The 288,358-nt window shown below is 46.1% G+C and overlaps 3 protein-coding genes across 3 annotated transcripts; 1 reads left to right on the top strand and 2 right to left on the bottom strand.

Annotated features, from left to right (window-relative positions):
* Positions 1-190,673: 190,673 nt before the first annotated feature.
* On the top strand, positions 190,674-193,267 carry LOC123126811 (uncharacterized). The gene is made up of 4 exons (XM_044546735.1): positions 190,674-190,921; positions 191,617-191,789; positions 191,886-192,164; positions 192,450-193,267. Exons 2-4 carry the CDS (start codon positions 191,640-191,642, stop codon positions 193,092-193,094), a joined length of 1,074 nt encoding a protein of 357 aa, XP_044402670.1. The 5' UTR covers positions 190,674-190,921; positions 191,617-191,639; the 3' UTR covers positions 193,095-193,267.
* Positions 193,268-193,374: 107 nt separating this feature from the next.
* Positions 193,375-196,386, bottom strand: LOC123126827 (ATP-dependent Clp protease proteolytic subunit 4, chloroplastic). The gene is made up of 2 exons (XM_044546736.1): positions 195,849-196,386; positions 193,375-194,156 (listed from the first exon to the last, which is right to left on the bottom strand). Exons 1-2 carry the CDS (start codon positions 196,253-196,255, stop codon positions 193,673-193,675), a joined length of 891 nt encoding a protein of 296 aa, XP_044402671.1. The 5' UTR covers positions 196,256-196,386; the 3' UTR covers positions 193,375-193,672.
* A 198-nt stretch (positions 196,387-196,584) lies between these two features.
* LOC123126794 (ankyrin repeat domain-containing protein 6) lies at positions 196,585-201,266 on the bottom strand. The gene is made up of 2 exons (XM_044546734.1): positions 200,936-201,266; positions 196,585-197,367 (listed from the first exon to the last, which is right to left on the bottom strand). Exons 1-2 carry the CDS (start codon positions 201,133-201,135, stop codon positions 196,776-196,778), a joined length of 792 nt encoding a protein of 263 aa, XP_044402669.1. The 5' UTR covers positions 201,136-201,266; the 3' UTR covers positions 196,585-196,775.
* Positions 201,267-288,358: the final 87,092 nt, after the last annotated feature.

Here is a 288,358-nt window from a genome sequence, read left to right as displayed (position 1 = left end):
TTTAGCGACTTTGGAGAAGTTCTCGACAAAGCGACGGCAATAGCTCGCTAAGCCTAGAAAACTCCGAACTTGCTTGACCGATTCGGGTGGAGTCCAGTCAAGGACGGCTTGAACTCGCTCAGGGTTAACCGCAATACCTTTACCAGATATTACATGACCCAGATAGGTCACTTCTGGCAACCAGAACTCACATTTAGAAAATTTGGCATAAAGGCGATGCTCTCGAAGTTTCTGCAACACTAGCCTTAGATGTTCGGCATGTTCTTCCTCGTTCTTGGAGTATATGAATATATCATCGAGATAAACTACGACGAATTTATCCAAATACTCCATGAAGATTGAGTTCATTAACCGAGAAAAAGTGGCTGGAGCGTTGGTTAAACCGAAGGACATGACGGTGTACTCGTATTGGCCATAACGAGTAACAAAGGCCGTTTTAGGAATGTCCCCGTTTCTGATTTTGATTTGATGGTAGCCCAACCTCAAATCCATCTTGGAGAAGACTGAGGATCCAGCGAGCTGATCATACAGATCGTTGATCCTGGGAAGTGGATATTTGTTCTTGATTGTGACCAAATTGACAGGTCGGTAATCTACAACCATTCGGTCCGTACCATCCTTCTTCTTAACGAATAGGACGGGGCAAGCCCACGGAGATGAACTGGGACGGATGAAACCCTTTTTCAAGGATTCATCGAGTTGTTTCTTAAGCTCGGCTAGTTCTAGGGGTGCCATCTTATAAGGCCTTCTAGCAATCGGAACGGTTCCTGGAATGAGGTCTATTACGAACTCAACATCCCTGTCAGGTGGGACACCTGGCAATTCCTCTGGAAAGACATCCGGAAAATCACGAACTACCGGAACGTCCTCAAGGTCTGGTAAAGGGCTGGCGTTAAGAGAATATAACTGCCGCTTGGCTATTCGGGTCAAAACATTGACTATCTTCCCCGAAGGATGGGTGAGTTGAACGGTCCTAGAGAAGCAATCAATTTTGGCTTGATGAGCTGACATCCAGTCCATACCCAAAATGATATTAATATCTGAAGATTTAAGGGCTATCAAAGATGCGAGAAAAACAAGTCTGTCGACTTGGATTTCATTTCCATAACTTACCCTAGAGGTCTGCCATCTAGACCCAGGGGTAGAGATTTCCATAGTGGACGGCAGATCACAGAATGCAACGTTATGCAAACGAGCATAATTTTCAGATATAAAGGAATGAGAGGCTCCTGTATCGAAAAGAACAGATGCCGGGTGGCAATTAACAAGAAGCGTACCGAGAACGACGTTGGGATCCTCTTGAGCTTCTTCGGCAGAGACACAGTTGACATGGCCACGTGAAGCGGTGACCGGTTTAGCATGAAACACTTTTCCTGTCGGCTTGCCACGGCCAACAGCTTTAGCAGATTGATTGGGGTTGGTCTGGGGACACTCACGCATATAATGACCAGATTCCCCACACTTGAAACAAGTCACGGAACTGGTACGTGGAGGAGCATTATTGGATGGACCCCCATAGGGCTTGGCTGGTGCAGACTGTTGAACAGGGCGAGGCGCCTGGAAAGATGGCCTCGGTGTGAACCTGGGTGGCAGGGCGGTATTGGGTACCCACACGCGGCGCTTCTGAGGACCAGCACCGGATGAGGAGCCCATATCACGTCCATGCTTGCGTGTTGCGTCATAATCAGTCTGACCAGTTTCAGCACTGATGGCTTTGTTGACAAGTTTCGAAAAAGATGTGCACTCATGCAGACGGAGGTCGCGACGAAGCTCAGGAGTAAGGCCCTTGCGGAACCTTGCTTGCTTCTTGGCATCAGTAGAAACTTCCTCGGTTGCATATCGTGCAAGGTTACCAAACTCCCTGCTATAGACATCCACAGAAAGTCGGCCTTGGGTGAAATTGCAAAATTCTTCACGCTTACGGTCCATGAGACCCTCCGGAATGTGGTGTTCACGGAAAGCGTCGCTGAATTCAGCCCAAGTTGTGACATGGCCCGCTGGGCACATAGCTCCATAATTCTCCCACCATAGACTGGCGGGGCCTTCAAGATGATATGCGGCAAAGGTGACCTTGTCAGCCTCCGCTACCAGCGCGGAACGCAGCTTGTGAGAAATACTGCGAAGCCAGTCATCAGCGTCGAGAGGCTCGACGGAGTGGTGGAACGTGGGTGGATGCAATTTGATAAAATCGCTGAGCGACACCACGTTAGCCCTCTGATGGTGTGCTGTATTCTGTTCAATACGCTCCAACAAACGGTTTGTCTCCCGCTTGTTTCTCTCAGCTTCCATCATCACCTCTGCTAGTGAAGGAGGATGAGGCAGATTTTCATTCCTGGCTTCACTGCCTTCGGCCTGCTCTTGAGAAGCAGGGTTGGCGCGCGTGTTGACCATCCTAGGTAAACAAGCCAATGATTTAGTCAGAATGATAAAATTCCGACATAGGATACGTAATGCAAGGAATAACTCGGAATGCAAGATGATCATCCGTATGACATGGTAGATACAGAAACTGCTTCTTTATTACATCGTCATACACACCATACAAGGTTTAGTACAAGACCAAACAAAGTACTATTACGGTGAAAAGGGATTACATCTCATCGGAGGCATTCCAAACTCCTATACATTATTTTTCTACAACTCCGGAAGAGTACAAACTAGGTCATATCCCACGAGTCACGCGGGACGACAGACGACACAGCTAGTGCGAACTAGTGATACTACTACTAACTCAGACCGATCCGTAGTAGTCCTCGTAGAAGTCACCTCCATAGCCCGGAAGTTCAACATGATCATCCGGAAACAGACGGTCTCGCGGAGCTTGTGGACCATAGGGGCTAGGATGAGGCCTTGGACCAGCAAACGGTGGCCTGCGGGGACCGCGAGGTGGGGTGATGCCTCCTACATCACGCCAAACCATCACGTCTGGCAGAGCGGATCTCACAGGATAGAGATCGCGCATATCTGAATATCCAGCTTGCACCGCCGGTGCGAACCGAGTCAAAGTGGCCCAGTGGTCAGCACGGGTATTGAAGAGCTCTAACCTTAAGGCTCGATTTTCACGGTCCTTATCCTCGAGCATCTCAGCAGTGGTGCGAGTCCGTGAATCCTCCTGAGTGGAGTCAGCATATATAGCCTGAAAATATCCTTGTGCTCCCGGAAGTGATCCTGGCATATACCGGAAGTCAGAGTCCCGAAATAGACCAGATCTGACTCGCATAATGGTCATCATAGAGTAGGCGGCATCCTGCACAGCCATCTCGATAGTAACCCCGAGTCCATAGGAGCAGTGAAGAGGCTCAGTGGATCCAGGATAAGAAGGAAATATCCTGACAGTGCAGAGATACTGGCTTTGATTGAAGTCTCGGAATTGCTCTTCGACCGTGTACTCAGGATACCAGCGGTATCCAGCCTCAGTCATTACCCTGACCAACTTAGCAGTATGGCCGGGTACATCTAGGCAGCGAGTCAGGCGAACCACTTGATTGAGGTCGCGAGTGGCCAACTGAAAGCACAATTATAATGCAAAGGCATTAGAATTTCTAGCAAAATTTCGGCAGCATAACAGCTGTAAATGCTCAAAAAGGATATTGAGACATTTGACAAAGGATTTCGTACACACTCAACATCATCATATCAAGTCTTGAAACCATTCTAACAACATAATGTGGTAGTAGAACTGAGCTAGGCTTGTAACCATCAAACTTATAAGGTGCTACTGATTAGTAACACGTGATCCTGATAGAGAGAACAGATCCTAATTCCTTAACCCCCGGTGGAAGAATGGACTGACTCAGATCAGAATGTCATAAGATATAAGGAGTAAAAAGAGCCTTACGTTCCAACCCACAAACAATTCCCCTACATATAACTAAAGAATTTCTAGACTCAACATCGACCAGTTTGGCTTGGAGAACCTACAGGCAGTCCGGCTCTGATGCCAACGCTGTCAGGACCCCGACTCGATGTCACATCGATCTAGCTGGTAACACCTCATATCACTTTGCGGCCTCACGCACGGTATCCCCACGGGTGTCGTCTTACCTTTTTCCCGGGACCGTTTGCGCCTTTTGGCTCACGTATATGATAGTGTCGCTAGCATCCATATGATAAAGAGCCCGGGCTGACATGACTAGTCGTAAACCCAAAGTGGCACAGACTTACAGGGACAGGCATCCATGACCCAGCTTCGAACGTGTCGGTCATCAGCAAGTGGGTCCGGGCTGTAGCACTGGGCTAGCAGGACTCCGGTAAACCGAGCTGTAGCGGGCTAACAGGACTCCGGTACTCAAAGCGTGACATTTCCCCGAAGGGACAGACACAGGAACGAAGAAGGACACATGCCGGCCAGCCTAAGTGTTCCAGAGCAGTAGCAAGCTACCATGGCTCAGTGGTAACACTAGGAGACATTTCCCGGTAAGAGAGGCTACTAAAGATAAACAACTAGGTAGTCAGATCCCACACATACCAAGCATTTCAATCATACACACAATATGCTCGATATGTGCAAATACAACGAAGCATCACAACATGACTCTACGACACAAGTACTTTATTTAAGGCTCAGTGAGCCATACATAACATACACACAAAGGTACGGGTCTCACGACCCAACATACAAGTCATACAGTCATACAAGCCAACAGCGGAAGTAACTTGTCTGAGTACAGACAACTATTAAAATAAAAGAGGCTTGGAAGCCTAACTATACTATGTGGTCCATCACAAGCTCAGGGTCACCACCTGGGTCTTTAGCCTACTCGTTGATGTCAACGTCTACATAGAACCCATCAGAAGGGGTTGCAGCGTCTTCTGTAAAAATGTAGATTATAGCAACATGAGTACAAAGGTACTCAGCAAGACTTACATCAGATCCTACATACATGCATAGTATCAAGAAGGGTTGGTGGAGTTATTGCAGCAAGCCAGCTTTGACTCTTGGCTAGACTATCCTACGATACTCCAACCTGAAATGTTTTGCGCACACGAGTCCACTACTCACCACTTCAATACACTACCGAGGATCCACCTCCGTCTTCCTACGGAAGAGCCATCCTCGGCACCCACACTTATCTTGAGGCTTTTAACAGTTTCCATTTACTTGTCTATGAACTGTATAGGCAACCAAGTAGTCCTTTACCGCGGACGCGGCTATTCGAATAGATCATGTTAACCCTGCAGGGGTGTACTTCTTCATACACGCTCTCACCACTTATCGTCGTTTACACGACATGTACTCGGCAACCTTCAAGCGGAAGCCCAACGTGGGTGTCGGCCACGACCTACCTAATCACCTAAGCCTCCAGTCCAGGTTTATCGCCTATTCAGGTTCCATCCGCAGGGAGTCCGGCCGAGGTTTCCCATACGGCCCCGAACGATGTGAACAGGGTTCCCGAGATACCTAACGGGTATTCGGTACACCCGGCCACGTACCTACCGCATCACAGCCCACCCCTATGGTCAGCGCTGTCCACGGCCTCCAGTAGGCTACAAACACCAGAAACTACTTGCAACTCCTGGACAGAGAGCTAGGGTGAATAAGAAGTCGAGCGGGGTCATATTTCAGGGCCCAATGTATGGTAGTAGCTGATTCTTAAATCACACATACAGATCTCAGTGCTTAAGGTCGGCTTCAATGAAACAACCCACCATGTACTCCTACATGGCCTCTCATCGATACCTTTACCAAATCGTGTTCACCACACCACTCTCATTACCGACATTAACATTTCACTCTAGCCCATCACCCAGATGAACCAGACCTGACACGACTCTAAGCATAGCAGGCATAGCAAGGTAGGAACAACACAAACATATGGCTCAATCAACTCCTACACATGCTAGTGGGTTTCATCTAGTTACTGTGGCAATGACAGGTCATGCAGAGGAAATGGGTTCAACTACCATAGCACACAGCAGTTTGAATCGCGTTGTCTTAATGCAGTAAAAGAGAGCAGGAGCGAGAGCATGGGATTGTATCGATATGATCAAATGGTTGGTTGCTTGCCTGATGGTTCGATGCACGGATACGGTTCTTCGTTAGGGTAATCACGGTACTCCTTGGGAACAGATCCTGTCGCAAAGGACATCGATACACAAACATTACCAAACAATATGCAACAATATGATGCATGCATGAAACATGGCAATATGAGTGTGTTGGGCTAATGCAACTAAAACCAGAAGGGTTTGAACAAATTTGAATCAAAGATTCAAATTTCAAATTCAAATATGGCCTTTTAAAGTGCTTTTCCTTGTTCTGATTAAAACATCAATTTAACTTGTTTGATCATGCATGAAAATAGTACAGATGGATAGATTGGATTTTTCTGATCATTTTTCATATATAATTTGTCCAATTTGGAGTTACAGAATAAAAGTTATGAATTTTTGAAGTTTAACTAATATTCTGGAATTTTCTGATTTAATTTAAATCCAGAAAATTAATTACTGCGTCAGCCTGACGTCACAGTGGCATCAGCAGGTCAACAGGGCTGGCTCGGGTCAAACCTGACGTGTGGGGGCCACACGTCAGTGACAGGGGGGGTTAAACAGATTTAAATTAATTCTAATTACTAATTAGTGGCGCTGGGGCCCACTGTCAGTGTCAGGGGGGTTGACTAACAGTAGTTAGCGCTAACCTAACCATCTGGCCGACAGGGCCCACGCGTCAGTGACCCTGGGGGGTCAAACCCCAGGTCGGTCAAGTCAAACCCCACCGGCGACATGACGCCGGCGAGATCCGAGACGGCGGCGAGAGTGCTTTTTGCCATTCCGGCGACCAAATGGACGGCGGAAGGCATCTACGTGTTGCTGAGGTTGAGCCGCGTCTATTGGTGGTGGTGGTTGGGCTCGGGGTGGCCGGAGTTGACGGCGGCGAGCTCGGCTGCGGCGGCCGGAGTTCGGGTGCGGTCGGGATCAGTGTTGCAGGGGGTTTGGGGAGGTGTTGGTGCGTTCTACGTGCTCCTGGTGATGTGTGGAGCACGATGGTGTGCTCGGTTGGGCGCTACGGCGACCGTGGCCACGACGGCGACATCGCCGGCGGCGTGGAGCTCTCCTTCCTCTCCCTCGCTCTCTCTCTCACACGGCCGAACACCACCGTCGCCACCGTTCGCCGTAGCGGTCGTCTCCGACCACCCCTCGCTCCCCCGACTAGCTCAGAAGCTCCGCCACAACTCCCTCTTCCTCCCCACCGCTCCACGGGTCTCCGGAAGCCCTGCATCGCCGCCACGTCGCCGTTCCCCTCTTCGGACTCCGACCACCGTCGCCGTCAAATTCGTCGTCTCCGGCGCGTCCCCGAGCCCGCTTCGACGCCCACTGCAACCGCGGTGAGCCCCCGGAGCGTTTCCCCCTTCTTCCCTGGTCTCTCCCGACCTCTAGGCCCTAGCTCCACCTCGACCGAGAGCTCCACGCCGCCGGCGATGTCGCCGTCGTGGCCACGGTCGCCGTAGCGCCCAACCGAGCACACCATCGCTTACACGCTCTCACCACTTACCGTCGCTTACACGACATGTACTCGGCAACCTTCAAGCGGAAGCCCAACGTGGGTGTCGGCCACGACCTACCTAATCACCTAAGCCTCCAGTCCAGGTTTATCGCCTATTCAGGTTCCATCCGCAGGGAGTCCGGCCGAGGTTTCCCATACGGCCCCGAACGATGTGAACAGGGTTCCCGAGATACCTAACGGGTATTCGGTACACCGTGCCACGTACCTACCGCATCACAGCCCACCCCTACGGTCAGCGCTGTCCACGGCCTCCAGTAGGCTACAAACACCAGAAACTACTTGCAACTCCTGGACGGAGAACTAGGGTGAATAAGAAGCCGAGAGGGTCCATTGGTTTCGGGCCCAATGCATGGTAGTAGCTGATTCTTAAATCACACATACAGATCTCAGTGCTTAAGGTCGGCTTCAATGAAATAACCCACCATGTACTCCTACATGGCCTCTCATCGATACCTTTACCAAATCGTGTTCACCACACCACTCTCATTACCGACATAATCATTTCACTCTAGCCCATCACCCAGATGAACCAGACCTGACACGACTCTAAGCATAGCAGGCATAGCAAGGTAGGAACAACACATACATATGGCTCAATCAACTCCTACACATGCTAGTGGGTTTCATCTAGTTACTTTGGCAATGACAGGTCATGCAGAGGAAATGGGTTCAACTACCGTAGCACACAGCAGTTTGAATCGCGTTGTCTTAATGCAGTAAAAGAGAGCAGGAGCGAGAACATGGGATTGTATCGATATGATCAAATGGTTGGTTGCTTGCCTGATGGTTCGTTGCACGGATACGGTTCTTCGTTAGGGTAATCACGGTACTCCTCGGGGACAGATCCTGTCGCAAAGGATAACGATACACAGGCATCACCAAACAATGTGCAACAATATGATGCATGCATGAAACATGGCAATATGAGTGTGTTGGGCTAATGCAACTAAAGCCAGAAGTGTTTGAGCAAATTTGAATCAAAGATTCAAATTCCAAATTCAAATATGGCCTTTTAAAGTGCCTTTCCTTGTTCTGATTAAAACATCAACTTAACTTGTTTGATCATGCATGAAAATGGTATAGATGGATAGATTGGATTTTTCTGATCATTTTTCATATATTATTTGTCCAATTTGGAGTTACAGAATAAAAGTTATGAATTTTTGAAGTTTAATTAATATTCTGGAATTTCCTGATTTAATTAAATCCAGAAATATCATTTACTGCGTCAGCCTGACGTCACAGTGACATCAGCAGGTCAACAGGGCTGGCTCGGGTCAAACCTGACGTGTGGGGTCCACACGTCAGTGACCAGGTGCTAATCCCGCGTTGACCCCGGGCTGGTTAGCTTTGACTAACCCCTGGGGCCCACTTGTCAGCGTCAGTAGGTGGTGGATTAGTGGTTAATTAACTAGGCCACGTCAGCTCGCCGGAGTTCTGGCCGGCGGCGACCAACAGTGCGGCGGCGATAGTGGTTTTGGTCGTTTCGGCCACCAAATGGAACGTGGCGACCACCGGAGTGAAGCTGAGGACGACCCGCGGCTCTTGGCGGAGTCCGTTGGGGTCGGGTGGCCGGAGTTGACGGCGGTGAGCTCAGCTGCGGCCGCCGGGGTTCGGTCGTGCATGGGAGTGGTGCTGGAACTCGAAGTCGAGCAAAGTGAGGCGCTAGGGATGCTCTACTGGGTTCTGTGAACGCGTTGGACTCGCCGGGGTGACCAAATGGTCACCGGAGCTGCGTCGACGGCGAGCTCGGCGACGGCGGAGGTTCGGCCGAGGTGGGGATGCAGCTACGGTGAGGGAACGAGGGGGAGAAGAGGGGGAAACGGTGGCGTAGCTCACCGCGGTTGCAGTGGGCGTCGAAGCGGGCTCGGGGACGCGCTGGAGACGGCGAATTCGTCGGCGACGGTGGTCGGAGTCCGAAGAGGGGAACGGCGACGTGGCGGCGATGCAGGGCTTCCGGGGACTCGTGGAGCGGTGGGGAGGAAGAGGGAGTCGAGGCGGAGCTTCTGAGCTACTCGGGGGAGCGAGGGGTGGCCGGAGTCAGTGGCTACGGCGAACGGCGGCGACGGTGGTGTTCGGCCGAGAGCGAGAGAGAGCGAGGGAGAAACGGGGGAGAGTGAGCGAGAGCAGGGGGGATCGGGACGGGCTGCGGGCGTCGTCCACGCGGCCAGGGGGGCGTCGGCAAGCAGGAGGTGGCCGCGCGGCCGCGCGCGCGCGAGCACGCAGCAGCTTCGGGGCGTGGGGAGGAAGACGACGAGGAGCTACAGTGCTGGGCTGGCTAGCTGGGCCGGCCAGCTGGCTGGGCCGCACAGGTAAGTTTCTCCTCTCTTTTCTGTTTTCTGTTTTATTTAATAATTCTGCAACTTTGTTGAATTAAATAAAATACCTAGGCAACTCCAAAAATCACCAAACTACTCCTGGTCCATAGTTGGAATATTTCCAACATGAAACATTTTAGTTTGGAGATATTTGAGCATTTAAATATTTTATATTATTTTAAATGCCCAAATTCAAATAGTTATGATTTAACTCAAGAACCCTAGGATGGCCTAGAAAAGTGTGCACCATTTTTGGCAGAGGTTCTGAACCAAGGCTAAAATGATGGACATTTTAGAAGGGCATTTCAGGTTCATTGAAAATTTATTTTAGTAACCCTAGTTGGTTTCAGAGGGGACTGGGGGTTCTGTCATCCCCATTTCAAGTTTCTGATGAAAAGTAAACATGATGCAACACTCTAATGCATGACTAGCTAGGGTGTGACACTTTTCGTCTTCGGCGGGCCGGAGAAGCAGCTGCATGACATTCTTTGGGCCGTCCATGATGGAAAAACCCGTGGTAGAAGCGAGGGCGAGGAAAATATCGGGGTGTTCCCGGTTACGGTGGGTGGTCGGGGCCGAGCGATGCACATTTCTCTCGTACACGCACGCGCATGGGTGCGAGGCATTGGGCTCTAACTGAACCCGAGCAGTTGCACTGCAGGCTACGCGTTACTGAACCTGAGCGATCGATCGATGGTTGTTAACTGAACCAGATCTAGCGATTCCTTCACTACTGCTGCTAACGGAAGCCAGTCGATGCTGCCCTCTGGATGAACAGTGAGCGTTGCTAGGGGGTTTGGATGAACTGTTCCCGATGGGGGTGGGTGAACCGGACCCCGTGGTGTTGCCTCTGGATGAGCAGGACCCCGATCGATCGAGCCGGTTGGGGTTGGATGAACAGGACCCCATGGAGGTCAGGATGAATAGGACCACCCCGTGGAGGGCTGGATGAACAGTAGATGGTGGAGGGCTAGATGAACAGTAGCCCGTGGAGGGGTGGTTGAACAGGAGCCCGTGGAGAGGGCTGGTTGAACAGTAGCCGGTGGAGTAGCGCGCGGTGGAGGCTGGATGAACAGGAGCCCGTGCATGAACAGTCGCAGGTGGAGGCTGGAGGAGGTCGATGGTGGATGAACAATAGCCCGTGGAGGCTGGAGGGGGTCGACGGTGGAGATGAACAGTATGCCATGGAGTCTCGTTTTGCGGTATGCCACACCCCTCCCAATGAACAGGACCCCTGTTTTGACCGTAGCGCGCCAACACAAGTCCGTTTCATCCGTTTTGCGGTATGCCACACCCCTCCGGATCAACAGGACCCCAGTTTCGACCGTAGGAGGTCTATTTCCTCCGTTTTGCGGTACGCCAGACCCCTCCCGATGAACAAGATCCCGTTTCGAATGTGGCCGGTCGAACACAAGGCCGTTTCTTCCGTTCTACGGTACGCCAGGCCTCGTTCCATCGGCTGTTGCGTCCAAGCCGGTTGGCTCCCACGCGTTCCGTTGCCTCCTAATGAACACAACGCATTCTGTTGCCTCCCCATGAACACGACGGAGACGCAGTTTCTCCATTCCGACCCATCCATGTACAGGAGCCCTGGCCGTACGTACGTGCGACTAGGCATTCGAGACCCCGCCCGTATGTACGTACGTGGCCGTATTTACTTTCTTGCACCCTAGCCGCTGTACGTATGTGTACATGCTACGTGCGCGCCTCTACTACGACACGTGCGCGCCTCTACATCGACCAGTATGTACATACACGTTCACGACCAGAATGACAACGCTACGTACGCTTTGACCAGGTGGGTCCTGATTGTCACGCACTTCCTTGCGTGCGCAGATGTAGCTGGTGGGTCCCAGTAGTCAGGGGGGCGAATCGTTTTTTTTTGCCCGGATGCACTTCCTTGCGTGCGAAGATGTAGCTGGTCGGTTCCAGCAGTCAGGGGGAAAAGTTTTTTCACGAAATATGGTGGCCCGTCTGGTGGGTCCCCATTGTCAGGTGGAGGAATAATTATTTTGTGCATAATAAGGAGGCACTTCCTTGCTGCGGCCGTGGACCCAGCTGTCAGCCTCTCCATGTACAGTCCATGTCCGATGGAAGTCGTTCCTTGTCCATGTTGACCACACCGCACCGAGAGCACCAGGGTGGTGGACGACGGCGAGGCCTAGGTAGGGGACGACATAGAGCCAGGGAAGACGCGGCAGTGGATGCCCACGCGTAGAGGAGTATGAGGGTTCACTGGTTCACTGCGGTGTGAGGCTGCCATCGCCGCAGAATAACAGGGGGTGTGGGTGAGTAGAGGGATGGCCTGGCCAGAAGTGGGAGTAGTAGGGGGCATTGAGGCCTCCGCCGCATCATAGCCGGGCACGAGAGGAAGGAGCAGGAGGCACGACCGGCGCTGGTTTGGGCGGCTGGAGCAAGAAGACCAGAGGTTGAAGAATCACTACGGCCGTTGGATGGACATCGTACGGTCACTGGAGCTAGAATCATGCATATTGACTAAGTTGACAAAGCCCTCCGTCCCCGTCAATGTAGTAGGCCCACAAATCAGCCTGCCACTATACTGGGTCCCAGCTAGCAGGGGGAGTATTCATTTTTTGTGCGTAATAAGGAGGCACTTCCTTGCGTGCAAAGATATAGCTGGTGGGTCCAAGCTGTTAGTGGCGGTAAATTTTTTTTCGCGATATACAGAGGCCCTTTCGGTGGGTCCCAGATGTCAGGTGGAGGAATCATTATTAAGGAGGCATTTCCTTGCCTGCGGTCATGGACCCAGCTGTCAGCCTCTCCACGTACAGTCCACTTCAAATGCATGTCGGTCGTTGACCATGTTGACCAGGCCGAGAGAAAACGCCGAGAGCACCAGGGCGGTGGACGATGGTGATGCCTAGGAAGGGGACGACACGGAGGCAGGAAAGACTCGGCAGTTGTTTCCCACGTGTCGGGGAGTACGACTGTACGAGGGTTTACTGGTTCGTCTGACATCGCTGGAGAATAACAGCAGGTGTGGGTGAGTAGAGGGATGGCTAGGCCAGCAATGGGAGTACGGTGGGGCGGTGACGCGTGCACGGCAGCATAGCCGACCACGGGGAGGAGGGAGCAGGCAGTCCCGCTGGCGCTTGTTTGAGAGGCTGGAGCAGGAAGAGCAGAGATTGGAGAAGCACGACGGCCGTTGGATGGAAATCCAACAGTCACTGCTTGTGCGTCAACCTTTTTTAGGAAAGCCTCAAATCTGTGGAAAACAGCATACAACCCATCTACCATTATTTCTAATATTTTGCGGCCCATTTCCTAATTCTTAAGGTTTTTTTGGAGCCCATATTCTTTTTGTTAGCATTACAGCCCATATTGTGGCCACGGTTAAAAAATTATACGAAATTTTGCATATTTTGGTGCGGTCCGAACTGTTTTTAATACCGAAATTTCGAGTCACACTCAAACTGATTTTAAAAATAAATGTATATCAATATAAAATCCAACAAATTGTCCACGCATAAAAATCAATGCAATTTAAAATCTTGAAATGAAAAAAAAGAAATTTGAAACTAATTGTCGGTTTGATGTGTTTTAAAAATGTACTGCCCACTTCTCATTACTGATAGGCCATTTTCTCGGCCAGTCGAATGAAGCTCTCCTCGTCTTGAAAGATTTGCAGCCCAACAGGCTTGACAAAGCGACTTACTTGGCAAATCACAAAAAAACTGGGTTGTGACCGTGGACCCAGATACGGCCGTGGACCCAGCTGTCAGCCTCTCCACGTACAGTACTCTTCCGATGGAAGTCGGTCATTGACCACATTGACCACGCCCCGCCGAGAGCACCAAGGCGGTGGACGATGGCGAGGCCTAGGAAGGGGACGACGCGGAGCGGGGGAAGACGCGGCAGTGGATGCCCACGCAAAGAGGAGTTCGAGGGTTCACTGGTTCGGCTGCGGCGTGAGGCTGCCGTTGCCACAGAATAATAGGGAGTGTGGGTGAGTAGAGGGATGCCCTGGCCAGCGGTGGGAGTAGTAGGGGGCGATGAGGCCTCCGCGGCATCACAGCCGTCCATGAGAGGCAGGAGCACACGGCACGACCGGCGATGCTTTGGGCGGTTGGAGCAAGAAGACCATAGGTTAAAGAAGCACTATGGTCGTTGGATGGATACCGTATGGTCACTGGAGCTAGAATCGTTCATATTGACTAAGTTGACAAAGCCCTCTGTCCCCGTCAACTTAGTAGGCCCACAAGTCAGTCACCCACTATGGTGGGTCCCAGCTAGCAGGGGGTATTAATTTTTTTGCGTAATAAAGAGGCACTTCCTTGTGTGCGAAGATATAGATGGTGGGTCCGACCTATCAGCGGGGGGAATGTTTTTTTCACAAAATACAGAAGCCCTTCCCACATACAGTCCACATACAGTGCGTAATAAGGAGGAACTTTCCTTGCGTGCGACCATGGACCTCGTGGGTCCCAGTCATCAAGCTGTCCATGTACAGTCCTCTTTCGATGACTCTCATATGTTGACCACGCCGCGCCGAGCGCACCGAGGCGGTGGACTACGCCGAGGCCCCAGACTGGAATGACCTGGAGATGGGGAAGACGCGGCAGTGGAGTCGCAGACGGAGAGGAGTGGGAAACTCGACTAGTTCGGGTGCAGGGTGGGCCTACACTCGATAGAGAATAATAGGAGGTGCGGAGTGGAGGGATGGCCTGGCCATCGGCGGGGTAGCGTTTCATTGAGGAGCGCAAAGCAACACTGCTGGACGCCGAAGGCTAGAGCAGGCGGTCTCGGCAGCACTGGGGGAAGAAGACGAGAGATTGAAGAAGAATATCGGCCGTTGGATGTAAATCCAACGCCTTCTTAGGCTTCGACCTACTGGCCCACATGTCAACCAGTCCATTTGTTTTTTAGTCCATTTGGTGGGCTGGGTGAAACAATGATGTAGCATCCATGCAGCCCGTTTATATATATGGTAGAATTTAAAGCCCATTTGAATTTTCTCGAAATCTGTGGACTTGCTGGGCTGGGTGAAAGTATCATGTTGGGCTAGATGAAGAAATGTTATAAAAACGTAAACACATGATTGCACGTCGTCACCTAAAAAAAACATGATTGCACGTCTATTACTGCATTGGTCCATAAAATCTTTGCAAGCTTATGTACGCAATCACTAGGAGTTAACTGCCAAGTTATATATAAACAATTATTATTATTATTTTGTAAGAACTTTCAACTTACGAAATAAAATATCATTTAAATTTGATGAGTTAATAGTACGTGGGGTATTATTATTTTTTAGGCTAGATGTGGGATAGTTGAGTTGGTTCTAGGGAAAAGTACTGGGAGAAAACTCAGTTTACATCGAAAAAGAAAGTGGGAGAAAATTTAGATATAGGATTAATGAAAACGAAAAATAGAACTGACCTGTGCGTCGTCTTGAAAAAACAAACATAACTTGGGCGGCTGATGTTATAGACAAGCTAGGTTGGGAGGCCCAGAGGCCGCTTGATACCTGTTGGATCCAAAAAATGTTGAAACATGTCGTGGGCTGCCCATGTTAAACAACAAAACCTAGTCCATGGACCTGGTGGGCCCGGGACTGTCAGCCTCTCGACGAACAGTTGTCTCCTGATTCCTCTTGTTTTGCTGACCATGTTGGGAACGAAAGACGGTGGCGCCGCGGCTAGAGCACCAAGGCGGAGGACGACATCGAGACCTCGGACCGAACAAACCGGAGCGGGGCAAGACGCAGGCGGAGGGGAATACAAGGGTTAACTTGTTCGGGTGCAGGGTGGGCCATTGGAGCTGCCGCCACCAGACAATGTGTGGTAGTAGAGGGATGGCATGGCCAACGCCTTAGGCTATGATGGCCAACCTCTATATAGGAAGAGGATGAAAGATTAAACAAAATAAAGATATACAAATGGATAGGTGGTTGGTCCCATATGTCTGTGTATGAGACCTGTTGGGTCCACCTGAGGAGGGGAATATGTTGGAGGAAGGAGATTCAAAGCACAGCATCTGAGTGAACTAGTTATTTTTAACGGACAAGTGAACTAGTTACATACATAAGCAAATAGCCACTAAAAAAGCAAACAGGTTAATGGGTTCTTAAAAGAAATATTTCGAACAAAACAGATAATTACGAAACATAGACTAATGCATGAAACACTCAGATGATAAAGGTGCTTATAAACAGATAAAGTACAACATCTAGACCTTCCTGGCATGCTTGATCATGAAGTTGCGGCTGCCCGTGTACTCGTCGGTTACAGGAAGCAAACACGCCCTCATGTCCAAGATCTGCCTGTACATGTCCTAGCATGCGTATGCGTCCTTGGCTGCGTAGGTTATGTAGGCTAGATTCAGAGGTACCTCCCACGTGTTCAGGTCCTTGGTATCGTTGTCTTCTTTCATGTTGGCTTATCAGGGGTCGATGATGGTCTCGGCAAGGTCAACCACAGAGTCCTTCTCCTGCCCGCTGTTGATGATCTTGTATTGCTTCTGGATGTCGACAAGCTTGTTGCACCAGATGGCCAAATTGCCGCGTTCTTCCTTCTCTCCACCGTAGCGAAGGTGCAGTCGGCGCTGCCGATGAAACGAGTGAATGCTCCAGAACCTCTGATGGCCCTACAGAAGTGGTAGATGAGAACCTCGTCCCGCACACATACCTGGGCAACGGCGATCCTTTGGTCCCTGTAAGGAGATGAATGGATGGGCACAAGGTCTAGTCCTGCAACCTTGTGCTTTCTTGTCCTGTAGGTACTGCTTGAACTCGGCGAGGCAGAGCTTCACCGAGTCCGGATCGTTGGTGTACATCACATTCAACTTGGTGCAGCCATAGGACTGAACGGCGAACTCAAAGGGGAACTCCTTGCTGAAGTCCAAATCCAGCAGGCTCACCCCTCAGATCGCCATTGGATTCTCTTTAAGTGCACGAGTGTGTAGGCGGCAGCAGTTCATTTTTTAGCTCTTGGGGAACTGGATTCAACAGTAAACTGACTATGTACATGCGACAACAGTTACTACCCCTCCCTCGTCCGCTGCACGCCTGGCAAAAGATGCACCCTCGGCGCATTCAAACGCCTCCATTAAGAAACCTACTCCGTCCACATGTCGGTTAACGAGCGGGTCTGTATTGGTACTATAATAACAGGAGTTAGTGGTCCTTTACTTAAATTTAATTAGCTTTAATAGAAATTTATACTTAAAACAAGCAATGCATTGGCTCGTTCTATCAGTGCCACAGGATCAACATGCACAACAATTAGAATTATTATTCTCAGGACGCACACGATCAGCACATTTGTTGCACTTTCACAAAGATAATACTACCAAGTTTGAACTGTTTGTTATGGTTGTTGTCCTCTGCATCATCATGCCGTGTTTCGCAGCTTGCAAGATTCATAACCAACAAATAAGATCCAAATAATAAGTACAACAAAGATGCCTACACATCTCATTGATTCCTAGCTTGCAAGATTCAGAACCAACAAATAAGATCCAAATAATAAGTACAACAAAGATGCCTACACATCTCATTGATTCCCGGCTTGCAAGATTCAGAACTAACAAATAAGATCCAAATAATAAGTACAACAAAGATGCCTACACATCTCATTGATTCCCAGCTTGCAAGATTCAGAACCAACCCATTAGAGCCTTTTGATAAAGTGAATATCGGGATTAAATCCATCTTGGATAGCCATGTCATACAATCAAAGAACATGACGAATGCTCTTGACCGTCACAACATCTGTAGTTGAGTATTCTTGTTTGCATAGCACAAATAGGAAGAGCATGATTTCACTTTAATAGTGGCCTCCTTGAACTCAACCTGCAGCTCCACTCGGATGAGGTCAACCTCCAGCTCCATGATTCAATTCATGCACCTTTTTCTGTAGTTCACCTGAAATGAAGCAAAGATTGCATCATTCAGCTAGCAAGAAGTACTTGCTCTCGTGAGCTGGCAGGTTCTTCTTTAGTAGTTGCACTAAAATTGACGAACATTAAGGTTGGATGTCTGGCTCATGTAAGGTGCAACTATAATTTTCTTATCCTTTTGTGCAGTTCCACTAAAATAAAGTGCCATTGTGGTGACAGTGATGGCTCATCTTGCAAAAGCTAATAAAATGTTGCACGAGATTACCAGCAGAACTTGACGAAGATTTTGGAAACTCCAATCACCATTTTGTGCAGTTCCACCAAAATTGAGAGATGTTGCCCACGTGACATTTTAGTTGAACTACACAAGACACTAATTCCAAAAAAAAAGTGTTTTGTGCAGTTCACCAAAAGGTCACAATAGCAACAAGGTGAAATGGATATCCCTATCTGCACAAAAAGATAGAAAGTAAACATTTGTTGGTCAATAAGAATATATGAAACATATACAAAATGAAAAGAAGCATCTTAATTATGTTCATGGCAATCACGCAAGGACAATAGAAAATTTAAAACGACGGCAATGCTTCATGTTACCAGAAGCATTACGATCAACAATGAGATTCCTCAAATATGGGATTACTTTAATGGTGTCATTGCTTGTTTACCAGACACAATAAATCAACATAAGCTAAAGAGTTGGTTTAAGGGCATGGGACCACGGGGACACCACGACACTCAGCAGTGTAAAGGAGCAACTTACTTATCATACTGGGGAAAACAGCAGGAGTGCCATTTGTAACATAGTTTAATTTCATCTTATCACTGGAGGCATTAGATTAACAATAACACTGGTTAGACATGTCCCTAAGGTAACAGTGTGATCACTTCATTTTACATGCGCCCTTACATTAACAATAGCAAAAGTTTGGTATAAGGACATGCGACAGTGGACGCATCAGCACAATGTACCTACAAGGAGGCATAAAGTGGTGATGCCGAGTTTGTTCATGCTATGTGAGGGCAGCAAATCTAATCCTAGAGACCTTTTACTATGTGAGGGCAGCAAACCTAATCCTGAAGACCTTGTACTATGTGAGGGCAGCAAATCTAATCCTAGAGACCTTTTACTATGTGAGGGCAACAAATCTAATCCTAGACACCTTTTACTATGTGAGGGCAGCAAATCTAATCCTGAGACCTTTTACTATGTGAGGGCAGCAATTTTATTCCTGGAGACCTTTTACTATGTGAGGGCAACAAATCTAATCCTGGACATACTTTGTTGACTTGTCCACCAGCCGCCACTTTCTATCCTTTTTTCAACCAATAATAGATATGTTCCTTATCCAGTTTGTACTGTGTTTTCCCATTATTTCCCTTTTCAACCAAGAGACAAGTTAGGGTATCCGGTCTCTACTACTTTCACCATATTATTTCCACTTTGAATCAAGTCCTAGATTTATGCTACAACTTTCCCCCTTTCTTTGTTGTTTGAACAAAGCCCTAGATTCGAATGCATGAAGTAGCTTTACCTCTAATAATACTAAAAATTTAGGTGGCTTTGGAAGAGCTGATGGGAGTAGAAAAAGATGCACATGCAGACAGGTGGGGAGCTGGGGCAGTAGAGCAGGGCCGCTTTCGAAGAACTTATACCTGAGGGTCACCGGGATGTCGGCGGCGGCAGGTCGGATCTGCGGACAATACGGCAGGGAGGAAGAAGGGTCGGAGGACCTCCCAAGCCGGCGCTGTGTCGAAGAGAACGGCATGGGCAGAGGATCGGGCCCCTCCGGGAGCTGTGGGTTTCCTCCCTCGCCGGTTATGACTGCGTGAACGATGCACATAGTCCTCTACACACACCAGCCGAAGGGATCCGGCCGGATCTGTGACCAGCGGTGAGCAGAGAGAAAATGTTGCTACCGTTGTCTTGTTTATATCTGGAGAGAATGAGAGAATGAAGAGAGTGACCCTAGTAAAGCAAGCGCTCAGGCTCCTGCATACATATATAGTACAGTGATTATCTTTTTCTCTCCACAACAAGCATTTCAATTTGTGTACGTGGCATTAAACAAAAGAAACTCTCTATTTAAGGTGACTACTATACGACTCCTACTTACTACTAGTAGTACTAGTATTGTCCACTTGTGCTCCCCGCCCCTCCATTCATTTAACAACCCCACGGGTGAATAAACATACAGTAAGTATTTATATAGAACGAACAAGCTCGAACTATTTTCACGTAGTTAAAAGTTGAGGGCGGGGCTTTTCCCGGGCAGTATGCGCAGCAGTTTTCGGGTAGGCGGTTTGACAGAGAGGCGAGGAGGGTGAGCGAGTGACAGATTCTCAAACATACTGCTGGAAAGGTCGGACTGTGCGATTTGACGGTGTGTTACTGCTGGAAAGACTTGTGATATGACCACTCACTATAGTCATGAATTACTGGCACTCCGACCGAGGTGATGCCCCCCTTCCATTCCGCGATCTAATCTGGTGCATGACACGTCGACCCGGATGCTAGCTCTCCCACATGTCGGAGTGGTAAGAACGAGCAAAGAATGATGCGGTATTTACTAGTACTACTACTACTCAGGTCGGAGGAGTGCGAACCATGACAGCCTAGTGAACCAGCAGTGCAAACTACGGTAGCCCAATGAACCAGCAGTATAAAACAATGTGGTGATATGGCCATAAAAAACAATGTGCTACGGTCCACACTGTAGCATGTACAGTAACACTCCTCTTTGTTTGGATCCCTTAGTTAGAGCTAGTTTGGGTTGAAATAACCTCAAATTATTGAAACACGAGGGGTTAGTTTGATCCAGTTTGCTCTAACCCAGCTAAAAAAACTAGCCCGGTGGAGAGGTTCTAATTGGGTTAGTTATCCCCGGGCCCACTAAAAGAGAACTAAAAAAAATCTCCCCTGCCCACACCAGATCGCTCCCCTCCCCCCTCTCGCACGACTCCTCTCTATTCCCCATAGGGCTGCTCGCCCTCTCTCTCCTCCGGTCGCCCTACTCCGGCCGCCCTCTCCCTCCGGCCTTCGAAGGTCGCCCTGCTCCCCCTTCACCGGTCATTTTTCTCCCTTTGTCATGTGAGGCGGCGGCGCATCTACCAGGGAAGTCGCGAGAGGGGTGAGTTTGTTTGTTCCTTCTCTGTCTCACAGTCATATCATTGATCTTGCTCGCTCTAGTGCTAATTCTACTTTGGAAAAGTAGATCCTAATCAAACTTGGTATAGATTTGTGGTGCACGCATGGAATTGCTTGATGCTGCTTGAGGAGGTAGTAAATCTTTCTAGAGGCCCAAAGATTCAGTTCACCTTTCTAGGTATTTCAGTTTCAGGCTTGCATTATTTCTAGAGGCCCAAAGATTCAGTTCGCCTTTCTAGGTATTTCAGTTTAAGGCTTGCATTATTTCTAGAGGCCCAAAGATTCAGTTCACCTTTCTAGGTATTTTAGTTTCAGGCTTGCATTATTTCTAGAAGCCCAAAGATTAAGTTCCCAGTCGGCGGCAAGCGTCCCTGCTACCCATGCCGGTGTCGACCTTAACTCGCAAGGGCCGGCGTCGAAGGGTTTCTCGGGGCTTGGGCTCTATAGAGCCTTCCTCCAGAGCAACGATGGCGAGCTCCTCCCTGGGTGCGTGAGGGGCTCCGTGTTGGGGAACGTTGCAGAAAACTAAAAAAATTTCTACAGTTTCACCAAGATCCATCTATGAGTTCATCTAAGCAACGAGTCAAGGGAGTGAGTTTGCATCTACATACCACTTTTAGATCGCATGCGGAAGCGTTCGAGGGAACGGTGATGATGGAGTCGTACTCGACGTGATTCAGATCATCGATGACCAAGTGCCGAACGGACAGCACCTCCGCGTTCAACACACGTACGGAACGGACGATGTCTCCTCCGTCTTGATCCAGCAAGGAGGAAGGAGAGGTTGAGGAAGACAGCTCCAACGGCAGCACGACGGCGTGGTGTTGGTGGAGAAGCAGCACTTCAGCAGGGCTTCGCCAAGCTCGTGACGGAGGAGGAGAGGTGTTGGGGAGGGGAGGGGCTGCGCCTTGGGTTGTGTGTTGCAGCCCTCCCCTCACCCCTCTATTTATAGGGGAAGGGGCAAGGGGGGCCGGCCCCTCTAGATGGGATCTAGAGGGGGCGCGGCGGCCAGGGAGGGGGGACTTGCCCCCCAAGCAAAGGGGGCGCCCCCTCTAGGGTTCCCCCCAACCCTAGGCGCATGGGCCCAAGGGGGGGCGCCCAGCCCTCCAGGGGCTGGTGCCCTGCCCCACGCGGCCCATGTGGCCCACCAAGAGGGGTGGCCCCTCCCGGTGGACCCCTGGAACCCTTCCGGTGGCCCCAGTACAATACCGATATGTCACCGAAACTTTCCGGTGTCCGCATGACAACTTCCCATATATAAATATTCACCTCCGGACCATTCCGGAACTCCTCGTGATGTCCGGGATCTCATCCGGGACTCCGAACAACATTCGGTAATCACATACAAGTCTTCCTAATAACCCTAGCGTCACCGAACCTTAAGTGTGTAGATCCTACGGGTTCGGGAGACACGCAGACATGACCGAGACGGCTCTCCGGTTAATAACCAACAACGGGATCTGGATACCCATGTTGGCTCCCACATGCTCCTCGATGATGTCATCGGATGAACCACAATGTCGAGGATTCAAGCAACCCCGTATACTATTCCCTTTGTCAATCGGTACGTTACAAGCCCAAGACTCGATCGTCGGTATCCCAATACCTCGTTTAGTCTCGTTACCGGCAAGTCACTTTACTCGTACCGTAATGCATGATCCCGTGACCAAACACTTGGTCACTTTGAGCTCATTATGATGATGCATTACCGAGTGGGCCCAGAGATACCTCTCCGTCATACGGAGTGACAAATCCCAGTCTCGATTCGTGTCAACCCAACAGACACTTTCGGAGATACCTGTAGTGCACCTTTATAGTCACCCAGTTACGTTGTGACGTTTGGTACACCCAAAGCACTCCTACGGTATCCGGGAGTTACACGATCTCATGGTCTAAGGAAGAGATACTTGACATTGGAAAAGCTCTAGCAAAATGAACTACACGATCTTGTGCTATGCTTAGGATTGGGTCTTGTCCATCACATCATTCTCCTAATGATGTGATCCCGTTGTCAACGACATCTAATGTCCATAGTCAGGAAACCATGACTATCTATTGACCAACGAGCTAGTCAACTAGAGGCTCACTAGGGACATGTTATGGTCTATGTATTCACACGTGTATTACAATTTTCGGATAATACAGTTATAGCATGAATAAAAGACAATTATCATGAACAAGGAAATATAATAATAATGCTTTTGTTATTGCCTCTAGGGCATATTTCCAACAGTCTCCCACTTGCACTAGAGTCAATAATCTAGTTACATTGTGATGAATCGAACACCCATAGAGTTCTGGTGTTGATCATGTTTTGCTCGCGAGAGAGGTTTAGTCAATGGATCTGCTACATTCAGATCCGTATGTACTTTGCAAATATCTATGTCTCCATCTTGAACATTTTCACGGATGGAGTTGAAACGACGCTTGATGTGCCTAGTCTTCTTGTAAAACCTGGGCTCCTTGGCAAGGGCAATAGCTCCAGTGTTGTCACAGAAGAGTTTGATCGGCCCCGCCGCATTGGGTATGACTCCTAGGTCGGTGATGAACTCCTTCACCCAAATAGCTTCATGCGCTGCCTCCGAGGCTGCCATGTACTCCGCTTCACATGTAGATCCCGCCACGACGCTCTGCTTGCAGCTGCACCAGCTTACTGCTCCACCATTCAACATATACACGTATCCAGTTTGTGACTTAGAGTCATCCAGATCTGTGTCGAAGCTAGCGTCGACGTAACCCTTTACGGCGAGCTCTTCATCACCTCCATAAATGAGAAACATGTCCTTTGTCCTTTTCAGGTACTTCAGGATATTCTTGACTGTTGTCCAGTGTTCCTTGTCGGGATTACTTTGGTACCTTCCTACCAAACTCACGGCAAGGTTTACATCAGGTATGGTACACAGCATGGCATACATAATAGATCCTATGGCTGAAGCATAGGGGATGACACTCATCTCTTCTTTATCTTTTGCTGTGGTCGGGCATTGAGCCGAGCTCAATCTCACACCTTGCAATACAGGCAAGAACCCCTTCTTGGACTGATCCATTTTGAACTTCTTCAAAATCTTATCAAGGTATGTGCTTTGTGAAAGACCTATGAGGCGTCTTGATCTATCTATGTAGATCTTGATGCCTAATATATAAGCAGCTTCTCCAAGGTCCTTCATTGAAAAACACTTATTCAAGTAGGCCTTAATGCTGTCCAAAAGTTCTATATCATTTCCCATCAAAAGTATGTCATCTACATATAATATGAGAAATGCTACAGAGCTCCCACTCACTTTCTTGTAAACGCAGGCTTCTCCATAAGTCTGCATAAATCCAAACGCTTTGAACATCTCATCAAAGCGAATGTTCCAACTCCGAGATGCTTGCACCAGCACATAAATGGATCGCTGGAGCTTTGTTAGCATTCTTAGGATCGACAAAACCCTCCGGCTGCATCATATACAGTTCTTCCTTAAGATGCCCGTTAAGGAATGCCGTTTTGACGTCCATCTGCCATATCTCATAATCATAGTATGCGGCAATTGCTAACATGATTCGGACGGACTTAAGCTTCTCTACGGGAGAGAAAGTCTCATCGTGGTCAATCCCTTGAACTTGCCGATAACCCTTAGCGACAAGTCGAGCTTTATGGATGGTGACATTTCCATCCACGTCCGTCTTCTTCTTAAAGATCCATTTGTTTTCTATCGCTCGCCGATCATCGGGCAAGTCAGTCAAAGTCCATACTTTGTTTTCATACATGGATTCTATCTCGGATTTCATGGCTTCTAGCCATTTGTTGGAATCTGGGCCCGCCATTGCTTCTTCATAGTTTGAAGGTTCACCGTTGTCCAACAACATGATTTCTAGGACAGGGTTGACGTACCACTCTGGTGCGGAACGTGTCCTTGTGGACCTACGAAGTTCAGTAGCAACTTGATCTGAAGTACCTTGATCATCATCATTATTTCCCTCTTCAGTTGGTGTAGGCATCACAGGAACATTTTCCTGAGCTGCACTACTATCCCGTTCAAGAGGCAGTACTTCATCGAGTTCTACTTTCCTCCCACTTACTTCTTTCGAGAGAAACTCTTTTTCCAGAAAGGATCCGTTCTTGGCAACAAAGATCTTGCCCTCGGATCTTAAGTAGAAGGTATACCCAATGGTTTCTTTAGGGTATCCTATGAAGACGCATTTTTCCGACTTGGGTTCGAGCTTTTCAGGTTGAAGTTTCTTGACATAAGCATCGCATCCCCAAACTTTTAGAAACGACAGCTTAGGTTTCTTCCCAAACCATAATTCATACGGTGTTGTCTCAACGGATTTAGACGGTGCCCTATTTAAAGTGAATGTAGCTGTCTCTAGAGCGTATCCCCAAAATGATAGCGGTAAATCGGTAAGAGACATCATAGATCGCACCATATCCAATAGAGTGCGATTACGACATTCGGACACACCGTTACGCTGAGGTGTTCCAGGTGGCGTGAGTTGTGAAACGATTCCACATTTTCTTAAGTGTGTGCCAAATTTGTGACTTAAATATTCTCCTCCACGATCCGATCGTAAGAACTTTATCTTTCGGTCACGTTGATTCTCTACTTCATTCTGAAATTCCTTGAACTTTTCAAAGGTCTCAGACTTGTGTTTCATCAAGTAGACATACCCATATCTACTCAAGTCATCAGTGAGAGTGAGAACATAACGATATCCTCCGCGAGCCTCAACGCTCATTGGACCGCACACATCGGTATGTATGATTTCCAACAAGTTGGTTGCTCACTCCATTGTTCCGGAGAACGGGGTCTTGGTCATTTTACCCATGAGGCATGGTTCGCATGTGTCAAATGATTCATAATCGAGAGACTCTAAAAGTCCATCAGCATGGAGCTTCTTCATGCGCTTGACACCAATGTGACCAAGGCGGCAATGCCACAAGTATGTGGGACTATTGTTATCAACTTTACATCTTTTGGTATTCACGCTATGAATATGTGTAACATTACGTTCGAGATTCATTAAGAATAAACCATTGAGCATCGGGGCATGACCATAAAACATATCTCTCATATAAATAGAACAACCATTATTCTCGGATTTAAATGAGTAGCAATCTCGTATTAAACGAGATCCAGATACAATGTTCATGCTCAAACTTGGTACTAAATAACAATTATTGAGGTTTAAAACTAATCCCGTAGGTAAATGTAGAGGTAGCGTGCCGACGGCGATCACATCGACCTTGGAACCATTCCCGACGCGCATCGTCACCTCGTCCTTCGCCAGTCTCCGCTTATTCTGCAGCTCCTGCTATGAGTTACAAATGTGAGCAACGCCACCGGTATCAAATACCCAGGAGTTACTACGAGTACTGGTAAGGTACACATCAATTACATGTATATCAAATATACCTTTAGTGTTGCCGGCCTTCTTGTCTGCTAAGTATTTGGGGCAGTTCCGCTTCCAGTGACCCTTCCCTTTGCAATAAAAGCACTCAGTTTCAGGCTTGGGTCCATTCTTTGACTTCTTCCCGGCAACTGGCTTACCGGGCGCGGCAACATCTTTGCCGTCCTTCTTGAAGTTCTTCTTACCCTTGCCCTTCTTGAACTTAGTGGTCTTATTGACCATCAACACTTGATGTTCTTTCTTGATTTCAACCTCTGCTGACTTCAGCATTGAAAATACTACAGGAATGGTCTTCACCATCCCCTGCATATTGTAGTTCATCACAAAGCTCTTGTAGCTTGGTGGGAGCGACTGAAGGATTCTGTCAATGACCGCCTCATCCGGGAGGTTAATGTCCAGCTGGGACAGGCGGTTGTGCAACCCAGACATTTTGAGTATATGCTCACTGACAGAACTATTTTCCTCCATCTTACAACTATTGAACTTGTCGGAGACTTCATATCTCTCGACCCGGGCATGAGCTTGGAAAACTAGTTTCAGCTCCTCGAACATCTCATATGCTCCGTGTTGCTCAAAATGCTTTTGGAGCCCCGGTTCTAAGCTGTAAAGCATGCCGCACTGAACGAGGGAGTAAACATCAGCACGAGACTGCCAAGCATTCATAATGTCTTGGTTCTCTGGGACAGGAGCGTCACCTAGCGGTCCTTCTAGGACATATTTTTTCCTGGTAGCTATGAGGATGATCCTCAGGTTCCGGACCCAGTCCGTATAGTTGCTGCCATCATCTTTCAACTTGGTTTTCTCTAGGAACACGTTGAAGTTCATGTTGACATGAGCGGCGGCCATTTGATCTACAAGACATATTTGCAAAGGTTTTAGACTAAGTTCATGATAATTAAGTTCATCTTATCAAATTATTATAATGAACTCCCACTCAGATTAGACATCCCTCTAGTCATCTAAGTGTTACACGATCCGAGTCGACTAGGCCGTGTCCGATCATCACGTGAGACGGACTAGTCATCATCGGTGAACATCTCCATGTTGATCGTATCTTCCATACGACTCGTGTTCGACCTTTCGGTCTCTGTGTTTCGAGGCCATGTCTGTACATGCTAGGCTCGTCAAGTTAACCCTAAGTGTTCTGCATGTGTAAATATGTCTTACACCCGTTGTATGTGAACGTAAGGATCTATCACACCCGATCATCACGTGGTGCTTCGAAACGACGAACTTTAGCAACGGTGCACAGTTAGGGGGGACACTTTCTTGAAACTATTATAAGGGATCATCTTATTTACTACCGCCGTTCTAAGTAAACAAGATGCATAAAACATAATAAACATCACATGCAATTATATATTAGTGACATGATATGGCCAATATCATATAGCTCCTTCGATCTCCATCTTCGGGGCTCCATGATCATCTTCGTCACCAGCATGACACCATGATCCCCATCATCATGATCTCCATCATTGTGTCTTCATGAAGTTGTCACGCCAACGACTACTTCTACTTCTATGGCTAACGCGTTTAGCAATAAAGTAAAGTAATTTACATGGCGTTCTTCAATGACACGCAGGTCATACAAAAATAAAGACAACTCCTATGGCTCCTGCCGGTTGTCATACTCATCGACATGCAAGTCGTGATTCCTATTACAAGAACATGATCTCATACATCACAATATATCATTCATCATTCATCACAACTTCTGGCCATATCACATCACATGACAATTGCTGCAAAAACAAGTTAGATGTCCTTTAATTGTTGTTGCATCTTTTACGTGGCTGCAATTGGGTTCTAGCAAGAACGTTTTATTACCTACAAATAACCACAACGTGAGTTTGTCAACTTCTATTTACCCTTTATAAGCACCCTTTTCATCGAATCCGCTCCAACTAAAGTGGGAGAGACAGACACTCGCCAGCCACCTTTTGCAACTAGTGCATGTCAGTCGGTGGAACCGGTCTCACGTAAGCGTACGTGTAAGGTTGGTCCGGGCCGCTTCATCCCACAATACCGCTGAAGCAAGATAAGACTAGTAGCGGCAAGCAAGTTGACAAGATCTATGCCCACAACAAAATTGTGTTCTACTCGTGCAATAGAGAACTACGCATAGACCTAGCTCATGATGCCACTGTTGGGGAACGTTGCAGAAAATTAAAAAAAAAATCTACGGTTTCACCAAGATCCATCTATGAGTTCATCTAAGCAACGAGTCAAGGGAGTGAGTTTGCATCTACATACCACTTGTAGATCGCGTGTGGAAGCGTTCGAGGGAACGGTGATGATGGAGTCGTACTCGACGTGATTCAGATCACCGATGACCAAGTGCCAAACGGATAGCACCTCCGCGTTCAACACACGTATGGAACGGACGACGTCTCCTCCATCTTGATCCAGCAAGGAGGAAGGAGAGGTTGAGGAAGACAGTTCCAACGGCAGCACGACGGCGTGGTGTTGGTGGAGAAGCAGCACTCCGGCAGGGCTTCGCCAAGCTCGTGACGGAGGAGGAGAGGTGTTGGGGAGGGGAGGGGTTGCGCCTTGGGTTGTGTGTTGCAGCCCTCCCCTCACCCCTCTATTTATAGGGGAAGGGGCAAGGGGGGCCGGCCCCTCTAGATGGGATCTAGAGGGGGGCGGCGGCCAGGGAGGGGGGACTTGCCCCCCAAGCAAAGGGGGCGCCCCCTCTAGGGTTCCCTCCCCCCCAACCCTAGGCGCATGGGCCCAAGGGGGGGGGGCGCCCAGCCCTCCAGGGGCTGGTGCCCTACCCCACGCGGCCCATGTGGCCCACCAAGATGGGTGGCCCCTCCCGGTGGACCCCCGGAACCCTTCCGCTGGCCCCGGTACAATACCGATATGTCACCGAAACTTTCCGGTGTTCGCATGACAACTTCCCATATATAAATCTTTACCTTCGGACCCTTCCGGAACTCCTCGTGATGTCCGGGATCTCATCCGGGACTCCGAACAACATTCGGTAATCACATACAAGTCTTCCTAATAACCCTAGCGTCACCAAACCTTAAGTGTGTAGACCCTACGGGTTCGGGAGACACGCAGACATGACCGAGACGGCTCTCCGGTCAATAACCAACAGCGGGATCTGGATACCCATGTTGGCTCCCACATGCTCCTCGATGATGTCATCGGATGAACCACAATGTCGAGGATTCAAGCAACCCCGTATACTATTCCCTTTGTCAATCGGTACGTTACAAGCCCAAGACTCGATCGTCGGTATCCCAATACCTCGTTTAGTCTCGTTACCGGCAAGTCACTTTACTCGTACCGTAATGCATGATCCCGTGACCAAACACTTGGTCACTTTGAGCTCATTATGATGATGCATTACCGAGTGGGCCCAGAGATACCTCTCCATCATACGGAATGACAAATCCCAGTCTCGATCCGTGTCAACCCAACAGACACTTTCGGAGATACCTGTAGTGCACCTTTATAGTCACCCAGTTACGTTGTGACGTTTGGTACACCCAAAGCACTCCTATGGTACCCGAGAGTTACACGATCTCATGGTCTAAGGAAGAGATACTTGACATTGGAAAAGCTCTAGCAAAATGAACTACACGATCTTGTGCTATGATTAGGATCGGGTCTTGTCCATCACATCATTCTCCTAATGATGTGATCCCGTTGTCAACGACATCTAATGTCCATAGTCAGGAAACCATGACTATCTGTTGATCAACGAGCTAGTCAACTAGAGGCTCACTAGGGACATGTTATGGTCTATGTATTCACACGTGTATTACAATTTCCGGATAATACAGTTATAGCATGAATAAAAGACAATTATCATGAACAAGGAAATATAATAATAATGCTTTTATTATTGCCTCTAGGGCATATTTCCAACACTCCGGGCTCCCTCCCTGTCGTGAATGACTTCCGTGATGAGTTAGCTCATGCTTTGTTTCATGGAGTGTTTTTTTTGTGAAGCTTGATTGACGACTTGTATGTTTAAGTGGGATATCTCATTTGTATGGACAAAGTAAAAATTATCATGTTTTGCATGCTTGATTTGTAAAGATGGTTCATTTATGTCAATTGTGAGCGGGAGGGGGCCACAGAAGAGCCGGCCACACCAAATCCGGCAGGAAATAGGGTCCAAAGTAGTCAAATGATTGAGAAAGAGCATTTATTGTCAATCTAACCCTGCCATCCATACACCTCTTTGGTTTAGAGTTAGTTCAGGCTTAGAATCTAACTCTAACCTCTAACTGAGTTAGAGTTCTCCTTGTCTCGGTTCATCACCATCATACTTTTCCCTATTCCTATGTTTTCAGTACTGCGAATCAAAGAGGCCCTTTTTTGCGGGAAAAATCAAAGAGGCCCTTGGACTGGTTTAGGTCCGGTCATTTTCTATAAACGTGTTTTGTCCAAAATTTAATGAACGTGCTCCGGTTTCTATGAAAATAATCCGGTTTCATGTAGTAATTCATTCGTTTATTTATTCTTCTGCGGGGGGTTTGCATGTAATTCATGAGGTCTGAAATGTAAAGTACCCCAGCATATGCTCTGAGTCGTGCATGCACTACGACCCAGATGCTCTATGTCCCACATGTCAGCGAATGGGAGCACATGGAAATAGCCTAGGAGTACATATAGGAGGATAAATGCGTGAAAAAATATGTACTGTGAAGCGTAGCTGCGGTTCGAAAAGGAGACCTAAAGTGATGACAGCTATAGGTCGCACGCACCCAACTAGTGGTACTACACATATGACTAATTTTTCACTCAAAAACAGGAGGCACGAGTGCTCAGTACTCCTATTCTATCAACACGAGTCCCATCTGACAACAGCGTCTGTGCTACAGCTAGCTCTCCTCCCTCGTTTCTCTCTTCTAATTCTAAACTCGGCCGACGCCCGGTGGGCGGGGTGGGTTTGCTCAACTGCGGCCCCACCTCGTAGTGAAAATGTTATGACTGGAATAAAAATGCCATATACTCCCTCCGTTCCTAAATATAAGCCTTTTTAGATACTATTTCAAATGGAATACAGCATACAGATGTATGTAGACATAGTTCAGAGTGTAGATTCACTCATTTTGCTCCGTATGTAGTAGTCACTTGCTGGAATCTTTAGAAAGACTTGTATTTGGGAACAGATGGAGTACTATACTAATAAAACATTAAGGCCACGAGGCGATGCAATGCTGGTAACAGGAGGCAAGAAGAAGAGATGCATCCATCGACGACGTCCACCTCCTCGACTCAGGGCGCCGGCCCACCGAACAGCGCCTAAGTAGCAGCGGCTTTCGTGGCGAGGTCGACATGCTTCTGAACAATGGCGTCCAAAGATTCCAGCCGCTGGAAGAAGGCCAACGTCTTTCTGTCTTCGCTTGCCTTGTAGTGGCCTATGTAGACGATTTCCTTATACACGTGGATGTGCAAGTCAATGGTTTCTTGCATGGCGAGGCGCTGCGCGGCGAGCGCGGCCTTGAAGGGCACATCCTTCGTCGTGACCTCCGGCACCTGCAGGGCCACCAGGGCTTGAAAGAGTTCGTCACCATGGAGGCCGATGAGGGTGGCAGGCAATGAGGAGCCTGGGCGCGCGGGTGGAGCAGTACGGCAAGGTCGTCCACGCGCTTCTTGACGGCGGTGAACTTGCGGATGGAGTTGACCATCATGTTGTCCAGGCGAGAGGCGAAGCCGGTGTCGGCGAGGGATACGATGCCGGCGGTCGCCAGCACTGTCTCGAAACGCTGCGCGGTGTGGGGCCGCAGGCCGGCTCCTTGGATGATTTCGCACAGCCGATTGCCGCTCGCGTCCATCGCCTCCATAGGTGCTTGTGGCTTCTGCTCACTTGGTCTTGGATTGGAGTGAGCAGTGTTGCGCAGAGACTTGGGAGTAGATGGATTGGAGTGGTGGGGCACCTTTAGACTAGCCACAGTGGGAGTAACTTCAGTAGTAACATCGAGTCCAACTCAGCAAATTTGCTTATGTGGCAATGAGTTAATGACGAGAGATGTAGTACTATTAACTTAGCTAGTTACTGTAACATCACATGTCCTAATGCAATATGAGTCTATAAACTAATAAATGAAGCTTTGCATGTTACTACACTTATGTTACTACCCAATATTGAGGTAGTAACATAGTCTAGGGATATGTGAATGTTACTAGTGTATGTTACTCTCCATTGTGGCTAGTCTTATATGAGAGTCCAAACTCTGTTGCATTCACATCGTGATGGCTCTATTCTGCTTCTCCAATTAATTCCCTCTACATGTAATTAAGGATGCATCATTGACCGTTCAACGTCTCGGGAACTGCTACCCTCTCCCTCCTTGGCTTTCAAGCACCTATGGAGGCGACTGCCACTCGCGTCTATCGCGTGTCAGGAGACATTCCCGTTGACGACGAGGTGCCTATGGTGACTTCGTAAATTTCAAGATGATAGTGCCGTGCGTGTGTGCGTTCATAGGGGTGAGTGTATGCGCGTGTATATGAGAGCTTGCGTCTGTACTGTGTCAAGAAAACATAAATGCATGTCAAAAAGAGACTAGTCAGTATACTCAATATTGTGCACCTCGGAGAGGAAAACGATAGAACTACGTATTTATTTACGGTGTAGATTCACTCATTTTGCTCCATATGTACTCCGTCTCGGTGTAGTCTAGTCACTTGTTGAAATCTCTAGAAAGGAAAATACTCCTTTCTGGTTTATAGGGCTATACTAGTAACTAGTTGTACGCACTAGTACAATAGTGGGCTCACATAGCAATTTTGTCTCATGCAAGAGCCTGGCTATATGCGTGCTCCAATGTTCGCAACTGCCATGTTCGGGTTGCGCTTGGCTCTTCGCCTCTTTGAGAAGATGAACAATGATGTTACTACTACTACTTCTACAGTGTCGAATCCACTGCTACATGTCCGTCCACCGCGAGCGGGAGGGATAGCTTGTTGTAGAAGTACCACTATAAGCAAAAGCTTGTCCTCATTTGTGAGCAACCGCGTGCATGGGCGAGGGAGAAGGCGTGTAGTAGTAAAATCAAGTTTCTCCTTGTTGTATGAGTTGACGCGACACATCATAGCACTGGCCCCACATGCTTGCCTCTAAACTTGGCTAAAAGACCTGTAGTGTACAATATATTTGCTGCAACCTCTAACATTTACCCACCACAAATTAAAATATATATTCCTGTCTTGACCAGATGAGCGTGCAAACTACAATCACCAGGGTGACAGGTAGGGCCAGAAGACTATTTTAATTTTCTTTTAAAAACTTCGAGGCGGCCACATAGCATGGAGCTGACCCCAACGATTTTAAGCTTACAGGCACGGTACACGCTATCCTAGACTACTCTACACATGAAACTGCCACACGAGCGTTTGGGATGCGCTTGGGTCTTTGCCTCTTCGGGAAGTCGAACAATGATGGATTACTACTACACTGGAAGAGTACTACAGTACGCTTCTAGCCATCTGACACCGATTGAACTGTTGCATGTCCACTGCGTGCGGGAGGGAGAGCGTGTAGTGAAAGCTTCTCCTAGTCTTGCCAACCACCACGCTCATGGGCGAGGGAGGGACGCTCCTGCCTTTGCGTGTATGATAGGTGGGACCGATAGGTGGGTGGCCAACCTGTCATACAGCCAAAGGCAGGTGCAATTAAGTCCGCGAGGGAGAGGATAATCAAACTTCTCGTTGATGTGCGAGTTGACGCGACACATCAAAGCACTGCACTCGATATATTTCAATAATTTGCATTTACCGATGCATTAATTACAATGCATGCATGCATGCCATGACTCTCCTTTTGATACTTGCATGTGTTGATTTAATGCACCTTGAAGTAGTATAAAATATGTGACGGTAAAGCTTTGTAATGCACTGGCCCAAGTGAGAGATGGTTGTGCACGAGGAGGGCGAGATCATGCAGACGAAATAGGACCCGGCGATGGAGCTCTCTAAGGTCTCGATGGACCTCACCATGCTCCACTGCCCCTTGTGCCTCCGCCCCTTGATGCCTCCAGTGTATGAGGTTCGAATACACCTTGTCCATTCGGCTGATTGAGCAACATGCAGGTTTCTTGATTGATGTGTTGTTCGATTGATTTCTGCAGTGCAAGGGAGGGCACCTGGCCTGCCCGGATTGCTGCATTGAGCGCCCCGGGAACCAGGGCAGTGCTAGAAGTGTGAGCACGGCGGTGGCTTCAACGTGCGGAACACGGCGGTGGACGCCATCCTTTCGTCGGTGAGGGTGGAGTGCACGCACGAAGGCTGTGGGGACCCCGACTCATAAGTCATGATCACCGAATGCACGTGTACAGTGATCCCAGAGATCAATGCTCACTGAACACACAGAAGTTGAATAACAAGAGTCTTACAACCATACATACCGTCTTACACAAATTATGACCATTATGGTCAAGTCTTACATAAGTAAAGCCACAATGGCTGAATACCAAATAAGCTTAAGCAGCGGAAATCTTCGTCGATAAGTAGAACCCATGCCATCTGCCTTAACCCTACATGCATTCTAACTGGGAAGCGTCCTAGTTCACGTGTTCGTCACCAAAGAACTCTTCCTCGAACTCCTGCTCTTCCATGCCTAGTCAATTAAATAACCAGTGGCAAGCCAATGAGTACTTTGAATGTACTCGCAAGCAACCCATGTTTTGGTTCAAGATGTAACAATGCATGATATAGGTAAATTTTTGCAGAAAGCTAGTTTTGAGTGCAATGACATGTTCAACAACTTGTAAGACATGCATTAGGATAATTCAAGTAACCATGCGCACAGGTTGCAGATATCAACATAAATAGAGTGGGAATCAACCCAACTCAATCATGTCAAGTCCCTTGACTTGACCCAAGTAGTTTTATCAACACACACATACGGTTTGTAAAACTCTGGATGTAGTTTAAGCAGCACCGCCCAACTGTCCTTGACCGTGGACACGGCTATTCGAATAGTTTTACACTCTGCAGAGGTTGCACACTTTACCCACAAGATCCGAGGAACTTCCATGTCATCCACGACCCGCGATACCTCAAGTACCCGGGGTAAGCACCCGATCACTATCTTTCCCTAGACGACACAAACAACGAGTCCACTCGTTGTTTCGTATCATCGCGATGTACATCATACGAGACTCACTCGAGATCGTAACATCCGAGAGGGGACACAACGGTGTATCCGGTGCCCTGTGAAAATAGTCATGGCCGCCCTACCTGGCATGACCCCGTCCCGAGAGAGAGCACCAACTCTCCCCCGTCACTAGTAATGCGGGCTCCAAGCTAATATCGGCCTAGGTAATCAATAATGCCCTTTCCCATACAAGGGTAGAGTGGTTGCGCATGTAAGTTTGGGATAGTCGACAAATCTTAAATCTAATCCGTTTTCGAAAACAACACACACTTGTCTCGGTACACCACTTAGTCATCAAGTGGTTACCCATCTCATCATCTCCCTCGGGCATAAGTGGCACCCGACGGGGTTTTCGAAAAGTCCTTTGAAAATACTTTGTCTCCTTCATCATGCATATACCCATCCCGTTTTGCGTAGCGTCTACTTTAGCATCCTACCTACTCCCACTGGCATAACCCTCATAAGAAGGTAGGGTCATGCACAATGCAAGTATCAACGAGGAAGTACGGTGGCAACCCATCAAGGTGGTTACCACCTCATCATGATTCCGTTGCAACAACAATATGGTGCTATATGACATGCATAAAAAGGGTTTCATAGACATGGTCAAAGGGATGCTTGCCTTAGTCTTCAAAGTCTTCAAGTCCTTCTCCTTCTTCTTATCCAACTACTTCGTCAAAGACGGGATCTATTCGTCGCAAAAGAAATGACGGGAAAATAAGGTAATAGTAAAATAGAAAAATCAAAGTGCTCAGAAAAATGTCAACTTATTTTTGATAAATACTAGGGGGCAATCTAAGAAGGGGAAAATTCCTAGTTTTGGTTTTGGAGTTAAGGAATAGTGGAAATGGATTTTCAAAGAAGGATTTAATTGCTCAAATTTGAATTTAAATTTGAACAGTACAGAAAAGTGTGATGGATGTGCATGAATGTTACATCAATAAATAGGTGGAATTATTCTAAGATTTTAGCAGTTGGAATTATTCCATTTGGATAAATATTTTATCCTATGGAATTTTTATAAAACAGAAAGTAAAAGAAAAAGAAAAGTGGCATTGTGCCACTGGGCTAGAAAGACCACAGTGCAGCAGGCCTAGAGGGAATTCAGCCCGCGCGAGGCCGCCACGTCAAAGGCGTATTTGGGAAATACGTCTCCAGCCGACGCAGTGAACCGGTGTGCGCGCGCATGTGTTTTAAACCTGACATGTGGGACCCACACGTCAGGACGTGAGGCTGACGGATGGGCCCCACGACCATCATCATCAACCTTGGGTCAGAGAGGGTGGCGAGCTTACCAGCGTTGTTGTGGTCGACGGCGAGACGATCTAAGGGCACCGACGTGCTCAGAACGGAGTCGCCGTTCGAGTGGAGGTGGAGTTAGTCATCGGGGTGCAGGGGTTTGCCGGCGCTGAGGAAGCACGGCGGAGGTGCGTCGGGCGGTGGTCGTTCCGTTCTACTTCGGCTGCAAATGAAGGGGAAAAGGAGGGGGAAGGAGTCACGGGCTCGCTGCGGTTCCAGATCGAGCGAAAGGAGCGGCGGAGGAGGCTCTTACCGCGCAAGCACCGGTGACTTGAGGCGGCGGCACTCGGCTCAATCCCGAGCACAGAGAGGGGGAGGGGAGCTGGGGCTTTGCCGGTGATCGCTAGGAGGCGAGAGAGCTCAAGGATGGAGAGAACGGGGTTCGGGGTGGCCTTAAATAGGAGGGGCGCGGTGCACCGTGGCTCGTGCACCGGCGAGCTTCTAGTCGTTGCTGGAGGCCACGGGGGCGCGTGTGGGCGTGTCTGGGGCGTTTGTGGAGGTGGTCCACGACCAGGGGAAGGAAGAGAGGGAGCAGGAGGGGCTAGAGGTGCCGCGCGTGTGAGTGTGCGCATTGGAGCTCTCGGGCGGCCATGGCGCACGTGTGAGGGAGGACGTAGGAGGGAGAAGGAAGAGGGGGACCAGGGCTTAGCATGCTGCGGACGCCGAGGCGCATCGTCGGGCGCGCTAGGGAGGCCCGAGGTGGTTGGCAGGGGCGTCTATAGTGCGGGAGCGCACTATAGCGCGCTCCAGAGCGTGCAAATGGACGGCATGCCATTTTTTGGCAAAGTGGGCACGGCCAGGCATGTCTGGTAGCTCTAGGGGGAAGTAAAGAAGAGGGGAGGAGCATTGGATGCCCTGGGGATCTAGTAGGAGAGGAGTGGGGTTGAGAGAGAGAGGGAAAGGGGCTGTCTAGAGGGGTAAATGAGGTGGTTTCACCCCTCAATTATTGATCTGAGATGTAGCCATTGCTTCTGGAGGTAGAAGAGGTCTAGGGGGGCTGTGGTAAAAACTTGAGGCCATGGAGAAGAGTGGAAGTGGTCAAAACAGGGGTTTTGGTAAAATGGCAGAAGGTGTTTGTTGTTGGTTTGGGCAAGAAAATGAACTCCTCTTGTCATGAGGCTTGACAGGGTCAAATGGCATGAGATAATAATAGGTTCCACCAAGGTTGAGTCCATTTCGGCAAAGTTTCCAATGCAACTTTTGTAAACCCTAGAAATTAGCAGAAATGAAGTTGTGTAGATCTAGTTGAGCAAATCACTTCTCCTTGATGCACCACTTGGTGTAGTGGCCTCATTTGGTCATGTGAATATGCTCACCAAAGTTGGGGTCAAGGAGAGAAAGTTGGTAGTACAAAAGTGTTCAAATTAGATTCTGGTCAGAGAGGGTTTTGGGGCACTTTGATCAATATAACATTTTCTCCAGCTTGTGCCTTTTGGTCTAGATGAATGATTAGACCAATTGAGCATGTTCACAAGATTTGAGAGCATTTGGACATGTTTGGCAATGTAAGGTTGCTCAAACTTCAAAATGGACAAAAATGGTTTTGAGGGGATTTCATGGGGTTATACTATTCTCCATGACATGATACTTGTCAAGATCATCCAACATGTCATATGTGACATGCTAGAATTTTCTTGGAATTTTTGGAGAATATTTCCTTTGTAAATATTTCAAAAGCTTGAAATATCCAGAAAGGGTTTTTGAGGGATTTGACCAATATTTTGAACATGACCATGTGTTGAAACTCTTATATATGGATAATATATGTCCACTGAGTTTCCCTAGGTTTTTGTCAAATATTTTCGAAACAATAAAATAATTTTTCCCTATTAAAGACCATATCTGGCCTTAAGAAAAGCTTTTAAATAAAATAGGAAAATAACTTTTAAAATTATATTTTTGTGGTTTATGGGAGTCCTACATCTAATAGGATTAAAATATACCTTTTGAATGATTTTTCACACCCCAAGTCAAGTACTTGTAGTGCAAACCTCAACTCAGCGGTTTTTGAAAAACTAATTTTTTGGAAATACTATTTGGCCAAATTATTTTTGTAAGAAAATACTATGTTGCTCTATACACATGGCATGATCATTGGGCAGAAGTTTTGGATCAGGGAAATGAAGTATAGAAGGTGAAGCTATGTTGAATTTTTAAGAGCACTTGAAAACACAGAGAGAAAACCAACTCAAATAAAAAGTCAAATAATGCAAAAGTTTTTGTCAAACCATACTTTATCATGATTTATCATCTTAAGTGTTGTGCCATGAAAATCATGATGTGACAACGGTTTCCCACTTAGGAGCGTATTAGTACCACACTATATTGAATTGCAAACCTGTTCACACCGATCACAACCTAAACGGTTTCCCACTTAGGAGCGTATTAGTACTCTGTTATAAATACCAGTATGCCAAGATGACTGCACATTCCTCCTCAACTCCTCATCCACAAAAACAAACAAGTCATTCAACATCCTTCCCTTGCGTCTGACATGGCCAACGTGAGTTCTGGGTCGAGAGATTGCCACCAGGGAGAGGCGAGCATGGAAGCGGAAGCACGAGAGATGTCCCGCCTCGCTGCGAAAGCAGCTGACATGTCCCGCCGTGCGGAAGTAGTAGCATGGAGGTCCCGTCGCGCCGTCGATGCAGCAGACTGGTCCGGCTACACCGCGGAAGTAGCAGAGATGTCCTGCCGCGCCGCGAATGCCGCAGAGATGTCCCGCCGCACCGCGACGGCCTGGGAAAATTTCTCACGGGCAGGCGACGACTCTTACAGGCGCGTGCATGCGATCGTCCATAGCCAGATGGATCATATCTCTGGCTGGGTGAGGTTGCAGGACGACATGAAAGCCTCGTTTGAACAAGCTACCGGCGTCATCCGGCAACTAAGGGAGGGCAATGAGAGGCTCTGGGCCGAGCGTGACCTACTGAGGGCGAAGTTCGTCCGAAGTGCAGACCAGCAGGAGGAGACCAGTGCCTTGTTGAAGAGGATCGGCGTCATCGTCAATAAACTTATGGACGAGAATGACATGCTCCGCATCGAGCGCCAAAGGCTGGTGGAGGAATCCGTGGATGTTCTCAAGCAGTATCTTGAGGACACGAAAGAGCTCATCGCCGCTCGGCGCGGAGACTAGTTCCCGCGGCCTGCAGCAACGCATCAAGAAAGTAGAGATCAGCGAGCCAGATCCTTGTCTTCCTTCTTATTTTGCCCTTGTGTATTTCGGGCATAGCCGCATGTGGCTTTTTTAATTATCTTTCTAATTATGTAAGACAATTAATCGTCCTTATATATTCATCAGTCTTGCTATAAGTTGCAGTAGATGCTATATAGGTCTGTCAGATCTTACATCAAGATCCGTGCTTTCAGATTTTCTTTTTTCTCTCTTAAATCTCAGTCGAGTGAGACATAGCCACGCCATTAAACAGAGGCTCGGTCACCATTAATGGAGACATTGGGAGAGAGGTGGATGGCAGATGGAGGTCAAAGGGCTCTCCTCATGATAAGAACGCGCAGGGGTCTGATCGCACGCCTCTCGTACTCAAATAGCTACCCTACATGGCACCTACTAGCTAATAAAAAATGGGGATGTGTGGCGGCACGTAAATGGTAGTAAATAAAACGCCCACGGTTTCAATAATACTTGTGTTTCCTATTGTAACGTGGCAGCACTTGTTCCAAAATGACTTTGTTGATTGTTAATATGTGTGCCTTCGCAAATTGGACTGCAAAATTATGACAACATGTTGGTACCATGTCATGACACCAAGCCAAGTTTCATTATTTTCATGCGTGTTTTGGATTTACAGGAATTAAAAAATTAAGTTTCTCAATGTTTCCAGCCCAGCCACGACGCCCAGAATTTTGAATTTCATTTCCATTTCTTGCATGGAACCTAGAAATTTACCCGAGGACACGCATGTGATTTTTCAACCAACTTTGGTGCACTGGAACATGTGCTTGTATTTCAAATTTGAATTATGCACACAAAGGTGACACGTTCCCTCTCAGAATCACGAGCCTTCTTGAGAGAAGCTCCGATTTGCAAGAAGCTTATACCAAAATTTGTCCCTATTCGACCAATTTTTTTACCATGGCATGGTACTACCATGACATGACACCATGCCAAGTTTCATGATTTTAAAACCAAGTTTCTCAATGTTCTCGACCGAGCCACGATGCCCAGATGTTTGAATTTTATTCTCATTTTTTGCATGGGACATAGAAATTCACCCGAGGACACAGATGTGATTTTTCAGCCAACTTTGGTGCACGGGAGCATGTGCTTGTAGTTCAAATTTGAATTATGCACATTAAATGACCAAAAGCTCAATTATTGTGTAAAAAAGGCCAAACGAACCCGGAATAATTCCAAAATTTAACTCGGCACTCATGTAGTTCTATGTTGCCTTTGTAAATAAACTCATGGGGGATAGCGTATATCATTTCACACTCAAAGGTGGCACGTTCCCTCTCAGAACCACGAGCCTTCTTGAGAGAAGCTTCGGTTTGCAAGAAGCTTATACCAAAATTTGTTCCTATTCGGCCAATTTTTTTACCACAGCATGGTAGTACCATGACATGACACCATGCCAAGTTTCATGATTTTCGGACGTGGATTTACAAGAATTTTAAAACCAAGTTTCTCAATGTTCTCGGTCGAGCCACGATGCCCAGATGTTTGAATTTTATTCTCATTTCTTGCATGGGACCTAGAAATTCACTCGAGGACATAGATGTGATTTTTCAACCAACTTTGGTGCACGACAGCATGTGCTTGTAGTTCAGATTTGACTTATGCACATTAAATGACCAGCAACTCAATTAATGTATAAAAACAACAAACGAACCCGGAATAATTCCAAAATTTAATACGGCACTCATGTATTTCTATGTTGCCTTTGTTAAGAAACTCAAGGGGGGCAGCGTATATCGTTTCACACTCAAAGGTGGCACGTTCCCTCTTAGAACCACGAGCTTCCAAATCGGCCCATTTTTTTACCACAACATGTTAGTGCCATGACATGACACCATGCCATTTTCATGATTTCTAGGAGAGTTTTGGATTTACATGAATTTAAAATCTAAGTTTCTCGATGTTCTCGGGGGCGTCACGACGCCAAGATGTTTGAATTTCATTCTCATTTCTTCCATGGGACCTAGAAATTCAACCAAGGACACACATGTGATTTTTCAACCAACTTTGGTGCATCGGAGCATGTGCACGTAGTTCATATTTACATTATGCACATTAAAAGTCCAGAAACTCAATTAATGTATAAAAAGGCCAAATGAACCCAAAATAATTCCAAAATTTAACAGGGCACTCATATAGTTATATGTTGCCTCTGTAAAGAAAATCAGGGGGGAGGCAGCGTATATCGTTTCGCACACAAAGGTGACACGTTCCCTCTCGGAACCACGAGGCTTGTTGAGAGAATCTCCGGTTTTGCAAGAAGCTTATACCAAAACTTGTCCCAATTCAGCCAAAAATTATACATATGAAAACAGGGTTTAGAATATCCCGAACATTTCGCTACCTAGACCAATAATGTACTATGATTTGAATTCAACATAAAATGGATACAAATATTTGAATTGGAGAGCGTATGGTACATGTAGTTCATAGTGAAATATGATTAATGTTATATGCATGTTTTTTGTTATCAAGATAATATTTAAATTATTGTATAACTTGACAACAATCGTATTCAAATAAGCAAAATTGATTCAAATTTAGTCCATATGGTAGATGACAATACATATGTTCACATGGTGGAGTAAAATGTTCATATATGATGGAAGATCAAAATGTACGACTACATCAATTGTAAACCACAAGTTCACCTAATGATATATTCGAATTCAACATAACGTGGGTTCAAAAATTGAAATTCAAGATCCTGGCATTTGTAATCATATAAAAAGGGACATTACTCTTTCTTTTGGTGGGAATTGATTTGTTTTTTGTTGTTGTTGAGGGAAGTGCGAATTGATTTGGTACTGTGCAGGGTAATCTTGTTCTCCCGATTTTTTCTACATTTTTCTTGTAGTTTTATCAATGGCATCTATAGCAATATAGTAAAAGGGGACATGACTCTCTTGTGTCTTGTATGATTTTTTTTACACGTTAAGTTTGTTCTGCCGAACAAGGAATCCGCACCTTGTTATCCCAAAATTATCAAGCTCGAGTATCTTTTGTCTCACCTGCTTTGAAACTCCTGCCTATTCAACCCGCGCCGCGCCTTGTTATCCCAAAATTTTGACGCGCACGAAAACTCCCTCCTCATCCGAAATCAGTCCCGCAGCCCAGACACGCGAAATCCCCCTTCTACCCCTCAACCAGAAATGAAGCTTCATGTCGCGGTGTCAAAACCGGTGGGGGTACGCTGGTAACTTACCCTACATTTTGGACAAGCGCGTCCCTAAGCATGGCTCCCCCCTCCCACTTCGCCCCCCATTCATACACCGAGGCTGCCAAAACCCGCGAAACCCCACGCTCCTCCGTCGGCCTCCCAACTGCTGCCCAGCCGAAGACTCTTCCCTGACTACGTCGTCCACCACAACAGCTCGTCGTCCCTCATCCACCCCACCGGATGAGGATCCGTCGTCGATCTCGTCGTCCCGCCGGATCAGGAGCCCCATCCTTCACCTCCAAGGAGCTGCCTCGATGTTCGCCTCATCTATCGCACCAGCTTAATCCCCACAGTGCCGTCTTGACCTGCCGCACCGGAACCGCAGCACCCTCACCAATTCCTCTGAATAAGCCAAGGCCAACTCGACGCCACCAAGGAGGTTCTGCACTCACCGCTGCATTTTATCTTTTATTTGATCTCACGGGGCTGCCGGTGCTCAATACCGAGCAGACATGGCAGGTCTCCGTCGACGGCACCATTGCCGGCCACATCATCCATGGTGTCTCTCCCCCATGCCGTTGCTCCTCGGTGGCGACTTCCACAATGGCACTAGCTGCAGCTGCTCCGGCTCTCGCTCGCGCTGCGGCTCTATTCTTGCTGTCGGTCGCGCTATTGCACTGCTCTTGCTTTCGTTCGTGCTGCACTCTGCTCTTGCTCTCGCTTGCGCTGCTACTGTTGCTGCTGCTTCTTCAAGCTCCTTGCGGTGGCAATAAGCCTTCTATGGAGGTTCTCTTGTTCCAAGTGCCTTTCCAGGATGATGTGTGCATCGTCGTCCGGACTGTTCTCCTCTCCGGAGACAGGTTGATGAGTTTTACCCACGGCATCGCCATGGTCGGACAGCGGCTCCGGACTATGGTCGCCGTCCCCTGGCTCATCCTGCTCCATCACTGGGTCCATGGGGTCGTCGTTTCCTTTGGAGTCGACCGGGGTATTATTCTTTCTTGTGCTGTTATCGCTGTTTTTGCTGAGGCGGGATTTGGAGCGGCGTCGGCGTCATCGCTTGCTTCTCAAGAGGGTTACCCTTCGTTGCATCCTCCAGTTCCTCGCCGTCGTTTTCTTTGGGTGTGTCCACCATGTATATATCATATGATGAGGTGGCTGTCTAGCGCCCTTTAGGCGGTGGTTCCTATTCTTCTCCTGCATCGTCGTCCATACCGTTGATGTCTTCGGAGCCAAAATCAAGCATGTCGGTTAAGTCGTCGATAGTGTCTATTAAGTGGGTGGTGGGTGGGGAACGAATTTCTTCGTCGTCCGCTTCCCACTCAAGCCGTACATAGTTCGGCCAAGAGTCCCCTAATAGAGAGAAAGACCTCAATGAATTTAGCGCGTCGCCTAAGGGTGAGTGCTGAAAGATATCCGCGGAGGTAAACTCCATGATCGGTGCCCAATCAGATTCGATAGGCATGGACGCACGCGGTTCGGAACCTATGGCCAGAGACGAGTCCGAGGGTCCGATGACACAGATCTCTTTGGAGGTGAAGTCTGTGTTCGACTCTAGCACCGATGGGTGTGCGGCCTCAATGGTGGGGTCTATCCACCCGTCCTTGGATGGCGCGCTCTGCTCCGGATCTAAGGCCGGGGCAGCTGTAGGTGCGTTCTCCTGAACACCGTCTGATGGCAGATCTAAATCATGCTCGTCATGACTGTACGACGCGCATGTCATGGGCTCGAATCCGTTGAAGATCAAATCTCCATGGATGTCGGCAGTATAGTTCAAGCTTCCAAACCTGACCTGATGGCTAGGGGCGTAGCTATCGATCTGCTCCAGATGGCCAAGCAAGTTGGTCCGCAGTACGAAGCCGCCGAATACGAAGATCTGTCCGGGGAGGAAAACCTCACTGAGGGAGTCCTGGATTAGGGGGTGTCCGTATAGCCGAACTATCATCGGCCGGACTATCATCATCGACCGGACTCCAAGACTATGAAGATACAAGATTGAAGACTTCGTCCTGTGTCCGGATAGGACTTTCCTTGGCGTGGAAGGCAAGCTTGGCGATACGGATATGTAGATCTCCTACCATTGTAACCGACTCTATGTAACCCTAGCCCTCTCCGGTGTCTACATAAACCGGATGGCTCTAGTCCGTAGAACAACAACAACAACAACAACAACCCTTACAATCATACCATAGGCTAGCTTCTAGGGTTTAGCCTCCTTGATCTCGTGGTAGATCCACTCTTGTAAACATCCACAATATCAATATCAATCAAGCAGGACGTAGGGTTTTACCTCCATCAAAAGGGCCCGAACCTGGGTAAAACATCGTGTCCCTTGTCTCCTGTTACCATCCGCCTAGACGCATAGTTCGGGACCCCCTACCCGAGATCCGCCGGTTTTGACACCGACATTGGTGCTTTCATTGAGAGTTCCTCTGTGTCGTCACTGATAGGCTTGATGGCCTCTTCAATCGACAACGACGCAGTCCTGGATGAGACTTTTCTCCCCGGACAGATCTTCGTATTCGGCGGCTTCGCACTGCGGGCCAACTCGCTTGGCCATCTGGAGCAGATCGAAAGCTACGCCCCTCGCCGTCAGGTCAGGTTTGGAAGCCTAAACTTCACGGCCGATATCCGCGGGGACTTGATCTTCGATGGATCTGAGCCACAGCCGAGCGTGCTACGCTGTCACGATGGGCACGACCTAACTCTGCCGCCGGACAGCACCTTGGAGGCCGCACATGAATCCGCTCCGACCCATAGTCCGGAGCCGATCGCTCAGATCGAGGACGGATGGCTGGACACCACCTCGGGAGCTGCAACTTCTATGGCGATGGAGCCGAACACTTACCTTGTCCCGCATAAAGCTCATGACTCCAAGGTGCTGGACTCTCTGCCGGACTCCGAACCTCCTGCGCCCCTGCCAGTCAAATCCGACTGGGCGCCGATCATGGAATTCACCGCTGCGGACATCTTTCGGCACTCACCCTTCGGCGATATCTTAAATTCACTAAAGCATCTCTCGCTATCCGGAGAGCCCTGGCCGAACTACGGCCAGGATGGTTAGGATGCGGACGACAAAGAAATTCAGGGCCCACCCACCACCCACTTCGTAGCCACTGTCGACGATCTAACCGACGTACTCTACTACGACTCTGAAGACATCGACGGTATGGACGACGATGCCGGAGACTATCAAGAACTAGTGCCTACAGGACACTGGAAGACCACCTCGTCATACGACATATATATGATGGACACCCCAAAAGATGGGGACGGCGAAGAAGCAATGGAGGCAGATTCCTTAAAGAAACAGCCCAAGCGCCGGCATCAGCGGCGCCGCTCTAAATCCCGCCACATCAAGAATAGAGATTCCGGCACAGGAGATAATAACACCCCAGAAAGTGCCGAAGACAACCCCCTCCAGCACGATCCAGCGCAGGAGGAGGCAGAAGCAAGCCCTCACGAGAGGGCGGCAGACGAAGAGGTCGAGGATGATAATTACTTACCTCCCTCCGGAGACGAGGCAAGCCTCGACGACGACGAATTTGTCGTGCCTGAGGATCCCGTCGAACAAGAGCGTTTCAGACACAGGCTAATGGCCACGGCAAACAGCCTAAAGAAAAAGCAGCAACAGCTTCAAGCTGCTCAAGACCTACTGGCCGACAGATGGACCGAGGTCCTCGCGGCCGAAGAGTATGAACTCGAACGCCCCTCCAAAAGTTACCCAAGATGCAAGTTGCTCCCCCAACTAGAGGAGGAAGCATACAAACCTGCATCACCAGCGCACAATACGGTAGATTGACCACCTCGTGGCCGCGACGGAGAGGCGTGCAAGCCCTCCACCAAAACCGTACCCCGGCATCGCTCAAAAAGCATGAAGCCACGGGGGAACGCGCCGGACTTGCGGGATATATTGGAGGACAAGGCAAGACAATCCAGATCTATCTATGGATCACGTGGGCGCCCCAAGACCCACGACGAATACCGTCGCGCCGGATACAACTACTCCGGCCGGGCCGAACACAGCAGACAACGCTCTCTCGAGCTACGTCGCGATATTGCTCAATACAGAGGCGCCGCACACCCACTATGCTTCATTGACGAAGTAATGGATCATCAAATCCCTGAAGGGTTTAAACCCGTTAATATCGAATCCTACGATGGCACAACAGACCCCGCGGTTTGGATTGAGGATTATCTCCTCCATATACATATGGCCCGCGGCGACGATCTTCACGCCATCAAATATCTCCCGCTCAAGCTTAAAGGACCAGCTCGGCATTGGCTTAACAGCCTGCCCGCAGAGTTAATTGGATGCTGGGAAGACCTGGAAGCCGCATTCCTCGACAACTTCCAGGGCACGTATGTGCGACCACCGGACGCAGATGACCTAAGCCACATAATCCAGCAGCCAGACGAATCGGCCAGGCAATTCTGGACACGGTTCTTAACAAAGAAAAATCAAATCGTCGACTGTCCGGATGCAGAGGCCCTCGCTGCCTTCAAACATAACATCCGCGACGAGTGTCTGGCCCGGCACCTAGGACAGGAAAAGCCGAAATCCATGGCAGCCCTCATATCACTCATGACCCGCTTCTGTGCAGGAGAGGATAGCTGGCTAGCTCGCAGCAACAACCTCAGCAAAAACGCTAGCAGTCCGGATACCAAGGACCGCAACGGCAGGTTGTGTCGAAACAAAAGCAAACGTCGTATTAACGGCGATAGCAATGAGGATACGGCAGTCAACGCCGGATTCCGAGGCTCCAAGCCCGGTCAACGGAAGAATCCATTCAAAAGAACCACTCCGGGCCCGTCCAATTTGGACCGAATACTCGACCGCTCCTGTCAAATACATGGAACCCCCGAAAAGCCAGCTGACCACACCAATAGAGATTGTTGGGTATTCAAGCAGGCAGGCAAATTAATCGCCGAATACAATGACAAGGGGCTACACAGTGATGACGAGGAAGAGACCCGGCCGCCGAACAACAAAGGACAAAAGGGATTCCCCCCTCAAGTTCGGACGGTAAACATGATATATGCAACGCATATACCCAAGAGGGAGCGGAAGCGTGCACTAAGGGACATATACGCGATGGAGCCAGTCGCCCCAAAATTCAACCCATGGTCCTCTTGCCCGATCACTTTCGATCGAAGAGACCATCCGACCAGTATCCGCCATGGCGGATTCGCCGCATTGGTTTTAGACCCAATCGTCGATGGATTTCACCTCACAAGAGTCCTGATGGACGGCGGCAGTAGCCTGAACCTGCTTTATCAGGATACAGTGCGCAAGATGGGCATAGACCCTTCAAGGATTAAACCTACAAAGACAACCTTCAAAGGCGTCATACCAGGTGTCGAGGCCAGTTGTACAGGCTTCGTTACATTGGAAGTGGTCTTCGGATCCCCAGATAATTTCTGAAGCGAGGAGTTAATCTTCGACATAGTCCCATTCCGCAGTGGCTATCACGCTCTGCTCGGACGAACCGCGTTCACAAAATTCAACACGGTGCCGCATTATACATACCTTAAGCTCAAGATGCCAGGCCCTCGTGGAGTCATCACGGTCAATGGAAACACGGAACGCTCCCTCCGAACGGAGGAACATACAGCGGCTCTCGTGGCAGAAGTACAGAGCAGCCTTTTAAGGCCATTTTTGAGTCCGGCCGTTAAACGACCGGATACGGCCAAACGCGCCCGGAGCAACATCAACCAAGACCACCTGGCACGTTCCGAGCACGCGTAGCAATGCGGCCTCAACCCCAGCCCTCGCACAATTATAAGACAAACTCTCCGCGTACATAATTACGCCCTGGAGATACCATGGGCATAGGGGGAGAGGCACAACCACAACAGACCCAGAGTGCGGTTCGACCACACCAGGGGCTCCCAAGTGTGTGGCTCTTTTTATCTTTTATTTCTTTTTTTACACAGGACTCTGTCCGGCGGCGAACCTGCCGAACTCATGATGCAACAGCTAGGGAGGGACAAAGGCCGCGACGAACACTCAGGTGGTCTCCATAACGAGCATTAAATTTGTTAAATACACCATTCCGCGGCCTACCCCTGGAGGGAGATGCCTTTAATTCGTCCAATCCCTTGCTTTTCGCACTATTTGTATCATTCCGCACTCATAGCAGATCTTCTCGAATAAAATGCAGCACTTTTTGCCCATAATTGCATTACTTTATATATATATATATATGTTCATTTACGACATTTTGCATCCATACATTTTGGTACGGCCAAATACACCAGGGGCTTATATTCCCCGCATTACGGTGTGATAAAGTCCGCACACTTTCACAAGTGCGGCACCCTGAACTTATAGCATTATATGAATCGGCTCCGAATCATGTCTTGGGTCAATAGTTGGGTTTGCCCGGCTCCCATGTTTGGCACCTTACATTTCCGTTCTATCGGCTAAGGTAGCACTGGGAGAACCACTACGATTGCGCCCCGGATGAGCCGGGTTAACGCCTTGGCGGAGAAAGCTAAAACTGACTATCATGATAAGGCGAGAGACTGGTCGCTGTTCGAGAGGTCCTTTCGGGTCCTTAAAGACCTACCCCGCTTCGAGCGAAGTTCCGGATAATGTCCGACGAAGGCGTGGATAGCGCCCCTAATTCGGTCTTCCGAATACTAGGGGCTTCGCCGAAATTTAAAATTATAGAATTCTATGGCTAAGTGAGAGTGTTCAAGCACTATAAGTCCGGTTGCCTTGTTCGTTGTGTTGAGCGCCTCCCTAGATGGACCCAAAAATGGGAACAAGAGTGCTCAAGTTTATCCCGAACACCCCAGCACTCGTGGCATGGGGGCTGAAGCCGACGACTTGCCATCTCTCAGATTTAATAAACGGCCGCACAGAAGGTAATATTTTAAATTAATAAGCGCATATGAACAAAGTTTTCAGCGCATAGGATAACACATTGCGAATTTACTCAATAATTACATCCCTGGGGCACTCATCCGCAATCTTGCGGGCACCCTTGAGAACAGTCTTATAGTACATCTCGGGCGTACGATATTCCTTGCCCACTGGTGGCGCGTCAGTGATTAGCTTCTCCGCATCCAGCTTGCCCCAATGCACCTTTGCGCGGGCAAGGGCCCAACGAGCACCTTCAATACATGCGGAGCGCTTAATAACCTCCACCCAAGGGCACGCATCCACCAACCATCGCACGAGGCCGAAGTAGCTCCCAGGCATGGCCTCTCCAGGCCACAGCCAGACTATGAGGCCCTTCATGGCCTGCTCGGCCACCTTGGGGAGCTCGACCAGCTGCTTCAGCTGGTCGCTAGGGGGCACCGGATGGCCGGCCTCAGCATACTGAGACCAGAAGACCTTCTCCGTTGAGCTCCCCTCCTCGGCTCGGTAGAATGCGGCGGCATCAGACACGCTGCGAGGCAGATCTGCAAACGCCCCTGGAGAGCTCCGAATTCGGGTAAGTAACACGTAATTTACATTCACATGCTTGCTTTGCATGAAAAATGCCTTACCCGCCGCTATCTTCCTCACCAACTCAATCTCCTAAAGGGACTTATGGGCATCGGCATTGGCAGTCTTGGCACTTTCAAGAGCCGAGGCAAGCTCAGACTCTCGAGTCTTTGAGTCATGCTCCAAACTCTCATGCTTTTCCATGAGAGCCTGGAGCTCTTGCTGAACCACCGCCACCCGCGCCTCCTACTTTTCTCGCTCTGCCTGTTCTGCGGCAGCATTGCGTTCGGCCGTAGACACGGCCTCCTTCAGGGTCGCCACCTCGTTCGTGGCCCCTGCAGTACCCATGTTATCCTTGTTATTTTTGTTGCAACCTAAATCCTTTTCTGTAAGGTACAAGTTCAAAGTGATGTCACTCACCTTCTTTGTCCTGGAGCTGCTTCTTGGCGCGGCCAAGCTCTTGCTCGGACCGCTCGAGCTCTTGCTTCAAAGCAGTGACCTCCACAGTCATTGCGGCAGAGGTCAGCAGCGCAGCCTGCAACCCATATTGACATAATTTTTTAGCAACCCTGCGTATATCTTCTTTTTTTTCCAGATCCTCAGTCCGGCTTTTCTTTCCGAACACCGAACCGAGCATCAGGGGCTACTATCTATGCGGTATTACATTGCATATTTTTAACTTCTTACCTCAAAGCCTGATAGAAGGCTACTGCAGGCTTCGGTCAGCCCGCTCTTGGCGAGTTGTACCTTCTGAATCACCGCACTCATAATAGTGCGGTGTTCTTCCTCGATGGAAGCGCTCTGGAGTGCCTCCAACAAATTGTCTGGCGCCTCCGGTTGGACGGAAGCCGCCGGCCGGACTTCGGAACCACTGCGGGTTCTGATGTGGAGTCCGGCGCAAAGTCCGGGAGGCTGCCTTGTGGCGCCTCTGAAGCCTCCCCCTGATGGGTCCCTTCTTGGGATCCCACCTCGGCGTCCTCGGTGTCGCGAGGGGTGGAGGCGGTCGGGATGGAATCTACATCCGACGGAGCCAACGACCCGCTCGATGAAGCGGGGAGATCATCCTTGGCCGGACTACAGGCAGTATGCGGCATCAGAATGACACTATGTGACACAGAAAAAGAAATTATGAATCACTCAGGAATCTGGATACTTACGATCTCGCTGGAGGCCTGGCCCTTGAAGGCCATTCTTCCTCGCCAACGTTGATGTTGGCGGAGCTGTCCGGGGGAATAGTTCTTCCCCTCTTGGACCCTTCGGCCTCCCCTGTTGGGGAAGCCTTCCTCTTCCTCTCTCCCTCCTCTGGGAGAGAGTCCTCTTTCTCCTCCTCGTTTTCGGGGAAGGAGTCCGCCCCGAAATCGTTGGATACCTGAAAACGGGAACTCTTTCGAGCACCCGTGGCCTCCTTCTTGGCCTTCTTCTCCGGCACCACGTGCGGTGCCGGAACCAGCAGCCTCGCTAGACGGGCGTCTACTGGGTTTTCTGGCATGGGAGCCAGGCAGATAATCTGCTCCGCCTTCCTCATCCAGTCCTGTTAAAGGAAAAGGGGAAATTAAAACCCGCATAGAGTCAAACTATGAAAAGCAAGTGTCCCGTAAAGGGGTAGAATCAGTTACCTCGTCGGCTTGGCGCTGCGAGCGAAATCCACGATCTTCAGTCGCGGATGCGGGGGCTTCGGCGCCCTTAAACAGCACCCTCCAGGCGCCTTCGTACGTCGTGTCGAAGAGCCCGCTCAGCGCCTGGTGCTGTTCCGGATTGAACTCCCATAGATTGAATGCCCGCTCTTGGCATGGGAGAATCCGGCGGACGAGCATGACTTGGACCACGTTAACCAGCCTGACCTTCTTCACCAGCTTCTGGATACAGGCTTGGAGTCCCGTCACCTCCTCCGAACTACCCCACAGCAAGCCCTTCTCTTTCCAGGAGGTGAGCTGCATGGGGATACCAGATCTGAACTCGGGGGCCGCCGCCCACTTAGGGTCGCGCGGCTCGGTGATATAGAACCACCTCGATTGCCACCCCTTGACGGATTCCATGAAGGCCCCTTCAAACCAAAGGACATTGGGCATCTTGCCCAACATGGCGCCTCCGCACTCCGCTTGAGTGCCCTTCACTACCTTCGGCTTGACATTGAAGGTCTTGAGCCACAATCCGAAGTGGGGCTGGATGTAGAGGAAGGCCTCGCACACGACGATAAACACCGAGATGTTGAGGATGAAGTTCGGCGCCAGATCATGGAAATCCAGGCCGTAGTAGAACATGAGCCCCCGGACAAAGGGGTGAAGTGGAAAACCCAGTCCGCGGAGGAAGTGGGGAAGAAAAATGACCCTCTCATGGGGCCTGGGGGTAGGGATGAGCTGCCCCTCGTCGGGAAGCCGGTGCGCGATGTCGCCGGACAGGTAGCCGGCGATGTGCAGTCTTTCAATGTGCTCCTCCGTAACGGAGGAGGTCATCCACTTGCCTCCTGCTCCAGACATAACTGGGGAAGGTTGAGACGGGATGTGCGGGCTTGGGCGCTGGAGCTCGAGTGCGCGGAGATGGATAAGCAAAGGAGGAAGAAGGCGTAGGTGAAAAGGTGAATCCTTATCCCTTATATGGGCGGGCGAAGTCTACGCGTCCCCCACCGGCCTGGTAAAACTCGCTTATCCCCCAAGCGTCACCATCAATGGCGCGGTTGGGTTACCCACGTCCGTATTGATGAGAATCTCGGATTAAGGGGGAACACGATCTCTGCTTCGACAAGACGTGCCAAGGAAACCGCTTCGCTAAATGCGCTGAGGTGGTAGAGTAAAAAACGATTCAAGTAATGGCTTGGTAGTGGCGTGACGTCATGCCACAAAAAACGTCAGCAGATTGAACTTGTGTATATATTATTCTCTCTACGGTGGAATGTGGAATTTATTTTGCAGAGCCGGACACTATCCTGGTGTTCACAATCTTCTATTATTCGGAGGAGGAACCCGCCTTGCAATGCCAAGCAATATACGCGCCGGACTTATCGTCATTGAAGCCTGGTTCAGGGGCTACTGAGGGAGTCCTGGATTAGGGGGTGTCCAGATAGCCGGACTACCATCATCAGCCGAACTATCATCAGTCGGACTATCATCATCGACCGGACTCCAAGACTATGAAGATACAAGATTGAAGACTTCGTCCCGTGTCCGGATGGGACTTTCCTTGGTGTGGAAGGCAAGCTTGGTGATACGGATATGTAGATCTCCTACCATTGTAACCGACTCTATGTAACCCTAGCCCTCTCCGGTGTCTATATAAACCGGATGGCTCTAGTCCGTAGAACAACAACAACAACAACAACCCTTACAATCATACCATAGGCTAGCTTCTAGGGTTTAGCCTCCTTGATCTCGTGGTAGATCCACTCTTGTAAACATCCACAATATCAATATCAATCAAGCAGGACATAGGGTTTTACCTCCATCAAGAGGGCCCGAACCTGGGTAAAACATCGTGTCCCTTGTCTCCTGTTACCATCCGCCTAGACCCACAGTTCGGGACCCCCTACCCGAGATCCGCCGGTTTTGACACCGACACTCACCCTGGATCGTATCGTTGTAGATGATTGAAGGAGCCGTCATTGAAAGCCTTATTGTGATGACACAGTGGAACTCTCAATGAAAGCACCAACGTCGGTGTCAAAACCGGCGGATCTTGGTTAGGGGGTCCCAAACTGTGCGTCTAAGGCTAATGGTAACAGGAGGCGGGGGACACAATGTTTAACCAGGTTCGGGTCCTCTCGATGGAGGTAATACCCTACTTCCTGCTTGATTGATCTTGATGATATGAGTATTACAAGAGTTGATCTACCACGAGATCATAGAGGCTAAACCCTAGAAGCTAGCCTTTGATTATGATTGTTGTTATGGTCCTACGGACTAAACCCTTCGGTTTATATAGACACCGGAGGGGGCTAGGTTACACAGAGTCAGTTACAGAGAAGGAGATCTACATATCTGAATTGCCAAGCTTGCCTTCCACGCAAAGGAGAGTCCCACCCGGACACGGGACGAAGTCTTCAATCTTGTATCTTCATAGTCCAACAGTTCGGCCGAAGTATATAGTCCGGCCATCCGAGGACCCCCTAATCTAGGACTCCCTCAGCTTGCACACATGAGTATTTTTTATCTCACAAAATTTTAGATTTTTTACATTTTTTCCTATTTTTTTCAGGACGGTCAAAGCACTTTGACCGGATGGTAACGACGCAGAAGGGCATTTCTGTAAGGGAACCTAACGGTGGAGGGGCAAATGTGAGCAGACTTCGAAATTAGGGGCAAATCTGAGTAGGTGGTTTGAGTTAGGGATAGAAATGCAAATGGCCCTTCTTAAAGAGTTAGAGAATAATTTGATGTATCTTGTAATAACAAGAGCAACTGGGAATGAAAGTATGAAGACAGGTATATGTAGTTACCCAAAGGGGTCGACGGTGGAAGGGAATTGCAAAAGTGATGAGCACAAGTTCTTGGGAGAACATCAGAGATTATCTTTGGAATCTTCTGATGAATCAAGCCATCATCTAGAATGAGGGGGCTCTCCTAGAGGAAGTAGTTATGAGAACCTAAAGTTAGAGTTAGTAAAATTTAACCCGAAGAGAAGAGTGATCTGAATCCCAGAGTAAAAGAAAGGAATAAAGTATCCTAATACCACCCATTTGTGATGTGGGCTCGTAAGCAACACAAAAATGTTAGTAAACTAGTTTTCAAATACTAGACTCACTTTGGCCAAGGAGTTGGAAAGGGGATTCCTACAGGTAGTCGGGTCTGGTACCAACTTGTGACACCCCCCACTTAATCGTGAACTAATCATACATGCAAATGCGCACGATCGAGATAGGAGACTCACGAGAAAAAATCACAACACAACTCTAGACACAAATTAAAATAATAGAAGCTTTATATTACAAGCCAGGGGTCTCGAGAGCTCGAATATGTAAGCTCGAATACACAAGAGTCGGCGGAAGCAACAATATCTGAGTACAAACATAAGATAAACAAGTCTGCCTTAAGAAGGCTAGCATAACAACGACATTTGGATCGAAAAGGCGCATGCCTCCTGTCTGGGAGCCACCTATCTACTCCTGGTCGTCGGCAGTCTCCACATATTAGTAGGCTCCGTCGGGGTATTAGTAGTCGTCAGCGGAATCAGCTGGCTCCTGGGCTCCATCATCTGATCGCAGCAATCGGGTAGAGGGGAAAAGAGGTAGCAAAGCAACCGTGAGTACTCATCCAAAGTACTCGCAATACTTACATCAGATCTATACTAAGTATGCATCAATATCAAAGGAATGGGGCTATATTGTTGGACTGCACTGCAGAAATGCTAGCATAGAAGGGATGGCCTAGCCTATCGAAGACTAGCATATTGCAGCATTAGAAGAGTGCAGATTAGCATAATATAAGTAGCAAGTACATTGTACTAACGCCCATAGATCCTTCGTCGACTCCCTGTGAGAAAGCAATCCTGGAGCCAACATATCCATTTAATGTCTCTAGTGTCCAGCACGAGTTGTAATAGATTGGATACAACTCCGAGGGTCCATTACCGTGGACACGGCTATTTGAATAGATATATCTCCCTGCAGGGGTGCACCAACTTACCCAACACGCTCGACTAACTCCGACCGAACACACTTTTCTGGGTCATGCTCGGCCTTAGCTGTTCGACACACCGTATTCCTACCTAAGCTCAACAGAGAGGCCAGCACGCCGGTCTACTTCCTAGATGTGAAGGGGTCATGGGCCAATCATCCTTTGCAATCCTGCATGTTGTGTACGCATCCTGGAGCAAACCCACCCCCTTATACAAGCGTAGGTGGTTCCCATCCAATTGGGCGCGCACTGCTAAACCACTAATGTTTGAGAGATTTTGGAAGAATTGTACAACGCTGAATTCCCATACTTATTCTCGCGTGGTGGTCAGTGCAAAAAAGGCCAGAGGCCTACTCAGATCACATATCCAAACATGCTAGTGTCTTGGGAGCGCGCAGAGATGATCAATGATCCACGATCTATGGTCCCATTGGCCCGTCTTGTGGACTTACGGTAAGGACTAAGAATGCCCGTCCGTGCCGCGTAATTAGCTCGTGGGCACTCTCACCGTCAACCCGACTACAGTAACTCTCGTGGGTACCCCTCAGGGCCGACCCGACTTCAACAAGGTTCTGAGGTAACGTCAAGGTAACAGTGTGTCCATAACACCAAGGGGGAACCCAAGGTATCACCCTCGATCGATTCCTGCTCGATGTAACCGTCAAGGTGACCTTGGAGGAATCACCCTCGAAGGGTTCACACTTGAGGAGTTGTACAACAGAGTCATTATCGGGAATGGTGAAGGAGGAATCACCCTCCATAAGCCGCGACTGAGTAGCTACACTATAGAGGTATCATCAGGAGTGCGATACAAGGTACCACCCTCGGCACTTGATAGTAGCTCTGCAAAGTCATACAACTAAGGGGTGTGTGTGGTGATGTGTCAATGTTTGCACATCGATCATGTTGATCGAGTCTTTGGTGATGAAGCGGTGCAACAGGGACAAGGTGAGGGGTCACTGATGGATCACTAACCAACCTATCTAAGCATATATGATATCAGGTAAAGTACAATGACAGGTTACAAAAGCAAGCTATGCATCAGAATAGGAGCTATCGGACAATAGTAGGAAAATCTAATGCAAGCATGAGAGAGAAAGAACGGACGATAAAGGAATGATCAAGGGGGTTTTGCTTGCCTAGAAGCTCTACTGAAAGGGGGTTGAACATCTATGGCTTAGTCATACTCGGGAGCAGCGTCTGTCTCGGGGTCTACCGGAGAAGAAGAGGAGAAGAAACAGTAAATATAAAGCACTCACATGCAGCACAAATGCATGACAAGTCAGCAGACTATGCTAGGGTTGACCTAATGAAGTACTAAGTGTTTTAGATGGGCAGGAAATTATCCGAGAATATTTTCCCAGCTCTAACAATTATCGGTATATTGGACTAGAGGGAAAAGTTGCATGTTCATCATGTTAGAGGCATATGACAGATGAGTGGATGACATATTCGAATTCGTCATATTGTTTTGAACATTTTTCATATATAATTTATTTTAATCCAAGTTACGGTTTATTATCTATGATTTTTCAAAGTTTAATTGATTTTTTGAATTTCCCGGAATTAAATCAATTCGAAAAATGTTTAACCTAAAAATGCCACGGGTACCTAGAAAGGTACCCAACTGACTAGGATAGGGGCTAACGAGTGGGCCCTGTTGACTGGGTCAAAAACCCAGTCAGCAAAGGCTGACTGGTGGGCCCCCAGCTGACTCAACACGACCTTATCCAAATGAACAGCGGGTCAGGCCTCACCTGTGAGTGCCTTATTAGTTTAACAAGGGTCAATTTTTAAACTGTGTTTTAATTAGGCGACGGGGCCCCGCGGTGAGTGAGGTTAGTCGGGGTTAATTACATGGCTAATGATGCCACGTCAATGGCATCAACAACGGCGAGGCCGAGCGCCGGCGATGCCCGTCCGGTCGATTCTGGCCACCATTTGGCACGGGACTGGCTCCTACGGCACGTGCACGATGTTGCGCATCGACTGGTGGCAGTGGCGCGTGCAGGGGCTGTCAGAATCGACGGGGGCGATGGAGTGCAGCGGTGATCCCTCTCCAACGTATCTATAATTTTTTATTGTTCCATGCTATTATACTATCCTTCTTGAATGTTTTATATGCATTTATATTGTTATTTATATGATTTTTGGGACTAACCAATTAACCTAGAGCCCAGTGCTTCTGTTTTTTCCCTTGCTTTTGAGTTTTACGGAAAAGAAATACCAAACAGAGTCCAATTGACCTGAAAATTCACAGAGATTATTTTTGGACCAGAAGAAGCCCGCGGAGCATCGGAGATGGACCAAAAGAGTCCCGAGGCCACCACGAGGGTGGAGGGCGTGTCCTACCCCCTGGGCGTTCCCCCTACGTCGTCGCTTCCTCGTGGACCCCCCTGACTTGTTCCTGATGCCAACACCTCTTATATATCCCCAAACTTCCAAAACAGAACCAAGATAGGGAGTTTCGCCGCCACAAGCCTCTGTAGCCACGAAAAAACAATCAGGACCCTGTTCTGGCACCCTGCCGGAGGGGGGATCCATCACCGGTGGCCATCTTCATCATCTCAGTGCTCTCCATGACAACGAGGGAGTAGTTCACCGTCGGGGCTGAGGGTATGTACCAGTAGGTATGTGCTTGATCTCTTTTTCTCTCGTGTGCTTGATATGGAACGATCTTGATGTACCGCGAGCTTTGCTATTATAGTTGGATCTTATGATGTTTCTCCCCCTCTACCTTCTTGTAATGGATTGAGTTTTCCCTTTGAAGTTATCTTATCGGATTGAGTCTTTAAGGATTTGGGAACACTTGATGTATGTCTTGGATGTGCTTATCTGTGGTGATAATGGGATATTCACGTGATATACTTGATGTACATTTTGGTGATCAACTTGCGGGTTCTGTGACCTTGTGAACTTATGCATAGGGGTTGGCACATGTTTTCGTCTTGACTCTCCGATAGAAACTTTGGGCACTCTTTGAAGTTCTTTGTGTTGGTTTGAATAGATGAATATGAAATTGTGTGCTGCATGTCGTATAATCAAACCCACGGATACTTGAGGTGACATTGGAGTATCTAGGTGAAATTAGGGTTTTGGTTGATGTGTGTCTTAAGGTGTTATTTTACTACGAACTCTAGGGTTGTTTGTGACACATATAGGAATAGCCCAATAGATTGATCAGAAAGAATAACTTTGAGGTGGTTTCGTACCCTACAATAATCTCCTCGTTTTTTCTCCGCTATTAGTGACTTTGGAGAGACTCTTTGTTGCATGTTGAGGGATAGTTATATGATCCAATTGTGTTATTATTGTTGAGAGAACTTGCACTGGTGAAAGTATGACCCCTAAGCCTTGTTTCGAAGCATTGCAATACCATTTTCATTCACTTTTGTTACTTGCTACCTTGTTGTTTTATATTTTCAGATTACAAAAATATATATCTACCATCCATATTGCACTTGTATCACCATCTCTTCGCCAAACTAGTGCACCTATACAATTTACAATTGTATTGGGTTTGTTGGGGACACAAGAGACTCTTTGTTATTTGGTTGCAAGGTTGCTCGAGAGAGACCATCTTCATCCTACACCTCCCATGGATTGATAAACCTTAGGTCATCCACTTAAGGGAAATTTTCTACTGTCCTACAAACCTCTGCACTTGGAGGCCCAACAACGTCTACAAGAAGAAGGTTGTGTAGTAGACATCAAGCTCTTTTCTAGGGCTGTTGCCGTGGAGGTGAGTGCTTGAAGGTATATCTTTAGATCTTGCAATTGAATCTTTTAGTTTCTTGTTTTATCACTAGTTTAGTCTATAAAAGAAAACTACAAAAAATGGAATTGAGGGTGCCTCATATGCTTCATCTTTTTAATGTCTTTCGTGAAAATGATGGAAAGGAAAATTGTGCTCAAGTGTTAGAAGAAGAAGTCTATAAAATGTTTGGCACTAAATCTTTGAATGATGAGCATGATTGCAATGTTTTTAGTGTGAATTCCTTGAATATCCATGATGCTAATGATATGCAAAGCTACAAGCTTGGGGATGCTATGTTTGATGAATATGATATTTTTAGTCCCCCAAGTTTTGATGAGAATATTTATTATGATGAAAGCATGCCTCCTATTTATGATGATTATATTGATGAAAGTGGGTTTGGAAGAGTGTCAACTTTAGGAAGTAATGATCCCACTATTTTAGAGGGTGTTGAATCTTATTGTGATAATTATGAAAGTGGATTTGGAGAGGTCATGACTTTATTTAGTGATGAATCCACTATTTCGAAGAAGGTTCCAATTGATTATAAGAACAAAGTTGCTATCTATGATGATTATTGTGATGACATGTATGCTATAAAGAATAATGATAACCGTGAAACTTGTCATCTTGATTTTAATTTTCAATTGGATTATGCCTCACATGAAGTTGTTTTGTTGAGTTTGCTCCCACTACTATTTATGAGAAGAAATTTGCTTATGTGGAGAGTAATAAAAATTATATGCTTATGCATCATGAAAAGAGTGCTTTAGGCGATATTTATATTGTTGAATTCATTCATGGTGCTACTGAAGATTACTATGAGGGAGAAACATATTCTTGTAGGAATTGCAATAATATCAAGTTTGCTCTCTTTATGTTGAAAATCTTGAAGTTTTGCTTGTTTTACCTTCCTATGCTAGTTGATTCTTGTTCCCATAAATTTTTTTCTCACAACATCCCTATGCATAGGAAGTGGGTTAGGCTTAAATGTGTTAGTCATATTCTTCATGATGCTCCCATTATGTTTCTATTCTTATATTTTATGTGAGCACCGTTGAAATCATCATGCCTAGCTAAAAAGGCATTAAAAAAAGTGCTTGTTGGGAGACAACCCAATGTTTATACCTACTATTTTTATGTGTTCACATGATTAAGATACTGTAGTAATCATGTTTTATAGCTTTTGTTTCAATAAAGTGCCAAGTAAGACCTTTGGGATGCCTTACGGTAATAGTTGATTTGATCTTGCTGAAAAATAGAAACTTTTGCGCTCACGAAAACAATTTTAATAATTCATAGAAGTGTGATTTAAGTTGATTCTTTTTTCAGAATATTAATAAACAAATTGCTTAGGACTTTCTAAATTTTCAGGATTTTTGGAGTTACATAAGTATTTGAGAGTTACAGATTACTACAGACTATTCTATTTTTGACAGATTCTGTTTTCTATGTGTTGTTTGCTTATTTTGATGAATCTATGAGTAGTATCGGAGGGTATGAACCATAGATAAGTTGGAATACAGTATATATTACACCAATATAAATAAGGATGAGTTCACAACAGTACCAAAAGTGGTGATTTATTTTCTTATACTGAGTTTTGTGTTGTGAAGTTTTTAAGTTTTGGGTAAAGATTCGATGGACTATGGAATAAGGAGTGGCAAAAGCCTAAGCTTGGGGATGCCCAAGACACCCCAAGGAAATATTCAAGGACAACCAAGAGCCTAAGCTTGGGATGCCCGGATGGCATCCCCTCTTTCGTCTTCGTTCATCGGTAACTTTACTTGGAGCTATATTTTTATTCACCACATGATATGTGTTTTGCTTGGAGCGGCATTTCATTTTATTTTGTTTTGCTTGTTGTCTGAATAATATCCCAAGATCTGAAATTCTTAAATGTTAGAGAGTCTTCGCATAGTTACATAATTATTCGACTACTCATTGGTCTTCACTTATATCTTTTGGAGTAGTTTTTCATTTGCTCTAGTACTTCACTTATATCTTTTTAGAGCACGGCGGTAGTTTTATTTTGAAGAAATTGATGAACTCTCATGCTTCACTTATATTATTTTGAGAGTCTTAAGCAGCATGGTAATTTGCTTTGGTTATAAATTTAGTCCTAATATGATAGGCATCCAAGAGGGATGTAATAAAAACTTTCATATAAAGTGCATTGAATACTATGAGAAGTTTGATTCCTTATGATTGTTTTGAGATATGAAGATGATGATATTAGAGTCATGCTAGTGGAGTAATTATGGATTGTAGAAATACTTGTGTTAAAGTTTGTTATTCCCGTAGCATGCATGTATGGTGAACCGTTATGTGATGAAGTCGGAGCATGATTTATTTATTGATTGTCTTCCTTATGAGTGGCGGTCGGGGACGAGCGATGGTATTTTCCTACTAATCTATCCCCCTAGGAGCATGCGCATAGTACTTTGTTTCAATGACTAATAGATTTTTTCAATAAGTATGTGAGTTCTTTATGACTAATGTTGAGTTCATGGATTATACGCACTCTCACCCTTCCACCATTGCTAGCCTCTCTTTATCGTGCAACTTTTGTCGGTACCATACACCCACCATATAACTTCCTCAAAACAGCCACCATACCTACCTATTATGGCATTTCCATAGCCATTCCGAGATATATTGCCATGCAACTTTCCACCGTTCCGTTTATTATGACACGCTTCATCATTATCATATTGCTTTGCATGATGATGTAGTTGACATAGTATTTATGGCAAAGCCACCTTTCATAATTCTTTCATAGATGTCACTCTTGATTCATTGCACATCCCGATACACCGCCGAAGGCATTCACATAGAGTCATATTTTGTTCTAAGCATTGAGTTGTAAATTTTAGAGTCGTAAGTAAATAAAAGTGTAATGATCTTCATTATTACAGCATTGTCCCATGTGAGGAAAGGATGATGGAGGCTATGATTCCCCCACAAGTCGGGATGAGACTCCGAACGAAAAAAAAGAGGCCAAAAAAAAGAGAAGGCCCAAAAAACAAAAAAATGAGAGAAAAAGAGAGAAGGGGCAATGCTACTATCCTTTTACCACACTTGTGCTTCAACGTAGCACCATCATATTCATGATAAAGAGTCTCCTATGTTGTTACTTTCACATACTAGTGGGAATTTTTCATTATAGAACTTGGCTTGTATATTCCAATGATGGGCTTCCTCAAATTGCCCTAGGTCTTCGTGAGAAAGCAAGTTGAATGCACACCCACTTAGTTTCTTTTTGAGCTTTCATACACTTATAGCTCTAGTGCATATGTTGCATGGCAATCCCTACTCACTCACATTGATATCTACTAATGGGCATCTCCATAGCCCGTTGATACAGCTAGTCGATGTGAGACTATCTCCTTCTTTTTGTTTTCTCCACAACCACCATATTCTATTCCACCTATAGTGCTATGTCCATGGCTCACGCTCATGTATTGCGTGAAAGTTGAAAAAAGTTTGAGAACATCAACAGTATGAAACAATCGCTTGGCTTGTCATCGGGGTTGTACATGATTTGAATATTTTGTGTGATGAAGATGGAGCATAGCCAGACTATATGATTTTGTAGGGATGGCTTGCTTTGGCCATGTTATTTTGAGAACACATAATTGCCTTGTTAGTATGCTTGAAGTATTATTGTTTTTTATGTTAATATTAAACTATTGTTTTGAAGCTTATGGATCTGAATATTCTTGCCACAATAAAGAGAATTTACATTGATAAATATGTTAGGTAGCATTCCACATGAAAAAATCTGTTTTTATCATTTACCTACTCGAGGACGAGCAGGAATTAAGCTTGGGGATGCTTGATACGTCTCCATGTATCTACAATTTTTGATTGTTCCATGCTATTATATTATCCTTCTTGAATGTTTTATATGCATTTATATGCTATTTTATATGATTTTTGGGACTAACCTATTAACCTAGAGCCCAGTGCCAGTTTCTGTTTTCTCCCTTGTTTTTAAGTTCTACAGAAAAGAAATACCAAACGGAGTCCAATTGACCTGAAAATTCACGGAGATTATTTTTGGACCAGAAGAAGCCCACGGAGCTTCGGAGATGGACCACAAGAGTCCCGAGGACACCACGAGGCTGGAGGGGGCGCCCCCTACCTCATAACTTCCTCATGGACCCCCCCCCTAACTTGTTCCCAATGCCAACACCTCTTATATATCCCCAAACTTCCAAAACAGAACCAAGATCGGGAGTTCCGCCGCCGCAAGCCTTTGTAGCCATGAAAAACCAATCGGGACACAGTTCCGGCACCCTGTCGGAGGGGGGATCCATCACCGGTGGCCATCTTCATCATCCCGGTGCTCTCGATAACGAGGAGGGAGTAGTTCACCCTCGGGGCTGAGGGTATCTACCAGTAGCTATGCGTTTGATCTCTCTCTCCCTCTCTCCCTCTCGTGTTCTTGATATGGCATGATCTTGATGTACCGCGAGCTTTGCTATTATAGTTGGATCTTATGATGTTTCTCCCCCTCTACCTTCTTGTAATGGATTGAGTTTTCCCTTTAAAGTTATCTTATCGGATTGAGTCTTTAAGGATATGAGAACACTTGATGTATGTCTTGCATGTGCTTATCTGTGGTGACAATGGGATATTCACGTGATCTACTTGATGTACGTTTTGGTGATCAACTTGTGGGTTCTGTGACCTTGTGAACTTATGCATAGGGGTTGGCACACATTTTCATCTTGACTCTCAAGTAGAAACTTTGGGCACTCTTTGAAGTTCTTTGTGTTGGTTTGAATAGATGAATATGGGATTGTGTGATGCATGTTGTATAATCAAACCCACGGATACTTGAGGTGACACTGGAGTATCTAGGTGACATTAGGGTTTTGGTTGATGTGTGTCTTAAGCTGTTATTTTACTACGAACTCTAGGGCTCTTTGTGACACTTATAGGAATATCCCAATAGATTGATCGGAAAGAATAACTTTGAGGTGGTTTCGTACCCTACAATAATCTCTTTGTTTGTTCTCCGCAATTAGCGACTTTGGAGTGACTCTTTGATGCATGTTGAGGGGTAGTTATATGATCCAATTATGTTATTATTGTTGAGAGAACTTGCACTAGTGCAAGTATGAACCCTAGGCCTTGTCTCTAATCATTGCAATACCGTTTTTGTTCACCTTTGTTACTTTCTACCTTTCTGTTTTTATATTTTTCAGATTACAAAAACCTATATCTACCATCCATATTGCACTTGTATCACCATCTCTTTGCCAAACTAGTGCACCTATACAATTTACCATTGCATTGGGTCTGTTGGGGACACAAGAGACTCTTTGTTATTTGGTTGCAGGGTTGTTTGAGAGAGACCATCTTCATCCTACGCCTCCTGAGGGAGTTCTGGATTAGGGGGTGTCCGGATGGCCGGACTATGACCTTTGGCCGGACTCCCGGACTATGAAGATACAAGATTGAAGACTTCGTCCCGTGTCCGGATAGGGACTTTCCTTGGCGTTGAAGGCAAGCTTGGCGATACAATATGAAGATCTCCTCCCATTGTAACCGACTCTGTGTAACCCTAGCCCTCTCTGGTGTCTATATAAATCGGAGGGTTTTAGTCCGTAGGACAGATAACAATCATACTATAGTCTAGATTCTAGGGTTTAGCCTCTCTGATCTCGTGGTAGATCAACTCTTGTAATACCCATATCATCAATATCAATCAAGCAGGAGTAGGGTTTTACCTCCACCGAGAGGGCCCGAACCTTGGTAAAAACATCTTGTCCCTTGTCTCCTGTTACCATCTGCCTAGACGTACAGTTCGGGACCCCCTACCCGAGATCCGCCGGTTTTGACACCGACATTGATGCTTTCATTGAGAGTTCATGTGTGTCGTCACCTTTAGGCCCGATGGCGTCTTCGATCGTCAACCACGACGCGGTCCAGGGTGAGACTTTTCTCCCCGGGCAGATCTTCGTATTCAGCGGCTTCGCACTGCGGGCCATCTCACTTGGCCATCTGGAGTAGATCGGAAGCTACGCCCCTGGCCATCAGGTCAGGTTTGGAAGCTTAAACTACACGGCCGACATCCGCGGGGACTTGATCTTTGACGGATCCGAGCCACGGCCGAGCGTGCTGCACTGTCTCGATGGGCATGATCTAGCTCTGCCGCCGGACAGCGCCCAGAGTGCCGCTCAGGTGTTCGCTCCGACCATTAGCTCGGAGCCGGCTGTGCTAGTTGGGGACGGACGGTTGGACACCGCCCCGGGAGCCACAATCTCTACGGAGATAGAGCCGAATACCAGCCTAGTCCTTCGCAAGGCCCGTGACTCCGAGGTGTCGGACTCCGTTCTGGACTCCGAATACTCCGCACCCCTTCCGATCGAACCCGATTGGGCTCCGATCATGGAGTTCACCGCCGCGGACATCTTTCAGCACTCGCCCTTTGGCGATATCCTGGATTCACTAAAGTCTCTCTCTTTGTCAGGAGAGCCCTGGCCGGACTATGGTCAGTAGGGTTGGGATACGGACGGCGAGGAAATTCGAAACCCACCCACCACCCACTTTGTAGCCACTGTCGACGATCTAACCGACATGCTAGACTTCCACTCCGAAGACATCGACGGTATTGACGGCGATGAAGGAGACGACCAAGAACCAGCACCTATAGGGCACTGGAAGGCCACCTCGTCATATGACATATACATGCTGGACACCCCCAAAGCAGGGGATGGAGATGAAAAAGCGGAGGATGACCCCTCCAAGAAGCAACCCAAGCGCCGACATCAGCGGCGCCGCTCTAAATCCCGCCAAATCAAGAACGGAGAATCCGGCACCGGAGACGTCAACACCCCGGACAATGCCGAAGACAACCCCCTCCAGCAGGATTCAGCACGGGAGGACGAAGGAGCCAGCCCTCATGAGAGAGCAGCAGACAAAGAGGTCGAGGACGATAATTATATGCCTCCCTCCGAAGACGAGGCAAGCCTCGATGACGACGAATTCGTCGTGCCAGAGGATCCCGTCGACCAAGAACATTTCAAACGTAGGCTTATGGCCACGGCAAGCAGCCTCAAGAAAAAACAGCAGCAACTTAGAGCTGACCAAGACCTGCTAGCCGACAGATGGACCGAAGTCATGGCAGCCGAAGAATATAAACTCGAACACCCCTCCAAGAGTTACCCAAAGCGCAGGCTGCTAGCCCAACTAGAGGAGGAAGCAAGTAAACCTACATTACCAGCATATGATGCGCCCGATCGGCCACCCCGTGGCCGCGACAGAGAGGCCTTTCGGCCCTCAAACCAAGCCGCACCCCGGCACCACTCTAAAAATACCATAGCATGGGGAAACACAACAGACCTGCGAGACATATTGGAGGATAAGGCAAGGCAAACAAGATCGATCTACAGATCGCGTGGGCGCCCCACATCACGGGACGATAACCGTCACACCGGATATGATAAATACGGCCAGGCCGAATACAACAGACAAAGCTCATCCGAGCTGCGTCGCGACATAGCTCAGTACGGGGGCGCCGCACACCCACTCTGCTTCACAGACAAAGTAATGGATCATCAAATCCCCGAGGGCTTTAAACCCGTAAACATCGAATCATATGATGGCACAACTGATCCCGCGGTATGGATCGAGGATTATCTCCTTCATATCCACATGGCCCATGGTGATGATCTACATGCCATCAAATAACTCCCGCTTAAGCTCAAAGGAGCAGCTCGACATTGGCTTAACAGCCTGCCAGCAGAGTCAATTAGTTGCTGGGAGGACCTAGAATCCGCATTCCTCGATAACTTCCAGGGCACTTATGTGCGACCACCAGACGCCGACGACCTAAGACACATAATCCAGCAGCCAGAGGAATCGGCCAGACAATTCTGGACACGGTTCCTAACCAAGAAAAATCAAATAGTCGACTGTCCGGACGCCGAGGCCCTTGCAGCCTTCAGGCACAACATCCGAGACGAATGGCTTGCCTGGCACCTAGGACAGGAAAAGCCGAAATCTATGGCAGCCCTCACGACACTCATGACCCACTTTTGCGCGGGCGAAGACAGGTGGCTAGCTCGTAGCAATAACATAACCAAGAGCCCTAGCAATTCGGATACCAAGGACAACAATGGCAGGTCATGTCACAACAAGCACAAGCGCCGCATTAATGGCGACAATACTGAGGATACGGCAGTCAATGCCGGATTCCGAGGCTCTAAACCCGGTCAGCGGAAGAAGCCATTCAAAAGAAACCCTCCGGGCCCATCCAACCTAGACCGGATACTCGATCGCTTGTGCCAGATACACGGCACCCCCGAACAACCAGCCAACCACACCAACAGGGATTGTTGGGTGTTCAAGAAGGCAGGCAAGCTAAGTGCCGAAACCAGAGACAAGGGGCTGCGTAGTTGATAAGAGCATTTCCTATTCATAATTTGGCACACAAATTTAGCATCTATCGTGATACATCCGTCCATTCTTGCCATGATTGATTGAATATTGCTTGATAATCATAAAAAGATCATTTAGTCGTCATTTGTTTCTTCTGCAGAAAAGTGTGCAAAGGCACTATAAACCTCAAGATTCTGACTAAGAGGCCGAAGAATACAAGACAAGGACGGGAAAGAAAGAAGGGGGACCTGAGCATGAACGAAAGAAGAAACCGAGGGACAAACTAGAGAAGGGAAGGGGTGTGCTTGCGAATAAAGAAGGGAGCAGGAGGGCCAAATCAAAAAAATGGCAAATCTAATCATGGGATTAAATCCCTAGTGCTAGCCACCGATCCCCTTTGGGCCTGGCTACATCTCATCTCTCTGCCTCTCCCCTTCTTCTCCACCACCGGCCGCCGCCACGGCCAGGCCGGCGTGGTGGTGCGCCACCCAGCATCTCCCCCTGCTCCACACGCACCACCGCGCCATCACCAGCATCCACCAGCACCAATCCATTTCCACGCCGCCGCCAGCACACACCGCGCCCCATCTCCCTAGCGCCACCATACTGCTGCTACTACTCCTTTCCTTTGCTGCTCTTCCTCTTCTCCATGCCCCTGCTTCTTCTTTCTCTAATCTCCTGCTGCCATCTCTCTTTCTCCTTTTCTTCTCTGAATTTTCTGTAGTTTGAGACGTCTAGTCTGTAACATTCAGATTCTAAGAGTACTTGCTTCCTGTACTAGTTACTTCTACTATCTATTTTTAGTTGTTCAATACTACTCTGTTGATCTGTGATACTAGTCAAGTGGCTTGTTTAATTTGTTTACTTGTGTAACCTGAATCATGGTGTAGTACCCTGTTCGCATATTTGTGCTTATGTGTGTTCTGTAGTCCCTGTGTTAATTACGTTCATGTGAAAATATATATGTTTGTGTTGTGATATATTTTTGTCTCTGTCTCTGTCATTGCATTCTTTCTTCCCCTTTGTTACTTGTATGATAGTAATATATGTGTTTGTGTCCCATTGCTTCCCTTTATGTTAGTGTTTTAGCGTCTCTAGTAAAACAAAAATACCAAGAAAAGTTAGTAAAATCTGAATCTACCTTTGCCCTTTTTGCATTTTCATTGGCGACAATCTTCATAGTTTAGCTTTATTTTCCGTTCCCATCATCTGAATTGTATTACCTAGCTTTAGTCGAGCGTAGCCGCTGATTGCCTAGTCCCTGTGGAGAACACGACATCCGTAGTTTGGGGCGTATAAGCCCGCTATATTATAATTGATCATTTTGGCGCCGTTGCCGGGGACTAGCGTTGAGCGTTTGTGTGAGGCTTTAGACTAGGTCTTTCTTGTTTTTCCCTTTGTGCTATATATTTGTGATATATCTCTAGCCACTAACCCCTGTTTTAGTTAGTATCTTTTTGTTTTCTCTTCCTTTTTGCAGGTTGGATTATCCTCTCGGTTATGGCTTACTATTCGGATCATCAGGCTTATTCGAGCAACACTACAAACAGCACGGAAAGTGTTCAAGAACTGATAGGTAAGATTTCCCATCGATTAGATGATTTAGCTCGGCAGCGAGAAGGAGTTTTTGAGGATAGGCCTAGCTCTTATGATCCTTATTCTAGAGGTCATCCTTATGTTGCTCCTACATGCCATATTTGTGGATTTCAGGGCCATTCACCCGCTGAATGTCAGCGTGGTTACTCTCACCCTCCTGATTGTTATGGCATGAGCTTCGTCCCACAGCCTAGCTCATACCAAAACAATTACACACATGGGTGGCCTGAAAACCAGAATATGTCACATAGGAGCAATAAACCTGAGATCTCATCGTTTGCTTCTAGTAATCATATGCAGGGATTTAGGTATGAAGAGGAGAGCCACGACTATGATCCACAACAGTCTTATTCAGCTCCTATTCATATACCTCAGCACCAGGAGATGTTGCCGATGGAGTTAAATAGTCCTCCATTTGGTCAACCAACACCTCCAACACAAGTGCCCACACAAGATGAGTTCGATGACATAGACAAGCTCACACTTTTGAGTCTCGAGTTCACTTGGAGTGCCGAGGATGATCCCATTAGGAAGGTGATACTTGAGGAAATGAAGAAGATTAAAAGTGGAAAGGAGCTAGTGGAAGAAGTAAGGAAGATTGAGAAGAACATCAATGCTGGCAGTACTATCTCTTCCCTCCTTGAGTTGGGTGTGGCGGAGATTCCCCTTGATACATGTGAGGTTCCAATACCGTCACATCTAGCTGAGCAAGATAGCAAGTGCTTTGAGCAAGAGATACCTCAGATTGAAGAAGATGAACTAGAAGACAAGGAACAAGATGATCAAGATCTGCAATTCCCAAGTGATCAAGTTGAAGACTCGTCATCTACTACTCCTGAAGAAGTAAAAGAAGCTGATGTAGATGAAGATGAAGAACCTGAGATTCATTGGCCTATTTTCATACATGAGCGTGATGTGTCAGGTTTTCCCAATCCTCTTGATGACATGCTCCCTTATGATTTTGTTGCTTCCACCTTGCATTACATGATACCATCACTTAAGATTGATTTGAAAACTCATTTGCTTGGATATGATGATATATACCCTGTTAGTGGCATTACTCTCATTTGTGATGATCATAGTTACTTTCCTCGTGCTAGTCCTATGCTTAATGAAACATATCATTCTTATGCTAGTCTTGAGCTTAATGATAAATGTCATCCTCGTGTGAGTATTGACCATGCTGATTTCTGCCATCCTAAACATGTGTTTTATAGTTATGCCTATATAATTGGATATTCCATTGATGACTTGGAGGGCATCGACCGTATCACTTGTAGTTGTTTGTGTGAGTCCTATTTCAGGCTTTTGCTTGTGCACGAATCAATACATGCTGACCAAGTTCGAGATGACATCCCATGGGATCCTGGTGGACTCAGAGCATGGGGATGAGGAGAAGCAAGGGGCACATACGAAAAAAAGAGTGAAGCTGGAGCATGCATGAGGAAGCAAAAGGAGAGGAGCTGCAGTTGGTGAGGTGATCGAGCGAGTGCTACATCATCAAAGCCCGGTGAGCTGTTTCATGACCCATTCCGAGTATATCATCCATTGATACATGTTGAAATCAAATGTTATTTGGGTTGCTTAAGCCATTTCTTAAATGTCGTCCCATTGAATTTTACCTTTGACATATGATGCTTGATGTGAATATGTGAACTGAGTGTTGAATGCCTGGTAAACTAGTGATTTATACAATGCTTGCTTTGCTGAAATTAGTGAAAGCTATTAGTTTTGAGTGCTCAAATCCCTAGTACACTAGAAAACTTAATCATTTTCTGCATTTACTATGATACACCTAGATCATCAAGTGTCAGATGCTGAGTTTGTGCCAAGTGTCTTCCCATTGAGAGCATTCGCCTTACCACTATGGATTAGCATGCTATGTTCCCTGGATCGGTAGCATGTGAACCAGACATGGAGAAGTGATTATTCCTGTTTTTGTTCTTATGCGTTGTTCATTTAAGATAAGTAATAATGCATAAATAAGTCTGGCTACCTACAGTAGCATGTCATTTTCCCGGGATCAGTGGCATGTGAAATCGGGTTAGCTTGGGCAGTAATTAATAATAATAAAAATGTAATTGTCCAACCAGGTGTATACCATGTTCTCGGGATTGGTGGTATGTTCCTTTGGGGAGACAAACAAAAAAAATTAATAAAAATTGGTTGAGCCAGGTGTATACCATGTTCTCGGGATCGGTGGTATGTTCCTATGGTGAGACTAATAATAATATAATCATTGCTTTATCTCTGTAAATAAGTTATTTGATCACAAGATTTAATTCCAGTTCATTTTGTTCTTGGGATCATGCTCTCTTTAGGAACCATTTGGCACAGTCATCATTTAAACTTGTTGATCCTCTTGTATCATTGTAAAAGTTTAAAATGGTCATGCTTACTAGTATTCTATTGCTCTGTAGCACTCTTAACCATTGATTTTCACTAGTTAAGTCCAAAGCATGCTTTGTTTGGAGATCTACTTCACTGGGACATTCTCCAGTCAGCTCACTGTTCATTATCTAGCTCTTGTCATATTCCTTTGCTTGAGGACAAGCAAAAGTTTAAGTGTGGGGGAACTTGATAAGAGCATTTCCTATTCATAATTTGGCACACAAATTTAGCATCTATCGTGATATATCCGTCCATTCTTGCCATGATTGATTGAATATTGCTTGATAATCATAAAAAAGATCATTTACTCGTCATTTGTTTCTTCTGCAGAAAAGTGCGCAAAGGCACTATAAACCTCAAGATTCTGACTAAGAGGCCAAAGAATACAAGACAAGGACGGGAAAGAAAGAAGGGGGACCTGAGCATGAAGGAAATAAGAAACCGAGGGCCAAACTAGAGAAGGGAAGGGATGTGCTTGCGAAGAAAGAAGGGAGCAGGAGGGCCAAATCAAAAAAATGGCAAATCTGATCGTGGGATTAAATCCCTAGCGCTAGCCACCGATCCCCTTTGGGCCTGGCTACATCTCATCTCTCTCCCTCTCCCCTTCTTCTCCACCATCGGCCGCCGCCACGGCCAGGCCGGCGTGGTGGTGCGCCACCCAGCATCTCCCCCTGCTCCACACGCGCCACCGCGCCATCACCAGCATCCACTAGCACCAATCCATTTCCACGCCGCCGCCAGCACACACCGCGCTCCATCTCCCTAGCGCCACCATACTGCTGCTACTACTCCTTTCCTTTGCTGCTCTTCCTCTTCTCCATGCCCCTGCTTCTTCTTTCTCTAATCTCCTGCTGCCATCTCTCTTTCTCCTTTTCTTCTCTGAATTTTCTATAGTTTGAGACGTCTAGTCTGTACATTCAGATTCTAAGAGTACTTGCTTCCTGTACTAGTTACTTCTACTGTCTATTTTTAGTAGTTCAATACTACTCTGTTGATCTGTGATACTAGTCAAGTGGCTTGTTTAATTTGTTTACTTGTGTAACCTGAATCATGGTGTAGTACCATGTTCGCATATGTGTGCTTATGTGTGTTCTGTAGTCCCTGTGTTAATTACGTTCATGTGAAAATATATATGTTTGTGTTGTGATACATTTCTGTCTCTGTCTCTGTCATAGCATTATTTCTTCCCCTTTGTTACTTGTATGATAGTAATATATGTGTTTGTGTCCCATTGCTTCCCTTTATGTTAGTGTTTTAGCGTCTCTAGTAAAACAAAAATACCAAAGAAAGTTAGTAAAACATGAATCTACCTTTGCCCTTTTTGCATTTTCATTGGCGACAATCTTCATAGTTTAGGTTTATTTTCTGTTCCCATCATCTAAATTGTATTACCTAGCTTTAGTCGAGCGTAGCCGCTGATTGCCTAGTCCCTGTGGAGAACACGACATCCGTAGTTTGGGGCGTAAGCCCGCTATATTATAATTGATCAGTAGCGATGACGAGGAGGAGCCCCGGCCGCCGAACAACAGAGGACAGAAGGGCTTCCCCCCGCAAGTGCGGACGGTGAACATGATATACGCAACCCACATCCCCAAAAGGGAACGGAAGCGTGCCCTCAAGGATGTCTATGCGTTGGAGCCAGTCGCCCCAAAGTTCAACCCATGGTCCTCCTGCCCGATCACTTTTGATCGAAGGGACCACCCCACTAGCATCCGTCACGGCGGATTCGCCGCATTGGTCCTAGACCCAATCATTGACGGATTTCACCTCACTAGAGTCCTCATGGACGGCGGCAGCAGCCTGAACCTGCTTTATCAGGATACAGTGCGCAAAATGGGTATAGAGCCGTCAAGGATTAAACACACAAAGACAACCTTTAAAGGCGTCATACCAGGTGTAGAAGCCAGCTGTACAGGCTCGGTTACACTCGAAGCGGTCTTCGGATCCCCGGATAATTTCCGAAGCGAAGAGTTAATCTTCGACATAGTCCCATTCCGCAGTAGCTATCACGCCCTGCTCGGATGAACCGCATTTTCAAAATTCAATGCGGTGTCGCACTACGCATATCTCAAGCTCAAGATGCCAGGTCCTCGCGGAGTCATTACGGTAAATGGAAACACCGAACGCTCTCTCCGAACGGAGGAGCACACAGCGGCCCTGGCGGCGGAAGTACAGAGCAGCCTCTCAAGGCAGCTCCCCAATCCGGGTGTTAAACATCCGAACAACATCAAACGCGCCCAAAGTAACCTCCAACAAAGTCGGCTGGCATGATCCGGGCGAGCATAGAAGTGCGGCCCCAACCCCAGCCCTCGCCAGATGGTGATATCGGTACCACGCGTACATAATTACGCTTTGAAAATACCATGGGCATAAGGGGAGGGACACAACTACGGCATGCCCAGAATGCGGCTCAACCGCACTTAGGGGCTCCCTATTCTGCCGTTTTACTTTTTTTATTCTTAAATACTTTCAGGACCCAATTATTCGGAGGACCTGTTCGGCAGTACACTTGCCGAACACACGATGCAATAGCCAGGGCGATAACAAGCTGCATCGAATGTCCAGGTGGTCTCTATAACGAGTTAAATACCTGTTTTTACTTAAAGACCCGCAGCTTGCCCCTGGAGGGGGACATGTCAAATAATCCCATCCCTTGCTTATCGCACTATTTGTATCGTTTTGCTTTCATAGCAACTCTTTTTAATAAACAATACATAGCTCTTATCTATTATCGTATTCATCTATTTTTTATACAAATATGTTCAGTCATGACATTATGCAACCGTACACTTTGGTATGGCCAATACAGCAGGGGCTCAAGCACCCCATAATATGGTGTGCAAAGACCAAACACTCTCATGAGTGCGGCACCCCGAACTTATAGCACTATATGCATCGGCTCCGAATCATGTCTTGGATCAATAGCTGGGTTTGCCCGGCTCCCATGTTTTGGTACCTTACGTTTTGCATTGTTGGCTAAGGTAGCGCTGGGAGAACTACTGCGATTGTGTCCCAGTTGAGCTGGGTTAACACCTCAGTACAGAAAGCTAAAACTGACCGTCATGATAGTGCGAGACACCGGTCGCTGTTCACGAGGTTTTTTGAGTCCTTAAAGACTTATGCCTCTTAGAGCGAGGATCCGGATTTATCTGGCCTAGGCGTGGATAGCGCCCCGAACTCGGTCTTCCGAATACTAGGGGCTTCGCCGAAATTTAAAATTATAGAATTCTATGGCTAAGTGAGAGTGATAAAGCATTATAAGTCCGACGGCCTGGTTCGTTGTGCTGAGCGCCTCCCTAGATGGACCCAATAATGGGAACAAGAGCACTCAGGTTTATCCCGAACACCCCAACACTCGTGGCATGGGGGTAGAAGCCGATGACTTGCATCTCTCAGATTTGATAAACGGGCGCACAAAAGGTAATATTTTAAATTAACAAGCGTTGCTTAGCGCACATGAACAAAGTTTTCAGCGCACAGGATAACAACATGCGAGTCTACTCAAAAATTACATCTTTGGAGCACTCACCCGCTATAATGCGGGCACCCTTCAGGACACCCTTATAATACATCTCAGGCATGCGATACTCCTTGCCCGGCGGTGGCGGGTCCGTCACAAGCTTCTCCGCGTCGAGCTTGCCCCAGTGCACTTTAGCATGGGCAAGGGCCTGACGGGCACCCTCAATGCAGGCGGAGTGCTTGATGACTTCAATCCATGGACAGGCGTCCACCAGCCGCTGCACCAGACCGAAATAGCTCCCAGGCATCGCCTCCTTAGGCCACAGCCGAACTATGAGGCCCTTCATGGCCTATTCGGCCACCTTGTGGAGCTCGACTAGCTGCTTTAGCTGGTCGCTCAGGGGCACCGGATGTCCGGCCTCAGCATACTGAGACCAGAATACCTTCTCCGTCAAGCTTCCTTCCTCGGCCCGGTAGAATACGGCAGCATCGGACACACTACGGGGAAGATCGGCGAAAGCTCCTGGAGAGCTCCGGATCCGGGTAAGTGACAGGTAATTCACTTTTATATTCTTGCTTTGCATAAAGAAGGCCTTACCCGCCGCTATCTTCTTCATCGCCTCGATCTCCTGGAGGGCCTTCTGGACTTCGGCCTAGCGGTTTTCCCACTCTCAAGAGCCAAGGCGAGCTTGGACTCTCGAGTCTTCGAGTCACGCTCCAAACTCTCGTGTTTTTCCATGAGAGCCTGGAGCTCTTGTTGCACCTCCGCCACCCGCGCCTCCTGCTTCTCTCGCTCGGCACGCTCCAAGGTCGTACTATTTTCGGCCTTGGAGATTGCTTCCTTCAGGATCGCCACCTCGGACATGGCCCCTGCAATACCCACGTTATTCCTATCATTTTTTGCAACCAAATCCTTTTCTATAAGGTACTACTTTAATAAGGTATCACATACCTTCCTTGTCCTCGAGCTGCTTCTTGGCACGGCCGAGCTCGTTCTCGGACCGATCGAGACTCCCCTTCAATGCATTGACCTCTGCAGTCAGTGCGGCAGAGGTCAGCAGCGCAGCCTGCATTCCCATATTGACACATTTATGTTAGACTCCTGCGTAAATCTTTTTAGATCCTCAGCTCGGCTTTTCTTTCCGAACGCCAAACTAAGCATCAGGGGCTACTGTCTATGCGGTAACATTTTTATATGTTTGGAATACATACCTCAAAGCCTGTTAACAGGCTTGTGCAGGCTTCTGTCAGCCCGCACTTGGCAGACTGAACCTTCTGGATCACCGCACTCATAACAATGCGGTGTTCCTCATCAATGGAGGCGCCGTTAAGCACCTCCAGCAAATTGTCCGGCGCCTCCGATTGGACGGAGGTCACCGGCATCGTAGGCTTGCCCTTCTTACGAAGGTGCCGCCTGTCGGACCCTGGAACCGTTGATGGTTCCGGAGCTATGCCCAGCCCAGAGCCGGACTTAGATCCCTCTGGGGCTTTACCCCCTTCGGGCCTGGAGTCCGGGAGGTCTCCTTGCGGCGCCTCCAGGACCACCTCCTCCTGGTTTAGTCCCTTCTAGGACTCCACCTCAGCGTCATCCACAGGGAGCAGGGAGGAAGCTGTTGAAAGTGAAACACTGTTCACATCCGACGAATCCAGGGAGCCGCTCGATGAAGCGCCGAGCTGAGCCTTGGGCGGACTGCATGATTGAATTCAGCGTCAGAAAATACCAAATAATAGAGGAGCGTCATAAGTTATTCGGGTATCCGGGCACATATGCTTTTGCCAGGAGCTTGACCCTGGATGGCCATTCCTCCCCGCCGTCTTCGGCATCGGAGGCGTAGTCCGGCAGAAGGGTCTTCCCCTTCTTGGACCCTCCGGCCTCCCCAGTTGGGGCGGCCTTCCTTTTCCTTCCTCCCCCCGCTGGAGGGGGAGAGGTTTCTTCTTCCTCCTCCTCGTCTTTAGAGGCGGAGGGTGCGTCAGGGCTGTCAGACGATGAATCTGACACCACCAGGCGCCGGGAGCTCTTTCGAATCCCCGTGGCCTTCGTCTTGGCCTTCTTCTCCGGCACCACGTGAGGTGCCGGAACCAGCAAATTGGTTAGGCGAGCATCTGCTGGGTCTTCGGGCAAAGGGGCCGGACAGTTGACCTGCCCGGATTTCTCCAGCTAGTCCTGTTAAAGGTAAGGGAGTTTAGATCCCACATAGAGTCAAGCTATGTAAAACACGTACCCTGTAATGGGAAAATTAAGCTCACTGCACTGGCTTGGCGCTTGGCGCAGAATCCGCGATCCTTGGTGACGGGAGGGGAGACCTCGGAGCTCTTAAAAAGCACCTTCCAGGCGTCCTCGTGCTTCGTTTCGAAGAGCCGGGATAGAGTCTGGTGTCGGGTCGGGTCGAACTCCCACAATTTGAAAGCCTGTCGTTGGCACGGGAGAATCCGGCGGAAGAGCATGACCTGGACTACGGTGACAAGTTTAATCTTCCTGCAGATCATGTCCTTGATGCAGGTTTGAAGTCCGGTCACTTCTGCCGAATTATCTCACAACAGGCCTGTCTCTTTCCAAGATGTGAGCCGTGTGGGGATGCCAGATCGGAATTCGGGGGCCGCTGCCCATTCAGGGTCACGCGGCTCGGTGATATAGAACCACCCCGATTGCTACCCTTTGATGGTCTCTACGAAGGCGCCCTCGAGCCATGTAAAGTTGGAAATCTTGCCCACCATGGCACCTCCGCACTCCGCTTGGTGGCCGCCCACGACCTTCGGCTTGACGCTAAAGATCTTCAGCCATAGGCCAAAATGGGGCTAGATGCGAAGGAAGGCTTCGCACACGATGATGAACACCGAGATGTTGAGGATAAAGTTTGGGGCCAGATCGTGGAAGTCCAGGCCGTAGTAGAACATGAGCCCCCGGACGAATGGGTGAAGAGGAAAACCCAGTCCGCGGAGGAAATGGGGAAGAAATACAACCCTCTCATGGGGCCTAGGGGTGGGGATGAGTTGCCCCTCATCTGGAAGCCGGTGCGCGATGTCGTCAGACAAGTATCTGGCCTTCCTCAACTTTTTTCTTTGCCCCTCCGTAACGGAGGAGGCCATCCATCTACCTCCCGCTCCAGACATGATTGGAGAAGGTTGAGGCGGGAAGTGCGGGCTTGGGCGTTGGAGTTCGAGTACGCAGGGACGGATAAGCACAGGAGGAAGAAGGTGTAAATGGAAAGGGTAGATCCTTATCCCCTTATATGGGCGGTCGAAACTACGAGCCCCCACCGGCCTAATAAAACTCGCTTATCCCCCAAGCGTCACGGTTAATGGCGCGGTTGGGTTACCCACGCCCGTATTGATGAGAATCCCGGGATAAGGGGACACGATCTCTGCTTCATCAATACGTGCCAAGGAAACCGCCTCGCTAAACACGCTGAGTGTCGGTGTACTAGAATAGGGGTACCCTAGTACCCCGAACTTGTGCACGGGCAGTTGCAGCACCCCGCGGCAAAGGCTTGCCGGGCGAATGCCAAGATCCCCCAAGGTTCCCTTGGAGCCATCCAAGAACAAAGTATTTAAGCTAAGGAGACCAGACCCCAGCAAGAGGAGCTTGCCGAGAAGGCCAACCAAGGCGCTCCAAGGAACTTGCCGTGATGCGCCACGCGCTCCAGCAAGGCAACAAGGCCCCGGCAAGAGGAGCTTGCCGGGAAGACTAAACAAGGTACACCGAGGCCCGGTGAGCGACGAGCTTCTGGACCCGGCGAGATAACAACAGCGGCAAGGCGCTTGCCGCGGCAGGTGGCCACTCTGCGCCCACGCTCCAGCGCATCCACCAACATGTCGCTCTGGGGGCCTCTCCCGGCGCGCGTGGCGGGAGGCTGTGCAGCCAGCGGTGTGCACTGGCATGCGAAGCTGACAAGATCGCCATCGTGGCGAACGCTGGCGCCCCTAACGGTCCTTTTCTGTACTGTTCGGGCGACTCAGACGGGCATTTAATGCCCTTGTCCCCTGCCGTCAGGGTTAGGTAGGGTGCACTGTACAAGCAACTGTATCAACTACCTCACTTTTTACGTTTTTACCCTCCTCTGCGTTGCCACCTGTCGGTGACCCCTTTAGCATATAAAAGGAGGCCCATGCGCAACGTAGAGGGGGTTCGGACAGTTTGCTTCGATTCATTCGTAGCCCAGAAAACATCACACTCTCTCGCTCGAGAGCAAGAACACCAGATAATACAACCAAACAAGCAGCAGTAGGAGTGTTATCTCTCTGAAGAGCTCCGAAGCTGGGTAAACTGCTCGTGTGCCTCGCCTCGATCTGCTCTTCGTGCGACCTCCACCCCCCGCCGAACCGAAAGGGGCCCGGTCCGCCGGCCCCATAGGTGTTCGTGGATCAGTTTCCCCGACATCTTTGGCGCGCCAGGTAGGGGGTGTTGAGATTGTGTGAACCAGATCCGGCGTCCACACGAGCTAGATCTTTATTCCCTTCATCAACATGCCACCGAAGAAGAAGACTTCGGCGGCGGCCGCTCCATCCACGTCACTTCCGCCACCGTTGGAGCAAACGAGTGGTGGGATGGACGCCGGCGGAAGAAAGGACGTCGACGAGGAAGCTCATGATGCCACCAGGTCTAAGAACAAGGCTGCACAAACCTCGGCGACTGTACATGTTCCACGCCACTCTCAGGAGGCGCAAGATCAACACCGTCATGGCACTAGCAGTGCCAAACGCATGATAGCCCAAGACCAAGCTGGTGGATCTCGGGGCGCTCAAGACTAGCATGCACGCCAGCGTGCTGGCACGAGCGGGGCACGGTCGCCTGGACGGGATACTGCTCCTTCTAACATAGTTAGAAGTTCGAGCACGTCCCGCTCCTCGCGCCGTCCGCCACTGCCACCCACCACTCCAGCAGAAGCTTTGGCGCGAGCTCAACTTCTCCTAGATTACCCTCCGACGTCGGACAAGATCGACGAATGGAGGGCCACCATTCAGAGTCTCATCGGCTACGCCAACGGCTACACTCCATGGCGGCTGAGTGCGTCCCGCCGCGGCAGGGTTGCCGGACGCGAGCCGGTGGCGACGAAACGGGTGGAGGCGCAACTACCATGCAATCACCGCCTCGAAGGCCAAGATCGCCGACTCGCCGGATCCACCTCGACAGCGACTCCACTGCATCGTCGGATCCACGAGCTCGTCACGATCAGCGCCAAGTTCTTCATGATCGACAACAAGAAGACGCTCGAACCCACATCGAGCACCGAAGAGAAGCGCAACGTCAATCCGACAAGCGCGCTGGGCCCTCTACTGACATGCATGCACCAGGGGAACCAGGCGATCTGCCGTACGCGGTAGGTTGTCCTGCGTTCACTCGTGAGCTACGGCAAGTCCAGTAGCCTAGCACAAAGAACTTCAAGCCAGACGTACCGGAGAAGTACGACGGCAAGACACATCCGTCAGAGTTCCTCAGCATCTACACCATCGCGGTGCAGGCTGCCGGGGGACGGGATGACAAGATCCTTGCCAACTACTTCTCGCTGGTGCTCAAGCCCAACGTCAGATCCTGGCTCATGCACTTCCCGGACAACTCCATATCCTCTTGGGCTGACCTGTGCCATCAGTTTGTTGGTGCCTTTACAGGCGGACACAAGCCTCATGGCCAGGAGAGTGATCTTCATCTGCTCGCTCAGAAGGAAGGAGAGCCCCTGCGCAAGTACATTCAGAGATTCAGTAGTGTGCAGCACAATATCCCAGACGTCCACCCTGCCGCGGTGATCAGCGCGTTCCATCAGAACGTGCGGAACCGCAGGATGCGGGAGGAAATGGCGATGTGCAAGATCAGGGACGTCAGTGAGTTATATGCACTGGCCAACAAGTGTGCGCGTGCTGAGGAAGGGAGGAGACTCCCCGGAGAAAATATAGGAGTGGGAGGATCTGACAGCGAAGATGCTGCCCCGACAAGGAAAAACCGGCGGCGGAACAACAGAAGGAGGAAAGGCAAAGAAGTGCTAGTTGTTGAGCAGTCCAGCAACGGTGGAAGCGCCAAGGAAGCCAAAGCTGGTGACTCCGGCAAGGAGGTTGCCGCAGAGGTGGCGGTCACCGACAAGCAGGACGGCACCAACAAGCAGTATTGCAAGATTCACTGCACCAAGGGCCATGATCTTCAGAACTGTAAGAGGGTCGAGCAGCTTGTTGAGCAACAGAAAGCTGAATACGAGCGGCGCGACAAAGAGAAGGCCCAGGAAGGAGCTGGTGGATCCGGCAAGAAACATCCCGGCCGAGGAGGACGCCGCGGCAAGGCCAAGCAGCGGCAAGGAGATAGACCTCCCCGTGGCCGCGACAAGGATGAAGATGATAACGAAGATGAATATATGGATGATGAGGAGACTGATGAGCAGGAGTTCCAGAAAGCCACAGAGGTCCTGTGTGTCGACGGTGGTGCTTCTCTGCATGCCTCGCACCGCCAGCTCAAACAGTGGGTGCAGGAAGTTAATGCAGCAGAACCACCTGACGAGTCACGCAAGCCTCTGAAATGGTCCGGCACGCCTATCATCTTTGATATTGAGGACCACCCGGATCGCATAACTGCGGTCGGGTGCTTGCCGATGTTGGTTTCACCAACAATCCGCAACCTCAAGGTCACTAAGATGCTAGTTGACGGCGGTGCCGGCTTGAACCTGATCTCCTCCGCAGTGCTCCAGAAACTCCAGATCCCTGACAGCGAGCTCGAAGAGACCGGCACATTTCAAGGAATTAACCCGGGAAGGAGCAAGCCAAAGGGAAAGATCACGTTGCCAGTAACATTTGGCAGTGAGCTGAACTTCAGGACTGAGAGGGTCACGTTTGACGTTGCTGACTTTCCATTACCTTACAATGGAATCCTTGGCCGTCCGGCACTCGCCAAGTTCATGGCAGCCTCTCACTATGCGTACAACGTACTGAAAATGCCAGGCCCAATAAGTGTCATCTCTGTCCCTGGCAACAAGAAGGATGCTCTTATCTGTGCCGACAAGATCTACCGGGAAGCAGCAGCCGCAGCAGAATGCAAGATACTTGCCGCTGAAGCTCCCGGGGGGAAGAAGAAGACCAAGTCCGACAAGAGCTCTGATGCCCACTCCGGCAAGCGCACCTCTTCGGAGTGCTGCACTACCGTCGAGGACGCACCGTCGAGCTCCACCAGCAAGCGAAAGAAGGCAATGGCAGCTCCACCTGAGACCAAGAAGGTGTCCGCCAAGGAGGATGGCGCTGGTGGTACCTTCACCATCAGCGCCACTCTTGACCCCAAATAGGAAAGCGCGCTCGTTGCTTTCCTGCGGGCGAATGTCGACGTGTTTGTGTGGCAACCGTCTGATATCCCCGGTGTTCCCAGGAAAGTAATTGAGCACCACCTTGCCGTCTGTCCTCATGCGCGGCCTGTCAAGCAGAGAGTCAGGAAGCAGGCAGTAGAGCGCCAAGAATTCATCACAGAAGAAATTAAGAAGCTGGAAGCAGCAGGCCTTGTCAGAGGAGTACTCCATCCCACGTGGTTGGCCAATCCTGTTGTTGTGCGCAAGGCTAGCGGGAAATGGAGACTTTGTATTGACTTCACTGATGTTAATAAAGCTTGTCCCAAAGACCCATTTCCCTTGCCGCGTATTGACCAGATTGTTGACTCCACAGCCGGATGTGATTTGCTTTCATTTCTTGATGCATACTCAGGATACCATCAGATCTTCATGGTAGAAGAAGATGAAGAGAAAACCGCATTTATCACCCCGTGTGGCACGTACTGCTTCATACGGATGCCTTTCGGTTTGAAGAATGCTGGTTCAACATTCACAAGGGTAGTCCACCATGCTTTTGAGCCGCAAATGCACAGAAATGTGGAAGCTTACATGGATGACATAGTGGTCAAGAGCAAGAACAAAGCGACCTTGATTCAAGATTTAGACGAGACATTTGCAAATCTGCACAAGATCAACCTCAAGCTTAACCCCGAGAAGTGCGTGTTTGGAGTCCCTTCCGGCAAGCTTCTCGGGTTCTTCGTGTCTCAGTGGGGAATTGAAGCCAATCCCGACAAGATCAAAGCCATCGAGCAGATCGAAGCACCAAAGCGCGTCAAGGATGTACGAAGGCTTGCCGGTTGCGTAGCTGCTCTCAACAGGTTTATCTCCAGATCTGCTGAGCGCGCCCTGCCATTTTTCAAAATTTTGAAAAAGGAAGGTCCGATAAAATGGACTCCAGAAGCGGAGGCTGCGCTGCAGGACTTGAAGAGATACCTGTCCTCCACTCCAACACTTGTCGCACCTAAGCCGCAAGAGAAGTTGCTGCTGTATATAGCAGCAACCAATCAAGTGGTTAGTGCTGCGTTAGTGGCGGAGAGGGAGGCGGATGATGAGCCGGCGACCACGGCAGATCCATCCAGCGACAAGCAGGGGGCTTCGCCGACAAGCTATGGTCCCGACAAACATGGGTTTGCGCAGGAACATGATAAGATGCCAAGGAGAATGGTGCAGCGCCCAGTTTACTTTGTCAGTTCTCTTCTGCAAGGGGCTAGATCAAGGTACTCTGGTGTGTAGAAGTTGCTTTTCGGCCTCCTCATGGCCTCGAGAAAGCTGCGCCATTACTTCCAAGCACATGAGATCACAGTCGTCACTCGCTTTCCGCTGAAGAGGATACTACAAAATCCAGAAGCAACGGGCAGGATTGTCGAGTGGGCGCTGGAACTGTCAAGCTTTGGCCTCAAGTTTGAGAGCACCTCAACTATCCAAAGCAGAGCATTGGCAGAGTTCATAGCAGAGTGGACGCCAACCCTAGATGAAGAAATTCCAGAAACGAGCATCCCCGTCAAAGAGGCAAGCAAAGAGTGGCTGATGTACTTTGATGGTGCCTTCTCGCTGCAAGGCCGGTGCAGGCGTGCTACTTGTCGCACCCACCGGAGAGCACCTCAAGTACGTAGTCCAGATGCACTTTCCCAAAGAGCAAGCAACCAACAATACTGCAGAGTACGAAGGATTGCTTGCCGGTCTCAGAATCGCAGCAGACCTTGGGATCAAGAAGCTCATTGTCAGGGGTGACTCACAGCTTGTCGTCCGACAAGTGAACAAGAACTACCAGAGTCCGTTGATGGAAGCGTATGTTGATGAAGTGAGGAAGCTAGAAGAGCACTTTGACGGCCTACAAATGGAGCATATCCCAAGAGCTCAGAATGATATTGCTGATGGCCTGTCAAAGTGCGCCGCACTAAAGTTACCTGTGGAACTAGGGATCTTTGTGCTTAAGTTGACTCAACCATCCGTAACGCCCTCAACTGGACAAAGCAAAAAGAGGAAGTTGGTTTCTAGTGACTACTTTCCAGCAGAGCTCCCCGAAGCCGCCGCCAAGAAAGTCCCCAAGATCAACACCAAGGAAGCTGAGGGGCAGTCTGCTCCGGCAAGCCTTATGGTTTGTTCCGTTGAAGCAGACGCTCCCGACAAGTTTTGCTCCGGCAAGCTTGCCGGGGAACATCAAGCTCCGGCAGGACCACAAGTCCTTGCCGTGGAAGCGGATGTTCCCGCAGCAGCAGATGCACCTTTAGTCCTTGTTGTCGAGCCACAAGATCCAGCATGGGCACAGCAGATTGTCCACTTCCTTCAGACAGGAGAACTTCCCGAAGAACAAGAAGAAGCGGAAAGAGTATCCCGGCAGTCAAGTATGTACCAGTTTGTCGATAGCATACTGTACAGAAGAAGGCTCAACGGTGTGAAATTGAAGTGTATTCGCCGGGAAGATGGACAAAAGCTGTTGGCGGAGATACATGGAGGCATATGTGGCCACCACATTGGCGCAAGAGCACTTGCCGGCAAAGCTTTCCGGCAAGGTTTCTTTTGGCCGACAGCCCTCCAGGATGCAACTGCACAAGTAACCGAGTGTGAAGCATGCTAGTTCCACTCCAAACAGATACACCAGCCAGCTCAAGCTCTCTAGACAATCCCTTTATCCTGGCCATTTTCGGTCTGGGGGCTCGATATCCTCGGCCCCTTCCCCCGAGCTGTCGGGGGCTTTGAGTACTTGTATGTCGCAATCGACAAGTTCACAAAGTGGCCGGAAGTGCAACCAGTGAGGAAGGTGACAGCACAGTCAGCAGTCAAGTTCTTCAGGTCAATTGTTTGCCGTTTCGGGGTCCCTAACAGGATCATCACCGACAACGGCAAGCAATTCACGAGCCGCACCTTCATGCAGTACGTTCAAGACCTTGGCGCCAAGGTCTACTTTGCTTCTGTTGCTCATCCAAGAAGCAACGGTCAAGCAGAGAGGGCAAATGCTGAAGTGCTGCGCGGGCTCAAGACCAGAACTTTCGACAGGCTGCACAGGTGCGGAAGGAACTGGATCGAGGAGCTGCCGGTGGTTCTTTGGTCGATCAGAACGACGCCAAATCGAGCCACTGGCCAGACACCTTTTGCTCTAGTCTATGGAGCAGAGGCAGTTCTCCCCACGAAACTCGTATACGGATCACCTCGAGTGCTCGCTTATGATGAGCTTGAGCAAGAACAGCTGCGACAAGACGACGCGTTGCTCCTTGAGGAAGATCGTCTTCAGGCTGCTGTACGAGCTGCTCGATACCAGCAAGCTTTGCGCCGCTATCATAGCTGCAAAGTTAAAGCCAGAAGCTTTGAGGAAGGCAACCTTGTTCTTCGGTGTGTTCAATCTGCCAAGAATTCCAACAAGTTGACGCTGAAGTGGGAAGGCCCTTATCGGGTGAGACGAGTCACAAGGCCTGGCGCTGTCCGCCTTGAGACCGAACATGGCATTCCGGTGAGCAACTCCTGGAACATAGAACATCTTCGTAAGTTTTTCCCATAAGGCGCGGTTGCCGGAACCCGTTCCGGCAACCACCTTTTGTACAAGTCTTGCCGCTGTTGCATGTAATCCTTTGTACAAAGCCGGGCGCAGATCCCGTGCATAAGTAAAACCCCATGTGCTCCGCACAGCTTGTCCATTTCATGCGTTAGTTCCTTTCTTGCATGCGATTATCTGACACTTTGTGCAGCACCTACATCCGGTAAGTAGTAACGAGCCGAAGAGCTCCATATTATTATTTTCTCTTCTTTCTTTTTCTTTTAAAGTAAAAGAAGGTTCTCTCGCACACAAGTTTGCCGGGGGGGAAGGAGAAGATTGTGGTATGGGCCAGGCGTCGTTCAAGCAAAGACTTGCCTTACCGGGAAGCAAATGACAGAAAAGCTAAGTTGCCAAAGTTTGAGCAATCACTTTTTAAATTTTTGAGTTATCTTCCTTGAACGACCCTGCTTTGTATGGAAAACCTGTGCGCGGAGGAACCAACTCGTGGCTAGTTGCGCCCTTACTTTGTTTCGAGTCTGCTCAACAGCTTAAGCGTGCTGCATCTAGTTGCGACAAGGTTTCTTGTCGGAAGCAGCGCCGCCAGCAGGCTGCTGAAGTTCCGCACTCAGCGCTCGCGGCTCGGGCGCCTGCGCCGACAAGTTCCCTAGAAGCGTAGGGTAAAAACATACAAAGGAAGGAATCTAGTAGAGGAAATAACATTGCAATTGATAACAGAAATAAAGTTATATTACAAGATAACTTGTCGCAGCTCTAATAGACTGTTTTCATAACATGATTAGCAGCGACAAGGGAAAAGAAGAAATGGGCGGCCTAATCTACGTGTCCGCCCTCGACTCTCTTGATCTCGCTCACCTTGTCCACAATGGGTGCGACAAGGGCCTTGAGTGCATCCAGATCGGCGTCAGGCGGCAAGGACCTGAGGACGTTGGTGAAGCTGAGGCCTGGATTGCGGAAGGCTACCTTCATCAGCACCTTCTGGAGAACCCCAGCGCAGATTTTGCACGACTCATCGGCCAGCTGCTTCGGGATCCTCTCCCGGAGCCGCTGGAGTGCCGTCGCCACGCCCTTGAAGAATAGGCTGAGCTTGGCGCTGGGTTGAAGACTCTCGTCGGAAGGATACCCAAAGTCCTCCATCCCCAGCTGCGCCAGCTCCTCGTTGATGACTGCGGCAATGTTCACCAGACCCTCGGTCCAGTGCTCCACAGTGTGTCTGAACGAGTTCTGGGTAACTGCAATGCTCTCCAGCAGCGCCGCGTCGGCCTTGACCTTCTCTGACAAGGTCTTCTCCCGCTCCTTGGCGGCCTCCAGCGTCTGCGTCAGCGTGGCCAGCTTCAGCTCCAGGTCTGCTTTGGAATCCTTGGCGGCGCTGAGCTCCTTGCCCCTCTCAGCGAGAAGGCCTTGCAGCTCACCGTGGGTGGCAGCATCCTTCTCGCGCTCACGCTTGAGCGCGGCAAGCTCCTCGCCGCTCTTCCCAATATCGGCCTCCAGCTGCGCCACCTTCTCCTCTAGCTCTTTCTTGGCGGCCTCTGCAGTTGCCGCGGCGTCCTTTGCCTCCTTGAGCGCCCCGCCAAGTGCTCGCTCACGCTCGGCGAGCTCTTCCTCGTAGCTGTCGAGGTTGGCCTTCTGCTGCACTAGTTCACCTTCCCGCGCGGACTGCTTCTCGGCAGCCAGCCTTTGTTCCTCTTCAGCCCCGGCCCTCTCGAGAAGAAAGGCCATGCACTCCTCATCGACTCGCTCCCGCTCCTGCGCTAGGGACCGGAGAGCTTCTTGATTTTGGCCCTGGAGCTCCTCCGCGCGCTTTTCCATGTCAACTCCCGCCTTCGGAACAAGCGCTTCCCGGGAAGCCAGCTTGGCTTGCCGGGTGCAGTAGAGTGATAGCAGCTTCCGCAGCAGCTGCTCCTCCTCAGGCTCGCCGCTGCTGCTGCCGGGCGCGTCAACCAATGACAGTCCAGCAGAGGCGAGCACCTCCCCGTCAAAAGTCTCCCCCTCAACCGGCGCCCTGGAGCTCGACGCCCAGGGTAGCTTCATGAATATATTGTCACCGGCCTTCAAGTAGGCGCCGGGCTGGGGCTCCTCGGAGCCCGGCTCCGTAGAAACGGCATAGGGTTCGGCGGTCGGCGCAGCACCCGGCGCTCCTGCGGCCTCAGGGTCGTCAGTGCGATCGCCCGACCCCTTGCCGGCTTCCGCAGCAGCAGCCCCGGCGGCCTCCTCGCCGGCGGTCTCATCAGCACCGGCACCTTCCTCGCCGGCGCCCTCTGTCTCCATTAGCTCAGCCGAAGATGGGTCTGAAGAACGAAGAAGGGAGGAAAATCAATCAAAAATCCAAGAAAGAAAAAACGGAAGAAGCAGAACCCAAGGGAAAGTTTCTGGGCAAGTGGATTACCTGCGCCAAGATCTTCAGTTGCAGCCTCGGTCGCCGCAGGATCAGCAGTGCCGTCCCTTGCCGGAGAGTCCCCCCTTGCCGGAGAGCGCTCCCTTGCCGGGGACTCCTCCCTTGGCGGCGCAGTCGAAGCAGGTGGCACTTCGGGACCGGCCTTCGGGCGCTCCTGATGAGGCTGCTCTGCTCCTGCACAAGTCAACAAGCAAGATATCAACAAAGGAAAAAGCACTCAAGCGTGCCTGGCAGCAGAAAGCTAAACTATGAACTTACGCTAGGGGCTGCGCTGGTGGCTGCTCTAAGGGGTGATTGCCGGGTCCGTCAAGGTGGTCTCGGGCCCACCTCTTGCCGACACAATGGGGTCATCCTCGATGACGATCACCGCGGCCTTGGCCCTCTTCGCCGCTCTCTGGGCCAGTGTTCTGAAAAGAAAGGAGTCCAGATTGGAGCAAGTCAGATACAAGATATAAACAGCAAGATTGAAGGATTATAAGAGCGCCAAAGAAACTCACTCTTCTTCCTCCTCGTCGGAGCTGAGCGCGGAAAGATCGAAGTCAGGCCCTCCTCCGGTGCGGCGAGGTGGAGGAGTAGGATCCCTTGCCCGCTTGGCCGGGGCAGTGGCAGTGGCCCGGGAAGATCCCGCTCCAGTTGCCGCTGTTGCGTAAGGCGCTCCCGCGGCAACATTGCTTGCCGCGGTAGAGCGCGTCGCGCGGCTCGGTGGCTGTGGAGCCGGCTGCCGCCCCGCTGCGTCCCCGGCCCTGCGAAGGCGCCTCCTTGGCGGGGCCGGGGGCTCCGCCTGCGGCAAATTCTCTGAAGGCTCAGCCTCCTCCTCGCCGGCCTCGCTCAGCTCGGCTTCGGAACCGGCAGGCTCCTCCTCGCCCATGAACTCTGCGCGTTCGGCAAGGTTTGCCGCCTCTGCAGCCTCCGCCTCCTCCACAGTAAACCCAAACACACCTGCAGCAGCTGCGGCCGCAGCCTCTTCCGCCCTTGTAGTGATGAGCTGCAGCTCCTCGTTGGTGGTGTCACGGGTGAGGCTCTTCTGCTCATCAGCGCGGACCGGCACTTCCTCCAAGGTATCAAAGAACGCTCGCACAACATCATCCGCAGGCTCTTGCCAAGTTGGGACGACGCCGTGTCAATCACACAACGGCATCATGGCACGGATCCGGTCAAGAGAAGAGTTATTGCATAAAGGAACTACGCCCCTCGGCAGTGTGATTGGGTGCTGGGGGTCGCGTTTGAATAATTCCAAGAGCATTGCGTCCAACTCCAAGACGGTGAAGTTGTAGTTGAGGCCCGGCCGCAGCCTCATGATGTCCACCGAATTCTTGAATTCCCAGGCGGGCCTCCCCCTCTCCTGTAGGGGGGCAATGCGGCGGCGGAGGAAATCTGCCCCGACAGCACCTACGGTGAGCCCGGCAAGCCTGAGGCGAAGAATCCTAGTGATGGCGATCTTCAGCCTCTCGTCTTCCGGGGCCACGTTGCTCCAGTCATTGCCGCGCACTATTGGAGTTTGGCGCACTGCGGTGAAGGGCTGCGGATTCTCCTCAATGATCCAGCACCACTCCGCTCTCCACTCCTCCCACTTGCTGTGGAGCTCACCCTCCAAGTACGCCTCTTTCTTGCCGACTCTCGAGACCCAGGCAATCCCTCCGGCAAGCGGCTCTCCTCTCTCTACCCGAGGTATGAAGAAGTGGCGAAAAAGGGCAACACTAGGGTGGACTCCGACAAAGTTTTCGCACAAGTGTGCGAAAACTGCCATGGTCAGGACAGCATTGGGGGTGAAGTCAAGGAGGCGGAAGCCATATGTGTTCATAATATCACAGAAGAACTCCGAGAAGGGCGGGCAGAGCCCGCAATAGAAGAATAGCGGGAAGAACGGGTACCCATTTGGAGCCAACTCCGAGGAAGCGGCCGGGAGTACCCTCGTGCGCGGATGCGCACGCGTCTCCGTCGCCAAAAAGAGGTAGAAGTACTCCCTCAGCTCCTGCACGCCGAGCTAGGGGGTGAAGATCGCCCGCTCCTTCCGCAGCGCCGCGAGCCGCTGCGCCTCGGCCGACTTCACACCCTTTCCCTTGTCGGCTTTCGGGGCCATGGCGGAGGTGGTGGGGAAGGTCGACGGCGTGGTGATGCTGGTGGCAATGGGGGGGCGGAGCGCTGCTCTCTCGGCTTCGAGAAGAAGGGGGGAGCGGCGGAGTTTGTGAAGAAGGAGTAGCAGCAACCAGCAAGGGGGGACGAACTGCCTCTGTTTCCCCTGCTTATAAAGAGGGACGGGGCGGACGTTTCGGCCTTCCAAATAAACAACCACCCACGATCACTCCCACGATGCTGCATTCTACACGTGCCGTTATGGGAGAGCGCGGTGGATACGGAACAAGATTTGGCGTGGCCCAGCCCGCGTGTGCCCGTGCCCTGTCTTGGGCCTGGCCCAACAGCGCTCGGCACCGTGTCTGGCCCAGGCCCGGGGGCTCCTGTCGGTGTACTAGAATAGGGGTACCCTAGTACCCCGAACTTGTGCACGGGCAGTTGCAGCACCCCGCGGCAAAGGCTTGCCGGGCGAACGCCAAGATCCCCCAAGGTTCCCTTGGAGCCATCCAACAACAAAGTATTTAAGCTAAGGAGAGAAGACCCCGGCAAGAGGAGCTTTCCGGGAAGGCCAACCAAGGTGCTCCAAGGAACTTGCCGCGACGCGCCACGCGCTCCGGCAAGGCAACAAGGCCCCGGCAAGAGGAGCTTGCCGGGAAGACTAAACAAGGTACATCGAGGCCCGGTGAGCGACGAGCTTCTGGACCCGGCGAGATAACAACAGCGGCAAGGCGCTTGCCGCGGCAGGCGGCCACTCTGCGCCCACGCTCCAGCGCATCCACCAAGGTGTCGCTCTGGGGGCCTCTCCGGGCGCGCGTGGCGGGAGGCTGTGCAGCCAGCGGTGCGCACTGGCATGCGAAGCTGACAAGATCGCCATCGTGGCGAACGCTGGCGCCCCTAACGGTCCTTTTCTGTACTGTTCGGGCGACTTAGACGGGCATTTAATGCCCTTGTCCCCTGCCGTCAGGGTTAGGTACGGTGCACTGTACAAGCAACTGTATCAACTACCTCGCTTTTTACGTTTTTACCCTCCTCTACGTTGCCACCTGTCGGTGACCCCTTTAGCGTATAAAAGGAGGCCCATGCGCAACGTAGAGGGGGTTCGGACAGTTTGCTTCGATTCATTCGTAGCCCAGAAAACATCACACTCTCTCGCTCGAGAGCAAGAACACCAGATAATACAACCAGACAAGCAGCAGTAGGAGTGTTATCTCTCTGGAGAGCTCCGAAGCTGGGTAAACTGCTCATGTGCCTCGCCTCGATCTGCTCTTTGTGCGACCTCCGCCCCCCACCGAACCGAAAGGGGCCCGGTCCGCCGGCCCCATAGGTGTTCGTGGATCAGTTTCCCCGACACTGAGGTGGAACAGTAAAACGATCCGAGTAAAGGCTTGACCGTGGCATGATGTCACGCTGCGGAGTACGTTAGCAGATTAGATTTGTGCGGAAATTATTCTCTCTACGATGGTATGTGGAACTTATTTTTGCAGAGCTGGACACTATCCTTGTGTTCAACATCTTCTATGAAGTATTCGGAGGAGGAACCCTCCTTGCAATGTCGAAGACAATTTGCACGCCGGACTCATCGTCATTGAAGCCTGGTTCAGGGGCTACTCAGGGAGTTCTGGATTAGGGGGTGTCCGGATGGCCGGACTATGACCTTTGGCCGGACTCTCGGACTATGAAGATACAAGATTGAAGACTTTGTCTTATGTCCGGATAGGGACTTTCCTTGCCGTGGAACGCAAGCTTGGCGATACGATATGAAGATCTCCTCCCATTGTAACCGACTCTGTGTAACCCTAGCCCTCTCCGGTGTCTATATAAACCGGAGGGTTTTAGTCCGTAGGACAGATAACATTCATACCGTAGGCTAGATTCTAGGGTTTAGCCTCTCTGATCTCGTGGTAGATCAACTCTTGTAATACCCATATCATCAATATCAATCAAGCAGGAGTAGGGTTTTACCTCCACCGAGAGGGCCCGAACCTGGGTAAAAACATCATGTCCCTTGTCTCCTGTTACCATCCGCCTAGACGCACAGTTCGGGACCCCCTACCCGAGATCCGCCGGTTTTGACACCGACACTTCCCATGGATTGATAAACCTTAGGTCATCCACTTGAGGGAAATTTGCTACTGTCCTACAAACCTCTGCACTTGGAAGCCCAACAATGTCTACAAGAAGAAGGTTTCATAGTAGACATCAAGCGATGGCGGCGCCACTGACCTGCACGAACGTGTGCGAGCGCGGTTGGCAGTGGCCGCGGCAGGAGTGAGTCTTCACAGGCGCGGGTAGCTGCGGGCGCTCGCTGGCAGGTGCAGGGGTGCGGGGGTGCGGTGTGGACGTGGACGGTCGCCAGCTTGCGTGCACGGGAGTATATACGGGTACGGCCATGGGAGGTCGCGGTCGACGGCTACGACGATGAACTCGTGAGGAAGAAAGGGAGAAGAAGGGCGGAAGCTCATAGAGAGTGCAGTGGTGAGCTCATGGAGGCGTGGGTGGTCGAGGGTGCGCAGAATGACAGCAAGCTGTGGCGGATCCAGACAATGGGGAGCCACGCGGGCGGCCTGGAGATGATCCCTAGCTTCGATCCCACGGCGAGGAAGACGAAGGCGAGGCTCCCGGAGCTTCTTGACACATAGAGGCGGTGAGGGGTAGCCGATGGCCACGCCGGCAACGGTTACAGGGCAACAACGGTGTTCGCTCGAGCAGGATAGAAAGGAAGAGGGATGAGGTAGAGTGAGGGGGTTTAGGGTTCGCAAGGGGGTGACAGGGGCTCTTCTAGGGCGTTAGGGAGTGGCTGATGGCTGCCACCGCGGCTATGGCGCCGTGGATGGCCGCCACGCCGCTACCTCCTATACAAAGGAGGGATAAGAGTGGGAGGGTGGGCTGGACCTTCCTCTAACTTTACTTTTTTTGTCTTTCTCTTATTCTTTTCCATTTTATTTTATGTTTTCTATTATGTTTTCTTCTTTGCCTTTAGTTTTAATAGTAAATCAGTTTTATAAAATATGAAACTTGGTCCATAAATAGTGTTGCAATTTTTTCACTGCCACAAATAGCTTGCTGGACATTTGAATTAATTTGGGATTTTTTTATAATTTTAAAAGCATTTAAAAAGGCCGAAAAGGCACTGAATTAATTGCTAGGGCGCATTTTCTCAAAACAGTGATGTTGTTTTCCTTAAGCAATATTTGTTTTCAAATGTTTGCTAACTGATGAACTATTTTGCAACCATGTTTGTGAACTTTAATTTTCACTTGGAAATTTGAATTTTAAAATTGACTTTGATTTTTCTTAAGTGGCAATTTGACTTAGTTAAACTTGATGACATTGCACCATAAGTGGGAGATTAGTGTAGCATGACACTGGGGGCGTTACAAATCTCCTCCACTACAAGAAATCTCATCCCAAAGAGACAATTAGGTATTCCTTCTACCAAAAGTCCGAAGACAAAGTGTTTGTTGCAAAGAATGGACAGTTTCTCGAGAAGGATTTGCTCGCTAAAGAAGTAAGTTGAAGGAAAGTACAGCTTAACGAGATTACTGAATCTCCGGCGAAGTAAGCGAGACTAATGAACTGGAAGTTGTCCGCACAACTAACCGGAAGTTACTACACCGCTGTAGAAACTCAAGTTAAGCATGTAACTGAACCACGTAGGCTCAGAAGAGTTATTGAACATCCTGAATGGTTTCTGAAGGAAATATGCCCTAGAGGCAATAATAAAGTTATTATTTATTTCCTTATTTCATGATAAATGTTTATTATTCATGCTAGAATTGTATTAACCGGAAACATGATACATGTGTGAATACATAGACAAACTGAGTGTCACTAGTATGCCTCTACTTGACTAGCTCATTAATCAAAGATGGTTATGTTTCCTAGCCATGGACAAAGAGTTGTCATTTGATTAACAGGATCACATCATTAGGAGAATGATGTGATTGACTTGACCCATTCCGTTAGCTTAGCACTTGATCGTTTAGTATGTTGCTATTGCTTTCTTCATGACTTATACATGTTCCTACAACTATGAGATTATGCAACTCCCGTTTACCGGAGGAACACTTTGTGTGCTACCAAACGTCACAACGTAACTGGGTGATTATAAAGGAGCTCTACAGGTGTCTCTGAAGGTACATGTTGGGTTGGCGTATTTTGAGATTAGGATTTGTCACTCTGATTGTCGGAGAGGTATCTCTGGGCCCTCTCGGTAATGCACATCACTATAAGCCTTGAAAGCAATGTAGCTAATGAGTTAGTTATGGAATGATGCATTATGTAACGAGTAAAGAGACATACCGGTAACAAGATTGAACTAGGTATTGGACACTGACGATCAAATCTCGGGCAAATAACATACCGATGACAAAGGGAACAATGTATGATGTTATGCGGTTTGACCGATAAAGATCTTCGTAGAATATGTGGGAGCCAATATGAGCATCCAGGTTCCGCTATTGGTTATTGACCGGAGACATGTCTCGATCATGTCTACATTGTTCTCGAACCCGTAGGGTCCGCATGCTTAAGGTTTCGATGACAGTTATATTATGAGTTTATGAGTTTTGATGTACCCAAGGAGTCCGGAGTCCCGGATGAGATCGGGGACATGACGAGGAGTCTCGAAATGGTCGAGATGTATAGATCGGTATATTGGACGACTATATTCAGACTTCGGAAAGGTTCCGAGTGATTCGGTTATTTTTCGGAGTACCGGGGAGTTACGGGAATTCGCCGGGGAGTATATGGGCCTTATTGGGCCATATGGGAATAGAGGAGAGAGGCCAAAAGGAAGGAGGCGTGCGCCCCCCCCCCCCTCTGGTCCGAATTGGACAAGGGGCGCAACCCCCTTTTCCTTCTTCCTCTCCCCTTCTTTCCCCTTCTCCTACTCCAACAAGGAAGGAGGGAGTCCTACTCCCGGTGGGAGTAGGACTCCCCTTAGCGCGCCCCCTCCTAGGCAGGCCGCCCCCTCCCCCCATGCTCCTTTATATACGGGGGCAGGGGGCACCTCTAGGCACAACAACAATTGATCTCTTGATCTCTTAGCCGTGTGCGGTGCCCCCCTCCACCATAGTCCACCTCGATAATATTGTAGCGGTGCTTAGGCGAAGCCCTGCGACGGTAGAACATCAAGATCGTCACCATGCCGTCGTGCTGACGGAACTCTCCCTCGGCACTTGACTGGATCGGAGTTCGAGGGACGTCATCGAGCTGAACGTGTGCTAGAACTCAAAGGTGTCGTAGTTTCCGTGCTTGATCGGTCGGGCCGTGAAGACGTGCGACTACATCAACCGCGTTGTCATAACACTTCCGCTTTCGGTCTACGAGGGTACGTGGACAACACTCTCCCCTCTCGTTGCTATGCATCACCATGATCTTGCGTGTGTGTAGGAAATTTTTTGAAATTACTATGTTCCCCAACAGTGGCATCCGAGCCTAGGTTTTATGCGTTGATGTTATATGCACGAGTAGAACACAAGTGAGTTGTGGGCGATACAAGTCATACTGCTTACCAGCATGTCATACTTTGGTTCGGCGGTATTGTTGGATGAAGCGGCCTGGACCGACATTACGCGTATGCTTACACGAGACTGGTTCTACCGACGTGCTTTGCACACAGGTGGTTGGCGGGTGTCTATTTCTCCAACTTTAGTTGAACCGAGTGTGGCTACGCCCGGTCCTTGAGAAGGTTAAAACAGCACTAACTTGACGAACTATCGTTGTGGTTTTGATGCGTAGGTAAGAACGGTTCTTGCTCAGCCCGTAGCAGCCACGTAAAACTTGCAACAACAAAGTAGAGGACGTCTAACTTGTTTTTGCAGGGCATGTTGTGATGTGATATGGTCAAGACATGATGCTATATTTTATTGTATGAGATGATCATGTTTTGTAACTGAAGTTATCGGCAACTGGCAGGAGCCATATGGTTGTCGCTTTATTGTATGAAATGCAAACTCCCTGTAATTGCTTCACTTTATCACTAAGCGATAGTGATAGTCGTAGAAGCAATAGATGGCAAAACGACAACGATGCTACGATGGAGATCAAGGTGTCGCGCCGGTGACGATGGTGATCACGACGGTGCTTCGGAGATGGAGATCACAAGCACAAGATGATGATGGCCATATCATATCACTTATATTGATTGCATGTGATGTTTATCCTTTATGCATCTTATCTTGCTTTGATTGACGGTAGCATTTTAAGATGATCTCTCACTAATTATCAAGAAGTGTTCTCCCTGAGTATGCACCATTGCGAAAGTTCTTCGTGCTGAGACACCACGTGATGATCGGGTGTGATAGGCTCTACGTTCAAATACAACGGGTGCAAAACAGTTGCACACACGGAATACTCAGGTTAAACTTGACGAGCCTAGCATATAAAGATATGGCCTCGGAACACGGAGACTGAAAGGTCGAACATGAATCATATAGTAGATATGATCAACATAGTGATGTTCACCATTGAAACTACTCCATCTCATGTGATGATCGGACATGGTTTAGTTGATTTGGATCACGTGATCACTTAGATGACTAGAGAGATGTCTGTCTAAGTGGGAGTTCTTAAGTAATATGATTAATTGAACTTTAATTTATCATGAACTTACTCCTGGTAGTATTTTGCAAATTATGTTGTAGATCAATAGCTCGCGTTGTTGCTTCCCTATGTTTTATATGTGTTCCTAGAGAAAACTAAGTTGAAAGATGTTAGTAGCAATGATGCGGACTTGGTCCGTGATTTGAGGTTTATCCTCATTGCTGCACAGAAGAATTATGTCCTTTGTGCACTGCTAGGTGACAGACCTATTGCAGGAGCAGATGCAGACGTTATGAACGTTTGGCTAGCTCAATATGATGACTACTTGATAGTTTTGTGCACCATGCTTTATGGCTTAGAACCGGGACTACAAAAACATTTTTGAAACGTCATGGAACATATAAGATGTTTCAAGAGATGAAATTGGTATTTCAGACTCATGCCCGTGTCAAGAGGTATGAGACCTTTGACAAATACTTCGCCTAAAAGATGGAGGAGAATTGCTCAACTAGTGAGCAAGTGCTTAGATTGTATGAGTACTACAATCGCTTGAATCAAGTGGGAGTTAATCTTCCAGATAAGATAGTGATTGGCAGAGTTCTCTAGTCACCATCACCAAGTTACTGGAACTTCGTGATGAACTATAATGCAAGGGATGACAAAAACGATTCCTGAGCTCTTCGTGGTGCTGAAATCGACGAAGGTAGAAATCAAGAAAGAGCATCAAGTGTTGATGATTGACAAGATCACTAGTTTCAAGAAAAGGGCAAAGGGAAAGAAAGGGAACTCCAAGTAGAATGACAAGCAAGTTGTCACTCCCGCGAAGAAGCCCAAAGCTGGACCAAAGCCTGAAACTGAGTGCTTACAATGCAAAGGAAATGGTCACTGGAAGGGGAAATGCCCCGAATATTTGGTGGATAAGAAGGATGGCAAAGTGAACAAGGGTATATTTGATATACAGGTTATTGATGTGTGCCTTACTAGTGTTTATAGTAGCCCCTGAGTATTTGATACTTGTTCGGTTGCTGAGATTAGTGACTCGAAACAGGAGTTACAGAATAAACAAAGACTAGTTGAAGGGGAAGTGACGATGAGTGTTGGAAGTAGTTCCAAGATTGATATGATCATCATCGCACACTCCCTATACTTTCGGGATTAGTGTTAAACCTAAATAAATGTTATTTAGCGTTTGCATTGAGCATGAATATGATTTGATCATGTTTATTGCAATACGGTTATTCGTTTAAAGTCAGAGAATAATTGTTGTTCTGTTTACATGAATAAAACCTTCAATGGTCATACACCCAATGAAAATAGTTTGTTGGATCTCGATCGTAGTGATACACATATTCATAATATTGATGCCAAAAGATGCAAAGTTAATAATGATAGTGCAACTCATTTGTGGCACTGCCATTTGGGTCATATCGGTGTAAAGCGCATGAAGAAACTCCATTAAGATGGAATTTTGGAATCACTTGGTTATGAATCGTTTGATGCTTGTGAACCGTGCCTTTTGGGCAAGATGACTAAAACTCCATTCTCCGGAACAATGGAACGAGCTACTAACTTGTTGGAAATAATACATACCGATGTATGCGATCCAATAAGTATTGATGCTCATGGCAAGTATCGTTATTTTCTGACCTTCACGGATGATTTGAGCAGATATGGGTATATCTACTTAATGAAACACAAGTCTAAAACATTTGAAAAGTTCAAAGAATTTCAGAGTGAAGTGGAAAATCATCGTAATAAGAAAAATAAAGTTTCTACGATCTGATCGTGGAGACGAATATTTGAGTTACGAGTTTGGTCTTCATTTGAAACAATGTGAAATAGTTTCGCAACTCACGCCACCTGGAACACCACAATGTAATGGTGTGTCCGAACATCATAATCGTACTTTACTAGATATGGTGTGATCTATGATGTCTCTTATCGGTTTACCACTATCGTTTTGGGGTTATGCATTAGAGACAGTTGCATTCACTTTAAATAGGGCACCATCAAAATCCGTTGATATGACGCCTTATGAACTGTGGTTTGACAAGAAACCAAAGTTGTCGTTTCTTAAAGTTTGGGGCTGTGATGCTTATGTGAAAAAGTTTCAACCTGATAAGCTCAAACCTAAATCGGAGAAGTGCGTCTTCATAGAATACCCAAAGGAAATTGTTGGGTGCACCTTCTATCACAGATCCGAAGGCAAAATATTCGTTGCTAAGATGGATCCTTTCTAGAGAAGGAGTTTCTCTCGAAAGAAGTGAGTGGGAGGAAAGTAGAGCTTGATAAGGTAATTGTACCTTCTCCCGAATTGGAAAGTAGTTCATCACAGAAATAAGTTCTAGTGACCACTACACCAATTAGTGAGGAAGCTAATGATATTGATCATGAAACTTCATATCAAGTTACTACCGAACCTCGTAGGTCAACCAGAATAAGATCCGCACCAGAGTGGTACGGTAATCCTGTTTTGGAAGTCATGTAACTAGACCATGATGAACCTACGAACTATGAGGAAGCGATGATGAGCCCAGATCCCGAGAAATGGCTTGAGGCCATGAAATCTGAGATGGGATCCATGTATGAGAACAAAGTGTGGACTTTGGTTGTCTTGCCCGATGATCGGCAAGCCATAGAAAATAAATGGATCTTCAAGAGGAAGACGGACGCTGATAGTAGTGTTACTATCTACAAAGCTCGACTTGTCGCAAAAAGGTTTTTGACAAGTTCAAGGTGTTGAATACAATGAGATTTTCTCACTCGTATCGATGCTTAAGTCTTTCTGAATCATGTTAGCAATTGCCACATTTTATGAAATCTGGCAAATGGATGTAAAAACTACATTTCTTTATGGATTTATTAAAGAAGAGTTGTATATGATGCAACCAGAAGGTTTTGTCAATCCTAAACGTGCTAACAAAGTGTGCAAGCTCCAGCAATCCATCAATTGACTGGTGCAAGCATCTCGGAGTTGGAATATATGCTTTGATGAGTTGATCAAAGCATATGGTTTTATGCAGACTTTTGGAAAGGCCTGTATTTACAAGAAAGTGAGTGGGAGCACTACAGCCTTTTTGATAAGTATATGTGAATGACATATTTTTTATCGGAAATAATGTAGAATTTTCTGGAAAGCATAAAGGAGTGTTTGAAAGGAGTTTTTCAAAGAAAGACCTCAGTAAAGCTACTTACATATTGAGCATCAAGATCTATTGAGATAGATCAAAGACGCTTGATAAGATTTTCAATGAGTACATACCTTGACAAGATTTTGAAGCAGTTCAAAATAGAACAGTCAAAGAAAGAGTTCTTGCCTGTGTTGCAAAGGTATGAAATTGAGTAAGACTCAAATCCCGACCATGGCAGAAAATATAAAGAGAATGAAAGTCATTCCCTATGCATCAGTCATAGGTTCTATAAAACTATGACATGCTATGGACCAGATCTATTGTATACTCTGCCCTGTTTTGGCAAGGGAGTACAATAGTGATCTAAGAGTAGATCACTGGACAGCGGTCAAGAATATCCTTAGTGAGGACTAAGGAAATATTTTTTGATTATGGAGATGATAAAAGAGCCCATCGTAAAGAGTTACATCGGTGCAAGCTTTTACACTGATCCAGATGACTCTAAGTCTCAATCTGGATACATATTGAAAGTGGGAGCAATTAGCTAAAGTAGCTCCGTGCAGAGCATTGTAGACATAGAATACTTGCAAAATACACACGGCTCTAAATGTGACAGACCCATTGACTAAACTTCTCTCACGAGCAAAATATGATCACACCTTAGTACTCTTTGAGTGTTAATCACATAGCAATATGAACTAGATTATTGACTCTGGTAAACCCTTTGGGTGTTGGTCACATGACGATGTGAACTATGGGTGTTAATCATATACAGATATGAATATTGGTGTTAAATCACATGATGATGTGAACTAGATTATTGACTCTAGTGCAAGTGGGAGACTGAAGGAAATATGTCCTAGAGGCAATAATAAAGTTATTATTTATTTCCTTATTTCATGATAAATGTTTATTATTCATGCTAGAATTGTATTAACCGGAAACATGATACATGTGTGAATACATAGACAAACTGAGTGTCACTAATCAAAGATGGTTATGTTTCCTAGCCATGGACAAAGAGTTGTCATTTGATTAACGGGATCACATCATTAGGAGAATGATGTGATTGACTTGACCCATTCCGTGAGCTTAGCACTTGATCGTTTAGTATGTTGCTATTGCTTTCTTCATGACTTATACATGTTCCTACAACTATGAGATTATGCAACTCCCGTTTACCGGAGGAACACTTTGTGTGCTACCAAACATCACAACATAACTGGGTGGTTATAAAGGAGCTCTACAGGTGTCTCCGAAGGTACATGTTGGGTTGGCGTATTTCAAGATTAGGATTTGTCACTCTGATTGTATATGGGCCTTATTGGGCCATACGGGAATAGAGGAGAGAGGCCAAAAGGAAGGAGGCCTGCGCCCCCCCTCTAGTCCGAATTGGACAAGGGGCGCAGCCCCCTTTTCCTTCTTCCTCTCCCCCTCTTTCCCCTTCTCCTACTCCAACAAGGAAGGAGTGGGAGTAGGACTCCCCTTGGCATGCCCCCTCCTAGGCCGGCCGCCCCCTCCCCCCTTGCTCCTTTATATACAGGGCCAGGGGGCACCTCTAGGCACAACAACAATTGATCTCTTAGTCGTGTGCGATGCCCCCCTCCACCATAGTCCACCTCGATAATATTGTAGCGGTGCTTAGGCGAAGCCCTGCGACGGTAGAACATCAAGATCGTCACCACGCCGTCGTGCTGACGGAACTCTCCCTCGACACTCGGCTGGACCGGAGTTCGAGGGACGTCATCGAGCTAAACGTGTGCTAGAACTCGGAGGTGCCATAGTTTCAGTGCTTGATCGGTCAGGCCGTGAAGACGTACGACTACATCAACCGCGTTGTCATGACGCTTCCGCTTTTGGTCTACGAGGGTACATGGACAACACTCTCCCCTCTCGTTGCTATGCATCACCATGATCTTGCGTGTGCGTAGGAAATTTTTTGAAATCACTATGTTCCCCAACAGTTTCACAACGAACTATTCATCTTAGAGGAAGATGAACCTATGCACTACAGAGAAGCGATGGTGGTGTCCAGCTCTAAAGAATGCCTTAAGTCCAAGCAATCCTAAATGGAGTCCATGTGCGAGAATCAAGTTTGGAACTTGGTTGATCCTCTATAGGGTGTGAAACCCATACAATGTAAATGGATATTCAAGAGAAAACTAGACGCGGATGGTAATCCTACTAACTCTAAATGGATGTCAAAACTGCTTTCCTAAATGGATATCTCAAATAGGATGTATATATGATACAACCAGAAGGTTTTATCGATCCTAAAGATGTCGGAAAGGTTTGAAAGCTTCAAAGGTCTATCTATGGTTTAAAGCAAGCATCAAGGAGCTGGAATCAATGTTTTGATGAAGTGGTTAAAGAGTTTACCTTCATTAAAAATGTTGAAGAAGCTTGTGTATACAATAAGTTTAGTGGGAGATCTATAGCATTTCAAATCTTATATGTAGATGACATATCGTTGATTGGAAATGATACAAAGTTTCTTAGCACAATAAAAGACTATTTAAAGAGTGTGTTTTCAATGAAAGACTTAGGCGAAGCAACATATATATTGGGCATAAAGATATATAGAGATAGATCAAGATGTCTAATTACACTAAACCAAAGCATGTACATTGAGAAGGTTTTAAAGAGGTTTAAAATGGAGAGTGCAAATAAAGGATTTATCCCATGTCACATGGCACAACACTTAGCAGCAATCAATGTTCCAAGACAGTTGATGAGCGAGCACAGATGAGTGGAGTTCCATATGCCTCAGTAATTGGATTCATCATGTATGCTATGATATGTACTAGATGAGATGTTTCTTATGCGCTAAGTGTTAGCAGCAGGTATCAAAGTGATCCTGGATTGGCTCACTGGGCAGCTGATAAAAGAATTCTTAAGTACCTCAAGGACAAAGGACATGCTCCTTGTCTATGGAGGAGATTAAGAACTCATTGTAAATGGTTACACCGATGCTAGCTTCATGACTGATATAGATGACTATAAATCTCAATCAACATATGTTTATACCCTTAATGGTGGTGTGGTGGTTTGGAAGAGTTTCAAGTAGTACATTGTTGCGGATTCTATGATAGAAGCAGAGTATATTATGGCTTCATAAGCTTCAAAGGAGGCGGTCTGGATCAAGAAGTTTCTTGAAGAAGTTGGTGTGGTCCCAAGTGCAATGAACCCGATGACGCTCTATTGTGATAATAATGGTGTTTTTGCTCAAGCAAAGGAACCAAGATCCCACATGAAGACCAGACACATCGAGCGCAAGTATCACATTATCTGACAGTATGTCGAGAAGGGTTTTGTGGAAGTTCTCAAGGTTCACATGGATTTGAATGTGTTAGACCCGACGACGAAGGCTCTACCATGAGTAAAGCATGAGCAACACTAGATAGCCATAGGTGTTAGTGTTAGAGAAACTATGTTAACTAGATTATTGACTCTAGTGCAATGGGGAGAATATTGGAAATATGACCTAGATGCAATAATATCATATTATTATATTTCCATATTGATAAATTAAGAGTTTATATTCTATTCTATAACTGCTATGATCCTGGAATATGCGATTCAGTGGAAAACTCATATGCACGTTTGGAATGATAAACGGTAAAGAATAGGTTCCTAGTCTTGCCTCTAAGACTAGCTCAAGTGTTATTGCTGATCATGTTTTCCGGATCTTAGGATGTCGTTAAGTCTAACGATAGTCCTAAAAATACATTAAGAGTGTGACATTAGAAGAACGGTCATTTTGAATCAACCCAAACTTGTTTGTTATACTTTGAGATAATACTGTCAGAAGTCAATTATTATAACACAGAGTGTTAACATGTGTTTCATTTTCTTAAACCATGAGAGTATCATAGTCACTTCTTACCGTATGGTGTACTTTGGGGTTGCTCAAACGTTATCGGTAACATGATGATCATAATGACAACTTACAAGTTCATCAGAAAGTTTGACAAGGGACTAGATAGTTCGAGAGTGGAATTTGCTCCTCCGACGACGAAGACATATTCTTAGGTCCCTCTCGGTGTGACGACATTCATCATCATCTAGCCAGACACAGGTGACTATGTCACGTGAATGCTGGAACATGTCAACGAGAAAGAAGAACAAAACCGGTAACGAGGAGAACGCTATAGTGAGCATATGTATGACTCAAGATGATATGATATATATCTCACCTCCGGTTTTGCAAAGTACCGTGAAGCAAAGGGAATAGCACATGATAACCAAAGGTTCACTCGAATGTCATTTGTGTACTCATAGAGATCGATATGGACGTCCACGGTTCTGCTATCGGTCACTAAACACAGGGGTTTTGTTCATGTCCATGTTTTACTGAACCTATAGGGTCACAAGCTCAAGGTAATCATGATCTTATGAGTGGTAGTAGGATGGGAGTAGTGAGGAAATATTCGTGAAATAGTTTCATTAATATTTGAAATAGTTTCAAGAGGAACCGGAAGCGTTTCGGGGTGACCGACGGGTTTAATACTTTATTGGGCAATACCGGGTATTATCGATAAATAATATATAGGTGGAAAATGTTTTCAGGGATGTTAAATAGTAATAAAAGGCTCTAATAATAGTTATGAGGCTTTTATATTTAATTAAATATCAATGGGTCTTAAAAGCCCAATAGGTGGAAGAGGAATTGGGCCACAAGGCCCAATAAGGGAGGCGCCCCCTTTCCCCACTTGGGGAGGCCGAATTGGACAATGGGGAGGACTCCTCCTCCCCCTAGGGTTGGCGCGAGGGGAAGGGAGTCCTTCCCCTTGTGTGGCGCCCCCTCCTCCCCCTCAACCTATATATAATAGAGGCTTTTGCCCCTTCTCTCTACATAAGTTTTGGAGCCTCCTCTAGTTATCTAGTTCTTGTTCTAGTTGGTTTTAATTGATCAATTGGAGATGGACCTAGATCCTCTAATTCTCATAATTATAAGCCCATTGTGGTTCTAATGTCCTCCCTCTAATTCTCCGGAGACGATTAGCTCTAGACGGCAAAGCGCTGCCAGATCGTAAAGACCGTACACTTGCAACTCGTAGAGAGGTCGTGCCTTCGGTCTTCCCTTCGAGGGACTGTGTGCGGGCGGTTCGCAGGATCGTTCATCTATGGTTCGAGCGACTCCAAGTATGCTCTACACTGACTCGTCTTCTTCCATTCCAACTCGGAGTCGGTGACAATCTGATGCAAATCGTTCATCACATCTTCATATTGTTCCTGGGTGATTGTAGGGCAATTTTTTGTTTTCTACTACATTTCCCAATAGATCCTTTGTAGTTGGGCAACGCCGCTCGTTCGTGCCTAGTGGGCATGGAGCAAGGTCGACTATGCGCCAAACTGGTCGTCGCCGCGTCACGGCGCTGTTGGGCAGGCAGTGCGTCCCACACTTGTGGGTGTTTTGTTGCCTACGCCTTTGTCGGCGCCCTCATTGGCAGTCGTGACGTCACCGGTGTTGGTTGTCGCTGTTCCTATCGCGGCGGCGGCAGCGGATGGCCCATGGGATGAGGGGAACATATGTGTGGCTCCTGTACCTAGGGTTGGGCAGGTGGCTAATGTGTAAAAAAATGTTAAATTTTTTAAAAAAGGGTAAATTTAGAAAAATGTTCTTGATGCTTACAAAAATGTACAATGTTTATTATATAAAACGCAACATGTAATAAAAATAAAAAAGGAAATGAAAATGAAACAAAACCATTTTTTTGTTAAACCCGAAAAAAACAAAGATACAAATAAAAATAAAAAATAAAACCAAAGAAAACAGAAAAAACAAAAAACAAGAAAACCCGATTTAAATAGTGAAAATTGGAGAAAGAAGGCACAAGAAAAACGGGCCCAAACAGTGAAAACCCGGACAAAGAAAAACCACAGAGAAAAGAAACAGGGAGCAACTAATTAATGAGCGCTCCTTCGGGAGTGTAGGACCTTGAAGTATGTCTAGAGGGGGGTGATTAGACTACTGGACCAATTAAAAACTTAGCCTTTTCCCAATTTTAGAGTTTGGCAGATTTTAGCTATCTTAGGACAAGTCAAGCAATCATCACACAATTCAAGCAAGCATGCAAAGAATATATAGGCAGCGGAAATTAAAGCATGCAACTTGCAAGAAAGTAAAGGGAAGGGTTTGGAGGATTCAAACGCAATTGGAGACACGGATGTTTTGGTGTGGTTCCGATAGGGGGTGCTATTGTACATCCATGTTTATGGAGACTTCAACCCACGAAGGGTAACGATTGCGCGAGTCCACGGAGGGCTCCACCCATGAAGGGTCCACGAAGAAGCAACCTTGTCTATCCCACCATGGCCGTCGCCCACGAAGGACTTGCCTCACTAGCGGTAGATCTTCACGAAGTAGGCGATCTCCTTGCCCTTACAAGCTCCTTGGTTCAACTCCACAATCTTGTCGGAGGCTCCCAAGTGACACCTAGCCAATCTAGGAGACACCACTCTCCAAGAAGTAACAAATGGTGCGTTGATGATGAACTCCTTGCTCTTGTGCTTCAAATGATAGTCTCCCCAACAATCAACTCTCTCTCATAGGTTTTGGATCTGGTGGAAAGAAGATTTGAGTGAAAAAGCAACTTGGGAAGGCTAGAGATCAAGATTCATATGGTAGGAATGGAATATCTTGGCCTCAACACATGAGTAGGTGGTTCTCTCTCAGAAATGGTAAGTTGGAAGTGTAGGTTTGTTCTGATGGCTCTCTCCACGAATGAAGAGGAGGTGGAGGGGTATATATAGCCTCCACACAAAATCTAACCGTTACACACAATTTATCAAACTCGGTGGGACCGAATCATCAAACTCGGTCGGACCGATTTAGCAAACCTAGTGACCGTTAGGATTTTCGGTGGGACCGAAATGCAACTCGGTAAGACCGATATGGTTAGGGATAGGGCATAACGTAATCTCGGTAAGACCGATTACACAAACTCGGTGAGACCAATTTTGGTAATAAGCTTTCCAGAGAGTTGGTCAGGTAAACTCGGTGGGACCGATTTGCTCTTTTCGGTGAGACCGAAATGTTACAAAAGGGAAACAGAGAGTTTACATTGCAATCTCGATGGGACCGATCGCTCACTTCGGTTACACCGAAACGTTACGAAGGGAAACAGAGAGATTACAATGCCATCTCGGTGAGACCGAGATCCCTATCGGTAGGACCGATTTGCCTAGGGTTTGTGGCAGTGGCTATGACATTAGAACTCGGTGGCGCCGGATAGGAAGAATCGGTGTGACCGATTTTGGCTTTAGGTTTAGGTCATTTGTGGATGTGAGAAAGTAGTTGAGGGTTTTTGGAGCATATCACCAAGCACATGAAGCAAGAGGCTCATTAAGCAACACCTCATCCCTCCTTGATAGTATTGGCTTTTCCTATAGACTCAATGTGATCTTGGATCACTAAAATGTAAAATGAAGAGTCTTGAGCTTTTGAGCTTGAGCCAATCCTTTGTCATTAGTATTTTGAGAGATCCACTTTCATCATCCATGCCATGCCATTCATTAAGCTTTCCTGAAATAATAGTCTTGGAATAGCATTAGCTCAATGAGCTATATGTTGTTATGAATTACCAAAACCACCTAGGGATAGTTGCACTTTCAATCTCCCCCTTTTTGGTAATTGATGACAACATATAGATCAAAGCTTCGACAAATGATAATAAGATTGAAAAACATCATCGCTTTGAGAAGTATGTGATAAGCAAGAGCTCCCCCTAAATTTGTGCATAGTTTAAGATTTGCTTTGGACTGCAAATGCACAAGGAATTAGGCTCATGGGTTACTCTTCCATGTCACATACATCTTGGTGGAGCGCTCAAAATGATAAAGATTGAATACATGCACTCATCACCAAGCAAAGTGAATCATCACATATGGATAGATAAGATAATATCATCAAACATGCATAAGTGTAGCTTATGATCAAACACATGATCATCAATGTCTCACAAAAACAGCATAGTATCTCAAGCAATCAAAAGCAAACAAAGTTTAACCACCAAAGCAAGAGAGAACAAAAGCAACACTCTCTCTCTCTCGAAGCCTATGATCTATACATTTTTCTCCCCCTTTGGCAACAAGTTACCAAAAAGTTCATAAAAATGCATAGTGCTAGATCGACTCTCAGGCTTGATCTTCAGGTGGTGGTGTTCGGAGAACTCCAAGAATGAAGGCTTCAGTTGAAGTTGAGGGAGCTGGAGGAGTTGGTGCTGGAGCTGGTTGCACTGGAGCTGTAGGAGCTGTAGCTGGTGCAGATGATGTGGCTCTGGTGTCTGGCACAGGCACTGCAGCTGACCTTTGAGCTCTAGGCACTCTGGCAAATACATTGGTGGTAGTCTTGCCCTTCCTCTCCTGCATGTCATCCTGTAGCTGCTCCACGACTGACTGAATCTCAGTTACTTTGACATCTAGATCATAGAATTTTTGTTCCATGATTCTTTCCAAGCTCTGCTGATTTTGAGTGAGGGTGGCCAATCCCTTCTCAATCCTCAGTGTTGATGCTATCAAGTAACCAAGATGCTCCTACTTGTTCTTCAGAAAGTACTCAGATGCCTCCTCTTGAGTTGGCATCTTGGCAGCCTTCTCTTTCCTTGCCTTCTCCTTCTTCTCTTGAGCTTGTACTGATGATGGTTCATTCTCATTCATGACAACCTGATTGTCCTCAAGGTCTGGATAAACAGGAAAATGTTACTTATCCAATAGATATTTTAATGTGCCCATCTTTGAGTTAATCAACTCCTGAATCTGAGGGGCATATCCACAGCTTCTCTTTTGATCTGCTGCTGTCCTCTTAATGGTCTCAACCATAAGGCTCATGACCTTGAATTTCTGTGGCACATCAAACAAATGCAACATGTTGATTGCATGCCCTCTAATCATGTTGTGGTCACCAGACTTAGGCAACAGAGTGTGCCTTAGGATGCAGTTGATTGTTGGCAGCCCTGACAGAAGAAAGTGGACTGACCCAAACTTATGTGTCTCAATGGCTTTGTTTGGGATCTCCTTGTACATGTGTGCCATGGAATTGTGGTCCATCTTCTTCTTGGCATAGACATCCAAGTCATCTTCACTCTCCTTTGGGGCATTGATCAGTTTTGCCCACTCCTCAACGGTTGACTGGTACCTTGTACCTTCAGACATCCAAATTATCCTCCCATCTGGATAGAAGTGTGATGTGGAGTAGAATTGCATAATGAGTTCATCATTCCAGTTGGTGAGCTTTTGCCCAATAAAATCTGCAACTCCACATGCAACAAAACTGTCTTGCACTCCAGGATAGTGTTCTTCATTTTCTTTCATGTAGGTCCAGTCGACCCACCTCATATCACACACTATGGGCTTATTGTCCAACAAAATTGTCTCATAGAAGTCCTGCTATTCCTTTGTATGGAACCTGTAATCAACAACAGTCCTTCTCCTTGTGGCATATGGATCTGTCATCCTCCATAGCCTCAACCCTGAGTCTCTTCTGATGTTCATGTCCTCAGCCACAGGATGGGCATCATTATGGTCTGGTATCTTGGGCTTGAGCTTCCTCAGAACTTGTCCTTCTTCATCTTCCTCATCAGCAACTTCAGGCACTGGGGCCTTGTTCTTCTCAGCAGCTGGAATACTCTTGGTATTCCTCTTTGGTGCAAGCTTGGGCTTGGGGCAGCTTTGGGTGCTTCCTTGGGCTTTGATGTTGCAGCCCCTGACTTAATTGCATCACCCATAAGCTTTTGTGCTTTGGGTGCTGGTGCAGCAACCTCTTCTTCCTCTTCCATCATGGAAGGTTGCCCAACAACTCTGACTATGGTCTTTTTGACCCTTTCTTTCCTTTTCTTTCCTTATGTAGCAGGCTCTTGGGGATCAGGCTTCTCAGGCACTTGAGTAGATCCTCTAACCTTCAGCATAGGTGTCCTCTTGGCAGGAACCTTCCTATTGAGTCCAGGCTTAGTGGTCTTGGCTGAGCCATACTCCTTATTGAGCACTACCTTCTTGGAAGTAGCCTCATCCTCTTCTGCTCTATAATCCTCATCCTCAGAATCTAAGGTTCTCTTCTTCCTTGTCCTGGTGGCAGCTTTAGGCAGGTTGCTTGGGGTGCTCCTACTGCCTTCATCTAAAGTGCTAGAGGGACTAGTGCCCTCACTCATGTGCATCTGCTCTTCTGACTGGTTCTGACTATCACTTTGGTCTGACATGCTGCAAATCACTGACTTCTGACCCTGTGAAGAGTTATAGATGAGATAGAGTGGATGAGCATCACAAAATGCAGAGATTTTTGCAAAAGAATGATTCAAAAATTCAGTTTTAGTTTTCCACAGAAAGCATTTAGGATCAACCGATTTTCAAACTCGGTGATACCGAAGCAGTTTTGGAACCTAAACCGATGAACTCGGTTGGACCGAGTCACAGTTCGGTGGCACCGAGACTGCTAGGGTTTCACAAAGTCCTAAAATCGGTCTCACCGATTAGCAATTATCGGTCAGACCGAGAGTTACTAGTGCAATGGCATTAGCCAAATCGGTGGGACCGAGTTTTTCAAGTCGGTGGGTCCGAGATGGTTTCGGTGGAAACCTAACCCTAAATTCTCAAATCTCATCTAATCTAAGGATTGCATTGACTGGATAGGAGTGTTTCAATCGTGGCAAGAATCATTAAGAACACAATGTGCTAGGAATCGGACGAGGATAGCACTGTGGTCGAGTTCATACCCTAACTTGGCGATGAACTCGCTACGGCGGCAACGGCGGGGGTGAAATCCGTTGACGGCGGCGGAGACCAGCGACAGGAGGCGGCTGGCGACGAGGAGACGATCCGGAGACCCTGATAGCAGAGCGAGCTATTGCGCGGGCAAAGAGGTTCGGAGAAATTTCCAAATTTTTGCCTGTGACTATATATAGCCCGACCCTATCGGTGTGACCGAGTGGAACAACTCGGTGGCACCGAGATGCATAATTGTGTACAGTTACAGCAACTCGGTGTGACCGAAAAGTTCAAATCGGTTGCACCGAGATTGAAAACGTAGATCGACTTAGTGATCTCGGTGGGACCGAAATGGAGGAATCGGTCAGACCGAGAATCACAAAGAAGTTTTGGAAGTTTAAGTCTATGACGAATCGGGGACTTCGAGTGCTCCTCACACAGAGTGGTTTGAATCTGACTTGATCAAATTTTGTGATGTAGCATGAATAGAGTTTGAGACGAGAAAAGCATAGATAGCTAGAGAAGGTTCTTAGGCATTCTTGTCCATCCACTTCGCAAAAAGAAAAAAGAACCAAACAATCAAAACAACAAGTGGATATCCTCGAATGAGTAAAATATGCACCAACATGCTCACACAATAAGATGGCAAATGAAATATGTGGCAAAACATGCACAACCAATTCTAGCATCTATCAAAACAATTGGCGATGACTAGGTCATCTATATATGAGTATATTGACTTAGGAGTCAAGTGAAATCATTTGATCATAGGTCATACTCATCGTTTAAGCTTAAGTGGGGTTACCACTTTTACATAATGCATTGATGTGTTCACACCATTAGAGTTCCTTTGACTCAATTCTTAGAGTTAAGCTCCACCTAGATGTGAGATCCTCTTTTAGAGGGATGAACTAACCTTGGGTTTTGTCGATGATGACTTCATGTAGGTGTTGAAGATGTGGATCCTCAAGGTTGATGTAGATCATTTGGAGCAATCCTTTGGAGTGAGTTGCACTTTCAACATACCTACATGGGTTAGTCCCACAAGGAACAAACAAGAATATCCATAGACATAGAGTGATGCACACACAAGATAATGTCCATGAAATCATTAGGTTACCTTGTCCCTTGCCTTACCAACATGAGGGTTTGTGACTCCTTGAACTAGTGCAAGATGTGGAAGTTGATTGCACTTGTTGTTGCCAAAAAGATATGAGTGAAGAATGTTGGCGGAGTCACCCTCATGAACTCTCTAGTTCTTCTTCTTCGGGATCCACATCATCTTGATGGGAATCCTTGGAGTTGTAGTTGTACTTGATGAATTAGAACTTGACGTAGTCTTGGGAACCCACTTGACCGACACCTTAGGTGCTTCTTAAAATGCATCAATCTCTTCTTGAAGCTTGTCCTTGCCTTTGTTCTTGTGGTCTTGTGGTGGAAGATCATCTTGTGCTTGTGTTCCTTTGAAGGAAGTAGGATCATACTTCTCTTGTTGAAGAACAAACTTCGTCTTGGGGTATTGATCTTCTTCCCACTCAACTCCATTGGTATTGAACTTTCGTTCAAAACCAACACCTTGATTCTTTCGGTGCCTTCCTTGCTTGCGTACAATTTCCTCGAATTGCTTACTCCCGGCAAGGCTCTTGTAAACACCTTTCTCTATAATTCCCTTTAATAAGCTATTTTCTTGCTCAAGTGTAACTTGGCTAAGAGAATCATTAGTGGAATCAAGAGAACTACTAGAAGCAACAATATTGGATTTGACATTATTATTGTTACTACTAGAGGAAGTATCTTTCTTGTACTTGTTACTAGACTTGACTTGAGGCATGTAAGTAGATAAGAGTAAACGCTTGGCAATGTAAGAAGAACTTTACTTGCGGAGATCATCATTGATTGCTTTTAAGAACTCATGCTCTTGCTCAAGATTGAGCTTTTCAAAGCCTAACTTCTCATGAGCCCTTAAAAGTTCTTGATGATCTTCGAAGATAGTTTCATGAGCCAACTTAAGAGTGTTTAGTTCTTTAGTTAGAAGCTCAATCTTCTCCTTATCATTGTCATTCGTTTTATCTTGATTAGCATGATTAATTGACGTTTCATCATAGTATTCATCACTAGAGTTGTCAACAAGTAAATCATCATCCACAAGCAAGTCATCTTCATCACTATTGAAATCAACATACTCAGGATGTGTTACCTTTGGACCTTTGGCCATGAAGCATCTTCCAATTCCTTCATTTGGTGAATCAAATATGTCATAGGAGTTGGTTGACACAAGTGCTAGACCGGCAACACCTTCATCTTGAGTATATTCGGAGTCAGAGTGATAGCTTCTCTCGGAGTGATTGTCGGAGTCGGAACCGGATACCCATTCACCAACATGAGCTTGATGTCTTTGTTTTGTGTAGCTCCTTGATGACTTGTCCTTCCTTTCCGAATCCTTGCTTCTCCGTGAGGGTCTTCGTTCATAACGATCATCTCTTCTCCTCCTCTCTCTTGGTGGTGATTCTTCTCTTTTGCTTCTTCGTTTTGGAGAATCTTCTCTTCTTTTGTAGGGTGCCGTACACTCATTGGAATAGTGTCCGGGTCTCCCACAATTGTAGCAATTTTGCTCTCGACTAGAAGATCTTTTGTCATTGTAAGACCTTGACTTGGAGCTTCTTTCTTTGCTTCTACTCTTGTAGAATTTGTTGAAGTTCTTCACCATTAAGCTCAATTCTGCATTGAAGGTTTGTTTCTCACTTGATGATGTGGGGTCTTCACATGAGGCTTTGTAAGCACCACTTGACTTGTTGTGAAGTTCCTCCTTATCCTTAAGTGACATCTCATGAGCAACAATTCTTCCAATGACTTCCGTTGGCTTGAGATCTTTATAGTTTGGCATCATTTGGATCAATGTGCACACTGTATCATATTTCCATCCAATGCTCTTAGGATCTTCTTGATGATGAATCTGTCGGTCATCTCTTTACTCCCTAAGCCGGCAATCTCATTTGTGATAAGTGCAACCCTAGAGTACATTTCAGCGACACCTTCACCATCCTTCATTTTAAACTTGTCAAGCTGACTTTGGAGCACATCCAACTTGGATTCCTTGACGGAGTCGGTACCTTCATGCATATCAATCAAAGTATCCCAAATTTCCTTTGCATTCTCAAGACGGCTGATTTTGTTGAATTCTTTGAGGCACAATCCGTTGAAGATGATATCACAAGCTTGAGCGTTGTACTGCATCGTCTTCAATTCTTCCGCATTAGCCTCACGGTTCGGCTCTCTCCCATCAAAGAATTCACCTTGCAAGCCAATACAAATAATTGCCCAAACGGCGGGGTTATGTCCGCGAATATGCATTTTCATCTTATGCTTCCAACTAGCAAAATTAGTACCATCAAAGTAAGGACCTCTACGGTGATAATTTTCCTCACTAGATGCCATACTCTCCTAGGTTGTGAAACCAAGGCTATGACCACCAAAAGCTATGGAAATCAAAGCAAATGGAGACCAAAGCTCTGATACCACTTCTAGGACCTTGAAGTATGTCTAGAGGGGGTGATTAGACTACTTGACCAATTAAAAACTTAGCCTTTTCCCAATTTTAGAGTTTGGCAGATTTTAGCTATCTTAGGACAAGTCAAGCAATCATCACACAATTTAAGCAAGCATGCAAAGAGTATATAGGCAGCGGAAATTAAAGCATGCAACTTGCAAGAAAGTAAAGGGAAGGGTTTGGAGGATTCAAACGCAATTGGAGACACGAATGTTTTTGGCGTGGTTCCGATAGGTGGTGCTATCGTACATCCACGTTGATGGAGACTTCAACCCACGTAGGGTAACGGTTGCGCGAGTCCACGGAGGGCTCCACCCACGAAGGGTCCACGAAGAAGCAACCCTGTCTATCCCACCATGGCCGTCGCCCACGAAGGACTTGCCTCACTAGCGGTAGATCTTCATGAAGTAGGCGATCTCCTTGCCCTTACAAACTCCTTGGTTCAACTCCACAATCTTCTCGGAGGCTCCCAAGTGACACCTAGCCAATCTAGGAGACACCACTCTCCAAGAAGTAACAAATGGTGCGTTGATGATGAACTCCTTGCTCTTGTGCTTCAAATGATAGTCTCCCCAACACTCAACTCTCTCTCATAGGTTTTGGATCTGGTGGAAAGAAGATTTGAGTGGAAAGCAACTTGGGAAGGCTAGAGATCAAGATTAATATGGTAGGAATGGAATATCTTGGCCTCAACACATGAGTAGGTGGTTCTCTCTCAGAAATGGTAAGTTGGAAGTGTAGGTTTGTTCCGATGGATCTCTCCACGAATGAAGAGGAGGTGGAGGGGTATATATAGCCTCCACACAAAATCTAACCATTACACACAATTTACCAAACTCGGTGGGACCGAATCATCAAACTCGGTCAGACTGATTTAGTAACCTAGTGACTGTTAGGATTTTCGGTGGGACCGAAATGCAACTCGGTAAGACCGATATGGTTAGGGATAGGGCATAACGTAATCTCGGTAAGACCGATTACACAAACTCGGTGAGACCGATTTTGGTAATAAGCTTTCCAGAGAGTGGGTTAGGTAAACTCGCTGGGACCGATTTTCTCTTTTCAGTGAGACCGAAATGTTACAAAAAGGAAACAGAGAGCTTACATTGCAATCTTGGTGGGACCGATCGCTCACTTCGATTAAACCTAATCATTGCGAAGGGAAACAAAGAGATTACAATCCCATCTCGGTGAGACCGAGATCCCTATCGGTAGGACCGATTTGCCTAGGGTTTGTGGCAGTGGCTATGACATTAGAACTCGGTGGCGCCGGATAGGAAGAATCGTTGTGACCGATTTTGGCTTTAGGTTTAGGTCATTTATGGATGTGAGAAAGTAGTTGAGGGTTTTTGGTGCATATCACCAAGCACATGAAGCAAGAGGCTCATTAAGCAACACCTCATCCCTCCTTGATAGTATTGGCTTTTCCTATAGACTTAATGTGATCTTGGATCACTAAAATGTAAAATGAAGAGTCTTGAGCTTTTGAGCTTGAGCCAATCCTTTGTCATTAGTATTTTGAGAGATCCACGTTCATCATCCATGTCATGCCATTCATTAAGCTTTCCTGAAATAATAGTCTTGGAATAGCATTAGCTCAATGAGCTATATGTTGTTATGAATTACCAAAACCACCTAGGGATAGTTACACTTTCAGGGAGCCTCGCAACGATCAGCGCCACTTGGCGCGCTCACAGCCATTCGCCACGTGTCACGCTCTGGGCGCTCCCTCCGGATTTTGTTTTTTTATTTTTACGCACGCGTTTTCCACTTTTTAAAAGGTTTTTTTCAGGTTTTTTTGACGTTTTGGTTTTCTACCGGTCTTCCCTAGCTTTTCGACAAAAAAATCGGAAAAATATTTTTTTTTTGCGCAAAAAATACATTTTTTTCGCGAGTGGCATGGTTTTGCTTCCGCCAGAGGCACGGTTGTGCTTTCACGAGAGGCACGGGCGTGCCTCTTTCGGAAAGGGAAAAAATGCATTTTCTGTTTTTTTTCTTCTTTCGCGAGAGGCACGGTTTTGCTTCCGCCAGAGGCACGGTTGTGCTTTCGCGAGAGGCACGGGCGTGCCTCTTTCGAAAAGGGAAAAAACGCGTTTTTTATTTTTTTCGCGAGAGGCACGGTTTTGCTTCCGCCAGAGGCACGGTTGTGCTTTCGCGAGAGGCACGGGCGTGCCTCTTTCTGAAAGGGAAAAAACGTGTTTTCTGGTTTTTTTTCTATCGCGAGAGGCACGGTTTTGCTTTAGCCAGAGGCACGGTTGTGCTTTCGCGAGAGGCACGGGCGTGCCTCTTTCGGAAAAGGGAAAAAAACACGTTTTCTGTTTTTTTTTCTTTCGCGAGAGGCACGGTTTTGCTTCCGCCAGAGGCACGGGCGTGCCTCTTTCGGAAAGGGAAAAAAACCCGTGTTTCCGGTTCGGTTTTTTCGTTGGTTTTTTTCGTCCGGTTTTTTCGTGAAAAAAAAGTTCATCAAAACCTATCAACATGGGATCTAGTTTTGAAGATCTCGACGCGAGGAATCCAATGGCGAAAGCGATTCGAGATTTGGACGCACGGTTTAAGAGATAAAACATTTTGAATAAACGAATCTACAAAAAAAGGGAAAACTCCGAGGTTGCGACAAGTGGCGCACATGCATGTGCGCCACTTGTCGCAACCTGGGAAAGTTGGAGTGATCTCCGCAAGGAGTACTCCTTAATTAGTGATTTCGAAAGAAACACACAAAACAACTACAGCTCTTGGCAGGCCCTGTCGCGCACCGCTTTGGTCGAGGGGAGCATACATCTTGCTGTGGGCGAGATATAGCTCTTGTGGTAGGTCCGGAGATAGCGTTCAAACTGTTCAAACGCATAGCCCCCACCCTCGTGCACTGTGAACAAATGTTCGTGATTTTGAAATAAATGTTTGCATATTCAAAAAATGATTGTGAATTTTGAAACACTGTAAATTAAAAAAAAATCATGTTTTCGAAAAAAGTTCAAAAAATCATAAAATGTTTGTGGATTAAAAAGATTCTTTTGTTAGGTACTTCCACTTCGCACTCTTATGGAAGGTTGGGTGTTGTCTAAGGGTTCAAGTGGACCCAACAAGGGAAGCAACCGTGCAATTTCATTATGCCAGTTCCATAGCAAGCACTTATTCAAGCAAGTGCTAGTGTTGGAAAAGTCAGCTTTCTTTTCCGCTAGCAAAATCAACTTCTACCTGATAATGTGCTTTTATTTAATAAATAAATAAATGGTCCAAGGGTGCCATATTGATTCGAATATAATATTTTTATTCAATATTTCTTTTTTGCAAGCAAACACTAAATTTAGGCACAAGCTTTATGATCCAAGTCAAACAAGATAGTAGGCACAAAAATAGTCGTATAATAGTGAGTACATATTTGTTGTGGCTTCTGCGGGGAGCTTGTCTATTCAAGTAATAAATTAAAATCAAACCTGGTTAACAACTTTGTGACCCTTCAAAAATCGTTTTCCTATTCAAAAAAAAAATCTTGCATTTGACAAAATGCTGGAAAAATTAAAAAAAATCACAATTTTGAAAGAATATATGCGGATTCAAAAAATATTCTTGATTTTGAGCAAATGTTGGCATATTCAAAAAATGTTCACAATTTTGAAAAAATATTCATGAATTCAAAAAATGTTTCGGATTAAAAAAATGTTGAAAAATGTTCGAGAAATTAAAAATAGAAAAGAAAATGAAAAGAAGAAATAGACAAAACACAGGAAGAGAAAGAAAAAGGTTGTAGGAAGGTTTTAGATCCTTCCCAAAAGCAACGAGAAAAAACCCAACTGGATTGGTCCCATATTGCGGGTGCGGTCGAGGAAGGTAGGATCCGCCACCATTTCCCATAAGGCACCTCTGGCGTTGTTTCCTTTATTTCTGGCAGACCCAATTTGGCGCTTCAGGCACGGTTGCAGTTCAACCTACAAACCGGCGCACACTACACCTCAGTTCTGGGTAAGCCATTTTTACGTTTTTTCCTGTTCTAAAACTTTAAAATGGTTCAGGAATGAGAGTGATAGGGTTTGAACCCGTAATTTCCTTGCTTCGACCCAACTGCCCTAGCCACTACACCATCTTCACGCTTATGTACAAGTGCTTCTTTTTTTCATTTCTACATACACGCAATGCCCCTCTATGTTTTCCTTTTTTGTTTCCTGCTTCCATTTTCTTTTCTTAAATCCATGAACTTTTTTTTTCAACTCCATGTATTTTTTAAAATTCATGAAGTTTTTCCATTTGGATGAACTTTTTTCAAATTTGATGAACTTTTTTTCTGAATTTGATAAGCTTTTTTCAAATTCGATGAACTATTTTCAAATTTGATTAACTTTTTTAAATGGACGAACTTAATTTTGATGAACTCTTTTTTCTATATTTGCTTAACTTTTTTCAATTTTGGTGAGATTTTTTCATATTTGATGAACTCAAATTTGATGAATTTTTTTCAAATTCGATGATTTTTCAAATTCAATTATGATTTTTTATGAGTTTTGTCAAACTTTTATTTAAAAGTCAATAGTCAACAACCTGGTCAGTGGTGCATGGTCGTGGTCAAAGGTCAACCAACCATTTTTTTTACATCCAGCGACCGGACAGAAAAATCAACGATCATGCGAAGGAACGATCTGCCTGCAAACGAGCGAAGCACTTGTGTATAATGGGCTTGCCGAAATTTCCATCGGAGAGGGCGCCAGCACCACCTGTTCGGGTGCTTTAGGCGCCGAACATGAGCTCCTTTTGTTTCTTGTGTGAGCAGCGCTCACGCGCATCTCCTATTCGGCAGGTCCATGTGATATTCTACTAGTTCCGGTTTTGGAATGCGACACATTTTCTGTTTATCTTTTCTACGTTTTTCTGCTGGGGGTTCTATGAATATTCTTTTTTCCTTTTTTTTCTCAATTTTATTTTCCTTTTAGGTTTACTTTTTCTCATTTAGTTAATTTTTATTACTTTTATTTTTTGAACATTCTTAAATCCAGGAATATTTCCAAATTCATATATTTTAAAAAAAATCATGAATAATTTTCAAATGTGTGGACTTTAAAAAAATTGGTGATCCTTTTTTCAAACTCATGATTTGATTTTCAAATCTGAACTTTTCTCAAATGTGTGAATATCTTTTTAATCCTTGAACTCTTTTCTAAATCGTGAACATTTTTTCTACTATGTAAACATTTTCCAAACCCATGAACTTTTTATAAATCCGTGAACCTTTTGAAATAAACAATTTTTGAATTAGGAAACACATTAAAATTTGATGAAGATTTTTTTACACATGTAAATATTTTCTTTATATTTATGATTTTTTTAATTACATGATTTTTTAGTGAAGTTAATGGTTAACGGTCCTTTTTTTAGTGAAGGTCGTCATGACTAGCTTTATTAAGAAATAAGGAGTACATTGTTCACAAGCTCGCTAACAATGCAGTCAGGGGACTCCTCCAACCAACTAGACAAAGTCTTATTACAATAAGAGAAATTAGCTAGCACAGGCGCCGCTTTATTTGCTAAACGAAAACAATCTTTGTAGTTGACCTTCCCAATCATTGAAGTAATATCCACACACTCTGCAAAAATCACTGAAGCCTCATCCCACCATCTTGATTGCCTGATGCTGAAAATCAACCACAATTTGCGAATCAGATTCCACCTCCACCTGATTAAACCCCAAAGATTTTGCCAAAGAGAGGCCACCACACATTTTCAGTGCCTCTGTTGTGCTAGCATCCGATGCATAATCGATATACTTACATTGGGCCGCAACAAAGCCTCCTTTCTCATCTCTTAACATTGCAGTGGCAGCTCCCACTCCTCCATCTTCAAAATAGGCAGCGTCAACAATTATTTTTACAAACCTAAGGTCAGGTTAAGTCCACTTGCTCTCCTTGGATTGGCTTGTCCTCGGGCAAGTACTCTAGTGATTGCTGGCAAAGCCTAACACTGAGAGGGGGCATCTACTTGTAGGAGGGTACGATTCATTATGGATAATTGTTAGGACTGGTGTATATCAACCAGTGGTGGTGAATGGAAGATTTAAAATTTCTTTCGAACTTAAATACTATCAACATAGCACAACATAGCGGGAAACTAAAAAATGCAGTTCTACGGAAGAAAACTATTTCCTGAACAAACCTATTCCCAACACAAAACTATTTCAGAAACAGAACTAAGTAGCTTCAGTTAACGAAACAAAACTACTACATACACAAAAGTATCAACATAGATAAAATTGCACATATACAAAACATGCACACTACTGCGAAATGTTCATCAGAGCAAGACTTAGCAGAATGAGTAAGTAGCACCATATGAAAAGCAAATGAACATACAGACAAACAACCGTAAGTATCGCGAAAGCAAAGATGAAAAAAAACACTATCATGGTACTAAAAGGAATACTTGGAAGATAAAGTATCACAGTATATAGATAGATATCTATCGAGAATAAAGAGAGCCGAAAATAAACTACTAAAAGAAAGGGAGTAGGATAGAAATGACCCATGGTGCTCGATGGCGATAGATGATTTGGTAGACCAGTTCACTCTTTTGCAAAAGAGCTACGTGTGGTTGGAAGGACTTATAATTAAACACAGGAGATAAACTCTCTCCGTCTTATTCTCCTCAATGACAAGTTCCTAGAACTTTTGTTGATTTTACTCATGGTAGGTTCTTCTCGGCAATCTCCAAACCTTTGACAAACTTTGTCTTTGGTGACCACAATTACTCTTGGTCACTCTTCACAAACCACAATGGCTCTTGGTTGCTGAATACTTTGACTCGGAGCCGACAATTACTCTTCGCCACTTAACCCGACATCTATCCATCTAGAGAGTATGTAGCTATCTAGAATGATAGGTACAAGAACTCTCAACTGAGATCTAATATGCTTAATCACTATCTAAGTTTTAGGCTCTTGATTTTTCTCAGTTGATTTTAAACTCAAATTTCTCAGAGAGGGGTGCTCAATCAATCTTCTCAAAATCTAAAGCAGAGCAGCCAATGAAACTCGTTTGAGCAGGGTGGGTATTATTGGGAAACGTAGTAGAAAACAATAAAAATCACACCTACGCACACCCAAGATCAATATGAAGATGCGTAAAGGGTTGGGATCACGACCGTTACCATCACCGAGTAGCAGCGGAAGAAGAACGTGTCGGTGTAGGTTGTACTTGGAGTCCCTCGAACTATCGATGAACGATCCCGCAAACTGCTAACGAACAGTCCCTCGAATGGAAGAGGGGAAGCACATAATCTCTACTTGTACTGGTACAGCGAGCCGCTATACAAACGGTTTTTAACCCCTTTCCGCAATAGCATTTTAAAATGATGTCTTGTCTGTGTGTGCGATAGGGGGGGTCCTGCAATAGGGAGTAGGAAATGCATACGTTTTCCAGAACAAAGCATATGCGATGCCCGCATCTATCCCAAACATGATTCGTCACACAACTGTTTGTGATATGTCGAATATCCCAAATGCTCCATCCTTGCTACTTGCGTGTGTTGGCATTACCATTGCGCACACTATTATGTGGTGCAACGTTTACGATACGCACCCCATCACAAACAGTTCACGATTGTAAAGCGTGTAAGATAAGGAGACTATCACACACATTCACTTCTCCCGAACCGTATGTGATATATAATTAAGAAGATTATCTAATCATCATACAAGTGTCGGATAGGATTACGAAACATCGGACTTTCATACCAGTGTCGTACAGGATAACTATCGCACACGCTATTGTTGTTGTGCAACGTTTACGATGCGTACAACATCAGAAACAGTTCATGATTGTAAACCATGTATGCTAAGGCGACTATCACAAACATTTAGTTTGCTCGCACCGTTTGTGATATTGTCTGACATCACATACACTTCAAAAACGACAACTATGTGCAAGGTCGCACATGTTTCCTCTCTGTTAACTGCGTTGGATTGTGATTTATATCAGACATGTTTGTGCTTTACATACCGTGTATGCTGTAACAACGTGAAGAGCATATTTTTACCCTAATTTAATCGTTGCTCTTTAGAATTGCACCGAATTTGAATTTGAAAGTAGGCTATAACTACATTCATATCCATCAGGTTCAACAATCAATGCATTATTCGATTCATAGGTATATAATTTCAAGAATTGCATAAGCACCAAATAAAGAATGATGAACTAGGGTTGAATATCATCCAACATAAATATCCATCGTCGATCCAACGCCTACGCTTTTCTCATACTGAGCTTTGCTAAGTTACTATTGTTGCTGCTATTACAATCATCACCAACTGCTACTGTTACTGTTCTTGATACTATTGCTATTGTTGCTGAAACTACCAAACTACTATGTCACTAAACATTTTGTTGCGGAGATATTATATCCCAGGTGTGGTTGAATTGACAACTCAACTGCTAACGCTCATAAATATTCTTTGGCTCTCCTTGTGTCGAATCAAAAAAGTTGGGTGAAATACTACCCTCTAAGACTGCCGCAATCCCCTATACTTGTGGGTTATCAACCACCTTGGCCAGTAGCAAAAGCAGCTGAGGGGTACTATTGTTGTGGCAGGCATAGTGACTTGGCTTTCTGAGCACTTTGGCCTCGATATTGAAGAGATGCCACACATCTCAGGTCCTACGGTGCTCAACTATAGGATTATGACTAACACGCATTTTATCGGGCCCGTGCAAGGGGAGCATTGCTACAAATACCCCTTGCCTAACACTCATACTACCGATGTGTGCTTGCCCTTGCCGCAAGCTTTTACTATTTCTACATGTGATATGTGGCTACTCTCCGTTGATGAAATCAATGAGTAAAGGCACGCAACTGGGTTTGGGAACAATGTTCACCCCGAGCCCACTCCTGAGTGGGATGCTGCCTTAGTAGGGCATGCCTATGGTTGGGATGCATGGGGAAATGCACCCCAATTTTCACCTAACTTTCCACCACAACGTGCACTGCAATTGGCACCACATGTTCACTTTGGGAAGCCACATGACTATCTTCCTATGGTTGAGTTTCAGCAGCTGTAGCAGCAGGTAGGAGGGAACCGTACGGACCTCCGTGATGCTAACAACAATAGCAACCTGCTTAGTGGGAACATTCAGTCCCTCTTTTCTTTTTGGCAGCTACACCCCTGGCATGGGAGGTCAGTCCTCTAGTGGCCCCTCTCTGATGAAGTGGCCACACGTTGGCCAAGGGGGTGACGATGACGAGGACATGGGCTAGAGAGTAGGCCAAGAGCCTAAGCTTGGGGGAGCTCATCCCCTAGTTATCCATGCATACATATTTTATTTTTCTTCCTTTTTTCCTTTTGTTTTAGCATTTTTACTTTTAGTTTGCATAATAAAATGAAGAGCAAGCTTTGCTCTTGCCTTGTTGGAATTCTCTTCGTTCGCGTATTGTTTCTTTGGGACCGCGGGTTCGTTCTCCGCTAGCAAGCTAGAAATGAAGAGAATGAAGTGAAGATGTGACTGGGAGAAGAAGTGAGCCAGTGCGAGAAGGTATAACATATGCATTAACCCTTTGTCTCGCAATATTACTTGAGAAAGAATTTTTAGTTGACTGGCTTAAGTCAGTTCCCCGCATTGGTTGAATATCATTTAGTCATAACTCCCAACTTCAGATTTTCCTAGCAAAACCTCGTGGTAAAGCATGTTTTCCATTCTAATAAAATTTAAAGAAAACACAGGGGTTTGAATCTTCAAAGAGAACGAGCACTCAAGAAGTTCAACTCCATATGGTAAATTTGATTGACTTGATGACACCTATTGATAGAGTTATTGGAGGATGAATATTTGAAGTGATTAAGGTAATGCCAAAATTTATACGTGATACTAAAATCATGGAGCTTCAGCTCTAGGATGGTTTCACGTTATGTTGATATAATTCACATAACTGCGACACCATCACAAACTTGGAGATTAAGTGGTAAATGATCGACCTTCTCCAAGGGAGTGTGTATGTGGTAAATAAGAGCATAGATCGCTGAGCTCAAAAGAGACAATCATTCTTCATCCATAGTGCACAAAATTAAGCCACAACGGAACCTAATTGCATATAGTAAGATTTAGCATAACCCCATCACCCAGAATTGAAATTCTGAAGAATAATGATAGAGAGAAGTGTCTGAAAGCCATGACTAGGAGGCAACAGTGGGTGTTAATCAAATACTTGAATTCTTTGCTCTCTTTGATTCCCGAACTCCCTAAATGCATTTGAATTTTCAGCCTAAGTTAAATGTTCATCTAATAAAGAAATTTGGTTTGAGAAATTATAACTAGTAATAAGAGACTACATGTGGTTAGGAAACAAGCTTAGATGCAACTATTCAATTGTGAATACTTTCTTGGATGACATTGCAGGATAAGAGATGGATATGATATATCCTCTGGAGTGGGTAAAACGTATGTCTATTCAATAAGGCTCCCTTTCACTCTCTTGATTTCTTATTTGCCTGAGGGCAAGCAAATCCTAAGCTTGGGGAAGTTGATGGCTCGAGAATTTGTGACATGTTTGGTGATGATTCTTGCTTGATTTCAGCGAACTTTCATTACTCTTCAGATATTTTTAACGATAATCTCTCGAAAGAGAAGAAATCCATTTTCCCAATGTTTGGCAGGAAAAATCAATTATGGAAGAAAACCAAGGAGGGTTATCGCAAATCAAGCCAAATTGTTGGTGCAATGATTTGCCTCATTATGTTTTGGAGTTTGTTGACATAGAGAACATGGGACTTATGTGTTTGCTAGTGCACACAGAGTAACAGGTCCCTAGAATCAAGAGGAGTTTGGTTGAAATGACAAAGATAATCCCCTGCATAGCAGTGAAGGTTATCACCGAAGAGTATGTTGACAAGAATGATCCTCAAAAATTGCTGACGTGAAGCAATTCGTTTGGTGCCTGTCTGAAGAAGGTGACTGCATCCGAGAAGAATGAAGACGAAGTGAAGATGTAGCATCTATTTTGTTGATTCTCTTCTCTTTATTGAGTCATATTACCACCATACTATTAAGAGGGGTGTAGCATTCAAAACTTTGATTCTCTTATGCTAAACCCAAATCCTATGAAAGTTGTGAGAGAAATCTCTTTGTGTTCCGAGGGAGTCCCGGATTAGGGGGTGTCCGGATAGCCCAACTATCACCGTTGGATGGACTCCTGGGCTGTGAAGATACAAGATTGAAGACTTCGTCACGTGTCCGGATGGGACTTTCCTTGGCGTGGAAGGCAAGCTTGGCGATACGGATATGTAGATCTCCTACCATTGTAACCGACTCTGTGTAACCCTAACCCTCTCCGGTGTTTATATAAACCGGAGGCTTTTAGTCCATAGGACGAACAACAATCATACCATAGGCTAGCTTCTAGGGTTTAGCCTCTGTGATTTCGTGGTAGATCTACTCTTGTACTACCCATATCATCAATATTAGTCAAGCAGGAGTAGGGTTTTACCTCCATCGAGAGGGCCCGAACCTGGGTAAAAACATCGTGTCCCTTGTCTCCTGTTACCATCTGCCTAGACGCACAGTTCGGGACCCCCTACCCGAGATCCGCCGGTTTTGACACCGACATTGGTGCTTTCATTGAGAGTTCCTCTGTGTCGTCGCCATCAGGAAGGATGCATCATCCCGTCTTTAAAGACGGCACCGTTGCCAAAGGAGCTTTGGCCATCGGCCAAACTCTCCGGCTAGGTGGTTTTCTTATGACCGCCTGTTCGGCCGCCGCGCCGACGATGACTTCTCGGGTCATCAAAAGCAATCATCACGTCAACTCGGAACTCACCGAGCACTTAGATCCGATGGAGCTCTCCTCCTTGAACGATCTCTTGGATCGCATCGCCGCCCTGGGAGTCGCTACAAATTACGACCAGATTGGGCCTAAAACCGATCTGAGAGAGATTAACTCTCCCCAGGCTACCCACCATGTTGCTGTGGTAAAGGAACTATATGGCGACCCTTCTTCTATCCTAAGGACTAGCTATGTCCGGATTCCTGACCCCTCCATGCCGGATTCTCGCGGAGGGGAGAACACCACTCAAGCCCTGAACTTAAAGTCAGGCAGCGGGCCAGATTCATCGGACAACGTCCAAGGACCCAAGCTTCCAAGTTCGGAAGCTTCTTGGCCCCTGAGTCTTAGATCGGACGAAGTTCGGAATTTAACTCCACCCGCCCACCCAAACATAAGCGATCTATCCCAAATCCGGCAAGAGCCCGCTGAACAGTACATCATTACTGGGCCAGATTCCTCCTGGTCATGAACAGGATAAAGGACTGCCGTGAAGAGGACGCAATTTCATTCTTCTGCATTAATTGCACGGACGAAGGAATCCTCAACGCCGTAAGTCGTCGCGAAATTACATGCTTTGCTAACTTGGCGTCCATAGTACGAAAGTACTGTGCGATGGAGAGCGCCTGGAAAACCGAAACCAAATTTTGGGATAATCCGGCCTTGAAGACAACCCTAGTCCAAAGTAAAAGGGTGCATCATTACCAGGCACCTGGGTTAAAAACCAAAAAGCAAAAACCCTTTAAAGGGCATGGAACCGTACTGGAGGGATGGCTCAATGGACCCTGCAAAATTCATAGTACAGAGGGCGCCACGCCAACTCATAGCCTTAGAGCATGTTGGATACTACGGCAGGTGGCCAAAAGTGGCAAAGAGCTTCTAGCTCCAGAGCACCAGCCCAGCAATACCAGTACGGTATTAACAGTCTTCGAAACTTTCGCATCAAATAATATGCGGAAACGAACACTCCGCAGCCTCGCCGAAGTACACCAGGTAGCAACAATAAATCCACGGAGTGACACGGCTATTACCTTCAACGCCAATGACGAACCTAAATTCCGAACAGCCCGAGCACCAGCCGCACTGGTCCCCAGTCCAATAGTGGACGGCTTTCGCCTTACCAAGGTACTCATGGATGGCGGCAGCGGATTAAACCTCATTTATGAGGAAACCCTTCGAAAAATGGAAATAGACTGGAGCCGCATTGAGCGAAGCAGCATAACCTTTAGAGGAATAATCCCCAGTCGGGAAGCATGCTGTACAGGAAAAATCACACTAGATGTAGTGTTCGGCACGCCGGATAATTACAGGTCCGAGGAGGTCACATTCCAAGTGGCCCCGTTCAGGAGCGGATACCACGCTCTATTAGGGTGAGGCATTCAAAATTTTTTATGCTATACCCCATTACGGGTACATGAAGCTCAAAATGCCCGGACCCAATGGAATCATCACTCTTGCTAGTGACCCGAACATAGCACTCCGCACCAAAAATAAAACAGCCGCACTTGCCCTTGAGGCACTATCCGAAGCCCTAGCGGCCGAGGAACTCACTGTGTTGCGCTCCACGGTGAACAGGGACGATGTGATACTCGATAAGAGATCCAAGTCTACCTCTTTTAAACCGGCAGACGAAATAGTCAAATTCCAAGTCCACCCAACGGACCCTACAAAAATGGCCTCCATTGGGGCACAATTAAACCCTGATATAGACGTCGCACTACGTGAATTCCTACGAGAAAATTGGGACATCTTTGCCTGGCACCCTTCAAATATGCCAGGAATCCCACGCCGGCTCGCCGGGCACAGCCTAAATATCCTAAAAGGATTCAAGCCAGTCAAACAAGCTCTTCGGCGCTTCTCCGAACCTAAGAGACAGGCCATGGGAGAGGAGCTAGCCAAACTATTGGAGGCCGGATTCATTAGAGATATAAAACATCTGGACTGGCTAGCAAACCTGGTAATGGTACCAAAGAAGGACAAATCATGGCGCCTCTGTGTCGATTTCAAGGACCTTAACAAGGCTTGCCCAAAGGATCCCTTCCCCCTTCCCCGCATCGATCAAATTATCGATGCTACCGCAGGACACGATTCATTGTGCTTCCTCGATGCATACTCCGGCTACCACCAAATTAAGATGGCAGAGCCAGACCAAGCCGCAACGGCATTCATCACTCCATACGGCCCATTCTGCTTCAATACAATGCCCTTCGGGCTCAAAAACGCCGGCGCAACATATCAGCGCATGATTCAGACATGCCTGGCAAACCAGATCGGCAAAACAGTGGATCCATACGTAGATGATGTGGTCGTCAAATCCAAGCATGTCGAAACTCTAGTAGACGACTTGGGGATCACATTCGACAATCTCCGAGCATATGACATTGAGCTCAACCCGGAAAAATGCGTTTTCGGCGTACCAGCCGGAAAGCTCTTGGGCTTCATCGTGTCCGGTAGAGGAATTGAAGCAAACCCATCCAAGATCCGAGCTCTATCACAATTGGATATCCCAAAAGACCTCAAACAAATACAAAAATTGACTGGATGTGTGGCGGCTCTAAGCTGCTTTATCTCCCGCTTAGGAGAAAAGGCATTACCCCTTTATCGCCTCCTCCGGTGCACCGAACACTTCGAGTGGACGGATGCCGCCACGGCCGGACTCGAAGAAATCAAAGCCATATTGGCAACAAATCCGGTCATGGCGGCGCCCAACACGGGTGAACCAATGCTATTATACATCACGACAACCCATCAAGTTGTAAGCGCGGTGCTCGTTGTCGAACGAGCAACAGACGGACACAAGTTCCCTCTCCAAAAACCAGTTTACTACGTGTCCACTGTCCTAACTCCATGCAAGTCACGGTACCCGCATTATCAAAAAATAGCATACGCGGTGTTCATGGCATCCCGGAAGCTGCGACACTACTTCCAAGAGTGTTCGATAACAGTAGCCTCCGAAGTACCTCTTAATGACATTATAAACAACCGCGACGCAACGGGCCAGATTGCCAAATGGGCCATCGAGCTCCTCCCGTTCGACATAACTTACAAGCCACAGCGAGCTATTAAGTCACAGGTTTTGGCCGACTTCATCGCCGAATGGACTGAAGCCAAACTCCCTAAAGAGTACGGCGCATATTCCAACTGGATCATGCACTTCGACGGCTCCAAAATGTTGGCTGGCCCGGGGGCTGGCATCATTCTGACGTCCCCAACTGGAGATACAGTCCAATACGTACTTCAGATAATGTACACGGACTCCAATAATGCAGCTGAATACGAGGCCCTTCTACATGGTCTCCGGATGGCAGTCTCCATGGGCATTCAGCGCCTAGAGGTCCGCTGGGATTCAAACCTCGTGATATCCCAAATAAATGGAGACTTTGATGCCAAGGATCCGAAAATGGCAGCTTATCGCAACGCTGTCCTAAAAATGTCAGCTCGGTTTGAGGGGCTCGAATTTCACCATATAGCCCGGGAGAACAACCAGGCAGCAGAGGTGTTGGCACGCATTGGCGCAAAGCACGATGTCGTCCCTCCCAACATCTTCCTAGAGAGGCTTTTCAAGCCATCCGTATTATGGGAGGGAGAGTCCGGAAATAACATCCCGGACCCAACCACACTACCCCACACCAAACATTCTGACATAGTTGGTGGCTCTGCCAACGAAATAACACCGTCAGCCCACACAATAATGGCAGTCATTGCCCCATGGACAGAACCATTCCTAGCCTACCTAACTAGGCAGGAACTTCCGAGGACCAAAACGAGGCCCGCTGCATAGTGCGGCGATCTAAAGCCTATAAGGTCCATGAGGGAGAGCTTTATAAAAAAAGCACAACCGAAGTCCTTCAAAGGTGTATCTCCGAAGAGGAAGGGCGGAATCTTCTGCTGAAATTCATGCCGGACTCGGAGGGCACCACGCCGCAGCCCGGGCCCTTTTAGGCAAGGCCTTTCGTACAGGATTTTATTGGCCGACGGCCCAGGCAGATGCTCAGGACTTGGTCCAACAATGCATCGGATGCTAGCTCTTTGCTCATCAAAGCCACATGCCACCTACTGCCCCCAAAACTATACCCATCACCTGGCCGTTCACGGTCTGGGGGCTTGATATGGTTGGATCCCTTAAAGGAGGAACCCACAAGCAAAAATACCTATTGGTCATGGTGGATAAATTCACCAAATGGATAGAGGCAAAGCCTATTAAGACGAACGAATCCGGACCGGTGATAGACTTCATATTGGGGGTAGTACACCCTTACGGCGTCCCCCATAGCATCATCACTGATAATGGCATGAACTTCACGGCCAACGAGGTTAAACTCTGGTGCAAAAACATGGGCAACAAGCTCGACTACACTTCATCCAATCACCCTCAAACTAACGGTCAAGTCAAGCGAGCAAATGGTCTAATCATAAGTGGCATTAAACCCAGACTAGTGCGGTCCCTCAAGGAATCTAATACGCACTGGGTAGAGGAGCTCGACTCCGTACTTTGGGGGCTGCAGACCATGCCGAATCGCACTACCGGATTCACACCATTTTTTATGGTGTACGGCACAGAGGCAGTTTTGCCCTGTGACATAATTCATGACTCACCTCGCGTGCGCATGTACGAAGAAAGAGAAGCCGAGCTCGATCGGCAGGATAGTTTAGACGCCTTGGAGGAGGAGCGCAATGTGGCAAAAGCCCGTTCCACATTCTATCAACAGCGGGCTCAAAGATACCAAAGCAGAGAAGTACGGGCCAAAGCTTACAATGTTGGCGAATTAGTTCTACGCCTGCCGGACAAGAAAAAGGACAAACTAAAGCCCAAATGGGAGGGTCCCTTCATCATCGACCAAGTCCTGACCGGCGGAGCATACCGTCTGCGGAACGCATCGGATAACTGGCAGGAGCTGAACCCATGGAATGCAGCCCGTCTCCGAAGATTTTATGCCTAGCGCCGGACTCTGGGTTCGTCTCCTTCCTCCGTCTATATTTTATACTTTAACTGTCCTTTATTTTTCTCCTTCTCCCTCCTTTTTTCTGAAGCCGTTGGAGGCTCGTTTGCGCACTGTTCGCACACACTTGACGCGTTATCCGTGCTTAGTATACCTAGGGGCTTCTTTAACAGAAGCTTATTTATACGGGCTTTATACCCAACACATGTGTCACACTTCCACATGTACCTTTTATTCACCATTATATGCATCGATATGACTTAAGTTTTGGCCAAGCTGGGTTGCCTGGCTCCTGTGCTTACCCCTACGTTCCTGATTGTTCGGCTAGGTGGTAAAGGGAACACCTCTGTGATTGTTACCGCCGGGTCAGCCAGACGTGTACCTCAGACTGGTGAAGCCGAAAGCTAGCGTTCTTAAGGGAATATTCGGTCAGTGAACTAAAATACGATTTCCTACTTATTCATTTATCTGCCCCCAAATGTTTTTCTGCTTTTTTCGCAGTCCGGACATGCACTTTAGGGCATGCCTCCCAGGGAAAGGAACCCCTAACAGAACTATTCTCCCTGGAAGATGTTTCTTACTAACCATGTAATATAACATAACTAGTTGGGCACTTGTCTGATAGAGCACTAATGACCCCTACGCCTGGTCTCCATGCATGCCCCGGTTCTTACATAACCGCGAGGGTATTCGGACACACTCCGGACTATCGGGTCCCGAGGTTGAAGCGAAAGGGTCCGCTACGACAAACGATCTACAATCCGGCTAGAAGGCATTCTACATGTCATTTTTAAGTACATAGTCAAATTGACTGATTGTATTCCTCTTCAATACCATCTAATAGGCTGTCTAGTTTACAGTCCCGCTGGGAATACTTTGCGGCCAACTCTACTTGGCCGTACACTAAGCTCACAGGGATCTCCTTCCCATCGGGCCCCATAGGTCCGACCTCGGCCATGTGGTTTGGGTCAGCCTTCGTGTACCGCGTCTTCACCATGGCCCAGGCCTCCCTGGCGCCTTGACAGCAGGCCGGTATATTCCATAGCCGGAAGCACCTTCGTGCTCCCTGAAGCCTCTCTACAATCTCCCTAAGGCCTTCGGGTAGGGAGATGGATGGCCACAAGGCCTGGGCGACGTCCCTCATCACTTGCCGAACTCGTTCGTGCAGTTGCAGCAGCTCGGGAAGTAGGTCACCCGTTGAACCGGGCATTTCCTCTGCAGGACAACCTGTGAGCATACCTACAGACATATTTCTATTAGTCGACTTCCTCGCCGAGCTCTTCTTTTCAAAATAGCTCGCTCAAGCACTTACTATAAATGCCGCGACGAAGCCGTCGATTCTCCTTAACGGAGTCAGACAGCTGGGCTCGAACATCCTTTAGTTCCTCACCCAGCTGGGTGTTGGCATCTTGGAGATTATTTTTCTCTTGCCTCACCCTTGTAAGCACATTCTCGCCGGCCTTTAACTAGCGCAGGAGATGTTGCTTGTCCGGATCTAGTCGGGCGCCATCTGCAATATTATTGTCAGACTTATACACACGCCGCACTTCACAAACTACTTATCTTTCAAAGTATATATTACCGGATGGGGTCTCTGTGGCTCCCCCTGTGGCGGCTAGTGCGGCCTCAAGCTGGGCCTTGCACTCTCCAAGCTCCTGAGACAGTCGGGTATTCTTTTCCGTAAGATCATGCATAACAAATGATCCTTAAATCAGTTCTCCTAACTATTTTAAGTCTCGAGGGCTACTGGCATATATAACTGTCAGATCTCCTCACCCGTATGTCCTTTACATACTGCTCCATGGCTCTGGCTAGACCATCTTGAGCGGCACGGAGGTGCGCGTCTCCCGAATTGAAGGCTTTCAATGCCTCTTGGGAGAAACATGCGTCACGAAGAACTGTCCGGCGGCGCCTGTGATTCATGGCACTCTCCACCTCGGAGTTGGTGGCGGACAATCTGTCGGCATCCTCTGTCGGAGGAGCATCCGACGCACGCCTCGTGTTCACCTCCGCTTCCGGACCCGACGTTGGAGCCTGGCTGGCGGAGGCTCAATTGGCCATCTCTCCGGACATAGTCCGGTGAGCGCTCTTTTTCCTGAAAAGAGCACCAGCGTTAATATACCTTCCCGGAATTGATCTCGGGAATATGGTGACACGCCTTACTGTTGCGGCTGCGTTTCAGCCCGTACCGCACTTCTTTTTAGCCTGCGTGGCTGTGCTGCCCCTTGTTGGCTACCGCCGCGGGCTCGGCCTCCCGCCTCAAAGGAACTCCGGGAGGCTGGTCCGAATGGGATCCGGTAGCGGGGCGTCTTCTATATAAGACCATTCCGAAGGCCAGTCTTCGGGCGCCTTCTTCGGGGTTCCGGATAGATATCTGGTCCCGGCGTAGCGCCATAGCTCGGCTCCGCCCACTCAATATATTGACCCCTCATGAGAACGGGGTACGAGGCAGAATAATCTCTTCCACAGCGCAAAATGAGCCTCGACGCCCAAAAACAGTTCGCAAAGGGCTACGAAGCCCGCGCTATGCGGGACTGAGCATCTCTCCCAATCCCCAGGCTTGGGGTTGGGAGCGCGAGAGGAGGAGCCGCGTCGACTATCCATGATAGAATGGATTTTTTGTCAGAGGCGCTCCGTTGAAAGCTTGCGAAGGGGGGGATGGTGTGATTCGGATCTAGATCCTCGCCTCTTTTTATAGGCAGCTCATTTGCGCAGCTAGGGGGGAAAGTGTAAAAATACCCTGGCTTTTCGCATTCGTTCGACACGTGGAAGATGGCCATTATTGGGCGTGGAAGCCAAGGAGTGCAGCATTTATCAGAAGCCGGACACTATTCGACAAGTATATGGAATTTGGAGAAGAACCCGCCTCGCAATGCCGAAGACAATCTACACGCCGGACTCGTCGTCATTGAAGCCTGGTTCGGGGGCTACTCAGGGAGTCCCGGATTAGGGGGTGTCCGGATAGCCGAACTATCACCGTTGACCGGACTCCTGGGCTGTGAAGATACAAGATTGAAGACTTCGTCCCGTGTCCGGATGGGACTTTCCTTGGCGTGGAAGGCAAGCTTGGCGATACGGATATGTAGATCTCCTACCATTGTAACCGACTTTGTGTAACCCTAACCCTCTCCGGTGTCTATATAAATCGGAGGGTTTTAGTCCATAGGACGAACAACAATCATACCATAGGCTAGCTTCTAGGGTTTAGCCTCTTCGATCTCGTGGTAGATCTACTGTTGTACTACCCATATCATCAATATTAATCAAGCAGGAGTAGAGTTTTACCTCCATCGAGAGGGCCCGAACCTGGGTAAAAACATCATGTCCCTTGTCTCCTGTTACCATCAGCCTAGACGCACAGTTCGGGACCCCCTACCCGAGATCCGCCGGTTTTGACACCGACATGTTCCAAGCAAATACTTGCCAGCAAGAGACTGTGATCTTCTTCGCCGTGAGAGATTTGTCTTAGACAGAGGAGTTAGCATTACTTGTTCCTCAAGTAATGTTACCGTTGTTCTTTGAAATCCGTCCGTTGAGAACGTGTCAGTTGGCCATTAGCTGGACCGCGTGTCCAAAATGGTCATTTCCCATCAGGGAAGGCTGCGCTTATAAATAGCCACCCTTCCCCGGCTTTGTCCAGTGGCGGCTTCATTTGATTCTGAGAAGATTGTTGAGCAACCCCCTCTTTGAGTGATATGAGTTTAAAATCCACTGAGAGAAAACCCATAGAGCTGAAAATTTAGATAGTGGTTCAGCATCACTCGAATCTAAGTCCAGTATGCTCTGCTTATTACTCTTGAGAGCTGCAAACTCTCTAGACGGTTAGGTGTCAATTTCTTCAGAGACCAAGAGTGATTGTGGTTCTCGAAGAAGAAGTCTGTAAAGGTTCAGAGATCACCTCAAGTATCTACCATGAGTGATCGGCATTGGTTGACGAACCAATTGTTGAGGAGAATAGGGCAAAGAGAGTTTATCTTCCGTGTTAAGTCACAACCCATCCAACCATACATAGTCCTTGTGCTGAAGGACGAACTGGTCTACCAAACACCTTGTCGCCATTGAGCATCACTGGTTAAATCTGTTCTTCCTCGTTACTTTCAAATGTTTCAATTATGTGATTTGTCTCGATGCAAGCTCTTAGTTTCCATTCGCTAGCTTCTATTCGCTCGCTGTACTCTGTTTTCATTCGCTCCGCTGCTGGGTTCCGAGAGTTTTGAGATTTTTGAAAGAAATTTTAAAACTCCCATTCACCCCCCCCCCCCTAGTAGACATGCTTTGTTCCTACAACTGTTATCAGAGTGATGTACTCCTTGACTCTGCTAATTTTGTTCTAACCACCTTGGAGTTTAAGTATGTCTTCAGTGAGCTACAACTCGCATCTCAAGATTCCCATCTTCAATGGGACGAACTATCCCTTTTGGAAAGAGAAGATGAAGATCCATCTCTGAGCTATTGATGGTGATATGTGGAATGTGGTGCAGAATGGAATCACAGTTGAAGTGCCCCAAGTCCCTACTGACCAGGAGAAGAAACTCATTCAGATGGATGCTCAAGCCAAAGTTGAAATTGGTGGCCATCTCTCTCGTGCTCAATTTCTTCGCTACCGCCAGTGTGAAACAGTGAAGGAATTGTGGGACATTCTTGAGAAGATAAATGAGGGTGTTTCAACTCAGGAAGAAGCTCGCATTGATACTCTTCGGGCGAAGTCCAATCGGTTCAAGCGCATTGGAAATGAAAGTTGTCAACAAACTTTCGATCATCTGAGTGACATAGCAAATGAGCTTCAAGCTCTCAGCACCAAAGACATCACTAATCATGCAGTTGTCAAGAAACTGCTTCGTTCTCCTGACACTTCATTCGACACATTGGTTCTGATGATTAGGGAATGACCTGATTTCATAGATCTCGACTGTACTGATATCATGGAAAGGTTGAACACTCATGAAGAGCAAGAAGAAGAAAAGAGAGATTTTTATGGCTCAAGTCATCGCAAAACTCATGCTCTCCAGGCTGCGGCTGATTCTTCCTCGGATGGAAATACCAAAGAAGATTCAGATGACCCAGAAAGGATCATCAAAGATCTCGCTCTAATCACGCAGAGATTCCAGCGCCTTCACAGGAAGAACCAGTTTCAGCAGAAGGGATCGAGCAACTCTGGCAGTTCAAAATCTTCATCCAAACCTACGGGAGAGTACACCTACTTCAAATGCAAAAAGCTAGGACATTTCATTTCTAACTGCCCTCTCTAGGAAGCAAAAATTTGTGCCAGTGGAAGATATGATTCAGTCAACAATCGAGGCAAAAGTAAGAGTAAGAACTACGATTCTGATGATGAGAAGAAAACGAAGAAATTCTTCAAGAAGAAGGACAACTCTGTTTCCAAGTCTTCGTCAAGATCCTCTTCAAGGAATCCCTCCAAGTCCTCCTCCAACCGCAAGAATACCTCTCGCAAGGCCAAGGCACACATCGTCAAGGAGATGGACTCTAATGAAGAAGAATCATCTGACTCCGAAGAAGTTGAGGAATCTTATGAGGATTCTGATTCTGGCATGGCTGGTATAGCATGTGCCTCCACCCCCGCGTCAAGCTTCTTCGAGAAACATTCAAGCGACAACGAATCTCCTGCCTACTGCTTCATGGCTAAAGCTTCAAAAGAAAAGGTATCCTACAAAAATCACAAGGTTCACTCTAGTGATCAATATTCTTCGGATGAGGATGACCATGCTAAACTGATCAAAATTGCTAATATACAGCAAAACTATATTTAGAAGATTGAGAAAACCCTTAGGAAATCTGAAGGGTTGTTGGTTGAGGAGATGGAGAAAAACCAGTCGTTGAGAGAAGAGTACTCAGCTCTCGAGTCACGAATGGAAGAACTATCAAATCATCATGATTTTCTCTCGGTCGACCATGAGATATTGACTTATGATTACCTAAAAAGGAAGCAGGAACTCAAGTCGCACAGAGAGGCTCATGAGGATTTGATCAGAGAAAATTCTCTTCTCACCCAACAACAAAGAGAAACCTGAAGTGTTTATACCGCCTTGCTTAAAATGCCTTGAAGTAGCAATGCTGAATCAAATATTGAATCTTCTATGAATGCTAACCCCTCTGTCGAGGTAAATGGTTCTGTGTCTGAGGAGAATGCTAGGTTGAAGGATCTTCTTCAGACAGGAATGTTCAAATCTCTCAAAGGGCATCAAACCCTTTGCGATGTTCTGAAGAAATCTATTCTTCACAAAAATCCCAGGAAAGAAGGTATCGGTTTTGAAAGGAAGCTGAATGAAAATGGCACCTACTCGCAACCTGATCAATATCCTCGCACTATGTGGGTGCCTGCCAAGAGCAAAACGCTCGATCCAGCTTTACTTTCGGGATATAACTCTCCCATCCCTGAATATCCCAATGATGATTCTTTGGATAACTATAAACTGTTCAAAAACTAACATGGTGAGGTCGTTGCTCGCTATGTTGGACCTAACTGCAGGAATGCCCCCCCCCCAAAGAAAGCTATCTGGGTGCCCAGGAAAACTATCGATGCTGCATATTACTCCAGTACTAACTATGCAGGCAGAAAATGCTCGTTATTCCGTTCGACAGAATGAGTACATGCATACCTCATTCAACCACTATACTCATTCATCTGGAAAGAATTTCAATGCCTACTCTTTTGATTATGCGCGCACTTCCTCAAGTAACAATTATGGTTATCGAAGGAAATCATATCCTGCTCGCTCATTTGTTTCGAAGCCACCTGCAAAGATGTGGGTGGTTTAGAAAGCCTAATTCTTCTACAGGACCATGTCTCCGGGTGTACCAAATGGATAATGGATAGTGGATGCACTAGTCATATGATCGGAGACAAATCGTTGTGTGTCAACCCCAACTTAACTGCTTCATCCCTGAAGTATATTACTTTCAGCGATAGCAACAAAGGAAAGGTAACTGGGTTAGGTAAAATTGTTATATCCAGAGAGAAGACTATTGATGATGTTTTACTTGTTCAGTCTCTTGGATTCAATCTTATGTTAGTTGGCAAGCTATGTGATCTTGGCATGCTAGTTCTATTTTCCATGTCCAAATGCGTTGTTTTTATGGCCACTAACAATTCCTTCATCTTTGAGGGAAAGAGAAAAGGTGATTTATATAGGGACAATTGCATTTTTGTCCCTAGTTGGTTTCTACCCACGGGTTTTGCCCTTACTTTTCGAGCCTGCTCAGTTTTACCCTTACTTTTTCCTTCGAGGTCGTCCAAATGCCCTTCTGTCACGGCTCCGTCCGGTCAACGCCGTTTGACCACGGCGGTGCGCCGTTTTGGACATTTTTACCCCTGTTAAAAATACACACACACTCTCTCTTACATGCGGGACCCGTTGAGAAAAAGAAAAAAGAAAAAACAGACTCTCTCTCTCCTTACATGCGGGGAACATGAGTAAATAAAAAAAGTAAAAAAAACACACTCTATCTCCTACCTGTACCTCACCGGAGTGCGTCTCACGGTCGGCGGCCGGCGGCGCTCCGTAAGGGCTGCGGGGGAGCGGTCGGGAGGCCGGGACTCGCACGAGGAGATCCCCATGTATATGATGGAGAGTTAAGGGAGGCCGATAAGGTCCGGAAGCGAGGGGACGGAGCTCGGTGGCGATGGCCGAAGCACGGGCTACGCAGGGGAGGTATGTCCAGGTCAAGGAACTCAATGGGGAGGCACCAGAAGCTTTGTGGGGACGTCCTGAAGCCCATGATGTACGCAAAGACGGCGGGGGCTTGCAGGATACGGAGATCGAGCGGCGATCGCCGGCAATCGGAGGTGGGGAAGATGATGACCAGGTCAGCGGTTCCAGCCTCCCTTCGTTGATTCTCTTTGCGGAGATACTCATGCAGTGGCTGTGAACCTCTGAGACACCTTATTGGGGGCACGGGGAAGCCGTTGGCCACGCGGACGACCAACTTGCCTGCAGTTCCGGCGAGATCCCCCTCCTGGATGTGTACGCGCGCGCCCTCCTAAGGTTCATCGACTGGGCCACGCGTGCGACCCACGGTTCCCATGCTCCTCCCGGCAGCATCGCGCGAAGTTCTGCGGCCGCACGCTGAGCTCCGGTGGCGCCTCGCCGGTTGCCCTCGTAGTGGCTCCGGTGGCGCCTCGTCGTCCGCGCTACACGTGCACCCTGCGGATCCCGTGCGCCTCCAGCGCGGGAGGTTCCACGCCCGCAGGTCGAGCTCCGGCGAGCTCCCACGATTGGTCGTGCACGCCGGCGGTGGCCATATCCGAGCCGGCATCGTGTCCTTGTCATGGTTTTGCCGGCCCAATTAGTTTAGGCTAATAGCCCAATGCCAAGCGGGCCCGTTAGTGTTAGGTGTTTAGTTTAGTTAGCAGGGTTAATAGCCCACTGCCAAGTGGGCCTCCGTTAGTATTAGGTTAGTTGTTTAAATTAGTCAGCAGAAAAGTTACTCAAAAAAAGTTGTTTAAATTAGTTCTAGCATTAGCATGGCCCAGTTTCAATGACATGTGGACCCCAGCCTTCATGTTGACTAGTCCTTGTTGACTGGAGCATCAAGACAGGGGCACAAATGTCCAAAACGGCACTCCGCCGTGGTCAAACGGCGTTGAACGAACGGAGCCGTGACGGAAGGGCATTCAGATGACCTCGTAGAAAAAACTAAGGGCAAAACTGAGCAGACTCAAAAAGTAAGGGCAAAACCTGTGGGTAGGAACCAACTAGGGACAAAAATGCAATTGTCCCATTTATATATTGTGGATTTCTCTAAAGGTCCCTCAGTCCAAACTTGTTTCCTTGCAAAAGCAACCGAAGGTTGGCTGTAGCACCGAAGACTTGGTCATGCAGGTATGACAAATTTGCAGACTCTAGTGAGGAAAAATCATCTCCATGGCATTCCTAATGTAAAATTCGACAAGGATCGTCTTTGTGATGCATGTGAGGCTGGTAAACTGGCCAACAAGCATCATTCTTCAAAGACTGTCGTGACCATGACAAGACCTCTGGAAATTGTTCAGATGGATTTATTTGGACCTCAAAACTATGCAAGTTCGGTGGCAGTCATTACAGTCTGGTTATTGTTGATGATTTCTCTCGCTACACTTGGGTATTCTTTCTTGAAGACAAAACCTGCACCAAGACATCTTCAAAAGATTCGCAAAGAAGGCCCAGATTGAATATGATGTGTGAATTAAGCATGTTAGAAGCGACAATGGTACTAAGTTGAAAAATACTCACATCAAGGACTTTCTCGACAAAAATGGTATTACTCATGAGTTCTCTACCGCATGCACTCCCCAAAAAATGGAGTTCTTGAGCGAAAGAATAGAACACTCATCAAAATGGCAAGAACTATGCTCAGTGAGTATAAAACTTCTATTCACTTCTGGGCTCATGCTATTAACACTGCTTGTCATGTTGTGAATCGTGTTTATACTCACAAGTTCCTTAAGAAAACTGCATTATGAGCTTACCACTGGCAAGAAACCAAATATTTCTTATTTACGTGTTTTTGGTGCACCTTGCTACATTCGTGACATGAATCATAACTCGAAGTTTGCACCTAAGGACTTTAAGGTTTTCTTCTTGGTTATGGCTTGAACTCGCATACTTATCGGGTCTATAACTCTCACCACGGGAAAGTTACGGAAATGATAAATGTGCGATTTGATGAATCTAACGGCTCCAAAAAGGAGCACCTGCCTGATGTGATAGATGAACCACCCCTTTCAAGTGCTATTCAACAACTGGCCATTGGGAGTGTCAAGCCAGTTTAAGTAAATCCTCCTGACTCTTCTTCTGATGATGATGGCCCCATGAATCAAAGTAGAACTCGCCAAGCCACTATGGAAGAAATGGCAACCAGAATGCTAATGCAAATCCGAATGGCAATCCCGATGAAAATGGCAATACAAATGCAAATCCCGATGTTGATACTGAGGAAAATGCAAATGATCATCAAGATGAAAATCCTCTTCCTCGAGTGGCTAATCGAGTTGACCCCACATTAATTCTCGAAGATCTCGAGAATCCAAGTTATCAACCCACAACTCGTTCTCGCACTCGTTTGGCTAACTACTGTGGAAGTTTCTCCTTTGTCTCATAGGCAGAACCTACCAAGTATGAAGAAGCCATGAATGATCCCGATTGGATGAATGCTATGCAAGAAGAGTTGGTGCAATTCGAAAAATGATGTGTGGAGTTGGTTGACAAATCGAATCCTAAGAAGCACAATATCATCGGCACAAAATGGATATTTTGGAACAAGCAAGATGAAAATGGCATTGTTGTGAGAAACAAAGTCCGTCTTGTCGCTCAAGGGTATACACATGTAGAAGGTATTGATTTCGGTGAAACATATGCTCCTGTTGCTCACCTTGAGGCAATTCATATTCTTCTCGCTTATGCTAAATTCAATGATATCTTGCTTTATCAAATGGATGTGAAAAGTGCTTCCTTAATGGTGAACTTGATGAGGAAGTATATGTTAAGCAACCACCTGGCTTTGAACATCCTCAGTTTCCTAACCAAGTTTTCAGGTTGAAAAAGGCCTTATATGGGCTGAAGCAAGCCCCTCGAGCTTGGTATGACACCCTGAAGAGATTTTTTTCTCGACAAAGGGTTCAAGCCAGGATCCATTGGTTCCACTCTTTTCACTCATGCTGTTAATGGTGATCTATTCGTGTGTCAAATTTATGTGAATGATATTATCTTTGGCTGTACCAACAATGCTTGCAGCTTAGAGTTCGGGAAAATGATGTCCGAGAAATATCAAATGTCTATGATGGGTGAACACAAGTTCTTCCTCGTACTACAAATATGTCAACAAGACAATGGAATTTTCATATCCCAAGAGAAATATCTGAGAGACTGTCTAAAGAAGTTTAAAATGCAAGATTGCAAACTTAAGGGTTACAACACTCCAATGCCCACGAATGGTACGATGGACGCAGATGTGTATGGTAAGGATTATGACCAGAAGGCTTATCATTCGATGATTGGTTCTTTGCTCTACCTATGTGCATCCAGACCTGATATTATGTTGAGCGTTTGTATGTGTTCCCGCTATCAAGCTGCACCAAAAGAATCACATCACCAAGCGGTCAAGCGTATTCTGAGATATTTGACTCACACCCCCACCTTAGGTTTATGGCATCCTAAGGGAGCACAATTTGATCTTGTTGGCTATTCAGACTCAGATTATGCATGTGACTTGGTTGATAGGAAATCTACTTCGGGGACATGCCATTTCCTCGATAGATCTTTGGTGTATTTGTGATCAAGGAAGCAGAATTGTGTATCTCTCTCTATGGCTGAGCCCGAATATATTGATGCTGACATTTGTTGCACTCAGTTATTGTGGATGAAGCAGACTCTGAAGGATTATGGCATCAAGGTCAAGAATATTCCTCTATATTGCGACAATGAGAGTGCGATCAAAATTTCACACAATCCAGTGCAGCACTCTCACACCAAGCATATTGCCATCAGACATCACTTCATTCACGGTCATGTTGCTTGAGGAGATATTGTTATTGATCATGTTAGTACGGAAGAAAATCTTACTGACATCTTCGCCAAGCCTCTCGACGAGAAAAGATTTTGTGCATTACGGCATGAGCTAAATATCCTAGATTCCGCAAACATGCAGTAAGCTGGACTTGGCACCCATGCCAACACTTCCACATCTTAAAAGGAATGGGTGGATAACACTCGAAGAGTTTGATAATTTCGACAAAGTGAAATTCTGTTTCTGAGAGTGAATACATTAACAAAGAACTAGACTAATCGGGTGCCATGGTAATTTTGCGATGCTCGGGGTCATACAATTCTTATACGGTGGGTCACGCCACCACAATTTTGTCTCATTGAGTTGCCTTTCATTTGAAGGGTTTTGTGTTTAGTCCGAATGTATTTCACTCATAGCTTTTCTCTCGGGTGTTTGTGTTTCTTTGTCTGAGTGAAATGCCTAGGACCCTATTTTCCCTCTCTTCTAGTCTATGCTATTCCGTTACGGATGCTCAATTTCATCTGGTAACGAAATTTTATCTAGTATCCTTGACCACGTTAAAGTTTTGGTCTGAACTTAATCTGTTTTGGTGAAAGCCGTCCAGAATTTGGGGTTTCCTGCTGGTCTGGACCATGATCTTTGATGATGGTTGCCACGTGCTATTCAGCAACTGCAATCATATCTGGCCCATTGAATTGGAAAAGTCCTTGGTTTGTCGCCGTCTGATCTGATTCACCAGAAGTGGTTATTTCCCTTCTCATATAAATACCACTTCATCGTCTTCCCAAAATCCATTCCTCCTCCTCTCCTCTGAAGCTCTACCTCTCTGCTCCACCTTGAGCTCGACACCAGCAATTGTCTCCGCCGCTTTGTTGCCAGAAATAAGTTATCGGAGTCATTCCTCGCTGATGCGGGTCATCCTCCTCCCCGTGTCGCCGTCGCTGCACACCAACAAGTTAGGGTGTGTGCACTATGAACTCGCACTTCCTTCCTTCGCATTCGAGTTCATCCGTAGTAGAAATTACATGTTTTTACTGCAATTCTCAGATCTTTACCTTTAGGTAACTTGTGCGGATGTGGTTTGTAGTAGTCCCTCACATCCAAATATTTTTAGATCTAGGGTTTGTGTTATGTCTCGAACGAATGGAATGCCTAGCACGTTAACTAGTATTTTCCTAGAACCTACCAGTTCGTTCTACACATTTCTTTCATCCAAAACATTTCTCAAAGTCTGCATCTAATTCTTCTTCAAAACATTTTCGTCCGCAAAACCTTCGCTGTGAGCATTCGTAACCCTGTCCCCATTTTCCCCTCACATCTATCCTTATTCACAGTTGTATGCAGTCAGTTGAGGATTCTGCTCGACCAGTGAGCATGGCTGATGGAGAAGATGTTATTTTGGGCAAATTACATGAGTCAAAAGCTCCGAATGCAAAGGGCCCAACGATAAGCTCAACAACCAGCAAACGCAAATGCTTCGAGGAAAATGCCGACGAGCAAGAAGAAGATGCCCCGAAGAAGAAGAAGAAGGGTGGTAGACAACCTCACACAAACATAGCAGAATACATTTCTCATGATCATTACAAAACTTCTCTTCAATAGATTCGAAGCCACTGGGTTCAAAAATGGTTCAACTACAAAATGATTGATCCTTGGTTTGCTCAGAACTTTGCATTCTATCCACCATGGGGTGACTGCCGAGAAATTGGTCTCCTCGGACCTAATGATCCTCAGGAGAGACCGCCTCCACCACCAAATTCTCATGAGTCATCCCTTCATACTCCCGAATCATATCCTGACGAGCTTGCTAAACGCCAGAAGAATGCCATCAAGCAAGCCAAGAACGGTGAAAAAGAAAAGGCTCGTGAAGAGGAAAACTGTCGCCTTCTTAAGGATGACGTTGAAAAGAAAAATGCTAAAGAAAAAGTTGAAGCCCATTCTAAACGAAAGCATGATCCCAGTGCTGTATCAAAGAGAAAATAGTGCTCCAAAGAAGAAATCAGCTCAACGAGCAAATGACTCTGCTGAAAGCAATTCGTCTGATAAAGATGATCCTCCACTCACAAAAGAAGACGTTGCTGCTACTCTAAGCGAGCAAGTGAATATCACCACTTCAATGGTGTTGCCTGACCTTTGGGTCCCTGCAGTTCCCAAACCACCACTGAAGAAAATCATTCTCAAGAAAACTCCACCTACCACTATTACTATGAAGTAGCACGTGGACACAACCCCTCATCCAGATGCTATTCACTTGAAGGATTTGATTGTTGATGCTCCTGTCAGTTTTGCCAAGCCAGGCGAACAGATTCCCAAGCCTGATGTGAACAAAATCAAGGCACATACTGCAGAGCAAAGTGCTACTCAAGTTGATGCTCTGAAGGAAGAGGCTGCTAAGTTTGCCCCCACATTAATGATACCGTTGGCTTCTATGCCTCCATCCGAGCAAGTTCCAATGCAAACTGCTCCTACTGCACCGTCTGCTGCTCCTCATTACTACAATCATGTGTTCATCATGGAGCAGCTCGATAAATTTGTGGACAATCCATTCGATGGTGAAGTGGCATCTTTGCCTATTCCTCCTGAAGTTGTTGCACATGTCACTGTAGTTGTTCCAGACATGAGAGAAGATTCAATGGAAATCAACTATTTGACTGTCAAACTGAATGTTCTGGATAATCGAATGAAAACTATTTCTTCCAAATTTGTCATTAGACAACTTGAAGACTCCTACAAGGATGTCAATCGAGCTTTAACTCTTATTCGTGACAGAAGGTTGCATTTTCACACGGATCTAGATGATATTGTTCGTAAAATCTGCAATGAGCATCAAGCACAAGTCACTGGCTACCATGATCTAGTCAAAGGCCATATCGACCAAACTGCTCAGCAAATGAAGAAGTGCCGAAAGAAAACTGCCAAGAAAAATATACCTCCTGCTCCGACTAAAAAGTCAACGAATAGCCCAGAGGCTCAGCCACAGAAAGAAAAATTTCCTGAGCCAGCTATTCCTCGGAAACCCACTGCTCAAGTAACGGATGCTCCTCCCTCGCCAAGGCCAACTGAACCAGTGCCTGTGGCCTCCCCTGTTCGAGTTGATATTCCATCTCAGCAAAATGTTTCTGAGGAAGGTGAAATCCCTCACTCCAAACCTCAAGCTTCTCCTGCTCGTGAAACACAAAATGTTTCGGCTCTTCCTAGTGCTCAGCAACAACAGATTCCCGAAGAACAATTCCAACCTCACCAACAAACTCCAGTGCTAAATTTTGCCTTGGTGCCTAAAGGAAAGGAACCTGCTGCATCTCAATTGAAGTTGTCTATCGACACTACGCAACATATTTCAGATGCTGGTCCGTCCGAACATCAATCCTTCTCTGCTCGCCATACTGACTCGGTTGTATATGGTGATGAAGTGATTTCAGTCGAAGACGAACTCAAATACCCATATCCTCGTGAAGCACTGCCTTTTTTCTCAGTGGGTGCTGGTGCCAAAGTCCCACTTTTCAATCGGAACATGCATCCCCAATTCTTTCAAGACAGTCCATACAATGGGCCGCATACTTCTGAATCACCTCGCTTATGGACAAAATAACATGCTATATATTACTCTTAGGTTATCTATGACACCAAGAAGATCTTTCTTCATGAATACCGGACATCCCAGTAATGTAGAATATTGGATGCTTTAATCAGTTGCTACAACATCTAGAAGATTTCTGTCTCACCAATGTATCTGCTTTTGAACATCCTTGGAACCGAGAGATTATTCTGCAATTTTATGCCACTTTGTACATCTCTGGTTATGAATCTGATAGCTCAAAATGGATCATGGTGTGGATGACCGAAGGCAAACCCATCAAGTGCACCTCCACGGAGTTTGTCTGGCATTTTCAGTTCCCTCACTTTGAGCACGGAAACAATGAAATTCGCGTGCACAATATTGATGTTTTCCAGATGAAGCCTTTCGTTGCACTATGGATGAAGATAAGATTCGATATTACACTAGTCCTCTCATGCCTGAGCATTTAACATTCGAGAATCATACACTCTATCATATACTCATGTACACCATTTGCCCTCTGGTCAGGATGAACACAGATGAATCCATTTCATATGTTCTTCGGAATGCTATTTATGCAAGCTCTGAGCGCTATATCTTCGATATTGACGACATGTTTCTGCGCATTCTCAAAGATTCTACCCAATATCCAAAGTGCATCAAAGTTTATACACCATGGATCCAGAAGGTTGTTAATCACGCCATGCGCATAGAGTATCTGGCGAAGCATAGTCACAAAAGCATACATGTGTGAATACATAGACAAACAGAGTGTCACTAGTATGCCTCTACTTAACTAGCTCATTGATCAAATATGGTTAAAGTTTCCTGACCATAGCCATGAGTTGTCATTTAATAAACAAGATCACATCATTAGGAGAATGATGTGATTGACTTGACCCATTCCGTTAGCATAGCACTTGATCCTTTTAGTTTACTGGTATTGCTTTCTTCATGACTTATACATGTTCCTATGACTATGAGATTATGAAACTCCCGATTACCGGAGGAACACTTTGTGTGCTACCAAACGTCACAGCATAACTGGATGATTATAAAGGTGCTCTATAGGTGTCTCCGATGGTACTTGTTGAGTTGGCATAGATCGAGATTAGGATTTGTCACTCCAATTGTCGGAGAGGTATCTCTGGGCCCTCTTGGTAATGCACATCACTATAGGCCTTGCAAGCAATGTGACTAATGAGTTAGTTGCAGGATGATGATGCATTACGGAACGAGTAAAGATACTTTCTGGTAACGAGATTGAACTAGGTATTGAGATACCGATGATCGAATCTCGGGCAAGTAACAAACCGATGACAAAGGGAACAATGTATGTTGTTATGCGATTTGACCGATAAAGATCTTCGTAGAATATGTAGAAGCCAATATGAGCATCCAGGTTCCGCTATTGGTTATTGACCGGAGACGTGTCTCGGTCGTGTCTACATAGTTCTCAAACCCGTAGGGTCCACACGCTTAATGTTCGGTGATGATCGATATTATGAGTTTATGTGTTTTGATGTATAGAAGGTAGTTTGGAGTCCCGGATATGATCACGGACATGATGAGGAGTCTCGAAATGGTCGAGACATAAATATCAATATATTGGATGACTATGTTTGAACTTCGGAAGGGTTCCGGGCATGTTCGGACATATACCGGAGTACCGGGGGGTTATCGGAACCCCCCAGGGAGTGTAATGGGCGTATTGGGCCTTAGTGGAGAAGAGGAGGGGTGGCCAGGGTAGGCCACACGCCCCCTGCCCCTCTAGTCCGAATTGGACAAGGAGGGGGGCGGCGCCCCCCTTTCCTTCCTCCTCTCTCCTCCCCTTCCCCCTTCTCCTACTCCTACTAGGAAAGAAGGAGTCCTACTCCCGGTGGGAGTAGGACTCCCCCCTTGGCGTGCCCTCCTCCTTGGCCGGTCGCCTCCTCCTAGCTCCTTTATATACGAGGGCAGGGGGCACCCCAAGACACACAAGTTGATCATTGATCTTTAGCCGTGTGTGGTGCCCCCCTCCACCATAATCCACCTTGGTCATATCGTAGCGGTGCTTAGGCGAAGCCCTGCATCGATAGCTTCATCAACGCCGTCATCACGCCATCGTGCTGACGAAACTCTCCCTCGAAGCTCTACTGGATCATGAGTTCGTGGGACGTCACCGAGATGAACGTGTGCAGATCACGGAGGTGACGTACGTTCGGTACTAGGATCGGTCGATCATGAAGACGTACGACTACATCAACCGCGTTGTCTTAACACTTCCGCTTACGGTCTACGAGGGTACCTGGACGACACTCTCCCCTCTCGTTGCTATGCATCACCATGATCTTTCATGTGCGTAGGAATTTTTTTGAAATTACTACGTTCCCCAACAGTGGCATCAGAGCTAGGTTTATGCGTAGATGTTATATGCACGAGTAGAACACAAGTGAGTTGTGGGCGATACAAGTCATACTGCTTACCAGCATGTCATACGTTGATTCGGTGGTATTGTTGGATGAAGCGGCCCGGACCGACATTATGCGTACGCTTACGCGAGACTGGTTCTACCGACGTGCTTCGCACACAGGTGGCTGGCGAGTGTCAGTTTCTCCAAATTTAGTTGAATCAAGTGTGGCTATGTCCGGTCCTTGTGAAGGTTAAAACAGCACATACTTGATGAAATGTCGTTGTGCTTTTGATGCGTAGGTAAGAACGGTTCTTGCTCAGCCCGTAGCAGCCACGTAAAACTTGCAACAACAAAGTAGAGGACGTCTAACTTGTTTTTGCAGGGCATGTTGTGATGTGATATGGTCAAGACATGATGCTATACTTTATTGTATTAGATGATCATGTTTTGCAACAGAGTTATCGGCAACTGGCAGGAGCCATATGGTTGTCGCTTTAGTGTATGAAATGTAATCGCCATGTAATTGCTTTACTTTATCACTAAGTGGTAGCGATAGTCATAGAAGCAATAGTTGGCGTGGAGATAACGATGCTATGATGGAGATCAAGGTGTCGCGTCGGTGACAATGGTGATCATGACGGTGCTTTGGAGATGGAGATCAAAGGCACAAGATGATGATGGCCATATCATATCACTTATATTGGTTGCATGTGATGTTTATCTTTTATGCATCTTATTTTGCTTTGATTGGCGGTAGCATTATAAGATGATCTCTCACTAAATTTCAAGGTATAAGTGTTCTCCCTGAGTATGCACCGTTGCCAAAGTTCGTCGTGCCGAGATACCACGTGATGATCTGGTGTGATAAGCTCTACGTTCACATACAACGGGTGCAAGCCAGTTTTGCACACGCAGAAATACTCGGGTTAAACTTGACGAGCCTAACATATGAAGATATGGCCTCGGAACACTGAGACTGAAAGGTCGGGCGTGAATCATATAGTAGATATGATCAACATAGTAATGTTCACCATTGAAAACTACTCCATTTCATGTGATGATCGGAACCGGTTTAGTTGATTTGGATCACATGATCACTTAGATGATTAGAGGGATGTCTGTCTAAGTGGGAGTTCTTAAGTAAATTGATTAATTGAACTTTAATTTATCATGAACTTAGTACCTGATAGTATTTTGCTTGTCTATGTTGTTGTAGATAGATGGCCTGTGCTGTTGTTCCATTGAATTTTAATGCGTTCCTTGAGAAAGCTAAGTTGAAAGATGATGGTAGCAATTACACGGACTGGGTCCGTAACTTGAGGATTATCCTCATTGCTGCATAGAATAATTACGTCCTAGAAGCACCGCTAGGTGCAAGACCCGTTGTAGGAGCAACACCGGACATTCTGAACGTCTGGCAGAGCAAAGCTGATAACTACTTGATAGTTCAGTGTGCCATGCTTTACGGCTTAGAACTGGGACTTCAACGACGTTTTGAACGTCATGGAGCATATGAGATGTTTCAGGAGTTGAATTTAATATTTCAAGCAAATGCCCGGATTGAGAGATATGAAGTCTCCAATACGTTATATAGCTGCAAGATGGAGGAGAATAGTCCTGTCAGTGAACATATACTCAACATGTCTGGGTATAATAATCACTTGATTCAACTGGGAGTTAATCTTCCTGATGATAGTGTCATTGACAGAATTCTTCAATCACTGCCACCAAGCTACAAGATCTTCGTGATGAACTATAATATGCAAGGGATGGAAAAGAAAATTCCCGAGCTCTTCGCGATGCTAAAGGCTGCGGAAGTAGAAATCAAGAAGGAGCATCAAGTGTTGATGGTCCACAAGACCACCAGTTTCAAGAAAAAGGGTAAAGGGAAGAAGAAGGGGAACTTCAAGAAGAATGGAAAACAAGTTGCTGCTCAGGAGAAGAAACCCAAGTCTGGACCTAAGCCTGAGACTGAGTGCTTCTACTACAAAGGGACTGGCCACTGGAAGCGGAACTGCCCCAAGTATTTGGCGGATAAGAAGGATGGCAAGGTGAACAAAGGTATATGTGATATACATGCTATTGATGTGTACCTTACTAAAGCTCGTAGTAGCACCTGGGTATTTGATACTGGTTCTGTTGCTAACATTTGCAACTCGAAACAGGGACTACGGATTAAGCGAAGATTGGCTAAGGACGAGGTGACGATGCGCGTGGGAAATGGTTCCAAAGTCGATGTGATCGCCGTCGGCACGCTACCTCTACATCTACCTTCGGGATTAGTTTCAGACCTGAATAATTGTTATTTGGTGCCAGCGTTAAGCCTGAACATTATATCTGGATCTTGTTTGATGTGAGACGGTTATTCATTTAAATCTGAGAATAATGGTTGTTCTATTTATATGACTAATATCTTTTATGGTCATGCACCCTTGAAGAGTGGTCTATTTTTGTTGAATCTCGATTGTAGTGATACACATATTCATATAGTTGAAGCCAAAAGATGCAGAGTTGATAAGGATAGTGCAACTTATTTGTGGCACTGTCGTTTAGGTCATATTGGTGTAAAGCGCATGAAGAAACTCCATACTGATGGACTTTTGGAATCACTTGATTATGAATCACTGGGTATGCGAACCATGCCTCATGGGCAAGATGACTAAAACGCCGTTCTCCGGAACAATGGAGCGAGCAACAGATTTGTTGGAAATCATACATATTGATGTATGTGGTCTGATGAATATTGAGGCTCGCGGCGGGTATCGTTATTTTCTCACCTTCACAGATGATTTAAGCAGATATGGGTATCGTTATTTTCTCACCTTCACAAATGATTTAAGCAGATATGGGTATATCTACTTAATGAAACATAAGTCTAAAACATTTGAAAAGTTCAAATAATTTCAGAGTGAAGTGGAAAATCATCGTAACAAGAAAATAAAGTTTTTACGATCTGATCGTGGAGGAGAATATTTGAGTTACGAGTTTGGTCTTCATTTGCAACAATGCGGAATAGTTTTGCAACTCACGCCACCCGGAACACCACAGCATAATGGTGTATCTGAACATCGTAATCGTACTTTACTAGATATGGTGCGATCTATGATGTCTCTTACTAATTTACCGCTATCGTTTTGGGGTTATGCTTTAGAGATGACCGCATTCACGTTAAATAGGGCACCATCTAAATCCGTTGAGACGACGCCTTATGAACTGTGGTTTGGCAAGAAAACAAAGTTGTCCTTTCTTAAAGTTTGGGAATGCGATTCTTATGTGAAAAAGCTTCAACCTGATAAGCTCGAACCCAAATCAGAGAAATGTGTCTTCATAGGATACCCAAAGGAGACTGTTGGGTACACCTTCTATCACAGATCTGAAGGCAAGACATTTGTTGCTAAGAATGGATCCTTTCTAGAGAAGGAGTTTCTCTCGAAAGAAGTGAGTGGGAGGAAAGTAGAACTTGATGAGTGATACGTCTCCAACGTATCTATAACTTCTGATTGTTCCATGCTATTATATTACCCCTTTTAGATGTTTATGGGCTTTATTTTACATATTTATATCATTTTTGGGACTAACCTACTAACCGGAGGCCCAGCCCGTATTGCTGTTTTTTGCCTATTTCAGTATTTCAAAGAAAAGGAATATCAAACGGAGTCCAAACGGAATGAAACCTTCGGGATCGTGATTTTTGGAACGAACGTGATCCAGAGGACTTGGAGTGCAAGTCAAGAAGTAATTGAGGCGGCCAGGATATAGGAGGGCATGCCCACCCCTCCTGGGTGCGCCCCCTGTCTCCTGGGCCCCACGAGCGGCCACCGACGTACTTCTTCCTCCTATATATACCTATGTACCCCGAAAACATCCAGGGAGCCAAAGAAAAACAATTTCCACCATCGTAACCTTCTGTATCCGCGAGATCCCATCTTGGAGCCTTCGCCGGCGCTCCGCGGGAGGGGGAATCGACCATGGAGGGCTTCTACATCAACACCATAGCCCTTCCGATGAGTTGTGAGTAGTTTACCACAAACCTTCGGGTCCATAGTTATTAGCTAGATGACTTCTTCTCTCTTTTTGGATATCAACACAATGTTCTCCCCCTCTCTTGTGGAGATCTATTCGATGTAAACTCTTTTTGTGGTGTGTTTGTCGAGATCCGATGAATTGTGGGTTTATGATCAAGTTTATCTATGAGAAATATTTGAATCTTCTCTGAATTCTTTTATGTATGATTGAGTTATCTTTGCAAGTCTCTTCGAATTATCAGTTTGGTTTGGCCTACTAGATTGATCTTTCTTGCCATGGGAGAAGTGCTTAGCTTTGGGTTCAATCTTGCGGTGTCCTTACCCAGTGACAGAAAGGGTTGCAAGGCACGTATTGTATTGTTGCCATTGAGGATAAAAAGATGGGGTTTATACCATACTTCTTGAGTTTATCCCTCTACATCATGTCATCTTTCTTAATGCGTTACTCTGTTCGTATGAACTTAATACTCTAGATGCATGCTGGATAGCGGTAGATGTGTGGAGTAATAGTAGTAGATGCAAGCAGGAGTCGGTCTACTTGTTGCGGACATGATGCCTATATACATGATCATGCCTAGATAATCTCATAATTATTCGCTTTTCTATCAATTGCTCGACAGTAATTTGTTCACCCACCGTAATACTTATGCTATCTTGAGAGAAGCCACTAGTGAAACTTATGGCCCCCTTTTATCATATAAGCTTTCAATCTACTTTTATTTGCATCTTTACTTTTTGCATCTATATTATAAAATACCAAAAATATATTTATCTTATCATACTATCTCTATCAGATCTCACTTTCGCAAGTGGCCGTGAAGGAATTGACAACCCCTTTATTGCGTTGGTTGCGAGTTCTTTGTTTGTTTGTGTAGGTGTGTGGGACTTTTGAGGAGCCTCCTACTGGACTGATACCTTGGTTCTCAAAAACTAAGGGAAATACTTACGCTACTCTGTTGCATCACCCTTTCCTCTTCAAGGAAAACCAACACAAGCTCAAGACGTAGCAAGAAGGATTTCTGGCGCCGTTGCCGGGGAGGTCTTCGCTCATGTCAAGAATACCAAGTACCCATCACAAACTCATCTCCCTTGCATTTACATTATTTGCCATTTGCCTCCCATTTTCCTCTCCCCCACTTCGCCCTTGTCGTTTTATTTGCCATATCTTTCCCAATCTCTCTCTCTCTCTCTTTCGCTTGCCTTTTTCTGTTTGCTTGTGTGTTGGATTACTTGTTGCCATGGCGCAAGATAATACCAAATTATGTGATTTCTCCAATACCAATAATAATGATTTCCTTAGTACTCTGATTGCTCCTCTTAATGATGTTGAGTCTTGTGAAATCAATACTGCTTTGCTGAATCTTGTTATGAAAGATCAATTTGCCGGCCTTCCTAGTGAAGATGCCACTACTCATCTAAACAACTTTGTTGATTTGTGTGATATGCAAAAGAAGAAAGATACGGATAATGGTATTGTTAAATTGAAGTTATTTCCGTTTTCACTTAGAGATCGTGCTAAAGTTTGATTTTCGTCTTTGCCTAAAAATAGTGATTCTTGGAACAAGTGCAAAGATGCTTTTATCTCTAAGTATTTTCCTCCCGCTAAGATTATCACTCTTAGGAACGATATTATGAATTTTAAACAACTTGATAATGAGCATGTTGCCCAATCTTGGGAAAGAATGAAATTGATGATTCGCAATTGCCCTACTCATGGTTTGAATTTATGGATGATCATACAAAATTTTTATGCCGGTTTGAACTTTGCTTTTAGAAATCTTTTAGATTCGGCCGCGGGAGGCACGTTTATGGAAATCACGTTAGGAGATGCTACAAAACTTCTTGATAATATTATGGCTAATTATTCTCAATGGCACACCGAAAGATCTTCTAGTAAAAAAGTGCATGTTATAGAAGAAATCAATGTTTTGAGTGGAAAGATGGATGAACTTATGAAGTTATTTGCTACTAAAAATACTCCTCTTGATCCCAATGATATGCCATTGTCTACTTTGATTGAGAATAATAATGAATCTATGGATGTGAATTTTGTTGGTAGGAATAGTTTTGGAAACAATGCTTGTAGAGGAAACTTTAATTCTAGACCGTTCCCTAGTAATTCCTCTAGTAATTATGGAAATTTCTATAATAATTCTTATGGTAATTTTAATAAGATGCCCTCTGATTTTGAGAATAGTGTGAAAGAATTTATGATTTCTCAAAAGAATTTTAATGCTTTGCTTGAAGAAAAATTGCTCAAACTTGATGATTTGGCTAGGAATGTTGATAGACTTTCGCTTGATGTTGATTCTCTTAAACTTAGATCTACTCCTCCTAAGCATGATATCAGTGAGTCTCTCAAAGCCATGAGAATTTCCATTGATGAGTGCAAGGAAAGAACCGCTAGATTGCGTGCTAAGAAAGATTGCTTTGTAAAGGTGTGTTCTTCTAGTTTCCATGAAAATAATGATGAAGATCTTAAAGTTATTGATGTGTCCCCTATTAGATCTTTGTTTTGTAATATGAATCTTGATAATGGGACTGGAGATGATTTAACTTTATTTAGAGGGCGTCCCAAGAATTCAGAGTTTTTAGATCTTGATGCTAAATTTGGTAAAAGTGGGATTGGAGAGGTCATGACTTTAAATAGTATTGAACCCACTATCTCGGATTTCAAGGAATTTGATTATGATAATTTGTTATTTAGAAGGTTGTATTTCCTTGTTGCAATCCGTTGTTAATTCTCCTCATGCTTATAGTCAAAATAAAGCTTTTACCAAACATATCGTTGATGCCTTGATGCAATCTTATGATGAAAAACTTAATTTGGAAGTTTCTATACCTATAAAACTTAATGATGAGTGGGAACCTACTATAAATATTAAAAATTAAAGATCATGAGTGTTATGCTTTGTGTGATTTGGGTGCTAGTGTTTCCATGATTCCGAAAACTTTATGTGATATTCTAGGTTTCCATGATCTTGATGATTGCTCTTTAAATTTGCACCTTGCGGATTCCACCATTAAAAATCCAATGGGAAGGATCAATGATGTTCTCATTGTTGCAAATAGAAATTTGGTGCCCGTAGATTTTATCGTTCTTGATATAGATTGCAATCTTTCTTGCCCTATTATTCTTGGTAGACCTTTCCTTAGAACGATTGGTGCGATTATTGATATGAAGAAAGGGAATATTAGATTCCAATTTCCATTAAAGAAAGGCATGGAACACTTTCCAAGAAAGAAAGTCAAATTACCTTATGAATCTATCATGCGAGCTACTTATGAATTGAGTGTCAAAGATGGCACTACTTAGATCTGTCTTCGCTTTTATGCCTGGCTAGGGGCGTTAAACGATAGCGCTAGTTGGGAGGCAACCCAATTTTATTTGTGTTTTTTGTTTTTGTTTCTGTTTAGTAATAAATTTTTGCATCTACCTTCTGTTTAGATGTGTTTTTATGTTTTAATTAGTATTTGTGCCAAGTAGAACCTATAGGATAACCTATAATGATAGTTAATTTGAGTCTCCTGAAAAACAGAAACTTTGCGCGCACGAAATTAGTTTTTTTAAATCACAAAAACGTGCTTTTGCGTTGATTATTTTTGCTGCTGATCAATAGAAAAATTTTCTAGGACTTCCTATTTTTGTAGGATTTTTAGAGTTCCAGAAGTTTGCGTTAGTTACAGATTACTACAGACTGTTCTATTTTTGACAGATTCTGTTTTTCGTGTGTTGTTTGCTTATTTTGATGCATCTATGGATAGTATTAAGTGGTATGAACCATAGAGAACTTGGAATACAGTAGGTTTAACACCAAAATAAATAAATAATGATTTCATTACAGTACCTTATGTGGTGGTTTTGTTTTCTTTCACTAACAGAGCTTATAAGATTTCCTATTGAGTTTTGTGTTGTGAAGTTTTCAAGTTTTGGGTAAAGCTTTGATGGACTATGAAATAAGGAGTTGCAAGAGCCTAAGACTGGGGATGCCCATGGCACCCCAAGATATTCAAGGATAGCCAAAATCCTAAGCTTGGGGATGCCCCGGGAAGGCATCCCCTCTTTCGTCTTCGTTCATTGGTAACTTTACTTGGAGCTATATTTTTATTCGCCACATGATATGTGTTTTCCTTGGAGCGTCGTGTATTATTTTAGTCTTTGATTTTTAGTTTACCACAATCATCCTTGCTTTACACACCTTTTGTGAGAAGCCTACTTGATTAGAATTTATTAGAATATGCTATGTGCTTCTCTTATATCTTTTGAGCTTGATAGTTTTTGCTCTAGTGCTTCACTTATATCTTTTAGAGCACAGCGGTGGCTTAATTTTGTAGAAATTGCTAGTCTCTCATGCTTCACTTAAATTATTTTGAGTGTCTTTGGTATTTTATATGGTTATAAAATTGGTCCTAGAATGGTAGGCATCCAAGTTGGGTCTAATAAAAACTATCATAGGAAGTGAATTGGATGCTATGATCAATTTGATACTTGATAATTGTTTTGAGATATGGAGGTAGTGATATTAAAGTCATGATAGTTGGGTGATTATGAATTTAAAGAATGCTTGTGTTGAAGTTAGCAAGTCCCGTAGCATGCACATATGGTAAAAGTTGTGTAACAAATTTATTGCATAGAGTGCTCTTTTGATTGCCTTCCCTTGAGTGGAGGTCGGGGGCGCGCGGTGGTTAACTCCTACCAACCTCCCCCCTAGGAGCATGCATAGTAGTACTTTGCTTCGAGGGCTAATAAAACTTTTGCAATAAGTATATGAGTTCTTTTGACTAATGTTGAGTCCATGGATTATACGCACTTTTACCTTTCCACAATTGCTAGCCTCTTCGGCACCGTGCATTGCCCTTTCTCACCTTGAGAGTTGGTGCAAACTTTGCCGGTGCATCCAAACCCCGTGATACGATACGCTCTATCACACATAAACCTCCTTATATCTTCCTCAAAACAGCCACCATACCTACCTATTATGGCATTTCCATTGCCATTCCAAGATATATTGTCATGCAACTTTCCACCGTTCCGTTCATCATCATCATGACATACTTTACTTTTGTCATATTGCCAATGCGTGATCATGTAGTTGACATCGTATTTGTGGCAAAGCCACCATGCATAATTTTTCATACATGTCACTCTTGATTCATTGCACCATCCCGATACACCGCCGGAGGCATTCATATAGAGTCATATCTTGTTCTAGTTTCGAGTTGTAATTCCTATGTTGTAATCAATAAAAGTGTGATGATCATCACTATTAGAGCATTGTCCCAAAGAAAAAAAGGCCAAAAGAAAAAAAGAAAGGCCAAAGAAAAAAAGAAAAAAAAAAGAAAAAAAGGAAAATAAAAAAAATAAAAAGGGGCAATGTTACAATATCTTTTTTCACACTTGTGCTTCAAAGTAGCACCTTGTTCTTCATGTAGCGAGTCTCATATATTGCGCTTCAAAGTAGCACCATGTTTTTCATATAGTGAGTCTCATATGTTGTCACTTTCATATACTAGTGGGGATTTTTCATTATAGAACTTGGCTTGTATATTCCTACGATGGGCTTCCTCAAATTGCCCTAGGTCTTCGTGAGCAAGCAAGTTGGATGCACACCCACTAGTTTTCTTTTGTTGAGCATTCATTTATAGCTCTAGTGCATTCGTTGCATGGCAATCCCTACTCCTCATGTTGACATCAATTGATGGGCATATCCATAGCCCATTGATTATCCTCGTCAATGTGAGACTTTCTCCTTTTTTATCTTCTCCACACAACATCCATCATGATATTCTATTCCACCCATAGTGCTATATCCATGGCTCATGCTCATGTATTGCGTGAGAGTTGAAAAAGGCTGAAGCGCGTTAAAAAGTATGAACCAATTGCTTGGCTGAAACCGGGGTTGTTCTTGATGGGAGTATTTTGTGTGATGAAAATGAAACATAGCCTAACTATATGATTTTGTAGGGATGAACTTTCTTTAGCCATGTTATTTTGAGAAGACATGATTGCTTTGATTAGTATGCTTGAAGTATTACTATTTCTTCTATCAATATTGTCGGGGATATACCCCGCAGTGTAAACCGGCCGGAAGTTAACCCGGCCGGACTTGGCGGTTTATTTGAGACCCCGCTGACACTTGGCGGCTCACCGGCGACCCGTTTGGACCTGGCGGTTCACGACTCATTGGTAATCCGGTAGGCGGGTGCGAGGAGCGACAAGACCCGGTGGCCCAACAGGCGGTTCATGAAGGCCGGTTCATACTATGGTGGGCCGGTTTAAGAGGAAAGGCATAAGGAATATTTGTCTTACAAGGAGTTAAGACCTGGACTTGTATCCGGTTTGTATTAGAGATAGACTAGTCCTAATCCTAATAGGACTCCACATGTAACCCGCCCCTTCAACATATATAAGGAGGGGCAGGGCTCCCCAAAGAGGGACAAGCTACAAGCAAGAAGAAACAATCTTAGGGCTAGACACAAAGAGGAGAGCCGGTTTACGGCGACTCCCTCGTGATGATAATGAGACCTAGCCTCAAACAGCATGTAGGGTTTTTACCGGATGATGTTTCTCGGGGCCCGAAGCTGTCTAAATCCATGTCTTGTGTTGCGTCTCTCGATTCCTCTCAACCCCTCTCAAGCTACCACATAGATGCGTTGGCCTCGCGACTAAGTCCTGACACTAAGGACATTTGACGTGACAAATCCACGACAGTTGGCGCCCACCGTGGGGCCTGCGCACGATGGTGATGAGTTCTTGGAGGGATCTCAACTAGGGTTCGAGAAGTTCGCAATTTTCTGGCTCAAACCGGCGTGGAAGGATTCATCAGTCAAGATCAAAGAAGTCATCAGCGGCGGCATATACAAAATTGAGATCGCAAAAGATTAGGGTTACAGTTTTTGTCAGCCGCTGTCTCGTGATTGGTTTGTTTTCAAGTCGCCAAGACCGGCAATAATTGTTTCTCGAAGTGCTGAGACGAACGGATTTCTGAAGAAAACGCATCAACTCTGAGTCGGCCCCGTGGCCTATGTCGTCAAGTTACCGTCACCGCCTCTGGCTCTGCTAGTCTCCGTCTCGGTCCCCGCAAACAAGTCGCCAGGCTACACCTCTTGAGCCGCCCGTTATTTTTTGATTCGCCGTCGCCGCCGAGCGTGGCTGGATTTTTTCTGCTGCGGCACATGCGCAACAATGGGTTAGATACTGTTCCACTGCTATTCCTTGGCATGACAACCGAAGGCTACAGATCAATCGACAAATCTGGATGGAAGAAAAGTCAAAGTTGAATCGGGCTGCCGCGGACGCCGTCCACCTCCGCTATGAATCGGGCTGCCGTCCACCTTCTGCTTGCCTAACTACTGTCGCGAAATCGCCAAGGGCTCCATTTCACCTGCGAGTCGCCGCCCCCGCCGCTGTGGTTAAACCGGCCCCGCTTCTACTTCCGTGGCCGAACCAACCCGGATTCGCCTTCACCGAGCCGTCGCCGTAACCTGCCCGGTCTACGGGCCTCTGCCGCGTTAAACCGCCGCAAACCACGGCAGCTCTCTCTACTCCAAGTCGCCTCGCCAGGAATGTTTTGAGTCGCCAGTGATCAACCCGCCCCTGCTCCGCTGTGCCACGCGCCTAGACCAGCCCACAAGTCGCCACCAACACCGCCGGCATCTCCCTTTGCAGCAGCATCGGGTCCGGACTGACCCGTCGCGCCTGAAGTCGCCCTTGCCGATGTGCCGAGCCGCCGCTTTGGCCCGCCTTAACCTCACGCTTCTGCCGCCGCGGCCGCACCGAGTCTTCCTCAAAACGCAGCAATGGGAAAACCGACCTCGCTGCAGGCTTTGACCGCGTGGCGCCCGACGCCATGAGCTGCCCGTCGCACCGGCCCCGCCTCCTGCTGCGTGCTGCTGCTGCCCTGAGTTGATTTGAGTCGGCCATGTTGCTAGGCCGCCTCCACGACTGCCGCGCCGCATCGCCGGGCTACCGCTGTTGCGGTCACAGATGCGCCATAAACCGCCTTGAGCTGGCCAGGCCGTTTGTGCTCCACCTCACCTGCGGACTCTGCCCCACTATGCCACGCCCGCCGGCTCCGGTCGCATTACTACTGCCTCCGAGCTGCGTCGGGCCTCGCTTCTCTGCTAAACTTGGTTGCCGGGTTGAGTTGTCGTCCTCTTGAACAAAATGGGTTCTTCCAAAACCAAAACAAACGCCACGGCTGCATCTCTCTAACCCGCCGCTCGAGCCTGCAGTGCTACTTCTAAGTTGCTCTTGACGACCTCACCTGAGTTGTCGTGTTCTTGCTTCCAAAACCACCCCTGCTGGTTTCTGCTGTTCCCAACAGCCGCTGTTGAATCACCGGCCCCGAGCCATCCGGATCACCCCCGTCTCCGCCGAGTTACCTCCACTGCTGCTGCTCTCTCCCGTCAATCCACCTGGAGATTTGTTGACCCGCCACTGCGGAGATGGAGATTGGCTCCTCTGCAATCTGCCAAGATGGACGCATATTTACAAATCGCCTCGGTACACACGCGCCTTGCCTGCTGCGAGCTTGCGGGCGCTCCGAGCTGCTGCCGCGTCCTGCCTTAACTCGCCGTGCCGCCCGGTTTGACCCTGCTACCGCACTCTCTACGGTTTGTTGCTGCAAGCGCCGGGCTGGGCTCGCCTCTGCCGCGACCCGCCCACGTGTGCCGGCCTCTAGCCCTGCTCACCTGAAGAAAGAGTAAAGGGAACAATAGTCGGATGCTTATGAAAAAAAAGGTTGTATATACTTGTCGTATGGACAGAACTGGATATTCAAGGTCATGGCGCACAACCTTCGTTGATGTCAAACTCCATATCAATCATCATCAACCATGCGGTTGAATATCATCTCACGAAAAAATCCAGGTGATATTTACCTTGTCTATTTTTTTGATGCATATTTATTCTTTAAAAAGAACAATTACTTTGGTCTGCATATTTTTATGTGCAGGGCAATGATTCATTATAAGGGTGGTGGCATGCTATGCCTATGAAGTGTGTGTCAGCATCATCATGCGTTTGCATCTGCACTCGTTTGTTGTTGAACGGGTGTGTGATAGCCGCCGCCCGTGCAGCTCGATCCACCTCAACTCGCTCGGACCACGCCTGCGATTGATTCACCGTCCGTGCGGTATACCGTGTCTGCAACTGACTCATCTGCCTGCTGACGCGGCCGACTCGGACATGATTGATTTCAACTTAACCTAGTGATCATCAACTTCATGGCGGATTATTTCTGGCCTGGCACATCAGGTGATATCCATTTTAAATATATTTTATTGGCACATATTATTTTTGTCAAAAAGCAGTTTATCTTTGCCTTGGTCTGCAATATTGTTGATGCAGGACAATTGTTCACTACATCAAAACGACGCGATTAACTCGCTCGTCCGTGCCGGTTTACGACACCGGTGCCGATCTTCCCCGTCCGCACCGGTTTACAATGACACGGCCGACTCATCTATCCGAGCTGCCTCTGATGTTGCGGTCGTTTTTGTCGTCCGTCTCTCGCGGCCTGGTCTACATCAACATACCGGGCCGCACCTGTCTGCATGAGCTGTTTATTGAGTATGAGCAAGTCACAGCTTGGGTAGCCCGGTTTTTCTTTCAACAAAAAGGAGGCAAATTATCATATACTATCAACCGCCGTCTACACTGGATGGCTCAATGGGCAGGCGCACAAGTCGCCACCACTACAGTTTGGTTAACTTCAAATCACCAGTTGGAAGGAACCATTGGCCGAGTTGCTGACACGGCTCATACAGGATCATTTATAACTCGCTGCAGTCACCTCAACCTTCTGTGGATTTACATCATGCTATCAACACCAATGATATACAAGTTATGTCGGTATATATCATGGTCAAATATGAAGAGTTTCAAGCCAACTCCTCGAGTCACCTTGAGACTCGGGGGCTACGATGACATGACTCAGCAAATCTTGCTAGTTTCAGCAAATTTAAGAACCCCAGGACGATGGAGGGAAGATAACCCGGTCCAGGAGGCTACTGTTATTTGAAAGCCGTCAGAAAATTTCCTGCTTAGAAAGTATATGACAGTTACAAAATCCCGGCTCAATGAAGAAGATCCGGGTCATCAGAAAGGATTCCGGTTTAAAATCCGGCTCAAGGGAAGTCAGTCTCATTTGAAGCTCTCAAATATCTGGTTTACAATCCGGTTCAAGGGAAATCTGTTCTCCCACAAAGCTCTGAAGCGCCCAAATCCGGTTTAACAATGTCCGGTTCAAAAAGGAATTAACTTCTCGCAAGTTCGAGTTTAAAGACCGTCAGAAAATTTCTGGCTGAAAATGAAGATTCTGGTTTAAAATCCGGGTCAAGGGAAAGATGTCTCCCACAAAGCTTTGAAGCTATCAATATCCGGTTCAAGATCCCGGTTCAAGAAGAATTTCTCTCTTGCAAGAAAGTTAAAAATTGCCGAAGAGGACCTGCTGCCATGATGCGCGGTTCAAACATGGGTATCCTGCCTTATTGGCCTAACATATTATTGATATCATGGGGGCTTCTGCTTCATAAAGCGGGGTCTCTGTTCTTTTTTACATCATGCGTGGTTACATGGAGTGGTTCTGTTTTAAAGCGGCCTCCGGTTTACCCCTTGAAATTTGCTTTTCAAAAAAGCTTTGTGATATCACTTGGGGCCTTGGTCGTGTCCGAACCAATGCGACACCTTTTGATAGGCGAAAGCCACCAGATCACTTGGGGACATGGTCAAGTCTGAACCAGTCACGCCTCTTGATCGGCCTAAGGCCACAGAATCACTTGGGGGCTTGGTCGAACCCGAACCATTGCCACGCCTTTTGATCGGCATAAATGCTACGGTTTCATTTGGGGACCTGGCTGACTTGAACCATTGTCACTCCTATTGGGGGCTTGGTCCTGTCCGACCGTGGTAACACCATCTGATCAGCTCAGTAAAGCATGTTTTTGCAAACGGTTTTTATTATTGCCTTTGCTTCTATATTTTTTCATAACTGTTATTTGATTTTTTGTTGCGTTTTTTAAACCGACATTGTTAATCCGGTTCAAACTGTCAATTACAAATTGGCGGAACACGGTTAAATCCTAATCCGGAGACTATCTGCCCGGTTTGATTTTATGTTACCATCTTATTATGGAGTAAACCAGTGTTCATTAACCCGGCTTGACTTTCAATTACAAATTGTCAGCACATGATCAAATCATAATCCAGAGACTATCCGCCCGGTCTGGTTTGACTACGAGTCGCCAGTATTATATATGGTTAAACCGGTGTTTATCACAACCCGGTACGGTTTTATCATAAACCGGCACAATGTGAAAGGAGATATCATTACTCAAGATTGGAGTTATCACCATTACTACAAAAAGTTGGTAAACCAATGATGTGATTCAATGTCACAGGTATGATATATTTCATTGGTTATTCCTAAGTGCAGCCTTGGTTACAAACCTGGGTTATATGTTGGGCATTATGACCCGTCCGGCGGTAAACCGCGAGGACACTTTAAATTTGTTGTATGCAGAGACAGGTTGAATAAAGCATGATGATAAATTATCCGGTGTTTGTTAACCCGGCCTAGCTTTGGACTATAAGTCGCCAGTACATATTTGGATTGCGCCATTGGAATCATGCGCTTATAAATCATTGGGTTATATTATTCAAATAGCCAAACTTGGCTGAATTTTCATTATGATATTGAATGAATAAGGTTTTTCATACCAGATTATATTATCTTGAATAGCCAACATGGCTATATTTTTATTATGGTTATCAATAACCAATATGATAATTGAGGTTTTCAAAGTCGCTTCAGCGCAATGGCTATTATTTCATCAATGGGTATGATTTATTCTACAATGGAGGGAATAGTCCCGAGTCGCTGCAGGCTTACGACCCGGCGCTTGGGGGCTACATTATTTAAGTTGAGATTATATCAAATATGCAAGTCTCATGTCGTTGCAAGCATGCACCATGACACTTGGGGGCTAATGCAAAGTAATTTTTTGCTCATATTATTGAAGACCCGACTCATCACATTATAAGGAGTCGACCCTTGGGGGCTACCAATTGCTCCTGTCAACAGTTCAAGGTACAAAAGCTTTTTATTCATTATATTGAAGGGTCCACTGCTCAGTTGGTAAAGCACAAGGCTCTTAACCTTGTGGACGTGGATTCAAGTTCCATGATGGGGGCTACACATCATTTCTCAACTCTACATGATTATACCTACAAAGTCCCTGCTCATTATTGCATAATGACCCGGCCCTTGGGGGCTACACTGGTTGAAGTTTTTATGAGTATAAGACAATTACAAGTCCCAGGTTGTTGCAAGCATGACAACCCGGCACTTGGGGGCGACATAATATGGAGTATTCAGTTTTTACTAAGTGACTGGGATGAACAACATGGATTTCTTCTTAAGTGGCAGTATTTATATTGAAGCAAGTCTTAAGCAATCACTTTGTTCTGCTCAAGACTTCGGGGCTACAGGTATTATATTATTATCGAAGAAATATTTTCAAATTCTCTGATTGAGCAAACTAGGTTGACCCGGCGTCACCAATCATTATGACCCTGTGGCTGCAACTCGGCGTCATTAATAATCATGAACCAGCGTTGGCAACAATCATGAACCGGTCTCTGCAACAATCATGACTCGAAATTATCAGTTTTATAACCCGACAATGGTGGTAATCATAAACCGGCAAGTTTTACATCTTCAAGCCGGCTGGATATCAGTTGAATATTTCAGAGACTAATATTTTTGTCAAGTCAGAGCATTGAAGGCCAATTCAAATGGATTCTTTATTTACAATATTTTTTCTGCGATCAAATTGATTATGAAGCTGGTCCATTGACTTGGATTTTCTAGAAGGAGGAAATGACAAGGATTTAAGGATGATCAGGTGTCGGTCTACAAGAATTCTTAACCCGGAGCACAACCCGCCAAACTTGTTCTTGTGTTTATGTTGCAGATCAGTTTAACATGGACAAATCCAAATTAAACTGGGGGCTAATGTCGGGGATATACCCCGCAGTGTAAACCGGCCGGAAGTTAACCCGGCCGGACTTGGCGGTTTATTTGAGACCTCGCTGACACTTGGCGGTTCACCGGCGACCCGTTTGGACCTGGCGGTTCACGACTCATTGGTAATCCGGCAGGCGGGTGCGAGGAGCGACAAGACCTGGTGGCCCAACAGGCGGTTCATGAAGGCCGGTTCATACTATGGTGGGCCGGTTTAAGAGGAAAGGCATAAGGAATATTTGTCTTACAAGGAGTTAAGACCTGGACTTGTATCCGGTTTGTATTAGAGATAGGCTAGTCCTAATCCTAATAGGACTCCACATGTAACCCGCCCCTTCAACATATATAAGGAGGGGCAGGGCTCCCCAAAGAGGGACAAGCTACAAGCAAGAAGAAACAATCTTAGGGCTAGACACAAAGAGGAGAGCCGGTTTACGGCGACTCCCTCGTGATGATAATGAGACCTAGCCTCAAACAGCATGTAGGGTTTTTACCGGATGATGTTTCCCGGGGCCCGAAGCTGTCTAAATCCCTGTCTTGTGTTGCGTCTCTCGATTCCACTCAACCCCTCTCAAGATACCACATAGATGCGTTGGCCTCGCGACTAAGTCCTGACACTAAGGACATCTGACGTGACAAATCCACGACAAATATGAACTTTTATTTTGAATCATTTGGATCTGAACATTCATGCCACAATAAAGAAAATTACATTGAGAATTATGCTAGGTAGCATTCCACATCAAAAATTCTGTTTTTATCATTTACCTACTCGAGGACGAGCAGGAATTAAGCTTGGGGATGCTTGATACGTCTCCAATGTATCTATAACTTTTCATTGTTCCATGCTGTTATATTACCCCTTTTGGATGTTTATGGGCTTTATTTTACATATTTATGTCATTTTTTGGGACTAACCTACTAACCGGAGGCCCAGCCCGTATTGCTGTTTTTTTTGCCTATTTCAGTATTTCGAACAAAAGGAATATCAAACGGAGTCCAAACGGAATGAAACCTTCGGGAGCGTGATTTTTGGAACGAACGTGATCCAGAGGACTTGGAGTGCAAGTCAAGAAGCAATCGAGGCGGCCAGGATATAGGAGGGCGCGCCCACCCCTCCTGGACGCGCCCCCTGTCTCCTGGGCCCCACGAGCGGCCACCGACGTACTTCTTCCTCCTATATATTGTTGGGGAACGTAGCAGAAATTCAAAATTTTCCTACGAGTCACCAAGATCTATCTATGGAGAGACTAGCAATGAGGGAAGGAGAGTGCATCTACATACCCTTGTAGATCGCTAAGCGGAAGCGTTCAAGAGAACGGGGTTGAAGGAGTCGTACTCGTCGTGATCCAAATCACCGGAGATCCTAGTGCCGAACGGACGACACCTCCGCGTTCAACACACGTACAGCCCGGTGACGTCTCCCATGCCTTGATCCAGCAAGGAGAGAGGGAGAGGCTGAGGAAGACTCCATCCAGCAGCAGCACAACGACGTGGTGGTGATGGAGGAGCGTGGCAATCCTTCAGGGCTTCGCCAAGCACCGCGGGAGAGGAGAAGGGAGAGAGGTAGGGCTGCGCCAGGGAGAGGTTAAAACTCATGTGTTGGCAGCCCTCAAGACCTCAACTATATATAGGGGAGAGGGAGGGGGTGCACCCCCTCTAGGGTTTCCACCCCAAGGGGTGCGGCAGCCCCAATCCCATCTAAGGGTGGCGGCCAAGGGGGGGAAGAGGGGAAACTTGCCCCCCAAGTTAGGTGGAAGCCCCCCTTCCCCAAACCCTAGGCGCCTTGGGACCTTGTGGGGGGCGCACCAGCCCACCTGGGGCTGGTCCCCTCCCACACTTGGCCCATGCAGCCCTCCGGGGATGGTGGCCCCACTTGGTGGACCCCTGGGACCCTCCCGGTGGTCCCGGTACGTTACCGATAAAACCCGAAACTTTTCCGGTGACCAAAACAGGACTTCCCATATATAATTCTTTACCTCTGGACCATTCCGGAACTCCTCGTGATGTCTGGGATCTCATCCGGGACTCCGAACAACATTCGGTAACCACATACAAACTTCCTTTATAACCCTAGCGTCATCGAACCTTAAGTGTCTAGACCCTACGGGTTCGGGAACCATGCAGACATGACCGAGACGTTCTCCTGTCAATAACCAACAGCGGGATCTGGATACCCATGTTGTCTCCCACATGTTCCATGATGATCTCATCGGATGAACCACAATGTCAAGGACTCAATCAATCCCGTATACAATTCCCTTTGTCTAGCGGTATTGTACTTGCCCGAGATTCAATCGTTGGTATACCGATACCTTGTTCAATCTCGTTACCGGCAAGTCTCTTTACTCGTTCCGTAACACATCATCCCGTGATCAACCCCTTGGTCACATTGTGCACATTATGATGATGTCCTACCGAGTGGGCCCAGAGATACCTCTCCATTTACACGGATTGACAAATCCCAGTCTCGATTCGTACCAACCCAACAGACACTTTCGGAGATACCTGTAGTGCACCTTTATAGCCACCCAGTTACGTTGTGACGTTTGGTACACCCAAAGCATTCCTACGGTATCCGGGAGTTGCACAATCTCATGGTCTAAGGAAATGATACTTGACGTTAGAAAAGCTTTAGCATACGAACTACGATCTTTGTGCTAGGCTTAGGATTGGGTCTTGTCCATCACATCATTCTTCTAATGATGTGATCCCGTTATCAACGGCATCCAATGTCCATGGTCAGGAAACCATAACCATCTGTTGATCAACGAGCTAGTTAACTAGAGGCTTACTAGGGACATGGTGTTGTCTATGTACCCACACATGTATCTGAGTTTCCTATCAATACAATTATAGCCATGTGACCAACATCCAATAGTCTCCCACTTGCACTAGAGTCAATAATCTAGTTCACATCGCCATGTGATTAACACTCACATGTCACATCGCCATGTGACCAACATCCAAAGAGTTTACTAGTGTCATTAAACTAGTTCACATCATCATGTGATTAAGACTCAATGAGTTCTAGAGTTTGATCATGTTTTGCTTGTGAGAGAAGTTTTAGTCAACGGGTCTGCAACATTCAGATCTGTATGTACTTCGCAAATCTCCAGGTCATAATGTAAATGCTGCTTCCACGCTCCACTTGGAGCTATTCCAAATGGTTGCTCCACTATACGTATCTGGTTTGCTATTCAGAGCCATTCAGATAGGTGTTAAAGCTCTTTATCACCTCCATAATCGAGAAACATGTCCTTATTTACTCCAAGGACAATTTTGACCGCTGTCCAATGATCCATTCCTAGATCATTCTTGTACCCCTTGACTGACTCATGGCAAGGCACACTTCCGGTGCGGTACACAGCATAACATACTATAGAGCCTACGTCTGAAGCATAGGGGACGACATTCGTCCTTTCTCTCTCTTCTACAGTGGTCGAGCTTTAACTCTTAATTTCATACCTTACAACTCAGGCAAGAACTCCTTCTTTGACTGATCCATCTTGAACACCTTCAAGATCATGTCAAGGTATGTGCTCATTTGAAAGTACCATTTAGCATTTTTGATCTATCCTCATAGATCTTGATGCTCAATGTTCAAGTAGCTTAATCCAGGTTTTCCATTGAAAAACACTTTTCAAATAACCCTATATGCATTCCAGAAATTCTACATCATTTCTAATCAACAATATGTCAACAACATATACTCATCAGAAATTCTATAGTGCTCCCACTCACTTCTTTGGAAATACAAGTTTCTCATAAACTTTGTATAAACCCAAAATCTTTGATCATCTCATCAAAGCGTACATTCCAACTCCGAGATGCTTACTCCAGTCCTTAAAAGGATTGCTGGAGCTAGCATACCTTTTAGCATCCTTAGGATCGACAAAACTTTTCTGATTGTATCACATACAACCTTTCCTTACGAAGACTGGTAAGGAAACTCGTCTTGACATCCATCTGCCAGATTTCATAAATGCAGCTAATGCTAACATGATTCCGACGGACTTAAGCATCGCTACGGATGAGAAAATCTCATCGTAGTCAACTTCCTTGAACTTGTGAAAACTCTTCGCCACAAGTCGAGCTTCATAGATGGTGACATTACCGTCCACATCCGTCTTCTTCTTAAAAAATCCATTTATCTCAATGGCTTGCCGATCATCGGGCAAGTCCACCAAAGTCCATGCTTTGTTCTGATACATGGATCCTATCTCGGATTTCATGGCTTCTAACCATTTGTCAGAATTTGGGCCCACCATCGCTTCTCCATAGCTCGTAAGTTCATTGTTGTCTAGCAACATGAACTTCAAGACAGGATCACTGTACCACTTTGAAGTAGTACGCATCCTTGTCACCCTACGAGGTACGATAGTGACTTGATTCGAAACTTCATGATCATTATCATAAGCTTCCACTTCAATTGGTGTAGGTGCCACAGGAACAACTTCCTGTGCCCTGCTACACACTTGTTGAAGTGACGGTTCAATAACCTCATCAAGTCTCCACCATCCTCCCACTCAATTCTTTCGAGAGAAACTTTTCCTCAAGAAAGGACCCGTTTCTAGAAACAATCACTTTTGCTTCCGGATCGGAATTAGGAGGTATACCCAACCATTTTGGGTATCCTATGAAGATGCATTTATCCGTTTTGGGTTCGAGCTTATCACGATGAAACTTTTTCATATAAGCATCGCAGCCCCAAACTTTCAAGAAACGACAGCTTAGGTTTCTCTAAACCATAGTTCTCACGGTGTCATCTCAACGGAATTACGTGGTGCCCTATTAAAGTGAGTGCGGTTGTCTCTAATGCCTAACCCATGAACGATAATGGTAATTCGATAAGAGACATCATGGTACGCACCATATCCAATAGGGTGCAACTATGATGTTCGGACACACCATCACACTATGGTGTTCCAGGCGGTATTAATTGTGAAACAATTTCCACAGTGTCTTAATTGCGTGCCAAAGCTCGTAACTCAGATACTCATCTCTATGATCATATCATAGACATTTTATCCTCTTGTCACAATGATCTTCAACTTCACTCTGAAATTACTTGAACCATTCAATAATCCAGACTTGTGTTTCATCAAGGAAATATACTCAACATCTACTTGAATCATCTGTGAAGTAAGAACATAACGATATTCACTGCATGCCTCAGCACTCATTGGACTTCACACATCAAAATGTGTTACTTCCAACAAGTTGATATCTTGTTCCATCTTACTGAAAATGAGGCTTTTCAGTCATCTTGCCCATGTGGTATGATTTGCATATCTCAAGTGATTCAAAATCAAGTGAGTCCAAACGATCCATCTGCATGGAGTTTCTTCATGCGTATACACCAATAGACATGGTTCGCATGTCTCAAACTTTTCAAAAACGAGTGAGTCCAAAGATCCATCAACATGGAGCTTCTTCATGCGTTTTATACCAATATGGCTTACATGGTAGTGCCACAAGTAAGTGGTACTATCATTACTATCTTTTATCTTTTGGCATGAGAATGTGTATCACTACGATCGAGATTTAATAAACCATTCCTTTAGGTGCAAGACCATTGAAGGTATTATTCAAATAAATAGAGTAACCATTATTCTCCTTAAATGAATAACCGTATTGCGATAGACATAATACAAGCATGTCTATGCTCAATGCAAACACCAAATGACAATTATTCAGGTTTAATACTAATCTTGATGGTAGAGGCAGCGTGCGATGTTTGATCACATCAAACTTGGAAACACTTCCAACACATATCGTCAGCTCGCCTTTAGCCAGTCTTCGTTTATTCCGTAGCTCTTTTATTTCGAGTTACTAACACTTAGCAACCGAACCGGTATCTTAATACCCTGGTGCTACTAGGAGTACTAGTAAAGTACACATTAACATAATGTATATCCAATATACTTCTATCGACCTTGCCAGCCTTCTCATCTACCAAGTATCTAGGGTAATTCTGCTCCAGTGGTTGTTCCCCTTATTACAGAAGCACTTAGTCTCGGGTTTGGGTTCAACCTTGGGTTTCTTCACTAGAGCAGCAGCTGATTTGCCGTTTCATGAAGTATCCCTTCTTGCCATTGCCCTTCTTGAAACTAGTGGTTTCACCAATCATCAACAATTGATGCTCCTTCTTGATTTCTACTTTCGCGGTGTCAAACATAACGAATACCTCAAGGATCATCATATCTATCCCTGATATGTTATAGTTCATCACGAAGCTCTAGTAGCTTGGTGGCAATGACTTTGGAGAAACATCACTATCTCATCTGGAAGATCAACTCCCACTCAATTCAAGTGATTGTTGCACTCAGACAATCTAAGCACAAGCTCAACGATTGAGCTTTTCTCACTTAGTTTGCAGGCTAAGAAAATCGTCGGAGGTCTTATACCTGTTGACATGGGCACGAGCCTGAAATCCCAATTTTAGCCCTCGAAACATCTCATATGTTCCGCGACATTTTGAAAAACGTCTTTGGTGCCTCAACTCTAAACCGTTTAAATGAACTATCACGTAGTTATCAAAACGTGTATGTCCGATGTTCGCAACATCCACAGATGACGTTTGGGGTTCAGCACACTGAGCGGTGCATTAAGGACATAATCTTTCTACTGTCCGCATAATCGGTACTGTCAACTTTCAACTATATTATTCTCTAGGAACATATCTAAACAGTGGAACCAAAAGCGAGAGCTTACGACATGATTTGCAAAGATCTTTTGACTATGTTCAGGATAATTAAGTTCATCTTATGAACTCCCACTCAGATAGACATCCCTCTAGTCATCTAAGTGATTACATGATCCGAGTCAACTAGGCCGTGTCCGATCATCACGTGAGACGGACTAGTCATCATCGGTGAACATCTTCATGTTGATCGTATCTACTATACGACTCATGCTCGACCTTTCGGTCTCTTGTGTTCCGAGGCCATGTCTGTACATGCTAGGCTCGTCAAGTCAACCTAAGTGTTTCACGTGTGTAAATCTGGCTTACACCCGTTGTATGTGAACGTAAGAATCTATCACACCCGATCATCACGTGGTGCTTCGAAACGACGAACTTTCGCAGCGGTGCATAGTTAGGGGGAACACTTTCTTGAAATTTTAATGAGGGATCATCTTATTTACTACTGTCATTCTAAGCAAATAAGATGCATAAACATGATAAACATCACATGCAATCAAAAAGTGACATGATATGGCCAATACCATTTTGCTCCTTTTGATCTCCATCTTCGGGGCTCCATGATCATCATCGTCACCGGCATGACACCATGATCTCCATCATCATGATCTCCATCATCGTGTCTTCATGAAGTTGTCTCGCCAACTATTACTTCTACTACTATGGCTACCGGTTAGCAATAAAGTAAGTAATTACATGGCGTTGTTTAATGACACGCAGGTCATACAATAAATTAAGACAACTCCTATGGCTCCTGCCGGTTGTCATACTCATCGACATGCAAGTCGTGATTCCTATTACAAGAACATGATCAATTTCATACATCACATATCATTCATCACATTCTTCTTGGCCATATCATATCACATAGCATACCCTGTAAAAACAAGTTAGACGTCCTCTAATTGTTGTTTGCATGTTTTACGTGGCTGCTATGGGTTTCTAGCAAGAACGTTTCTTACCTACGCAAAACCACAACATGATATGCCAATTGCTATTTACCCTTCATAAGGACCCTTTTCATCGAATCCGTTCCGACTAAAGTGGGAGAGACTGGCACCCGCTAGCCACCTTATGCACCAAGTGCATGTCAGTCGGTGGAACCTGTCTCACGTAAGAGTACGTGTAAGGTCGGTCCGGGCCGCTTCATCCCACAATACCGTCGAAACAAGATTGGACTAGTAACGGTAAGCATATTGAACAAAATCAACGCCCACAACTACTTTGTGTTCTACTCGTGCAAAGAATCTATGCAATAGACCTAGCTCATGATGCCACTGTTGGGGAACGTAGAAGAAATTCAAAATTTTCCAATGAGTCACCAAGATCTATCTATGGAGAGACTAGCAACGAGGGAAGGAGAGTGCATCTACATACCCTTGTAGATCGCTAAGCGGAAGCGTTCAAGAGAACGGAGTTGAAGGAGTCGTACTCGTCGTGATCCAAATCACCGGAGATCCTAGTGCCGAACGGACGGCACCTCCGCGTTCAACACACATACAGCCAGGTGACGTCTCCCATGCCTTGATCCAGCAAGGAGAGAGGGAGAGGTTGAGGAAGACTCCATCCAGCAGCAGCACAACGGCGTGGTGGTGGTGGAGGAGCGTGGCAATCCTGCAGGGCTTCGCCAAGCACCGCGGGAGAGGAGAAGGGAGAGAGGTAGGGCTGCGCCAGGGAGAGGTCAAAACTCATGTGTTGGCAGCCCTCAAGACCTCAACTATATATAGGGGAGAGGGAGGGGGTGCGCCCCCTCTAGGGTTTCCACCCCAAGGGGTGCGGCAGCCCCAATACCATCTAAGGGTGGCGGCCAAGGGGGGAAGAGGGGAAACTTGCCCCCCAAGTTAGGTGGAAGCCCCCCTTCCCCAAACCCTAGGTGCCTTGGAACCTTGTGGGGGGGGGGGGCGCACCATCCCACCTGAGGCTGGTCCCCTCCCACACTTGGCCCATGCAGCCCTCCGGGGATGGTGGCCCCACTTGGTGGACCCCCGGGACCCTCCGGGTGGTCCCGGTACGTTACCGATAAAACCCGAAACTTTTCCGGTGACCAAAATAGGACTTCCCATATATAAATCTTTACCTCCGGACCATTCCGGAACTCCTCGTGACATACGGGATCTCATCCGAGACTCCGAACAACATTCGGTAACCACATACAAACTTCCTTTATAACCCTAGCGTCATCGAACCTTAAGTGTGTAGACCCTACGGGTTCGGGAACCATGCAGACATGACCGAGATGTTCTCCTGTCAATAACCAACAGCAGGATCTGGATACCCATGTTGGCTCCCACATGTTCCACGATGATCTCATTGGATGAACCACGATGTCAAGGACTCAATCAATCCCGTATACAATTCCCTTTGTCTAGCGGTATTGTACTTGCCCGAGATTCGATCGTTGGTATACCGATACCTTGTTCAATCTCGTTACCGGCAAGTCTCTTTACTCGTTCTGTAACACATCATCCCGTGATCAACCCATTGGTCACATTGTGCACATTATGATGATGTCCTACCGAGTGGGCCCAGAGATACCTCTCCATTTACACAGAGTGACAAATCCCAGTCTCGATTCGTACCAACCCAATAGACACTTTCGGATATACCTGTAGTGCACCTTTATAGCCACCCAGTTACGTTGTGACGTTTGGTGCACCCAAAGCATTCCTACGGTATCCGGGAGTTGCACAATCTCATGGTCTAAAGAAATGATACTTGACGTTAGAAAAGCTTTAGCATACGAACTACGATCTTTGTGCTAGGCTTAGGATTGGGTCTTGTCCATCACATCATTCTTCTAATGATGTGATCCCGTTATCAACGACATCCAGTGTCCATGGTCAGGAAACCATAACCATCTGTTGATCAACGAGCTAGTTAACTAGAGGCTTACTAGGGACATGGTGTTGTCTATCTACCCACACATGTATCTGAGTTTCCTATCAATACAATTATAGCATGGATAATAAACGATTATCATGAACAAGGAAATATAATAATAACTAATTTATTATTGCCTCTAGGGCATATTTCCAACATATATACCTACGTACCCCGAAAACATCCAGGGAGCCAACGAAAAACAATTTCCACCGTCGTAACCTTCTGTATCCGCGAGATCCCATCTTGGAGCCTTTGCCGGCGCTCCGCGGGAGGGGGAATCGACCACAGAGGGCTTCTACATCAACACCATAGCCCTTTCGATGAGTTGTGAGTAGTTTACCACAAACCTTCGGGTCCATAGTTATTAGCTAGATGGCTTCTTCTCTCTTTTTGGATCTCAATACAATGTTCTCCCCCTCTCTTGTGGAGATCTATTCGATGGAAAATCTTTTTGCGGTGTGTTTGTCGAGATCCGATGAATTGTGGGTTTATGATCAAGTTTATCTATGAGAAATATTTGAATCTTCTCTAAATTCTTTTATGTATGATTGAGTTATCTTTACAAGTCTCTTCAAATTATCAGTTTGGTTTGGCCTACTAGATTGATCTTTCTTGCCATGGGAGAAGTGCTTAGCTTTGGGTTCAATCTTGCGGTGTCCTTACCCAGTGACAGAAAGGGTTGCAAGGCACGTATTGTATTGTTGCCATCGAGGATAAAAAGATGGGGTTTATATCATATTGCTTGAGTTTATCCCTCTACATCATGTCATCTTTCTTAATGCGTTACTCTGTTCTTATGAACTTAATACTCTAGATGCATGCTGGATAGTGGTCGATGTGTGGAGTAATAGTAGTAGATGTAGGCAGGAGTCGGTCTACTTGTTGCGGACGTGTTGCCTATATACATGATCATGCCTAGATAATCTCATAATTATTCGCTTTTCTAGCAATTGCTCGACAGTAATTTGTTCACCCTCCGTAATACTTATGTTATCTTGAGAGAAGCCACTAGTGAAACCTATGGCCCCCGGGTCTATCTTTTATCATATAAGCTTTCAATCTACTTTTATTTGCATCTTTACTTTTTGCATCTATATTATAAAATACCAAAAATATATTTATCTTATCATACTATCTCTATCAGATCTCACTTTCGCAAGTGGCCGTGAAGGGATTGACAACCCCTTTATTGCATTGGTTGTGAGTTCTTTGTTTGTTTGTGTAGGTTGTGGGACTTTTGAGGAGCCTCCTACTGGACTGGTACCTTGGTTCTAAAAAACTGAGGGAAATACTTACGCTACTATGCTGCATCACCCTTTCCTCTTCAAGGAAAACCAACGCAAGCTCAAGACGTAGCAATGAGGTAACTGTACCTGCTCCCTCATTGGAAAGTAGTTCATCACAGAAACCGGTTCCTGTGACACCAACACCAATTAGTGAGGAAGCTAATGATATTGATCAAGAAACATCAGATCAAGTTACTACAGAACCTCATAGGTCAAACAGAGTAAGATCCGCACCAGAGTGGTATGGAAATCCTATTCTGGAGGTCATGTTACTTGACCATGGCGAACCTATGAACTATGAGGAAGCGATGATGAGCCTAGATTCCGCAAAATGGCTTGAGGCCATGAAATCTGAGATGGGATCCATGTATGAGAACAAAGTGTGGACTTTGGTTGACTTGCCCGATGATCGGCAAGCCATCAAGAATAAATGGATCTTTAAGAAGAAGACTGACGCTGATAGTAATGTTGCTGTCTACAAAGCTCGACTTGTTGTGAAAGGTTTTCGACAAGTTTAAGGGGTTGACTACGATGAGACTTTCTCACCCGTAGCAATGCTTAAGTCTATCCAAATCATGTTAGCAATTGCCGCATTTTATGATTATGAAATTTGGCAAATGGATGTCAAAACTGCATTCCTGAATGGATTTCTAGAAGAAGAGTTGTATGTGATGCAACCAGAAGCTTTTGTCGATCCAAAAGATGCTAATAAAGTGTGCAAGCTCCAGCGATCCATTTATGGACTGGTGCAAGCCTCTCGGAGTTGGAATAAACGTTTTGATAGTGTGATCAAAGCATATGGTTTTATATAGACTTTTGGAGAAGCCTATATTTACAAGAAAGTGAGTGGGAGCTCTGTAGCATTTCTAATACTATATGTGGACGACATATTGTGGATTGGAAATGATATAGAATTTCTGGATAACATAAAAGGATACTTGAATAAAAGTTTTCCAATGAAAGACCTCGGTGAAGCTGCTTATATATTGGACATCAAGATCTATAGAGATAGATCAAGACGCTTAATTGGACTTTCACAAAGCACATACCTTGATAAAGTTTTGAAGAAGTTATGGATCAAGCAAAGAAAGGGTTCTTGCCTGTGTTACAAGGTGTGAAGTTGAGTCAGACTCAATGCCAGACCACTGCAGAAGATAGAGAGAAAATGAAAAATGTCCCCTATGCTTCAGCCATAGGTGCTATCATGTATGCAATGCAGTTCTAAACAAAGCGTTGTGGCGGGATCTACGTGTGAAGCGGAGTACATAGCTGCTTTGGAAGCAGCGAATGAAAGAGTCTGGATGAAGGAGTACATATCCGATCTAGGTGTCATACCTAGTGCATCGGGTCCAATGAAAATCTTTTGTGACAATACTGGTGCAATTGCCTTGGCAAAGGAATCCAGATTTCACAAGAGAACCAAGCACATCAAGAGACGCTTCAATTCCATCCATGACCAAGTCTAGGTGGGAGACATAGAGATTTGCAAGATACATATGGATCTGAATGTTGCAGACCCGTTGACTAAGCCTCTCTCACGAGCAAAACATGATCAGCACCAAGACTCCAATGGTGTTAGAATCATTACTGTGTAATCTAGATTATTGACTCTAGTGCAAGTGGGAGACTAAAGGAAATATGACCTAGAGGCAATAATAAAGTTATTATTTATTTCCTTAATTCATGATAAATGTTTATTATTCATGCTATAATTGTATTAACCGGAAACATAATACATAGTATGCCTCTACTTAACTAGCTCGTTGATCAAAGATGGTTAAAGTTTCCTGACCATAGACATGAGTTGTCATTTGATAAACGAGATCACATCATTAGGAGAATGATGTGATTGACTTGACCCATTCCGTTAGCTTAGCACTTGATCATTTTAGTTTACTGCCATTGCTTTCTTCATGACTTATACATGTTCCTATGACTATGAGATTAGCAACTCCCGATTACCGAAGGAACACTTTGTGTGCTACCAAATGTCACAACGTAACTGGGTGATTATAAAGGTGCTCTACAGGTGTCTCCGATGGTACTCCGATTGTCGGAGAGGTATCTCTAGGCCCTCTCGGTAATGCACATCACTATAAGCCTTGCAAGCAATGTGATTAATGAGTTAGTTGCGGGATGATGCATTATAGAACGAGTAAAGAGACTTGCCGATAACAAGATTGAACTAGGTATTGAGATACCGACGATCGAATCTCGGGCAAGTAACATACCTATGACAAAGGGAACAACGTATGTTGTTATGCGTTTGACCGATAAAGATCTTCGTAGAATATGTAGGAGCCAATATGAGCATCCAGGTTCCGCTATTGGTTATTGACCAGAGACATGTCTCGGTCATGTCTACATAGTTCTCGAACCCGTAGGGTCCGCACGCTTAATGTTCGGTGACGATCGATATTATGAGTTTATGTGTTTTGATGTACCGAAGGTAGTTCGGAGTCCCGGATATGATCACGGACATGACGAGGAGTCTCGAAATGGTCGAGACATAAAGATCGATATATTGGGCCTTAGTGGAGAATAGGAGGGGTGGCCAGGGCAGGCCGCACGCCCGCTCCCCTTCTAGTCCGAATTGTACAAGGAGGGGGGGGCGGCGCCCCCCTTTCCTTCCTCCTCTCTCCTTCCCTCCCCCCTTCTCCTACTCCTACTAGGAAAGGAGTCCTACTCCCGGTGGGAGTAGGACTCCCCCCTTGGAGCACCCTACTCCTTGGCCGGCCGCCTCCCCCTAGCTCCTTTATATACGGGGGCAGGGGGGCACCCCCAGACACACAAGTTGATCATTGATCTTTAGCCGTGTGCGGTGCTCCCCTCCACCATAATCCACCTCGGTCATATCGTAGCGGTGCTTAGGCGAAGCCCTGCATCGGTAGCTTCATCAATGTCGTCATCACGCCATCGTGCTGACGGAACTCTCCCTTGAAGCTCTACTGGATCGTGAGTTCATGGGACGTCACCGAGCTGAACGTGTGCAGATCGCGAAGGTGTCGTATGTTCGGTACTAGGATCGGTCGATCGTGAAGACGTACGACTACATCAACCATGTTGTCATAATGCTTCCGCTTACGGTCTACAAGGGTACATGGACGACACTCTCCCCTCTTGTTGCTATGCATCACCATGATCTTGCGTGTGCGTAGGATTTATTTTGAAATTACTACATTCTGCAACACCAACGTCTTACTTTGATTCGGCGGTATTGTTGGATGAAGCGGCCCAGACCGACATTACATGACCGCGTTCATGAGACTGGTTCTACCGACGTGCTTTGCACACAGGTGGCTGGCGGGTGTGTGTTTCTCCAACTTTAGTTGAAGCGAGTTTAACTATGGCCGGTCCTTGTTGAAGGTTAAAACAGCACACTTAACGAAAAATCATTGTGGTTTTAATGCATAGGTAAGAATGGTTCTTGCTAGAAGCTCGTAGCAGCCATGTAAAACTTGCAACAACAAAGTAGAGGACGTCTAACTTGTTTTTGCAGGGCTTGTTGTGATGTGATATGGTCAAGACATGATGTGATATAAATTGTTGTATGAGATGATCATGTTTTGTAACAGAGTTACCGGCAACTGACAGGAGCCATATGGTTGTCGCTTTATTATATGAAATGCAATCGCCATGTAATTGCTTTACTTTATCACTAAGCGGTAGCGATAGTCGTAGAAGCATAGTTGGTGAGACGACAATGATGCTACGATGGAGATCAAGGTGTCAAGCCGGTGACGATGGAGATCATGACGGTGTTTGCAGATAGTGATCAAAGGCACAAGATGATGATGGCCATATCATATCACATTTTTTATTGCATGTGATGTTTATCGTTTATGCATCTTATTTTGCTTAGTACAGAGGTAGCATTATGAGATGATCCCTCACTAAATTTCAAGGTATAAGTGTTCTCCCTGAGTATGCACCATTGCTACAGTTCGTCATGCTGAGACACCACGTGATGATCGGGTGTGATAAGCTCTACGTTCACATACAATGGGTGCAAGCCAGTTTTGCACGTGCAGAATACTCGGGTTAAACTTGACGAGCCTAGCATATACAGATATGGCCTCGGAACACTGGAGACCGAAAGGTCGAACATGAGTCATATAGTAGATATGATCAACATAGAGATGTTCACCATTGATGACTACTCCATCTCACATGATGATTGGACATGGTTTAGTTAATTTGGATCACGTATCATTTATATGACTTGAGGGATGTCTATATAAGTGGGAGTTCTTAAGTAATATGATTAATTGAACTTTAATTTATCATGAACTTAGTCCTGATAGTATTTGCAAATTATGTTGTAGATCAATAGCTCACATTGTAGCTTCCCTATGTTTTTTGATATGTTCCTAGAGAAAACTAAGTTGAAAGATGATAGTAGCAATGATGCAGACTGGGTTCATGATCTGAGGTTTATCCTCATTGCTGCACAGAAGAATTATGTCTTTGACGCACCGCTAGGTGACACACCTATTGCAGGAGCAGATGCAGATGTTATGAATGTTTGGCTAGCTCAATATGATGACTACTTGATAGTTTAGTGCACCATGCTTTAAGGCTTAGAACCGGGACTTCAAAAACGTTTTGATCACCACGAAGCATATGCGATGTTCCAAAGAGCTGAAATTGGTATTTCAGGCTCATGCCCGTGTCGAGAGGTGTGAGACCTCTGACAAGTACTTCGCCTAAAAGGATGGAGGAGAATAGCTCAGCCAGTGAGCATGTGCTCAGAATGTCTGGGTACTACAATCGCTTGAATCAAGTGGGAGTTAATCTTCCAGATAAAATAGTGATTGATAGAGTTCTCTAGTCACCATCACCAAGTTACTAGAACTTCGTGATGAACTATAATATGTAAGGGATGACAAAAGCGATTCCCGAGCTCTTCGTGATGCTGAAATCAATGATGTTAGAAATCAAGAAGTGTTGATGATTAAACAAGATCACTAGTTTCAAGAAAAGGACAAAGGGGAAGAAAGGGAACTTCAAGAAGAATGGCAAGCAAGTTCTCACTCCTGTGAAGAAGCCCAAAGCTAGACCTAAGCCTAAAACTAAGTGCTTCTACTACAGAGGAAATGGTCACTAGAACTGGAACTACCCCAAATATTTGGTGGATAAGAAGGATGGCAAAGTGAACAAAGGTATATTTGATATACATGTTATTAATGTATACCTTACTAGTGCTCATAGTAACCCCTGGGTATTTGATACTTGTTCGGTTGCTAAGATTAGTAACTCGAAACAAGAGTTCCAGAATAAATAGAGACTAGTTGAGGGTAAAGTGACGATGAGTGTTGGAAGTGGTTCCAAGATTGATATGATCATCATCTCACACCCCCTATACTTTCGGGATTAGAGCTGAACCTAAATAAATGTTATTTGGTGTTTGTGTTAAAGCATGAATATGATTAGATCATGTTTATTGCAATATGGTTATTCATTTAAGACAGAGAATAATTGTTATTCTATTTACATGAATAAAACCTTCTATGGTCATACACCCAATGTTGATGGTTTATTGAATCTCGACCATAGTGATACACATATTCATAATATTGATGCCAAAAGATGTAAAGTTGATAATGATAGTGCAACATACTTGTAGCACTGCCGTTTAGGTCATATTGGTGTAAAGCGCATGAAGAAACTCCATGCCGATGGGCTTTTGAAATCACTTGATTATGAATCATTTGATACTTGCGGACCGTGCCTTATGGGCAAGATGACTAAAACTCCGTTCTCCGGAATAATGGAACGAGCTAACGACTTATTGGAAATAATACATACCGATGTATGCGGTCCGATGAGTGTTGAGGCTCATGGCAGGTATCATTATTTTCTGACCTTCACAGATGATTTGAGCAGATATGGGTATATCTACTTAATGAAACACAAGTCTGAAACATTTGAAAAGTTCAAAGAATTTCAGAGTGAAGTGGAGAATCATTGTAACAAGAAAATAAAGTTTCTATGATCTGATCGTGGAAGTGAATATTTGAGTTACAAGTATGGACTTCATTTAAAACAATGTGGAATAGTTTCACACCTCACGCCACCTGGAACACCACAGCATAATGGTGTGTCTGAACGTTGTAACCACACTTTATTAGATATGGTGCGATCTATGATGTCTCTTACCGATTTACCACTATCATTTTGGGATTATGCATTAGAGACAGTTGCATTCACATTAAACAGGGCACCGTCAAAAATCCGTTGAGACGACACCGTATGAACTGTGGTTTGGCAACAAACCTAAGCTGTCGTTTCTTAAAGTTTGGGGTTGCGATGCTTATGTGAAAAAATTTCAACCTGATAAGCTCAAGCCCAACTCGGAGAAATGTGTCTTCATAGGATACCCAAAAGAAACTGTTGGGTACACCTTCTATCACAGATCCGAAGGCAAGATATTCGTTGCTAAGAATGGATCCTTTCCAGTGAAGGAGTTTCTCTCGAAAGAAGTGAGTGGGAGGAAAGTAGAACTTGATGGGGTAATTGTACCTTCTCCCGAATTGGAAATTAGTTCATCACAGAAATCAGTTCCAGTGATTCCTACACCAATTAGTGAAGAAGCTAACGATGATGATCATGAAACTTCAGATCAAGTTACTACCGAACCTCGTAGGTCAACCAGAGTACGGTCCACACCAGAGTGGTACGGTAATCCTATTCTGGAAGTCATGTTACTATACCATGATGAACCTACGAACTATGAGGAAGCGATGATGAGCCCAGATTCCGTGAAATGGCTTGAGGCCATGAAATCTGAGATGGGATCCATGTATGAGAACAAAGTGTGGACTTTGGTGGACTTGCCCGATGATCGACAAGCCATAGAAAATAAATGGATCTTCAAGAGGAAGACGGACGCTAATAGTAGTGTTACTATCTACAAAGCTCGACTTGTCGCAAAAAGGTTTTCGACAAGTTCAAGGTGTTGACAACAATGAGATTTTCTCAACTGTAGCAATGCTTAAATCCGTCCGAATCATGTTAGCAATTGCCATATTTTATGAAATCTGGCAAATGGATGTCAAAACTGCATTCCTTAAATGGATATTTCTTAAAGAAGAGTTGTATATGATGCAACCAGAAGGTTTTGTCGATCCTAAAGGTACTAACAAGGTGTGCAAGCTCCAGCGATCCATCTATGGACTGGTGTAAGCATCTCGGAGTTGGAATATACGCTTTGATGAGTTGATCAAAGCATATAGTTTTATACAGACTTGCGGTGAAGTCTGTATTTACAAGAAAGTGAGTGGGAGCACTACAACCTTTATGATAAGTATATGTGAATGACATATTGTTGATCGGAAATGATGTAGAATTTTCTGGAAAGCATAAAGGAGAGTTTGAAAGGAGATTTTCAAAGAAAGACCTCGGTGAAGCTGCTTACATATTGGGCATCAAGGTCTATAGAGATAGATCAAGACGCTTGATAAGATTTTTCAATGAGCACATACCTTGACAAGATTTTGAAAGAGTTCAAAATGGATCAGTCAAAAAAGGAGTTCTTGCCTCTATTACAAGGTGTGAAGTTGAGTAAGACTCAAAGCCCGACCACGATAGAAGATAGAAACAGAATGAAAGTCATTCCATATGCCTCAGTCATAGGTTCTATAAAGTATGCGATGCTATGTACCAGACCAGTGATATGTCTCCAACGTATCTACTTTTCCAAACACTTTTGCCCTTGTTTTGGACTCTAACTTGCATGATTTGAATGAAACTAACCCGGACTGACGCTGTTTTCAGCAGAACTGCCATGGTGTTATTTATTGTGTAGAAAACAAAAGTTCTCGGAATGACCTGAAAATCCACGGATATAACTTTTGGAAAATATAAAAAATACTGACGAAAGAATCAAGACCAGAGGCCCACACCCTGTCCACGAGGGTGGGGAGGCGCGCCCCCTCCCCGTGGGCGCGCCCCCTGTCTCATGGGCCCCCTGGAGCTTGATGACCCGCAAGTATACGTGATAGTTGTAGCCTCTTTCGATAAGTAAGAGTGTCAAACCCAACGAGGAGCTAAAGGTAGAACAAATACTCTCTCAAGTCCTATTGGCCACTGATACGACTCTACGCACGCTTGACGTTCGCTTTACCTAGAACAAGTATGAAACTAGAAGTACTATGTAGGTGTGATAGGATAGGTTTGCAAGATAATAAAGAACAAGTAAATAGAAGCTAGGGGCTGTTTAGATAAAGATGCAATAAAGTAAATATAGCGAGTGTGGAAAAGTGGTGGTAGGAGTTGTGGAATTGTCCCTAAGCAATTGACTACGTTACTAGACCGGTAATCACTATTGCAATTCTATTTGAGGGAGAAGCATAAGCTAACATATCATACCTTACTTGGAATTCTATGCATTTATGATTGGAACTCTAGCAAGCATCCGCAACTACTAAAGATTCATTAAGGTAAAACCCAACCATAGCATTAAAGCATCAAGTCCCCTTTTATCCCATACGCAAACAACCTACTTACTCGGGTCTGTGCTTCTGTCACTCACGCCACCCACCATAAGCAAATCATAAACATATTGCAAACCCTACAACGGGAATCCCTCATGCTTGCGCGACACGGAAGGCACAATAGGACAACACCAATAATAAAACATGCAACTTAAACCAATCATAGCAATTCATCAATCACCGATAGGACAACGAAAATCTACTCAGACATCATAGGATTGCAACACATCCTTGGAAAATAATATGAAGCATAAAGCCCCATGTTCAAGTAGAAGGTACAACGGGTTGCGGGAGAGTGGACCGCTAGATATAGAAGGGGAAGGTGATGGAGATGTTGGTGAATATGATGGCGGTGTTGGTGAAGATCGCGGTGATGATGATGGCCTCCGGCGGCGTTCCGGCGCCACCGGAAGCAAGGGGGAGAGAGCCCCCCTTCTTCTTCTTCTTCCTTGACCTTCTCCCTAGATGAGAGAAGGGTTTCCCCTCTGGTCCTTGGCTCCCATGGCTTGGGAGGGGCAAGAGCCCCTCCGAGATTGGATCTATCTCTCTGTTTATGCGTTCTGTTCTGGCTCTGTTTCACAGTTTCGTGTATATATGGAGATCCGTAACTCCGATTGGCGTGAAACCTTCGCCGTGATTTTTTTCGAATATTAGCTTTCTTGCGGCAAAATAATAGCGTCAACCGCCTTACGGTGGGCTCACGAGGGTAGGGGGCGCGCCCACGGGGGTCAGGCGCGCCCCCTACCTCGTGACTACCTCGGGCATCATCTCGCGTGGATTTTTCTTCCGGAATTTTCCATATTTTCCAAAAATAAGCTCCGTTCGTTTTTATCCCGTTTGGACTCCGTTTGATATGGATATTCTGCGAAACATAAAACATGCAACAGACAGGAACTGGCACTGGGCACTGGATCAATAAGTTAGTCCCAAAAATAATATAAAAAGTTGCCAAAAAGTATATGAAAGTGAATAATATTGGCATGGAACAATCAAAAATTATAGATACGACGGAGACGTATCAGCATCCCCAAGCTTAATTCCTGCTCGTCCTCGAGTAGGTAAATGATAAAAAGGAATAATTTTTGATGTGGAATGCTACCTAGCATAATCTTGATCATATGTCTAATCATGGCATGAATATTAAGACACGAGTGATTCAAAGCAATAGTCTATCATTTGACATAAAAACAATAATACTTCGAGCGTACCAATAAAGCAATCATGTCTTTTCAAAACAACAAGGCCAAAGCAAGCTTATCCCTACAAAATCATATAGTTTGGCCATGCTTCATTTTCATCACACAAAATGCCCCCATCATGCACAACCCCAATGACAAGCCGAGCAATTGGTTCATACTTTTTAACGCGCTTCAGCTTTTTCAACCCTCACGCAATAGATGAGCGCAAGCCATGGATATAGCACTATAGGTGGAATAGAATATAATGATGGAGGTTATGTCGAGAAGACAAAAAAGGAGAAAGTCTCACATCGACGCGGCTAATCAACGGGCTATAGAGATGCCCATCAATTGATGTCAATGCGAGAAGTAGGGATTGCCATGCAACGGATGCACTAAGAGCTATAAGTGTATGAAATCTCAACAAAAGAAACTAAGTGGGTGTGCATCCAACTTGCTTGCTCATGAAGACCTAGGGCATTTGAGGAAGCCCATCGTTGGAATATACAAGCCAAGTTCTATAATGAAAATTCCCACTAGTATATGAAAGTGACAACATAGGAGACAATCTATATGAAGAACACGGTGCTACTTTGAAGCACAAGATATGAGACTCACTACATGAAGAACATGGTGCTACTTTGAAGCACAAGTGTGGAAAAAGAGATAGTAACGTTGCCCCTTTTTATTTTTTTCTCTTTTTTTAGGTGGGCTTCTTTGCCCCCCCCCCCACTTTTTTAGGCTTCTTTGGGCTTTCCTTCTTTTTTCATGGGGCAATTCTCTAAAATGATGATCATCCCACTTTTATTTACTTACAACTCAACATTACAACTCGATACTAGAACAAAGATATGACTCTATATGAATGCTTCTGGCGGTGTACCGGGATGTGCATTGATCTAGCGTAGCAATGACATCAAAAAAAGGACAAGCCATGAAAACATCATGCTAGCTATCTTACGATCATGCAAAGCAATATGACAATGAATGCTCAAGTCATGAATATGATGATGATGGAAGTTGCATGGCAATATATCTCGGAATGGCTATGGAAATGCCATGATAGGTAGGTATGGTGGCTGTTTTGAGGAAGATGTAATGAGGCTTATGTGTGATAGAGCGTATCGTATCACGGGGTTTGGATGCACCGGCGAAGTTTGCACCAACTCTTGAGGTGAGAAAGGGCAATGCACGGTACCGAAGAGGCTAGCAATGATGAAAGGTAAAAGTGCGTATAATCCATGGACTCACATTAGTCATAAAAAACTCATATACTTTTGCAAAAAGTTTATTAGCCCTCTAAGCAAAGTACTACTACGCATGCCCCTAAGGGGATAGATTGGTAGGAAAAGACCATCGCTCGTCCCCGACCGCCACTCATAAGGAAGACAATCAAAGAAACACCCCATGCTTCAACTTTGTCACACAACGGTTACCATACGTGCATGCTACGGGACTTGCAAACCTCAACACAAGTGTCTCTATAATCCACAACCACCCATTAGCATAACTCTAATATCACCATCTTTATATTGCAAAACTATTGCAAGGAATCAAACATATCATATTCAGCGATCTACAAGTTTATGTAGGATTTTATGACCAACCATGTGAACGATTAATTCCTGTCATCTCTCTATATAGATATAAGTGAAGCAAGAGAGTTTAATTCTTTCTACAAAAGATATGCCCACGCTCTAACAAATATAAGTGAAGCAAAAGAGCATTCTAAAAATGGCGGTTGTTTATATGAAGAGAAACAGGCAATCCAAACTTCAAATGATATAAGTGAAGCACATGAGGCATTCTATAAATCCATACTCAAAAGATTTAAGTGAAGTGCAATGATCATTCTATAAATCAACCAAGGACTATCTCATAGCAGCATGGTGCATAAAAAAAATAAAAACCTAATTGCAAAAGACGCTCCAAGACTTGCACATAATGCATGAACGAAACAAATCCGAAAACATACCGATACTTGTTGAAGAAAGAGGGGATGCCTTCCCAGCATCCCCAAGCTTAGACGCTTGAGTCTCCTTGAATATTTACTTGGGGTGCCTCGGACATCCCCAAGCTTGAGCTCTTGCCTCTTTTCCTTCTTCTCACATTGAGACCTTCTCGATTAGACACTACATCCACACAAAACTTCAACAGAAAACTCGGTAAGATCCGTTAGTATAATAAAGCAAATCACCACTCTAAGTACTGTTGCAAACCAATTGATATTTTGTTTTTGCATTGTGTCTACTGTAATATAGCTTTTCCATGGTTTAATCCACTAATATAAATTGATAGATTCATCAAAACAAGCAAACTATGCATCAAAAACAGAATCTGTCAAAAACAGAATAGTCTGTAGCAATCTGAACATCCACCATACTTCTGGTACCCCAAAAATTCTACCAAAATTAGTAAAAATAAACAAGTTGTATAACAAGACAGTGCAAAAGCAATCAGAACCAATTGACGTTCCAGTTAAAAATGTAAAATCGCGCACTACAGCCAAAGTTTCTGTCCTGCACCGTACAAACCAACAAGCATTGTAAACATCCTAAAGGCAAACCTTGGCACATTATTTTTATAATACAATGGAATTGTACAAGGGGATAATTATTTTTATTGAAAAGTTTATGTAATTAAGATTCACAAAGTTCCCATGGGCATGAACAAAGTTCAAGGACGTTCCCCACTTTCACAATGTTCGTCTCTCTCACTTTCACTTCTCTGTTTGAAAAGTTTTGGGTTTCCCTCTTTATTTTTGTTGTTTTTAATCTATATGAAAGCACTCGACAGAAATAAATGACTCTCTAAAACTTCCGGGTTGTCTCCCTGGCAGTGCTTTCTAAAACGGCGATCCATTGAACTTAATGCTTGGTTCCGGTCTACGGACCTTAATCGTGGAAACAACCACTCTATGACAACGGAGAAGCAGGACCATAGAATGAAATATAAATCCGCGTGGAGGAGTTTCATAACTTTAGGGAGAACCGCCTACAAAACACTTATATCAAATGCTATGAATACAATACAAGGTAACTGGTATTGCCGTCGCACTGGCACACTTTATATATTCTTACCATGAGCGCCTCAAATCTCTCCACACCTAATCTCTTCATTGCAGAAAACACAACCTATAGTCTTACTCGTGTTCTTTACTTTTATTAGCTCTTATAGTTGTTACTACAATTCCCTTTATATTTGTCAAGCCGGTTTATCCGTGATCCAGGACAGTAACGATATTTGCAAAAGTTCAAGCAGTTACTTCACACAAGAAGCGTGACACCTTGTGTGTGGGACAGAAGCGCTACCTATAAATACTCTCTTCCGCTCTTTGTTGTGCCGATTACTCATTGGGATACTTCTGTGAAAGTGCTACACTACCATGTTTGGCTTGCAGGAGTCGGTGTTGGTATATTACAATATTTTGTGAGAGATTAGTCTAAATTACGTGTTACGTGTCGGTGTAAGGAGTTTGGACTCTTGCATCCGGAACGGGATTCTTATAATTATCTTTCTACCTTTTATAAAAATATGAAACACCCTTTGGTGTATTATTGAAATCAAGACATACCATGAGAAACCGTATTATGAGGCATAAAGTTGTTATCCTTGAAATAAATACTAACCTTGTGAGTTGCTTTTTCTCTTATACTTCCTCCGTCGCAAATTGGATGCAATAAGACTTTATATTATGAGACGTAAGGAGTATATGCGAGTTGCATTCTATCCAGTGGCCGATCATTTTTTACGACGCACGTCCCATTTAAAAGGAACGGAACAAAGTATACGTCACACACACACACACATACACACACACAAATTGTTCGGTGCGCCATTTTTTATTTTCTTTTGGTTTTGATGTGGGAACGCAAGCTAGATTCTCACTTGAAGAAGAGGGAACGCAGGAAGGCTGCTGGTACCACTACCGCTTGGCTGGGTCAACACGGACGACGAGAGGAGGTGGAACACGAAGCAAGGAGGAAGAACCAGTGGGGCGGCTGCAACGCAGACGCAGCCAGTGCGAGCGCCGCGTGCGTGAATTGCAATTCGCTGTCGTTTGGCCGGGTCACAGGTCAAACCTTCCGAACCCACCCCCGTTTCCCTGTCTACGCATGTGCTGATGGGTGTGCGTGCCAACCACCGCACCCAACAACTACCCAACCAATCCCTCCCTCTCGGAGTAGCCTCCCACACCGCCCCCCTCCTCGGCCATCCTCATCTCGCCTGTGCTCTCCACACGACCACACCAAAAAATCCAGACCTGCCCGCCCGCCTCGCCTCGCCTCCTCGTCTGCCTCCTCTCCTGCGCTTCAGTTTCCAGGTTACTCTCTCTCCTTCCTCCCGCCTCCTCTCATCACTAGCTCGCCGAATTCGATTTAGGACGGGCGGACGGATTGGTTGATTGGTTACTCTGCAAGATTAGCATCGCCCTCGTCCAATTCGATTTAGGACGGTGTGTGTCTGGCCGGTCAATTCGTCGATCGTCCTGCGAGATGAACATCACAGCGAGTGGGATCGAATTGCGATTCCGAGCAAATCTACCGGGATCCTTGCCCCTATCATTTCCCCTGATTGGGTGCCCGGCTTCCAGCCGGCAATCATGGAATGAAATTAATTTTGCACCATCTCGTATTTTTTTCATTCCAACCAAGAAGATGAAAGAGCCGATACTAATTAGTAACAGTCGTGGTTGCTGGGTTGGTTGGTGGGTCTCTGTGTAGTGCATGTTTTTATAGATGAGTTGTTCGATGACTCAATCACCATGGATTAACAAATTGTTTATGACTACAGTCAACCAATCCGACCATATGCACCTAGGGATGAAATTTAATCAGACTGTATTGGGTTAATCTGTCTATCCACGACCTATCAATTGTGTCGGTGCTAAAGAAGATTGAATTTAATCGATTTCATAAGTTCCGATCATGGACCTCCACCGCAGGACGATTGGCAGCTGCATCCCTTACAGTTCTGGTATATACCATCTCCTGACTCATATTGCTTCCTCACTCACAGGCTAGGTTGCTGTTGTTGTTCACATGGATTCCTTTTTCCAAAGAGCTTTCGGCGACCCAATGTGCTCGGAAGACAGTAATGTTGTCCAACAAGGAATTGATAAATGCCCATTCCTGAGGAACATCAACGAGCCTACAAGTTTTTCCTTGACATCCATTAATTTCCCCGCTCCGGTATGTCCTTACCATCTACCCCTCTTTATCTGAATATATAAGTGTATGTATGTTATTTATTTGCTTGCTAAACTGTATCATTTTCTGCTCGTGAAGGCAACCGGAGCCAAGGGTCCAATTTTTGAAGACGGGCCCAACTTTGACACGGCGTTTCGAGTTTTCCATGGCAGAGACGGGGTTGTTCCACTTTCAGAAGGAGCCTTTGCACATATTGAGAAGCCTCTGCCAAAGCCCACTCCTGAATTTAACCCCTTGGCAGCCAAAGCAGCTACCATCAGTCTCTCGGGATTCGGAGGCTTTTTCAGCTTCGGTGATTTCTCAAACAAGCGCAATAAGCAGAACTCCAACAAGAAGAATCCCAACAACCTCCCCCAGGTAATTATGGTTTCTCTTTTCCTCGTGCATTTGTGTTAGAATGTTTAGTTCAAATTACCATCCTTTGTGTTAGAATGTTTCGTTATCCTGTCGAACGAGCATTTAGATGAGACCAATTTTTTAGTACCAAAAGAAAGCAAATCTATCTTTGATGCAAGCTTCACATGATATTTTTGAACTGCCATATATGGAGCAAATATTAAAACAAGCAACGAATATAAGGTTATTCCTTAGAACTGGAGCATGCCATTCATTTACCTGATTTTGCTTTCCCTTTCATTTCAGAATAAAGGCCAGTCTAATAACAATCATGAAGCGATGAGCAATGACTGGCTGGAAAATGGTCAATGCCCTCTTGCAAAGTCATATAGAGCAATTGGTGGAGTCGTGCCTCTTGTCGCAAAGCTGCTGACACCCCCAGCTGGTATGAAACTGACGTGCCCTCCTGCGATTGTTGCTGCCCGTGCAGCAATATCCCGCACGGCGTTTGCGAAGGGGCTTCGCCCTCAGCCCCTACCGACAAAAGTAGTGGTGATCGCACTGCTCGGTATGGCAGCAAATGTTCCTCTTGGCATCTGGAGGGAGCACACTACAAAGTTTTCAGTGCAGTGGTTTGCGGCGGTCCATGCTGCAGTGCCTTTCATAGGGATGCTGAGGAAGTCCATCCTGATGCCGAAGAGCGCCATGGCCCTTACCATAGCTGCCTCGATATTGGGTCAGACAATTGGTTCAAGAGCTGAACGTATCAGATTGAAGAGGGCAAAATTAGCAGCAGAGGGCCATGGCCATGAACATGCTACCCGGATTGAAGCTCCGGTGAACCTGAAAACTGGGAGCTCTGGTGCTGTCCAGCTCTGGGACCCGCTTGGCCTCAGAGTCAAAGGCGCCGTGTCCCCAGCCCTGGTTCCGACTGTCGGTGCCATGTATTGATGAGATGATCGTGCTTCATTGCGGCGGTTGTGAGAATTGTATCAGAGTTCCAGAAATTGTTTCTTGTATTCATTGTTGTTGTGTCTTGTAAAGGATTACTGGCTACATTGGATTCTTCTCCCCACTATCATGAGTTGGGTGCAGTCAATAAATTTCACCATGTTCTTTGGTTTCCTCTTTGCAGCAAGGTTGGCTGATGAGCCTATTTCTATGTTCAGAACACAATTCTTTCATTTGCTTGGTCAAAAGCCAGAACATAATAGCTCTCAATCATACCAAATGCAACGGCCAACAAAGTCTACTGCTAAAATTAGTGCTACAACTTTGTTTTGACAAAAGCTCCAGCAGTTGCTTGCTGTGTAAAATAGTACTAGTACATGCGACGAGGCTAGCTGGTTAGACCAGTTGTATGTTCCATGTGCTTTCATTTGCTTGGTCAAATGCAAAACACAACAGCTACGCCATGACACCAAATGTAACGGCAGATAAAGTCTACTGCCAAGGATTACATCATCTTTGTTTGACGAAAGCTACAGCGACTGCCTGCTGTTTGAAATACATGTGACTGACAGGCTAGCTTAGTATATCTCATCGTCTGGGACATGCGGCGTAAGGAACTTCTGAGGGTCCTTGTACATTTCCTCGTAGTTGTACTTAGGCTTCACCCTCTCCGGAACCGGCTCAAGTGGGATAATGCTGTCTTCGTCGATCACACCATCGATGATACCGTAATCAACAGCCTCAAGAGGACCCATGTATCGGTCCCTATCGATGTCTTTCTCTACCTGCTCCAGTGTACGCCCCGTAAAGCCTGAGATCAGCCGGATGACATTCCTCTTGCTAGCCAGAATTTCCTTGGCTTGGACCTCCACATCCAAGGCCTGGCCACTCGCGCCTCCCACGGGCTGATGCATCATAATCCTGGTGTTGGGCATGGCGAATCGTTTGCCCTTTGCGCCACCACCAAGGATTATAGAAGCTGTGGATCCAGCTATGCCCATTCCAATAGTGGATACATCTGCCCTCACCAGCTGCATTACATCGAAGATAGCCATTGTCGCACTGCAATGGAAAACAAAAAAGGTCAAGTCACAAAATGCAACTAGTCTGTATCAACAGATATGCAAAGGCTACTATTTCACGCACTTCACCGTAATGGCAAGGCTAGCCTAAAACTCCTCTCATTCTCCAATAGTGTTGTTTTAGACCTCAAATATTTCAAATAAATCTACACGTAATATTTCAAGTACCCATTCTACTAGTAGTCAAAGTTTCACTTTGCTTATGTCCAAAACTTGTTCAGGTTCCATGAACTAGTCCTTTGGACAGGACTATTCTTGTCCCACCACTCATACCAAACTAGAAGAGGACATTCCAAGTCAACTAACAATAGGGTCTTCCAAGTCAAATAACAGGGCATTCAAAGCCAACTAATAGTCAACTAGTCAAATGTGATATCTTGAACGAGAGAGATGAATGTTACGCACATATAAACAAGAAAAGCATAATTCATAAGGTGCAACAAATATCATTACAAAGTCCAGACATCAAGCAGAATATTTTATTTTCACAGAAACGAGGGGTCTGTACAAAATGCATATATAGAAGAACTGTAATCATATACCCATATTGGTGTAGTACTGAAGAGTTTCATCTAGCTAATCTTATAACAAACCAATAAGAAACGAGCTACTGATAGAAGCTTACATACTGTTTGATCATCACAGAGAACAAGGTGTTCAATGCAGGTATTACCAAAAAGCTACATTCAGCTGATCTCATAACAAGCCAACAAGTAGCGAGCTAACGATACAAGGTTAAATATTATTTGATCGTCACAGACAACAAGGTGCTCGATGTTGATATTGCTAAGAGCTTAATTCGGCTGATATAACAAGCCAATAAGCAGCAACCTAGTGATACAAAATTACGTACTGTTTGATCATCATAGAGAACAAGTTGCCCGATGCGGATTTGAATTAGTCACTCCATTCAATTCTAGATTTTAGTTATTGCCTAGATTCAGTGGTTAACTTAGGTGTTACCATAGGTAGATTACACTAGGATTTTTTTGTCAACCTTTTTTCCGTTTCAGCAATTATGAGTATAGAAACGACCCACTGAATTAGACAATAATACAATCAAACTGGAATTATTTTAGGGATAGCAAAAGTCTAGTTTAATGAAGATAAGAACAAAGATAATATTTGCAATCCAGAACTGTTGATGCGGTGTAGAATAAGATTTCCGCCTCTGCTCGGACCAGAAAATCGTAAAACAAAATTGAATGAATAATAACCTTCTGCGGGGATGGCAAATTACTAAAATACATAAAACGTCTAGCAAGAGGGTGACTCAAGGATAGTCAGTAAAGTATCATTCGGACATTAGTGCAGATTTTAGCAAATGGGTTTATAGCTGGTACAGTCTGAAGGTGTGTCAGTGTCACATTGATCATGGCCAGCAAACTCTTATCCAGCAAGATATTGTCTGATAAAAAGATGGCCTACTGCTGTGAATCTACTTGATGAGTCTACTACATATGCAGGTCACGATTTTGATTAGTGCAGCCCATATCAAATCAAACAGCGGGGAGTGAATACTATCACGAATCAAACTAGTATTTGGACAAAGTAATTTGCCCACAAGATGACCATGTGGGATAATGTAACACCACAAAAGGCATCCCTTGTTGAGATGGTAAATTCAACCCTACACAAACCGAGGAAAGGGAGTGATGCATTGGGAGGAGACCTGAGTGATCCACCGGGGGAGTTGACGAAGAGCCGGATGTCAGATTCGGAGTCCATGGCATCGAGGAGGAGGAGCTGGCTGACGACGGCGTCGGCGAGGAAGTCCTCGATCTCGTTGCCGAGGAAGATGATGCGCTCCCGGAGAAGAAGGCCCATGACGTCACCGCTGGCCACTCCTCCGGGCGCATCCAACTCCGCCCGGATGCCTTGGCCTTCCCACAGGGACAGAGGAGACATGGCCGCCGCCGACGACGCCGAGACCGCGTAGCTCCGGCGGTTCAGCTTGAGGAGGGGATGAGGTTGCGCCGCGGGCCCACGTGCGCAAGCGTATAGCTGGCGGTGCCTGAGGCGGTGAGTGGCAGCCGTGACGGAGAGGGAGGCAGCGGCACTCGCGCTGGTGGCCGCCATGCTTATCTATCTAGCTTCGTGGGTTACGGAGCAGCCGGCGGCGGCGCAGTGCTCCCTGTCTCCTCCCTCTGAGTGTGAGAGAGTAGATGGAAGGAGTGGATAACTCACTAGGACTACTGTCTTCTTCCCGTTTGGGCCTATTCCTTCGTCAACTGGGTTGGGCCGTTGTCTTTTTTTCTTCCCATTTTGTTTGAGATTACAACAGTCTCAAAAAAGGAATCGAGATTGCAACACAGACAGCAGATAATATTCCATCAAAATTAAAAACCACAGCACTTAATAAGCTTACTCACAGTAGTAAAATCATCTTGGTTTAAGGGAATCAGTAGTAAATCATCATCATAAGCTACTTGATCAAAACATAGTACTGCTGGTCAACAACTATGATACGGATAACATGCCCATGGACAGCTAAAACTCTTACACTTGCTTGCCAACATTCCAAAATTGCCAAAAGAACAATGGATAACACAGCAAACAGGTTGGCACCATCAAAGGGCATTCTGGAGGCTATTCGATTCTATTCGTCTGCTTCATCCTCTTCTTCCATGTCGTTTTCAAGATGCGAAAGTGAAACTTTGGCCTTCTTCACCTCCGTCGGCCTCGTCCCAGCACCAATCTCCTCACTCTTCCTCTTCTCGCCCTGTCCTGCATCAACACCATCTTTTCTATCTTCACCTGAGACCTTGCCGTCATCAGCCTTCTCAGCTACAGAATCATCCTTCTTCTCGGATGGTAGCTCCACTCCCTTCTTCAGTGACTGCTCACACTCTTTCAGGAAAGCACGCACATCATCATTCTCTGCAACATGTAGAGCCGTTTGCCCTGCATTTGTCTTTGTTGTGATGTCCACGCCCCTCCTCACTAAATACTTCACAAGATCCAGGTGGGAGTTCTGAGCAGCAAAGTGCAACGCCGTGAAGCCTTTCCTGTTCTTTGCTTTCACAGAGGCCCCCGACGCCAGCAGCTCACGCACCACTTCCAAATGACCTTTCTGGGAAGCAAAATGGATTGCGGCAGTGTCATCCATTGCTGCAGCCCCGACATCAGCCTTGTGCTTGCAAAGGCATTTCACAACATCAACATGCCCAGCCCATGCCGCCAGATGGAGTCTACATGAACAAAACTAACTATGTCAAGGAGATAAAATGAACAGAGAAAACTGACAGGGCATAAACAAGTTCATCACATCACATAATCTGGTGCTATTGCTACTGCTGCAGTAATCGTATTTCATAGCAATGTTTTAATAGAGGGAAACAAATCTATCAACACAAATGAAACACTATACACAGATCAGATAAAAAAATGAAACACTCAGTTTGAGAAGCTGGAAGCGTCCATATACGAGGAATAGATAACTCTTGGGGCTTGTGTGATACTACCTCCGTGCCAAAATATATGACATTTTGGTAGGCTAAACTAACCTACCAAAACGTCATACATTTTGACATGGAGGTTGGTAGAAACTAGGGTTCTACCGGGTCTAGGCCGGAGGTTGTAGGGGAAGGAGGGAGCTGGTCGTGGACGAACTCACGGCCGCCGGCGGCTGGGCGCCGTCATGCGCGAGGAGGCGGCGGCTGAGAGGAAGATGGCGCAGGGAAGGAGGCGGCTAGGGTTAGGTCTCCCGGCTCCCTAAGGAAGCTGAGCAAATATGATTGCTTCTTTGCTTCATTAGATTGATACATCTCCTCTCCTCATATAGAGAGGTTTACTTGACTCCCAAGCCCCTACTAACGATAATTGGGCTAAGCCCCTAATAACGATAAGATAGACTGGGCCATAACTAACTGGACTAAGCCCGTAACATGCCGGTCATAACACTTCTCCCCGCCTGCACAAACAGCTCGTCCTCGAGCTGGAAGGTGGGGAAGCGCTTGCGGAACTCCTCGAGGTGATCAACCGTCGCCAAACACCTCCGCGGCAGCTGGGGCGGGCAGGTCGCCGGGCCCGGCGGTGGCGGCGTCCTCCTCAATGTAGTCCGCAGCCTCCAGGTAGAAGAGTCGCGGGCAGACGTGGCCGGGCGCGTAGGGCTCATCGCAGTTGAAGCACAACCCTTGGCGGCGGCGCTCGAGTTGCTCGGCCGAGGTGAGCCGGCAGAACGGGCGCGCCGCGGTCGCGGCGAGGGGTGCCGTGGAAACCTGAGCAGGCCGACCCTGCACGGGAACGTCCGGCCCAGGACGGTGATGCTTGCTGGATGGCCACCGCGCGGCGCTCGAATGCGTGGGTGTAGTACATGGCCGTCTGGAGGTCCTGGGGTCCCCGCGGCTCCACGTCCACGCGGATATGATCCGGCAAACCGCCGACGAAGAGCTCAGCCCGCTGGCAAGCCGTTTCGCCGGGCGCGTGGCACGCCAGGGCTTGAAAGCGGTCGGCGAAGTCCTGCACCATGGAGGTGAAGTGGAGGCGGCCGAGTTCCGCCAGCCGGCTCCCGCGTATCGGCGGCCCGAAGCGAAGGAGGCACAGCTCACGAAAGCGCTCCCATGGGGGCATGCCCCCCTCGTCTTGCTCGAGGGGTAGTACCACATCTGTGCGGTGCCCCGAAGGTGATATGAGGCGAACCAGGTGCGTTCCGATGCGAGCGTGAGTTGCCCACGAAAGAATTGCTCACACTGGTTGAGCCAGTTGAGGGGGTCCTCGGCGCCGTCGTAGGTGGCGAAATCGAGCTTGGTGAAGCGCGGCGGTGTCTGAGCATGACCGCCGTGAGCGTACGGCTCGGCGGTACAAAGCAGCGAAGAGGATGGCGTTGGGCCGGTGTGCACAGGTGGTCCGCTGGGAAGCGGTGGCCCGTCGAATCCAGCGTGGAAACCCGCGGCGCCGAAGGGCCCGCCGTTCAGGGAGGGTGCCGGCTGGTCCGCGGCCATGGTGAAGACTGGCGGCGATGACGTCCCGGCCAACCAGGCCGGAAGCTGTGACGGTGAGGGCGGGAACCGCACTTGCTGAATCGGCACGCCCGCCGACGCGGTTGTAGTCAGCCCGATGCTGGGCGGCGAAGGCGCCTGCAGCGGCAGCTGCTACTGCATGGAAACGGCGGAGGCGGCGGGCGCCGCGATGGCCGCGGCCGGCCATTGTGGCCAGAGCGGGGCGGTGGCGGGGGTTGGCTGCAGCTGCCCGACCAGCGCCACGGTGGCCCCTGGGTGCGGCGGCTGCCAGGACGGTGGCGGCGGTAGCTGCAGCGGCCCGACGAGCGCGGCGAAGGCCGCCGGGGGCGGCGGTTGCCACGACAGCAGCATTGGCCGGGTGGCGATGGTTGGTGACGCGTCCGGCGGCAGCCCGTAGGGCCTGGCCAAGTAGAGGCATATCCCCTGGACGGCTGTGACGAGATCGTTGAGGACGCCGGTGATTTCTGCCGGGGAGTAGACCAGCGGCACGGTGGAGGGTGGTGGCGACGGATCGGTGGAGGGGGGAGGCGACTGACCGGTGGAGCCCAGCGGCGCGGTGGAGAGGATCGGCGGCGGCGCGGTGGTGGTGGGCAGCGGCAGAATTGGTGGTGGTGAAGACATGGTCGAAACCGAGCTACCTGATACCAAACTGGTAGAAACTAGGGTTCTACCGGATCTTGGCCGGAGGTTGTAAGGGAAGGAGGGAGCTGGTCGTGGACGAACTCGCGGCCGGCAGCGGCTGGGCGCCATCGTGCGCGAGGAGGCGGCGGCTGGGAGGAAGATGGCGCAGGGAAGGAGGCGGCTAGGGTTAGGTCTCCCGAGGAAGCCGAGCAAATATGATTGCTTCTTTGCTTGATTAGATTGATACATCTCCTCTCCTTATATAGAGAGGTTTACCTGACTCCCAAGCCCCTAATAACGATAATTGGGCTAAGCCCCTAATAACGATAATTGGGCTAAGCCCCTAATAACGATAAGATAGACTGGGCCATAACTAACTGGGCTAAGCCCCTAACATGCCGGTCATAACAGAGGTAGTAATATTCACATCCGCAAAAGAAGTAGTATTCAAACAGTTGTCTTCAAAATTACCAACAAGGGCAAGAGATGGAACATGATGCTTTGTCCCAAAGATCCTAAATTCGCAGGATAAGTGAGACCACAGCTAGCAGATCAAAGCTGCTAAGCAATCTAATGAAAAAGGCCCAAGAGGTAGCAGCACATCTGAAAAATTAAAACAAGCTTGAAATATATACCTAACTAGAGGAACAGAGGACAGAGAGAAGTGCCACCGTGTTGCAGACTAATTTGAAAAGGCAGCAGCTACGGCAAGGCACTATAGTGCGTCACTTAGGATATAACATCACAATAAACACTGCATCAGTGCATGGGCCAATAGCTAAAAAAATTAGGGCGCACTTGGTATTAACTTGCAGCACATAATCAGTCAGCCAGCATACACAAGTAAACATAATGAAGTAAATAAGTAAGCACTTTTTTTTTGCGGGGTAAATAAGTAAGCACTTAATCAGTCACATCACTATATCAAAATTACACAGTATGGTGGAGCTATCAATCAGAGAAGGAGCTATAGCAGAATTACAGCATTAATTAGTTTTCACTGTTGTACTATAACATTATTACTGGTTAGGGCTGCTCACGAAAGGAGCAATGCAATATACTCCTAGTATTTTTCTTTCGAAAGCGAGGTTAAACCTGGCTAATAAAGACGGGTAGTGGATAGTATCAAGGACTAGGAGGAAGAAGAGGGGAAGACGAAGGGAAAGGATATTGTTACGGGGTGCGGGAGAGGCGGTCTCTGGAGTTGAGGGCGAGAGGGTTGGACTCGCAAAGCGACTCCGCCGCCGCCGCATCACCCGACCTCGCGGCCTTGTGCAGCTGCAGATCCTCCTCCTCTCCTCCACCCCGTCCTTCTCCTCCTCGGCCTCGATCTCTGCCTCCTCCGTGCCCCCCGCCGCCGGCTCGGCGTCTCCCCATCTCTCTCACACGGGCTCGCGGCAGCGGTTGAGACTTGAGACTTTGAGAGAGAGTGAGAGGAGAGAAGGAAGGACGAAGGTGGGGAAATCGTCGGGCGGAGGACGAACTTTTTTTTTAGGGCTGGGCGGAGGACGAACTCAAGCGCCTACTGCGGTAAGTTTCGTAATGGGCTCTCTCAAAAAATAAGTTTCGTAATGGGCCGGGCCGGGTCGGAGCTTCTATTTTATAGGAAAATTCCCTCCATGTTTTTTTAGAACATTCCCTCCATATTTATGAGTGGCTAGAGACCCATGCACATGACATCCTCGTGTGAATTGCTGAGTATATGTGTTATGTGCATATTATGTATTGGATCCGCCTTCTAGTTTTTTGTACAGTTGAGGTCTATGACCCACCTTTATACATCATATATACGTGTTTATGCACGAAAAGCAATACATCATACAATTCACATATTCTACATGGTATCCGTTTCCGGGTCAAAACCCTACTCTTCCGCCGCCGCCACCACCGCCGCGCCTCCGCCGCACCGCCGCGCCGCTCGCGCACCTCCTCCCGTGCCGGCCGCCACCCGGCCGCCGCCCAGCCGCCCGTGCACCTTCTCCCGCGCCGGCCGCCGCCCCGCAGCTGCCCGCGCGTACGCGCGTCCCTCGCGCCCGTGTTCGCGCGCGCTCGCGTATCACTCCAGCCGCGCATTGCTCCTGCCGCCAGCCCCACCCGTGTTCGTACGTAGCCGTCTTGGCCAGTTGATATAGCTAGCTTAAAGCTACTTTGCTAGCTACCCGTACATCAACTAATCCATCCACCTCTCTGCCTGCCTGCTTGGTCTAGCTAGCTTCGTCTGCGTCTTAGCCAAAAGCACCAGCTAGTGCATCCGGAAGTCAGCTTCGGTCAGAGACATCGGCCTCGTCGGACATTACTCACGAGTCGAAGGGACCTCCAGCCGTCGCCAGCCGCTGCCACCCGCGTCACCGAAGCCTTCTGCCGCTGCCGCCCAACCGCGTCGATCGCCGCCGTCGAAACAGCAATGGCGTCATCAGGCCCATTCGCCGGCGCCCCTGCCGTCCCGCCGCCGGCGCCCTACGTCGCGGTCCCGACGATATACGGGTCGGCCGCCACCTACAACGCGCCCGTTCCCACGTACGGGAATCCTACGTACGGGGCATACGGGACTCGGCCCGCATCTACGTACGGGGCTTCGCCTGCATACGGGGCTCCGCCCGCGTACGAGTCTCCCGGGTATTGGTGGGGGTCGTCAACAGGTCAGCACTCGCGCGTTGGGCAGCAGCCAGACAGCGCCCAGCACCTGCAACATCTGTCAGCGGGCCAGCAGGTTTTTCCGGCAGGCCATCCGGCCTACCCGGCACCGCAGTTGCAGCCAGGGCAGCCGGGGCTTTATGGAGCGTACCCACCGCCGCCGTTGAGCGGCGGCTACGACCTACCCATGGTGTCCCCGTCCCCCTCGCCGGCCCTGCCGCCGGTACCCTGGGACCCGGTGCTCCTCACCGGGCTGCATCTCGCTCCTACGCCGAACAACTACACTGGAGGTGGTAATTGGTACATGGACATCGGTGCCACGGCTTACATGTTTGCTCATCCTGGTAACCTTTGCCTCCTTCACTCCTGTCTCCACCGACCGCTGCATCATTGTCGGTGATGGTTCCACACTTCCTATCACACATGTTGGGCACACTTCTTTTCTTTCTACTTCTACTTCATTATTTTTGTCTAACACACTTGTGTCACCTCATCTTATTAAGAATCTCATTTCCGTTCGTTGTTTCACTCGTGAAAATCCTGTTACCGTTGAATTTGACGAGCTTGGTTTTTATGTTAAAGACGCTCGAACCAGGATGGTACTTCACTGATGTGACAACCCCGACAAGCTCTATCCGGTGCACTCGCCTTCATCCACCACCGCCGCACCGGTTGCTCTCTCCGCTGGCGTCGATCTCTGGCACGCTCGCTTGGGTCATCCCAACCCCGTCACACTTCGTCATATTCTTAAGAGTTTCAGTTTCAGTTGCAATAAGATCGAGGATCACACTTGTCATGCATGTTGAGTCGGCAAACATGTTCGCCTGCCGTTTACTAATTCCACCACCATTGCTTCTTTTCCTTTTCAGTTGATTCATAGCGATGTGTGGACTTCTCCGGTTCCTAGTAACTCGGGCTATTTATATTATCTGGTCATTCTTGATGATTATTCTCCTTATGTGTGGACTTTTCCTTTGCGCAGAAAGTCGGATGCACTCTCTACCTTGACGGCCTTTTACTCCTATGTCCGCACGCAGTTTGGGTGTCCCATCCTTGCGCTTCAGACGGACAATGGAAAAGAGTTTGACAACCTCGCTTTCCGCACTTTTTTGTCGCATCACGGCACAGTTTTCCGCCTCACATGCCCGTACACTTCACAGCAGAACGGTCGAGCCGAACGCGTCCTTCGCACTCTACATGACTGCATTCGCACGCTCCTGTTTCATGCCAACGTGCCGCCTCGTTTCTGGCCGGACGCACTCGCCACTGCATCACTACTTCTTAACATTAGACTCTGCCGCCCACGGTGGAACTACGCACCTCACCATCTTCTCTTTGGTACGCCCCCGTCTTATGATGACTTGCCTATTTTTGGGTGCCTTTGCTATCCCAACACTGTCGACACTGCTTCTCACAAGCTTGCACCTCGATCTGTCGCTTGCATCTTCATCGGCTACCCCTCCAACTCCAAGGGATATCGGTGCTACGATCCTGTCTCCCACCGTGTGTTCACTTACCGGCACGTTTACTTTGATGAGCATGTGTTTCCGTTTCACCAGGTACCCCCAGCTGTTCCTCCCGCCACTGGTGACGCGGGCTCCTCGACGCCTCTCCCAGGACGCTCGCGCGCCTCTCTTGGCCCGCCCCCCGGCTTTGAGGCGCGCCCCCCGCATGCGGCGCCTCCTACAGCCGAGGCACTAGCGCCCTTGGTGCCCCGGTGCCCGCGGCCCCCCCGGCGCCCCCGGTGCCCCCAGCGCCTGTGGCCGGTCCGGTCACCCGCGCCCGTACGGCCGTTTTTCGCCCGAGCTCGCGCTACGCCTCGGATGCCTACGTCCATGCGGCGTCCACCTCTGAGCCGTCGCCGTTGCCGTCCTCCGTTCGAGCCGCTCTTCGTGATCCGCTCTGGATGGCTGCGACGCAAGAGGAGTTTGACGACCTGTTGCGCAACTGGACGTGGCAGCTTGTTCCCCGTCCCCGACACGCTAACGCGATTACCGGGAAGTGGGTCTTTAAACACAAGCTCCATCCTGATGGTACCCTTGATCGCTACAAGCACGCTGGGTCGTTCGTGGCTTCCGACAGCGTGCTGGCATCGACTTCACCGACACCTTCGCTCCGGTCGTCAAGCCCGGCTAGATACACATGGTTCTCCACCTTGCGGTCTCCCGTGCTTGGCCGGTGCACCAGATGGACGTCTTTAATGCCTTCCTCCATGGTCACCTCGAGGAGCAGGTCTTCTGCCAGCAACCCACCGGGTTTGTTGACCCGGTGCTTCCCGACCACATGTGCCTGCTTTCGCGGTCCTTGTACGGACTCAAGCAGGCTCCGCGCGCTTGGTACCAGCGTATCGCGATGTTTCTCCATCAGCTTGGGTTCCGCTCTGCCCGCTCGGACGCCTCGCTCTTCGTCTATCATCAGGGCTCTGACACGGCCTACTTGCTGCTCTATGTCGACGACATCATCCTGACGGCATGTACGGCCGGTCTCCTCAGTCAGCTCACGGCTCATCTTCGCGCTGAGTTCGCCATCAAGGACTTGGGTCCTTTGCACTACTTCCTCGGTGTCGAGGTGGTGCGCCGTCCGGATGGCTTCTTCCTTCATCAGCGAAAGTACGCTCACGAGCTCCTCGAGCGCGCTGGTATGCTTAACTGCAAGCCCGCCGCTACGCCTGTTGATACGAAGGCCAAGCTTTCTGCCACGGATGGTTCTCCTGCTTCGGATGCTGCTTTCTATCGGTCTATCGTTGGTGCTCTCCAGTACCTCACTCTGACTCGACCGAAGATCCAGTATGCCGTGCAGCAGGTGTGTCTTCATATGCATGCTCCTCGAGACGTTCACTGGGCTGCCGTCAAGCAGATTCTCCGCTATATCTGTGGCACTTTGGATCTTGGTGTCACGCTTCACGCCTCCGCCGACACCGCCCTCACCGCCTACTCCGATGCAGACTGGGCGGGCTGCCCTGACACTCGTCGCTCCACTTCGGGCTATTGTGTCTATCTTGGACCCTCACTCATCTCGTGGTCATCCAAGTGGCAGCCTACGGTCTCTCATTCCAGTGCTGAGGCTGAGTATCGTGCGGTGGCCAACGTCGTCGCCGAGTGTTCATGGCTTCGCCAGCTGCTTCAGGAGCTCTCTTGCCCTGTTAACCGTGACACGGTGGTCTACTGCGACAACGTCTCAGCGTCTACCTCTCCGCTAACCCGGTGCATCATCGACGGACCAAGCATATTGAGTTGGATATTCATTTTGTTCGGGAACAGGTGGCACTTGGCCATATTCGCGTTTTGCACGTCCCTACTTCCCAACAATTTGCCGATATCATGACCAAGGGCTTGCCTATGGCGTCATTTGAGGAGTTCCGGTCCAGTCTTTGCGTCAGCCGTGGTGCCGCTTCGACTGCGGGGGGGGGGGGGGGTGTTGAGTATATGTGTTATGTGCATATTGTGTATTGGGCCTGCCTCCTAGTTCCTTGTATAGTTGAGGTCTGTGACCCACCTTTGTACATCATATATATGTGCCTATGCACGAAGAGCAATACATCGTACAATTCACATATTCTACATGAATTGCCATTAGAAAAAAGGACATCCTCATGCAAATGGGTTTGAGCCGTCAGGTAGTCACTGGGATCGGTATTCGTTGTACGGTTGAAAGTTTCGTTACCGTGGCATACGCTTCAAACATCTGGCTGACAATGGGCCTCCTTCGCGTAGGGCCCGTGATTCAGAGAGATACTTGGTCTTCACATGATGGGAACATTATGCTCTTCTTTCTTACCCAAATCCATTCTCCTCTTCTCGAGCGATTTCATGCCGTCGACATCATCGTCGCCCCTCCACTGATGCGGTTAGGAGCAACTCGCCCTTCACGATCACCACCTCGCCTCTTGGCCTCCTTGCCTCCGCCTACTCCTTCTTTGCCACTGCCATCAGTCACCGAAGATATTGAACGCACCTTCATGCTCCTCTCGACCATAAACCATGGATCTGCGCTACCGCATTGTCTTCTCGCCATCTCTCTCGAAGTTGCAACTAATCCTAGCCTTTGCAGTTCGGGTCTGTGGCGCGAGGATTACTAGATGATGGTGTTGGCGCTCGTGTTTGTGGCAATACCGCTCAGCCGGGACGACCTCGCATGTGTGCTCGGCGATGCCCCTCTGAGGGTGTGCGCATTGGCGACATCGACCCATCTGCGGTCGGTAGGAGGCGATGGTTGGTCCATCATTTGATTGTCCTCTTCCCCATGTCCCTCTTTTCTCCGATCTCTTTGTCTCTGATTTCCCCAATTTAAGTCATTCATTCTTTTCTTTGTGCAGACTAATAAGGTTGCATTCATGGGATTAGAAGATGATTCTTTGGGTTGGCCTGCAATTTTGGGTTTTCCGCCTCCCTTCTTCCTCGGTTCTATTGGAGTCTATAGAATAATTAGTCATTAGTCTCCCGTCTGTACAATGTTGCAAGCAATTTGTTGGTAGGCTTGTTAAGATAAGTAAAAACACAGGGACATTTACAATCATGATTAGATTGGACCACCAGTTCTAGATGAATGTAAGCAAGGTGTTCCGTGGGACTGCTCCGTAGATTATTTTGGTCCTTCATTTTAGTCTTCGTAAATTTTGCGATTTGCCAAATAAACTACAATTTGCAAAAAATTATGTTCATACTGCATTTCTATTTGCCTTAACAATAATCATTGCCCGTAGTTTTTTTGTCAACTTGTTTTTAATGACATGAGACCCTAATCATGAAGGATTCCCCCCTCATCCGTGTGCAACTGCGCAAAGACCAACTACATCCAAAACAGCTAGGGCCGCCTCGTCGCGCGTGTGTGCATCGCCTCGTGCACTGTTCCACCTGCATGCTGGTTCGTGCATGTCTAGTCTGCCCGGGCGTGGAGGGGATTCGACTGGCCGAGCTTTAGCTTTCCGGGAAGCTCTTTCATTGTCTAATGTTTTACTTATCTAGAGATTGTGATAGTGTTGAGGCAAGGAGAGGAGGAAGACAGTGAAGCTATTATCAGAAAGATCATTTCCAAGAGGTTGTCTTATACCCTCTATAAAAAAATCATGAATTTAGAAGCTCAAACTATGAAACTCACAATTTATCTAGGTATGCTTTATCTTTGGATCAGGCTGCCATGTTTGGTTGGGTCAAACCCATAATTCCTCATGTTGTTTGATCAATAAAATCTAGCAGATTGTTCTAGAAAAAAAATGTCATGTGTTGGGAGGGGCAAAAAAATCTGATTTTTTTTGTAGATGTTCTGTTAGTGTCGCAAACATGCTTGACAAAATTCACGCGACACGAAGTAGCAGTGCTTCGTTGGTGAGAAAAACAAATTGAAGACGAAATGTCAACCCAAAATGTCAACCAAAAGTACACAATTGACTAAGAAGATTGGAAGGTGATACGAAAATACTCATCGGGTCTTTCGTTCCAGCAGTCTTCTAGCTTGGACTGCTCAGTCTCTCTAACCATCCAACCACAGGTTGATTCGCTGTAATGTTGTTTGCTGATGAATAGAGCCGAGGACTTTTGCGGAACAAAAAAAACATGTCATGTGTCGGTACAAATTTCGGATGAAAAAAGAATTTGTGTTCTCCCCGCAACCCCGCAGGAGGAGGCTGAGCTCCGCAGGGAATTTTCATGGGCCTTCGAGTAAATATACACAAATCACTGCCCAATCACCTTCTTCTGTTTTTACTTTTGGCGATTTGTTTTGCTGCTGAACTAGCAACGTTCCTGGGTGCTCGACTTCATGATAGTTTCTTATACACATTTAATGTGATATGTCAGGACCTATTTTCTTTACCCTTGGCATTTGCATCACTATAATGCACATAGTTATTTTTATTAACTACTCCCTCCATTTCAATATAGATGACTCAACTATTTTGGAACGAAGGGAGTAGATGATACCCTGCATGTTGTTACGAGAGTAGTTTGGGACATATTTCAATGTGACTCATTGTATGAAACATGAATATTTGAAATAATAATAATATAAAAAGCTAAAATTGAGAATGCATATAATTTATTATGTTTGATTACTATGTAGTTGTAAAATATTTATTAAATCGTAATAGAATGAAAATTCTCATGTGTTTGCATGATGAGATGAGTTTTTTTCATGCATGTTTGATGATGAAGTGGCATGCTTGCATGTTGAGAGACATATGACACAAGGGGTGGGTCTTTTCTCATGCATGTTGTGCGATGATGTGGCATGCTTACATGTTGAGAGAAATAGTTAGAAAAATGGTTGTGTACACCTGGGAGTATGTACTCCCGCTCTTCATATACCACATAGATGATACCACTATACCTCATTATTATTTTTGATATACCTTATTAATTATTACTAGATACCTCAAAGTGAGTTTTGTAAAAAAAGTCCATTTAGGTGTATGTATTTTAATTTTTACGCACATAATCTGTTATTTTGTACGTACAAATGGTATATTACGTAAACTATGAGCCTTGATGATTTTTTTTCATAAAATATGTATTGAGGTATCTTAGAATAATTAATAAGGTATATTGAGAATGAAAAAGAGGTATAAATCATTTGAGTATGAGGTATATTGTACATGGGAGTACATGCTCTCAGGAGTACAGAATATATATATATATATATATAAGATTATTTAGCAGAGTATATAATAAAGCCAACCACGATCAAAACATTACAATAAGTGAAATAAACAACTACGACCAAGTCTACTTCTTCTGCAACCGTTTACCAAGTTGTCTCTTGCCTCCTCATGGATTCATCAGATAGGAAATCTTCAGATCTATGCTTATATTTAACAAGGATATTCATCTTTGTTGCAAGACTAGCCAATGAGGATCATCATAACAACAAGTAGACAACACATTCAACAAGATAACGACGCAAGTCTGTCGTTGCTAAACCTGACCAATAAATGTCATGCCAAGAGTTTCATCCAGATACACGCCTTTGCCAACACTCGCTGCCATGGCCAGAAGGTATTAGTAGATTGGCTATCATAGATTCTTTTTTCCTGGTAAGTCGGTTTTTTGGCTTGCCCGAGTTACCTCCTCCCAACAGACAACCTTAGGTACACAATTTCTATGGAGGGTAGGCACCTCTCTAAAGAGTCTCCGTCTGTTTGTCGCCAATGACACCCTCTTGTCTCGTATCTTCACCGATAACCCTCTTACTCGTCTCTGCCTGGTCACGGTGTCCTCGTCTATGTTCTGTTTGTAGCAGAAAATACAGAAAACCCATATACGTATTAATACCCTCTCTTTACATAAAGATTTCACAATTCGCTATGCAAGAACTGTTGACCAATTTTAAGGTAGTGCAACTTTTAAGTGATGTTTATCTCTAGGTGATATTTTGTAAAGTGCTCGTCTAACATGCCACATATCTAGGAATTTGAAGGTCTGACACAGAATGCAAAATGAGACATAAAAATCAAAGGAAGTGGACAAAAACAATGTCAAGCATAGGCATCACATGTAATTTGATAATAAAATACAGACCCATAGTCTGAGGGGGGGGCTACTAGATGAGATCGTCTTAGAAAACAAAGTGGCGGCGATGAAAAATTGCGGTATATTCAAGAAGGGGGCTTGATAGGCCCCCACAGAGCTTGGACACCGGGGTTGTGGGCCCCACCTAGCCCATGGCTCTTGACTCTGGTTCTCTTATGATATAGAAACTCCTCTTGTATATTTTTTTGTATTTTTTCCTGTGAGCAGAAACCACCTGTTTACCCTAAAACCTAAAACACTAGAAAACATGAAATGCCACTTCACACTTTATTAATGTATTAGTCTAAATAAACCACAAGAACATGCATATTCATTGATATTAAAGCATGAAAGTTATAAAAATATGTGTAAGTGTAGGGCGTATCAAAGGCCCAACAACTACACCCTAACCTCTGGTCTAGGGACGTCTAACTTGCCTATGGCCCGTGGGCTGTGATGAAGTGCTAACAACTACAACCTAGCCTCTGGTCCAGGGACGGCTAACATGCCTATGGCCCGTGGGTTGCGATGAAGTGCTAGGACATCTAGGGTTGTTCCATCGCACGGGTCGCACGCCCATAGCCCGAGCATTATCTTGAACCCATAGATCAAAGATTGCATCCACTACCCATCCACCTGCCACCTCAAGGATAAACTTTTGGAGCTCTATTTCTCCTCCGTAGATTTATCTAGTGAGAGTGAAGGGAGTACATGCCCATATGGGTGGGGGGCTTATAAGGGATGTGTCTCTTAGAATTAAGTTGATGGTATCCTAAAATAACATGGACCATCTATACATTTGGGGTATAACAGCTAGTTTCAGTTTATACTCAAACAAGACTGTCACAGAGCACCACTATTACAAAGGGAGTACCTTATTCTTGTGGGTAAAATTATAATAAGGGTAGCTAATGTTTAATATTTTCTCACGCCTATAATTCATCATTAATCCTAGTCTCAAATTACAAGAGGTGTGCCTCGACCATGCAATGAAGATGTGGTGATAGAATGGTCGCTACAGTGGGAACTCTTGCCTAGAAGGTGATGCCCTGCAAGTTGTGGATAACTAGGTTGATTAGAGAGGCAACAATGGGCGGCCGTTGTGTGAGTAGCAGCTCTGAAGAGACTAACACAAAGTAACGGACAATCTCCATGAACAGTTGGCACTGACCATCTATTGATGATGTTGTCTCATTTGCATGGCATTCCATGGATTCTTTTCGATAAAAGATGAAATTTATTGACTTAAAATGAAACATCAAATCGGTACAAACACAAGAAGCACACCATCATCAAATGGCTCACTACCATACCAAAGATTATGCGTCAAAGTTAGCATGAATCTAAGAAAAGTTACCATGCATGTTAGGGAAAAGTGTGAGATGAAAGAGACACTATTTGGCAAATACACAACAGGAAAATATACACAGAGAGTAGCGGCAGCTCAACTTCCGCGACCCTCCCAGCTCGCTCCCGCGAGCGCTAGGAGGGAGCCCTAGCCGCCCAACCTCCCGACCCCACTGCCGCCGGCAGGCGCTAACGGGAAAATCCCAGTCGGCGTGGCGACGACGGGGCGTCTTCATCTCCTCTGCTCGTGGGGCTCCGGCACGGGACGGCACACTCGGGTGGCGGTGTTGGGCTGCGATGGGGCCCAGCGGCACAACGACGACAGCACAGGGCGGCGGCGTGGCTGGTTGGTGGCGGCACGATGGCTGTCATGGCCCCATGTGGGGTGTGGTGTGATGCGGCTTGAACTACGTCAGTATTTCCCCAAAGAGGAAGGGATGATGCAGCACAACTACGGTAGGTATTTCCCTTAATGATGAGATCAAGGTTATCGAACCAGCAGAAGAACCACGCAACACTATGTAAATGATACCTGCACACAAAGAATAAATACTTACAACCCGACGTAAAAAAGGGGTTGCCAATCCCTCTCGGGTAAAAAGATAGATAAAATTGTAGTAGATTGGATAAATATATCTCGCGGGAACGCGAGATAAAATAAATAACAAAAAATTGCAGCAAGGTATTTTTGGGTTTTTGGATTAATAGATCTGAAAATAAAAGCAAATAAAAATAGATCTCGAAGGCAAATATGATAAAGAAGAGACCCGGGGGCCGTAGATTTCACTAGTGGCTTCTCTCGAGAAAAATAGCATATGGCGGGTAAACAAATTATTATTGGGCAATTGATAGAACTTCAAATAATTATGATGATATCCAGGCAATGATCATTATATAGGCATAACGTCCAAGATCAGTAGACCGACTCCTGCCTGCATCTACTATTATCACTCCACACATCGACCGCTATCCAGCATGCATCTAGTGTATTAAGTTCATGGAAAACGGAGTAATGCAATAAGAACGATGACATGATGTAGACAAGATCTATTCATGTAGGAATAAACCCCATCTTGTTATCCTTAATAGCAACGATACATATGTGTCATGTCCCCTTCTGCCACTGGGACTGAGCACCATAAGATTGAACCCATCACAAAGCACCTCTTCCCATGGCAAGAAAAATCGATCTAGTTGGCCTAACTAAACCAAAGATTCGAAGAAGAAATACGAGGCTATAAGCAATCATGCATATAAGAGATCAAAACTCAAATGACTTCCATGGATAAAATATATCTGATCATAAACTCAAAGTTCATCGGGTACCAACAAACACACCGCGAAAAGAGTTACATCAAATAGATCTCAAGAGACCATTGTATTGAGAATCAAAAGAGAGAGAGAGAGAGAGGAAGCCATCTAGCTACTAACTACGGACCCTGAAAGATCGTGGATGTCGCCTAGAGGGGGGGTGAATAGGCGTTTTAAAATAATTACGGTTTAGGCTTGAACAAATGCGGAATAAACCTAGCGGTTAATTTGTCAAGCACAAAACCTAAAACAACTAGGCTCACCTATGTGCACCAACAACTTATGCTAAGCAATATAAGCAACTATGTGATAGCAAGATATATGACAAAGAACAATATGGCTATCACAAAGTAAAGTGCATAAGTAAAGGGGCTCGGGTAAGAGATAACCGAGGCACGCGGAGACGACGATGTATCCCGAAGTTCACACCCTTGCGGATGCTAATCTCCGTTTGGAGCGGTGTGGAGGCACAATGCTCCCCAAGAAGCCACTAGGGCCACCGTAATCTCCTCACGCCCTCGCACAATGCAAGATGCCGTGATTCCACTAAGGGACCCTTGAGGGCGGTCACCGAACCCGTACAAATGGCAACCCTTGAGGGCGGTCACCGGACCCGTACACTTTGGCAACCCTTGGGGGCGGTCACCGGTACCCGTCAAATTGCTCGGGGCGATCTCCACAACCTAATTGGAGACCCCGACGTCTGCCCGGAGCTTTACACCACAATGATTGAGCTCCTAACACCACCAACCGTCTAGGGCGCCCAAGCACCCAAGATGAACAAGCTCAAGGGCACCAAGCACCCAAGAGTAATAAGCTTCTCAACTTGTAACTTCCACGTATAACATGGAGAACTCAAACTGATGCACCAAATGCAATGGCAAGGGCACACGGAGTGCCCAAATCCTTCTCTCCGAAATCCCACCAAAGCAACTAATGCTAGGGAGGAAAATGAGAGGAAGAATGAAAGAAGAACACGAAGAACTCCAAGATCTAGATCCAAGGGGTTCCCCTCACTTAGAGGAGAAAGTGATTGGTGGAAATGTGGATCTAGATCTCCTCTCTCTTTTCCCTCAAAAGCTAGCAAGAATCCATGGAGGGATTGAGAGTTAGCAAGCTCGAAGAAGGTCAACAATGGGGGAAGAACACGAGCTCAAAGGATTAGGTTCATTGGAGAAGAAGACCCCCTTTTATAGGAGGGGGAAAATCCAACCGTTACCCCACTGTACATCCCCGCACAGAGCGGTACTACCGCTAGGGCAGGGCGGTACTACCGCTGAGAGCGGTACTACTGCTCCTACCCAGCGTTACTACCGCGCTGACGAGGAAAACAGGGCCCTGGCCCCAGAGCGGTACTACCGCGGGAGTAAGAGCAGTACTACCGCTTGGAGCGGTATTACCGCCACTACTACCGCTCCTAGTACCGCAAAACCCGACACGAAAAACATCGGTCTCGAATCGAGGCGGTACCAGCGCGGAACCGGAGCCGTACTACCGCTTATGGCCATGGGCGGTACTACCGCTGTGGGACAGCGGTACTACCGCTTCTGGCGATAAGCGGTACTACCGCTCCGGCCCAGTGGTACTACCGCTGCGGCCCAGCGGTACTACCGCTGGCGCCAACCTTATGCCACAACCACGAAAACAAAGAATATTCCAAGGAAAAACCAGAAATGCCATAACTTCTTCATATGAGCTCCGAATTGAGCAAACTCAAGCTTGTTGGATAGAGCAAGACGAGTAGCATCAAAATAGCATACCCTCCAACCAAGTGGTTATAGTAAGAAGAGGCAGGTGAGGTATGCTTAGCAAAAAAGGAGTGAAACCTCCAACCGAGAAGAACCGGCATACCCTCCAACATCGAAAACATCATAGAAGATGCATGTGAACTCCGTTTTCGATGAATTCGAGCTTGTCATAAAAATGACCATAAGCTCCAAATCTCACAAGGAGAAGAACCAAACAAGAACCAAAAAGATGATGCAAGGATGCAATGGTTTGAGCTCTCTATGACGATACGATCAAGCAACTCATCGAGAGCCCTCCTTGATAGTACGGCAATCAATCCTATAACCCGGTCTCCCACAACTACCGTGAGAAAGGTAAAATAGAAAACCTATCAAGGGCAAACCTTTGCCTTGCACATGATCCACTTGAGCTAGATGATGACGATCTTCTCCTCCTCAAGATGGACCACCTTTCTTGATTGCATTGGCTCGATGAAGACTAGTAGATTGCTCCCCCATACTCAACTATGGGTGAGCCACTCTTCTGCACATCTTCACAAGTCCATTGTTGCCACAATGGACGTCACGCTTCAATCATATGATCTATTCGTGATGATCCTACTTGAACTTGCACACCGCAACCTAACCCCACAAAGAACTCTCACAAAGACCATGGGTTAGTACACAAAGCGTAATTGACCATGCTTACCATACCATGGGATCGCTTGATCCCTCTCGGTACATCTTCTATGCTTTGTGTGTTGATCAACTTGATTCATTCTTTGACGTAGTCTTGAACAACCTTGAATCTTTCCAACTCTCTTCATTTGGATGATGTCTTGGTCATCACAAACTCTCCTTGAAACCAACAAATGGACTCCAAGAAAAGCCTATGGACAAACCCTTCAAATATAACTCAAGGCAACCATTAGTCCACAGAGATTGTCATCAATTACCAAAACCACACATGGGGCACCACATGTCCTTTCAGACCCGTAGGTCTACAATGAGCTACTCACGCATCATTGGAGAGGCACCAATGAGGATGATGAACCCCTCCATGATGGTGTCTAGGTTGGATCTGTGGTTTCTAGAACTTGCAGCGGCTGGAATTGTGTTTTGTCAACTTCCCTAGGTTTGTTTTTGGATTTTGGGGGTATTTATAGAGCAAAGAGGCGGTGCGGGAGGCGACCGGGGTGGGCACAACCCACCAGGGTGTGCCTGGGCCCCCCAAGCGCGCCCAGGTGGGTTGTGCTCCCCTCGGAGCCCCCCTGTGGTACTTCCTTGGCCCAACTTGTGTCTTCTGGTCCAAAAAAATCTCCAAAAGTTTTGCTGCATTTGGACTCTGTTTGGTATTGATTTTCTGCTAAGTAAAAAACAAGAAAAAGCAACAACTGGCACTGGGCACTATGTCAATAGGTTAGTCCCAAAAATGATATAAATTTTCTATAAAATGATTGTAAAACATCCAAGAATGATAATATAATAGCATGGAACAATAAAAAAATTATAGATACGTTGGAGCCATAGCATGGTGGCTGCCCTCGATTTCAGCACAGGTGGAGGCGCGTGGGTGGGCATCTGGCCAGATCTGGTGCCACGGGGTCGGCTGGTGACGCGATGTGGTGGCGGGTGCTCGTCTGAGCACTTGGTGGAGGCTGGTCACCGGTGGCCTGGTCCTGGCCTCCTGGTGGTGGTCAGCTGGTGTTTGTGGTGGCCGAGTGTGCTAGTGGTCGTGCATACCCGGCGACTCCAGCGTTTCAAGCTGGCCGAGCAGCGTGGGTTGGGCAGTGGCCCAGTGTGGCTGCTGCCCCGGCTGTGGGTGGCTCCATGGCAGCTTGGTAGGTCGACTACGACGACGGCTGGCATGTTCCGGTGTTGGCTCGTCTGTAGTAGACTTGTGTCGGCCTTTGATTACTCCCGTCATCGTCCGGGCATTACTTCCGTCAAAGGGTTGTCCTTCTCCCAGCTGCGGTCCATCGCTCGTCCCGCTCCCGGTGTGTGCTACTTCTTGAGCTTGCATTGGTTTTTCCCTTGAAGAGGAAAGGGTGATGTAGCACAGTAGAGATAAGTATTTCCCTCAGTTAAGAACCAAGGTATCAATTCAGTAGGAGAAACGTGCAAGTCCCCAATAGATGCACCTGCACAAACAATCAAACACTTGCACCCAACGCGATAAAGCGGTTGGCAATCCCTTCACGGCCACTTGCAAAGATGAGATCTGATAGAGATAGATAAAACTAAATAAAAGATAACTAAATATTTTTGTGTTTTTTGGTCTATAGATCTGAAAATAACAGATTGCAAAATAGTAGATCGGAAACTAATATGATGGAAAATAGACCCGGGCCCATAGGTTTCACTAGAGGCTTCTCTCATGAAGGCAAATAATACGGTGGGTGAACAAATTACTATCGAGCAATTGATAGAAAAGTGCAAAGTTATGACGATATCCAAGGCAATGATTATGCATATAGGCATCATGTCCATGTCAAGTAGACCGACTCCTGCATGCATCTACTACTGTTACTCCACACATCGACCGCTATACAGCATGCATCTAGAGTATTAAGTTCATAAAGAACGGAGTAATGCCTTAAGTAAGATGGCATGATGTAGTTGAAGGAAATATGCCCTAGAGGCAATAATAAGTTGTTATTTTATATTTCCTTATATCATGATAAATGTTTATTATTCATGCTAGAATTGCATTGCTGAAAACTTGATACATGTGTGGATACATAGACAAAACACCGTGTCCCTAGTGAGCCTCTACTTGACTAGCTCGTTAATCAAAGATGGTTAAGTTTCCTAACCATAGACATGTGTTGTCATTTGATGAATGGGGTCACATCATTAGGAGAATGATGTGATGGACAAGACCCATCTGTTAGCTTAGCATGTTGATTGTTTAGTTTTATTGCTATTGCTTTCTTCATGTCAAATACATGTTCCTTCAACTATGAGATTATGCAACTCCCGAATACCGGAGGAATACCTTGTGTGCTATCAAATGTCACAACGTAATTGGGTGATTATAAAGATGCACTACAGGTATCTCCGAAGGTGTTTGTTGGGTTGGCATAGATCAAGATTAGGATTTGTCACTCCGAGTATCAGAGAGGTATCTCTGGGCCCTCTCGGTAGTACATATCATAAGAAGCCTTGCAAGTAATGTGACTAATGAGTTAGTTGCGAGATGATGTATTACAGAACGAGTAAAGAGACTTGCCGGTAACGATATTGAACTAGGTATGAAGATACTGACGATCGAATCTCGGGCAAGTAATATACCGATGACAAAGGGAATAACGTATGTCGTACGACCGATAAAAATCTTCGTAGAATATGTGGGAACCAATATGAGCATCCAGGTTCTGTTGTTGGTTATTGATGGGAGAGGTGTCTTGGTCATGTCTACATAGTTCTCGAACCCGTAGGGTCCACACGCTTAACGTTCGATGACAATTTTGTATTATATGAGTTATGTGATTTGGTGACCGAATGTTGTTCGGAGTCCCAGATGAGATCACGGACATGACGAGGAGTCTTGAAATGGTTCAGAGGTAAAGATTCATATATTGGACGATGATATTCGGACACCGAAAGTGTTTCGGGGGTACCGGGTACATATCGGGCCACCGGAAGGGTTCCTGGCATCCCCCCGGCAACTACATGGGCCTAATGGGCCAAGAAGGGGACAAACCAACCCCTAGGGAGCTGGTGCGCCCTATGTAGGCCAAAATAAGGGGGAAGGAAAGAGGGTAAGAGAGAAAGGAAGGGGAGCAATTCGGCCTCCTCCCTCCTCCTTCCTTCCCCCTCCGGATGAATATGTAAGGGGGAGGCCGAATTGGGAGGCGCCCAAGTAGGATTCCTCCTACTTGGGGCGCCCCCTTGGCTGCGTCTCCTCCCCTCCAAACTATATATATTAGGGGGGACACCACTAGAACACACACCAACAATTGTTAGCCGTGTGCGGCGCCCCCCTCCACAGTTTACGCCTCCGGTCATATCTTCGTAGTGCTTAGGCGAAGCCCTGTGCGGATCACTTCACCATCACCGTCACCACGCCGTCGTGCTGAAGGAACTCTCCCTCGACACTTTGCTGGATCAAGAGTTCGAGGGACGTCATCGAGCTGAACGTGTGCAAAACTCGGAGGTGTCGTACGTTCGGTGCTTGATCGGCCGGAATGAGAAGAAGTTCGACTACATCAACCACGTTGTCAAATGCTTCCACTTTCGGTCTACGAGGGTACGTGGACACACTCTTCCCCTGACGGGGGATGACCCCGGGTAGGCCCAAGACGACAAACAACGCTTCGAAAACATCGGGGCCAGCAACGCCCCTCAATCCGGCTCGTACTTGGCCGGGTTGCTCAACCCAGCCAAGTCCCTCAACCCGTCCGAACTCACCATCCGACCGCCCGGCCGGGTCCCTGTCCGGCTGCTCCAGCCGGCCTGCTACGCAAAGTCAACCACGACATCACATCCGACGCGACACCGACAAGACGGCCATACCGCGATCACTATTGCCGATAAAGCATACACTATTCACTCATCATACGCGACATCATGTACAGTGCTACTTGTCCCTGGGCACTATTGTATAAAGTGACCCAGGGGAGGCACTTTCTTGAAGAAGAGGTCACTCCCTTGGCCAAGAAGGCACATACTTGATCAAGGTAGCAAGCCACACTACAAAGTCAACATCCATCCATCCTGGTCTCACTCACACATACAAGCTAGCTAGCTTGCTCCATCCATCCATTCGGCCACATACATGCGTGCTCACCCAGAGCCTTTGGCTCCCATGCCACACGCCCACATACGCATAAGGCGCTCTAATGCCTTCTGTAATACAGCTCTAGGAGCACTTTGTACTGCCAGACATGTACGCTACATATATATTCAGACATGCAGGAGTAGGAGTATTATCTCTCCGGAGAGCTCCGAACCTGGATAAACCACCGTGTGCTGTTTGTCCAATCCCGTCCCCCGATCTCCAAAGCAGTCTTGCCCTCACCTCAAGCCACCTCGTGGCATCTGTCATCTCACGAACCTGTCCGCGAGATAACCCTGACAGTTGGCGCCCACCAGGGGGGTACTATGATACCACTACTGCCGCGGAACCGCGGTCCGGACGGGACCATCTTCATCATCATCACCGCGGCGTCGCGCCGTCTCCGGTAGTGCTCGGGGGCTCAACATCGACACGCCCCCGGGGCGGCCACTCGGGGCGGCGCGTCCTCGTCGTCGGCATCACCTTCTTCGTCATCATCACCGCGGCGTCGACGCTGTCTCTCCGGCGCTGGTCGAAGGCTCGACATCAGCCCGCCCTCGGCGCGTCATCGTCGTCCTCCTTCAATCTACGCGCTTGCCGCTCCGGCCCTTGCTCCGCACCACCTCCGTCCGCACATGCGTCCTCCATGCCTCCTCGCTTCGGTCGGCCGCGTGCCCGCTTTAGCGCCGAGTCCGTCCGCGCGCTGGGTTTTCTTCACATCGCAACCTTTGTACACTTCCCATGCAATAGCCAGATGCTAGCCATACACTACCCAAACACTTCTCAGATGCGAGTCGTACACTACATGTATATTGGTCAGACGATTCCCAGATACAAGCCAGATTATCCTCATACACTAACCAAAGCTAGCAAGCAAGCACACAACCCAGCAGCTCGATGGATTCTTCGGCCAGTTGGCCCTACATGTGTTCTATCTCGCTCATATGCATGTGCGCCCACGCCTACACCACATCGCCCATGCGTCTCCGCGGACGGCTCGCGCCTCCGTCCCGCGCCGGTGTCCCGCGACCTGCTCGCCGGCTTGGCACCCGCCGACTCGCGCCTGCATCCGGCCACTCCTGCGCGTCCAGCCTCTGCCTCGTCTGCAAGCCGGCCTCCCCACCGAGTCCGTCTCTGCCCTGCTTCGTGTGGTGCATGATTGCTGGGTCCAACACAGACGCGCTAGGCTGGCTCCCCAGCCGGGTCCGCCTCCGCTCAGCCAAGGCCCCTGCGCCGCTCCCCATGCGCCATCACCACGGACGCGCTGCTGCCTCCACCACCCGCCTTCCTCCTGCTGCTCTGCCTCTGCCCGCGGCCCTGCATCTCACGCGCGACCCCGCTGTGCCCCGGGCGCTTGGTGCATCCTGACCACCCCTGCTCCACCACGGCCAGCTCCGGCTCTGCCTCCTGCCACGCCCCCGTCCGGCTCCGCCTTCCCGCGCCCGCCCTCCGGCCACCTTCCTGTGCCGGCCCCAGGCCGTGCTCGAGCCTCGGCCTCCTTGCAGTCGCTCCCGCCCGCTCGGCCGCCTCTGCACCAGGCCGGTGATACGTCTCCGTCGTATTTATAATTTTCGATTATTCTATGTTAATATTCTACAACTTTCATATACTTTTGGCAATTTTTTATACTATTTTTGAGACTAACATATTGATCTAGTGCCCAGTGCCAGTTCCTGTTTGTTGCATGTTTTTTGTTTCGCACAAAAACCATATCAAACGGAGTCTCAACGGGATAAAAACCGACGGAGAATATTTTTGGAATATTTATGAATTTTGGGAAGTGGAATCAACACGAGACGATGCTCGAGGGGACCATGAGGCAGGGGGGCTCCCTTGACCCTCGTGGACACCCCGTAAGGCGGCTGGTTCCCTTCTTTCGCTGCAAGAAAGCTAATATCTGGATAGAAATCGTGTTAAAATTTCAGCCCAATCGGAGTTACGGATCTCCGGGATTATATAAGAAACGGTGAAAGGCCAGAATCTGGAACGCAGAAACAGAGAGAGAGACAAAGAGACAAATCCTATCTTAGAGGGGCTCTCGCCCCTCCCACGCCATGGAGACCATGGACCAGAGGGAAAACCCTTCTCCCATCTAGGGAGAAGGTCAAGGAAGAAGAAGAAGAAGAAGGGGGCTCTCTCTCCCTCTCTCCCGGTGGCATCAAAACACCGCCAGGGCCATCATCATCACTATGATCTACACCAACACCTCCGTCATCTTCACCAACATCTCCATCACCTTCCCCCCATCTATCTACAACGGTCCACTGTCCCGCAACCCGCTCTACCCTCTACTTGAACATGATGCTTTATGCTTCATATTATCATCCAATGATGTGTTGTCATCCTATGATGTCTAAGTAGATTTTCGTTGTCCTATCGGTAATTGGTGAATTGCTATGATTGGTTTAATTTGCTTGTGGTTATGTTGCTGTCCTTTGGTGCCCATCATATGAGCGCGCGCGTGGATCACACCATAGGGTTAGTTGTATGTTGATAAGACTATGTATTGGAGGGCAAGAGTGACAAAAGCTTCAACCTAGCATAGGAATTGATGCATACGGGATTGAAGGGGGACCAATATATCTTAATGCTATGGTTGGGTTTTACCTTAATGAACGTTAGTAGTTGCGGATGCTTGCTAATAGTTCCAATCATAAGTGCATAGAATTCCAAGTCAGGGATGACATGCTAGTAGTGGCCTCTCCCACATAAAACTTGCTATCGGTCTAGTAAGTAGTCAATTGATTAGGGACAATTTCACAACTCCTACCACAACTTTTCCACACTCGCTATACTAACTTTATTGCGTGTTTATCTAAACAGCCCCTAGTTTATATTTACGTGATCTTTATATTCTTGCAAACCTATCCAACAACACCTACAAAGTCCTTCTAGTTTCATACTTGTTTTAGGTAAAGCGAACGTTAAGCGTGCGTAGAGTTGTATCGGTGGTCGATAGAACTTGAGGGAATATTTGTTATACCTCTAGCTCCTTGTTGGGTTCGACACTCTTACTTATCGAAAGAGGCTACAATTGATGCCCTATACTTGTGGGTTATCAAGACCTTTTTCTGGCGCCGTTGCCGGGGAGTCATAGCATGGGGTGAATATTCTCGTGTGTGCTTGTTTGCTTTATCACTAAGTAATTTTTATTTGCTGTTCTAAGTTGTGCTATATCTTTAGTTATGGATATGGAACACGAAATACCAAAAAAATTAGGTGTATTTGCTACTCATGGAGATGGGGAACCTCCTAAAACTCTCGATGCTGGTTATGTGAAAAATATTATGCACTACTTTAATAATCCTGAGAAAACCCCATTCAATTATGTAATGGGCGACACGTTGGATCAATGTAAATACTTTAGGGATTATCGCTTGTGTCAAAAAGGGAAATTATTATGGGATCAAATTCATATGTTGCATTGGTATGCTCGGGAACTATGCTTGAGATATGATTATACTTGTTGATCTAGGATGAAGGCTCCACACCTTTCCTTTTCATGCAAATTTAATGATGATAAAACTTTGGCTTCTTATGATAATGGTATATATGATTGCTATGTCGATTGTTATGATCCCGTTGATTCTCTTGAAATACCCCTTTTTGATGATGCTTGCTATGCTTGTGGCCATGATGCCAATATGAATTATGCTTATGGAGATGAACTTACTATAGTTCCTTATGTTAAACATGAAATTGTTGCTGTTGCACCCACACATGATAGTCCTATTATCCTTTTGAATTCTCCCGACTACACTATATCAGAGAAGTTTGCCCTTATTAAGGATTATATTGATGGGTTGCCTTTTACTACTACACATGATGTTTTTGATAGATATAATATGCATGTGCTTGCTACTCCAACTTGCAATTATTATGAGAGAGGAACTACATCTCCGCCTCTTTATGTTTACAACACGATAGAATTGCAAGAAACTGCTTATACTATGCATTGGCCTTTACTTGGTGTGCATGAATTGTTCTTTTGTGACATGCCGATGTATAGGAAGAGAGTTAGACTTTGTTGTTACATGATATATGTTACTTTATGCTCACTACTAAATCACAAATCATTGTTAATTAAAATTGGCTTTGATATACCTTGGGATCCGGGTGGATCCATTACTTGAGCACTATATGCCTAGCTTAATGGCTTTAAAGAAAGCGCTGCCAGGGAGACTGATAACCCGCAAGTATACGGGATCGCAACAGTGTTCGTAAGTAAGAGTGTCGAACCCAACGAGGAGCTAAAGGTATAATAAATATTCCCTCAAGTTCTATCGACCACCGATACAACTCTATGCACGCTTGACATTCGCTTTACCTAGAACAAGAATGAAACTAGAAGTACTTTGTAGGTGTGATAGGAAAGGTTTGCAAGATAATAAAGAGCACATAAACATAAACTAGGGGCTGTTAAGATAAAGAAGCAAAAAAGTAAATATAGCGAGTGTGGAAAAGTGGTGGTAGGAGTTGTGGAATTGTCCCTAAGCAATTGACTACGTTACTAGACTGCTAATCACTATTGCAATTCTATTTGAGGGAGAGGCATAAGCTAACATACTTTCTCTACTTGGATCATATGCACTTATGATTTGAACTCTAGGAAGCATCCGCAACTACTAAAGATTCATTAAGGTAAAACCCAACCATAGCATTAAAGTATCAAGTCCCCTTTATCCCATACGCAAACAACCTACTTACTCGGGTCTGTGCTTCTGTCACTCACGCCACCCACCATAAGCAAATCATAAACATATTGCAAACCCTACAACGGGAATCCCTCATGCTTGCGCGACACGGAGGGCACAATAGGACAGCACCAATAATAAAACATGCAACTCAAACCAATCATAGCAATTCATCAATCACCGATAGGACAATAGGAATCTACTCAGACATCATAGGATGGCAACACATCATTGGAAAATAATATGAAGCATAAAGCATCATGTTCAAGTAGAGGGTACAGCGGGTTGCGGGAGAGTGGACCGCTATAGATAGAAGGGGGGAGGTGATGGAGATGTTGGTGAAGATGGCGGAGGTGTTGGTGAAGATCGCGGTGATGATGATGGCCCCCGGTGGCGTTCCGGCGCCACCGGAAGCAAGGGGAAGAGAGCCCCCCTTCTTCTTCTTCTTAGTTGACCTCCTCCCTAGATGGGAGAAGGGTTTCCCCTCTGGTCCTTGGCTCCCATGGCTTGGGAGGGGCGAGAGCCCCTCCGAGATTGGATCTGTCTCTTTGTTTCTGCGTTCCCTGATTCTACCCCTTCACCGTTTCCTTTATATCTGGAGATCCGTAACTCCGATTGGGGTGAATCTTTCGCCCAGATCTTTCTCATAAAATTAGCTTTTTGCGCCAGAAGGAGAGCATTAACAGCCTTACGGTGGGCTCACGAGGGTCAAGAGAGCGCCTGGGGGGGTAGGGCGCGCCCCCCTACCTCGTGCCCACCTCGGATACCGTTTCACGTTGATTTTACTTCCAGAAAATCATAAATATTCCAAAAAAAAATCTCCGTCCATTTTTTTCCATTTGGACTCCGTTTGATATTGGGTTTTTGCGAAACAAAAAACATGCAACAGATAGGAACTAGCACTGGGCACTGGATCAATATGTTAGTCCCAAAAATAATATAAAAAGTTGCCAACAAGTATATGAAAGTGAATAATATTGGCATGGAACAATCAAAAATTATAGATACGACGGAGACGTATCAGCATCCCCAAGCTTAATTCCTGATCGTCCTCGAGTAGGTAAATGATAAAAAAGAATAATTTTTGATTTGGAATGCTACCTAGCATAATCTTGATCATATGTCTAATCATGGCATGAATATTAAGACACGAGTGATTCAAAGCAATAGTCTATCATTTGACATAAAAAACAATAATACTTCAAGCATACCAATAAAGCAATCATGTCTTTTCAAAACAACAAGGCCAAAGCAAGCTTATCCCTACAAAATCATATAGTTTGGCCATGTTTCATTTTCGTCACAAAAAATGCCCCCATCATGCACAACCCCGATGACGAGCCGAGCAATTGGTTCATACTTTTTAACGCGCTTCAGCTTTTTCAACCCTCACGCAATACATGAGCGCAAGCCATGGATATAGCACTATAGGTGGAATAAAATATAATGATGGAGGTTATGTGGAGAAGACAAAAAGGGAGAAAGTCTCACATCGACGGGGCTAATCAATGGGCTATGGAAATGCCCATCAATTGATGTCAATGTGAGGAGTAGGGATTGCCATGCAACGGCTGCACTAAGAGCTATAAGTGTATGAAAGCTCAACAAAAGAAACTAAGTGGGTGTGCATCCATCTTGCTTGCTCATGAAGACCTAGGGCATTTGAGGAAGCCCATCATTGGAATATACAAGCCAAGCTCTATAATGAAAATTCCCACTAGTATATATGAAAGTGACAACATAGGAGACAATCTATATGAAGAACATGGTGCTACTTTGAAGCACAAGATCTGAGACTCACTACATGAAGAACATGGTGCTACTTTGAAGCACAAGTGTGGAAAAAGAGATAGTAAAATTGCCCCTTTTTTTGGTGGGCTTCTTTGGACCCCCTTTTTTATTTAGGCTTGTTTGGCATTTCCCTTTTTTTAGTGCAATGTTCTATAATGATGACCATCACACTTTTATTTACTTACAACTCGATATTACAACTCGATACTGGAACAAAGATATGACTCTATATGAATGCTTCCGGCGGTGTACCGGGATGTGCAATGATCTAGCGTAGCAATGACATCAAAAAGCGGGAAGCAATGAAAACATCATGCTAGCTATCTTACGATCATGCAAAGCAATATGACAATGAATGCTCAAGTCATGAATATGATGATGATGGAAGTTGCATGGCAATATATCTCGGAATGGTTATGGAAATGCCATAATAGGTAGGTATGGTGGCTGTTTTGAGGAAGATATAATGAGGCTTATGTGTGATAGAGCGTATAGTATCACGGGGTTTGGATGCACCGGCGAAGTTTGCACCAACTCTCGAGGTGAGAAAGGGCAATGCACGATACCGAAGAGGCTAGCAATGATGGAAGGGTGAGTGTGCGTATAATCCATGGACTCACATTAGTCATAAAGAACTCATATACTTATTGCAAAAGGCTACTTAGCCCTCGAAGCAAAGTACTACTATGCATGCCCCTAGGGGGATAGATTGTTAGGAAAAGACCATCGCTCGTCCCCGACAGCTACTCATAAGGAAGACAATCAAAGAAACACCCCATCCTTCAAATTTGTCACACAACGGTTACCATACGTGCATGCTACGGGACTTGCAAACCTCAACACAAGTGTCTCTACAATCCACAACCACCCACTAGCATGACTCTAATATCACCATCTTTATATCGCAAAACTATTGCAAGGAATCAAACATATCATATTCAGCGATCTACAAGTTTATGTAGGATTTTATGACTAACTATGTGAATGACAATTTCCTGTCATCTCTCTAAATAGATATAAGTGAAGCAAGAGAGTTTAATTCTTTCTACAAAAGATATGCCCACGCTCTAACAATTATAAGTGAAGCAAAAGAGCATTCTACAAATGGCGGTTTTCTATATGAAGAGAAACAGGCAATCCAAACTTCAAATGATATAAGTGAAGCACATGAAGCATTCTATACAGCCATACGCAAAAGATATAAGTGAAGTGCAAAGAGCATTCTCATAAATCAACCAAGGACTATCTCATACCAGCATGGTGCATAAAAGAAAAGTGAAAACTAAATGCAAAAGACGCTCCAAGACTTGCACATAACGCATGAACGAAACAAATCCGAAAACATACCGATACTTGTTGAAGAAAGAGGGGATGCCTCCCCAGCATCCCCAAGCTTAGACGCTTGAGTCTCCTTGAATATTTACTTGGGGTGCCTTGGGCATCCACAAGCTTGAGCTCTTGCCTCTCTTCCTTCTTCTCACATCGAAACATCCTCGATTAGACACTACATCCACACAAAACTTCAACAGAAAACTCGGTAAGATCCGTTAGTATAATAAAGCAAATCACCACTCTAAGTACTGTAGCAAACCAATTCATATTTTGTTTTTGCATTTTGTCTACTGTAATATAACTTTTTCATGGCTTAATCCACTGATATAAATTGATAGATTCATCAAAACAAGCAAACTATGCATCAAAAACAGAATCTATCAAAAACAGAACAGTCTGTAGCAATCTGAACATCCACCATACTTCTGGTACCCCAAAAATTCTACCAAAATTAGGAAAAATAAACAATTTATATAACTAGACAGTTCAATTTTAATCAGGACCAATTAACGTTCCAGTTAAAAATGTAAAATCGTGCACTACAACCAAAGTTTCTGTCCTGCACCGTACAAACCAACAAGCATTGTAAACATCCTAAAGGCGAACCTTGGCACGTTATACAAGGGGATAATTATTTTTGTTGAAAAGTTTCTGTGATCAAGATTCACAAAGTTTCCGTGAGCATGAACAAAGTTCAAGGAGCTCTCCCACTTTAACAATGCTTGTCTTTCTCACTTTCACTTTCCTTTTTGAAAAGTTTTAGGTTCCCCTCTTTATTTTTTTTGTTTTTAAACTATATGAAAGCACTCAACAGAAATAAATGACTCTTAAATGACTCTCTAAAACTTCCGGGTTGTCTCCCTGACAGCGCTTTCTTTAAAGCCATTAAGCTAGGCATATAGTGCTCAAGTAATGAATCCACCCGGATCCCAAGGTATATCAAAGCCAATTTTAATTAACAATGATTTGTAATTTAGTGCTGAGCACAAAGTAACATATATCATGCAACAATGAAGTCTAACTCTCTTCCTACGCATCGGCATGTCATAAAATAACAATTCATGCACACCAAGTAAAGGCCAATGCATAGTATAAACATTTTCTTGCAATTCTATCGTGTTGGAAACATGGAGAGGCGGAGATATAGTTCCTCTCTCATAATAATTGCAAGTAGGAGCAGCAACCACATGCATATTATATTCATCAAAATCATCATGTGTAACGGTAAAAGGCAACCCATCAATATAATCCTTAATAAGTGCAAGCTTCTCTGATATAGTGTAGTCGGAGAATTCAAAAAGATAATAGGACTATCATGCGTGGGTGCAATAGCAACAATTTCATGTTTAACATAAGGAACTATAGCAAGTTCATCTCCATAAGCATCATTCATATTGGCATCTTGGCCACAAGCATAGCAAGCATCATCAAAAAGGGATATTTCAAGAGAATCAACAGGATCATAGCAATCATCATAACAATCATCATAGAAATCATCATAGCAACCATCCTTCGGTAAGCACGAAGGGGAATTAAATAATGTATGAGTTGGAGGGTTACTCTCATAAGAACGTGGGCACGGGTAGCTAATCTGCTCTTCCTCCTTTTGTTCTTCGCTCTCCTCATCATCTTTTTCATCCAATGAGCTCACAGTTTCATCAATTTATTCCTCCATAGCTTCCTGCAAAATATTAGTCTCTTCTTGGACAGCGGAAACTTTATTAATAAATGCATTAATATAGTAATTGTATTTATAATTTTCATAGCAATATCTAAGTATAGCAAGATTTTCAGGCCTATAAACATCATCATCTAAAGCTTCATACTTTTCAAACAAAGCTTCAATTTCATAAGCAGCCTTAAAAGCAACAAATTCTTCTATTTGTTCCACATCATAGTAATCATATATACCATTAGCATAAGAAGCTAAGGTTTAATTATCATTAAATTCGCATGAAAAGGGAAGGTGTGGAGCCTCCATCCTAGAGCAACAAGTAACATCATATCTCAAGCATAGAGCCCAGGCATACCAATGCAACATAATAAATTGATCCCATAATAGTTTCCCTTTTGTGTCGAGCGATAATCCCTACAGTATTCACGTTGATCCAACGTGTCTCCCATTATAAAGTTGAATGGGGTTTTCTCAGGATTATCATAGTAGTACATAATATCTTTCGCATAATGAGAATCGAAGCTTTTAGGAGTTACCCCATCCTCATGAGTAGCAAGTACATCTATTTTTTTTGGTATTTTGCGTTCCATATCCATAACTAAAGATAAAGAACAACTAAGAACAGCAAATAAAAATTACTTAGTGATAAAGCAAACAAGCACACACGAGAATATTCACCCCACGCTATGACTCCCCGGCAACGGCGCCAAAAAAAGGTCTTGATAACCCGCAAGTATACGGGATCGCAATAGTTTTCGATAAGTAAGAGTGTCGAACCCAACGAGGAGCTAAAGGTAGAATAAATATTCCCTCAAGTTCTATTTACCACCTATACAACTCTATGCACGCTTGACATTCGCTTTACCTAGAACAAGAATGAAACTAGAAGTACTTTGTAGGTGTGATAGGAAAGGTTTGCAAGATAATAAAGAGCACATAAACATAAACTAGGGGCTGTTAAGATAAATAAGCAAAAAAGTAAATATAGCGAGTGTGGAAAAGTGGTGGTAGGAGTTGTGGAATTGCCCCTAAGCAATTGACTACGTTACTAGACTGGTAATCACTATTGCAATTCTATTTGAGGGAGAGGCATAAGCTAACATACTTTCTCTACTTGGATCATATGCACTTACGATTTGAACTCTAGCAAGCATCCGCAACTACTAAAGATTCATTAAGGTAAAACCCAACCATAGCATTAAAGTATCAAGTCCCCTTTATCCCATATGCAAACAACCTACTTACTCGGGTCTGTGCTTGTGTCACTCACGCCACCCACCATAAGCAAATCATAAACATATTGCAAACCCTACAGCGGGAATCCCTCACGCTTGCGCGACACGGAGGGCACAATAGGACAGCACCAATAATAAAACATGCAACTCAAACCAATCATAGAAATTCATCAATCACTGATAGGACAATAGGAATCTACTCAAACATCATAGGATGGCAACACATCATTGGAAAATAATATGAAGCATAAAGCATCATGTTCAAGTAGAGGGTACAACGGGTTGCGGGAGAGTGGACCGCTGTAGATAGAAGGGGGGAGGTGATGGAGATGTTGGTGAAGATGGCGGAGGTGTTGGTGAAGATCGCGGTGATGATCATGGCCCACGGCGGCATTCCGGTGCCACTGGAAGCAAGGGTGAGAGAGTCCCCCTTCTTCTTCTTCTTCCTTGACCTCCTCCCTAGATGGGAGAAGGGTTTCCCTTCTGGTCCTTGGCTCCCATTGTCGTGGTTCTAAGTCTGACAGTAGAATAGGGGTAGTATAACGGAGCATGATCTATCGAGATGCATATGGGTGACACGGTGGTTTTAGCGAGTTCGGGTCTCTCACGGTGGAGATAATAACCCTACGTCTCGTGCTCCGGAGAGGCTTTGTTTTATCTGAGTATATATCCGGAGATTACAATGAGTGTGATAGAGAGGAACGGATCCCCATGCCTGAGCTTAAGTCCTGGGAATGGTGAAAAGAGAGAGAGAGGTGGCAGAAGAGCCCCTTAGTCTAGTGGTGGGGGTGGCTTATATAGAGTGCGCCACCCCCTCACCTCCTACGTTACAAAGTGGGGTATGAATGCCATAATGCCAGCCCACCATTAAGCCCTAACTATTAGAAAGATGCCGACTGCCTTGCTGCCTGCTGGTCTTCGTATATCCGAGTGAGTCGTACGGTCGAGTGGTGAACCGTCATCCAAGTGGATGATATGTTGCTTGGTCGAGTGGATAGTATGCTGCTTGTCCGAGTGGATAGTGTGTCTGTATGAAATTGACCTGGACCCACATGTTGTGTGGACCCCATGCTTCATGATATTTCGACCCTTCGTGGGCCTACCTGTTATGTATATCCCCAACATTAGCCCCCGAATCGATTGCGATTTTGCAGAACGAGTTGGTGTAAGACACAGTTTGGTCCGAGTGATTACAGAAATACTCGGTACATGTCGTCGTGCTTTCAGACAACCAAGGTTTGAACAAAATCTCAATGGATTCCGGCACCATGCTTCCCGACTAATCGAGGTAAGTGTCTTTGAGGAGCAAGTTGGTGACATTCGTTCATCTCTCGGGAGAGGTTTAACTCATGATCTGAGTATGGGTGTGTCATTAAATCTGTGCGACCGGATTGACACATGGACTGTTCTCTTAGAGAGATGCCATTCTTATCCCGGAGGAACGTCAATACGAGTCGGTTTTAGATCCACACTTGTGAGTTTCACACTTTGAGTCCTAGAAGAAGGCTCAAAACAGGTCCACGGAGGAGCGTTAAACTCGCCTTATAGAATATTTTTTGGAGTGATTTGGAGATGGGCCTGCATCGAGTAACTGATTACTCGGAATTTCTTCACGCCTGGAACGTGTCTTTTTTGTTGTTTGGCCGTCACTAGGGTTGGGCGGACCGTTCCGAGTGGATACCATTCCAGTGGGGGCACGCTGAGTGCACCCACTGGGTGTAGTCCCCGAGACTGCTGTCGACTGCGGGCAGTCGGCGGGAGTCTTAGAGCCTGTCTTTTTGTTGTTGTTTGGCCGTCACTCGGGTTGGGCGGACCGTTCCGAGTGGATACCATTCCAGTGGGGGCACGCTGAGTGCACCCACTGGGTGTAGTCCCCGAGACTGCTGTCGACTGCGGGCAGTCGGCGGGAGTCTTAGAGCCTGTCTTTTTGTTGTTGATACTGATCGAACTTGTTCTTCTCTGACTCGGAGGTCGAGTAATACTGGAGATGGGTTTGCATCAAGCAAAATGTTTCTTTCTGAGTCCTCTTCCAGTGGGGGCACGCTGAGTGCACCCACTGGGTGTAGTCCCCGAGCCTCTGTCGGACTAGATGAGTCTGGCAGAGGGTTTAAGTCTCTCGGTAAACCTCCATGCAGTTGGCATGGCAAATATCTTTGTCTGGAATTGAATCAATCGGATGGATGCGTAACGAGGTGGTTGTACGAACGATGAGTAAGGTCGCCTGTACGATTCAGCGATGGCGCTTCATTTTTACCCTTTTGCATGAAAAGGGGTATTTATCCATGTGGACGTGCTTCACTTATAGATCTTCGGCGAACCGAGCATGTATGGTCAGAAGAATATCTTGATGTGATCAACAGGTTGACCAAATGGGCGTAACCCCTGAGGGTGACATGGCCAACTGCCGCGCGTAGCCCCCGAGTGATGCTCGAAGGAGGTAAGCTTGCTACAGAGTGTGATATGAGGTTTGACCATATGAGTAACTTAGCCGTTCCCGTGCTGGGGGTGTAGAGGTAAAGACATGTCCAACTGATGGTGACGCGCGGGGCGGCCGAGGGGCGAGGACGTGTATAACCGAGTGGCGACGCGCGGGGCGGCCGAGTGGTGAAGACGTGCAAAACCGAGTGGCGCCGCGCGGGGCGGGCGAGTGGTGAAGATGTGCAGAACCAAGTGGCGATGCGCGGGGCGGCCGAGTGGTGAAGACGCACACAACCGAGTGGAGACGCGCGGGGCGGACGAGTGATGAAGACGTGCGCAACCGAGTGGCGACGCGCGGGGCGGCCGAGTGGTGAAGACGTGCAAAACCGAGTGGCGACGCGCGGGGCGGCCGAGTGAAGGACTAAGTGTCCAGCTGAGTGGCAAAAATGGTCCTTGAAGGAGTTAGCCAGATGCTTTTGAAGCTGATGCAGCGACAAGGTCAGTGTAGTGTGGCTGTGGCGCAACAAGACCGGTGCGACAACTGAATTTGAGTAGGAACGAAGATGGCACGCAGAGTGTCTGGGTGATTATGAAATTTGTCAGAGTGACGGATCGAATGTACTTGTTGAAGTGAAGGGTCTGATTGGTGATGAAGTACTCGACCACTTAGGAGAGTGTCATTCCAAATGAGATGCAGCCCCCGAGTGCGGCGTAGCCCCCGAGCATACTACAGGCTTCGACAACGGACATGTCGGAATATGAGAAATATAGTTTTGAATGGATGATTTGTAATTCATCGAGTCGGATTTGGGTAAAGATGAGGAGAAGCTTCCGAGTGATGCTCGGAAGAAGCAAACTCGCAAAAGAGTGAAGTGTGAAGTTTAATTATGAAAGGGACTTATCTGTCTCATGCCCGACGAGGTCTATATCATTGATACGATGAAGAGAATTCCATAGAGGGGTTGGCCGGACGTGTTTGAAATCAATAGGGCGACAAAGTCAGTGTTGTGGTGCGCTAGGACCAGTATGGAGACCGAGTCCGAGCAGCGATGAAGTTGGAGCGTAGGGCCGTCGAGTGATCGCGGTAACTTGTGTAAAAAATGGCACAAGTCAACACAATAATTTCTTGAGGAAATTTGATGTGTGCTGAAATGATTTGTGTGAATAACACCCATAGACACCCACTGGGAGTGCAAGGGGCTTGCTGGTTGACCAGCAAAAGTTCAAAAGAGCGAAGGATTCGTTCGCACTTGTCGAAGCGAGAAATCCTACTGAACTTGTTGGAATACTGGCTAAAATAAAACGGAAGTGTAGTGTTTTGACTGAGTTGCAGCCCCGGAGGACCGATGCAAACTCGAAATGAAGAACGACACATGGTGTTCGTGAATGATATATGCGAAAAAAAGGAAGTTGGACTTTGGAGTCACATAACCAGTACTAAGCAAGTATGTGAAAATAAGCAGTCGAGCGTAGAGGTACACTCGGTGGTGTGGTCTCCGAGTGAACCTGATGTGTGAATTATGGAATGCTCGGGAAGACGAAAATAACAGAATGTAAAATGACTTAGCTGTCTGAAGGCGCGTAGGGCAGTCGAATGGTTATGAGGTGATCAACCGACTGGCGACGCGCGGGGCAGCCGAGTGGTGATGAGGTGATCAACCGATGGCGACGCGCGGGGCGGCCGAGTGGTTATGAGGTGACCAACCTATGGCGACCCGCGGGGCGGCCGAGTGGTTATGAGGTGACCAACCTGTGGCGACGCGCGGGGCGGCCGAGTGGTGATGAAGTGACCAACCGAGTGGCGACGCGCGGGGCGGCCGAGTGGTGATGAGGTGACCAACCGAGTGGCGACGCGCGGGGCGGCCGAGTGGTGATGAGGTGACCAACCGAGTGGCGACGCGCGGGGCGGCCGAGTGGTGATGAGGTGACCAACCGAGTGGCGACGCGCGGGGCGGCCGAGTGGTGACGAGGTGACCAACCGAGTGGCGACGCGCGGGGCGGCCGAGTGGTGATGAGGTGACCAACCGAGTGGCGGCGCGCGGGGCGGCCGAGTGGTGATGAGGTGACCAACCGAGTGGCGACGCGCGGGGCGGCCGAGTGGTGATGAGGTGACCAACCGAGTGGGCGATGCGCGGGCGGCCGAGTGGTGATGAGGTGACCAACCGAGTGGCGGCGCGCGGGGCGGCCGAGTGGTGATGAGGTGACCAACCGAGTGGCGACGCGCGGGGCGGCCGAGTGGTGATGAGGTGACCAACCGAGTGGCGACGCGCGGGGCGGCCGAGTGGTGATGAGGTGACCAACCGAGTGGCGACGCGCGGGGCGGCCGAGTGGTGATGAGGTGACCAACCGAGTGGCGACGCGCGGGGCGGCCGAGTGGTGATGAGGTGACCAACCGGTGGCGACGCGCGGGGCGGCCGAGTGGTGATGAGGTGACCAACCAAGTGGCGACGCGCGGGGCGGCCGAGTGGTGATGAGGTGACCAACCAAGTGGCGACGCGCGGGGCGGCCGAGTGGTGATGAGGTGACCAACCTAATGGCGGCGCGCGGGGCGGCCGAGTGGTGATGAGGTGACCAACCGAGTGGCGACGCGCGGGGCGGCCGAGTGGTGATGAGGTGACCAACCGAGTGGCGACGCGCGGGGCGGCCGAGTGGTGATGAGGTGACCAACCGAGTGGCGACGCGCGGGCGGCCGAGTGGTGATGAGGTGACCAACCGAGTGGCGACGCGCGGGGCGGCCGAGTGGTGATGAGGTGACCAACCGAGTGGCGACGCGCGGGGCGGCCGAGTGGTGATGAGGTGACCAACCAAGTGGCGACGCGCGGGGCGGCCGAGTGGTGATGAGGTGACCAACCGAGTGGCGACGCGCGGGGCGGCCGAGTGGTGATGAGGTGACCAACCGAGTGGCGACGCGCGGGGCGGCCGAGTGGTGATGAGGTGACCAACCGAGTGGCGACGCGCGGCGCGGCCGAGTGGTGATGAGGTGACCAACCTGTGGCGACGCGCGGGGCGGCCGAGTGGTGATGAGGTGACCAACCGAGTCGCGCCGCGCGGGGCTGCCGAGTGGTGATGAGGTGACCAACCGAGTGGCGACGCACGGGGCGGCCGAGTGGTGATGAGGTGACCAACCGAGTGGCGACGCACGGGGCGCCCGAGTGGTGATGAGGTGACCAACCGAGTGGCGACGCCCGGGGCGGCCGAGTGGTGATGAGGTGACCAACCGAGTGGCGACGCACGGAGCGTCCAGATGATGTAGACGTGTGCCGCGGAGTGACGATGCGTGGGGCATCCTGGTGAAGTAGAGGCGCGTGCTGCAGTGGCGACGAGTGAGGCGTCCGAGTGACGTAGACGCGTCCTGCAGAGTGGCGACGCGCGGAGCGTCCGGATGATGTAGACGCATGCCGCGGAGTGACGATGCACGGGGCGTCCTGGTGAAGTAGACCCGTAACGCGGAGTGGCGATGCGCGGGGTGGCCGAGTGAAGTAGACCCGTCCCGCGGAGTGGTGACGCGCGGGGTGTCTGTGTGATGTCGACGCGTCCCGCGGAGTGACGACGCGTGGGTCCTCTGAGTGAAGTAGAGCCGTCCCGCGGAATGACGACGCGCGGGACATCTGAGTGAAGTGGACGCGTTCCACGGAGTGACGATGCGCGGGACGTCCGATCGATGAAGACGCATCCATCGGAGTGGCGGCATACGGCCGTCCGAGTGTTGTAGACGGGTGCAGTGGTCATGGTCGTTGCTATGGAGGATCTGTCGAGGGCCGTCGCTTCAGGCGTCACCGGTCCGTTACGGTGACTGGACATCAGCCGACAGAGTAAAAGGGTGAACCGGCCGAGTGGACCCCGCGACCTCACGGCCGAGTGAGCCCTGTTCGAGCGGACGTCTCATCCGAGTGCTCTCGCCTGTCCGAGTGAACCGCAGCCGTCGTTGCGGAGGTGCGATACAGATGACGCAGCGATGCGATACCTTGTTGGAGCCGGGCAGCGGACGAAGAGGTCAACTTGGTGCATGGCTCGGTCAGTTACGGAGCAATAAATCCATGTTAACTAGGCATAATTGCTTGGCTAGCCAACGCATGGAAGGAGTATCCCACGTCCAGACCATGCATGCAGAATCTGCATGTAAGAGGCATTAATCAGCGCTAATTAAGCAAAGGCGTTACCGTTCGTGCATTGAAGGAGTTGCCCCATGTCCAATGCATCGAAGGCGTTGCCCCAAGTCCAGCATCTGTACGTGCATGCAAGAGGCTTTAATTAGCAGCAGTTAAGGCCGTTCATGCATGCAAGGAAGTTTCCCTTTCCTGCATGCAGAAAAATAAATGAGAAGGAATTAAGGTTAGAAGGAAAGTGGAAGGCGGGGCGCAGAGCTCCCTGGACGGCCACGGCAGCGGCGGTTTTTGGCACGGATCAATCGCGAGAGGCGGCCACGACGAATCCGAGCGCCGGGCGGCGTCTTCCTGCGAGGCCGCACGCGGGCGGAGCTTGAGGCGTGCTGAGTCGATCCGGCGGCTCCCGTCTTGTCGTGATCGAAGACGTGGACAGCCCCGGCGTTGGTGTCGCGTCCCGCCCGTGCATCCACCGTGGGGGTCGCCGTGCGGCGGTTCATGAGGGACGCCGCGGCAACGTGCCGTGTCAGGACGTCGCGGAGAGGCTGCTGCATTACCAGGCCTGCGCGCACGTCACAGTGACCACAGCCGAGCGCCCGTGCTGCCAGATGGACTGTCGAGCGCCTGCGCTCGTTGCAGCCGGCTGACGGGCGGGTTGAAGTCGATTGAGAAGAGGAAGCAGGAGGTGTAGTCCAGCGCGCTGGCGGCCGTGCGTGAGGACGGATGGCCACAACTCGCGCACCATGTTGATGCCCTTTTCCCTTCCTCGTCTCTTGTCTGATTTATTTATGCATGGGTATGTCTGATCCTATAGGAGGAAAAGACAAACTCGTTGTTAGACAATGTACTTTAAAAAGACTAGATCAAATTGATACCTCCCTGATCCTTTAGTTTGTCCGAATGGCGCGATGACCAAAGCTCTAGCGGCCAATTTCTTTGGCGATAGTAGTTGATTCGTTGCTGAAGATTGAAGAAAAAACCATTTGCACCATGGTTCGATAGACGCCAGGCCCCACGGTGGGCGCCAACTGTCGTGGTTCTAAGTCTGACAGTAGAATAGGGGTAGTATAACGGAGCATGATCTATCGAGATGCATATGGGTGACACGGTGGTTTTAGCGAGTTCGGGTCTCTCACGGTGGAGATAATAACCCTACGTCTCGTGCTCCGGAGAGGCTTTGTTTTATCTGAGTATATATCCGGAGATTACAATGAGTGTGATAGAGAGGAACGGATCCCCATGCCTGAGCTTAAGTCCTGGGAATGGTGAAAAGAGAGAGAGAGGTGGCAGAAGAGCCCCTTAGTCTAGTGGTGGGGGTGGCTTATATAGAGTGCGCCACCCCCTCACCTCCTACGTTACAAAGTGGGGTATGAATGCCATAATGCCAGCCCACCATTAAGCCCTCACTATTAGAAAGATGCCGACTGCCTTGCTGCCTGCTGGTCTTCGTATATCCGAGTGAGTCGTACGGTCGAGTGGTGAACCGTCATCCAAGTGGATGATATGTTGCTTGGTCGAGTGGATAGTATGCTGCTTGTCCGAGTGGATAGTGTGTCTGTATGAAATTGACCTGGACCCACATGTTGTGTGGACCCCATGCTTCATGATATTTCGACCCTTCGTGGGCCTACCTGTTATGTATATCCCCAACACCCATGGCTTGGGAGGGGCGAGAGCCCCTCCGAGATTGGACCTGTCTCTCTGTTTCCGCGTTCCCTGATTCTACCCCTTCACCGTTTCCTTTATATCTGGAGATCCGTCACTCCGATTGGGGTGAATCTTTCGCCCAGATCTTTCTCATAAAATTAGCTTTCTTGCGCCAGAAGGAGAGCTTCAACCGCCTTATAGTGGGCTCACGAGGGTCATGGGCGCGCCGGGGGGGGGGGGGTAGGGCGCGCCCCCTACCTCGTGCCCACCTCGGATACCGTTTCACATTGATTTTACTTCCAGAAAATCATAAGTATTCCAAAAAAATCTCTGTCCGTTTTTTTCCGTTTGGACTCCGTATGATATTGGGTTTCTGCGAAACAAAAAACATGCAACAGACAGGAACTGGCACTGGGCACTGGATCAATATGTTAGTCCCAAAAAAAATATAAAAAGTTGCCAAAAAGTATATGAAAGTGAATAATATTGGCATGGAACAACCAAAAATTATAGATACGACGGAGACGTATCAGCATCCCCAAGCTTAATTCCTGCTCGTCCTCGAGTAGGTAAATGATAAAAAAGAATAATTTTTGATGTGGAATGCTACCTAGCATAATCTTGATCATATGTCTAATCATGGCATGAATATTAAGACACGAGTGATTCAAAGCAATAGTCTATCATTTGACATAAAAAACAATAATACTTCAAGCATACCAATAAAGCAATCATGTCTTTTCAAAACAACAAGGCCAAAGCAAGCTTATCCCTACAAAATCATATAGTTTGGCCATGTTTGATTTTCGTCACACAAAATGTCCCCATCATGCACAACCCCGATAACGAGCCGAGCAATTGGTTCATACTTTTTAACGCGCTTCAGCTTTTTCAACCCTCACGCAATACATGAGCGCAAGCCATGGATATAGCACTATAGGTGGAATAAAATATAATGATGGAGGTTATGTGGAGAAGACAAAAAGGGAGAAAGTCTCACATCGACGCGGCTAATCAATGGGCTATGGAGATGCCCATCAATTGATGTCAATGTGAGGAGTAGGGATTGCCATGCAACGGATGCACTAAGAGCTATAAGTGTATGAAATCTCAACAAAAGAAACTAAGTGGGTGTGCATCCAACTTGCTTGCTCATGAAGACCTAGGGCATTTGAGGAAGCCCATCGTTTGAATATACAATCCAAGTTCTATAATGAAAATTCCCACTAGTATATATGAAAGTGACAATATAGGAGACAATCTATATGAAGAACATGGTGCTACTTTGAAGCACAAGATATGAGACTCACTACATGAAGAACATGGTGCTACTTTGAAGCACAAGTGTGGAAAAAGAGATAGTAACATTGCCCCTTTTCTTTTTTTTTCTTTTTTTTGGTGGGCTTCTTTGGCCCCCTTTTATATTTAGGCTTCTTTGGCCTTTCCCTTTTTTTAGGGAAATGTTCTATAATGATGATCATCACACTTTTATTTACTTACAACTCGATATTGGAACAAAGATGTGACTCTATATGAATGCTTCCGGCGGTGTACTAGGATGTGCAATGATCTAGCATAGCAATGGCATCAAAAAACGGACAAGCCATGAAAACATTATGCTAGCTATCTTACGATCATGCAAAGCAATATGACAACGAATGCTCAAGTCATGAATATGATGATGATGGAAGTTGCATGGCAATATATCTCGGAATGGCTATGGAAATGCCATAATAGGTAGGTATGGTGGCTGTTTTGAGGAAGATATAATGAGGCTTATGTGTGATAGAGCGTATCATATCACGGGGTTTGGATGCACCGGCGAAGTTTGCACCAACTCTCGAGGTGAGAAAGGGCAATGCACGGTACCGAAGAGGCTAGCAACGATGGAAGGGTGAGAGTGCGTATAATCCATGGACTCACATTAGTCATAAAGAACTCATATGCTTATTGCAAAAGTCTACTTAGCCCTCGAAGCAAAGTACTACTACGCATGCCCCTAGGGGGATAGATTGGTAGGAAAAGACCATCGCTCGTCCCCGACTGCCACTCATAAGGAAGACAATCAAAGAAACACCCCATGCTTCAAATTTGTCACACAACGGTTACCATACGTGCATGCTACGGGACTTGCAAACCTCAACACAAGTGTCTCTACAATCCACAACCACCCACTAGCATGACTCTAATATCACCATCTTTATATTGCAAAACTATTGCAAGGAATCAAACATATCATATCCAGCGATGTACAAGTTTATGTAGGATTTTATGACTAACCATGTGAATGACCAATTCCTGTCATCTCTCTAAATAGATATAAGTGAAGCAAGAGAGTTTAATTCTTTCTACAAAAGATATGCCCACGCTCTAACAATTATAAGTGAAGCAAAAGAGCATTCTACAAATGGCAGTTTTCTATATGAAGAGAAACAGGCAATCCAAACTTCAAATGATATAAGTGAAGCACATGAAGCATTCTATAAAGCCATACTCAAAAGATATAAGTGAAGTGCAAAGAGCATTTTTATAAATAAACCAAGGACTATCTCATACCAGCATGGTTCATAAAAGAAAAGTGAAATCTAAATGCAAAAGACCCTCCAAGACTTGCACATAATGCATGAACGAAACGAATCCGAAAACATACCGATACTTGTTGAAGAAAGAGGGCATGCCTCCCCAGCATACCCAAGCTTAGACGCTTGAGTCTCCTTGAATATTTACTTGGGGTGCCTCGGGCATCCACAAGCTTGAGCTCTTGCCTCTCTTCCTTCTTCTCACATCGAAACATCCTCGATTAGACACTACATCCACACAAAACTTCAACAGAAAACTCGGTAAGATCTGTTAGTATAATAAAGCAAATCACCACTCTAAGTACTGTAGCAAACCAATTCATATTTTGTTTTTGCATTGTGTCTACTGTAATATAACTTTTTCATGGCTTAATCCACTGATATAAATTGATAGATTCATCAAAACAAGCAAACTATGCATCAAAAACAGAATCTGTCAAAAAAAAACAGTCTGTAGCAATCTGAACATCCACCATACTTCTGGTACCCCACAATTCTACCAAAATTAGGAAAAATAAACAAGTTATATATCAAGATAGTTCAGAAACAATCAGAACCAATTGACGTTCCAGTTAAAAATGTAAAATCGCGCACTACAACCAAAGTTTCTATCCTGCACCGTACAAACCAACAAGCATTGTAAACATCCTAAAGGCGAACCTTGGCACATTATTTTTATAATACAAAGGAATTATTCAAGGGGATAATTATTTTTGTTGAAAAATTTCTGTGATCAAGATTCACAAAGTTTCCGTGAGCATGAACAAAGTTCAAGGAGCTCTCCCACTTCAACAATGCTTGTCTTTCTCACTTTCACTTTCCTTTTTGAAAAGTTTTAGGTTCCCCTCTTTATTTTTTTTGTTTTTAAACTATATGAAAGCACTCAACAGAAATAAATGACTCTTAAATGACTCTCTAAAACTTCCGGGTTGTCTCCCTGGCAGCGCTTTCTTTAAAGCCATTAAGCTAGGCATATAGTGCTCAAGTAATGAATCCACCCGGATCCCAAGGTATATCAAAGCCAATTTTAATTAACAATGATTTGTAATTTAGTGGTGAGCACAAAGTAACATATATCATGCAACAACGAAGTTTAACTCTCTTCCTATGCATCGGCATGTCATAAAAGAACAATTCATGCACACCAAGTAAAGGCCAATGAATAGTATAAACGGTTTCATGCAATTCTATCGTGTTGGAAACATGGAGAGGCGGAGATATAGTTCCTCTCTCATGATAATTGCATGTAGGAGCAGCAAGCACATGCATATTATATTCATCAAAATCATCATGTGTAACGGTAAAAGGCAACCCATCAATATAGTCCTTAATAAGTGCAAGCTTCTCCGATATAGTGTAGTCGGGAGAATTCAAAAAGATAATAGGACTATCATGCATGGGTGCAATAGCAACAATTTCATGTTTAACATAAGGAACTATAGCAAGTTCATCTCCATAAGCATCATTCATATTGGCATCTTGGCCACAAGCATAGCAAGCATCATCAAAAAGGGATATTTCAAGAGAATCAACAGGATCATAGCAATCATCATAACAATCATCATAGCAATCATCATAGCAACCATCCTTCGGTAAGCACGAAGGGGAATTAAATAATGTATGAGTTGGAGGGTTACTCTCATAAGAAGGTGGGCATGGGTAGCTAATCCGCTCTTCCTCCTTTTGTTCTTTGCTCTCCTCATCATCTTTTTCATCCAATGAGCTCACAGTTTCATCAATTTCTTCTTCCATAGCTTCCTGCAAAATATTAGTCTCTTCTTGGACAGCGGAAACTTTCTTAATAAATGCATTAATATAGTAATTGTATTTATAATTTTCATAGCAATATCTAAGTATAGCAAGATTTTCAGGCCTACAAACATCATCATCTAAAGCTTCATACTTTTCAAACAAAGCTTCAATTTAATAAGCAGCCTTAAAAGCAACAAATTCTTCTATTTGTTCCACATCATAGTAATCATATATACCATTAGCATAAGAAGCTAAGGTTTCATTATCACTAAATTCGCATGAAAAGGGAAGGTGTGGAGCCTCCATCCTAGAGCAACAAGTAACATCATATCACAAGCATAGAGCCCAGGCATACCAACGCAACATAATAAATTGATCCCATAATAGTTTCCCTTTTTGTGTCGAGCGATAATCCCTAAAGTATTCACGTTGATCCAACGTGTCTCCCATTATAAAGTTGAATGGGGTTTTCTCAGGATTATCAAAGTAGTACATAATATCTTTCGCATAATGAGAATCGAGGCTTTTAGGAGTTACCCCATCCTCATGAGTAGCAAGTACATCTATTTTTTTGGTATTTTGCGTTCCATATCCATAATTAAAGATAAAGAACAACTAAGAACAGCAAATAAAAATTACTTAGTGATAAAGCAAACAAGCACACACGAGAATATTCACCCCACGCTATGACTCCCCGGCAATGGCGCCAGAAAAAGGTCTTGATAACCCACAAGTATACGTGATCGCAACAGTTTTCGATAAGTAAGAGTGTCAAACCCAACGAGGAGCTAAAGGTAGAATAAATATTCCCTCAAGTTCTATCAACCACCGATACAACTCTATGCACGCTTGACGTTCGCTTTACCTAGAACAAGAATGAAAGTAGAAGTACTTTGTAGGTGTGATAGGAAAGGTTTGCAAGATAATAAAGAGCACATAAACATAAACTAGGGGCTGTTAGATAAAGAAGCAAAAAAGTAAATTTAGCGAGTGTGGAAAAGAGGTGGTAGGAGTTGTGGAATTGTCCCTAAGCAATTGACTACGTTACTAGACTGGTAATCACTATTACAATTCTATTTGAGGGAGAGGCATAAGCTAACATACTTTCTCTACTTGGATCATATGCACTTATGATTGGAACTCTAGCAATAATCCGCAACTACTAAAGATTCATTAAGGTAAAACCCAACCATAGCATTAAAGTATCAAGTCCCCTTTATCCCATACGCAAACAACCTACTTACTCGGGTCTGTGCTTCTGTCACTCACGCCACCCACCATAAGCAAATCATAAACATATTGCAAAGCCTACAGCAGGAATCCCTCACGCTTGCGCGACACGGAGGGCACAATAGGACATCACCAATAATAAAGCATGCAACTCAAACCAATCATAGCAATTCATCAATCACCGATAGGACAATAGGAATCTACTCAGACATCATAGGTGTTGGGTTTCGTAGTAATTTCAAAAATTTTCCTACGCGCACACAGGATCATGTGATGCATAGCAACGAGAGGAGAGTGTTGTCTACGTACCCAACGCAGACCGACTGCGGAAGCGATGACACGACGTAGAGGAAGTAGTCGTACGTCTTCACGATCCAACCGATCAAGCACCGAAACTACGGCACCTCCGAGTTCGAGCACACGTTCAGCTCGATGACGATCCCCGGACTCCGATCCAGCAAAGTGTCGGGGAAGAGTTTCGTCAGCACGACGGCGTGGTGACGATCTTGATGAACTACAGCAGCAGGGCTTCGCCTAAACTCCGCTACAGTATTATCGAGGAATATGGTGGCAGGGGGCACCGCACACGGCTAAGGAATCGATCACGTGGATCAACTTGTGTCAACTTGTGTGTTTAGAGGTGCCCCTGCCTCCGTATATAAAGGAGTAGAGGGGGGGAGGCTGGCCGGCCATAGAGGGAGGCGCAGGAGAGTCCTACTCCCTCTGGGAGTAGGATTCCTCCCCCCAATCCTAGTCCAACTAGGATTCCTCGGAGGGGAAGGGAGAGAGGGGGGCCGGCCACCTTCTCCTAGTCCTAATAGGACTAGGGGAGGGGGAAGAGGCGCAGCCACCTTGGGCTGCCCCTTTCTCCTTTCCACTAAGGCCCATGAAGGCCCATATGGCTCCCGGGGGGTTCCGGTAACCCTCCCGGTAACCCGGTAAAATCCCGATTTCACCCGGAACACTTCCGATGTCCAAACATAGGCTTCCAATATATCAATCTTTACGTCTCGACCATTTCGAGACTCCTCGTCATGTCCGTGATCACATCCGGGACTCCGAACAACCTTCGGTACATCAAAATGCATAAACTCATAATATAACTGTCATCGTAACCTTAAGCGTGCGGACCCTACGGGTTCGAGAACAATGTAGACATGACCGAGACACGTCTCCGGTCAATAACCAATAGCGGGACCTGGATGCCCATATTGGCTCCTACATATTCTACGAAGATCTTTATCGGTCAGACCGCATAACAACATACGTTGTTCCCTTTGTCATCGGTATGTTACTTGCCCGAGATTCGATCGTCGGTATCCAATACCTAGTTCAATCTCGTTACCGGCAAGTCTCTTTACTCGTTCCGTAATACATCATCTTACAACTAACATATTAGTTGTAATGCTTGCAAGGCTTATGTAATGTGTATTACCGAGAGGGCCCAGAGATACCTCTCCGACAATCGGAGTGACAAATCCTAATCTCGAAATACGCCAACCCAACATCGACCATTGGAGACACCTGTAGTACTCCTTTATAATCACCCAGTTACGTTGTGACGTTTGGTAGTACCCAAAGTGTTCCTCCGGTAAACGGGAGTTGCATAATCTCATAGTCATAGGAACATGTATAAGTCATGAAGAAAGCAATAGCAACATACTAAACGATCAGGTGCTAAGCTAATGGAATGGGTCATGTCAATCAGATCATTCTACTAATGATGTGACCTCGTTAATCAAATAACAACTCATTGTTCATGGTCAGGAAACATAACCATCTTTGATTAACGAGCTAGTCAAGTAGAGGCATACTAGTGACACTCTGTTTGTCTATGTATTCACACATGTATTATGTTTCCGGTAAATACAATTCTAGCATGAATAATAAACATTTATCATGATTATAAGGAAATAAATAATAACTTTATTATTGCCTCTAGGGCATATTTCCTTCAGTCTCCCACTTGCACTAGAGTCAATAATCTAGATTACACTGTAATGAATCTAACACCCATGGAGCTTTGGTGCTGATCATGTTTTGCTCGTGGAAGAGGCTTAGTCAACGGGTCTGCAACATTCAGATCCGTATGTATCTTGCAAATCTCTATGTCTCCCACCTGGACTAGATCCCGGATGGAGTTGAAGCGTCTCTTGATGTGTTTGGTCCTTTTGTGAAATCTGGATTCCTTTGCCAAGGCAATTGCACCAGTATTGTCACAAAAGATTTTCATTGGACCCGATGCACTAGGTATGACACCTAGATCGGATATGAACTCCTTCATCCAGACTCCTTCATTTGCTGCTTCCGAAGCAGCTATGTATTCCGCTTCACATGTAGATCCCGCTACGACGCTTTGTTTAGAACTGCACCAACTGACAGCTCCACCGTTTAATGTAAACACGTATCCGGTTTGCGATTTAGAATCGTCCGGATCAGTGTCAAAGCTTGCATCAACGTAACCTTTTACGATGAGCTCTTTGTCACTTCCATATACGAGAAACATATCCTTAGTCCTTTTCAGGTATTTCAGGATGTTCTTGACCGCTGTCCAGTGATCCATTCCTGTTATTACTTTGGTACCTCCCTGCTAAACTTATAGCAAGGCACACATCAGGTCTGGTACACAGCATTGCATACATGATAGAGCCTATGGCTGATGCATAGGGAACATCTTTCATATTCTCTCTATCTTCTGCAGTGGTCGGGCATTGAGTCTTACTCAATTTCACACCTTGTAACACAGGCAAGAACCCTTTCTTCGCTTGATCCATTTTGAACTTCTTCAAAATTTTGTCAAGGTATGTGCTTTGTGAAAGTCCAATTAAGCGTCTTGATCTATCTCTATAGATCTTAATGCCTAATATGTAAGCAGCTTCACCGAGGTCTTTCATTGAAAAACTTTTATTCAAGTATCCCTTTATGCTATCCAGAAATTCTATATCATTTCCAATCAGTAATATGTCATCCACATATAATATCAGAAATGCTACAGAGCTCCCACTCACTTTCTTGTAAATACAGGCTTCTCCGAAAGTCTGTATAAAACCAAATGCTTTGATCACACTATCAAAGCGTTTATTCCAACTCCGAGAGGCTTGCACCAGTCCATAAATGGATCGCTGGAGCTTGCACACTTTGTTAGCTCCCTTTGGATCGACAAAACCTTCTGGTTGCATCATATACAACTCTTCTTCCAGAAATCCATTCAGGAATGCAGTTTTGACATCCATTTGCCAAATTTCATAATCATAAAATGCGGCAATTGCTAACATGATTCGGACGGACTTAAGCATCGCTACGGGTGAGAAGGTCTCATCGTAGTCAATCCCTTGAACTTGCCGAAAACCTTTTGCGACAAGTCGAGCTTTGTAGACAGTAACATTACCATCAACGTCAGTCTTCTTCTTAAAGATCCATTTATTCTCAATCGCTTGCCGATCATTGGGCAAGTCAACCAAAGTCCATACTTTGTTCTCATACATGGATCCCATCTCAGATTTCATGGCTTCTAGCCACTTTACGGAATCTGGGCTCATCATCGCTTCTTCATAGTTCGTAGGTTCATCATGATCTAGTAGCATGACTTCCAGAACAGGATTTCCGTACCACTCTGGTGCGGATCTTACTCTGGTTGATCTACGTGGTTCAGTAGTATCTTGATCTGAAGTTTCATGATCATTATCATTGGCTTCCTCACTAACCGGTGTAGGTGTCACTGAAACAGTTTTCTGTGATGAACTACTCTCCAGTAAGGGAGCAGGTACAGTTACCTCGTCAAGTTCTACTTTCCTCCCACTCACTTCTTTCGAGAGAAACTCCTTCTCTAGAAATGATCCATTCTTAGCAACGAATGTTTTGCCTTCGGATCTGTGATAGAAGGTGTACCCAACAGTTTCCTTTGGGTATCCTATGAAGACACATTTCTCCGATTTGGGTTCGAGCTTATCAGGTTGAAGCTTTTTCACATAAGCATCGCAGCCCCAAACTTTAAGAAACGACAACTTTGGTTTCTTGCCAAACCACAGTTCATAAGGCGTCGTCTCAACGGATCTTGATGGTGCCCTATTTAACGTGAATGCGGCCGTCTCTAAAGCATATCCCCAAAATGATAGCGGTAAATCAGTAAGAGACATCATAGATCGCACCATATCTAGTAAAGTACGATTACGACGTTCGGACACACCATTACGCTGTGGTGTTCCGGGTGGCGTGAGTTGCGAAACTATTCCACAGTTTTTCAAATGTACACCAAACTCGTAACTCAAATATTCTCCTCCACGATCAGATCGTAGAAACTTTATTTTCTTGTTACGATGATTTTCAACTTCACTCTGAAATTCTTTGAACTTTTCAAATGTTTCAGACTTATGTTTCATTAAGTAGATATACCCATATCTGCTTAAATCATCTGTGAAGGTGAGAAAATAACGATATCCGCCACGAGCCTCAATATTCATCGGGCCACATACATCGGTATGTATGATTTCCAACAAATCTGTTGCTCTCTCCATAGTACCGGAGAACGGTGTTTTAGTCATCTTGCCCATGAGGCACGGTTCGCAAGTACCAAGTGATTCATAATCAAGTGGTTCCAAAAGTCCATCGGTATGGAGTTTCTTCATGCGCTTTATACCGATATGACCTAAACGACAGTGCCACAAATAAGTTGCACTTTCATTATCAACTCTGCATCTTTTGGCTTCAACATTATGAATATGTGTATTACTACTATCGAGATTCAATAAAAATAGACCACTCTTCAAGGGTGCATGACCATAAAAGATATTACTCATATAAATAGAACAACCATTATTCTCTGATTTAAATGAATAACCGTCTCGCATTAAACAAGATCCAGATATAATGTTCATGCTCAACGCTGGCACCAAATAACAATTACTTAGGTCTAATATTAATCCCGAAGGTAGATGTAGAGGTAGCGTGCCGACCGCGATCACATCGACTTTGGAACCGTTTCCTACGCGCATCGTCACCTCGTCCTTTGCTAGTGTCCGCTTATTCTGTAGTCCCTGTTTCGAGTTGCAAATATTAGCAACAGAACCAGTATCAAATACCCAGGTGCTACTGCGAGCATTAGTAAGGTACACATCAATAACATGTATATCACATATACCTTTGTTCACCTTGCCATCCTTCTTATCCGCCAAATACTTGGGGCAGTTCCGCTTCCAGTGACCAGTCTGCTTGCAGTAGAAGCACTCAGTTTCAGGCTTAGGTCCAGACTTGGGTTTCTTATCTTGAGCAGCAACTGGCTTGCTGTTCTTCTTGAAGTTCCCTTTCTTCTTTCCTTTGCCCTTTTTCTTGAAACTAGTGGTTTTGTTAACCATCAACACTTGATGCTCCTTTTTGATTTCTACCTCCGCAGCTTTCAGCATTGCGAAGAGCTCGGGAATAGTCTTGTTCATCCCTTGCATATTATAGTTCATCACGAAGCTCTTGTAGCTTGGTGGCAGTGATTGGAGAATTCTGTCGATGACGCAATCATCCGGAAGATTAACTCCCAATTGAATCAAGTGATTATTATACCCAGACATTTTGAGTATATGCTCACTGACAGAACTGTTCTCCTCCATCTTGCAGCTATAGAACTTATTGGAGACTTCATATCTCTCAATCCGGGCATTTGCTTGAAATATTAACTTCAACTCCTGGAACATCTCATATGCTCCATGACGTTCAAAACGTCGTTGAAGTCCCGATTCTAAGCCGTAAAGCATGGCACACTGAACTATCGAGTAGTCATCAGCTTTGCTCTGCCAGACGTTCATAACATCTGGCGTTGCTCCAGCAGCAGGCCTGGCACCCAGCGGTGCTTCCAGGACGTAATTCTTCTGTGCAGCAATGAGGATAATCCTCAAGTTACGGACCCAGTCCGTGTAATTGCTACCATCATCTTTCAACTTTGCTTTCTCAAGGAACGCATTAAAATTCAACGGAACAACAGCACGAGCCATCTATCTACAATCAACATAAACAAGCAAGATACTATCAGGGACTAAGTTCATGATAAATTTAAGTTCAATTAATCATATTACTTAAGAACTCCCACTTAGATAGACATCCCTCTAATCCTCTAAGTGATCACGTGATCCAAATCAACTAAACCATAACCGATCATCACGTGAGATGGAGTAGTTTTCAATGGTGAACATCGTTATGTTGATCATATCTACTATATGATTCACGCTCGACCTTTCGGTCTCCGTGTTCCGAGGCCATATCTGCATATGCTAGGCTCGTCAAGTTTAACCTGAGTATTCTGCGTGTGCAAACTGGTTTGCACCCGTTGTATTGGACGTAGAGCTTATCACACCCGATCATCACGTGGTGTCTCGGCACGAAGAACTTTGGCAACGGTGCATACTCAGGGAGAACACTTCTTGATAATTTAGTGAGAGATCATCTTATAATGCTACCGTCAATCAAAGCAAGATAAGATGCATAAAAGATAAACATCACATGCAATCAATATAAGTGATATGATATGGCCATCATCATCTTGTGCTTGTGATCTCCATCTCCGAAGCACCGTCATGATCACCATCGTCACCGGCGCGACACCTTGATCTCCATCGTAGCATCGTTGTCGTCTCGCCAATCTTATGCTTCCACGACTATCACTACCGTTTAGTAATAAAGTAAAGCATTACATCGCGATTGCATTGCATACAATAAAGCGACAACCATATGGCTCCTGCCAGTTGCCGATAACTCGGTTACAAAACATGATCATCTCATACAATAAAATTCAGCATCATGCCTTGACCATATCACATCACAACATGCCCTGCAAAAACAAGTTAGACGTCCTCTACTTTGTTGTTGCATGTTTTACGTGGCTGCTACGGGCTTAAGTAAGAACCAATCTCACCTACGCATCAAAACCACAACGATAGTTTGTCAAATAGACTCCGTTTTAACCTTCGCAAGGACCGGGCGTAGCCATACTTGGTTCAACTAAAGTTGGAGAGGCAGTCGCCCGCAAGCCATCTCTGTGCAAAGCACGTCGAGGGAACCGGTCTCGCGTAAGCGTACGCGTAAGGTTGGTCCGGGTCGTCTCGTCCAACAATACCGCCGAACCAAAATATGACATGCTGGTAGGCAGTATGACTTGTATCGTCCACAACTCACTTGTGTTCTACTCGTGCATATAACATCAACATCAATAACCAGGCTCGGATGCCACTGTTGGGTTTCGTAGTAATTTCAAAAAATTTCCTACGCGCACACAGGATCATGTGATGCATAGCAACGAGAGGAGAGTGTTGTCTACGTACCCAACGCAGACCGACTGCGGAAGCGATGACACGACGTAGAGGAAGTAGTCGTACGTCTTCACGATCCAACCGATCAAGCACCGAAACTACGGCACCTCCGAGTTCGAGCACACGTTCAGCTCGATGACGATCCCCGGACTCCGATCCAGCAAAGTGTCGGGGAAGAGTTTCGTCAGCACGACGGCGTGGTGACGATCTTGATGAACTACAGCAGCAGGGCTTCGCCTAAACTCCGCTACAGTATTATCGAGGAATATGGTGGCAGGGGGCACCGCACACGGCTAAGGAATCGATCACGTGGATCAACTTGTGTCAACTTGTGTGTTTAGAGGTGCCCCTGCCTCCGTATATAAAGGAGTAGAGGGGGGGAGGCTGGCCGGCCATAGAGGGAGGCGCAGGAGAGTCCTACTCCCTCTGGGAGTAGGATTCCTCCCCCCAATCCTAGTCCAACTAGGATTCCTCGGAGGGGAAGGGAGAGAGGGGGGCCGGCCACCTTCTCCTAGTCCTAATAGGACTAGGGGAGGGGGAAGAGGCGCAGCCACCTTGGGCTGCCCCTTTCTCCTTTCCACTAAGGCCCATGAAGGCCCATATGGCTCCCGGGGGTTCCGGTAACCCTCCCGGTAACTCGGTAAAATCCCGATTTCACCCGGAACACTTCCGATGTCCAAACATAGGCTTCCAATATATCAATCTTTACGTCTCGACCATTTCGAGACTCCTCGTCATGTCCGTGATCACATCCGGGACTCCGAACAACCTTCGGTACATCAAAATGCATAAACTCATAATATAACTGTCATCGTAACCTTAAGCGTGCGGACCCTACGGGTTCGAGAACAATGTAGACATGACCGAGACACGTCTCCGGTCAATAACCAATAGCGGGACCTGGATGCCCATATTGGCTCCTACATATTCTACGAAGATCTTTATCGGTCAGACCGCATAACAACATACGTTGTTCCCTTTGTCATCGGTATGTTACTTGCCCGAGATTCGATCGTCGGTATCCAATACCTAGTTCAATCTCGTTACCGGCAAGTCTCTTTACTCGTTCCGTAATACATCATCTCACAACTAACATATTAGTTGTAATGCTTGCAAGGCTTATGTGATGTGTATTACCGAGAGGGCCCAGAGATACCTCTCCGACAATCGGAGTGACAAATCCTAATCTCGAAATACGCCAACCCAACATCGACCATTGGAGACACCTGTAGTACTCCTTTATAATCACCCAGTTACGTTGTGACGTTTGGTAGTACCCAAAGTGTTCCTCCGGTAAACGGGAGTTGCATAATCTCATAGTCATAGGAACATGTATAAGTCATGAAGAAAGCAATAGCAACATACTAAACGGTCGGGTGCTAAGCTAATGGAATGGGTCATGTCAATCAGATCATTCTACTAATGATGTGACCTCGTTAATCAAATAACAACTCATTGTTCATGGTCAGGAAACATAACCATCTTTGATTAACGAGCTAGTCAAGTAGAGGCATACTAGTGACACTCTGTTTGTCTATGTATTCACACATGTATTATGTTTCCGGTAAATACAATTCTAGCATGAATAATAAACATTTATCATGATTATAAGGAAATAAATAATAACTTTATTATTGCCTCTAGGGCATATTTCCTTCAATAGGATGGCAAGACATCATTGGAAAATAATATGAAGCATAAAGCATCATGTTCAAGTAGAGGATACAGCGGGTTGCGGGAGAGTGGACCGCTATAGATAGAAGGGGGGAGGTGATGGAGATGTTGGTGAAGATGGCGGAGGTGTTGGTGAAGATCGCGGTTATGATGATGGCCCCCGGCGGCGTTCCGGCGCCACCAGAAGCAAGGGGGAGAGAGCCCCCCTTCTTCTTCTTCTTCCTTGACCTCCTCCCTAGATGGGAGAAGGGTTTCCCCTCTGGTCCTTGGCTCCCATGGCTTGGGAGGGGCGAGATCCCCTCCGAGATTGGATCTGTCTCTCTGTTTCTGCGTTCCCTGATTCTCCCCCTTCACCGTTTCCTTTATATCTGGAGATCCGTAACTCCGATTGGGGTGAATCATTCGCCCAGATCTTTCTCATAAAATTAGCTTTCTTGCGCCAGAAGGAGAGCGTCAACCACCTTACGGTGAGCTCACGAGGGTCAGGGGCGCGCCTGGGGGGGGGAGGGCGCGCCCCCTACCTCGTGCCCACCTCGGATACCGTTTCGCGTTGATTTTACTTCCAAAAAATCATAAATATTCCAAAAAAAATCTCCGTTCGTTTTTTTCCGTTTGGACTCCGTTTGATATTGGGTTTCTGCGAAACAAAAAATGCAACAGACAGGAACTGGCACTGGGCACTGGATCAATATGTTAGTCCCAAAAATAATATAAAAAGTTGCCAAAAAGTATATGAAAGTGAATAATATTGGCATGGAACAATCAAAAATTATAGATACAACAGAGATGTATCAGAGAGAACCAGGAAGTTTTAGGGAGTCATTTATTTCTGTTATGTGCTTTCATAAAGTTTAGCAACAAAAAACTAAAAAGGGGAACCCAAAACTTTTTCAAAAAGAAAAGCGAAAGTGAGAAAGACGAGCATTGTTAAAGTGGGAACTAGCCTTGAACTTTGTTCATGCTCACGGAAAGTTTGTGAATCTTGATTATAGAAACTTTTCAACAAAAATAATTATCCCCTTGTACAATTTCATTGTATTAAAAATAATGTGCCAAGGTTTGCTTTAGGATGTTTAGATTGCTTGTTGGTTTGTGCGGCGCAGGACAGAAACTTTGGCTGTAATGCGCGATTTTACATTTTTTACTGGAACGTCAAACAGTTCTGAAACTTTTTGCACTGTCTTTATATACAAATTGTATATTTTTACTAATTTATGGTGAATGCTCAGATTACTACAGACTGTCCTGTTTAAGACAGATTCTGTTTTTGATGCATAGTTTGCTTGTTTTGATGAAACTATCAATTTCTATCAGTGGATTAAGCCATGGAAAAGTTATATTACAGTAGCTACAGTTCAAAAATAAAAGATGAATTGGTTTTCAACAATACTTAGAGTAGTGATTTGCTTTATTATACTAATGGATCTTACCGAGTTTTCTGTTGAAGTTTTGTGTGGATGAAGTGTTTGAAGATCGAGGAGGTCTCGATACAAGGAAAAGGAGGAGAGGAAACAGCTCAAGCTTGGGGATGCCCAAGGTACCCCAAGTGAATATTCAAGGAGACTCAAGCGTCTAAGCTTGGGGATGCCCCGGAAGGCATTGAAGGAAATATGCCCTAGAGGCAATAATAAAGTTATTATTTATTTCCTTATAATCATGATAAATGTTTATTATTCATGCTAGAATTGTATTTACCGGAAACATAATACATGTGTGAATACATAGACAAACAAAGTGTCACTAGTATGCCTCTACTTGACTAGCTCGTTAATCAAAGATGGTTATGTTTCCTAACCATGAACAATGAGTTGTTATTTGATTAACGAGGTCACATCATTAGCAGAATGATTTGATTGACATGACCCATTCCATTAGCTTAGCACCCGATCGTTTAGTATGTTGCTATTGCTTTCTTCATGACTTATACATGTTCCTATGACTATGAGATTATGCAACTCCCGTTTACCGGAGGAACACTTTGGGTACTACCAAACGTCACAACGTAACTGGGTGATTATAAAGGAGTACTACAGGTGTCTCCAATGGTCGATGTTGGGTTGGCGTATTTCGAGATTAGGATTTGTCACTCCGATTGTCGGAGAGGTATCTCTGGGCCCTCTCGGTAATACACATCACATAAGCCTTGCAAGCATTACAACTAATATGTTAGTTGTGAGATGATGTATTACGGAACGAGTAAAGAGACTTGCCAGTAACGAGATTGAACTAGGTATTGGATACCGACGATCGAATCTCGGGCAAGTAACATACCGATGACAAAGGGAACAACGTATGTTGTTATGCGGTCTGACCGATAAAGATCTTCGTAGAATATGTAGGAGCCAATATGGGCATCCAGGTCCCGCTATTGGTTATTGACCAGAGACGTGTCTCGGTCATGTCTACATTGTTCTCGAACCCGTAGGGTCCGCACGCTTAAGGTTACGATGACAGTTATATTATGAGTTTATGCATTTTGATGTACCGAAGGTTGTTCGGAGTCCCGGATGTGATCACGGACATGACGAGGAGTCTCGAAATGGTCGAGACGTAAAGATTGATATATTGGAAGCCTATATTTGGATATCGGAAGTGTTCCGGGTGAAATCGGGATTTTACCGGAATACCGGGAGGGTTACCGGAACCCCCCGGGAGCTATTTGGGCCATAGTGGGCCTTAGTGGAAAAGAGAAGGGGCTGCCCTAGTTGGGCTGCGCGCCCCCCCCTTCCCCTAGTCCTATTAGGACTAGGAGAGGTGGCCGGCCCCCTCCTCCTCTTTTCCCCTCCGAGGAATCCTAGTTGGACTAGGATTGGAGGGGGAATCCTACTCCCAGAGGGAGTAGGACTCTCCTGCGCCTCCCCCCCTTGGCCGGCCAGCCTCCCCTCCTCTCCTCCTTTATATACGGAGGCAGGGGCACCTCTAAACACACAAGTTGACACAAGTTGATCCACGTGATCTATTCCTTAGCCGTGTGCGGTGCCTCCTGCCACCATATTCCTCGATAATACTATAGCGGAGTTTAGGCGAAGCCCTGCTGCTGTAGTTCATCAAGATCGTCACCACGCCGTCGTGCTGACGAAACTCTTCCCCGACACTTTGCTGGATCGGAGTCCGGGGATCGTCATCGAGCTGAACGTGTGCTCGAACTCGGAGGTGCCGTAGTTTCGGTGCTTGATCGGTTGGATCGTGAAGACGTACGACTACTTCCTCTACGTCGTGTCATCGCTTCCGCAGTCGGTCTGCGTTGGGTACGTAGACAATACTCTCCCCTCGTTGCTATGCATCACATGATCCTGTGTGTGCGTAGGAATTTTTTTGAAATTACTACGAAACCCAACAGTGGCATCCGAGCCTAGGTTATTTATGTTGATGTTATATGCACGAGTAGAACACAAGTGAGTTGTGGACGATACAAGTCATACTGCCTACCAGCATGTCATACTTTGGTTCGGCGGTATTGTTGGACGAGACGACCCGGACCAACCTTACGCGTACGCTTACGCGAGACCGGTTCCCTCGACGTGCTTTGCACAGAGATGGCTTGCGGGCGACTGTCTCTCCAACTTTAGTTGAACCAAGTATGGCTACGCCCGGTCCTTGCGAAGGTTAAAACGGAGTCTATTTGACAAACTATCGTTGTGGTTTTGATGCGTAGGTGAGATTGGTTCTTACTTAAGCCCGTAGCAGCCACGTAAAACATGCAACAACAAAGTAGAGGACGTCTAACTTGTTTTTGCAGGGCATGTTGTGATGTGATATGGTCAAAGCATGATGCTGAATTTTATTGTATGAGATGATCATGTTTTGTAACCGAGTTATCGGCAACTGGCAGGAGCCATATGGTTGTCGCTTTATTGTATGCAATGCAATCGCGATGTAATGCTTTACTTTATTACTAAACGGTAGTGATAGTCGTGGAAGCATAAGATTGGCGAGACGACAACGATGCTACGATGGAGATCAAGGTGTCGCGCCGGTGACGATGGTGATCATGACGGTGCTTCGGAGATGGAGATCACAAGCACAAGATGATGATGACCATATCATATCACTTATATTGATTGCATGTGATGTTTATCTTTTTATGCATCTTATCTTGCTTTGATTGACGGTAGCATTATAAGATGATCTCTCACTAAATTATCAAGAAGTGTTCTCCCTGAGTATGCACCGTTGCCAAAGTTCGTCGTGCCCAGACACCACGTGATGATCGGGTGTGATAAGCTCTACGTCCATCTACAACGGGTGCAAGCCAGTTTTGCACACGCAGAATACTCAGGTTAAACTTGACGAGCCTAGCATATGCAGATATGGCCTCGGAACACGGAGACCGAAAGGTCGAGCGTGAATCATATAGTAGATATGATCAACATAACGATGTTCACCATTGAAAACTACTCCATCTCACGTGATGATCGGTCATGGTTTAGTTGATTTGGATCACGTAATCACTTAGAGAATTAGAGGGATGTCTATCTAAGTGGGAGTTCCTAAATAATATGATTAATTGAACTTAAATTTATCATGAACTTAGTACCTGATAGTATCTTGCTTGTTTATGTTGATTGTAGATAGATGGCTCGTGCTGTTGTTCCGTTGAATTTTAATGCGTTCCTTGAGAAAGCAAAGTTGAAAGATGATGGTAGCAATTACACGGACTGGGTCCGTAACTTGAGGATTATCGTCATTGCTGCACAGAAAAATTACGTCCTGGAAGCACCGCTGGGTGCCAGGCCTGCTGCTGGAGCAACACCAGATGTTATGAACGTCTGGCAGAGCAAAGCTGATGACTACTCGATAGTTCAGTGTGCCATGCTTTACGGCTTAGAATCGGGACTTCAACGACGTTTTGAACGTCATGGAGCATATGAGATGTTCCAGGAGTTGAAGTTAATATTTCAAGCAAATGCCCGAATTGAGAGATATGAAGTCTCCAATAAGTTCTATAGCTGCAAGATGGAGGAGAACAGTTCTGTCAGTGAGCATATACTCAAAATGTCTGGGTATAATAATCACTTGATTCAATTGGGAGTTAATCTTCCGGATGATTGCGTCATTGACAGAATTCTCCAATCACTGCCACCAAGCTACAAGAGCTTCGTGATGAACTATAATATGCAAGGGATGAACAAGACTATTCCCGAGCTCTTCGCAATGCTGAAAGCTGCGGAGGTAGAAATCAAGAAGGAGCATCAAGTGTTGATGGTTAACAAGACCACTAGTTTCAAGAAAAAGGGCAAAGGGAAGAAAAAGGGGAACTTCAAGAAGAACGGCAAGCAAGTTGCTGCTCAAGAGAAGAAACCCAAGTCTGGACCTAAGCCTGAAACTGAGTGCTTCTACTGCAAGCAGACTGGTCACTGGAAGCGGAACTGCCCCAAGTATTTGGCGGATAAGAAGGATGGCAAGGTGAACAAAGGTATATGTGATATACATGTTATTGATGTGTACCTTACTAGAGCTCGCAGTAGCACCTGGGTATTTGATACTGGTTCTGTTGCTAATATTTGCAACTCGAAACAGGGACTACGGAATAAGCGGGCACTGGCAAAGGACGAGGTGACGATGCGCGTGGGAAACGGTTCCAAAGTCGATGTGATCGCAGTCGGCACGCTACCTCTACATCTACCTTCGGGATTAATATTAGACCTAAATAATTGTTATTTGGTGCCAGCGTTGAGCATGAACATTATATCTGGATCTTGTTTAATGCGAGACGGTTATTCATTTAAATCAGAGAATAATGGTTGTTCTATTTATATGAGTAATATCTTTTATGGTCATGCACCCTTGAAGAGTGGTCTATTCTTATTGAATCTCGATAGTAGTAATACACATATTCATAATATTGAAGCCAAAAGATGCAGAGTTGATAATGAAAGTGCAACTTATTTGTGGCACTGTCGTTTAGGTCATATCGGTATAAAGCGCATGAAGAAACTCCATGCTGATGGACTTTTGGAACCACTTGATTATGAATCACTTGGTACTTGCGAACCGTGCCTCATGGGCAAGATGACTAAAACACCGTTCTCCGGTACTATGGAGAGAGCAACAGATTTGTTGGAAATCATACATACCGATGTATGTGGCCCGATGAATATTGAGGCTCGTGGCGGATATCGTTATTTTCTCACCTTCACAGATGATTTAAGCAGATATGGGTATATCTACTTAATGAAACATAAGTCTGAAACATTTGAAAGTTCAAAGAATTTCAGAGTGAAGTTGAAAATCATCGTAACAAGAAAATAAAGTTTCTACGATCTGATCGTGGAGGAGAATATTTGAGTTACGAGTTTGGTGTACATTTGAAAAACTGTGGAATAGTTTCGCAACTCACGCCACCCGGAACACCACAGCGTAATGGTGTGTCCGAACGTCGTAATCGTACTTTACTAGATATGGTGCGATCTATGATGTCTCTTACTGATTTACCGCTATCTTTTGGGGATATGCTTTAGAGACGGCCGCATTCACGTTAAATAGGGCACCATCAAAATCCGTTGAGACGACGCCTTATGAACTGTGGTTTGGCAAAAAACCAAAGTTGTCGTTTCTTAAAGTTTGGGGCTGCGATGCTTATGTGAAAAAGCTTCAACCTGATAAGCTCGAACCCAAATCGGAGAAATGTGTCTTCATAGGATACCCAAAGGAAACTGTTGGGTACACCTTCTATCACAGATCCGAAGGCAAGACATTCGTTGCTAAGAATGGATCATTTCTAGAGAAGGAGTTTCTCTCGAAAGAAGTGAGTGGGAGGAAAGTAGAACTTGACGAGGTAACTGTACCTGCTCCCTTACTGGAAAGTAGTTCATCACAGAAAACTGTTTCAGTGACACCTACACCAGTTAGTGAGGAAGCCAATGATAATGATCATGAAACTTCAGATCAAGATACTGCTGAACCTCGTAGATCAACCAGAGTAAGATCCGCACCAGAGTGGTACGGTAATCCTGTTCTGGAGGTCATGCTACTAGATCATGATGAACCTACGAACTATGAAGAAGCGATGGTGAGCCCAGATTCCGCAAAGTGGCTTGAAGCCATGAAATCTGAGATGGGATCCATGTATGAGAACAAAGTATGGACTTTGGTTGACTTGCCCGATGATCGGCAAGCAATTGAGAATAAATGGATCTTTAAGAAGAAGACTGACGCTGATGGTAATGTTACTGTCTACAAAGCTCGACTTGTCGCAAAAGGTTTTCGGCAAGTTCAAGGGATTGACTACGATGAGACCTTCTCACCCGTAGCGATGCTTAAGTCCGTCCGAATCATGTTAGCAATTGCCGCATTTTATGATTATGAAATTTGGCAAATGGATGTCAAAACTGCATTCCTGAATGGATTTCTGGAAGAAGAGTTGTATATGATGCAACCAGAAGGTTTTGTCGATCCAAAGGGAGCTAACAAAGTGTGCAAGCTCCAGCGATCCATTTATGGACTGGTGCAAGCCTCTCGGAGTTGGAATAAACGTTTTGATAGTGTGATCAAAGCATTTGGTTTTATACAGACTTTCGGAGAAGCCTGTATTTACAAGAAAGTGAGTGGGAGCTCTGTAGCATTTCTGATATTATATGTGGATGACATATTACTGATTGGAAATGATATAGAATTTCTGGATAGCATAAAGGGATACTTGAATAAAAGTTTTTCAATGAAAGACCTCGGTGAAGCTGCTTACATATTAGGCATTAAGATCTATAGAGATAGATCAAGACGCTTAATTGGACTTTCACAAAGCACATACCTTGACAAGATTTTGAAGAAATTCAAAATGGATCAAGCAAAGAAAGGATTCTTGCCTGTATTACAAGGTGTGAAATTGAGTAAGACTCAATGCCCGACCACTGCAGAAGATAGAGAGAATATGAAAGATGTTCCCTATGCATCAGCCATAGGCTCTATCATGTATGCAATGCTGTGTACCAGACCTGATGTGTGCCTTGCTATAAGTTTAGCAGGGAGGTACCAAAGTAATCCAGGAGTGGATCACTGGACAGCGGTCAAGAACATCCTGAAATACCTGAAAAGGACTAAGGATATGTTTCTCGTATATGGAGGTGACAAAGAGCTCATCGTAAAAGGTTACGTTGATGCAAGCTTTGACACTGATCCGGACGATTCTAAATCGCAAACCGGATACGTGTTTACATTAAACGGTGGAGCTGTCAGTTGGTGCAGTTCTAAACAAAGCGTCGTAGCGGGATCTACATGTGAAGCGGAATACATAGCTGCTTCGGAAGCAGCAAATGAAGGAGTCTGGATGAAGGAGTTCATATCCGATCTAGGTGTCATACCTAGTGCATCGGGTCCAATGAAAATCTTTTGTGACAATACTGGTGCAATTGCCTTGGCAAAGGAATCCAGATTTCACAAAAGGACCAAACACATCAAGAGACGCTTCAACTCCATCCGGGATCTAGTCCAGGTGGGAGACATAGAGATTTGCAAGATACATACGGATCTGAATGTTGCAGACCCTGTTGACTAAGCCTCTTCCACGAGCAAAACATGATCAGCACCAAGGCTCCATGGGTGTTAGAATCATTACAGTGTAATCTAGATTATTGACTCTAGTGCAAGTGGGAGACTGAAGGAAATATGCCCTAGAGGCAATAATAAAGTTATTATTTATTTCCTTATAATCATGATAAATGTTTATTATTCATGCTAGAATTGTATTTACCGGAAACATAATACATGTGTGAATACATAGACAAACAAAGTGTCACTAGTATGCCTCTACTTGACTAGCTCGTTAATCAAAGATGGTTATGTTTCCTAACCATGAACAATGAGTTGTTATTTGATTAACGAGGTCACATCATTAGCAGAATGATCTGATTGACATGACCCATTCCATTAGCTTAGCACCCGATCGTTTAGTATGTTGCTATTGCTTTCTTCATGACTTATACATGTTCCTATGACTATGAGATTATGCAACTCCCGTTTACCGGAGGAACACTTTGGGTACTACCAAACGTCACAACGTAACTGGGTGATTATAAAGGAGTACTACAGGTGTCTCCAATGGTCGATGTTGGGTTGGCGTATTTCGAGATTAGGATTTGTCACTCCGATTGTCGGAGAGGTATCTCTGGGCCCTCTCGGTAATACACATCACATAAGCCTTGCAAGCATTACAACTAATATGTTAGTTGTGAGATGATGTATTACGGAACGAGTAAAGAGACTTGCCAGTAACGAGATTGAACTAGGTATTGGATACCGACGATCGAATCTCGGGCAAGTAACATACCGATGACAAAGGGAACAACGTATGTTGTTATGCGGTCTGACCGATAAAGATCTTCGTAGAATATGTAGGAGCCAATATGGGCATCCAGGTCCCGCTATTGGTTATTGACCAGAGACGTGTCTCGGTCATGTCTACATTGTTCTCGAACCCGTAGGGTCCGCACACTTAAGGTTACGATGACAGTTATATTATGAGTTTATGTATTTTGATGTACCGAAGGTTGTTCGGAGTCCCGGATGTGATCACGGACATGACGAGGAGTCTTGAAATGGTCGAGACGTAAAGATTGATATATTGGAAGCCTATATTTGGATATCGGAAGTGTTCCGGGTGAAATCGGGATTTTACCGGAATACCGGGAGGGTTACCGGAACCCCCCGGGAGCTATTTGGGCCATAGTGGGCCTTAGTGGAAAAGAGAAGGGGCTGCCCTAGTTGGGCTGCGCGCCCCCCCTTCCCCTAGTCCTATTAGGACTAGGAGAGGTGGCCGGCCCCCTCCTCCTCTTTTCCCCTCCGAGGAATCCTAGTTGGACTAGGATTGGAGGGGGAATCCTACTCCCAGAGGGAGTAGGACTCTCCTGCGCCTCCCCCCTTGGCCGGCCAGCCTCCCCTCCTCTCCTCCTTTATATACGGAGGCAGGGGCACCTCTAAACACACAAGTTGACACAAGTTGATCCACGTGATCTATTCCTTAGCCGTGTGCGGTGCCCCCTGCCACCATATTCCTCGATAATACTGTAGCGGAGTTTAGGCGAAGCCCTGCTGCTGTAGTTCATCAAGATCGTCACCACGCCGTCGTGCTGACGAAACTCTTCCCCGACACTTTGCTGGATCGGAGTCCAGGGATCGTCATCGAGCTGAACGTGTGCTCGAACTCGGAGGTGCCGTAGTTTCGGTACTTGATCGGTTGGATCGTGAAGACGTACGACTACTTCCTCTACGTCGTGTCATTGCTTCCGCAGTCGGTCTGCGTTGGGTACGTAGACAATACTCTCCCCTCGTTGCTATGCATCACATGATCCTGTGTGTGCGTAGGAAATTTTTTGAAATTACTACGAAACCCAACAGGCATCCCATCTTTCTTCAACAAGTATCAGTATGTTTTCGGATTGGTTTCATTCATGTGATATGTGCAAATCTTGGAGCGTCTTTTTCATTTAGTTTTCACTTTTATTTTATGCACCATGCTGGTATGAGATAGTCCATGGTTGTTTTATATAATGCTCTTTGCACTTCACTTAAGTCTTTTGAGTATGGCTTTATAGAATGCTTCAGGTGCTTCACTTATATCATTTGAAGTTTGGATTGCCTGTTTCTCTTCACATAGAAAACTACCATTTGTAGAATGCTCTTTTGATTCACTTATATATGTTAGAGCGTGGGCATATCTTTTGTAGAAAGAATTAAACTTTCTTGCTTCACTTATATCTATTTAGAGAGATATCAGGAATTGGTCATTCACATGGTTAGTCATAAAATCCTACATAAAACTTGTAGATCACTGAATATGATATGTTTGATTCCTTGCAATAGTTTTGCGATATAAAGGTGGTGATATTAGAGTCATGCTAGTGGAGTAATTGTGAAATTGAGAAATACTTGTGTTGAGGTTTGCAAGTCCCGTAGCATGCACGTATGGTAACCGTTGTGTGACAAATTTGAAGCATGGGGTGTTCTTGGATTGCCTTCCTTATGAGTGGAGGTCGGGGGCACGCGATGGTTAACTCCTACCAACCTACCCCCTAGGAGCATGTGTAGTAGTACTTTGCTTCAAGGGAAAATAAACTTTTGCAATAAGTATATGAGTTCTTTATGACTAATGTGAGTCCATGGATTATACGCACTCTTACCCTTCCATCATTGCTAGCCTCTTCGGTACCGTGCATTGCCCTTTCTCACCTCGAGAGTTGGTGCAAGCTTCGCCGGTGCATCCAAACCCCGTGATACGATACACTCTATCACACATAAGCCTCCTTATATCTTCCTCAAAACAGCCACCATACCTACCTATTACGGTATTTTCATAGCCATTCCGAGATATGTTGCCATGCAACTTCCATCATCATCATATACATGACTTGAGCATTCATTGTCATATTGCTTTGCATGATCCTAAGATAGCTAGCATGATGTTTTCATGGCTTGTCCATTTTTTATGTCATTGCTACGCTAGATCATTGCACATCCCGGTACACCGCATGAGGCATTCTTATAGAGTCATATTTTTGTTCTAGTATCGAGTTGTAAGTAAATAAAAGTGTGCTGATCATCATTATTAGAGCATTGCCCCAGTGAGGAAAGGATGATGGAGACTATGATTCCCCCACAAGTAGGGATGAGACTCCGGACTTTTTGAAAAATAAAAGAGGCCAAAGAAGCCCCCCCCCCCCCAAAAAAAAGAGGCCAAAGAAGCCCACCAAAAAAAGAGAAAATAAAGAAAATAAAAAAATGAGAGAAAAAGAGAGAAGGGGCAATGCTACTATCCTTTCACCCCACTTGTGCTTCAAAATAGCACCATGTTCTTCATATAGAGAGTCTCTTGTGCTATCACTTTCATATACTAGTGGGAATTTTCATTATAGAACTTGGCTTGTATATTCCGATGATGGGCTTCCTCAAATGCCCGAGGTCTTCATGAGCAAGCAAGTTGGATGTACACCCACTTAGTTTCAGTTTGAGCTTTCATACACTTATAGCTCCAGTGCATCCGTTGCATGGCTATCCCTACTCCTCACATTGACATCAATTGATGGGCATCTCCATAGCCCGTTGATTAGCCGCGTCGATGTGAGACTTTCTCCCTTTTTGTCTTCTCCACACAACCTCCACCATCATACTCTATTTCACCTGTAGTGCTATATCCATGGCTTATGCTCATGTATTGCATGAGAGTTGAAACCGGGGTTGTGCATGATGGGAGCATTTTGTGTGACAAAAATGAAGCATGGCCAAACTATATGATTTTTGTAGGGATAAGCTTTCTTTGCCTATGTTATTTTGATAAGACAAAATTGCTTTACTAATATGCTTGAAGTATTATTATCTTAATGTCAAACGATAGACTATTGCTTTGATTCACTTATGCCTTAATATTCATGACATGATTAGATAGATGATCAAGATTATGCTAGGTAGCATTCCACATCAAAAATTATCTTTTTTATCATTTACCTACTCGAGGGCAAGCAGGAATTAAGCTTGGGGATGCTGATATGTCTCCGTCGTATCTATAATTTTTGATTGTTCCATGCCAATATTCTACAACTTTCATATACTTTTGGCAATTTTTATACTATTTTTGGGATTAACATATTGATCCAGTGCCCAGTGCCAGTTCCTGTTTGTTGCATGTTTTTTCTTTCGCAGAAAACCCATATCAAACGGAGTCCAAATAGGATAAAAACTGATGGAGATTTTTTTTGGAATATTTATGATTTTTGGGAAGAAGAATCAACGCGACACGATGCCCGAGGGGGCCATGAGGCAGGGGGCGTGCCCCAGGGGTTCAGGCATGCCCTGAGCCCTCGTGGCCACACCATAAGGAGGTTGGTTCCTTTCTTTCACCGCAAGAAAGCTAATATCCGGATATAAATCGTATTAAAATTTCAGCCCAATCGGAGTTACGGATCTCTAGGAATATAAGAAACGGTGAAAGGCCAGAATCTGGAACGCAGAAACAGAGAGAGAGACAAAGAGACAAATCAAATCTCGGAGGGGCTCTCGCCCCTCCCATGCCATGGAGACCATGGACCATAGGGGAAACCCTTCTCCCATCTAGGGAGAAGGTCAAGGAAGAAGAAGAAGAAGGGGGGCTCTCTCCCCCTCTCTCCCCGTGGCGCCGGAACGCCGCCGGGGCCATCGTCATCACCGTGATCTACACCAACACCTCCGTCATCTTCACCAACATCTCCATCACCTTCCCCCATCTATCTAAAGCGGTCCACTTTCCCGCAACCCGCTGTACCCTCTACTTGAACATGGTGCTTTATGCTTCATATTATCATCCAATGATGTGTTGTCATCCTATGATGTCTGAGTAGATTTTCGTTGTCCTATTGATAATTGGTGAATTGCAATGATTGGTTTAATTTGCTTGTGGTTATGTTGCTATCCTTTGGTGCCCATCATATGAGCACGCACGTGGATCACACCATAGGGTTAGTTGTATGTTGATAGGACTATGTATTGGAGGGCAAGAGTGACAGAAGCTTCAACCTAGCATAGGAATTGATGCATACGGGATTGAAGGGGGACCAATATATCTTAATGCTATGGTTGGGTTTTACCTTAATGAATGTTAGTAGTTGCGGATGCTTGCTAATAGTTCCAATCATAAGTGCATAGAATTCCAAGTCAGGGATGGCATGCTAGCAGTGGCCTCTCCCACATAAAACTTGCTATGAGTCTAGTAAAGTAGTTAATTGCTTAGGGACAATTTCACAACTCCTACCACCACTTTTCCACACTCGGTACTAACTTTATTGCTTGTTTATCTAAACAGCCCCTAGTTTATATTTACGTGCTCTTTATATTCTTGCAAAAGTGTTTGGAAAAGTAGATACGTTGGAGAGGTATCAACTCCCCCAAGCTTAAACCTTTGCTTGTCCTCAAGCAATTGAGTTGATAAACTGAAAGTGATAAAGAAAAACTTTTACAAACTCTATTTGCTCTTGTTGTTGTAAACATGAAAAGCCAGCATTCAAGTTTCAGCAAATATTATGAACTAACCATACTCACAATAACACATAGGTCTCACAATCACTCATATCAATAGCATAATCAGCTAGCGAGCCATAATAATAAAACTCGGATGACAACACTTTCTTAAAATAATCATAACATGATATAACAAAATGGTATCTCGCTAGCCCTTTCTGAGACCGCAAAACATAAATGCAAAGCACCTTTAAAGATCAAGGACTGACTAAACATTGTAATTCATGGTAAAAGAGATCCAGTCAAGTCATACCCAATATAAACCAATAATAATGAATGCAAATGACAGTGTGCTCTCCAGCGGGTGCTTTTATTAAGAAGGGTGATGACTCAACATAAAAAGTAAATAGATAGGCCCTTCGTAGAGGGAAGCAGGGATTTGTATAGGTGCCAGAGCTCGATTTTAAAATAGAGATTGAATAACATTTTGAGCGGCATACTTTCACTGTCAACTCAACAACTATGAGATGGCTATATCTTCCATAATACATGCATTATAGGCAGTTCCCAAACAGAATGGTAAAGGTTTATACTCCCCCAACCACCAACAAGCATCAATCCATGGCTTGCTCGAAACAACGAGTGCCTCCAACATACAACAGCCCTAGGGGAGTTTTGTTTAATTATTTTGATTTGCTTTGATCTTTTTGGATATGGGACTGGGCATCCCGGTTATCGTCCCTTTCTCGTGAATGAGGAGCGGAGTCCACTCCTCGTGAGAATAACCCACTTAGCATGGAAGATATAGGCAGCCCTAGTTGTAACATGAGCTGCTCGAGCATACAAAACATAATTTCATTTGAAGGTTTGGAGTTTGGCACATACTAATTTACTTGGAACGGCAGGTAGATACCGCATATAGGAAGGTATAGTGGACTCATATGGAACAACTTTGGGGTTTAAGGAGTTTGGATGCACAAGCAGTATTCCTGCTTAGTACAGGTGAAGGCTAGCAAAAGACTGGGAAGCGACCAACTGAGAGAGCGACAACAGTCGTAAACATGCATTAAAATTAATTCACACCGAGTACAAGCATGAGTAGGATATAATCCACCATGAACATAAATATCGTGAAGGCTATGTTGATTTGATTCAACTACATGCGTGAACATGTGCCAAGTCGAGTCACTTAATACATTCAAAGGAGGATACCATCCCATCATACCACATCATAATCATTCTAATAGCATGTTGGCACGCAAGGTAAACCATTATAACTCATAGCTAATCAAGCATGGCACAAGTAACTATAATCTCTAAATGTCATTGCAAATATGTTTACTTCATAATAGCTGACTCAGGAATGATGAATCATCATATTTACAAAAACAAGAGAGGTCGAGTTCATGCCAGCTTTTCTCATCCCAATAAGTCCATCATGTATCGTCATTATTGCCTTTCACTTGCACGACCGAACAATGTGTATAATAATAAGAGTGCACGTGCATTGGACTAAGCTGGAATCTGCAAGCATTCAACTCAAGAGAGAAGACAAGTAATATGGGCTCTAAATATAAATAATCAATCATGCATATAAGAGCCACTAAGCATTTTCAATATGGTCTTCTCGACCCCCAAAAGAAAGAAAAGAGAATAAAACTATTTACACGGGAAAGCTCCCAACAAGTAAGAGAAGAACGAGAAATCTTTTTGGGTTTTCATTTTAATTTCTACTACAAGCAAGGAAATTAAACTAACTATTTTTTTGTTTTTTCTTAAGGTTTAGCAAACACACAAGAAGAAAGCTATAAAAAGAAATTTAAACTAACATGGATAATACAATGAAAGAGTATGAGCACCGACGACTAGTGTGTGAACATGAATGTAAAGTTGGTGAGAAATACATACTCCCCCAAGCTTAGGCTTTTGGCCTAAGTTGGTCTAATACCAAGGACCGCCGCTACTCTCTCCAATGTAATGAGAGGTATAATCAGGATAATACTGGCCGGTCATCTCCGGATCCCACTGGACAGATGATGCACGATAAGGGTCCAGCTCAGGTTCCGGTTCTGGAGTAAAAGCTTGGGCTCGATGGGTGTTCACCGCCTCCGGTGTGACAAGAAAAATTTCTGCAAGCAAATCAAACAACAGAGGCGCAGGCAAAATAATAATCTCAATGTGTTTCTTGTTAAATCTAAGTTTATACAAGAGCATCTTTTCTTTGTTGTCAACGATAAACTTGTGTGCTACCATGCTCTTGTAATCTAAAATGTGAGGAGGTAATTTTGTCTCCTCCTCCTCAAGGTGCCTAATGGGTATCTAAAAATGTTCAGCAAGACGTGCAACATAGATACCTCAAAATATGGGGCCTTTTGTATGATTCAGGGCTAGCCGTTTAGCAACGACGACACCCATACTAAAAGTATTGTCTCCCAACAAAGCATGTTGAAGAATAATAATATCTGGAATACTCAAATTTCCACTATTCCCACGACCAATCAAGCATCTACTAGCAAATATGGCAAAGTAGCGTAAAACAGGAAAGTGTATGCTAGAGACTTTTGCCTCAGAGCCCTTCTTTGGCTCTTCAACAGCAATAATTTTAACGAAGCCATCCACATCTTCACGATGGGGTTCCTCTAATTCTCCCTCATAAGGTATCCTACATACCGCGCAAAAATGACGTAAAGACATTTCTTTGAATTCATCATATAAATGAAATGATACTGCATGCGGTGACTTCTTATGATAATAATAAAAGTTTTGCACGAAAGTATTGGTAAGTAAAAGATACTGATCGATTCGGTCTTTCATGAATCCGGTGAGGCCTGCAGTCCCGATTAAAGCATAAAAGTCTTCATGAATTCTGGCTTCCTTCAAGAAATCGTCACATGGCCATTCACATGACCGTACTTCCGCTAGGCGAGGAAGATTATACTTGGGTTTTTCCTTCTCCTTGTCTTGTTTTTCCTTAGATCTTTGGATAGAAGAGCCTTTAAAGAACCTCCTTAATATTTTCTGAAAATTTCTGAAATTTTAGTAACTTCAAAATAAAAGTGGATAAAACTAAACAAGATTGATATCAACTACTCCTACAAGTGCCTAGAGCCTATATCATGCATTGGAATTGCTTAGTACCTCAAAAATTTAAACATGCAAGCTCAAGAATATGGTCACCTAAGCAACAAAAATTTGCAATGAATAAAGCACTAGAACAAAAACTAATTGGACCACCGGAGGGGTCACATACCAAGCAACAATCTCCCAAAGCAGTTTTGCGAATGGAGCTTTGAACTAAGAGATCGAAAATCGCAGCAAAACAAGCTAGAACTCGGGCTTGAGCTGGATGGGGATTTTTTTGGGTAGAATAAGAAGTGTGTGGGTGCTGGCATAAGTGGAGGGGAGCCACCAGGGGCCACGAGATAGGGGGGCGCGCCCTCCTCTCTCGTGGCCTGGTGCTTGGCCCTCCTGTAGTGTTTTGAGTGCCTAAAATCCTCAAATATTCCAGAAAAATCATACTAAATTTGTAGGGCATTTGGAGCACTTTTATTTTCGGACTATTTTTAATGCACGAGTAATTCAGAAAACAGACAGTAATACTATTTTTGCTTTATTTATTCTAAATAACAGAAAGTAAAAAGAGGGTACAAAAGGTTGTGCCTTCTAGTTTCATCCATCTCGTGATCATCAAAATGAATCCACTAACAAGGTTGATCAAGTCTTGTTAACAAACTCATTCCGAATAACACGGAACCGGAGAAATTTCGAATAACACTAAGTTACCTCAACGGGGATATGAAAATCCCCAACAATAAGAATATCATACTTTTTCTTGACAGTAGGAAGATGAAATTCAAAACCTCCAAAAATGATAGTTGGAACTTTTTCAATAGAATTGATACTATGAACTTGAGATTGTTTCCTCGGAAAGTGTACCGTATGCTCATTACCATTAACATGAAAAGTGACATTGCCTTTGTTGCAATCAATAACAGCCCCTACAGTATTAAGAAAAGGTATACCAAGGATAATAGACATACTATCATCCTCGGGAATATCAAGAATAACAAAGTCCGTTAAGATAGTGACATTTGCAACCACAACAGGCACATCCTCACAAATACTGATAGGTATAGCAGTTGATTTATCGGCCATTTGCAAGGATATTTCAGTAGGTGTCAACTTATTCAATTCAAGTCTACGATATAAAGAGAGAGGCATAACACTAACACCGTCTCCAAGATCACATAAAGCAGTTCTAACATAATTTCTTTTAATAGAGCATGGTATAGTTGGAGAACCCGGATCTCCAAGTTTCTTTGGTATTCCACCCTTAAAAGTGTAATTAGCAAGCATGGTGGAAATTTCAGCTTCCGGTATCTTTCTTTTATTTGTGTAGCATAAGGATTTACTTTAAGCATATCAGTTAAGCGCATACGTAAGAAAATAGGTCTAATCATTTTAGCAAAGCTCTCAAAATCCTCATCATCCTTTGACTTGGATGGTTTAGGAGGAAAGGGCATGGGTTTCTGAACCCATGGTTCTCTTTCTTTACCATGCTTCCTAGCAAGAAAGTCCCTCTTATCATAACGTTGATTCTTTGATTGTGGGTTATCAAGATCAACTGCAGGTTCAATCTCTACATCATTGTCTTTGCTAGGTTGAGCATCAACATGAACATTATCATTAACATTATCACTAGGTTCATGTTCATCACCTGATTGTGTTTCAGCATCAGAGATAGAAATATCATTGGGATTCTCAGGTGTGTCTACAGTAGGTTCACTAGAAGTATGTAAGGTTCTATTGCCTTTCTTCTTCTTCTTTTTAGAAGAACTAGGTGCTTCTAAATTATTTCTCTGAGAATCTTGCTCGATTCTCTTAGGGTGGCCTTCAGGATACAAAGGTTCTTGAGTCATTCTACCAGTTCTAGTAGCCACTCTAACAACAAAGTCATTTTTATTATTTAATTCATCAAGCAAATCATTTCGAGCTTTGAGTACTTGCTCAGCTTGAGTAGCAACCATAGAAGCATATTTGCTAACGCGGTGAAGTTCATCTTTAACTCTAGCCAGATTATCACCTACGCGTCCTATCTCAAAAGTGTTATTCTTTAACTCTCTATCAACATAAGCATTAAAACTTTCTTGTCTAGCCATAAAGTCAACAAATTCATCTAAGCATGGGTTATGAAATTTAGTAGAGGGTATTTCAACTTTATCGTACCTATAGAGAGAATTTACCTTCACTACCTGTGTCGGGTTATCAAGACAATGTAGTTCTTCAGGCGGTGTATTCAGACCATGTATTTCTTCAATAGGAGGTAAATTCTTAACATCTTTAGCTTTAATACTTTTTTCTTTCATTGATTTCTTTGCCTCTTGCATATCTTCAGGACTGAGAAATAAAACACCTCTCTTCTTTGGAGTGAGTTTAGGAATAAGCTCAGGAGTTGGCTCAATTGGTTCAGGAATTACTTCAGGAACTGGCTCGGGAAGAGTCCAATTATTTTCTTTAGTCAACATATTATTCAATAGTATTTTAGCTTCGTCGGCTGTTCTTTCCCTGAAAACACAACCAGCACAACTATCCAAGTAGTCCTTGGAAGCATCGGTTAGTCCATTATAAAAGATATCAAGTATTTCATTTTTCTTAAGAGGATGATCAGGCAAAGCATTAAGTAACCGGAGAAGCCTCCCCCAAGCTTGTGGGAGACTCTCTTCTTTGATTTGCACAAAATTATATATTTCTCGCAAGGCAGCTTGTTTCTTATGAGCAGGGAAATATTTAGCAGAGAAGTAATAAATCATATCCTAGGGACTACGCACACAACCAGGAGCAAGAGAATTATACCAAGTCTTAGCATCACCCTTTAATGAGAACAGAAATATCTTAAGGATATATAAATAGTGAGACTTCTCATCATGAGTAAATAGGGTGGCTATATCATTCAACTTGGTAAGATGTGCCACAACAGTTTCAGATTCAAGGCCATAAAAAGGATCAGATTCAACTAAAGTAATAATATTAGGATCAACAGAGAATTCATAATCCTTATTAGTAACACAGATAGGTGAAGTAGCAAAAGCAGGATCGGGTTTCATTCTAGCATTAAGAGACTACTACTTCCATTTAGCTAATAATTTCTTAAGATCATTTCTATCATTGCAAGCAAGAATTTCCATAGCAGCTTTTTCATTCATAACATAACCCTTAGGAACAACAGGTAATACATAATCATTGGGGGAACGTTCATCATCACTATCATCAGTAATAGGATCTTCAGTAATTTCATTCCCCCTAAATCTAGCAAGTTGTTCATCAAGAAATTCACCTAATGGCAAAGTAGTATCACGCACATAAGTAGTTTCATCATGCATAGCAGAAGTGGCATCATCAATAACATGCGACATATCAGAATTCATAGCAGTAGCAGGTTTAGGTGTCGCAAACTTACTCATAACAGAAGGAGAATCTAGTGCAGAGCTAGATGGCAGTTCCTTACCTCCCCTCGTAGTTGACGGATAGATCTTGGTCTTAGCGTCTTTCAAGTTCTTCATAGTGATCAACAGATATAAATCCCAAGTGACTCAGAGAATAGAGCTATGCTCCCCGGCAACGGCGCCAGAAATTAGTCTTGATAACCCACAAGTGTAGGGGATCGCAACAGCTTTTGAGGGTGAAGTACAACCCAAATTTATTGATTCGACACAAGGGGAGCCAAAGAATATTCTTGAGTATTAGCAGTTGAGTTGTCAATTCAACCACACCTGGATAACTTAGTATCTGCAGCAAAGTGTTTAGTAGCAAAAGTGGTATGATAGTAATGGTAATAGTAACAAAGGTAAAGATAAATGTTTTTGGGTTTTTGTAGTAGTTGTAACAGTAGCAACGGAAAAGTAAATAAGCGAAGAACAATATGTGAAAAGCTCGTAGGCAATGGATCAGTGATGGATAATTATGCCGAATGCGATTCCTCATGTAATAGTTATAACATAGGGTGATATAGAACTAGCTCCAATTCATCAATGTACTGTAGGCATGTATTCCGTAAATAGTCATACATGCTTATGGAAAGGAACTTGCATGACATCTTTTGTCCTACCCTCCCATGTTCAGCGGGGTCCTTACGGAAACTAAGGGATATTAAGGCCTCCTTTTAATAGAGGACCGGACCAAAGCATTAACACATAGTGAATACATGAACTCCTCAAACTACGGTCATCACCGAGAAGTATCCCGATTATTGTCACTTCAGTGTTGTCGGATCATAACACATAATAGGTGACTATAGACTTGCAAGATAGGATCAAGAACACACATATATTCATGAAAACATAATAGGTTTAGATCTGAAATCATGGCACTCAGGCCCTAGTGACAAGCATTAAGCATAGCAAAGTCATAGCAACATCAATCTCAGAACATAGTGGATACTAGGGATCAAACCCTAACAAAACTAACTTGATTACATGGTAAATCTCATCCAACCCATCACCGTCCAGCAAGCCTATGATGGAATTACTCACACACGGCGGTGAGCATCATGAAATTGGTGATGGAGGATGGTTGATGATGAAGACGACGACGAATCCCCCTCTCCGGAGCCCCGAACGGACTCCAGATCAGCCCTCCCGAGAGAGATTAGGGCTTGGCGGCGGCTCCGTGTCGTGAAACACGATGAAACTTTCTCCTAGATTTTTTTCTCCCCGAGACGGTATATATGGAGTTGGAGTTGAGGTGGGAGGAAGTCTGGGGGGCCCACGAGATAGGAGGGCGCACCCTAGGGGGCGGGGGGCGCCCCCTATCTCGTGGACAGCCCGTGGGCCCCCTGGCCTTGATTCTTTCGCCAAAAAATCTTATTAATTCTGAAAAGTGCCTCCGTGGATTTCCAGGACATTCCGAGAACTTTTCTTTTCTACACATAAAGCAACATCATGGCAGTTGTGCTGAAAACAACGTCAGTCCGGGTTAGTTTCATTCAAATCATGCAAGTTAGAGTCCAAAACAAGGGCAGAAGTGCTTGGAAAAGTAGATACGATGGAGACATATCAGTTAGTTATCCTTGGGCCCACTAAAAGAGAACTAAAAAAATCTCCCCTGCCCGCACCAGATCGCTCCCCCCTCTCACATGACTCCTCTCTGTTCCTCATAGGGCCGCCCGCCAAAGCGTCGCTTGCCCTCTCTCTCCTTCGGCCGCCCTCTCCTTCCAGCCTTTGCCGCCCTACTCCAACCTCCCTCTCCCTCCGGCCTTCAAAGGTCGCCCCGGCCTTCAAATCTTCCAGCCTTTGTTCGTTCCTTCTCTGTCTCACAGCCATATCACTGATCTTGCTCGCTCTAGCGCTAATTCTGATTTGGAAAAGTAGATCCTGATCAAACTTGGTATAGATTTGTGGTGCACGCATGGAATTGTTTGATGCTGCTTGAGGAGGTAATAAATCTTTCTAGAGGCCCAAAGATTCAGTTCACCTTTCTAGGTATTTCAGTTTCAGGCTTGCATTATTTCTAGAGGCCCAAAGATTCAGTTCATCTTTCTAGGTATTTCAGTTTTAGGCTTGTATTATCTCTAGAGGCCCAAAGATTCAGTTCACCTTTCTAGGTATTTTAGTTTCAGGCTTGCATTATTTCTAGAGGCCTAAAGATTAAGTTCCCAGTCGGCGGCAAGTGGCCCTGCTACCATGCCGGTGTCGACCTCAACTCGGAAGGGCTGACGTCGGAGGGGTTCCCGGGGCTTGGGCTCTACAGAGCCTTCCTCCAGAGCGATGATGATGAGCTCCTCCCTCGGTGCGTGAGGGGCTCCGGGATCCCTCCCTATCGTGAATGACTTCCATGATTAGTTAGCTCATGCTTTGTTTCATGGAGTGCTTTTTTGTGAAGCTCGATTGACGACTTGTATGTTTAAGTGGGATATCTCATTTATATGGACAAAGTAAACAATTTCATGTTTTACATGCTTGATTTGTAAAGATGGTTCATTTATGTCAATTGTGAGTGGGAGGAGGCCACACAAGAGCCGGCCACACCAAATCCGGTGGGAAATACGGTCCAAAGTAGTCAAATGATTGAGAAAGAGCATTTATTGTCAATCTAACCCTGCCATCCATACACCTCTTTGGTTTAGAGTTAGTTCAAGGTTAGAATCTAACTCTAACATCTAATTGAGTTAGAGTTCTCCTCGTCTCGGTTCATCGCCATCATACTTTCCCCATTCCTGTGTTTTCAGTATCCTGCGAATCAAAGAGGCCCTTTTTTGTGGGAAAAATCAAAGAGGCCCTTGGACTGGTTTCGGTCCGATCATTTTTTATAAATGTGTTATGTCCAAAATTTAATGAACGTGCTCTGGTTTCTACGAAAATAATCCGGTTTCATGTAGTAATTCATTCATTTATTTATTCTTATGTAGGGGGTTTGCATGTAATTTGTGAGGTCTGAAATGTAAAGTACCCCGGCATATGCTCCGAGTCGTGCATGCACTATGACCCAGATGCTCTATGTCCCACATGTCAGCGAATGGGAGCACATGGAAATAGCCTAGGAGTACATATAGGAGGATAAATGCGTGAAAAAATATGTACTGTGAAGCGTAGCTGCGGTTCAAAAGGAGACCTAAAGTGATGACAACTATAGGTCGCACGCACCCAACTAGTGGTACTAGACATACGACTATTTTTTCCCTAAAAAAGATGTAGGAGTGCTCAGTACTCCTATTCTATCAACACGAGTCCCATCTGACAACAGCGTCCATGCTATAGCTAGCTCTCCTCCCTCATTTCTCTCTTCTAATTCTAAACTCGACCGACGCCCGGTGGGCGGGGTGGGTTTGCTCAACTGCGGCCCCACCTAACAGTGAAAACATTACAACTAAAATGAAAATGCCATATACTCCCCCGTTCCTAAATATAAGCCTTTTTAGATACTATTTCAAATGGAATAAAACATACAGATGTATGTAGACATAGTTTAGAGTGTAGATTCACTCATTTTGCTCCGTATGTAGTAGTCACTTGCTTGAATATTTAGAAAGACTTATATTTGGGAACGGAGGGAGTACTATACTAATAAAACGTTAAGTCCACGAGGTGATGCAGTGCTAGTTACAGGAGGCAAGAAGAAGAGATGCATCCATCGATGACGTCCACCTCGACTCAGGGCGCCGGCCCACCGAACGGCGCCTAAGTAGCAGCGGCTTTCGTGGCCAGGTCGATGTGCTTCTGAACAATGGCGTCCAAAGATTCTAGCCGCTGGAAGAAGGCCAACGTATTTCTGTCCTCGCTTGCCTTGTAGTGGCCTATGTAGACGATTTCCTTGTACACGTGGATGTGCAGGTTGACGGTTTCTTGCATGGCAAGGCGCTGCACGGCGAGCGCGGCCTCGAGGTGCACATTCTTCGTCGCGACATTCGGCACCTGCAGGGCCACCAGGGCTTGAAAGAGTTCGTCACCATGGAGGCCGATGAGGGTGGCAGACAATGAGGAGCCTGGGCGCACGGGCTGGAGCAGTATGACAAGGTCATCCGTGCGCTTCTTGACGGCGGTGAACTTGCGGATGGAGTTGACCATCAGGTCGTCCATGCGAGAGGTGAAGCCGGTGTCGGCGAGGGCTACGATGCCGGCAGTCGCCAGCACCGTCTGGAAACGCTGCGCGGTGCGGGGCCGCAGGCTGGCGCCTTGGATGATTTGGCACAGCCGACTGCCGCTCACGTCCATCGCCTCCATGGGTGCTTATGGCTTCTGGTCACTTGGTCTTGGATTGGAGTGAGCAGTGTTGCGCAGAGACTTAGGAGTAGATGGATTGGAGTGGTGGGGAGCCTTTATATGAGAGTCCAAACTCTATTGCATTCACATCATGCTGGCTCTATTCTGCTTCTCCAATTAATTCCCTCTGCATGTAATTTAGGATGCATCATTGACCGTTCAATGTCTCGGGAACCGCTACCCTCTCCCTCCTTGGCATTCAAGCACCTATGGAGGCGACTGCCACTCACATCTATCGCGTGTTAGGAGAAGTTCCCGTCGACGACGAGGTGCCTACGGTGACTTCGTAAATTTCAAGATGATAGTGCCGGCTCAGTCTTTCGGAGGTGCTCATAGGGGTAGGGTGTGCATTTGTGCGTTCATGGTGGTGAGTGTATGCACATGTATATGAGCGCTTGCATCTGTACTATGTCAAAAAAAACGTAAATGCGTGTCAAAAAGAGACTAGTCAGTATACTCAATATTGTGCACCTCAGAGAGGAAAACGAGAGAACTACATAGTTATTTACGGTGCAGATTCACTCATTTTGCTCCATATGTACTCCGTCTCGGTGTAGTCTAGTCACTTGTTGAAATCTCTAGAAAGGAAAACACTCCTTTCTGGTTTACAGGACTATACTAGCAAGTAGTAGTACGTACTAGTACAATAATGGGCTCACATAGCAATTTTGTCTCATGCAAGAGCCTGGCTATATGCGTGCTCCAATGTTCGCAACTGCCACGTTCGGTTTGCACTTGGCTCTTCGCCTCTTCAAGAAGACAAACAATGATGTTACTACTACTTCTTCTACATTGTCGAATCCACTGCTGCATGTCCGTCCACCACGAGCGGGAGGGATAGCTTGCTGTAGTACTATAAGCAAAAGCCTGTCCTCGTTTGCGAGCAACCGTGCGCATGGGCGAGAGAGAAGGCATGTAGTAGTAAAATCAAGGTTCTCCTCATTGTACGAGTTGACACGACACATCATAGCACTGGCCCCACATGCTTGCCTCTAAACTTGGCTGAAAGACTCGAAGTGTACACAATATTTGCTGCAACATCTAACATTTACGCACCACAAATTAAAATATATATTCCTGTCTTGACCACATGAGCGTGCAAACTACAATCACCAGGATGACAGGTAGGGCCAGAAGACTATTTTTTTAAAACTTCGAGACGGCCACATAGCATGGAGCTGGCCCCAACGATTTTAAGCTTACATGCACGGTACACGCTATCCTAGACTACTCTAAACATGAAACTGTCACACGAGCGTCCAGGCTGTGCTTGGCTCTTCACCTCTTCGAGAAGTCGAACAATGATGGAGTACTACTGCACTGGAGGAGTACTACAACACGCTTCTGGCCATCTGACACCGATTAAACTGCTGCATGTCCACCGCGTGCGGGAGGGAGAGCGTGTAGCGAAAGCTTCTCCTAGTCGTGCCAGCCACCACGCTCATGGGTGAGGGAGGGACGCTCCTGCCTTTGCGCGTATGATAGGTGGGCCCAACAGGTGGGTGGCTAACCTGTCATACAACCAAAGGCAGGTATAGTTAAGTCTGCATGGAGAGGATAATCAAACTTCTCGTTGATGTACGAGTTGACACGAGACATCAAAGCACTGCACTCGATATATTTCAATAATTTGCGTTTATCGATGCATTAATTACAATGCATGCATGCATGCCGTGACTCTCCTTTTGATACTTGCATGTGTTGATTTAATGCACCTTGAAGTAGTATAAATATGTGACTGTAAAGCTTTGTAATGCCCCGACCCTAAAGCGAGAGATGGTTGTGCACGAGGAGGGCGAGGTCATGCTGATGGAACATGACCCGACGATGGAGCTCTCTAAGGTCTCGATGGACCTCACCGTGCTTCACTGCCCCTTGTGCCTCTGCCCCTTGACGCCTCCAGTGTATGAGGTTCGAATACACCTCGTCCGTTCGGCTGATCGAGCAAGGTGCATGTTTCTTGATTGATGTGTTGTTCGATTGATTTCTGCAGTGCAATGGAGGGCACTTGGCCTGCATGGACTGCCGCATTGAGCGCCCCGGGAACCAGCGGCAGTGCCAGAAGTGCGAGCGCGGCGGTGGCTTCGACGTGCGGAACACGGCGGTGGACGCCGTCCTTTCGTCGGTGAGGGTGGAGTGCCTGCACGAAGGCCGTGGGCTCTACGTCACTTACCACAAGCTCGCCGATCACCAGAGCGTGTGTCTGCTCGCGCCCCGCAAATGCCCCGTGCCCGTCTGCGGCTACGAAGGCCCGCCGCTGGCGCTCTACCACCACATCAGCACCGCGCATCCCATGCCCGTGCACATGATCCAGTATGGCAAGGTGCTCCAGCTGCAAGTGCCACTGTCGGAGCCACGGCTCTTGCTATTCGTGGAGGAGGACGGCCATGGGTTTTTCTTGGTCGGTGGTGTGCTCGACATCGGCGCGCCTATCACCGTGTCGGACGTCTACATCAGAGCGGGGGCGTCCCCACTGCCGCACTACGTGGCCAAGCTATGAGCGAACGACCTGCCGGGGGAGCCCAAAGGCACGACCGACGCCGTCAAGGTGGAAATGGAGGTGACAAGCAGCAAGGGTCCCGGCGACGTCACCGTGCAGGAGCTGACCTTCTTCATAGTTCTGCCCAAGCTGCTGGCCGGGGCTAAGCTGGTGTCCCTCCACATCCAGATTGACAAGCTCACATCCTAAATGTTTCTACAGTGCCTTCTGTTTATCTTAGTAATATGCTAATATAGGGATTAGTTCGGTCTACTTTAGCTTAAGAAATGGTGGGTTTTGGTGGTGATGCAGCAATTACTTTGACATCAGATCAGTAATTTCCAATAGTCGAACAGATATTTTGTGTCTGTTGGATATAAAGTTCCTTTGGGTAAGAAGTACTACTTGTCATCAAAATGGATAAAAGGAGATGTATGTAGACGTATTTTAGTTCTAGATACGTCCCTTTTTATCCATTTTGATGACAAGCACTCCCTCCGTTCCACAATACATGTCTTCCATTTTTCAAAATATCGATGTATCTAGACATGTTTTAGTATATAGCTACATCCATTTTTGGACAAATGGAAGTCAAGTAGAGTACTCTGTTCGTCCGAAAATACTTATCATCAAAATGGATAAAAAGATATGTATCTAGAACTAAAATACGTCTAGATACATTCCCTTCTATTCATTTTGATGACAAGTATTTCTGGACGGAGGGAGTAGTATTTTGGAACGGAGGGAGTATATGCTTGTTTGTTCACGAAGTGTTTCATACTTGTGCGAGTTGACGCGACACAAAGTAGTACTAATACTTGTAGTACTCCCTCCGACCCTAATTTCTTTGTGCATAAGTTGAGGCGCAGATACCATGCAGGGCCTGGTTGTGTTGGACAACTCATCGGCTTGCGCACCAGGCAGATGAAGCTCGTGTCGTGTTGGTGCCGTGTGCGGCCTGCACATTAACCAAAACCTCGCGCCTCCAATTTAGCCTTCGCGTTTTAAACTTCTCAATCTCAAGGCCAAGGAGCAACGTGAATCCTATGATAGAGCAAATCAGATGGTTGAGAACACTACAATTCATAGCTACAGATGCGTGTGTGACTCCCAGATGCAGATGCCGGGGGTCATCATCCTCCTTTTCAAGAAAAAACAGATGCATGTGTGAGAGGATGAGTGCGCGCGTGCACCTCTTCTCTTCCTGTATAACATACTAAACTCAGAGTACAAGTGTATGTGGGTGGCACGATGGTGCGTGCGAGAAGTCCCGAGAGATAAGTTTAATGCGTCTGAAAAAAGACTAGCCTATAGCTCGCCACACGGGTATTCCTGTCGAACGCCCCATTAACCGTAAGATATATATAGGACGGTGCTAGTTATTGCATGTACACAGCAGTAGAAAAAGAACTGCCATGACATATGCTACACCACGGCCGAGAACACGTGCCCACGTTACGCCATCCGGGAATAGTGTCGCACTTCGAAACTAGAACCGTCAATAAATTTTGAGCTTGCGTCTAGTCACATTCCAAATTACTACTACCACCACGCTATATTGAATTGCAAACCTATTCACAGTGATCACAACCTAAACGGTTTCCCACTTAGGAGCGTATTAGTACTCGGTTATAAATACTACTATGCCAAGATGACTGCACATTCCTCCTCAACTCCTCATACACAAAAACAAACAAGTCATTTAGCATCCTTCCCTTGCGTCTGCCATGGCTAGCGTGAGTTCTAGGTCGAGAGATTACCACCAGGGAGAGGCGAGCATGGAAGCGGAAGTACGAGAGATGTCCTGCCTCGCTGCGAAAGCAATCAACATGTCCCGTCGCACGGAAGTAGCAACACAGAGGTCCTACCGCGCCGCCGAAGCAGCATGGAGGTCCCGTGCGCCGTCGATGCAGCAGACTGGTCCGGCCGTGCCACGGAAGCAGCAGAGATGTCCCGCCCTGCTGCGAATGCAGCAGAGATGTCCCGCCACGTGGCGGCGGCCTGGGAAAATGTCTCATGGGCAGGCGATGACTCTTACAGGCGCATGTGTACGATCGTCCATAGCAAGATGGATCAGATCTCCGGCTGGGCGAGGTTGCAGGACGACATGAAAGCCTCGTTTGAACAGGCTACCGGTGTCATCCAGCAACTAAGGGAGGGCAATGAGAGGCTCCGGGCCGAGCGCGACCTGCTGAGGGCGAAGATCATCCGAAGTGCAGACCAGCAGGAGGAGACCAGTGCCTTGTTGAAGAGGACCGGCGTCATCGTCAAGAAACTTATGGACGAGAATGACATGCTCTGCATCGAGTGCCAAAGGCTGGTGGAGGAATCCGTGGATGCTCTGAAGCAGCATCTTGAGGACACGAAAGATCTCATCACCGCTCGCTGCGGAGACTAGTTCCCGCAGCCTGCAGCAACGCATCAAGAAAGTAGAGATCAGCGAGCCAGATCCTTGTCTTCCTTCTTCTTTTGCCCTTGTGTATTTCGGGCGTAGCCGCATGTGGCTTTTTTAATTATCTTCCTAATTATGTAAGACAATTATTATCCACTATCGTCGTCCTTATATATTCATTAGTCTTGCTATAAGTCGCAGTAGATGCTATATAGGTCCATCGGATCTTACATCAAGATCAGTGCTTTCAGATTTCCTTTTTCTCTCTTAAATCTCAGTCGAGTGAGACATAGCCACGCCATTAAACAGGCGCCATTAATGGAGACCTTGGGAGAGAGGTGGACGACAAATGGAGGTCAAAGGGCTCTCCTCCAGATAAGCACGTGCGGGGGTCTGATCGCACGCCTCTCATGCTCAAATAGCTACCCTGCACGGCACCTCCCGGCTAATAAAAAAAGGGGATGCGTGGCGGCACGTAAATGGTAGTAAATAGAACGCCCATAGTTTCAATAATACTTGTGTTTCCGATTGTAACGTGACAACACTTGTTTCAAAATGACTTTGTTCATTGTTAATGTGTGCGCCTTCGCAAATCGGACTACAAAATTACCACAACATGTTGGTGCCATGTCATGACTCCAAGCCAAGTTTCATTATTTTCATGTGTGTTTTTGATTTACAGGAATTAAAAAACTAAGTTTCTCAATGTTTCCAGCCCAGCCACGACGCCCAGAATTTTGAATTTCATTCCCATTTCTTGCATGGAACCTAGAAATTTACTTGAGGACACACATGTAATTTTTCAACCAACTTTGGTGCACTGGAGCATGTGTTTGTATTTCAAATTTGAATTATGCACACAAAGGTGACACGTTCCCTCTCAGAACCACGAGCCTTCTTGAGAGAAGCTCCAGTTTGCAAGAAGCTTATACCAAAATTTGTTCTTATTTAGCCAATTTTTTACCACATCATGGTACTACCATGACATGACACCATGCCAAGTTTCATGATTTTAAAACCAAGTTTCTCAATGTTCTTGACCGAGCCACGATGCCCAGATGTTTGAATTTTATTCCCATTTCTTGCATGGGACCTAGAAATTCACCCAAGGACACAGATGTGATTTTTTAACCAACTTTGGTGCACAGGAGCATGTGCTTGTAGTTCAACTTTTAATTATGCACATTAAATGACCAAAAACTCAATTAATGCATAAAAAAGGCCAAACGAACCCTGAATAATTCCAAAATTTAACAGGGCACTCATGTAGTTCTATGTTGCCTTTGTAAATCAACTCAAGGGGGACATCATATATCATTTCGCACTCAAAGGTGGCACGTTCCCTCTCAGAACCACGAGCCTTCTTGAGAGAAAATTCGGTTTGCAAGAAGCTTATACCAAAATCTGTTCCTATTCGACCAATTTTTTTACCACAGCATGGTAGTACCATGATATCACACCATGCCAAGTTTCATGATTTTCAGACGTGTTTTGGATTTACAAGAATTTTAAAACCAAGTTTCTCAATGTTCTCGGCCGAGCCATGATGCCCAGATGTTTGAATTTTATTCTCATTTCTTGCATGGGACCTAGAAATTCACCCGAGGACACATATGTGATTTTTCAACTAAGTTTGGTGCACGAGAGCATGTGCTTGTAGTTCAATATTGACTTATGCACATTAAATGATCAGAAACTCAATTAATGTATAAAAAACGACAAACGAACCCGGAATAATTCCAAAATTTAATAGGGCACTCATGTAGTTCTATGTTGCCTTTGCAAAGAAACTCAAGGGGGGGGGGCTGCGTATATCGTTTCACGCTCAAAGGTGGCACGTTCCCTCTTAGAACCACGAGCTTTCTTGGGAGAAGCTTCGGTTTGTAAGAAGCTTATGGGGCTGTTTGGATGGCAGCCCCAAGCCGCCCTTCCAAAATTTTGGTCGTTGACCATAGGTTGGGCCAGTGTTTGGATCGCAGCCAAGTTTTTGGCTCACATCCAACTTTTTGGCCAGCCATTGTGATTCCGCACTAGCGTGTGGGTGACTTCCTGGCGGCTATTTCCTTCGCCAAAATTTTGGCATGCCGTCGTTTTGGTCGGGCTGGTGTGTGCATAATCCAAACGGCCCCTATACCAAAACTTGTTCCAAATCGGCCCAATTTTTTACCACAACATGTTAGTGCCATGACATGACACCATGCCAAGTTTCATGATTTCTAGGCGAGTTTTGAATTTACATGAATTTAAAATCTAAGTTTCTTGATGTTCTCGGCCGAGTCATGACACCCAGATGTTTGAATTTTATTCTCATTTCTTCCATGGGACCTAGAAATTTAACCAAGGACACACATGTGATTTTTGAACCAACTTTGGTGCACCGGAGCATGTGCCTTCAGTTCAAAATTTGAATATGCACATTAAAAGTCTAGAAACTAAATTAATGTATAAAAAGGCCAAATGAACCAGAAATAATTCCAAATTTAACAGGGAACTCATATAGTTCTATGTTTCCTCTGTAAAGAAAATCATGGGGGAGGCAGCGTATATCATTTCGTACGCAAAGGTGACACATTCCCTCTCGGAACCACGAGGCTTGTTGAGAGAATCTCTGGTTTTGCAAGAAGCTTATACCAAAACTTGTCCCAATTCAGCCAAAAATTATACATATTAGAACATGGTTTAGATTATCCCGAACATCTCGATACCTAGACCAATGTACTATGATTTGAATTCAACATAAAATGGATACAAATATTTGAATAGGAGATCATATGGTACATGTAGTGCATAGTGAAATATGATTACTGCTATATGCATGTTTTTTGTTATCAAGATAATATTTAAATTATTGTATAACTTGACAACAATCATATTCAAATAAGTAAAATTGACTCAAATTTAGTCCATATGGTAGACGAAAATATATATGTTCACATGGTGGAGTAAAATGTTCATATATGATGGAATATCAAAATGTGTGACTACATCAATTCTAAAGTGCAAGGTCACCTAATGATATATTCGAATTCAACATAACGTGGATTCAAAAATTGAAATTCGAGATCCTGGCATTTGTAATCATATAAAAAGGGACATTACTCTTTCTTTTGGTGGGAATTGATTTGCGTTTTGTTGTTGTTGAGGGAAGTACGGATCGATTTGGTACTGTACAGGGTAATCTTGTTCTCCTGATTTTTTTACATTTTTCTTGTAGTTTTTTCAATGGCATCTATAGCAATATAGTAAAAGGGGACATGACTCTCTTGTGTCTTGTATGAATTGTTTTTTTACACGTTAAGTTTGTTCTACCAAACAAGGAATCTGCACCTTGTTATCCCAAAATTTTCAAGCTTGAGTATCTTTTGTCTCACCTACTTTGAAACTCCTGCCTCTTCAACCCGCGCTGCGCCTTGTTATCCCAAGATTTCAACGCACGCGAAAACTCCCTCCTCATCCGAAATCGGCCCCGCAGCCCAGACAAAGAAATCCCCCTTCTACCCCTCAGCCGGAAATGAAGCTCCATGTCGCAGTGTCAAAACTGGTGGGGGTACGCTGGTAACTTACCCTACATTTCGGACAAACGCGTCCCTAAGCTTGGCTCCCCCTCCCTTCCCCTTCGCCCCCTCATTCGTACACCGAGCCCGCGAAAACCCATGAAACCCCACGCTCATCCGTCGGCCTCCTGACCGCCGCCCAGCCGGAGACTCTTCCCTGACTACGTCATCCACCACAACAGCTCGTCGTCCCTCATCCACCGCACCGGATGAGGATCCTTCGTTGATCTCGTCATCCCGCCAGATCAGCCGCCCCGTCCTCCACCTCCAAGGAGCTGCCCCAACGTTCGCCTCGTCTATCGTGCCACCTCAATCCCCACAACACCGTCTTGACCTGCCCCACCGTAACCGTAGCACCCTCACCAATTCCTCCGATGAAGCCGAGGCCAACTCGGTGCCACCAAGGAGGTTCTGAACTCACTACTGCATTTTATCTTTTATTCGATCTAACGGGGCTGCCAGTGCTCAATATCGAGCAGCCATGGCGGGTCTAAATCGATGGTGCCGTTGCCAGCCACATCATCCACGACGTATCTCCCCCATGTCACTGCTACCTCGGTGGCGAATTCCACACCGACACTAGTTGCAGCTGCTCCGGCTCTCGCTCGCGTTGCGGCTCTATTCTTGGTGTCGGCCGTGCTGTTGCACTGCTCTTGCTTTCGTTCGTGCTGCTACTCTGCTCTTGCTCTCGCTCGCGCTGCTGCTGCTGCTGCTGCTGCACGACCTCTGGCAGCTACAGGAGTTTCTACTTGAGCACTCGCTCGTGGTGCTACTGCATGACTTGCTCTCTGCTAGTGCGTTCCCTGCTCGAGCGTCTGCTGATTTAGATCACTGCTTCTCTGCTACTAGTGCTCGAATGCCCTAAACATCTATTGCAATGCTCTGCTACTAGTTCAATCAGTTTTGACAGTAAAATTCAGTTTCGACTGTAAAGTTCAGTTTCTTTAGTTCAGTTCAGAGTGAACAGTACTTACAGCATCCGTCGAAGTGGCCGTGGCGCGGCTGATGCATTTTACATCTAGCACTTTTTGGTGATGTATTTTACATCATCTATTGCAGATGATATTAGAGTCCCACTTTAGATTAACATTGTCTGTCTTGTCTTGCTTCAGCCTCGCCACCGTACACCTCACCGGAGCTGCTCCAATGATGAAACCGTCCATCACAGCGGAGCAATACCCTCAGCGCCATTTCCAGAGGCCTCAGATCTTCTTCCTCGCCTCCTACAGTCACACCAGCATCACCATCCTCCACGTCCAACCCAATGAGGCTGAGGTCCACAAGGCTATGCCAAAGATGTTGTACACTCATCACATCAGTTTGTTACTCTGCATTCATGTCGATCCCTCAGGGATCCTTTGCTATGGAACTACTATGGTAATACTATTAGTGCATTTGGTTAGAAGGAGTGGAGCAAAGCAAAATTGGAGGATTTTTTTCCTTTGGTGTCTCTTTCGAAGAAAAAATGTAGGAATTTTAATATTCACTTGGACATCCTTTTCAAATTAATATGCACAGAACTAATTGCATTACTGGCATAATAAGATTCTTATTTTTTCATTTTCCCGTGGTTTGACTCTAATTTGACCATGTTTCTCCATTCCTGTGTTCTTCCAATTCATGTGAACCAAACACCCAGGTTGACTGAAATCCTATGTTTCCAAATGCTCTATTTTGCACGTGCATTCCTATCATATTCCTGTGTTTTTCCTGTCCCTGCGATTATAGAATCCTCCAATTCTAAGGAGCCCTTATAGATTTACTTCATTTTCAGATAGGCGTCAAAGAAAACTTTGTGTGTTATGTCCTGCTCCTGCTGTGCCATCATCCACCCCACCTGAGGTGCACCATCGATAGAAGTGTTCACTGCAGCAGAGATCCCCTCTGCAGACTTTCTTTCGCCGCCTCAGATCATCTTCCCCGTTGCCGGTAGCCATGCCAACTGCATTACCATCATCGACTAAGCAGATGAACCTGAGGACTACACAGTTCCAGAAGAGAGGTCAGTCTTTCGTGTTTGCTTATGTTATACATCGACTATTATTACCTGCTACTTTATCGTTCAAACTTGAGTTTTATAATGCCAGTGGGTCTCATATCGGGGCAGCAACGAATAGTACCTGTCTACTATCTGGTTCATCTAGGGTCTTCAATGTGGTTCATGTTGGGTGGGCAACAAACAATAGATGATCCATTGTCTATATTTTTAAACTAAAGCTATAATCTACCTGTTACCATTAGTTTTGGATCCATTCACTCATTTGCTACCATCAGTCTTGATTTTTGCATGCACCCTTTAGGCCTTACAAAATCTAACTATTTTTTATTATGCATGTCAGATATTGTACACAATCGTACTTAACATGTAGAGAAAAAGAGAAGACCGTTGCGTGGGAATATAATGGCATGCAGAATCCGCTCCATGGTGGGCGAAGTGGCCCCTGAGGGAGTCCTGGATTAGGGGGTCCTCGGACAGCCGGACTATATGCTTATGCCAGACTGATGGACTATGAAGATACAAGATTGAAGACTTCATCCCGTGTCCGGGTGGGACTCTTCTTTGTGTGGAACGCAAGCTTGGCAATTCGGATATGTAGATTCCCTTCTCTGTAACTGACTCTGTGTAACCCTAGCCCACTCCGGTGTCTATATAAACCGGAGGGTTTAGTCCGTAGGACAACAACAATCAGAAACATAGGCTAGCTTGTAGGGTTTAGCCGCTATGATATCGTGGTAGATCAACTCTTGTAATACTCATATCATAAAGATCAATCAAGTAGG

Source organism: Triticum aestivum, chromosome 1B, assembly GCF_018294505.1.
Source record: "Triticum aestivum cultivar Chinese Spring chromosome 1B, IWGSC CS RefSeq v2.1, whole genome shotgun sequence".
NCBI lineage: Eukaryota > Viridiplantae > Streptophyta > Magnoliopsida > Poales > Poaceae > Triticum > Triticum aestivum.
Note: the sequence above shows the minus strand (reverse complement) of the source record. Positions and strands in the feature narration are given on the sequence as shown.

Excerpts from the sequence above, each read along its gene's own strand:
- LOC123126811 (XM_044546735.1), top strand. The coding sequence starts at position 191,640 with ATGGATTCCTTTTTCCAAAGAGCTTTCGGCGACCCAATGTGCTCGGAA. Across the intron at positions 191,790-191,885 it reads CCATTAATTTCCCCGCTCCG|GCAACCGGAGCCAAGGGTCC; the intron begins GTATGTCCTTAC and ends CTGCTCGTGAAG. Across the intron at positions 192,165-192,449 it reads ATCCCAACAACCTCCCCCAG|AATAAAGGCCAGTCTAATAA; the intron begins GTAATTATGGTT and ends CTTTCATTTCAG.
- LOC123126794 (XM_044546734.1), bottom strand. The coding sequence starts at position 201,135 with ATGGGGAGACGCCGAGCCGGCGGCGGGGGGCACGGAGGAGGCAGAGAT. Across the intron at positions 197,368-200,935 it reads GACCGCCTCTCCCGCACCCC|ACTCCATCTGGCGGCATGGG; the intron begins GTAACAATATCC and ends TTGTTCATGTAG.
- LOC123126827 (XM_044546736.1), bottom strand. The coding sequence starts at position 196,255 with ATGGCGGCCACCAGCGCGAGTGCCGCTGCCTCCCTCTCCGTCACGGCT. Across the intron at positions 194,157-195,848 it reads TCCCCCGGTGGATCACTCAG|TGCGACAATGGCTATCTTCG; the intron begins GTCTCCTCCCAA and ends TTTCCATTGCAG.